Source organism: Lontra canadensis, unplaced genomic scaffold (genome assembly GCF_010015895.1).
Source record: "Lontra canadensis isolate GAN:19392208 unplaced genomic scaffold, GSC_riverotter_1.0 scaffold94, whole genome shotgun sequence".
In the NCBI taxonomy this organism is placed as follows: domain Eukaryota; kingdom Metazoa; phylum Chordata; class Mammalia; order Carnivora; family Mustelidae; genus Lontra; species Lontra canadensis.
Window position 1 is genome coordinate 6,581,441 of NW_022631088.1, and position 282,847 is coordinate 6,864,287.

Genomic DNA, 282,847 nt, shown 5'->3' on the forward strand with positions numbered 1-282,847 from the left:
AAATTTATGTTTTTTCCTTAAAGGTAATAACTAGTGTAGTCGAGCAAGACCTATAGCTTCTAAAACACCGAAGGGAAGAAGCAGCAGGAGAAAGATTCGCAGCATCACAAAGAATGATCGGGGAAAGACGGGGAAGCATAAGGACCTAAGCCCAGAGAGTCCCCGCAGGCGCACGCGGAGGGCAGCCCGCTCAGGGCTCAGGGCGCCAACCCCCCGGGTCCAGCACTGCCTCCCTGACCAGGTGCTGCTCTGGGACCCTGAGGTGTCAGAGTAAAGTGTCTGCAAGTTATGGACTAATTAATTTTGCAGCGAGAAAGAGGCGGAGGTGGGACCCGACATCTCAGCCCTTAAGAAAGCGTCGTTTGGAATCGCAGACTTGGGACCCTCATAAGAACTGACCCTGGGCCTGCTTCTTGGGCGCTGTGAGAAAACAGACTCCCGGGTGCCTGGGGGCTCGTCGGTGAAGCCTATGCCTTCAGCTCAGGCCATGATCCCAGGGTCCTGTGACTGAGCCCCACATAGGGCTCCCTGCTCAGTAGGGAGCCTGCTTCTGCCTCTCCTCCCTGCTAGTACCCTCTCCTGCTCTGCCTCTCTCTTTGTCAAATAAATAAATAAAATCTAAAAGAAAAGAAAAGAAAAAGGAAAACAGACTCCCAGGTCCGGTTATAAACAATGACAAATGGTAACAATCAACCCAGCTCTGGTGTTAACGCGAGACCTTCTCCCTCCCTGGGTCCCGTCAACTTTACATCACTGAGACTTCCCGAGGGTCCCCTCTGGCCCATCTGCCCACTGCCAGCCCCCAGCCCCAGTAAACTCCAAATTCCCAGAAGGCAGGATCACCGATGACTGTATTCGTTCACTGTTGCATCTCCAGACGCAGAAATGGAGCCTGGCCCATGACAGGCACCAGACACGTGTGTGGGGTCTCCATGGGTGACCGTGCCTGGTGGGGACAGTGGAGAGGAAGATATTCTCCAACCAGCAGGGGGTTGGAAGTGGGAGGACGGGCTCCAGAGCAGAGGTGGGGGGCCGGAAGCCGGAGGAGGACACTCGGCCCCTCCTGTGGGGCAGGAGAGCAGAGCACGTGGGTGCCCTGCAGGTTGGTGTTTGCAAGGGGATGCTGCCCCCGGGAAGCTCCGTAGGACTTTCAGAATAACACTTGGACCTCAGCATCGGCAAGTGACACGGGACTCGGGTCCCCAGCGGTTGGAGGACCAGAGTCTGGAGGGACTCGCCCGTCCCACTGAGCACGCACACAAGGACTCCCCCAAACGCACACGCGTGGGAGTCCAGCACCCGAGCGTGTCCCCTGCTTGTCCCCACCCCAGCCGCAGGTGACACTCCACAAGCCCTCACGGGACGAGTTAAGACAGGGCATCGCTCTGTACCAAACCCCTCCTCCCCCTGCCAGGATGAGAGACTGCTGGCCCTGTTTGTGCGTGAACGTGAGAGCTTGGACTGGGGCCCCCGCCCGGACCCCCGGGGCTGCCGCAGCCCATGGAGCAGGGAAGGGGGGAGGTGCTGGAGACGCGTCGTGTCCCGGACTTGAGACTTGAAACAACGGGGCCCATATGGGCAGGAAATTATTTTTAAATGGCTGAAATGTCTAATTTCCATAACCTGCATTTCTTGTTCACACTTGCGCGCGGGGGCGTTGGATAAGCAGTGGAAGAGCTGGCGACTCATTCACGTAACTCGCTCGGGCCTCCTGAGAAGGGTTCAGAGGCCTTGGTTTGGGGCTGTTGCTGTTTTTAGGCTGCCAGTATATAAAAAAGTTTAAAACTGTCAGAGTGGGTTTAGGAAAATTGTAGTAAATCTTACATGTTTACATTTAATGAAACAACACTTTTTTTTGAGCTTTTCTTTTTTTTAAGTTTATTTAAATTCTATTAATTAACTTACAGGGCCACTTAGCATGCGGTCCCCTTCGGATAAAACACTCTTCTGGACTGGCAATCGGAAGAGGAGGAACTAAACCCCACCCCCGACTTTGTCACTGTCCAGAGTCACCCGGGGCCGTGCTTGCCTGGACCTGGATAAGGAGGGGATGGTCCAGTGGCCTCCAAGGCCCTTCCCTCCCCTGACCACTCGACCACGCACACGTTGGACTCCTGATGGGTTTTTCATCAAGAGTTTTGCTTCCTGGGGCGCCTGGGTGGCTCAGTGGGTTAAGCCTCTGCCTTCAGCTCAGGTCATGATCTCAGAGTCATGGGATCGAGTCCCGTATCGGGCTCCCTGCTCCGTGGGAAGCCTGCTTCCCTTCCTCTCTCTCTGCCTGCCTCTCTGCCTACTTGTGATCTCTGTCTGTCGAATAAATAAACAAAATCTTTAAAAAAAATAGTTTTGCTTCCTGGCGCATCACAGGGCTGGTTTTACTAACCAAACCTTCAGACCGACCATGTCTCCCTCTGCCGCACTGCCCCTGACTCTCACGGTGTCTGTGGGGGGGTCCTCTGAGGGTGCCGGCAGCTCCCTGCAGACACTGATTCCTGGGGGAGGGGAGACGGAGGAGGTGGTCGGCCTCCTTGCACCCCAGCCCCTGACATGCTCAGACTCCCCTGCCCCCCGCCCCCAGCACCAAGCCGCGTTTGTCTACTCGCTCATCTCTGGAGGAGGAGGGAAGTGTTTGCAGGGCCCCCAGCCACGTGGCTTCACTGTGGGCAAAGATCACTAAAAGTAAACTTGGCCAAAACATGACCATATACACTCCTGCGTTTGAAAACTCACTGGAGTCACTCGCGTGTACAAAGACAAGCCTCTCCCTTCACGCTCGCTAGGGTGTCCACGGCCAGCACAGCCCCGTGCCCTGACGAACAGGGACTTCCCGGCTCGGAGCCCCTCCACCCCTACTGCTCCCCACGGCTGGTGGGTGGTCTCCGCGGCCGGGCAGAGCACCCCGTGGACTGGGTCAGAGGAACATGGGTCGGGTTTGTGCCGCTCCCCCAGCAGCTGCGCAGATGACCGTGGGACAGAGTGTGGCAGCCTGTGTCCCTGTGCCGTGTGCTGGACGCGGGCTCCCCAGAAGCAGACACGGGGCAGGGCTGTGTGTGACACTTAGCGGGGGAGACTGGGCTGCAGGCCTGACGGGCCTCAGGGGCAGCAGGCTCTGCCCGGAGGGTGTCTGAGTCGCATCCCCGTGGTAGGGACAGTCCTCACATGCCCCTGACAGACACAGAGGTGCCTTGTTACAATGTCCTCTCTCCACCCCAAGTCCCTTCCTCGGTGAGGTGGTCTCACCCCGACCCTTCCTGGGTGGAGGGAGAGTCTGACGGATCTTCCAGAATGTGCTCTTTGTCCCACACACCTTCGCCGAGGGCCAAGCCAATTCCTCGGGCCTCAGTCCCCAAGACTGGGGACGGAGTGTGTCCCACAGGCCACACAGGGCTTGCCTGTGCCACTGGGTAGTGGAGAGGGGTCTGGCGGGCAGCACCTCCGAAACCCCTCCAGCCCACGGAGCATAAAGTGGTACGGAGGGAGATGAGGCCGGGGGCAGCTCACAGCATCCGTAGGCTTAGCTGAACCCCCAGGCCTCAGGAAGGGCAGAGCCACCGCGATGTCAACGGCCTTGGCCCCGGAAGCCTGTGATCCTCTCAATGTCACTGCCATGGACGGACCCGCCTGCATGTCTCCGAGTCTCAAAGTCCCAGACGCTCCCACGGAGGGTCAGTGGTGACCACACACCCATCAGCGGGTGGCCGGGACTGGTCGTGGACCCACAGAGCCCTGGGATGGTTCTCCAGGGAGAAGGGCCATGAGCCAGGCCACCCGCCAGATGGTGTCGACAAGTGAGGGGGCAGTGATGACTTGTCTCCGGGACCACGAGGACTAAGAGGGTGAATCAGGTTTCAGTGCCCAGGAGGCCTTGCCAGCTGGGCCCACGGCGGGTGGTGGGACGCCTGAGACCAGGAAGTTACTCCGCTGCCTGAACACAGATGCCGCTAGAACCTCAGCCCGGCTTCCTGCAAACACGTGTCCTTGGTCACCGACAGAATGTCCCCCCCTCCTCCCACTCCAAATCCACCCTCGGCATCCTGGCCGAGAGCCTCCGGCCAGGGAGGGCACGACTGTCCTGTGTTACCCGTGTCCTCAGGACGCTCCCCAGGCCCCCCACACGCCCCGGTCCTCTGTGACGGTCCCCGGTCCCACCGCACACCATGCCAGCCACACTGTCCTGCTCGCGGTTTCTGTTTGTCTCCGTTACCATAGCAAGACGGAATCCGCCCGCCACCGCACTCACTTTTTCTTCGAGGTATAAAATCCGGTGTTCGTGTTCACGGAGCTGTAGCCACCACCGTGTTTAATTTCCGTGTAGTCTCCTGGCCCCAGAGAGATCCCAGCCCCAGCAGCAGCCACTCCCAGCTCCCCCGTCCCCCCGGCTTCTGGAAACGACTCATCTACTCCTGCCCCCACGATTCTCCTGCTCCTGATGTCTCCGGTCAGCGGACTCCTTGCATCTTCAGCATGGCAGGACGTTTCCAGCGTTCCCGCGTGTCACCGCGTGCGTCGGGGACGGCTTCCTTCCCGCGGTGGGATCCTGCGTCATCCTTCTCCAGACTGGGGCTGACAGCGCTGCTCTGGACGCCCGTGCACGAGTTTTGCGAGGACCTGTGTTTCCTGCGCTCCCTGGAATGGGACTCCCCGCTGCACGTCACCCCTGCGACCCACCTTGTGAGGAGCTGCCCAGGTGTTCATCGAAGTAAACGCGCCATTTTGCTGTCCCTCCCGCAGGGACAGGGCCCCCGTTTCTCCCCATCCCCGCTGACACTCCGTACCAGCTCCTTCTCCCAGGAGCCGTCCTGGCGGCTGTGGGGCCCCAGGTTTGCGTTTCCCCCACGACGATGGTGTCAAGCATCCTTTCACGTGCTTATCGTCCATCTGAAATATTGTCTTCAGAGACACCTGTTGCCCATTCTTTAATGGGGTTGTTTGTCCTTTTATTGTTGGGTCGTGAGAGCTCTTTACATATTCTGGATACAAGTTTCTTATCCAGTGTAGGACTGGCGGAAAGGCCTGAAACTCTTCCTGAGAGACCATGGCCAGCCGTGTGGCCAGCCCCACCCCCCAGACACCTTTGTCCTCCCTCTAACACCTGCCGCTAACCATGGTTTCTCTCACATGAAACAAAAGGCCTTACAGATTGTGCTGCTGGAGAGAGTGGTGTGTACGCCTGTCTGAAGGAAAGATGAGCTCAGACATCAGCAGAGAGTGTGCGCGGGGCTTGCGAGAATGTGGCAGGCAGCTCCCATGCTGGTCTTCTGGGGACGGTCTGGCCCGGCACAGCTCCCCACCCTCCACCCCTCACCCCATGCTGAGCCCACCGCCTGTGACGGACGGGAGGGATGGTCACATCCCAGCATCAGTGAGCGATCATGTCTGCCTCCGGAGGGAATGATGGGATTCGAGCGTCAGCCTTCGAGACAGCTGCAGGTAAAACCCTCTGGGTGCGATCACCCCCTTCAAAATAATAATAATAATAATTAATAATAATAGTGTCCAGAACTCCTCAGGCTACAAGCAAACACCATTTCCCTCTCCGAAGGCTGAAACCAGGGAGGCTGCCATCAGAACAGCCTGAGGTCACTCTGGGGACGGGGAGGGGGCAGCAAACCCCTTTCTCTGGTCTCCAGTCTGTGTCTTGAAATTCCCTCCTCATTTTAGCGTAGAACTGAAATGAGTTCTGGGACAAAGAAAGGACACAATGGATTTCAGTGAGGTCCCGAAGTGCCCCCTGCCCACCGCTGTGGCTCAAACTCGGGGGAGACTGGGACCGTCTCGAAGTTTCCCGCAGGAGAAAGACGAGCTCTGAGTTGCCTTCTCAGAATGTCACGTCAACCACACGCTGAAGAAGGGAATGAGGACGGGCGCGCCCGCAAATAAGGAAAGGCAGAGGCGAGGGGCCGTGACGGCGAGGGTGACAGGACGGAGGGCAGGTCCCGGGGCTGGGAGTCAGGTGTGTGGCGTGAGAATGCAGCAGGCCTCACGAGCGACTCCCACATCAGACTGAGAAACCGGCCGGGACGAGGATGAGACACACGGGGAGGGGAGCGCGGAGGAGGGAGGCGATGGGCTGGGTCCCCGACGGCAGAGGCCGAGCTGCCCCGTGACGGGAATGGTGGGCCTGCTGGTCAGGAGGGTTCAGTGATCCCGGAGGAGGAGAGCACACCAACCAACGTGTCACGTGTCATGCAGGACAGAGAATGTGGAGTCAGGGGAGGAGGGAGGGTACTGCGGACCCAACGTCTGTGTCTCCCCCAAATTCATGCATTGCACCCCCATTCCCGATGTGGCGGGATGGAGAGGTGGAACCTTTGGGGGTGACTCGGTTCGGATGAGGTCACGAGAGGGAGCCCTGCGCTGGGCTTTGTGCCCTCACGGGAGCAGGAGGGGGCAGGACAGCTTCATCCTTCCAGCGCGCAAGAGCGGGGCGGGGAGGGGGCGGCCTGAAGCCAGGACAAGGTCCTCCCCGACCCCCGGGGGCCTCCGTCTCAGCCTGCAGCCTGCTTCCTGGCACAGATCAGCCCCGTCTCTGAGCCCCGGCTGTGGCATTGGGCTACAGCAGCCTGAGCAGCCCAGGACACAGGGCGCGCGGCCTGAGCCGAACACGGACATCAGGCAGGGAGGGGGGAAGGGTATTTCCAGAGGCGCCCATGGCATCTGGGGTCTCTCGGAGTCACCCCACCCTCCGGAGCTTCGTGGGGCTCTCGGAGCCCTGTGGACGGGAAGCCCGACTCAACGAACGGGGGAGCGAGGGCAGCCTGCCAATGACAAGCGGAGACAGGTTCGAAGGCCGGAGCAGGGCGGGAGAGAGGTCGCCGGGGACCCGTCCAGGAGCTGGCAACGCCCTGCCTTGGGCTCCGCTTCTTGGCTGTCCAGAATTCAGTGCTTGGCTGTTAAACTTGACTTGATTATGTGTCTGCCTCCCCGAGTGGCCCTTAGACGCCCATCAAACAGGGACAGTCGGCGTCCCTTCTGTGGCCGCAGTGGTGCCTAACACCAGGGAGCAGCCCGGTGCAGGCTGGGAGCCTTTAGTGGATGTTTTTTCTGAATGACAGAGAGCGTGGGCTGGAGCTCCTTGCACCCACTCGCAAGGACGAAACACGGCTTGGGCGACTCGTCCCCACGGCATTTGGAAGGAGGCGGCTGTGTTCCTCCGTTGAATGGAAAGCACACTGCGCGGGCCCCGCCGTGTGGGGGAATTCATCCTGCTTTCTGCCATGTGGCTTGGTGCCCGTGACAGCGAGCTCCCTGGAGCCCCAGGATGTGCAGGACGTGGGGCAAGTGGGGACAGGAACACAGCGGGGGCAGAAAGGGACTTGCACCTTGCTCAGTGTCGCCATGCCCCAGCGGCCCCAGCGGCCCTCCTGCCATTCTCTACATCATTCCCAGGGATGTACTTGCCTCCTTGCCGGTTGAGGTGGTGGGACCTGAGGTCCTGCTCCACCGGCCCAGAACGTCCTTGGAAATGGCACCGGGTCCCTTTGTACCACCACCAGTGTGACCTTCAAGGTCTCCAGGGCAGCAAAGACCATGACCCATCGCCACGTTATTCTCCTTGGCAGCCTGCAGGATGGAGGACGGCGACCTGGTCCGGGAGTGAGACAGTCTTGACTCAGCCCTGATTCTGAGCTCGGATCACACCCAGATGGAGTTGTCACTGGGAGATGGGTTCTCGGTGGACTGGAAGGACGTGGCTCCATGGGGTCTGCCACGTGTTGGTGCTAACCCTCCCCTGCCCCTCCCCACTCCTTGCCGCAGCCCTGCTGAACTGGCAGCCGACACACACCCCTTCATGAGACAGCTGGTCCCTGACATCAGATTGTGCCATCAGGAGACTGGAGAAGGCTGAAGTCTCCCACGTTGTGAATCTTGGAGCATATGACAGTTTACCTATTAAAAATGTAAGTCAAAAGCAAATAGGTTGTGAGGGCAAGGGTTCTGGTAACGTGTTGCATTTTTTAAGGAAAAATCAAGGCCAATGTGGCAAAATGTCTGTATTCATTCAACGAGTGGCAGGTGCTCAGTGTCTGTGATACTAAGCTCTATACCTGCCTGAGATTGTTTTAAATGTTCTGATGCTGAAGGAAGAGGGTAGAGCAGTGGCAGATGGCAAGGAGGTGGGTAGGCGAGCCGAGGTATAAACTAATGCCCTTGGTGGCTGGTTGCAATCGGGAGGTCAGGGAGGCATGAGTCTGGCTGTAGACCAGCTATAGTGTAGACCGTAGAAATCTGCCTTTGGTACAAGGATTGAGATGAGGAACCTGGGGAGAGTGGGCACGGGAGAGTGAACCTGTGGCTTATGGAGGCTCATTACCCACCAAACCTTGCTGCTGTTCCAAAGGCAAAGCTCTGACAATCACCTCTCAGGGATAATGTGTCTTCTCCTCTCTTCTGAACCCTGACCACCCCTCTCGCTCCCTTACTCTGGAGCTTACACTGGCCTCACTCTTCACAGAGAAGATAGAAAGCACCAGAAGGCGCCCTCCGGCCCCTCCTCAGCATTCACAAAGTGGCCCTTATCTGCAGCCGGGTGGCACCTTTCCTCTGACACGATAGGGGAGGTCAGCCCTCCTCCTGGACTCCACTCTCAGCATTTCCAGGGCTTGAGAATAATCGGCTGTTATCCACATCAGCCCCTCTCTCTCCCCACTGTCCTACCAGCATCCAAACCGCTCAAGTCATTTCCCTCTGGAAAAAAAACACAAGCAATAACAAAGTCCAGCAACAGCAAAAAGCGCGTCTTCTGACCCCACATGCCACACACCGTCCCTCCCCACAGCCTTCTTCTCGCCTCAGAAGTCATCTGACCTTAGTCTCTCCCTGTCGCCCCCTCCTGCTTGCTCCTTGGCCAGTCTGAATTCCCTCCATGCCCTCTGCCACCCATGTACCCAGGAAGGTTACCCCAACCCTTGACATGGCCAAGCCCCAGGCTTGCTTTTCAGCCCTCATGGACGTGGTTTCTCAGCTTTGGATATTGGCTTCCTTCTGGAAGGAGCTTCCTTGGGTTAGGAAGCCACTTTTTCCCAGAGGCCCCGCCCCCTCACACCCTCTGTGACTCCACCTCCCTCTTCCCAGCGGGCCATCACGGTCTTGCTGGTAGGTAAATGCTGGCAGCCTCGGGATGGGTCCTCCTTCCTCCCCGTCGCTGCTTTCTCCCAGGCAGTCCCAGCTGGTGCGCGACTTCCACTCCCCACACATTCCCCGTTTCATCTTCTGCGTTGGATTCCGTGTACCTAACCGTAGCTGCAAAATCTCCACTGGAACATCCCCAGACATCCCAGATTCCACACATGAAGTCCCAACCGATGATCGAGTGCCCCCCCAATCTGCTTCTCCCCTCACCCTCCGGTCCTGCCCTGCCTTGTCCCACGGCTCAAGCTAAGATCCTGAGCAACGTCCTGGACAGGCCTCTCCCCCCAGACCCCTAAAGCTAGCGAACTGCCAGGTCCCGTCGGCTCCACCCCCAAACGCGCGTGGCAGTCCCCCCCTCTGCGTCATGGGTCCCCGCCCCGCCCCGGCCAGGCCCCCGATGGGCGTTGACCCACCTCGAGGCCTTCCCCCCACGCTACTTTACGATGCAAATCTGACCGCGTCCCTCCCTCCTGAGATCCATTCTCAGGCCAAACTTGGCTCTCGGAATGAGGGCAAAACCCTCTTGGAGGCTCTGAGGTCCTTCACGTCCGACCCCTGCCCGCCATCCTAGCCTCGCCTCCGGCCATGCCCAGCCCTCCCCGGCCCTCTTCCGGTTCCTCCTCGGCATCCAGTTCCATGTTACTTCAGGGACTTTGCACGTAGGCCCTCTTGGTCGGCTTCCCATTCTCCCGCCTTCCCCGCCCCTGCTCCTGCTCTAAACCTCAGCCCATGCATCCCCTCCTCCAGGGAGCCTCCCCACTGCCCAGATTCACTCTGGTCTCCTCTTGCATTCACTCCCTCGCCACGCCCTGCCCTTACCTGTCATGACACTTAACGTGATTATAACCAGATATTGTGTAAATGTCCCTTTAATGTCACCCTAACCCGCTGGATCATGACCTCCATGAGAGCAGGGGCCACGGCTCACTCACTCACGGACCCCACCACGGAAACTCAGATTCCTGCTCCGAGAGTGCAGGGAGGGGGTCACACGCACGTGCGGATGGGAGGACAAAAGAGAATGACATAAATACGCGTCCTCCTGCGTAGCCTTGGGGAGAACGTGGAATTCCCAGGCACAGGATGACGGGAGAGGGAAAGAGACAAGCCGACGGGGCCTCTTCCGCGGCGGGAGGCGGCGCTCTGAGCGGCCCGGCTCTCTCGAGGCAGGCTGCCCCGTGGGGTGCCAGCACGGCGGCGGGAATCACGGGGAAGGGGACCTGGACTCTCCCCCCGCCCCTGTCTAACTGATCCCTGTGGATGACAAAGTCCTCAGCCTTAGGGGATAAGATGAGAACAGATCACAGAGTGACCTGAGATTTCATTTCAGTCTCTCCCTTCCTGTCCCAGGTCCAGAGCCTCTCTCCCTGCTCTGCTTCTCTCCCGCTGGTAGTGCCATCACTGGGACACAGTCTGCTCCAATCAGAGCTGCCTCCATCTGGTAGACGGTGCTGAGGTTTAGAGCCGGAGCAAGAGGAGTTGGGGAGACGCCAGCAGTGGCTGGAGCCATGCCCTCGTACCCAGCCCTCGGGGGAAACAGTGCACAAGGAGTGAAGGGGCAAACGGTCCTTCTTGGAGCAGGGGTTCCTTATGGTTCTCTTGGGGACTGCAGGTTTCTGAGCAAACAGAACCTTCAGGGAAACATCCGCCCTGACCCACTGGGTGCAGAGTCAGGAGCCACAGAGCAAGGATTGGGACCAAGGGTCAGGGAGAACTCAGCGAGTTCCCAAAACTACCACTCCACCCGTCCCCAGCCATTTGTCACGGCCTTCTGCGTGCCCAGGGGGTCGGAGGAAGCCCCTTGTAAGCAGGCCTGTCTCAGAAGGGAAGCTGGAAGGTGGGACCCACTCCAAGAGAGAGTCCAAAAGACCAGGTTGAGGTGGGGAGACACAAGTTCCCAAGGGAGGAGGAGTCACTCCAGACCCGGGCAAGAGTGGGACAGAGTCCCCAGGAGCCCGGGGCTCCGCAGCATCACGGCTCCTGTGCAGTGTCACCAACGTGAACCCAACCTTCCCCGGAGCAGGTCCATCTCAACAGCGCCTCTCGGCAGACCCCCGCCCTACATATGGTCCCCCATTCGGGTTGACAGAGGAGGTGAGGGGCCCAGGGATGGGCACTCTCGGGCTGAATGATGCAGAGCCCGGGAACTCAGCCCCCACAGGGCTGATGGCGCTCGATCACCCGGGGCCAGCTGCAGTGAAGATGCCAGAGAGTCTGGCTCAGCCACACACCGCAAGCTCTGGGACCACTTGGCCACACGCAACCACTTCAGTTTCAAGTGTGTGACCACGTGCCGGGGGAGACAGTTGGACGTGGCAGAACCCGCAGCAGACAAAGACTCAGGTGACTCGGTTTCTAGTTCTGGGAATTTGACCTGACGTTTCTGGACTCTGGGCCAGTGGTTGAACCTCTGTGTCCTGCATCATTTCCTACCCGCTCTGCTCGGCCCGGAAGTGGGGTGAGCAGTGCGGCTGCCACATGAGAACAGGCTGTGGACACCCCCAGCTGGGCCGGCCCACAGACCCCGCCCCCTCCCCCTTGAGCCTCTGCTCTCAGGACTAGGTCGCCCATCAGCCCTCCCCAAAATGCTAAGTGGGGGATGGGCTGTGGCCGAGGTCTGCCCCCGCGGGCTGCCTTCCCGGCTCACCGAGAGCACGAATGAGCCTGGAGGTCCCGGCCCCGAGGGGCGGGGTGAGCGGGGGAGAAAGATGAGCTGACCCGCAGTCGTGCTGCGTCATCTGGCAGAGAGGCCGGGAGCCCGGAGCACACGCGTCAGCAGCACCACAAGAGCCCAGAGCTCGATGCAGACGACAGCCAACAGCTGGGGATTTTCCAACCAGCTTTCCCTCAAAAGCCGCCTCGAAGCCCATGCAGGGATGGAGCGGGCAGTGCCAGGGCAGACAGGATGCTCCGAGCACCACATGCCCAGGCCCGGTGGGGAAAATGAGGCCAGGAAGAGAGAGGGGCTGGTCCAAGGTCATGGGCAGAACCCTGCCCAGTGCGTTCCACCCAGCCCGCCTCCTGAGCCGGCCCCCTCGGGCTTTTCTGAGGGTCCTTGGGGGTCTCCTTCCTGGGTCTACAAGGCAGTGAGCTGGGCTGGGCTGGGACGTGGGCCAATCAGGTAGAAGCTCCCAACTGCGCTTCTCCACAGTGGAGAGCCATCCTGGGAGCCAGCGCCCCACGCCCAGCACACGCAGCCAAGGCCACAGGCTCCCCTGCTCCAGGCAAGCCATCGAGCATCCGTGTCCTAAACTTGGGCCTGTTGTTAAAGACGCAGTATCTAACCAAACCAAGCCCTGCCCGCATGGACGGGCACCCTAGTGGAGAGAGACCACGGACATCCCAGTAAGCATGCGCACTGGCCGTGGGGGTGAACGGTAGCGGAGACAGAGGCAGAGGGACAGAGTTTCTCCTTTGCCCAGAATGATCACAGAAGTTAGTTGACATTTGAGCCAAGGAAGGAGAGAGAGAGAGAAGCTAATCATGTTCATCTCTGGGGGAGAGCAATCAGAAGGCACGAAGACACAGGGACAGGGATGATCGGGGATGTCAGGGCAGGAGAAGCCTGGGGGTGGGGGGCGGAAAGGAGGCTGAAGAGGGACCAGCTGATCTCCTGGCACTTGTCAGTCATCAAAAGACCTTGGGTTTCACGCTGAGCAAAATGGAAAACCACTGGAGATGTTCAGGCAAAGCAGGAGTCAGGTTTTAAAGAGACAGCTCCGGCTGCTGTCGGGAGGAGTGGTCCAAGGATTCAGTCACGTACTTTACAGATGGGGCAACTTCATTAAGCAGGAGTTGTACATGGAGACTCCCAGAAAGAGCCTTAAAACTGACTGCAGGATAGGGGGCACCTGGGTGGCTCCATGGGTTAAGCGACTTTGGCTCAGGTCCTGATCTCAGGGTCCTGGGATCGAGCCCTGCATCGGGCTCCATGCTGGGTGTGGAGTCTGCTTGAGGTTCCTTCTGCCTCTCCTCCTCCCCCACCCCCCGGCAGGCACATGCTCTCTCTTAAAAAAATAAATAAGTAAAATTTCCTAAAAACTGCAAGCTCGAGATGGAGTTGAAGCCCGCGGCCGACACCTCCCCACACAGGACAGGGCTGGCCTCTGTGTGCGGGCTCCCTCGGAGGCTCAAGAGAAGGCGGACCCAGGAACCTGCCTGGGACACTGACCAGCTTGACCTTCCCCAGCCCGTGCCAGAGCTCAAACCCCTGGCTGCTCTTGAAGACGCAGCCTCCCCAGCACAGGGCTGAAAACACTCTGGGGCTCTCACGCTACCAATGGCTTAAGGACTGACTTGCAAATGCCTGAAAAACTTAAACTGGCTCTTGTACAACGGGGCCCTCTTGCTGAATATCCCCTAGATAGAAAGTGCCCCGGTTCAGCCAGCAGCCCCCAAGCCGGGTTAGAGCCAGAGGCTCTGGAAATACTTTCCCTGAGCTGTCCCTTTGCAAACTTCACCCCTGCAATAAAGGATCCCTGGACCACCAGCAGGAATTGGGGGTCAGGGAGCTACATGCCCGCTTTGTGATGCCGTCAGAGATGTGCTTCGAGCCCCTGGGGACAGATTCTGGGCCCCCGGTGGCGTCGCTGGGGCACCAGCTGGTGCCAATGGGGACATCTCCAAGCAGGGAAAAGAACAGAGGTAGGGTCGGTGCACCCCACCTTCTGTCCCCATCACCGAGAGAGCAGGCTGCCCCGTTCGTCAGCAGCAGGGCTCAATGTCCAAGTCGGGTGCATGTGAATGACGCTTAACTAATTCTGTTGAAATCAACCTGTTTTGCAGTTTCAAAGTGAGAGAGGAAGTTCCACCGTTAAAAAAAGTCTGACCGCAGTCAGACCCCCTTCCCCAGGGCCCTGCACGGCCTTGCTTCCAGCAGACACGGAGCAGGAGCGTTTGGGCAACGTCCTCTCTTCAAGGGTTAACAGCAGGGCTGAGCCCCCGAGAGATGCTCTACTGTGTGGCTCGGATTTTATGCCGCGCTGGCCCCTGTCACAGCCCCGCGAGGACTGTCCTCTGTGCCATGATGGAGAAGGCGTCACACGCTGCGACTCGGCCATGGCGGAGTAAGAATTTGAACTCAGGGCTTGTCTGACTCCGAGCCCAGTGTTCCCCACCGTGACCCCCAGCGGCCCCCAGCGGCCCCTTAGCCCACTTCCGGCATCACACGGTCCTCACGCAAGGACCGCTGGGGTCAAGATGGGAGCAGCTGTCTGCATAGCGTTCCTGTGCCTTCTTCCTTGGGGGTAGACGTGGCAGAACATGGCACCCCTGCCCGTGCCATCAGTGGCTGGGGTGATCGATCCCATATCTGGCTAGGACGCCGTGCCCCTGCCACCATGCACTGGCGGTGGGGGCGGGATCCCGCTCTGGGGAAGCTTCCTCCCCACTGACACCGGGCTCGACCGTGTGCCTTTGCCTGGCAAAGCCCAAGGCTTGCTGTCCTCGCCTTCCCTCTGCCACTAGGACCAAAACGCTCCATATAGAAACTGCTTCTTCAGCCCCAAACGGGATTCGTGACCTGGAGCCGAGCCACGGCCCGTCCATGATGCGTGCATGGGGAGGACACTTGTCCCCAGCTGAGCCAATGAAGCCCTGACTTCATCTTCAAACTAAGGACCAAGGAAATGAATCTCTTTGGGTGACTGAAGCTGTTATGTGAAGCCCGGGAGGCTGCCGTGTTTCTGTGGAGCGAGGAGCAGAGGAAGCCCGTGCCGCAGGGGAGAGGAGGGCGCGGATGCCCCGAGAGGAGCAGAGGCAGGGAGGAGAGAGAAGCCTTCGACGTGATGTTCCCCGCAGGTGTGTAGGCTCACGAGTCCCCGTCCCTTACGCGGTGCTGGCGGCCCCTCCTCTGCTGGGATTCCTGGGTTCTCTGATCCTTCCCAGGAATATGCCTTACTTCTCAAGCTGGCTTCGCTTGGATTTCTGTCCTCTGCAATGATAATGCTAACTTACACATGTCATGGTGCAGCTGAGACACCGGGGCCCGGCAGGTACACAGCACGTCCCCGGGCTCTCTGAGTCCTTTGTGACGGCACCTAGATTTGACCGGAGAGGTCCGAGGTCCACGGCGCCGCCCTCCTTGCTCAGCTAGGGGCCAGGCAGCCGGTGCCGGAGGGATGCCTGGGATTTTCCTGGCAGAGAACTGAGTCCTCAGCCAGGATCTGAGCTCCCAGAATTCAGACGGAGAGACAACGAGCTTGGAAAAACCCTAGAACTTCAAGATCCTGAAGGACTGAATCATAAAACAGGAAGACTTTGTTTTCTGGTTCTTCTCCCCCCGCCCCAGATATTTCAGTGATACTCGTTCATAATTTAAAAACCTGAGTCATTTAGAAAAGTATCAAGACGAAAATAAAAAATCACCAGAACGCCCATCAGTCAGGAAGAAAGCCTGCTAATACATCAGTGACCATTCCTCCCGACTTCCCTCTATGCCTCTACGCAGCCATAAGTAAGTATTTTCTATTTTACATAAGTGGGATCATACTAAACCTGATACAACAAATTCCATCAACTGGGGGGCTTATAAACAACAGACACTGATTTCTCACTGCTCTGGGGGCTGGAAGGTCCGAGATCAATGTGCCGGGCAAATTCAGGGTCCGGGGAAGGCCAGCTTCCGGCTCACAGATGCATCCTCACGTGGCAGGAGGGTGACGGAGCTCTCCGGGGTCCCTTTCCTAAGGGCACAGATCCCATTCAGGAGGTCTCCACCCTCATGACCTGATCCCCTCCCAGAGGCCTCCCCTTCCAGTACCTTCCCAAGCTGGACTAGGTTTCAGCACAGGAATGTGGGGACACAGATATTCAGCCTCTAGCAATGTGTTTTTGGAAACTTCCTTTTTCACTTAACACTGCGCCATGAACATTTTCTGCGCCAACACCTACAAAGCCATGTTGTCATTTTTAGGGACCGTACAGTCTCCGATCCCATGAACGAGGTCACCGTGGCATGCCGTCCCTGGAGATCCCATCAGGTACCCAGCAGAGAACAGAGCTGACCTTGTGTTCCCTGATGACCAACTACTCCGTTGAAGTCCCTGTCCCCCGCTTCCAGCTGTGGGACCTCGGGCAAGTTGCCTCCCTTCTGTCCTGTCTTCCTGTAAGACGGAGACACTCACAGTAACTTCCCACTCGGGGGAAGTGGGGCGTGGGACGGGTCTGTTTTGCTTTTGTGTCTGCAAGAGGTGCTTAGACCAATGCTTGAATCACGGTAAGTTTAATCATAATGTAAGCAGCCTCTCCCCTCCATATGGACGTTTAGGTCGTTACGGACTTCTCCCTATTCTACATCTTTATGCAAAGTAGTAAGCGTTGACTTTATGCCTTTCGTCCACTCGTAACATCGTGTCTTCGGATAAATTCGTGATCGTGGATTTGTTTGGTGGATCTCTCAGCACACAAGGGCTCAGTTGCATTCTTGTTTTCAAACTGCTTTCTGGAAACGCTGTGCTAACTGCCACGTTCATCGACAGCGAGAGACAACGCCTGTTTCCCCCCAAGCCCGCACCGGCACCGAACTTTCTCAGTATCTTCAGATTTGCAGTCTAGTGGGGAAAAGCATCGCTTTCTGAGTGTCTTCTCAGCAGCAGGATGGTTCTTTTGTTCTGTCTTTTGGACATTAGCATTTCCAGTTGCCTGCATCTCTGTTATTCCTTGCTCTAACGGGAAGGTCATATTTTGTAATGATTATAAGAGATCTTTGTGAACTTTCTACCTTCAAATGTTTCTGTAATATCAGGGTACCAGATAAAATACAGGACATCCAGTTAAACTTGACTCTCCTATAAACAAGGAACGGGACATACTTATACTAAAAAACATTATTTGTTGTCCACCTGAAATTCGAATTCAATGGGTGTTTGTATTTTCAGTGGCTGAACTTAGCAATCCTGTGTTATATACACAGTGAATTTTTTTTTCAGTTTGTCACTTTTTAACTCTGATCATGTTTCTTTTTTAAATAAAGACATTTGTTCGTGTATTTTATAATCCCAATAATCCTATTGCTGTTCTCCTTTATGGTTTCACCATACACATTAGAGAGCATCTCACGATCCCGGCTTTGTGACAAATACTTACATGTTCGTCTTACTATTTTTTTGGCTTCACTTTTTTGCATTTGCTCTTTGGCAGATTTTGGGATTTATTTTGCTCTAGAGAGTCGGATAGAAAATCAGCCCCTGCTAATCACCATCTAGTTATTGTTACTGTTTTTTTGAAAATAATGTTTTTTTGACAAATTCAACCATTCCATCTGCTTGAAGTGTCCCCACAAACACCACTGCTGACTTTGGTCTCTTTTCCCTTCTGCGTTGAAGTCGTGTGGGGCCGGGAACAGGCTGTTTTCATTACCGCTGCTTTGTGAGAAAGGCCGTGGGGGGGATCAGAGGAAGCAGGATGCCCGCCTCGGGTCCCTGACCCTCTACAGCGGGCTGCGTGACTTCCCCTGTGACTTTTACCCTCGGGGCCTGCACTTCCTTACCTGAAAGTGAGAGCAAGACGCGGACAGCCCCACAGGGTTTCCGGGCACCTCTGGCAGGCGTGCGTGTGCTCGCGCTGGAGCAGTGAGACCGAGGGGCTCTGTGTTATTTATGTATGTATCCCTCCGTGCCTCAGTGTTCTCCCATGATCTCATCCAGCCGGGATGGTTTCCCTCCTACTCTTAGCCGCCTTCCCCCTGACTGTTGTCTACACTTCACAGAGACCTAGAATCATCACTGCAAGTCGGAAAGAAAACTCCACTTGGAATGTGAAAGAGATGGGGCCGAATGCAGCAGGACCACGTGATAGGATGATGACGTTCACTTCTTCTGGGCCAAGAGTAAGGACTGTGTCCTGATGGACTCAGGTCTCCTCTAGTCCCCCAGTAAGGAGCAGGTGCTTTGTCTTACAGACTAGACCATATTCCCTCATCCACTTGCATCCCAGAGACAGCAGGATTCTCCAGCTCCTTTCCCCACCGGCTGGTGAGCCCCCGAGCGCGCTGCTACTCTGGCATGTTCCCCTGACAGCGGGCCAGTTCCTTGGAAAGGCTACTGTTTCCATCTGCACTTTGGATTCTCCAGACGAACCATCCCATGCGCTGCAAATACTGATCGTTTCCCCTGCTTTCCAATTTTAAAAAAGGCAAAAAAAAAGGGGGGGGACGTTGGCTTTGCAAAGGCAGAATCTGAGATTTTCACACCGTTTTTCTTCCCTTCTCTAATCGCATTGACCAGACTTCGCAAACCCGCCCGGGTCTCGCTCCCAACTTCGATGAAAACGTTCCTCTCGCTCTTAAGCATAATGCAGGGGAGGCTGCGAGAGGCCCCCCGCGTCCCCGCCCAGCGAACCCCCCAAAGCAGCGCGTTGGAGGACCCTGAGAGCGCCGGCTCCGCGGCGCACCTGCCAGGGACCCGCCGCCCGCTCCCCGCCGCGGGCCGCCCCCTCCCCGCGCCCTCGCCCTCGCCTGGACGCCCCCCACCCCGGCGGGAACCCGCCGCCCCCTCGACGCGCCCCCCGACCCCCACCCGCCGCCTGCCACCCCCTCGCCTCGACGCCCCCTCCCCGGCGGGAGCCCTCTGCCCTCCCCCCCCGCGCGCCCCCATCTGCGCCCCCCGCCCGCCGCCGGCCACCCGCTCCCGCGCCCCCTCCCCGCGCGCCGGCGCCCCGCCCCCACCTCCCCCGGCGCCCCCCGCGGGCCAAGTTTCGCCCTGCGTTTCCGCTTGAACGGCATCCAGCTGCCTCGCCTTTAAAATGCCGGGGCGGCCGCGACTCCGCTCTCAGCCCCTGTCGGCGGCCGGGCCGGGCTCGCCGGCTCCTCCCGGGCGCTGACTCAGCCGCAGCCGCCCGCCGCCCCCGGAGCCGGGCCTGTACTGCGCCCCGCGCCCCCGCCCCGCAGCGGGCGCCCCGCCGGCCCGGGACCCGCGAGCGCACGGGACGGTCTCGCCAGGTAAGGAGCGCGGGGCTCCCCGGGACCCGCCGCAGCGGCTTCCGCGCCACGAGCCGGGCCGTCCCCGCCGGGCCCCGCAGCCACCCCGCCGGCCGCGAGCGCGGGTCCGCCCGCCCGGGTCCAGCCGCCGCCGCCGGCGCTGCCCGGGACCCCTCGCGCGGCCTCTGCGCCCGGGGCGCGCGGCGGTCGGCGGGCAGGGCGGCCCCGGGGCGCAGAGGCGGTGGAGCCGCGGCCGCCGGGGAGGCGGCGGGCTCGGGGCTCCGGAGTCTGGAGCTCGCGCGGAGCCGGGGCGCGCCCCCGACCTCCGGACCGAGCCGCCCCTTCCTCCGCACCTGGGCCTCGGCCCTCCGTCCCGGGGTGGGAGGCGGGAGGGGATGTGCGTGGAGCTGGATCGAAGTTACTGATGCCTTCCCGTCAAGTTCTGTGTCCCTGCTCGCGGCTGGCAGTCACAGCAAACAGACATTTCTCAGTGTGGCTGGTGAAGGTCACAACTGATGTAACTTCGGGGAAAAGTTCTGTTGGTGGCAGCTTTTCTGAAATGCCAGGTCTCAGTCGGATTTTGTCCTGATCTGCAGCGACAAGCCTGAGGCCATCTCTCAGATCTTTCCCGGATCCGTGTGCCGAATGCCTCCGGGAGGTGTTTTGGGGAATGTATTATGGAACCGAATTCTGTAAGAGACTCTCTGTTGCCCACTGGGAAAGTTCTGGAAGGGAAAGACTGTCAGGAAGGACCAAAGGGACGCACCTTCTCCCTAGATTCTCAGTCAGGTCACAGTGTGGCTTCGGACCCAGAGATAAGCCTCCCATGCAGGCCTGGCTGGGAAAGGTTCTGCTCCCGGCCAGGTCTGTGTCAGCGCCTTCCTTGTGTGGGTCTCCCTGAGCCTCCCCAGAGCCCAGCAGAGGACCGGAGTATCTGGCTTGGCGGGGCCACGCAGCGTACTTTTCTATGTCACATCTGTGTCCAGGGGCCGGGACTACGCCTAGGGGCTGGGGGACTCAAGTCCCCTGCGTATCCTTCTGCCTGCTGAAGGCTCCCTGGAGAGGGACGGTATGAACCTGACGGGTGGCCCTTGCCAGCCTGCAGAAAGACATCATAAAGCCACACATCCGAGCTTGTAAAATGTGACTTACAAACCGGATTCGGGGCCAGGTTCCATGCTGGGGCGACTCCGCAGAAGACCCGCTTTGAGGACCCACTAGGAGGGAGGTTGTGCGAGCAAACGCTTATCTCTGGGAACCTGCTCTGAAACCCGTAGCTTCACATTTGTCCCGAAGAGAAATCAAGGGTCAGCTGTTCATTTCTGGAGCGTAATCTTTGCATGAATGTGCTCTTGTCCTGAACAATTAATTCCCAATCATTTTTTTCTGGCCATATTTATTATTTATGAATAACATGCAGGCGACGAATGCATGAGGTATAATGGGTCTCTGAAGTCAAATGAATTTGGAAGATTGTAGAGAACTTCTGGCCTTTACATATTTAAAGTATAAATTTACATTGAGCAAGGTCATGGTGAAATAGAAGCCTTTTTTTTCAATAGGAAGAACCTTAATTGGCCTGGAAAAAAAAAAAAAGTAACTTGTCTGGATGTCCAGTGACTGCTTGTAAGTTGTGATGTAGAGAAAGGCTCATCTTTCCTGTTTGTTTCCTTCCTGGGCTAATGAGAGAGGCAGCCATTCCGAGTACACTGACTCGCTAGTTAATCTTTCTCCAACAAATATTTACACAACCAGATTGCACTATCATAGCACAGACTGAAAGGCTGTCGTCCTACGGTGGTTTGTGCACAGTATCTTTGAAATTCAATAGTGCTGCCATGATTGAAGTGGAAAATAAAGTGATAGCGAGGAAAGTGTCCTTAAATTCTCCTGTCCGGCCACGCTAGAAAGAACAGTGTTTATAAAACTGACAAGGTTCCAAGACTCTGAGGCTAATACTTCCAGTCAGTTCCGGATTGAAGGAAGACTGTGATGGCTCTGACTGTTGGCATCGAAGGCTCTGGAATGGGTCCATGTCAATGAATTGTTTAGATCACTGAGGTTCACGTGGGAACGTTAGAAGTGACATTTTCAACTATTTTAGTGGTTTGGGGAGAAAATATTCCTCAAGTGCATCGTATGTTCCTGCAGTCAGAGAGCTGGCTCACGGGCATCCAGACATTTCCTGACGACTCCGGGTCGGCCCCGGCTCCGGGCTTCGTTCTCCAGGGTCCGCAGGGAAGAAGGATTCTTGAGCTCAGCCCTTGCCCCCGGCTCTGCCTTGGTCAGGTGACCGTGAGCAAGTTGCTCTACAGCCCGGGAGGTCCGGTTTCTGAAGTGCTCATGGTAGGCTGCGCGCTGTCGGGACGCCGCCGAATTCCTGGGGCCACAGTTCTTACCCTTGCTTTCCTGGGAGCAGAGAAGAACGCCACTCGCCCAAGGTCGGCTCAGGGTAGGGGAGCTGGTATTCCTGACGGAGCTCCTGGGATTGTGAAGTCTGGGTCCTTCTCGCCTGTGCTGCACCTGTCCCGGGAGGCCGCCTGGGGGAGGACATCCGTGACCGAGAATCCGCACTCAACACCATCGAGTGCGTTTGCCCGAGCCGTGATTACTAGTTGCGCTTGGGAGGGTGATGTGTACAGAGGCTGCAGGCAGGGTCCCTCTCTAATCGGCTCTATCATGGCTGGCTGGTGCACGGAAGCTTCTAATTCCTTCTGAGACTCAGACTTCCCGTGTGTAAACTCAGAACCCGTTTGCCTTCTTTGCCGCACTGTGGTGGGAAACATGGCTGAGGACATAGCACGTAGCAGGTGTTTTATAAAGGAAGTCCCGTGAGCCGTCCCTTCCGCAGTTGGCCCCATCTTCGCCATGGACATCAGAGCTCAGGGCAGGGTCCTCTGCATGCTCTTGAACACGTGCCCTGATGGCTGGACATTTCTGGACGGGTCCTTGCTGTGCCCCCAAGATCAAGGATGTTTCAAGCCCTTCCAGGCAGAGCCCCCTCGGGGAACTTATTTCAAGGGAAACCTAGAAGGACACTGTCCTCGAGGGGAGATGAGGTTGGGATTCCTAATCCCAGCATCCCCAGCCCGCCACTCACCCCGTGGGCCACACTCTTCCTCGGGTCCCCCGTGGCACAGAGGGGCTTGCACACGAACAAGCTCCCCGGAGAGCACCGGCCACATAGCCTCACCCCTGCAGTCCGGTCCTGGCCGGACGCCACCCAGAACAGCTCTCGCCTCTCGCTTACAGTCCAGTCTGAAAACAGAACATGTGCCTCCCTGGCCCTCTCCTCAGGGCCCATACCGTCACCTTGACCTTCAAGTTTTTACCATCCCGATGGCAAGGACAGGCGCAGACGGAGGGAGGAAGGACCTGGTGCGTTCCTACTTAGACTAGATCTCTTTCCACTTTCTGGCTGAAAACCACTAAAGATCCCTAAAGGAATGTGCTCCTGGGGCCTCAGTAGAAGGTCTCAAGGCACACATTTCATGTTTGGTTCATAGGGCTACACTCTATTTTTATGTTCAACGTTTAAAAAATTATTTATTTTTTAATTAAAAATTTGTTTTATTCTACTCCATAATTTATCTTTGCTTAATATAAAGCAAGGCAGCCCAGGGACACCTGGGCGGCTCAGCGGGTTAAACAACCAAATCTTGATTTTGGCCCAGGTCAGGATCTCAGGGTGTGAGAGGGAGCCCGGCGTCCGGGTCTGTGTTGGGTGTGGAGCTCGCTTAAGGTTCTCTCTCCCTCTGCCCCTCCCCAACCAGTGAAGGAAGGGAGGGAGGTAGGAAGGAAGGAAGGAAGGAAGGAAAGAGGGAGGGAGGAGGGAGGGAGGGAGGGAGGAGGGAGGGCAGCCCAGTACCCCTCTGAGAGGCAGTGCCCTTGACCCCTGGGCCACACTGTGCCCCAGGCAGGGAGGCCAAGCCCTTGGCCATCTGTCTTTCTTCTAAAAGATCCGCCTCCTTGTCCCTTGGCCCCATGGAACTCATGGACCCCAAAATGGCATTTCGTCCATGTCCTTGGGATGGTGTGATGGCAGAGGTCCCCCAGTTCCCCCTGGAGACTGTGACAGGCTCAGAAAGTCAGGGAGTCGTGCCACCACTCCTGCGATCCAGGCCCGGGGCAGTGGGGACTGAACCGCAGTTCTTTCCATGGGCATAAATCGTGTCATGCTCGGGTGGCCACAGTGAGTTGGCCAGAGGTCGCGGTCACAATGACATCTGTTTGCCATCCAGCGGTTGGCACGGAAGTGGCCCCAGGACTGTTCGGCCTTTAAACCGTGCCCACCGCGCTCTGGCTCTCCTGACTTCTCCTTGGCGCCGGTGGGGCTCCCTGTGTTCTAGAAGACGGCAGATTGATGGCACACATCTGTCACGCCTCCTTCCCTTGCCCGGAACAGCCTCTGCTCATCAATCATGACGTTCTTTCCCACGGAGTCGGGATGGGGCCTCAGGGTCTTTTGCAACAATTGCCTGGAGTCAGCTTGTGACATGGCTTTGAGTTGGGACTGTGGACCATGAGATGGTGAGGGGACAGGTGCCGGGCCCCCCACCTTTCCCCTTGGCCCCTCCGATAGCCATTGACGACAGTGTAGCTCTGACAACCGGGACACCATATTAGCTTCCAGGTCCGCCCTAGCCCCGCACCCCAGACTGGGGGGCTGATGCACAGGGACGGACCTGGTGACGGCGCTGGCAGCTACACGTCCAGGATCGAGGGGTGGGCAGGGCCAGTTTCTTCTGAGGCCCCCTCCTCGGTCTCTCCTCCCCTATCCTCACACGGTCCCTCCTCGGTGCCCATCTGTGCCCACCTCTCTTCTCATAGGAACCCCAGTCGGCCGTATGGGGTTGGGGCTCGCCCGTCTGACTTCATGTTACCCTAATCACCTCTTTAAAAGACGCTTCTCCCAGGGGCGCCTCGGGGGTGGGGGGGGCTCTGTCAGTGAAGCGTCTCTTGATCTCAGCTCAGGTCTCCATCTTAGGGTCATGAGTTCAAGCCGTGCGTCGAGCTCTAGGCTGGACGTGGAGCCAACTTAAAAAAAAGAACAAAAACAATAAACGACCAGGCCCGTTTGGAGAGTGTGTTCTCCAGCACAGCCGCGCTCTGAGGTATGGGGTGGGGTTGAGCACCCCAGTACAGGGGGCGGGGGGACACTGTTAAGTCCGTGACAACAGCTGATGGAAAAGAACTTGAGCCTGGCCTGCTGGTCACTGAGAGGGTGTGGTCCAGGCTGACACAGCAGTGAAGCCCCATGCCTGGGGACAGCTTGGGGACAGCCATAGTACCAAGTCCCTGGAAGGGACATCTATCAGTAGTTTGGCTCAGTAGTGTGACAGCTTCCAAGACGACCGTCCTCTCCTCCTGGAATAGTCTGTGTCCTCTCCTATGAACAGATGCTTGAGAGACGCCCTTCAGGGACCCATGAGTTGGACAGATGGACATCTGGACCCAGCCCCCAGCGTGTGACCCGGGTCCCGGGGCGGTCACAGCGAGGGTCCCCCTTCCCTGCACCCTGGGTCAAAGGCTGCTGCATTCCTTCTTGGTGTCCACAGAATAGAGAACAGTGGCCACACTTGGCGGACTGAGCTTTGAAAATCCTGCCTCTTCCCAGAGGCCACATCTGCGGTGGAGCAAGGCCATAGCTGTCCGTTAGTGGGCACGCGCAGGGACAGCTGACTCTCCTAAAATTGTCTTTGTGCTCGACAACGTGTCTGATTTCAGAGAACGCTCCTTCGATGCTGGGTGTCTGCGTCCATGTGGGGAGTGGATTTCCACAGTCTCACGGGCCAGACCACTGCCCAGAACTGACTACCCTCGTCCTGTTGCTCTCCCACCCGCCCCCAGGACCACCCCCTCTGGAGCAGGTGTCCCCCACCTGTGACTCTGAGGAGAGAGCCTCTCGCTGCTCATACACAAAGGCGCCCCTCTTGGAGGCGTCTCAGAAGCAGAGGTGGTGGGAGGTGAGGTCTTCCCGCATGTGGACTGGGGCCGGCTGGTGGAAGGACGTCAGTGACCCGGGAATCAGTACCTCAGCTGGCTGGAGTCACAGATTACGGAAGCCTGGAGATACTCTGCCAGGGGGCCACGAGGGCCTCTGCCTCCAGATCTTGACTCTGCTGCTCACAGCCATGGGACCCCCGAGAACCACCCCCCGATGCTCCGAGCTCCGTGTTCTCCCAGGCGATGGACGTCCAAGTGCTAACCCCCTAAACCGGTGGGGAGAGCTCACGGAGTATAGAGCCCGACTGGACGAGGCACCCTGAACTCGAGGGGCCGAGGTTGGGGAATGGCTGGCCCTGCCTGGAGAGAGGAGAGCAGCCGGTGCACTTGCCGGGTTTAAAGGATGCCCCCCTGGAGGGCCCCACCAGCAGGAGCCCTGTCCCTCCGAGGCTCAGGAAGACGCACATTAACCCCCCGCCCCCTCCCCACGGGCCTCCCGGGACCCGAGTAGTTCATCAGTTTGCCACGAGAGTCACGACGCAGAGCCTCGCCAGCCTGTCTGCGCCGGCCCTGCGGCATCACAGAAGGACACACCGCAACCCTGGGGACGGAGAGAAACCCGCTTCTGCGCGTGCTGCGATGGCATCTTTTAATGCTTCCTGCTTCCCCACCACAAGCCCAGGATTGTTCCATTTTCCGCCAGTGCAGCGCAAGGTCCTCTCCGTCCGCCTTTTATCTGTCGTGCGGTATTTTTGTCCCCTTTATTGAGAGTGGACTTTGGAATTAGAGACAGGTTGCTCCTTTGGAGGACAAAGATTTTAAGAGCTTAATAGCCAAGGGCTTTGGATTCAGGGCAAGAAGCGCTGGCCATCTATTTTTAAAGTGTCGTCCTCCCAGCAAAATATTTTTCTAATGATTCAAGTTATAGATGGACTTTGTAGAAGTTTCAGGAAATTCTGAAAAATGTCGCAGAAGGAAATGTCTCCTACCTATGACCCCAGGTATGCAACAAACCTTTCCATGCTTCCCGCAGATTTTCCCCGCGCTGGACCATTTCTGGGGTGGCTGCCCAGCTGCTCGTCTTCCTCAGTGGACTCCATGGGGATGAGACCCAGTGAATCGTGGTCACAGGAACACAGGAGGCTCGGGGGCGGCCGGGGGCAGGGAGGGCGCCCAGGGCTTGGGACAGCGGGCAGGGCTGACGTGATGGGGGCCAGCAGGTGGCATTTCAGGTAGAGCAGGTGGCAGAAGGGAATCAGGAAGAAGTCGCAGAGCCTCAGGGTGGTTTTAAACACGCCTGTGGTCTCCTCACCCCACCACATGTGCCGTCCCCGGAGCCCCTGCCTGAGCCCGGCTGAAAGCTGCGGCTGCCTCAGTGAATGAAACGGGGCTGGAAGCGACTCTTCTGCCTTCCACAGCCCAGGCCGGTCTCTCTGGGGACCCTCTGTGCTGCCCTGGAGCCTCCGTGCCCCGGGACAAAACCCCACCGAGGCTCCCGGCTGAGCCCAGTCACCCTCCAGATTCAGAAGCAGCGAGAGTGGTTGGTTTTCGAATAAATCACAAGAGCCTGCCCAGGAGCAAGGTGTGTTTCCGTCTCGAGGGGAACACAAGATCCCACAGACAGCGGGAGGCAGGCTGGGGTCAGAGCCTAGAAGGGCGTTGATGACCAGGGCCTGACCCGCAGGTGCTCAACCAGGCTCCTCCCGAAGAAGGGATAGACTCACAGCGGCTGAAGGTGGACTCTCTTGTCGCCGGACGGAGACCCGGCTCCAAACCCAGGTTCCGTTCCTTGATGTTGACGATCAATCTCTGAGAGACGAGGGAGAAAGCGTTCTGTATTCAGGGAGCTGGCCACCCGGGAAGATGGGGCACTTGCCGGGTTTAAAGGTCTCAAAGACCATCCTCCTGCCCAGGCAGAGCCGGCGGGTTTCAAAGGGGAAAGTGTGGGAAGGGGGAGGGGGGCTGCGAGCAGGGGAAGCAGGTGCTGGGGCAGTTAGTCGTGTGCCAACCTGACCCTGCACGGACTTGCTGGCATCCGGGCCGCGGATGGGGAAAGCCTGGGGGTTCCCTGTCCGGGCCAGCGTCTACGGGTCTCCAGGAGAGCGGGTGAACCTGCCGCAGAGCAGGCACCTGGTCGGGGAGCAGGCAGTGCCCGAGCTTGCAGCCGTCCGCCTTCTCCCGGCTACAGTGTCGTCAGCAGCCCGTGCTCTGCACGAGACTCCGGGAGGCCGGGGCCCCCCTCATCGCCCCTGCTCTGCCCCTGGGGAAACGGAGCCACAGGTTAAGCCAACCACCGGGGCTGCCGGCGAGTCAACGGGATTTGGGCTGGGATTCCGAGCCCGCTCTCCGCCCTGACCCTCTCTCCCTGTCCGTGGAGGCCGCTAGAATTCACCTGGCATTGTGGGTCTGCAGGTGTAGGGCCTGATCATGTGAGGACCCAGGCCTCAGGGCTCCCAGACCAGCAGCAGCAGAGCACCTGCTGGAGCACAGCTCCCATCCCTGGGGTCACCGTCACCCGTCCTGTGGAGGGCGGCGTCATTCAGTCTGTCCAACAGCCAGAACTGTGGGAAGTACCCCGTCCACCTCACTCCCTCGGCGGGGGCCCTTCTGCCCTGACTCAGAGGGTCTGCCCCAGCCTCCCCACGGTCGATCTTCCCTCTTCCTTCAGTGGAGGCCTCTCTCTACGCCACACGTGCTCCGGGGAGAGTGGGGTCTGGCTGTGCCCAGTCTTCGTCCCAGCCGGGAGGCGGCACCTGCCAGCCCAGTTCCCACGGCCCACCCTGAGCAGGCTGCCCCTCCTGACGGCTGCATTTATCGGGAATAATAAAAGGATGATCGTAACACCTGGGATTTCAACACTCCCTTCACCAGGGTATCCCTGCTGTCCTGAGCACCGGCCTTTGCCTGTAAATTCTCCGATCTCATCTGTTCCTTCGCTGGCTGGGCTCAGAGGAAAGAAAACGTTAGCAGAGTATGAGAAGATGGCGTTAAGTTCACCAGAAAACAAGCCAACGCTTCCAAGTACTCCAGACAAGGGAAGGCAGTTAATCACCAGGGGCTGGGGGGCCCCTCTCGTCTCCCACACCCTTGGTGATGGGAACGGGACACCAGCTGGGACCCTGTGGCAGGCTCTGCGCAAAGGCACTGAGAGGTGGCCAAGGGGCAGGGATGGCGGGGCCCCATGCACGGTGGTAGACGCCCCCGGGGCCCCACTGCCTCCTGCTCCCAGCAGGTGTGATGTGTCACGAGCCTGCAGACCCACGGCTCTGTCCACCTGTGCAGACACGTTCGTACGTGTTCACTGCTCCACCTACGCAGTCCACCCGGAGAGAGGGGGGTCGCTGCCCCAGCATGGGAAGAGGCACAGAGAACCCCAGTGACCGGCAAGCTGAGCTCTGTCTGAGACTGGACGGCATCTTCCTGGCGCTCCATTGGGAGGCACTATGGACACATGGGGGCGAGGAGAGACACTTCTGCACCGGGAACTTTGCGAGAAAGAAGGAAGACAATAACACCAAACCCCCTGGGTCCTTCCATTCGGCACTACCCGCCTCGCCCGAGAGAACAGCTCTGGCCTTGGGTCCTGGACATTTGCCGCAGCCGCCGTCCCCCATCCCAGGGACTCTGCCAGAACAATGTGCCACCCAACCCCGGCCCTCATCACTCACCCCCGAGTGGCTATGCAGGCCTCCTTTCAGGGCCCCTGGGCCGGCTCCAGAAAGCTTGCCGACATCACAGCGGGCACAGGGGACCGCCTGGCTGGTCACGCGTCTTGGTACCGTCCTTGGACAGGTCTGACCTTGCACCCAGTGGGCCGGGCTTCTCACCCCAGTCCCCAGCCACCGGCCGCAGAGGCCACTCTCGAGGCTCCCGGGGCCTGGCCTCACTGCTGCGCTGATCCGTAGCCATCCGGGCGGCGAGGCCAGGGAGCAGGGCAGGTGCGGTCCGCACGGCCTCCTTCCCGAGGAGGGGGCGGTGGTGGAGGCAAATCCAAAGACTGGCAGGTGGGGGCGTGAGTCATGTGACCACAGATCGATGGGGCCAAGGCTCTTGACCTCCCCTGTAGCCCGGGGACACGCGCTGGGATGGCACAATCAGCCGTGAGCACAGGCAGGGCAGGTGACGGGGCGCGTGGGGAGGAACCGGGGGAGCGACCCCCACGACCATCGGGGGTGGGGCACTGGCCGCCGACCCCGCGGCACCCAAGCCTGCGGCACCCGCCAAGCAGAGAGGGCGGCACCGGGCTCCCGGCTCTCACTGCCTCGAGGGAGCAGAAATGCCCAGTCGCTCCTAACGGCTGCCAGCGGCCGAGCTTGAGATGCCAAGACAAAGTCCAACTGGAAGTCAGTCTGTCGGCCGAAGGGCACGCACCTGCCCGAGGCTGCCGGAGGACCCCGCGTGTGAGCTCCGGAAGAGACGCATCACCGTGTGGCGGCCTGAGAGGCCTGCCGGGACCACGGTCCGCCCCAGGGGTTCTGGGGAGGATGAGCCAGAGGGGACCCCTGCCGGCCCCAGGCTGCAGGGACCTGAGACCATCCTCCCGCTCTGACTTCTCCCCCAGGCTCACGGGAGCCCCCCGTGGGCCCGGAGAGTTCCTTCAGGCTTCACAGGAGCCCCGGGTGCCCCCACATCCAAGCCCGAAGACAGGGAGTGCAGGACATCTCGGGGCCCGGAGTCACTTTGGGGCCCCTCCCGCCTCTTGCTTCTCCGCAGAGGGGACAGGCCCTCCTCAGAGGGACCACGATGCGGTCAGAGCGCTCTGTCTGCCGGGGTGGAGGGGGGTGGGCTGGTGCCGAGGACCTGCAGCTGGCCTGGAGGGTGGGGTGCCCGCGGTGTCTCTCCCTGCACAGGTCTGCTCAGCGGCCCCCGCCAACCCCCAGACCATGAGCCAGGATGGAAGTCTGTCCTCACCGCGCACGTCCACGAACACCCACATCCACAGGCAGAGACGTGGAGGAAATGGGGGAGGGTCCTGCCTTCAAAGGGGGAAGAGGAGGGGGACACGGGCTCCCAGCGGCTGAAGTCTTTCCATGTTTGAGCACAGCACACGCTGGGCACCGAGGGTGACAACCCGATAGGGGCTCTCCAGATCAGAGAGGGTAATGTCTGAACTTGACCTGAAGGGTTTCCTAAGAGGAGTGGACTGTCCAGGCAGAGGGTCTGTGTGAACAAAGGCATGGAAGTGGGAAAAACCCGTACTGTGTTTGAGAAACAGGGAGACAGGAGCATGATGTATGAGAAACGGAGGTGGAGGTAGGAAGGCGAGGGGAGGGGAGAAGTAGGAAAGGAGGGAGGGCAGGGAGGGAAGGGGAAGCAGGGAGGGGTGGGGAGGGGAAAAGAAAGAAGGTGGGGAGAGGAGGCAGGGAAGGAGAGGAGGGGAGGGAAGGGAAGGGAAAGGGGGGGGAGAGGAGTGAAGGGGAGGGCGGGGAAGGGAAGGGAGGAGAGGAGAGGAGAGAAGAAGGAGGGGAGGGGCGCCTGGGTGGCTCAGTGTGTTAAGCCTCTGTCTTCGGCTCAGGTCCTGGGATTGAGCCCCTCATCGGGCTCTCTGCTTGGCGGGGAGCCTGCTTCCCCCTCTCTCTCTGCCTGCCTCTCTGCCTACTTGTGATCTCTCTCTCTCTGTCAAATAATAAATAAAATCTTAAAAAAAAAAAAAAGGATGGGAGAGGCAGGAAGGAGGGGAGCAGAGGTTGACCCTTCTGCCTAGGGAACCCAGAGCCTTGGGGAGTCTCCTCTGAAAACAGGAATGTGTTTCCTGCTAACCCCGCCCCCACCACCCCAAATCCACTCCAGGCCCTGGGGGGGGGCAGGGGGGTACATGGGGGAAGCTTTCTCAGAAGCCCTCCCTGTGGGCTGCTCCCACCCGGGGCACTGGGGAGTGGGTGGGGAGCCCCCTGGCCCAGGGGCCGTGTTGCCCAGCGAGGACTGGTCCGCGCCCACCTGCTGTCCTTGCCTCAGTTGCTGTTAGTGAAGCAGGGTGCGTGACTTCTGTCCCAAGGCCTTGGCGAGGACGTGGCGATCGCGCGCTGGGGGGCACGATGCCAGGGTAAGGGTTCTGGGCCCAGCAGCTGACGTTTGCCGTGTTTGGGTACTTCTCCCTCCGGGGGTCTCGTCTCCCCATCAGGACGCCCTCGGGGCCTGGCACAGAGCAGGACAGAAAGGCAAAGGAAGCCGGCTCTCCCGGGACCTCTCACGTCCCAGGAGGTCCCAGTGCCTTGATTTCAGATCCCGACACTGCCTGCTTCGGAGCAGACGAGTCCCTCGTCAACGGCCGCTTGCGCTTCTGTTCCTCATGTGCTTTTTGTCCCGCTCAAACGTGACATTTGCCGCTGATCTGTGTATCTGGTACAAAGTGTCTCCGATGAGCAGAAGCATTTTAAAGAGCTCCATTCAGCGCATCGGGGAACAAATCGGCGTCTAAAATCCCGTCCCCTTAACAGAGGTCTGGGTCCGTCTCAGGACTTCCAGAAGGGAATCTTCGCGGGGGAATGTTGACGGCCCATAGCCGTCCGGACAGATCTCGTCGCCGGGAGAGTCTCGCGTCGGGGCGGGCGGTGGGTGTTGGCGGGGAGCGTGACCCTCAGCGGACGGGCCGCTCGGTCCCCCCACGGAGGCCTGCGGGTCAGCTTATGATGGGGTCCAAGCCTCGTCCCCACCTGAATCGCCCGGCGGAACAGGCACAGCTTGAGGAAGGTCTAGAAACGGAGAACCTGGTCCCCTCGGGGTGAAGGACAGGGCCAGACCCAGGCTTTGGGGCCCAAAGTGGGAAGCCTCCTTAACAAAGCAATACAAAATCATGGAAACAAAATGTGTCTTGTGAGGTCCGCCTCGTCCCCGTAACTGTCCGCGTAGCACGTCGGTCTGTCAGGACACCAGTCAGACGCGCATCGAGGATGCGGCTGGACGTCTTCTGGCCGACAGGGCAGGGAGGTGGGGGGAGGCGCTGAAAGATGAGCCTGCCTTCCACTAGCGACTCGAGGGCCTGACCGTGAGTCTCCAAACGTATAAGGGCAATAAAGCGTATTCTTCTTTTTTTTTTAGATTTTTTTTTTTTTTTTAAGATTTTACTTATTTGAGAGGGAGCTAGACGTGGGGCTCGGTCCCAGGACCCCGGGATCGTGACCCGAGCTGAAGGCAGACGCTTCACCGACTGGGCCCCCCAGGCCCCGCGGTAGAATGAATTCGGAAGATCGGGAGCCAACAAGCCCGACAGACTTCGGTCTGAATCTTTCCTACCACCTGGCGGCCGGTGAAGCCCTCACTGCTGTCCGTGCCGAGACTAACAGACGCTTGCGCGTGAAGTACCTGGAATTCAGACAAAACTGGACACTAGAAATCTGTGCGTAGCCTCTCCGTGCGGAAGCCGCTGTGGGCAACGGAACCACCCCCTGAATCCAAACTAGATGTACTCCCGACTGAACTTTGCCTTGGCCTGGTCCCCAGCCGGTGCCAGCCTCCAAGGCCTCCCGCCTAGAGGGGCAGCGAGCCCAGAGGAGGGGAGGTGGCCCAGAGGAGGGGCTGGGCTTCGTGATCGCTGTCCATGTGGCTAACGTTTGCAAAGCGCATGCAGTCGGAGCGCTCGCCTCTTACGGTCGTGGGAAGAACCCACTCGAATGAGGGGCCCTGAAACTCGAGTCCCTTTCGCTTTATGGTAAATACACCTCTGATGTGGGACCCAGAAGGTTTGGGAAGGCTTCCTGGAGGAAGTGGCAGGTGAGCCAGGCCTAAGAGACTTTGGTCGACGAGGGTGGGCCCTCTGAGTACAGTGAACAAAGGCCGGGGTGAGTCAGGAGAAGTGGGGAGACGCAGCTGGGCTGGGAGGCCGGGGTGGGCCAGGTCAAGGCGGTGTTGAATGCCGGGCTGCATGGCTGGGGATGGTGGCGCTGTAGCCAGCTGGGGACTAACATTGTCGTTTGGGATGGTTAGTCTGGCCGTGGGCCCCTGACAAAGAGGGGGACAGTGGGAGACATGGGGGTCTGGGTGCAGAGCGCTTGGGTTTACGGAGAACCCAGAAGGACCGAGCTGCGTGGGGAGGGCGGTCGGAGGGACAGGCTCCAGGGCTGGGATGCCGGAGAGGCACGTGGACGGTCAGGGACAGTTCTGAGGCCGTGTGCTGTCCCCAGTTCACGGCTCAGATCCTGAACAGGTGTCACTTGAAGGAGAAGGCCGGATGCGAGCAAATACGTGGAGGGCAGGCTAGGAGGCAGCTGAGCTGCGTCTCAGAGCCCCTGTCCCTGGAAGCAGCACACATGTCCCATGGAGCGCTGGCCAGGACGGCCTTGGGGCTCCATGGGCCTGCGCTCCCACAGCTGACACCCTGCTCTGCCGACAACACGGCGCAAGGAGACGTGCCTGAGTTCCGGGACACCGCACCATGCACATGCGAGAAAAGGCAGCGGGCGGTGGTCAGCCGGCGTTCCCGCACCTGTGGGAGCCCAGTGGGCAATTCCCAGAGGAGCCAGGGCGGAGCGGGCTTCCCACGTGGCTGGACCCTACCCTGTTCCGTATGACACTTTCTGGAACCGTTGCACTGAGAGTGCGGATCTCCAGGACTCGGGAAGGTTCCCAGCTGCTCGTTTGAGTGTCCCCCCGCCCCCGATGCGTATGCTGAAATCCACACCCCATGGGAGGGTGTGAGGCGGTGGGGCCCCTGCCTGGGGTCAGTGCCCTGATAGGACCCCGCAGAGCTCCCGCGTGGCTTCCAACACATGAGGACGCAAGCGGTCTGCACCCCGGAACAGGGGCCTCGCTGGCACCCTGACCTCGGGTCCTCACCGCCACCCCAAGGGGCCCCATTCTGCAGACAAGCAAGCTGAGGTTGGGAAGGTCGAGCCGTTGGCTGCAGACCATCAGCATGGAGGGGGCTGGCTGTGTGGGGCAGCGCTGGGGGCTGGGAAGGGTCTGCGCTGCAGAACTCCGCGGTAGTGACCCTGCGGGGCCAGGAGCGGCCTCCCCGGACATCCCAGTGCAGATCCCAGTGCAAGACTGGTCTTTGGCCATGAGATCTGGCTAAACTGGGAAACTGGCTCTTGGCTACTCCTGCAGCCCTCCCCAGGGGACGCTGCTGGGACGCTGAGCCCACCGGCACGATTCAGGAGCCCCCACACGGGCTCTACAGGGCCAGCTGGGCGGTGGTGGGGTGGGGGGAGGGAGGAAGTTTTGCGGCGCTCTAGATGAGCCAGCGCAGGGCCCCTTCCCTGTCTCGCTGCCTCGCTGTGGCCCTCCGGAGAAGAGCAGGTGTGGGGTGGGGGGAAGACTGTGGTCACCCAGCACAGAGAGGTCATTCGACTGTCGCGGCTGCACACAGTGCGGGAGGGGCAGAGCCATTACCTGGGCTCTGGGGCTGCCCCCTCGGCCTGCTGCTCTCAGCACCTCCCTGCTCCCACCTCATTGGAGAGGACCCTGGTCAAGAAGCAGGTTCGAGTTCAGACCGGCCCCGGGTGACCGCACACCGTGGGACTTCGGGGGGTGGGGGGAGACCGCCCATGCAGGGTTGTGACGAGGGGGATGTTTTGACAGGTGGTTCACCGTGACCCCATCTAAGGAGCACGGCTGAAGGGCGGGGTCGCAGCTTTCTTCCCAGAGGCACAGCAGCAGGCCGTCTCCCCGCCCCGCGTCTCCCGCCCCAGTTCTCACGCACCCGACCTTCATCCCCTCATCCCGCCTCTAACTCAGCACATGGCTTCGTTTACAAAAACGTCCGGTGATTTCTCATCCCTGATCTCGGAGGAGCAGCCTCCTGCCTGTCAAGTCTCCAGAATGTGTCCCTCCCTTCCGGAAGTCTGCCGAGGCATTGGGGTGACAAAGCCGGGGGTTCCTTGTCGTCTGTGTTCGGCACGGTGCCCTGCCCACAAGGACCGAGCCCTCCAGGACAGCCTGCTCCTTCTGCGGCCGAGGACACCAGGCTCGGCGCCGGCCTCAAGGTCACTCAGCGTCTCTACGGCAGGCTGAGTCCTGCTCGCAGGGACACTCTTTTCCTCTGTCTCTGGGGATGGAGGAGGTAGCACAAAACCCTGCGACGGGGACCCCATTCCTGAGCAGTTGCTGAACCCACAGCCGGCCCTGTGGGTCCCTGACCAGCGTCTTCGCCTCTGCAGCCCAGTCCCGCAGCTTGGAGCAGCACAGCCTCTGCGGCTGCCTGCCTTGGAGGGACCATTAATTTCAGGGAGACTCATCGGTCTCGGGGACAGCCAAGCCCGTCCCTTGCAGCTCTCCCCTGCTGCTGTGAGTTACTGTGGGGGAAGCAAGCACGTGGGGCTCTCCCAAGACCCTTGTACCTGCAGATGCAGCTCCCAGCCCTCTGATCTCCCTTTGGGTGGAGGGCAATGTCCCCAGGGGACTCGTCATTTGTGGGGTGGCCCCCTGTCAGAGGACACCAAGCGATTGCTGTGTCATTGGCGGTGTTCTGGGGAAGCCGGCACTGAGAGCCAGGTGGAGGTTCGTGGGCCGAAGACAGGAGCATCTCGTCCTTCTGTGGACAGCTTGGGGGACCGAGTCCTGGGGAGGGAAGCCATCAAAACAGAAATAAATGCAATAGCCAGTACTTCCACTGCCCGCTTACTCGGTGTCCGATGCTGGGCCTGTACTGTGGGCCTCCGTCCTCGTTCTTTCTCAGATCCGGGAGGTGCGTGGGGACGGGACTACCCCATGTTAAAGATGCAGAGGCTGAAGTTCTGTCGCTCGTCTGGTATCGCACAGCGGGCCACGTGGGAGCCTGGACACTATGTCCCAGGACGTGAACTCCAGCACGTCCAGCTCTCCAGCCCTCCGGACGAGCGAGCATTCTGCAAGTGGCGGCTTTCTGATTTCACCTGGGCGGACGCTGGGGCGGCACGCGTGCCTATGTCGTGGAAGGAGCTTCCTGCTGAGGCTTCTGGGCTGTATTTGGGGGAGCGAGGGGGCGCAGGGAGTGGGCGCGAGTTCAGCAGTCCTGTGCCGGACCCAGCTGCGAGGGCTTTCACGGGCTGGGAAGGGCGGCCGGACAGAGTTGCCCACATGCCCTCCCCAGACTGCATTTCGTTGTTTGAAGAGGGTTGATTCTTTCCATTTAAAAGCTCTGCTAGAGGCTCCTTGCCCCTGGTTTAGCAAAATGTAGAAGGTCAGTCATTACATTGGGGCACAAATGGAATTGTCATCAAATTAGAAACATTAGCTCCGTTTCCTAGAAATGTCTCTGGCCACCGGTCTGGAGGAGGGGAAGCAAAGGGGAGCGTGGGACCCCTCCTCGATCTAGGGAAGGGGAGAGACCCAGGAGCCAGGCCCCGCCCCTCCTGCTCCCGGAGCCCCGCCCACGAGCCCCATCTTTCCTGCCACCATCGCAGCTCCCAGCCCGGGCACCTGGCTGCTGGCCAACTGTGCGTCTGGGCCTTCGGTGTCACGGTCAGATTTCACCATTCCTCCAGTCTGGCCGTTCCCACGCCCACCCCACTCCCGTCCCTCCAGAGAGAGGAACCCGTGTTCCCCAGCACCACAGCGGGTCCCATGCCCAGGTCCCACTACGGTCCCAAAACTCCACAGCATCCCACGCCTGACTGGGAAGGCACGTAGCTCGGTAACCATGGCCGCCGCACGGTTCCTGCTTCCCCAGTGCCATGAATGGAAACCCTTTTCCAAAATACAAATTGCACACAGGTATCCGCAGCTGCCGCTCTCCTCGTGCACAGAACTTTCTCTTGTAAGGTGGGGAATACTTTTACAAAGTGAATGGGCCTTTCTCATTCCCGTTCCTGGGAGTGTGACCCTCACCTCATTCATCCTAAGCACCGATCTGCCCGGGAGGAGATTAGAATGCTACAGGAAGCAGGCGGCAAGAAAGGCCATACTACTATTCAGGTCCTGACAACCAAAAATATGATTATGCAGCAGAATAATAGCCTTGCAACTCAGGCTATTTTCTTGAGAAGAGATTTTCCAAATTCCCTTATTTCCTTTTTTATTCAGCATATCACAAACCGACTCAGAGGTGTTGGCACATAAATCTCTCCCACGGAGCTTTGCCCGTGTCCTTCCTGAGATACTAGCTGCATTCAACAACGTCGCGTTGGCCCAGGGGAAGGAAAAACGAGGCAGGATGAAAACGGCAGAGGGTGGTGAGAGAGAGAAAAGGCAGTGAGATGCGTGTCTCCCCATTTTTCTTCTAGCTGAGGCCTGGAGGAGCAAAGTGCTTCAGACCCACTGAAGGGACAGTGAGCTCTGGGGTCCTTGCCCCTCAGGGATGAGAGAGCTTTGCTGGAGACTGTGTGGCAGACCTGGGACAGTAGGGATCAGACAATCACACAGTGATAACCGGTAACTAAGCAAACACTGAAAACTACCCGCGGGTCACAGACGAAATCACAATGCAACTGAGAGAGTGCGTTGAACTGCGGGTTGCAGCTAACGCAGTGCTAGAGGGAGGGGGTAGCTCTCAGCGCATCAGTGAGGAAAGAAGGCAGGTCCAGCATCAGCCATGTACGCTGCCAACAGAACCAACCAGAAAAGGAAAGGCAAGTTAAACCCAAAGAAAACCAAAGGGAAAGAAGAGTAAAAGTGAGGGTAGAAATCAATTCAATCGAAAGTAAACACACAACAAAGCTGAGAGTTAGATTTTTGAAAGTATCGAGGAAACCTATGAACTAGTGAAGAAAAAGAAAGAACAGAAATGTAGATCACCAACATCGGCAATTAGAAGACCACATCGCTTCAGATTCCTGGACATGAAGAACGGTCGGGGAGCAGCACCGACAACTTGAAGGGGCCAGCTGGACCGTTTAGATGGAATGCACACATTTCTTTAAAAGCGCTGCTCCCCAGGAGCCGTGGCCTCTGAGATCCAGGGAGGGGAGTCTCTGCCCTCGGAGGCTCCCGGCTTTCTCTGTAGCCCATGAGCCAGGCCTGTGGGGGAGACACGAGGGAGCAGGTTCTGCAGCGAGGAGAGCAGGTGAGAAGCCGTGTCAGTCACAGAAGCAAAAGCAAACCCCGAGGCACACAGTCCCCGGCCTGTGCCAAGGAGCGCCACGGGGCGCACAGAACAGCAGACCAGTGACCTTGCCCTGGAGACCAGGGCACGGGGGCTGCTGGCACACCTGCGGGCAGCTTCCCCCAGGACCCGGGCACACCACCCATGTACACAACGTGTTTTCCCTCGGATTGCCTCATGGTGCTGTAATAAATCACTGGGTCAGATAAATTTCAAACCATACGTAACATTCAGAAAAAGATGACTTAAACCACAGGTAAAATAAAGACACTGCGTTTTCTCTGCACGTCAGTGTCCCCACATGAATGATTGTCCATTTTGTTGTCTGGTTCCCAAGGGGACAACAGAAGTGTCCAAGCATGATTTTCAGAAAGTTGGAATCTCAACTCTCATGAAAACACGTGAAGTGAGCAGTGAGTTATTTAATCCATGAATGACGGGACCACCACAGTGGAAATCCAGCTCTAAGAGAGTTGAAAAAGGGAGTCACTTTTCAAGAAAGCCCACTTGAGAGAGACGGCTCATCTACATGGGAACTTCTCGGTGTTCTACAGAGCAATGAAACTGTCACCTTGGGGGCGGCCTTTGCTACCGGACGAAGTTCCCTGCCCTGCCGTCGGGAAGGAGGAATCTGAATTATTACAGGTTTCCTGCCAAGGCCTCTCAGCCCACCATGTGCAAGGAGAATGGAGAAGCGTTGTATTTTGGGAAGCTTATTCGAGCCTCAGCAGAACGGTCTTCCTTGAGATAGAAATGCAAGAGAAACTATAAAGTCTGTGTAGGTATCGCTCATGTTTTTGGGCCCCTAACCTTCTCCCCTGACCGGCCGAAAGCACACGACAACGGGACCGCAAACAGAATGGCCCGTTCAGCTTCTGACTTTGTTAGCCAAGTCGATGCAGAATCCCAGGGGAGCAGAGGATGTCCTAGCACCCTCTGATTTCCGTTAGGCTGTCGAGGTCACAGGTTCTTCCGTCCTATGGACACGATGCTCCCGCAGCACCGTGTACAGCCAGGCCAAGGGCTGGAGGCCCCAGGACGGAAAGGGACTGTGAGAGAGAGCAGGGCTTCGCAGAATATCCAGCTGCTTTCCCGTCTACATTTCTAATCTGTCCCGGACCCAGCCGTGGTCTTGTGCACGATCAGTGCTCAGCACGGACCGCGTGACTCAACCGTCTGGGTCCTGTTCTGAGGAGAGTCTGTTATCACCCTCGGATGTCACTGCAATGTCACGTCGCTATGAACGTTTCCTAGCACAGCCTCTGAACGCCCGTGCTGCCCCCGCGTGAACCGGAAATTTCAAGGGCAGGCGTGGAGCACTCGTGCAGAGGAAACAGCAAACCCGATGGTCCCTCTCGCCCAGGAGAATTCGGGAAGGAGAAAGGGGACAAGGAGGCTGAGCGTGTCCGGGGATGGGCTCTCAGGTCCCAGCCTGTCCTCACCTCAGCATAGGGGCTCTCAGAGCGCGCAGGTACACATCAGGGTCTCCCGATCACTGACCCAGGAGCTCCCTTCTGAGGGTGGCCTGAGGGAAGAGGCAGGACCCTACGGTGAGCCCACCTGTGGCCAGCACATGCAGGACAAGTGGCACAGAGTGGGCAGGACCACAGGCCAGCAGCCGAGCTCCCGCTTCCCACCATCTACGCACCCAGACATCCCACGTGTCCCCGGACATGAACAGGACAGGGACAAAGGTCTAGCGTTGGGAGAGAGGGGTTCCGCGGACGGACTCCTGGAAGCAGGCAGAGGGCCGGCAGTCATCCTTTGGGGAACAGAAGCCGGCGAGGATCCTGAGAACCGTCGTGGCCCACCGCCAGGGACGTCTGCCAGGGGAGGCGGGAGCAGGCGCACCTTCACCTCCGGGATCAAGGAACCGGCCACCAGCATCGTCCCGGGGGCTGGGAAGTGGGACACAAACGCTGAACCTCGAAGCAGACGTTTTAAAGTCGAAGGACGCTGTGGATTTACTTCCATCCGTCAGATCAGTATCCAAAAAAGACATTTTTTTCTTGAAAACTTTTTTCTTTCATTCCTTCGTTTATTCAGCTGTAATTAACGTAGTCGAATGAGTGTGAAGCACGTGCTGTAATGATTCAGCAATTCTGTACCTAACAACGTGTTAAAATGACATCATTCAGTTTACTTGTCTCGGTAATTACGCCTAGATTTCCCATGAAAACCTCAAGAGACCTCGAAGTCAGTGCCCCTCCCAGAGCAGTCCTCTTTTTTAGAAAAATACATCCTGTAACGGGGATGACATCAACGTACCCGAGTGTTGGTAAACCCAGGCAGAATAAAAATTTTAATGCCGACCGATTTAGAAGATAAGCGTGGAACAGCGTAAAGTGGGAGCCGTGGAACCGGCAACCAGTCTGGGCCCCTCCTGCTCCCGGGGTGGGAGTCTCTGAGGACACTACGTCTGCCCCAAGAAGCAGAAGCGCGTTTCCTCTACACGTCAAGGTTACCGTGTTTGTTTTCTTTTTGTAACGTTAAGGAAGAAGCTGAAATTTAAAAATCAGGGGAAACGTGTAGGAAATGATGTATTGCACAAAATAGAGGTAAATTTTTTGAAGATTTTACTTATTTATTTTTGAGAGACTGAGAGAGAGCACAAGCATGGGGAGAGGCCGGCAGAGGGAGAAGCAGGCTCCCCGCTGAGCAGAGAGCCCGATGCGGGGCTGGATCCCAGGACCCTGAGATCATGACTGAGCTGAATGCAGAGGCTTAACCCGCTGAGCCCCCCAGGCATCCCCAGAAGTAAATTTTAAACATCATCTGCTACGGACACTCAAGAAAACTCAATAAACCACGAGCCCTGTGAGTAAAATATGAAAAATAAATTGGGGAAAAATCTTGCTCCTTTAAACATGGCAAATTGGATCTTTGTTTCCTTCTGTTTGCTCTGAACATCGCAGGGCAATGACCAGACACGACACAGATGCTACATGTGGCCCCGCGTCCAGGTATCCTCCGTGGGGCCGAGGCCTGGAGGCGGTGCGGGGAGCCGTGAAGCAGGGAGAGCCACTTGGCAAGCCACGTCGGAGCCCGCAAGCCTGGTGTGGGAAGTGGACCCCGAGTGACGGGAGCGGGGTGTCTCTGCCCCCAGAAGAGCGTCAGGAGCCCGGGCTCGCAGCACCGCGCCCGGCAGCAGGGGTGGGAGCGCTTGGCCGTGGGGAGCGAGAGAAACGTCCAGGGTGGGCGCCGGGCCAGCTTGCCGTTAGCCGCAGCCCCCGTGCATGGGCGCCTCCGAAACGCAGGATGGCATTTGCTCGGGGAGAGTGCTCACTCAGCACGAGGCCAGTGGCAGGGGGCCGGAGGGGACACTTGAGGCCACCAGAGTGAATGTGCGTGGAGAGGAAAATTCCCACAAACAACGATATTCTTTTTTTTTTTTTTAAGATTTTATTTATTTGACAGAGATCACAAGCAGGCAGAGAGGCAGGCAGAGAGAGGGGGGGAAGCAGGCTCCCCGCTGAGCAGAGAGCCCGATGCGGGGCTCGATCCCAGGACCCTGGGATCATGACCTGAGCCAAAGGCAGAGGCTTTAACCCACTGAGCCACGCAGGGGCCCAACAACCATATTCTAACCTTTTGTGGTTTTTTTTGCCCTTCATTGGAGGTGTTCACTTGTTTCCTGCTAAAACGTTCTTCCATCCTACCCCAAACACACTCATAAGACCTCGAGAGCATTGGGCATCAGAGAACCAACAAAGGGAGTTCAAGGTCTCTACCCCGAGCCCCACACGGAGCTTCTGCTAAACCAGGATGTCTCCCCAAATCCTGCTGGAGTGCCTACAACTGGGGACTTGCTTCCCGTCTTACCCTGATGGGGCGGGGGTTAATCTGCGTCAGTCTCTGCCCCAACCATCCCTGCCCTGCGATCCCCCTCCTGTCCCGGCACCAAGTGGACTCCGCTCCTACAGAAGCTGGCACAGGGGACAAACGAGGGCAGCTGTGGAAGGACCCATCAGCCAAGAACCCAGAAGCACCAGCTCCTCCACCCCCCGTCCCAACACCACGAGCAGTTAGAAGAAATTATCTTTAAATTAAAAGGAAAAAAAGGCAGTGAGGGAACAGGAGGAAGAATGAAACGTTAGTGGGTGTCCTCAGGAAGCCTGATTTATGAAGCGAAAGTACCACTTCATAACGGAAGAGCAACCTACTCTTACCTGAGGACAGTATGAGAAGCGGGGAAAGTCTTTGAAATTCAAAGGACGCTAGACAAACCAGAAGGGTTAACAGGGGACGTGAGGAATGGGGTCAACCCGGTTGGAAACCAGATCATCAATGGAAAAGACCCCCAGAGCGGCCTTCGGGGTCACGGGTGTGGAACAAGGGATCACCTGCCGGACCGCCGGTGGCACGGAGGACAGAGCCCCGAAGTCAGTATCCGCATAATAAAACCATGGAGGTAGAGCCAAGAGGATGTGGAAAGGAAAAAAGTAGGAAAAAATTTCTCAGAGCTGAAGAAAGGTTTGAACTCTGGGATCAAGAACGTACCCATGAGAGAGTAAATCTTAAAAGTCCTCATCATGAGAAAAAAAATCTGCAGCTCTGTCTGGTGACAGATGCTTGCTCGACAAGTTGTGGTGATCGTTTTGCTATAGACGGACACGGGATCTCTGTGTTATACACTCAATAAAAATGTTTTCCTACTTTAAAAAAAAGTGTCTAGCTCAAGGAAAAAAATATGGAAAAAAGACACACTCGTTAATAATCTTCTGATAGAACCTTTTAAATGTTAGGAACAAAGGTTAAATGCTATAAAACTTCTGGACCAGAAATTAGCATATTTGTTGACAACAATGGAAAGAAAAATTAGATGTCTCACTTCTTTGTTTTTCTTAGTAGGCTCCATGCCCAGTGTGGAGCCCATCACGGGGCTTGAACTCACCACCCTGACCCCAAGACCTGAGCTGAGATCAAGGTTTGGGCGCTTAACTCAGCCACCAAGGTGCCTCATTTCTAACATTAAGTGCTAAAATGTCAGACAGTAATCAAGCAGTGTCTTTAAAGTTCTGAGAAAGGATCCCCTTGAACCTAGAAATCTGCGTTCAGCAAAACAACAGTCTGGGAAAGCAAAAGAAAGTTGTTTTGAGACATTCAGGAAACTTCAGTTGGTGGTCAGAGGAAATAAAGCCTCGGAGAAATAGAGCTCTGCCACGTGCATTGTTGGGACCCATAGTGCTGTGAAGACGCCAATGGTCTCCTCGCGGACCCTGATCGGCGTGGTCCCGGGAGAAATCCCGGCGGGTGTATTTCTGTGGAAATGGCCAAGCTGATTCCAACATTTACGCATGCAGGGAAAGTTAACCAGGAAAATCCAAGACAATCTTGAAAACACGTTAGGAGAACTGACACCAGCAGATTTCAAGACTCACGCTATAGCTGGAACGGAGAAAACGGTGCTGGTAAAAAGAAAAGACGAGGGATTTTCTTAGACAACAGGCTAGAGGAGCGCCGGTATGGACTCCTGGCCATCGACTGCTGTGTAATGAACCGTCCCGATCTTGGCTTCAAACAGTAACCGTCGTTTATTTTGTTCACGCAGATGGGGGTTACGTGGGCGCAACTAACAGCTACAGTCAGGGGCTCTCAGTGGCGGGAGGCAGGTGGTGGCTGGGGCTGGGGTCCACGGGAAGTTGTCCTCACCCACACAGGGGGCGCTGGAGCTGGGGAGGACTTGCTGATGGGGCAGGACCCCTGGGGTCTCCCATGTCCTCCCCAGGGCACCATCTCCCTGAAACCTGAAAGAGGCTGTGTTTTCTGGCCACAATGCAATGAAACTAAAAATTAATACATTTTTAAATAAATAAAAATTTCTAACTATCTATTAATTTTCAAGAAATCACATTTCCAGACAACCTTTAAATCAAAATAAAAACCAGAGACTACATAAAAATCAATAGCAATGAGGAAAATGATCTATAAAATCCACGAACCATAACACATTTTTCCATGCATGCAGCAAAAAGTCATATTCAAAAAATCCAGAGCTTTAAAAATTATCATTATATTTCACAAGAAAGACTGGAAATGAATGTATCAAACTGTCGTCTTGTGAAGCTAAAAAAAGATCAACAAAAACTAAAAAAAGAGAACGAGGTAAGATAAAGGTGAAATCAGACCTATAAAACCCATCGTTTTTATGATGAAAGATTAGAAATATTCCCTTTGAAATAAGGAACAAGACAAGGGCGCCCACTGTCCCCCCCCCCACAGTTGGCCATTTTGCTCACGAAAAATTCGACAGGAAGAGGAAAAGCAGTCATGTGCAAAGACAGACACTGTTCCTGGCAGACGCTGATTTTCTTTTTTTTTTTTTTAAATACTTTATTTATTATTTTAGAAAGGGAGAGAGAGAGCAAGGGGAGGACCAGAGAGAGAGCGACAAGAGAGCTCTGAGCTGAGCACAGAGCCTGAGGCGAAGCTCAATCCCACGACCCTGAGATCATGACCTGAGCCGAAATCAAGAGTCAGACCCTCACCGACTGAGCCACCCGGACGCCCTGACTGATTATCTAAATAGAAGTCAAACGAATTATTAACAGAGCTCGGGAAGTTGGTGGGGTTTAAAATTCATATATAAAAATTCTCTGTCGTTCATATATGCACAAGACGGCCAAACAGAAAATGCAAACAGGAACGAGATATTGCAAACCACAGAGAACCAGGACTAGACAGACAGACAGACAGGAGCCATAGGAAGAGAAGAGTGACGAGGGCATTGCAATTTAAAACATCTAAACAAGAATAAATAAGATTCTTTGAACAAATTAATAGACAAACCTCAAACTGGGGGGAAATTTTCCGAAGCACGAGACCAGGGAAGTGATGATTCCTAGAACAGGACAAAGTCCAGACAGCAAACAAGGACGAGACCCAAGACCCACAGGAAATAGAGCCCAGTGCAGTGTACGGACACCTGTTCCTACAGTAAGAATACAAGAACAGGGCGCGGGCTTCGTTAAAATATGTAATTGACTCTGTTTTATTTTTGAAAAAAGGTAACGAACATGGCAAATCGTAAATATTGGTTAAAGCTGGGTAGTACAGACATTTGCTATCGTCTCGCTCTCATTTTCAGATGGTTACCTATTTCACATAAAATAGCGACAGGGAGAAATGCCATAGATAATAATGACTTAAAAAGGTAAAATAGTGCGTGATGAGGGTAACTCCTTGGGAAGCAAGAGGAATCACACAGCTGATCTGCAGCATCAATGATTTTTAAATACCAGCAAAATGGAGACATTTGTGGAAGTTCTAAACAAGAGAAAACACAGCTAAGTAACGTATACAATAAGAAATTAGCATATAGGGGCATCTGGGTGGCTCTGCCTTTGGGTAGCCTCTGCCTTTGGCTCAGCTCATGATCTCAGGGTCCTGGGATGGAGCCCCGCATCGGGCTCTCTGCTCCGCGGGGAGCCTGCTTCCCCCTCTCTCTGCCTGCCTCTCTGCCTACTTGTGATCTCTCTCTCTGTCAGATAAATAAATATTTTTTTTAAAAAGAAATTAGCAAATAATCGCAACTAAGAATGACACACAAAATAATAAGAGAATATTGTATACACTTTTGTGTCACGAGTTCAGAATGTACATAATATGAACAATTTCTCAAAGAAATAATAAATTTCCCAAATTGTTGTAAGAAGAGGTAGAAAATCTGAAAACACTCTCATCTATTCAAAAATTGAACAGTGTTGTTCATCACCCGTTTCCCCCCAAAATAACCCCGGTCATGGGCTGAGTTCAAAACCCTCCTAAACAGGGCGCCTGGTTGTCTCAATAGGTGAGGCCTCTGCCTTTGGCTCAACTCATGGTCTCAGGGTCCTGGGATGGAGCCCCGCATCGGGCTCTCTGCTCCGTGGGGAGCCTGCTTCCCCCTCTCCCTCTGCTGCTCCCCTGCCTGTGCTCTTTCTTTCTCACAAATAAATAAATAAAATAAAAAACTTAAGGAATAGATAATTCATCTTCCTTGAGCCACTAAAGAGCACAGAATCACAATGAAATTCCCCCAATGTGTGCTTAGAAATCAGCACAACCTTGATACAAAAAAATGTAACAGGATAGCACACACGAAAGCGTCAGCAGATCCCATCTTACTTCGTAATGGTTGTAATCGCCCCAGATAAAACATTCACATTCAGATCCAGCCGTGCATTAAAAGGGAATACGGCAAGTAGGATTTGTCCCAGGAAATAGATCTGGAGCAACGGGAAGGTATCTGTTCGGAGACAAAGGAGAAGAACGCAGGTTCACCTTGGGAAATCCGGAAATTCACGAGCATCCTAGAATTAATAAAAATGGCTCATTTTGTCACGTGTTTACTGTGTGTCGGGCCCTGTGTTAGCAGCCGCGTGTGCTTTCTCCAATCCCGACAACAACATTTCGAGCCCCGTATCCTCATGCCCCGTTCTCCGTATGAGGTGCTAAAGCCGAGAGACTGTAAACCCTTTGTCCCGGCGACGGAGAAAACGCCCGGTTAAGATTCTTCACCAGAAACCCGCGGCCAACGTCGTCGTCATCGGACTAGGCTTCCAACCCGCTGCCTGCGCGGATCTCCACCAGACCCCATCCTTGGCAGTCTGGTCTCATTTCCTGCGTTTTCCCCAGTTCCCTGAGGAGCTGTGCTACATGCAGCCCAGCTTATAACTGGCACGGCCAAAACACAAGATGAGCTTTCTCCCCCGTGTCCTGGCACCGGAGCCCACCTTCTGCCACTGGAAGCAGCTCAAGGACACCAGAGAGCCCAGTCGGAGGTAGCACGATGACGTCAAGGCCCTCGCTGCCTCCACGAGTCAAGGGCTCAGGTCCCCTATGAGGACCCTGGATCCCACTTGCCTCCCTGAGCTTCAGGCTTCCTAATTCTGAATACAGGCTCCGGACTGAGTGACCTCCGAAATCCTCGCTTCGGATTCCGTATGAAGACGGAAGATCCAAGCCCAGGCTCCAGTGAGGGAGGGGTCTGCCGCCAGTGCCCCCCACCCCGCCGGAGGACACGTGCGAGCTGGCAGAAAGGGAATGTGAGCGTGTCCATCGTGGCTGGGAAGAAAGGAAGTGCGTTCTTCGGAAAAGACCTCTGCTCCCTCCTCCCTGGCTCTCAGAACTGTGGGCTTAGGTCCCTTCACCCTTCAGACACAGGAAATCGATCTGTGTGCTTGCAAAGGGGACGCACACTAATTTGGGGGAAATACTATGGAAAGAAAGTGTCCCTTTTTGCCACACGCCTAACATATGCCGAGACAGCAGACATATGCTCCGTGCGGTTGGCTGGAGCCCCAGCCCGGAGGAAGCGGGGTACAGCCTTCGGTTTCCCAATGATACAGACAGACATTTACAAATGTTGTGTGGGTTCTGTCGCAGGGTAGTCGGAAGGGGGGAAATCAGCGTTTCTTCCTGGGAGAGGGACTGCTGATGAGCAGACCCGGGGAGATGCCTGGGAGAGGCTGGCGTCCTTGCCAGGAGCCCGGGAGCCTCAGGAAGGGAAACGGATGGGGACTCTACCCCTCTCCCGTAAGATGCAATTAAACCTGCTTTGGTAGATCTCGGTTTCCCTAAATGATGCCCAGAGGAAGGAAGGAGGAATGAAGCCCCTGAAGTAAAAGCCTCATAGGGACAAGGGCAGCAGGCTTGGGGGCAGGACCCTGCGCGGAGTTGGGTTCTCGTGAGAGAGGAGTGGCTCCAAACCCTGACGTCCCGGTCTGGTCATCCCAGAGGCCGGCTCCTGCCCCGGGGCATGGCCCACCTGTTGGGGGGGCGGTTCTAGGAACTCCTGGCAGAGCACTGGGGAATGCGGGGAAAGTTCCCTGAACGACACCAAGGGGAAGAGTTGCCACGGACACTGGAGTAGAGGCTCTGTGTCCACCGGCTGCCCCCTTGGTCATAAATAAGCACATTGGGGACTTCGGAATCACAAGAAACACACGTCAAGGAGAGGGTCCCGGAGCTGGAGCTGGAGAAGTGTCCACAGGACATGTGTCGTTTGCTGGCCCCTGCCTACGTGGCGAGGAGGAATGCGTACAAGGGAAGGAGGAGTGTGATGGTGGCCGCCAGGCTGCCCCCAGCTCTCCGGCCAGGAGCAGGTCCTCCCATCCAGGGGACCTCCAGGGCTCGCCATGATGGTCGCGCTGGACCCTGCTCGGCTGCCGGACACCAGCCCAGCTCACGCCAAGTCGACACTCTCCACAAGCCTTCCCGGATGCCGAGTTCAGGCTTCCGGTCACATTCTGGGTCCGATGTGACCATTCACATTCTAGAAAACATATCATTGAATTTTTTATTTACTCTCTTAGCTTTGGGTTTTTAAAATGTATTGGCGGAATTCCACGGAGCCCCGCCTGGCGCTCTTCAATCCATTTCCTTCCTCCCTGTGGCCGCGTCCCCTTTCTCGCTCCTGAAGATGAGTGCGTGCCCTTTTCTCTCTCTTCCTGGAATGAACGCACCAGGCGTTTGTCCAAGGTCAGACTATTCCAGAGAACTTTTTTTAATGGTTTTTTTTTTTTTTTTAACTCTGCTGGTTTTCCGTTCTTGGGCGTTATCCATTTTTGCTCTTAATTTTACGGATCGCATCTTCTGGATTTTCTCGCTGCTGCGAGTGACTCCGTGGGTCTGCGTCACTGTATTTAGCTGTGCTCAGTCGTGAAAGGTACCCGTTTGCCCCCGAGGACAGGGGACAGCTGCCGCGCACCTCACCCCAGAACTCTCAAGAGGCGGCATTCTCGTTAGAATGATTTTCTAAATATGCCGTAATTGCAGCTTAATTTTTTAATGAACTCGATTATTTTTTCTTCATGCGTTTTTTTAAAAAATCAAGTGGCTTGTGGTTTGTTTGTTTGCTTAATTTCTTGTGGTCAGAGAATCCAGCCTATAAAATTTCCACCTTTAAAAACACGCAGATGGTTTTCCTTGTAAATTTATATTAAGTCAATTTTCGTCAATGCCCGTGAGCGTGTGAAAATCATGTGCGTTCCCTGAAGGCAGTGAAAAGGTCTAACTCGGCTTCTCAGTCACACTCTTCAGATGTTCCGTGTCATTCTACCGGTGCGGCTTTCAGTGATCAGACACACGTCCGCTCCTTCCCCACCAACAGTAAAGCAATATTTACCGACGTTGCCCAAACAGTGTAAAAAAATACATCGTGTTCTGATGTCCTTCCACCGCTACCCTACTCCTTTTCATTGAAATACTATGGAATTTTAGCTACAAGTTATATTTTTAAAGCCTTTGTGTTTTCATAACTTCTCTTTCAGATTTGTTTTAACGTTTGTGTTGTTTTATATTTGTCACGATTGTGCTGTAGACGATCGCCTTATTGGACTTCTCCTCCGCCTGTCTCCCTCCCCCAAATCCCTCACTCTGATTCACTTCACGGTGGCTGAGATGACTTTCCAAGCAATCGTATTTTGCTTGAAGGGCTTGTGGTTGACCCGCATTCATCTCGGAGTTTCTGGACTTGTGGGATACACAAGTTTCCCTTCAATATTTCCGGGAAGCCTGGAAATGTGGGGGCATCCGAGCGGCACAGGATGTGGACAGGCCCGGACCTCCTCCTCCTCCCAGGGATCTGGGGTGTCGTGGGCTGGCGTGGCGGGGTGGGGGACTCACAGTGTAAGGCACAGACCGGGCCACCAAGGGGCGGCTACCAGAGTCTGTTGTCACCCATGGGGACAAGCGGCGAGATCCCAGGCCCGGCTGGGACAGGGAGTAGGGGGTACAGGAAGCCGAGGGGCCTCACCCCGGCCCAGCACAAGTCAGGTGGCCTGGAGTCCACGTCTGCATTTGCACACGGGAACCACGGACAGAGCCCGTGACAGGGAACGCGGTGGTGGACCAGCAGGGGGCTCCACAAGCAACTCCGTCCGGCAGCCTCCGGTCCACACCTGGGGAGATCGGAGAAGAGAAGCAGAGAAGAGGCAGGCTCTGAGCCCGCCAGGCATCGGCGAAAGCCTCCGAGTGTGCTTTGTCGAAGGGAAGGATGGGGCCCGGGGAGGATCGCTCTTTCAGGGGCCCCGAGGACGCCCCCAAGGACCCACGTCCGCGGCTGCGTCTCACAGGCCCGGGTGTCGGGCTGGATGGGAGAGGGTCGTCAGGCCGCTCTGCCAGCAAACGGCACACCCGGGGCCGGAACCCACGTCCACGATCTCCGGAGTCGGGCTTGCCCCTGGTGCTGCTGTGCCTTCCAGTACGGAGGGCGGTGTAGACGCTCCCTCCTCTTGTTGGAGCCCGTTCCTCCAGCACCCTTCCTGGCACCGTCCAGTGGGTGCCCTGCCTCCCGGAAGTGAAGGTGCTTGTTCAAGGTGTTTCCTCCCGGAGAGGGATTTTACGAGGACCAGAAGTTCACCAAGGTCACCTCCAAGAACAGATCTTCTCGCGTAAGGACAGGAAGCAGCCTTGCCAGGTCCCCCCTCGCCGTGCCTCCTGGGGTCTCCACCGACGCTGCTGCTCCGACCTCAGGCTGCTGGTGCTCAGCGGTCCGCAGGCTGGGGGGAGCCGGGCTGCGGAGCACCAGGGCCCTGGCCTCGGCCTGACCAGCGGAGCACCTCCCCGCGTCTTTGCACCGTGTCCCCGCCCCCGTCCCCGCTCTGCTGCCGCCTCGTCCCCGTCCCCGAGTCAGTGCCCCATTCGGGCTGTTAGATCCCTTTTAAGGAAACTTCTTTTCCTGCCGGTCTGCCACTGAGTCACTCCCCGTCTGCCGGCCAGACGGCGTGTTCTTGGCGTGCCCTTGGTTGGTTTGTCTCCGTTTCTCCGATCCTGGGGAAAGAAAGCAAACAGCCTGATGCCTTTCAGAGATGGGACGTGAGCATCAACACTGGCTTCTCCTTGCCCGTGGACCTGGTGGCCGCAGACCGAGGTGGTTTGGAACCCAGAGGCGTGGGCTCCTCCGGTTCCAGAGGTCAAAAGTGGGGAGCAGCGCGGTGTTGGCAAGGCCCTTCCTTCTGGCGGCTGCAGGAGAGAGCTCGCCCTGGCCTCCGGACACCATCGCTGCTCCCGTGGTCCCCTTCCTCCCCCACCGAGCTGCGCCCCCGCCTGGCACTCACAGCACCGCTGCTGCGGTTCCACATGGCCCTTGGCCCAAAAACCCAGGCGCGGGGCCCCATCGCAAGATCCGTAACTCCATCACCTTGAGAAGCTCCTTTTGCTCTGCACGATACCGTCCTCAGGTTCCAAAGCTTCCCTGTGGGTTTCTTGTGGGGGGGGTCATTCTTCACCCTCCCCCAGCCCCCTCTCTGGCCTCCAAAGTTCCTGTCTCTCTTCTGTACCACCAGCCCGGAGGCCAAAGTCCCATCTGAGTTGTCTAAATTAGGCACTGGTGACCTCTACATGTGCTCCATCCTGGGCAAAATCCCTCTCTGCCTGTGGGGACCGGGAAAAAGATGTTACCTGCTCGAACAATACAGCAGAGGGACAGGCATGGCGTAACAGTTACGCACTTTCCCCTTCAAAGGAGGAAAACATGAAAGAAAGGGGTCGTCACTCCCAAGCAGTTCCAAAATTCCACCAGGAAAACTCCATCAGTTTCCAGGCCTGGGAATGGTCTGTGGCTCAAGGCTTTGCCCGCTGCGTCCACATCCACGCACCGCCCAGGCTGAGGCTGTTTCCTGAGAGTCGTCCCTCTGTGTTCCTGAAGGACGGGACATGTTCATGGCGACTATCCCCACCGGCCTGTTTTCTGCGTGCGGAGACACGGCGCAGAGACATGGTGGCGACGAGCCCCTCTCTTGGTGGACGTGTCGCCTCCGCTGTTACCCAGATGGTGCTGCTCCCCTGCCGCTCTGCTCCGGGAAGGTCTCCAGAGCTCAGAGACATTTTCGCATCGCAAGACATCGTGTCCCAGCTGCGACAGTCCGTGAATGCCATCGCCTCCCTGCCTCTCCCCGGCCCTGGAAGGCATCACGGTCTCAATGACCTCTGCTCGCTGGCCAGCTGCTAATTGCGCTGATGAAGAGTGAGGCCACCAAGAGCGGTCCCACAGGACAGTGTGATGGGCACGAGGCTGAGACACTGCCCATCGTCTCCGTCCCGAGCAAACGCCGTCCACTTAACCCACGCGCCCTCTGGGGCAGGCATCGGGCGGTTTCACAACGGCTGTGCTGCTATTTATAGCTGCGGCCGACAAGGGTGCGGGACCCGCTCTGGCCTTTGTCCTATGAGTGACTTCACCGTGTCCTCACAACCCGTTGTCCAGCCCCACAGTAACAAGCGGCACACTTTTTCGGTCACCCCGTCTTCTTACTCGCGGTATCTGGAGGGCCGCGGCCAAGCTCTGGTCCTCGTCTCAACATTCACTGTGCGCCCATGAGGGATGGGCCAGCCCTAGCCCCAGAGTGGCCGTGCCCCCTGGTCAGACTCGGACCCTTCCCCCGGGGAACTCGCACGTTGCCACGGACTGACCTGTGTCCCCGCCGAGTTCATTGGTTGAAGTCCTGAGAGCCGGGGCGATCGTATTCCGAGAGAGGGCTGTTAGGAGGTCAGATGAGGTCATAGGGCCAGGGTCTTACTCTGCTGAGATTGGTGACCTTATATGAAGAAGAGGAGGGCGCGATCTCTCCCTCCTGGCGTGCTCGCACGCTGAGGCAAGGTCACGGTGAGAAGGGGACCGTGTGCTTACCAGGAAGAGACCCTGTGCTGCGTGTTAACCCGGGACTCGTAGCCTCCAGAACTACGGGAGGCGGGCGGACATCCTGATACCTCAGTCCCTACCTCACATAGGGACAGAAAAAAAGAAACCCGTCAGGTCGGAAAGCGGGGACCTGAGCACCGCCCCCAGCCCTGGGGTAGGACACACACCGACACCCACGTCCTGCATCTGCGCACCCTTCTGGCCGGTTCTCCCCAAAGTCCCCCTGAGGTACTGGTTCCCGGGCCCTGTGTGTGGACTGTGGCCTTGGGCGGGACTTTTGTCCGCTGGGATCGGATCCGCTACCCCTCAGCCCTAAAACTGTGCTCCAGGGAGTGTGCCAGGTTCCTTGAGCCAGCATCCCTGACTGGAGGCGAGGTCGCCTCCAGCCTCGCCAGGAAGTGGCCGATGGGGCCCCCAGCTTGAGCAGACTCGTTGCCGCAGCAGGAGAGCTCCGAGATGCCGGGACACCCCCACCCCCCACCGAGCAGGCCTCCGGAAGCCCCGCCCCTCCCCGGGGATGGCAGCTAAGGTCTGTGTCGCAGTCTCTCCAGGGCGTCGTGTCCTTGCTCTGCGGCAGAGCTGGACGGCCCTGTGCCTGCTAATTAAGGTTAATGAGAGCTCTCCATCTGGAGGGTGGAAAGGCGAATCCGGTTTTTTTGAGTCCACATCCTTGGCATTCCTCCCAGCTGGAAGGATCCAGAAAACACTGGCGGTCTTCTTCTGGGGCCCGTTCCAAGGTTCTAGAGCCCAATCCTGGCCCCAGGCCAGACGGGGCAGTCAAGGGGTAATTTCGCTGAGGTCTGCCCTCCACCGGCTCCGCAGGAATCAGTAATAACTTAGGGCAGCCCCTGAGCCTGGGATTTCTGAGTCTGTGCCCATGAGGCCAGACTGAGTCCCACTGTGACAGTCTGGCACATTTGTCCTTCCCCGAGAGCCACCGACAACCAGGACACACCAGCGCCACGAGGCCCGTGTGGCCCAGGCTCGGCTCTGCCGTTGCTCTGAGATCCGGAGCAAACTCGTTCTCCCTGCTTCCAGTCTCTTGGTCTGCGAGGGGAGTGTGTTTCCAAAGCATGGCTCACGGGACCCTCGGATCTGCGCCGACGCCAGGACGGAAACTGCACGCCACACTCGGAGTCACCCGCAGGAGCCGGTCTCCACTAGCAGGGCGCAGGGCGCTAACCCCTCGCCCCAACACGTGCGTGTGTACGTACGGATAGCTCAAAGTTCTTTTTATTTTATTTTAAGATGTATTTACTTATTTTAGAGAGTGGCCGTGAGCGGGAGGAGAGCGGGAGACAAGTTCTCAAGCAGACTGTGCTGAGCCGGGAGCCTGACTCACGGCTCCATCCCGGGACCCTGAGAATCCGCTCTGAGCCAAAACCACGAGTCAGATGCTTAACTGACTGAGCCCCCCAGGCGCCCCAGAGCTGGAACTTTTTTAAAGGATCCAATGGAAATTATGCAACTGGGAAGTATGATTTAAGTGGAAATTTGAATCGACAGATGAGCAGCTAATTGCACAGAGCAGAAGAGGAGATCACTGGGCGGGCAGCCGCTTCAGAGGAAAGCACTCAGACCACAGCATGGAAAGGAAAAAAATACAGAAATAAAGATTAGCAGACAAATCAACTCAACCAGAGGGTCTGCGAGCATTTGGAGAGCCAGAAAGGGGAAAGGGAGAGAACGGGACAGGCGCGCGTTTGAAGAGGGGAGGAGCCAAACATCTGCCAAACCTGACGGGACGGGAGCGAGACTCAAGAGGAAGACGCAGAGAGAACCGCACCCCACACCCAGGCTCGTCTGCGGAGCAGCGAAGACGACGAGGACGTCTTCAGGGCAGTCCGAGAAAAAGGCCCATTTCCTTCAAAGAAGCCCACAGGTGAGGCCTCAGGGAATATTACTCCCACGAGCCCCTCCCTCCCAGAAGTCATGCTGGAGAACCCGTGAGCTCGCAGGAAACCCAGCGGCTGGACCAGCGGGGACTGGATGCGTCCGGCGGGAAAACCGAGGCTGAAACAACAGACAGAGGCGATGGGCTCTCACCGCGGGAAATGACGGAAGCGATGGAAATGAAGACTGGGGGGAAAGGCGGAAGTTCGCGTGAGCTCCCTCCTTTCTTCACCTGGAGCGGCTGGGGCCAAAAGGTATCGAACGCTGACGATTCGAATTACAGCAACGAAAACGCATCTAAAAGAACGAAGAAACCCTCAGAGAGCTAATTCTAGTGACTAAAACTTGGTGGGGGAGAGAGAGAACGAGGAGAAGGAATCGGGGATAAAGAAACAACTACAAACAAAAGAAAATAAAAATCAGATGAACAAGTAAAATTAACAGATTTATCTCAACCCTCTGCTTCCAAGGCCAGAAAGGAGACCCCAAATCCAATAGAAAAATAGATAAAAGATGCAAACTGACCTTTTTCCTTCACGAAAAGGAAACACAAACGGATCTTGAGATGTTTAACTTCCTTCGCGAACAGAAACGAAACATGAACGTGCTCCCAAGAGTGACACAGGCACACGCCCTTGCAGGTCCCAGCAGTGACCCTTGAGATCTGGGCGTCTCGCCGTCGGTGAGTTTCACTTCTCAGAAAGCTTTAAGCAGGTATTGCGTCCTCCCCACTGACATGTACCCCGAGAGGTCTCCAGTGACGCGTGCTAACACCTGCCTCTTTCTCTGACCGGCGTCCGAGAGGGGAGGACGGAGAGACCAACCCGGTGAAATGAAATCAACACAGCAGAGTGTCAACAACGGTAGAGCTGGGGAGCGACGCTAGGTCTGCTCACTCTGTCGTTTTCTCAGATTCAGGAAAAAATATCTCTGGATCACCTTTTCCCCCCAAATTGGCAGAAACTGAAAAACTTGCGTTTTCAAGGTGGCAGGACCATAGGCGACGCTGACGCAGGCACCGACTTGTGGAGAGAGTAATTCCGGTTGGAATTCAAACAGCGGTCCCTCAGGGAGGGCGGTTGTGCCCGACGGAATTTAGGCTGCGGTGTCGTCAGACGTGTGCGGAGAGACACGAATTCCACCACGGCCTGATAGACGACAGAAGAGACATCGCCTAAACGTCTAACCGACACAAGGACGGTAAAGTGTGCTGTGACACACCCAGGCAAGAGACGTGACACATGTGCGAATAAGAAACAGGCAACCCTCTTCGTGTGGACGGGCAGTCATCTCCAAGGTCAGGTATGTGAAAAGTAAGACGGGGGAGGCCATTTCTGTGACAGACTCACAGTTGTGCAAATAACAGATAAAGATCTCTGTGTGCACAGAACAGACCTTCAGATCGGAAGGCGCTTGGACCCGGGGCCGTCTCCCCCCAGAGGAGTGGGGCTGGAGGAAGCTTCCACTGTTTCTCCTCGTGCTTTTTGAATTTTGAACTGTGTACAAGTATTATTTGTACAAAAATGTTAAATTTAGGCCTTGGGGCGCCTAGGGGACTCAGTGGGTTAAGCCTCTGCCTTCGGCTCAGGTCATGATCTCAGGGTCCTGGGATCAAGTCCCGCATCGGGCTCCCTGCTCAGCAAGGAGCCTGCTTCTCCCTCTCCTTCTGCCCTGCCCCTTGCTCCTGTTCTGTCTCTCAAAGAGATAAAATTTTTAAAAAAAAATTTAGTCCTCAAAAAACTAAAAATAGAATAACAGGGACCCAGCCATTGGGCGTTAGGATTGAAGCAGCTCTCACAGACGTACTTACACAGTCACAGTCACGGTGGCACCGTCTACAACAGCCAGGGGGTGGAGACCACCCACATGTCCAGCCGAGGACGGACGGAGAGACCAAACGTGGCGCACACGTGCCCGGGAACACTACTCAGCCCGAACGGGAAGAGCTCCTGACACCGGCTGCAACCTGGACGGACCCGGGGGACACCGTGCCTGGCGAAGTAAGCCGGTCACCGAGGGACAGATACGCAGGATTCCACTCGTATGAGGTCCCCAGAGGAGTCCGGTTCATAGAAGCGGGAAGGAGGTGGTGGGCCAGGACCTGGCTGTTGAATGGGAACCGAGTTTCAGTTTTGCAGGACCAAGAGCTCGGGGATGAATGTTGGGGACGGCTGCCCGGCAGTGTGGGTGTCCTTAGGGCGGCTGACGTGGGCAGCAATGGGGACGGTGGCAAAGTTTATGTCATGCATATTTACAAAAATAAAATAAGACGCTATGGTTTGTAAAGGAAAGAAGGAAAGAATAAAGTGCCCGGGCCCTACCGCCATGCCTGGGGAGGAGCCCCGTTCTTCCTGCGCCCGGTCAAGGCCGGGGCTGCGTGTCTTGGGAAGTAACCGCCTAAGTCTGTCGTCTCGTTTCAGCGGCCGCCTGCACAGGTGCCTGCGTTCTGACTGGGAGGCTCTTAGCGACGGTGACATCTGGCCTCTCCCCTACCCTCCTGGAGCCGCCCGGTGGCCCTTATGATGCACTGACCACTCCCACCGGCAGGTCAGTGCGCCCTGGGGAGGGGTGGGAGAGATCTGAGCGAGGGGACAGGGCAGTCACCAGTGGTCTCGGATATGCCAGGACCGGCCCACCCAAGGCTTGCCTCGATGTCCTCCTGAGGGCCCAGGCGGGGTGGGGGGCACGGAGCCCACCGGCCTCCCACCCGCGGAGGGAGAGGCCTGCGGAGCTGGTGGTGCCTCACTCCCGTCTGGGCCTCAGTTGCCCATTGTTACCCGGGGACTGGCAACCGGGGCTGCCGTGAGGAAGAAAGGACAAACAAGATGCGAAGAGACAAATACAGCTCCAGTGCTGGGAAGATCCGGGGGGCGGTGAGGACCGTCACGGGCGGGGAGAGGGAGGCAGCGGCCCTCGTCCTGCTGCAGGAGGCTTCCCGCTCCACGCAGAGCCCTTCCGCACCTGCCGGCCAGGGGCCACGCGGGCCACACTGCTGCCGCCTCCCCACCCCCGTGGACTGGCCCCTGCATGCTGTCACCACCCTCCGCAGGGAGGCGCAGGGGCGTCCGTGGGGTCACCACGTGGTCTTACACCTGCGGCTGCAGGGCAAGGCCTTGCCGGGAGGAGATGGGGTCCCCGCGGCTGCCCAAACCCGTCTTCCCCTCACACCTGTGATTTCCAAACCCTCTGGCGGGGCTTAGCAGACACCCCCAGGGAGGCCCCAAGGTCCCTGCGGTGGGGAGGGGATGCAGACCGTCCAAACCAGCCCCCCATTCCCCAACCGCAGTGTCTCCACAGCCCGTCCCTACCCGCCGCCCCCAGCCCGGCTTCTGCTGTCTCCCAGATCTACTCCTGACGGAATCTCGTTAGGGCTCTGCCGTCACCTGGGGGGCGGCTTGGCGGAGCTGAAAGCATCCTGATACCGTCCTTCCTGAGGCTCTGGGGCAGGCGGAGGCCAAGTGCGGGAGCTCCATCCCTAGGAGGCTTCCACCTGCACCCAGCCCTGCCCCCGCTGGCACCCCTCCCTCACCTCTCCCCCCTCCCTCCTGTCCCCCCGAGGCACTGGCTGGGGGTCCCATCCGGCTCAGGGCAGGGTCCCTCAGGAGGGCCTGGGCCCCACGCTGTCCCCCAGGGGCCTGTGTCCCCACCCCAGGCGGGGGTGTGGCCCTGCCTCCCCACGGCCTGGCTTTCTGCAGGGGTGGAAAATGGTACGAGTCAAGCCCGAGCCGGAGGAGCCCGCCGCCACAGCTCCAGCATGGAGGGACCCACGCCCGAGCCCGTCTACGTGGATGTGGACAAGGGGCTGACCCTGGCCTGCTTCGTCTTCCTCTGCCTCTTCCTCGTGGTGATGATCATTCGCTGTGCCAAGGTCATCATGGACCCCTACAGCGCCATCCCCACCTCCACCTGGGAGGAGCAGCACCTGGACGACTGAGGTGTGGGCGGGCGGGCGGGCGGGGTGGGGCCTCTGTGTCCGCGGAGACGCTCCCCCAACTCCGGGCATCACAGTCAGGGGCCACGGGGGCTCCGCCGTGGGCTGGCCTGAAGATGAGAGCCCTGGGCCCGGAGTCGGGAGGCCGGTCTGCGCTGGGGAGTCCCTGTGGGATGATGGGGGGGTCCCCTTCCCCGGCTCCTGTGCACCTTCGGGGACTGGGTCGAGGGCAGACCCCCCTCAATCACACAACAGTGCTCTCGCGCTGAGGACGCCGTCTGCCCTTACAACGCAAAGCAGCACAAGCACAGCAGCAGAGGTCCGGAGCCCGCAGCAGGGGGTGTCGACGGCGGACCAAAGGGGCCTCACCCAACCCTCGAACAAGGCACAGGCCTGCTTCCCAGCTGCGTGTTTTAAACTAAGACATAGAGGGGTCTGTCTTCCCTGTCATAAATGAAATGTGCATTTTGGGAGTTTGGGAACATACAGAAAAGGAAGGAAAGGGAGAAAAGGACACAACCCCACCTCCCGGAAGCGGCCGTTTTGATACATCTCCCCCAGGCTTTTCTTATGTGTCTCTTTTTAAAGGTCACCTTTGTACCATAGCGTGACATGGCACCACTTGGTCGTAGGGCGAGGACGCTCTCCGGTCCCGTCACGTCCTGTCATCTCAGCGGGCCCGGAGGCTCCATCGGTGCCCCCCTTGGCCGCAGGCTTCGGTCGGGTCAGTGACGTCCCGGCACATGCCCTTCTTCCACGCGGTGCGGTCTCGGACGCACACGCTGTGGGGGGAGCCCTGGACCAGGGGCCCTGGGTCTCGTCCTCAGCCACCCAAAGTCGATGTGACCACGAGCGAGTCCCACCCCCTGTGTCAGTCTCTGTCCCCTCACGTCACCACGGGGGGCGGGGAGGGGCGAAGCCTTGCCCTCTTTGTTTTGTGTGAGGCTCTTGCAGCTGAAAGGACGAAAGGACAGGAGGGGGCTGGTGGGGGCAAGGGACAGGTGGCTGATAGTGACTGTTCTCGGGGCCTCCCTCCTCCCCCATCACCTCTGTCTGTGACCTTGAGCAAGAACACAGGCGCCCAGCGCAGGTCCCACCTCCCAGCTCCCCTGCATGCTGCTGTACCGCCCCAAATAACTCACTCGGCCTCTCTGAGCCCCAGCTCCCTCCTCCATAGCTCGAGGGAACCACGTCTACCTCACAAGGTTGTTAGGTTGTTGTGGGACAGAAGGAAGGAGACATCGGTGTCCTTCCTTGACTCCACCCCCTGGGAGAAGCCAGGGGTCTGAGCCCCTCCCCCTCCCAGCAGAGCCCGGAACCCCAGGACTTTCCTCAACCTCCCAGGACCCCTTCCCGGGCCAGCTCTCCCAGCCAGGACCCCTGGTCAGAGGGATACTCACAGCAACCTCTCCTAGCACCTGACCTCAAGGGATAGGGTGTCTGTCCCTTTACACCACTGTCATCTGTTGAACCACACACCATACGAAGTTACGCCAGAACCCCTCCCTCTGGGGCATGACCTGCCCTCCCCATCAGGAGAGACCTGCACCTGTGAAGAAGGGCCACGCTCCCTTCCTGCCCCGAGTCCCAGCCCTGGGTCCCACCCCAACCCGGGCACCGGGACAACAGGTTTCCAAAGCACTGTCACCACTCAGTGACCCTACAAGTGAGCAAGGCCACAGCTGTTTAGGCACATTCCAGGCCCTGTGGGTCCAGCTGTCGCCCCCACACATGCAAGCACACACCCACTTTGTGGGAGGCACAAAGGGGCGGCTGGCAAGGGCAGCGGACGGCAATGCACTGGACTCTGGAGGAAGGAAGGATCTAGAGCAAGGACCCTGGGCATCGCCTCAGGCCCAGCAGCAGCCTTGGCTCTGCAGCCTACCTCAGAGACCCCCAGCACTGCTGTGAAAACCCAGCAGTGTGGGTCACCGTGGGAATCAGCGGCAGCTCGAGGTCCGCTAGTGACAGATCCCAAGAACGGGAGGCGAGACCTCTCCTGGAGATACTCTGGGGTTCTCTGGAGGGAAGGACGTGCCCTAGGGTCACATTGGCAGTGGTGAGGAGTTCGCTGCAAATTCAGGATCCTGGGCCCCATCCCGACCTCCAGGGTCCCAGTCTCCGGGGACGGCGCCCGGGGAAGCTGCCATGGAGAGCCACCAAGCGGTGAGTGAGTTTGAGAACCACGGCTCTGGGGGTCCCAGGCTCCCACTTCATTCTTTTCCACACTTAGATTTGCTGATATTTCTCTGGACTTTCTTTTTTCTTTTTGGTGACAAGGGGAAATAACATTTCAGAAAAGATGAAAAATAAAAAAAATCACCCCCCACCCGAGCCTCTAGCGGAACAGGGATTTCCACTGTGTACGCACGCGCTCCCTTCTAATCCTTGTCCAAATGCAAGAGATATTTTTTATAAACGTCATCGGTGACATCACTGAGCGCCACAGTCCCTCCTGGCATCACGTCGTGCGCGTGCTTCTGCCACACCTGGCTTTTGGGCATCTGAGCGGCCACGGGACGTGCAGTCCAGCGCGTGCAGTTCTCCACACTCCCGTGATTAAGTACTCGGTGGCTTTCGTCCTCCCCATTGCACGTGCACCACGAGACCAAAGAAGGATGGAGACAGATGGGACGGGTGCTGGGTGTGGGCTCAGACGGTGGGGAGGAGACACTTACACCCCAGCCCATCGGCCCAAGACACACGCAGCATCTGATCCTATGAAAGGGAGTGGGGAGCTTCTGTGGCAGCTCTCCGGGGCTCGGGATGGAGGGTTTGGCTTCTGTTCCAGTTCCTCGCTGGCCAGGTGTGGTGCGGGGCTGTGGATGGAGGGAGAAACTGTCCAGCAAAAGAAATGAACAGAATTTTTGAAGACTGGAAGCCGGCAGAGAAGAAGTGGAAGGATTCAGCAAGAACGGTCTGCGAGGTTGGCCACAGTCCAAGACTTCAGGGAAAAGATGACCAGAAAGTCCCCGCTGCAGAGAAAGGACAGAGGACATTCCAGACGGTGGTGTCCGGTGGCCACTCCGGGCTGCCGTCCGCACTGTGTTCGGCTCAGCCCCCCGGCTCCCTCAAGACCCTCAGGAGAGTCCTCTCCCCATCCCTCTGCGGCGGTGGCATCTGGGGACAACAACGGCATCTGGGCGCCGGGCCATGGGAGGGAATGCAGCCTGGAAAGGGACAGGTGGGCAGTCCACCCAGGCCGGCAGTCGAGGATGGCCCCTGAGAACAACCCCCAGACAGGCCGATGGGAGAAACAGGACACGCGCCTCACCAGCCTGGAGTATCAATTCCCACCGTCTCTTATTTTTTCCAACTCGTTGCTCAAATGTCGACCAAGGTTTTGTCGAACTGAAAAGGCCCAGGTCTCCCTCGCCCATGACACCGTCCCCGAACTCCAGGGGCTAACTCCCGAGGATGCTTCCAAACGCCAGCCAGAGAGAACTCCACGACCGCTGTGTCCATGGCTGGGGTTCCGCGTCCCACGGTCTCCTGTTGAAGAGTGGCCCGGCCACCTGGGAAGGCAGGCGAGGTGCACGGACTCTGCACAGGCTTCTCCGGCCCTGTCTGCTGAGAGGCGCCCTCCCCGGGTCCCCACCAGCATTTCCAGCCATTCTGTCCAAACGCAGGTTGTCCGCGTCCAATGGGGCCGACAGCCCCCGCTACCCCGGGCCTGCCCCCAGATCCTCGTGTCCTCAATGGCCCCCAGCCGAGGCCCTCCCTCCCTCGTGCGGAGCTTCTCTTCGGGACCCGAGTCGGTCAGCCTCCTAGCAGAACAGGGACGGCTCGCCCAAAGCGTTCTGTGCGTTGAGGGCATCCTCAAAGGGTACTGAGGGGCCGGGCAGGCCCAAGGGAAACAACACGACTTGGAAAAGTGGCCCACGGTGGGAGACGGCGGCCTCTCAGGACCCAGCAGGACCGCGGCAGGGGGAGAGGGGCTCACCCATGGGGGCTGTGGCCACAGGGAGAGGACGGAACTCCCACCCAGACCTCAGGCCAGCAGGGACCATGTTGGGTCCCCCATCGGCCGAAACAACAGATCCCCGTCGTCGGGGGAACCTGGGCAGAGCGGTTCAGCTGTTAGCATTCTGGGGCGAACCAGACGTAACCAGGACAAGCTGGCCCTGTCAGATCTCAGTACGCGTCTGTGAACTCCGCCTGGATGGGAACAGACAGGGCCCACATCAAGGTCTGTCACTCAGCACGTGTCTGGTGGAGGGGGACTGTGCCGGTGCATTCCCGCTCCCAGCTGGGCTGAGCCACCTCCAGGTCAGTAAATGAACAATTTCTACGTGGCACGGCCGCCAGCGCCCTCCCTTCCGTGGCCGGCCACCAGCCCAGCTCGATGACCACCACGTTGTTCCTCCCCACCCACGCCACATCCCGCCACCCTCCGGCATTCCCGTGGCTGGTGGAGTACTTCCCCCTGGTGGAATGTCCTGTTCTTGGTGTCCCGTCTTCACTGGGCTGCTGGTTTCTACCACCCACAAAGAACACAAAGAGGGTTTCAAGGCCTCCCATGCTCAGAGAGAACAGGAGCCCTGGGACAGTGTCACTCCAGCTACGGTCTCAGGATGGATAACATCGCCGTCACTGGGGCATGTGGCATGAGTCACGAGGGGGTCCCCAGGGAACCTCTGGGTTCCAGAACCAGTCCCCCTGCTCCCCGCCCCCACTGCAAAGCAGCACCCCACTTCCCACTGGCCCTTGCGACAGATCAGTCTGACTGTGCAGTCATCCCCTCCTCTGCCCCCCGGGTCAGGAAGAGGAGACCCAGGGACCACACGGAGAGTCCCCGCGGCACGCCGGTCACAAACGAGCTCTGCGGCGGAAGGTCATGTTGCTGAGATGCACTAGACGAATGAAACCCTGCACGTACTGGGGACGCAGGCGCGGCAAGTCCGCAGCCGGAATGTGGAGCTCGCCTGCCTCCTTCTGTGACCGAGAGGGTCCCGGGGACATCAGCCCACCTCCAAGCGGCTGGCCGGTTCCCACAGCCCGCTCCTGGGGAATGGGGTCCCACCGGGCCCGAACGTGGGCCTCGATCGTCGGCAGGTTGCAGGTCTAGAAATGACAGCAACAGAGGAGGCTTAGTGGGGGACAGCCCCGCTGCCGAGGCCCTAAACGGCCCCATCCGTCCGCTGCAGCCACTGTGTTCACGCCACTGAGCAAGCACCAGGTGGGTGAGGGGAGGGCCGACCTCCGCGGCTGATTACCGAGAGCCTTCCCCAGCGTGGGTGTCTTCTGATGGCCACGCCGTTGGCACATGAGCGTCTCTGTTCAAGACCCGTCCAAAGACGTGCTTCCACACGCGTCTCCCAGGACGGCCCTGAAGCCTCTCTTCCAGAACCTTCCACAGCTGGGCTCGCGGGTTCTCCTGCCGGGATTGTTAGAAGGTCGCACCCCTGTCGGCCACAGACCCTCCCTGCAGCATGTGGCCCCTCCCAGCCCGCGGGACCCCTTCATCACGTGGCACTGACCTCTGGGAACCTCATCCCTCACCACTGTCCCCGACCCCAGCGAGAGCTGTCCCCCCACCCGCCCCCTCACTCATGCTTTCCTAATGTCTTCGCGATGGCATCGGCCTCAGGGCTCCCCGGAGAGGCTGGTTTTGGGGGTGACTGAACCAGGCAGTCGCGCGGAATGGCCTCACTCCAACGTCCCACCTCCCTGAGCCTCAGACCCCTCGCTGGGCGCTGCTCCCGGGAAAGTGCCGACATCATCCCAGACAGTCCTTTGTGCAGGCAAAGGATACCCGAGGGGGGCTTCGTTTAGGGACCGTTTCCAAAAGCGTAGACAGGCTTAAGAGAGCCAGCAAGGGACGGTGAATAACCCAGGTTCGATGACGACCAGAAGCCACCATGAGCTTGGGGGTGGGGCGGGGGGCGCGGCCATGCTGCCCGCAGGAGCTGTGAGCCACGGCTAGAGGGACCCAGTGGGACACGCCTCCCTAAACGGCCTGGAAGGGAGGGAGTGAGGAGACCAGGAGTCCCAGCTTCTCTCCCTTCCACATCCCACTCTCCGCCTGAGCCTCTGCCACCCCGTCTCAATAAGCAGCCGGAAGCCGTGGGCCTGGGTGCTTCATCCCCAGAGGTCAGCCCCTCGCCCAGGGGGCACAGCAGGGCAGAGAAGGATGGAGAAGAAATCTGGGGAGGCAAACAGCGTTACCGGCATCGGGCCCTTGGAGATCTTCCCTGACAACAGATGTGAGGCTTGGCCCAGCCAAGGCACTGGTTTTCTAACTGAATATTTGGGAAGGAGGAGGGCAGCAGCCGTCCTCGTTGCCCCCCTGCGCTTCTCTTGTGCAGTTTTGTCCTCTCCCTGTCTCTCTCGCTCTGTCCAGCCGGCTGCCCCAAAGCCAGGGCACCCTGGCTGAGTGCTGCTGTACTGCTTTCTCCTAGAGAAAGGGCTCTCCTTGCCTGACACACGTAGTCCAGAGGGACCACGGAACCGGGAACCCTGTAGCCCGACCACACAGGGAAGTGGCTGGTCACTACCCCCCCGATCATCCCGCCCGATATGAGAAGCCAGCCCCGGCACGCAGGAGTTACCCGAGAAGGGGGCTCCCTCAGCAGGGCTGTGGGGACATCCCGGGACTGGTCGAGCTCTCCTCGGATCTGAGAGACGAGCCTGGCGTGGAGCTCACAGCCACGAAGCAAGGGGCTTGGTGAGACAGTGCCGCCCACACTTAGGAGCGGCTCCCGGTGACAGGGCTTGGCACACAAACTACCGGTCAAGGGCAAAGTTCCAACCCCCGTACCGTAATCTGCTGGCCAGAGATTAGGGCCACCCTCGAGGCTCCACGTTCCGGAGCCCGTCTCAGCCCCCCACTCAGGTGTGTGGAAAGAACAAGTGTCTTCGTTGCACAAAAAATATCAGAGACCACGTGGGGCTCAGGGGGGAGGTAGGGCAGCCGCGCTGCCCTCGATCCTGGGTAAGGGCGCCCTTCCCCGGGGTGCATGCTTCAGGGGGCCCAGCACGCAACAGACAGATACGCACACATTCACGTAAGGGTCACAGGGTCCCCTCTGTCCCTCGAGGGTCCGCCTGCACACCACGTGCCCCTCCCTTGAGTGACGCTGGCCGGGCCCCAGGTGCAGCCTCTCCCCATGCCTGCACCCCATCCAAAGAAATCGGCGTGAGTGCCGTGTGGCTCTGCGGTGAGTCACGGCCACCATGGGAGGGGGGCCTGTCCCCGGGTGCAGGGAGGCGGGGCAGCGGTAGAGAGAAAGTGGGCAAAGGCGAGACGGTGGTCGGCTGCGTCAACACTCCCAGCACGAACGCCGCCGCGTCAGGCCCACACCAGCGGCCTTCCCAGATGCACCCGCGTCGTTTTCCTGCTCTTTGTCCGACTCATGCTTCCGGAGACACAGACTAGCCTCGTAGTTAGGACAGCGGCACTGGCAGTCAGGACACATTTTGCAACACTAATGGCACACGAAGAGTGTTACTAAGTATTCCCTGTGGCCACTAGACAAACACCGAACGCTAGGCTGGCAAATTGTGTTATTTTTACGGAAAGTATGTAAAAGGATTTAATGAAGTTTTTTAAAAATAAATTTAAACATTTCAGCTTGATTTAGATAACTTTGATATGCGATGTTAATGTTCTTCAATTATAATTTGTACCTTGCCTTTAACTCTAAGGGAGATTTTGAATCTTATAAAAAAAAAACTGAAAAGTGCATATAAAATAAATTTAATTTTGCAACTTCTAACACTAGAGTTTTGTGAGACTGCTCACATTTTGCACATTTTGAGTATAATTCACTTTACTTCCTCGTCATGTCATCTCTCAGTAAAACCCGAGTTACGTCAAAAGCTTGGTTATGACAAAATAATTAGCTGTTCTAATGAAATTAAGGCAAGAATACATTTTAAATTTTAAAATTTTATTGAAAACTATTTTTAGAACTCACGAATTTGTAGGTCTCTCATGCTCTTTCCAAACTCTCCCCGCAGCTCTGCTCACATGCAGTGATGGGACTGCTCCGTTTGACAGGAGACCAGACTGACAGTCCGAGGGCCGCGAGGGGTGGGTCGGGGTGGCCCAGAGGCGGGGATCAAGAGGACCCCCGTCGTGATGGCACAGGGGAGGTAGGCCAGCACTGGGTCTCTATGCTCTACACCCAAAACTGACAGAACCCCGTATGTTAATGACGCTTCAATTAAACAAAGAAAACCAAGCAAACTGCTATGCTTCATGTCATGCCAGCTTTCAATCCCACAAACACCACAGACAGTTTTGCAACTACTTCTGTGTCATTACGAAAACATGGCCACGTCGAGGCAGGAGCACAGGATGACTTTTACTTCACACCTCTTAAACACGGAGGCGGGAGTGGGTCTCCGGTGTCTCCGGGTTGGGGCAGATGTGGGAATCAGACGTAACCCGCCCCTGTGATCTCCCAGATACTCGTCCGTTCATTAAACAGACAGATGCTGAGCTGGGCAGGCCCTGTGCGAGCTCGTGGGGAAGCTTCCCCGAGCAGCGGCTCACTGCCCTTGGGAGCTCAGCCTCTGCAGAAGGCAGGTGTGGCTCGAATGATCAGACACGAGACGCTGCATCCCGATCCCGCTGCAGGGACGGACCCTCTGCTCCAGCTGCTGGCTCAGTCTCGGAATAATCCTGGCCCCAGTCTTGGTCTCTGAGAGCACGAGAAACCAAACCCAACAAACGGAACAGCAGACTCTTCCAGGAAGCCCTACCTGCTGCCACCTCCCTCAGGTCAGCGGCCCCTCTGAGCCCTTCCTGCCTCTCCCCCAGGCCTGGGGGTCCTGCCGAGGGGACAGGAAAAGGCAGATACAGGAGATAGAGTCGTGCTTTGGAAGGCAACCCTGTCACGGTAGTTTTTCCCGACAGTGTTAAAAATACATGCTTCCAAACTAAAGAAAGAAAAATATAACCACTTTTGAGATCCATTTTGTGTCCGGAATCTTTGAGATAAAATCAATAAGGTACCTGAAATCCTAAAGCTCCCTTGTCCCCCAAAATCCGGTCTTGGCCGGAGGCTAGCCTCATCCTTGGACCAGCCCCCAGATCTGCCAACCCCATCCACAGGTTCAAAAAGCCTTTAGTTCATGCCAGACCTTTGGTAAAGAAAGAAAATTTGGCCATCTGAGCGATACTGGATTGCCACTGAAATCAGCCAAGATTGGAGATTCTGGCCCAGGGCTCGGCTCTGTCAGAGTCAGCTGCGTGAGAGCAGGTCTGAGCGTGTGGACTCCCAGCCTGCGAGCTCTAGAGACGCCAGTGGTCCCCCAGTATCCATTCTTCTCCTCCTCTTTAGCCATGGAGCTCTGGTTTTAACTGAAGAAACAACACATTCAGCTCAAAGATCGCTTCCCCAGACTTCCTTGCAATGAGGTGTGGTCTCGTGACTAAGTTCTTACCCAAGAAATCAGATGAGAAGTGTGACATGGAACTCATCGCAGGGAGAGGGAGGCTGCTTAAACTGACCTAACTCAGCCAGAAGGGGGTGTTCTATCCGTCCCCCACCCCCACCCTCCGCCTCTTGATTTCCTTCCTCTGCCAGCCTGGAATGTGGGCACAGTGGCTGGAGCTCCAGCAGCCTCTGGTACCACGAGGCAGCCTTGAGGATAAAAACCACATGCTGAGGATAGGCGTTGTGGGCTCTCCAGGACACTGTGTTGCCATAAAATCCAGACCTCCCGGCCCTGAATGCTTTCAAGGGAGAAACACCAGCCCTTCGATGTTCCTAGAAGCGACACGCACACTCCATCCTCTGGACTTTGCTTGACTAGCCCCTCGGCCTGGAGCATTCTCTCTGCAGATAGCCATCCAGCTGGCTCCCTCCCTCCCTCTGGCTGCCTGGCAGGAAAGCACTGAGAACCTGAGACTTAAGCCTCCCCTGACCACCTGCTTATGATAATACCCCCCCCCCCCACTGTCCCAGAGACTCACTGCTACCTCGCACGCGGTCTGTCTTCCTTGTCCCTCTGCTTACGGTCTGTCTCCCTCCTACTGGAAAGGCCCCCTACGAGGGCTGAGGGTGGGTGGTTCTGTGCTCTGCTGCATCTCTTGTGCCTAGAACAGTGCTCGACACAGAGGGGGCTCCCAACGAAGATTTCAGGAACGAATGGATGGCATGATCTGACGGACAGGCTCTGAACGCTCAGCCCCGCTCCCAGGCTCTGCTGTGAGGTCCGTCACCTCAAGAGAAGTCACCGTGGACCAGGAACCCAGCTGGGTCTGGAGCTGCCTGTCTGCCATGGGTAGGGCTCACTCTCCTGATTCTCGTGGCCTTATAAGGGAAGCAAAGCGAGCCACCAGCCCCCTTTCTGGTCTCTCCGAGTTCGGGCGTGTGTGTCCACAACCTGGGGGCTCTGCCCGAGGCTTATAATGTGCTGAGACAGCCACAGAGCCCGTGGACCAAGTCCTTACCTCATGTACCCTCACAAGTGAGCCCCTAGGGAATACTGGGTTTATGGGGTGCTGTGACGACTTTATGTGTCGACTTGGCTGGGCCATGATACCCACATGTTTGGTCCAACATTGATCTAGATGTTGCTATGGAGGCGTTTTTCAGGTGAGATTAGCATTTGAGTGAGTGGACTTTTGAGTAAAACTCTCCATAACATGGGTGGGCCTCGTCTAATCAGTTGAAGGCCTTGTGAGAAAAAGGCCTGATCTCCCCAGAGGAGCAGGGAATTCCACTCCACACCACCTTCAAAGTCTTCACTAGGTCTCCAGCCTCCTGGCCCACCCTGCAAATTGTGGATTTGTCAGCCTCCACAATCACACGAGCCACATCTCTGTACACACAGGTATCCTCTCGTTTGTTTCTCCGAGGACCCTAACTAGTGCAGGCGCCACTCTCTTCCACACTCCAGGGGACGTGTGATGGGAAGGACGCGGATGCGCATCACTCAAGAGTGAGGAAACAGACGAGTGTCTCTCAAGAGCCCCCTGTAGCAGGTCAAGGGCACGAGTGACGCTCACACACCACGACAGCACAGGCACAGAGTGTGAAGGCTGAGCACACAGGTTTTATTTATCCCTGCACAAAGCACCAGGCCCACAGCCCCACAGACGGCCGCTGACGCCCAGACAGGATGGGGAGCTCCTCATATCCAGCAACGCAGAGACGATCACGCAGGCGAGAGGGCGGGCAGCACTCTCCCGGCACACTGGCCAAAGCCGATGCGGTACCCGTTCCCCTGGCAGTGTCCTGGGACGGAGGACAGGGTTAGCCACGAGGCTGCCGGGCTTGAGGGGAGTACAGCCTGAGCCCAGTCCGCTCTGCCTGGCGCAGCAACGACAAACACATATTTTCAACAGAAGAACCACCGTCCCCAGAAGCCGAGCAAAGCCACGGTGGGACCGAGAGGCACTCCAGGCACGCCCTTCCATCAGGGGTCCTCGGAAGCACAGGCTCCGCAGCTTTCCTGACGGGGGCCACCCCTCCCCCAAGGGGCTTGGGTTCAAAGCCCAGGTCTGCGAATGCACCAGAGGCCACACTGCCTGAATCCCACAGACGCCTGATGTTCAACTGACGTGGGCTTCAGCCTCTGATCCCACTTCTACAGGATGAGGGAAAGGCGGGGGGAGGGGGGCATCTGGAGAGCGGGGAGGCCTGGCTAGATGGGAGTTAGAGGGCGCGGTGTGCGCGGTTCCGAGAGGCCAGCGTGGAGGAGCCTGGAGCAGGAAGGAGGGAGCATCTGGGCTGAGATTTGAAGGCTGGGTAAGAGCTCTCCACCGCGGTAACAATGTTGCACGGAGCCCCAGGCCAAGAGGCACGTGCGCTGCCTTGGTCCCACGAAGCCGCCGCGTGAGCCCGAGAGGCTGCCTACAGGGAGCCCTGACGAGCCATGTTAAGGACTCTGAGCCTGACTCTGAGGCCACTGCGGCTCACGGAGGAATTTCCGGCAAGACATGACAGCTACAGCTGTGTTTCAAAGAGAGCCCGGGGGCTGCCCCAGAGAGAAGGCGGAAGCCTGCATCGCCTCCCCCCAGGCACTGAGCCTCCTGGAGGCCAGAGCAGGTGAGGGGGTGGCGCCAGGGCCTCCCGCAGGGGCTGGCCATGACCTTGAGTCACACAAACCCACCGCCAGACACCCCAACCTGCTGGAGAGAGGCTGAGTCTAGGGTTGTGCCTTCTGGTGCCTGGTTGGGATACGAGGAGACAAGGGTCCAGCACCCATGAGAAAACACAAATATCAAAGCGACCAAGTCAGAACGGCAGCCTCTTCCAAGGGCCTTCCTCCTGGCGAGCCGCAGGAACTGATGTCCATCCTCCTCTCTGACTCAGTCCATCACATGGCCCCTGCCCCGGTCCCACGAGGACACCACCCACCTCCTGGACCCACGACTCCATCATCTCCCTTCCCACCTGCCGTCCCCATGGGCAAGGCCGGCCACACCCTCCCCACCGCACACTGCACAGCAGGTGGCCGAGATGGGTTCTCCCCCACAGTGCTGCTGACAGCTTGGGCCGGATGTCACCCACTAGCGAGGCTGGCTGTGCATGGCGGGACGCTCAGCGGCATCTCAGGCTCCTGCTCACGACAACCAAGGTTACCTGCAGACCTGTGGGATGTCCCGAGGGCAGAGCTGTCCTGGCTGAGCCCATGGGTCTAGAGGACAAAAGGAGCCATACCCGGCCAGGGAGGGACCCCAGAGTGTCTCCGAGACCCCAGGATGCTGCCCCCGGGTCTAGAGAGGAGAAGCTGGGACAGGTGTGTCCATGCAGGAGTAGAGGGACCTAAGAGGTCAGAGCCAGCTCCCCTGCCTCTCCCCTGCCGCCACCAACTCTGAGAGCAAAGGTGAAAGCATACCCACCCCTTCTCTGGAATATGAGCCGAGCATCCCGACCTCCCCAGCCCTCCCTGGACACTGAGCTGCAGCCCACTCGCCGCTCCATCCCACCAACGGGGGTGCAAATCCATGGTGCAGCCCAATCCCCCAGCTTTCCAGAAGGCCGCTCCTGCCGGCACCTCCAGGCACACACTGTCCTCCCACAGCAGAGCCCGGGGCCATGGGACCAGCCTCAGGGAGCAGTGCTGGGCCTGAAACCAGGGGTTTCTCTGCCACCGGAGCATCAGGAGAGCCCAACCGCATCACGGCATTGTACCAAACCAGAGGAAACGACTTCGGAAAGCAGATGGGGGAGGGTTGCGACCTTTGGGGGGGCGAAAGTGGTGGGCTTTGTGTCCCAAGGCCATTGGCTGCATTCTGGGACGGCCACCTGCACACCGTGTGGCTCTGTTCCAAGTCCTTGACCGCCCGGGACCTCCAAGGGTTTCTCTGTAAACCAGAATAACGGCACCGCGGGAGCCCAGGTGGCGATGCGTGCGGGGAACACGCGGCTCCTGGCACGTGGCCCGCGCCCTGTAAACCACCACGCTGCTGTGTTCCTCGTGCAGCTCTGCGTCTGACGTCAAGATTGCCCCCAAGAGCGTCGGGCTCAGGATGGGGCCGATTCCACACGTCACGTTCTCCTTCTCTATGTTCCTGGGGAAACGGTCCAAGGTAATAGATACCAGGGAAGAGTCTGTATCAACACCAGAAGAAAGGAGATCCTGCAGAGGATGGGGCTGTGGAGGCCAGGAGACATGGGGGGAAGAACAGCGGGGCACGGTCCATGGACGGGGAAGGCCTCCCCTCCCAAAAGTGGGCCACGGAGGGAGCACGAGGATGGACACCGTTGGCGGGGCTCACGGGGGTTGGGGGAGCCGTGGAGCAAGAGTGGTGAGAAAACAGACGCACAGCCTGAGCTGCAGGGCTGCAAGGGAGTGGTGTGGCTGCACCGATGGGGGCTGAGACCCTCCCACAGCCACATGGGCTCCTGGCCTGGGCCGCTGCCTGATGGCTAGGTGGGGCCCCGGGGCAGGGACAGGGAGCTGAAGCTGCCATCGCCTCCTCTCCCATCCCATCTCCCTCCCCACCCAGAACTCCAAAAATGCTTCGGGCTTGGTGCTCTAGACACTAAAGGAGGGCCGAGGGCCTGCAATGGGTCCAGAAGCATCAAAGAAACCCTGGAGATAAGACTGGCCACAGAGAGGACCACGAGCACAGAGATGTCCATGGCCACAGAGAGGACCACGGCCACAGAGAGGACCGGCGCTGCACCCCAGCTTCCCCCAAACATGATCCCAGCAAGCAACCCGCTTGCTGTCAACCTGAGCTCTTTGCTCTATAAACCGGGGCAACGAATCCTGGGCCAGGGGCTCCGGTGAGTGTAAGACAGAGTCTGGTCGACGTCCGCGCTACGACAGGATTGGCCCCGGCAGGTTCTCAGCAAACTCCACAGAGCTGGAGTCAGGCCGTGACGGGGCTGTGGGGACAGTGAGGCCCAAGCTCTGCCTGCACCTTCTCTACCAGCTCCGCATCGCTTACTCAGGCAACAACGCACGACTCCCACTGTGCGTCCGCACATAGTCAGCCTGCAGAGACATGTGGGGCCACCGGCCCTGGCAGCGCCGCGCAATCGGCTGACCGACGACCCCGAAGAACTCGGGCGCTCGGCTCTGGAGCCCTGACCGCACCCTCACACCACACTTTCTGCAGGCGTGAGTAAGTTAGGGTCCTGGATGCGGGGATGACCCCAGCGGGCCTTAAAGGCCATTGCGAGCGCGCCACCGAGACGGGCAGCCACGGAAGAATCCGGGTGAGGACGGCGGGAGAGGCCGGAGGGATGTGGCCGCAGGGGGACACCGGGAGCCACCAGTAGGCGGCTGAGGCCAGAGCGGGTCCTCCCCGACAGCCACTGGAAGGAGGGCGCCCTGCCGACCCTTGGGTTTCAGACTTCTGCCCCCCGGAACTGGGAGAGAGTGAGTTTCTGTTGTTTTAAGCCAGCGGGTATGCGGCCATCTGTGACAGCAGCCCAAGGAAGAAATCCAGGCTGCTAGTCCAGCCGGGAGACACGCGCGTACAATTAACCAGAATTCGGTGTCCTAAGGGCACGACCGGGGCTGAGCGAGATGGGAGCCCACAGGCACGCAGGCGTCCGATGGGGCTCCCCCAAGGGCGGGGCAGAGTCAGAGGAGCGGCAGGTGCACACCAGCAGCAAGAGGCCCCAGGGAGCCAGGAGGCGGCCCGGAGCAGACAGGGGACGGGAACGCAGACCTGAGGCCGGTCTCCAGCGGCAGGACAGACGCAGCGGCCGGACACACGCCGGCAGTCCCGGCATGGAGGGGTGGCTTGGGGCAGGCAGCTGCACAGAGGGGGCGTGAGGCTTTGAAAGGCCGCTCAGCACCCTGTACCCACAGAATGGGGTCAAGGGGCGGCCCACAGAAGAGACAGCGGCCCGAGGACAAGGCCAAGGAAGTAGGGCGACAATGTGACACTCAGGGTGTGAGCATGAGCACTGGCGTGCCCACGGACCCACATGAGAGTGTTCTCAAACACGGGTCTGGAGAGACGCACGATGCTGGGAAGGAAAACAAGGGCTTCGGAGTCAGGGTCCCGACGAGAACTGCCCACGTGGGGACCTCAGTCCCAGCGCCTACTGGCAGTGAGGCCCCCAACAAGCGATTTAACCCTGCCAGGGGCTCCCGAAGACCAGACCCTGCGTCTGTCTTACTCATGACTGGAACCCCAGAATGGGCCTCACAGCCGTTGTGTGAGAACGAAGGAACAGGGGGCCCCAGCACGGCACAGCCCAGAACCCCGCGGGGGCCTGCCACTGCTCCCCAGCTCTGCTCAGGAGGAAGGGAAGCAGAGTGGGACTCCCGGGGTCTTTCCGGTCCCGGGATCTGAGGTTTAAAGTCCCCAGTGGCCAAGGCTGGGGGGAAGGTCACAAGAAACAGATGTGGCCTGGGAAAGCCAGAGCGGGGATGAGATCGGACGGAGGGTTTCTGGGCCTGCCTGGAGCACGGCGCGGCCGGAACAGGGCCCATAGGCGAGGGGGAGACGCACAGAGCCGCGAGGCCGTCCTCACCTGTTATGATGACTTCGTCGCCGTCCAGCAGAAACTTCCTGGTGTGTCCATCCCCCAGCTCAATGGCCTTCGTCCCCCTCCACGACAGCTCCAGCAGGGACCCGAAGCTCTCCGGCTCCTTCGTCGCAGCAAGGGGAGGGAAGCCTCACATGTACTTACATCTCGGCGAGCACGTCAGGGGCAGAGAGCGGACGCCTGGCAAAGCCGATGAGCCCCGGGCAGGGACAGGGACTGTGCCCCTCAAGGACCCTGCCTCGGTGGGACCTCTGCCCTGTGCCCTGCTGGTGTTGTTCGGAACTCGGGCAGCGCTGGAACAGGGTGCCCAGGCCTCTGCCCGCCCCGGGGGCTGCAGCGAGATTTCCCATCGACCTGCCGGCTGTGGTCAGGACCCGGCAGGCAGCGACAGGCACAGGCACCATCCCCTAAGGTTCTATGACTCTTCCACAGGCTCACGGTGGCAAGGGGGGCCCGGGGCAATCTCAGAAGGGCCATCTCATCCTGGGAGGGTGCGCGTGAGCCGGTGACAGCCAGACACCACAGCCAGTCCCTGAATCCCCCCATGTGTCACTCTGTCTCCCAAGCAGAGGAGACAGTGTCTCTAGGTCTGCACCTGGCAAGGAAACCCCTCATGCACCCACCCCGGACGAAGCTGTAGAAGGAGGAGTTGTAAGTTGTGGCCCCAGGGTGGGGGGGAAGCCCCTTCCGCAGGACGTGCTCAGGGCCTCTGGTCCGTGTGCAGAGTAGGCTGTCTACGCGGGCAGTGCCCAAGGCTCGGAGACTCACCGGCCCGCTGATGGTTCCAGAAGCCAGCAGGTCCCCAGGGCGCAGGTTGCAGCCATTAACGGTGTGGTGGGTGAGCTGCTGGAGCATCGTCCAATACATGTGCTGTGGCAGGGACACGGGGACAGGGAGGAGGCTCATCCCAGCCTCCTGGTTGGCAGCTTGCACAGCCACCCATGACAGACGGCCTCCCCGGGGCTCTCTCCCGGTGCCCCAACCAGCTCGCCCCGGTCGCTCACAACCACCACGAGCTGTCCTCCCGGGGTTCCCCCTCCCCTCGATCCTGGCTGTGCTCTGGCCTCAGCTCCCCTTGCTCCCTCAGGCATCCCCAGCCCGCCTTCTCCAAGAAGGCTGACCTTCTCCCTGCTCAGATGTTCAGTCTACAACCTGCCCATCTGCCTGCGGCGCTGTGAGTACCCCGGGATCCCAAGCTGGCATGCTTTCGGACCTCAACAGCAGAGGCTTCTCTGCCTACCGCCGCCCCCTACTCCGTGTCTACCCCGTCTCCTGGCTCTGAAGCCCAGAGCCAGCAGGATGTCAGGCGGGCCCGGGAACGAAGCAACAAGAAGGGGGCTCCGGCTGGGGAAGGGGGCCGAGGACCACGGGGCCATCCGGACGCTCAGATGCAGTGCCCGCCCACAGCCACTGAGATCTGCCGCTCCTGGAACCACACGTCCAGACGCAGGAGAACTTGGAATGGGCTCTTGCCCCCTGATTTCTGAGCTGCCTAAGGAGCCCAGAACAACGTCCCATTAGAAGGGAGACTAGAGGAGGCAGGACTCTGCTGCTCAGAGAATGCTCACGTGTTCGGGAAGCACATGGAAAGGTGTCCAGCTGTGTGACTCCCAGCGAGACGCAAACACCTCGCTCAGAGCTTGGAGCAGCTCGAGGGCCAAGGTGCAGGGCAGCCCCACCAGGCAGCATGAGCAGCGAATGGCCGCCCAGAGGGGACGGGCTGCAGGGGTGTGTGGGCTGGCTGGAGCTCCTGGGGACCACGTCTGAGTGTAGACACCTATGGGCTCTGCAAGCCAGCGGCGGCACTTCTGGACACACCCCACCGGAAAGTGCCCGCGCGCACCCATTTCTGTACTGGATTGTTCCCAGGGAGTCTGTCCTCGCCCCAGAGGAAAACAACGCACGTGTCCACCAAGCATGGAGCGAAGAACCAGTGCTGGACTGTCTCCGGAGACAGAAAGTCCAGTGGACCTACAATAATGGACCACAGCAGACGGCAGCGCCACGAGGACCAGCCGCCCGGCCCAACCGCACGGCCACAACTCGGGAGCAAGGGAAGCCGGAGGGAAGAGAGCGCGCGCTGTACCCTCCGTTTCCATAAAACTGAACAAAAGACCGAGTTCACACACGGCCACACAAGTCTGGAGAAAGGTCCCCTTGCGGGGGGAGGGGGTGACGACAACATGACTGGAGGGGGGTAGCGGGGGGCAGTGGAGGGCCTGCAAATCTCCCATTCCCCAGCCCGGCTGCTGGCCACGCAGGGACGTTGACTCTGAATTTGTAGGTTTTCCCGCGTGTGTGTTCCGCTTCGATGAGAAGCTCGGTTAAAGCAGATATAAGTCGCTGGGATCAATCCGTTCCCCGCCAGAACAGAAGAAGCCCACAGACCCTTACATGAACATCAATCGCTCCCCCCAGGAAATCACAGGTCATGTCCACACGGCCTGCATCTGGAGGGGTCTCTGTGGCCTCGTGGTCTCTTTGGAAAGGAATAGGGCCACAGAAGCTCCAGGCCCATGCACTGAGCCGTCACCGTATCCCAGCATGGAGGCAAGCCTCCGGTTCCTTCCCGGAAGGACGACACCACCTCCCACCCTTCCAAGAAGCGGTCAGCCCAGCTTCAAAGCTCACCTTAAAATTGGACTTGCACACTGTGGCCGCTTGGCTCATTCCTTCTCCTGTTGGAAACAGGAGCAGCGTCGACAAGGGGAAGTGACTCCTTGGATCAGGGAGGGGGACCATTTGTAAGGTAAGCTGTTCTGTGGCCCGTGAAACAGGCAGCTCACAGTACATCGGAGCAGGGACCTGCCCAGAGGCGAGCACCGGGACACTGTGTGCAGGTCGGAGCCCGTCTGCCTCTCCACTAGACGGGCAGTGCCAGGCTCACGATGTACGTCAGCAGGATTTATGAACCAGGCCGGGACCCCAGGCCACGGTTCCTCAGCCGTGCTCATGCCTAGAAAACCCTTTACCCCCTCAGAAACCTTGGCCCTGGCTTCCCCTCCGAGACTGCACAGAACAGGTGTGCTCTTTGGCCAAGGTCAGGTCAGGGTCCCCATGCCTGCCCCGGGGCCACACCTGTCACCCAGATCCCAACTGGGGCCATGAGAACAACACATTCAGGACTGGGACAGGGACGGGGTCTTGGAAGCCATCCCTGAACTCAGTCCTCCCCGTCTAGATCTTTCTATGTCTCTGGACATCACGCCTCCTTGATAATCATCCCTTCCCCCACTGGGCATTCCCCTGGATGTTTCTAGGCAGACAGATGAACCTAAGACAGAAATGGGCCCCAGAGAGGGTCGTTGGGTCAGAAGAGACCAGCCTAGATCCAAGGACACCAGGTTTTCCTCTCAGCCTGGCCAGTAGCCCCCGAAATGACTTGGGGTGAACCCCTTGTCCTCTCTGAGCCTCATCTTCCCACAGTGTAACATGAAAGGACAGATGGCACCCTGGGGCAGACAGACTCAACCTGCAGAGGCAGAGCCCCAGAGCTGAGCAGGGGCGGGGCGGGGTGGGCGGGAGCCACGGCCTGCAGAGCCCCGCTCCTGACACTAATGTTCTACGAAGAGCCTCCAGGGCACGCAGGCCCTGCGAGGTTTTGGGAGCCAACCCAGGGTGGGGTGTGGGGGATGGCTGTGCGGCCCCAGAGAGCAGGGCCAGGCTTTCCAACAGGCCCAGGATGGAGCATGGGGCATGTGCGGAGGCTGGGCAGGTCCTGGCTGGCGGGCAGCGAGGGGACTCAGGCAGGGGCGGGAGGACCCGGACTCCGTGCTGTCTGGCAGTGACAAGCTGCTGATGCCCTGCGGGCCCCTGTGGTGTCCTCTGAGCACAGGGTATCCCACCCCTCTCCTCCCTTCGCAGGACCCCTGCAGCAAGTGCTGCCCTCTCCCTGCCCCGCCCCCGCCCCCCCAGGGGCTCAGGAGCGATTGGGCAACGGCGCACGGCCACCTGAACCCACCGAGGCCTCGGACACACCACCCGACTCCACGGCAGTACCTTTCAGGGCGACGGAGAGGCTGATGTCAAACGTGTAGGGCCGGTCATGGCGCAGATACGGGAGGGGCTTGGGGTCCTATGAGGGCAGAGCACAGCACAGGGGCTGCTAACAGATGGTGCCGGCCTGGGGGGTCCCCACAGTGTACCAGCACCTGCTCTCCCAGCATGGGGCCGCCCAGTCCCCCAGGTAGGAGACCCCCCCATACAGCAGGGACCAGAGTGGTCTCCCAGTCCAGGCTCAGGAAAGAAGCCGGGGGACCACCCGCAGCTCAAGGGCACAGGGGTCAGACCAGATATGCCCCAGAAAGCCAGGGACTAGGCCCTGTGGAGGCAGCCCCACGGCCAGGCTACGGAGTCCACACGGCCGCCCACCGCCGTGTCCCCGGACATGCAACGCACGAGTAATCTGGGGTGACTGTAATAGTTACGGGTTTCTTTTTATGATTAACTTGCTGGCTAGTGACACAGGCAGGGATATAAAGCAAAAACAAACAAAAAGCCCTTCCTTTTCTAAATACATTATTTGAGTTTAAAAACGGGACCTGCTTTAAAAGAAAACTTCAAATAAGTAACAGGCCCCGCGGAGACGGTGTTGGGAAGGGCCGGCTCCCAGGAAGGCGGACAGGAGAGGGGCGGGAGGGATGTGGCGGCTGTGGGGGGGGAGGGGGGCTGCTTCATGAGGAACCAGCTCGCAGGGGGACTCCAAGCTTTGAACATAACAGATGTGAGTGTGGGAGGGCAGTGTGGGTGCCGGTGCCCCAGGAGGGAGTTGCGGGGACAGCAGAGGGCTGAGAGCATCCAGGCCTTGGGGAGACATGAGAGGCAGGGGGACAGAGCGCCGGGGAGGGGCTGGAGGCTGCCAAGTGCCCAGGCGGGAGAGGTCACAAGGCGGGAGGCCTGGAAAGTGGGGCTGAGACCATGACCCAGGCTGGCTCCAGGCTGCACTCTACAAGTTGGGCTCCAGGGGGCGCCACCGCACAGAGAGAAATTTGGTAAAGTTGTGCAAGGTGGTGGCATGGGCAGGACCCCTTCTCTCCCTACCAGCTGGCCTCCGAGGACTCTGAAGGGTGTTGAATTCTGTGTTTTCCCCCAAGAGCTGTGCGGGGAGCGGGGAAAGCACAGGCAGGATGCTTGGTGCCAGGCCTGCCTGGGGTCACAGCAAGGGGTCCCCCAGCACGTGGGCACACAGGGGGCACTGAGCTTGGCTGCAGATGCCCACAGTGTGGACAGCTGGTAGGCAAGCAGCCGGCGAGGCAGAGGCCCTGCGGGTGCAGCTTCCTGCAGAGCCTACACCTACCTGCTCCGGGTTGGGCACGACGAACGGCATGAGGGCCTCCATGGGCACCACCCACGGGGAGATGGTGGTTCCAAAACTCTTCCCGAGGAACGGCCCAAGGGGGACATACTCCCACTTTTGAATGTCCCGAGCTGCAGAAGAAGGGCCAAGCAGGGCCTCGCCCCAAGGCTCTATCCTCCCTCCACCGAGGAGCACCGGACAGAGCCCCGACCCCGGCCAGGCTGCCCGGGACCACGGGAACCACGGGCAACAGCGTTCAGGGCCAAGGACAGAGGTCCTTTGAGGTCACGGTGCCAGATTACAGCAAAGAGAAGGGGGAGGCAGGCATTCCCCCAGGTAGGGACTGGAAGCCCATCCTTCCCCGGGGATGAGGGGGTGGGAGGAGGAGATGCTTCCTGGGGACTCAGACACTCGACGCAGGGGTCAGGAGCCGCTGCGACAACGAGCTGCTTTAGTCTGAAATCTCTGCTCGGAGACTAACTATAGTCTCTGGGCCCCGGCCCCTCCCTGTGAACGGGGGCACACGGGGTCCCAGCACCTGGTGGGGGTTGGGCACAAAGGTGCTCGGAAATGTCAGTTTTACCCCCAGGTAGCTTCCGGGAACACCGGAGATCAGAGCAGGGCAGTAACGGACCCGGGACTCAGAGCCAAGATGTCTGCGTGACACCCGAGCCACGCTCCCAACCTCTCGCCCGCACCAGACCCCGAAACCAGCCACGGCTGCTGAGACACGGCCAGCACCCAGACTTCAGCCAGAGCAGGGCACACACAGGGAGCCCGGCCTAGGACGCGCACTCCCCAGTAATTACCACTCCAGTCGTTCATAAGGACCATTCCAAAAATGTGCTCATGGGCTCTGGAAATGGGGATCGGCTCTCCAAAGTTGTTCCCAGGGCCTACAAAGAAAGCCTGACGCGGGGGAGAAGTTGATCAGAGTGGGGGCACTGGCCTGGAGGGCGGAGTCAGGCATCTCCAACCCGGGCCAGGGACCAGGACTGCCACCGGGGACCCAGGTAGGCTACGAACCCGTTGCATTTCTAAGTCACGAATGTGCGTGAGCGGACAGTGGGTCACCCTGGGAGAGTGGGGACCACCCACGGCCTCCTGACCGCCCTGGACCCTGTGACTGCCCCGCTCCCCCACGCCAGCAAGCCCCAGGCCGCTGTGCTCCTTCCCCTGCACGTCTGCACCCACCCCACACGCTGCATTTCAGCTATGACGTGAAACGACATGCATTTCTGCATGACAGCCACGCTGGGCTTATGGGGGACAGAAATCTCGGGGTGTGTCCTCGTGTCACGAAAAATCAGAAGCCTGCCTCCATAATGCAGCCAGGAGGGCCAGAGAGGGTATCCCCCACTGTCCCCAGCCCACCACCCTCCCCCTCTGCAGAGGCGTCACCAACACGGTGCTGGGAAGCCAGCAGAAGCCCGAGACATCATCACAGGGAGAAATGGGGAACACAGCGGTCAGACACACAGAGAGCAGCCTGTGACACTGGCAAAACCTGTCAGTTTGATTTGTTCTGTGACAGTGTTTAAACATGGCAAATCTTTCAATTTAGAGTTAAAAATTTAAAAAACCAGGGGCACCGATTTCTGCAGAATCTTAGCACCACCGAGAGTGGGTAGTCCATGCTCCCCACCCCGCACCGTCTCCGCACACCGCTCGGCCTGGTGTCCACCCCTAACAGGACCAGTACAGACCCACACAGACCCTGCAGGCCCCCTCAGACCCACACCCACCCCCCGGCCTCTCTGGCGCCACCAGGCTGGCCCACCTCCTCTCGGGGTCACAGGGCACCCTTGCCGTAGGAAGCAGAGGGCTGGCTGGGAAGGCCTTGCTATAGGGAAGTGCCCACGCATTCCTGCCTCTGGGTGGAACCCGTCGAGAATCCCAGGGCACGACCGGAGGGACAGGGATCCAGCCTGCCTCCAGCCAGCCCTGGCTTCCCACAGCCCCAGCGGGCGGCCCCACAACCCCTTCACCTCCACGTGCCGTCTCGGACACTCACAGGTCCCCAGGACGCCGCCTGAAACCACAGGTGCCGACGGGGGGAAGGTGGGAATTCCCAGCCGCCCACCTGCCCGCGTGTGCCCCCACTGGGCTGCTCCTGCCCTCTCGCTGCCCACAGAGCTGCGCCAGAGTCCTCCCGCCCGGTCCAGCTCCTGCCCCGTCACTATCTTCGTCCCCGTGCCGTGGGGACTTCCCAGAGTTCAGCGCCCCTGGTAGAGTGCACAGCCCTGCGGTGTGGGGAGTGCTCGGGGATGAATGCCGGCGTCCTGGGGCGGAGACGACGGTAGGTGCCCCCGTGCGGGACGCGACCCCCGGGGGGAGAGCGTGTGGAGGGTGCTCGGGGGCTCTCCGTGTTATTTCTTACAACTGAGTGTCATTCTACAAGTGTCTCAAATAAAACGCTTAATTTAAAACCGGCAGGCCTGAAACAGCCACGGTCCTGACATTACGTGGGCCTGAGCTCCGCAGCCGGGTGGTGGGGCGGCGGGGAGCTGGGTCGGGCAACCCCGTCACACAGAGTCCGGCCATACAGAACACACACAGGCGGGACTAGCGGGTGCAGACGCCCAGCTGCTGCGGAAATACGGGGCCTGCCTCGGCCAATCACTCCCTAACCCTGTTCCCCGCGTGGCTCTGTCTAGGGGCACCTTGTCCACCGTCCACTGGTGACTCAGGAACAGAACGCCCGAGCACCGGCTCCGCCCCGCCCAGCACTCCGATTCCCTCACTCGGGGCGTGTCCGCCAGAGCCCAGTGAGCTCCGCGCCCCAGAGCCCTGCGAGCTCCGCGGGGACTGGGGGGACGTTGCCGGTCACCCCTTCGCAAGTTCACAAACACGGAGGCAGGGGAAGGAGCCCGGGCGGCCCTCCCAGGGAGCTGCTGCCGTGGGACACCCACACGGAGACAGAGGCCTGGCTTACCATCTCCAGCTCCAAGTCCAAGAGCCTGCAGGCGCCGTAGACGGGCGGCTTAGCTGGAAGGGCAGCAGGAGAGAGAGGCTGTGGAGGGGGCCGGGCCCATGGAACCAGCCGCGAAGGCACACGGAGCAGGCACCAGTGAGGCCTGGGTGCTGGGGCCACTTACAGTCGTCGGGGCTCATCTGGCCCATGGGCCTGCGAATCGGGGTGCCAGACACCACGACGGAGGAGGCGCGGCCGTGGTAGCCCACGGGAACGTGCAGCCTGACGGGGGCGGGGGGGGGGGCGACCGTTACACACCGCAGAAGAGATTTCGACAGTTTCCAGAATCAGAAACAAAAAGGAGTGCACACGCATACACGTGGTTCCAAAACTCAAAGGTCATCCCAAGCGTCCATCCACGGGCCAAGGGATAAGCAAAGTGTGGTCTACACACGCCGTGCACGGGGACCACCGTGAGCACAAACACGGGAGGAGGGGCTGGCCCCCACCCTGACTCAGAGGAGCCGCGGCAACACCGTGCTGCCCGGCTCGGAAAGGCTGGCACGAGTCTGCTTCGGAGCCATCGCGGAGAGTGGTGGCACCCGGAGCTGGGGAGGGGGCCGGGCGAGCTAGTGCTTCACGGGGACTCAGCTGTCCCAGATGAGAAAGTTCTGGAGGTCAGCTGCAGCCTCCCAGAGCTGGAGAAGCAAGGGCACAGCCTGTCCCCTGAGGGCTCTGGAGGGAGCACAGCCCGGCCAGAACCTCGACCCCAGGCCAGCCCCCAGAGCCCCCAGGGCTCCACGTCTGTCGTCAGAAGCCACTGGTTTAGTGCAGTCGCGCGGCTGTCCAGGAAGCAGAACCAGGACCACAGGACAGAACCACGTGGACAGGGACATTCTGGGTGGGCTGCACGTGTAAACCTTTGCCAGGTAAGGCTCCAGGTGGTGCACAGAGCAAGGCAGACTATCTCCCAAGTCCTTGGGCTGGATAAAGCCTCGGGATGGCAGGAAAGCGAATGTCATTTAAAAAGATGACAGACGTGTTCAAGTTTACGAGAGTGTAAAGCTTCTGTGTGGGGAAAGACAGCAAAGTAAGAGGACGCCACGCCAGGAGGAAGTGTTTACCCTGCTCCACAGCGCAGGGTCCGTGTCTATGACCTGCAGACGTTCCTCCAGACTCATGAGAGAGCAGGGACTGCACCGAGCAGTGGGCAGGGAGGCCAGAACGTGTGTGGAAGACTATGGAAAATGGGCAAGAGTTTGGCCCCTGGGGGAAGGGAGTCAGAGGGTGGGCGCACCCACACCCTGTGTGGTAAAGGACACGTGCAGAGAGTGAGAAGGGCATAGCCACGGACAACCTCACCTCCGACACTGGAGAGAAGCCCGTTCACCCTCACCTGCGGGTGGACACGGCCCAGCCGCCCCACTGGGCCTGGAGCCTGCACCGCAGAGCTCGGTCTGCCCTGGACCCGCCCGCCCTGCTCTGAGGCCTTGGCCTCGTCGCTGCGCATCTCTGGGTCATTAACCTGCTGTCTCCGTCCTTCCTCCTCCCTCATCTCGATTCCGATGGACGTCCCCAGGGGACAACACAGCATCTGGCTCCCTGTTCCCAGTGGGGCATGGCCCTGACCTGGGAGTCAGGAGCCGCCCCTGGCCCTGTCTGTCCTCGGGCAAGCGCACCCTCCTCAGCCTGCTTTCACCCCACGAAACGGGGTTAACAGTGGTCCCAGCCTCGGAGACCCCAGCAGCCCCCGTGCAGATCCCAGAAATGAACTTGGCTCACGCTGTGGGCCGACCACACTTTGGCAAAGAGCATGGGTGCGCCTGAGAAAGTTCCAGGCATGGAGAAGGCTGGGGTGCGAGGCGTGCCCACAGAGCCGTAATCCACGGCTTACGAAGGAAGGAGCCGAGAAGGGCCACACATGCTCGGGGACGGACCTCCGGCCCCTGTTCTTTGGACGAAGGGACCTGGAGAACAGAGGGGCGGTCCCTATGAGGTGGGACACAGTGGGTCCCAGGCATGGGGGTCCCCCACCCCACCCTGGTTTCTTGACCCTGGGAAAACGGGCTGGTGGAAGGGGAAAGGCCGGCTGTGTGCTGGGTGCGCCCCGGGGCCCCGACACACCAGTTAGGCATCAGCGCATTCTCCTTGCCGCGGAACATGATCCCCACGTTGGTGGCGTGTTGCCGGGACGAGTAGAAGTCCGTGTAGTCACCTGCAGGGCAGACACGAGGGGTCCCCAGGGTGGCCAGCTGCCCGGCACAGGGAGGGTCGGTCTCAGAGACGGGACCACCAGGCGTCTCGGCCATGCCCGGTCCCGGAAGCACACCCCCAGCCGCGCAGTCCAAAGCCCGGCTCCAGATGCCGCACCCATGGGCCTCACTCACGGTTTGCTCTGAAGCACAACGAACGAGGAACCGAGACTGAAAGAGACCACGGACACCCTCCCCCTCCTGGGGCTTCCCGCCTCTCCGCTCCCGGCCCGGGGCTCTGCTCCCCACGCCTCTGCTTGAGCTGCACCTGCTCCCTGCTCGTCTGGGCTCAAACCCTAGCAACACTGTGAGGACCTTTCCCCCACTCTTTCTGGCATGATCGCTCCAGGAGGGAGAGGAGGAGGAGGGGGAGGAGGGAGAGGAGGAGGAGGGGGAAGAGGGAGAGAAGGAGGAGGAGGGGGAGGAGGGAGAGGAGGAGGAGGAGGGAGATGAGGAAGAGGAGGAGGAGGGAGAGGAGGAGGAGGGAAGGGAGGAGAAGGACACAGGTTCTACGGCCCGGAGGTAGAGAAGGGGGTGCACTGCCTTCACAGTCCAACCCCAGAGGTAACAGCTGAGGGATTCTTGGGAAGAAGAAATCCATAACCAAAAACAAGAAAGGTCACACCCAGGCCTCATGCGTCCCGGGCCAGGCGCGCGGTTCCAGAAGCCCCGCTAACAGGCGGGATGGGGTCGTGTGCGCGATGCCACTGAAGGGTTCACTGCAACATCGCTCAGTTAGTAACTTATGTGTTACGTGTATTTTACCCCAATTCAAACACATTTCTATAAGACCGCCTTAACTAAAAGCTCGTTTCTCCTTAACAAAAAATAAAGGCTACTAGAAACACAGGGAAAGAGTAAGGGTGATGCTGGGATGGACAGGAAGGCTCATGCACAGCGTGAGGCCGTCCCCGTGAAGCCTCTAGAAGAGGTGGCGCTAGAAAGACGGCGGGCGCCTGGTGTGGGCGCAGGGCTGAGGGGCTGGTGTCTCAGGAGCGGGCGGGGGCCGGGCTGCAGCCGTCCGGCAGGGACTCACACTCCCAGACTGTGCCCTGCGCACCGCGGCCCACAGAAGCTGTCCGGAGCAGCAACACAGGCGGCCGCGGGAGAGCCCTTGGAAGGAAGCGGCGGCTGCGGAGTAGGGGGAGGCGGGCGGCTTGACCCGAGCACTGTGCTCTGCCGCTTCAGCTGCTTTCACCCGCACACCCTAGGATGGGGTAAGGCCTGATGCACGGACCCGTCCTTCAGAAGGACATTCTCCACCAGGAAGGCCCCAGAGGCTGTGCGAGGACGCAGGCTGCAGAGACAAACGGGGCAGGCACAGCTCAAGGCCTGCTGGGGCCCCGCAGTCCTGGGTTCCCGAAGCCCGGAACAGGGGCACCAGCACCCAGAGGGTGCAGGGCCTCCGTCTGCTTCAGCTAAGGGAGTCTGCACAACGGCAACTCGCCGACTGAAACTTCCACCAGACCCCCTGCCGGGGGCTCCGACGGGGGTTCTCCAGGACCCTCTTTCCTCAAACCCCTGACTCGGACTCACAGATGAGCTGGGAGCATGTCCTGTGGCTTCGAGGACAGAGCAATTTGCTGTCAAGGGAGCCAGTGCTAACTGCAAAGTCCAGCAGCCGGCAACCCCCTCGAGGGCTCTGGCTTTCAGACCAGCCTGGGTCCGTGAAGGGCCAGGGGCAGAGCCCTGGACCCCGCCCCATTCCCACCCCCGCCAGGCAGCACTCCAGCCGTCCTGGCCCAGCCCACTGAGCGGCTCCCGGTGCAGGGACCCTACGTACCTATGGCGGCCGGCAGGTGCATCACAGCCGCAGCCTGGCCAGTGAACGCTCTGTAACACAGAATCAGGGCCTTCAAGGTCAAACGCAAATTGGGAGGGGGGGTCCCTGCTCTGGCCGTCCACTGCAGGCTCAGACCAAACCAGCCTGGGAATCCTGCTCTTGGTCTCTGGCGAGCACCCCAGGCTGGCCTGGGTCCGAGCAGGCTGCAGCAGGCCTCCCCGGGGAGAGCATGGGCCCGCGAGAGCCACGACGCCTCCTCTCTAGAAAACAAGCCAAATTACTCCTTCTCTGAGAGCCACGCACGGACACGGAAGGTGCTGATGCAGGAGTGGGCCGGACCCGGCCGGGACCCTCCAGTCCAGGCACGTGGGGCCTCCCAGTGGGCCCAGAGCCCCCCTGCCAGCATGCAGTGGTGGCTCACAATGGCCGTGACTGTCCCCTCCTCCCCACCTGCCCACATCACGTTCGCGTGCCCCTCACCGTCTCCGAAGCTCCGTGTCGTCTCGGAGCCTGGCGTGGCTGGCGGACAGCAGGTTCTGCAAGAATGCTCTCGCCTCCTTCCAGGCAGCCTGGCCCAGGCCCATGAAGCTGTTGAGGGTGGGCTGCACAGGGACAGAGAGGGCAGATGGCCCATGGGAGAGGCTGGGGAGAGGGGCTGGCTGCCTTCAGGGCCCTCACACAGCCAGGACTTTCTCTCTGGCCCCGGGGAAAGTTTCCCCCAGCACCCCCAGTTTGCACACGATCGGCAAAGCCTGGGAGCCACAGTGCTGGGTGCTACTGGGGACCGCCGAAGGTGGCTGCCTTCCTGCCCCAGAAGCACACCCTCCATCTGCGGGGGCTCAGTCCCCACACACCCAGCGCCCTACGCTGGGCAGTTCTCAGCCCTGGCGCCGTGAGAGCAGCAGCACCGTGGTCTCGGGGCTCCGATACTAGTAGCCATGTGACATGGGCAAATCGTGGCTCATTTCCGATGAAAGCCCCACCAGGTACCGAGGATCCAAGTCCTGTGCCAGAAGGACGGGAGACATGTGTGGAGCTTTCCGCACATGGGACGTGCTTGATAAACACCGTCCTCCTTCCTGACCCATGGAACGGATGGACGTCACAGCACCTGACCATTTCCATGGCCGTAAAGTCACGTCCATCCCACAGGGACATGGACTTCAGGCTGACTCCCAGCTGGTGCCATTTGTAACAAATGCAGCAGACACGCCACATCAATGTCCTACCTGATCGAAGACATCCTGGTGTTTGGAGAGGACAGGCCCCGTGAAGAGGTGCTTAATGACACTGAGGTCCAGGATCTGGTCACCAATGGCCACGCCGATCCTTGGCCTTGGCTGGAAGGGAGACAATATGGTCAGCGCTGGGAAAGGACTTGGCAGGCTTGATTCTTTACTTGAAAAATCTGTCTAGTTAGGAGCCTGTGGGTCCCCCCTCTAGATGGCCCTCTAAGGAGAGGGACTGAGGAACTGGGTCCTTAGTGCCTGACCCCAACTCCCTTTGTCTCCCAGGGGACTGAACTGCCCCAGGGATCTCTGCCCGGGCAGAACCGGGGACCCTCTCTGCTTCCAGGACAAGGAAAGAATTTATGTTCACTGAATGGGAAATAAATCCAACGTCCCTTGGAGAGGGGAAGGTGCAAGAGGCCTAGTCCAAGCCCCTTATAGAGGCAAGTCCCCAGAGAAGTTCCTCGGGTACTGCTTGAATGCCTCTGGTGATGAGGAGCTCACCACCCCACTGAGCAGCGGGATTATTTCCCGGGATTAACTGAGGCCCTTCCTCAGGGGAATTTCTTTGCACAGCAGGGCAGAGTGTCCCAGGCACAGGGCTGAGGGCCAGGAGCTTGGATAAATGAGGCCTGCTCTGGCTCAAATGGGACGGAGCTCAGGTCATGAGGGGCCACAAAGCCAAGGTGCTGAGAACATGTGGGCCCCGACATAAAATCCCAGCTGCAGCTCGGACTCCTGGCCCTTGCTCCTGAGCTTTGCCGGTCAACAAGGAACCAGAGACCCAACACCACTGAGCTCCCAACTCTCCCGGGTGGCCAGCGTGGCCAGCTCTGCCATTCCAGCTCCAGAGAGTCTAGAGGTGGGATGACAGGCGGGCCTTCTCCCCACTGGCCGCTCATTTCAGCAGGATTCGGGGAGGTGGCCATCTCCTGGTACCCATTGGGCCCTGGGACTGGGGCAGATGACAGCCACACCCTGACCCAGCCCTGCCTGGGGGTCTGGCTACTCCTCCCTGGAGGCACTTCTGAATTCTTGGGCCCCAGCCTCCCCCTTCGGCAAATGGCAACGCACATGATGGATGAGCTCCTGGACCCCAGTGGTTGCCCTCCGTGGGGTGGGCAGAGCAGACCCTGGAGCCATGTTCTGACCTTGGCCCCAGGCCCATTGAAGGTAGGAAGGAGCCAACGCCAGAGCAACCTCCAAGACCTGGCGACAAGCGCGGGGCCAGCTTCCCCAGCTGTAAGCCGAGCCCAGAGCGCCCTGTGCGCCCAGCTGTGACCTGAGGACAGGGGTTTGTCTACTTAAATGCCAGGGAAAGGGGCACCTGGCCAGCTTCGTCAGTAGAGCTTGTGACTCTTGATCTCAGGGTTGTGAGTTCGATACCCATGTTGGGTGTGGAGATTGCTTAAAAAGGAAATCTTTTTAAAAAATAAAAACTAAAGGGGCACCTGAGTGGCTCAGTGGGTTAAAGGCCTCTGCTTTCAGCTCAGGTTGTGATCCCAGGGTCCTGGGATGGAGCCCGCATAGGGCTCTCTGCTCAGCAGGAGGCCTGCTTCTCTTCCTCTCTCTGCCTGCCTCTGCCTACTTGTGATCTCTGTCTGTCAAATAAATAAATAAAAATCTAAAAAAAAAATAAAAAATAAATAAAAAATAAAAACAAAAAAATGCAGAGAGCTGAACTCTTCAGTGCTGGAGGAGAAGTGGCTCCCGGCCAGGATCCAGGACCCAAGTCCCCACAGCTCTGTCACTCACCATCCTGTCCTTTGGGACGAGTCCCTAGTCCTCTCAGGGCCCAGGGTCCCCTGCCTAATGTGAGGGAGACAAATTGGGAAGAGATAGCCCATGGGTCTGACTATGAGAGAAAGCACGTGCATTGCCTCCAGGTTCTCGCTGACAGATCGCGTTGAGAGGAAAGCTTTACCCCAAGCCCAGGCTGACAAAGACAGAAAAGCACGGGGTTGGGAAGCTCTCCCATGTGGGGTCCAGCCCCAGTTCTGCTTCTTACTCGCTGTGAGACCTGCGGCAAGGTTCTTACCCATTCAGAGCCTCAGTGTCCCCCTCCATGAAATGGGGACAATAACATAATGGCAGGTTTGCTGTGGGAGTTCAATTAATATCTGTAAATCTCTTATCTCGAGGCCACAGGGCCGACATCCATTCAGACAAAAACAGTAATGAAGCTTCATCTCCACACCAGGAGGATACAAACGTCACTCAACCACCGAGGACAGGGGAAGGATGGGTGCCAACCATCCAGAAGCAAAGGCATGGGCTATAGGTTTGGCTGGGGGGGAGGGCAGCAGGGAGCTCCATCAGGGAGGTGACACTGAGGCTGAGTCCTGAAGAGGGAGAAGGAATTAGATCCGCACAGGGTAGAAGGAAGAGTATTCCAGACAGAAGGGACAATACCTGCTAAGGTCCTGAGGCAGCAAGATGCTCTTAGAATGTTCCAGAAACTGAATGGCAGCCAGTGTGCCTGGGGCCAGCAGAGGGCCAGCAGGCAGAGGCAGGGCCAGACTACAGGGAATCTAACCACTCGGCCATGGGCTGCAGACCACCACGGGCGGCGTCCCCATGGCCAAGGCCATCATTCCCACCTTCACAGACAAAGCCTCCTGCGTTCTACCAAAACCCAAGCACCCTGAGATGGCGGGAGGGTGTCTTGTGTCTTTGATCCCTGACCCCCTCCCAGAGTCTGGCCCAGTGTTGGGGTTCTCAGGTATTCCCTGAATGAGAGAATGAATGAAGGAATGACAGGAGACTTGGCGAGCAGACCAGTCTGGAGAGGCAGCCGCGACCCTGCAAAGTCCAACAAGGGCAGGACAGCTTCAGGCGGTCTGCCCCAGGACGACGCCCTGAGCCTTCCAGAATTCCCGAGGGGCGGCGTGCTTTTTCAGAGGCCATGGGAAGGGGCTCTGTCTCCAGCCTCTTCAGTGGCTGTCCCTGCACATTCTAATTGGCCAACAGCAGGGGCTCAGGTCCAAAGGCCACCAGCCACCCTCCAAGGGGCATTCATCCCGGTCATCCCGGAGTCCTCCGGAGTCAGCGGCCCTAGAGCTTGGAAAGAGTGTGGTTGGCTAACATGGGTCAAGGGTTAACCTGCCTCATTGTATTCCTGTCCCTCCAGGGGACCGAGAGTTAACTTTCTGGGCCTTGCAACGTTTGCTCAGGCCTGGCCATTGTGAAACCACACACGGGCTCTTGTAGGCCAAGGCATTTGCTGCACGCGGGCCCACAGGAGGCCCGTCGCTTGGGGTCAAAGGTCTGCAGTGGGGGAAGGGGGCAGACCGCCAGGAGTCTGCCAGGAGCTTCACTTAGCAAATATTTCCTGAACACTGCTGGGAACCAGCAGATTTGGGGCTTCTATGGTTTACAGAGCAAAACATACCGTGAATAAATTCAAGGGAATCCGCTGTCCCCCCGCAGGGACCTTCTTACAGATTTGCTGATAAACCCCTAGTTTTCAAAGATTTCTCTCTACCAATCAGACCACACCTACTAAGTGAAAAGGTCCTTCTTCTGTCCCGAGGGCTCCTTCTGATCAGCAAGGGAATGCCCGGGAGTCTACCCTCGAGCTCAAAGAATTCTAGCTGGAGGGAGATTAACTTGACATCTTCTAGCTCAAGGCCAGCAAAGGGCTCATCGGTCTAAGCTACTAAAAATGCTGAGGACCTCAACATTTCCCCAATCCTAGTTTAAGGGTCTAACTTGTGAGATGAAGAGCGGCCATAACACAGTGTCTCAGGGGACATGACTCTGGAGGAAGCAGTAAGACCAGGGGCTTCGACTGCTCAGCAACACTAACCGGACATTGGGGCACCCGGGGGGCCCAGTCGGTAAAGCATCTGCCTTCAGCTCATTGAGCCCCACACCAGGCTCCCTGATCGGCTGGGCCTCTGCTTCTCCCTCTCACCCTGCTCCTCCCCCGGCTCGATCTCATGCTCATGCTCGCCGCTCTCTCTCTCCCTCTCTCAAAAAAATTAAAATCTTAAAACAACCCTACAAAACAACAACCGCACTTGCTCTGCTAGCCCGGGAGAGACAGCGGCAGGTTGTCTCGTTCCGCATTTAATCCCCCGCACACACCCGCACAAACTGAGGCCCAGAGGCTCAATGATGTGCCCATCCAGAAAGTTACCAGGACCCACATACAGACGCACATACGCTGGGCGCCAGAGGCTCCTCTAGAGACGGCCCCAAAGCCTCCACCCGCCCCCTCTTACTCCCTCCTGCCCTCAGTGACCTGGGGCAAGGGGCTGCCTCCGCGGGGCGCGTCCAGCAGGGAACCACGGCCCTTCCCCACCCCGTGACCTCGGGGCCCTCGGCGGGGCGCGTCCAGCAGGGAAACCACAGACCCGCGTCCTGCCTGGTGGGCACTGGCCACAGGTTTCCGGGACTGGGGCGATGGTCCCAGCGGAGGGGGCACCCTCCCGTCCCCGCCCGGAGGCCGAGTGCGGAAGCTCACGTTGCCTGGGGTGGAAAAGACGCCGTAGGGCAGGTTGTGGATGGGGAAGTCCGAATCCTCGGCCACCGCGACGAAGGACATGCTGGCCAGTAGTGAGCAGGGTCGCCGGCTGCACTCAGCTGGGTCAGGCGGGATCGCGCCCCGGGGGTTCTGCTCGCGACCCCCAGGCCCCGCCCCCGAGGCACCTCCCCCCGGGGCTCCGCCCCCGCGGCCCCACAGCTCCACTGTGGCCCCGCCCCTCGACCCCATAGCTCCACCCCCACCCCGCCCCCGTGGCACCAAGGCTCCACCCCTGGTTCTCCTCCCTGGGCTTCACGACTCCACCCCCGGCCCCGCCCCGTGCCTCCACCCCCTGGCCCCACCCCCACCCCGCCCCCGCAGCTCCACGCTCCGCCCCCGCCCCCGCTCTGCCCCCGCGGCTCCTCTCCCCTCCCCCGAGGCTCCGCCCCGTGGCTCCTCCCCGAGCCCCCGCCACCCGCCCAGGCCCGGCTCCCGTCCCGAGCCCACGGGCACCGCAGCTCTCCTCTGCGGAACGCTCCCGGGTCCTCGCCGTCCCGCACAGTCTTCCCCGCAGAGCCCCGGCCCCCGGGGACACGCGTCCAGCTGCGGGCCCTAGGCCCCACCGACAGCAGCCCCCAACCTGGCACTGGAGGCTCCGCCCCGGGTGACCCCAGCCCGGCACACCCCGCCTCCGCCTGGGCTCCGCGAAGTCCCGTGGGCGGCCGGGACTCGGTGAACGCCCCCCGCCCCGGGCTGGGACAGTCCCGCCGGCGTCCCGCGGGCCAGGCAGCTGCGACACTCCCGCTCCGGGCCGCAGGGACCGAGTGCCTCTGGAAGGCTGAACCTAGTGCGAGTTAAGGCTAAAGTGTAGCTCACCTGCTATTTCACGTTCTGACGCCAAAATGACGCCAACAGGCTGACCTCGGACAAGCCACTCAAGCGCCTTCTGCCACGCGGGCTTTGTCCTCCGCAGGACAGTGTGGATGACCATGGCTCCTGCTCCTTCCAGCGGATCTGAGAAGTGGCGCCGGGGACACAGGACACAGGTGTTGTGTTGGAGAAAGGACGGGAGAGAGGGTCACAGACGACCGCGGAGTCACATCCCCACCCTCCGTCCGGGGCAGGCGGCCACAGCCAAGCGGATGCGGATGGCAGGCGGGCCTCCGATGGAAACGCGGTGCTTCGCCCTGAGCAAGCTCAACTCTGTCCTCATCAGTTTGCTCTTCTGCACAACAGAGGGCAAGAATCGTGCCCACTCTGGGGCCCGAGGGTGGAGCAGTTAGGCCTGGCGCGGAGTCCATCCCCAGTCAAGAATTTTGCCCTCCAGGGACGTCCAACCAGATTGTTAGTCACTCCTTTGTTCCTGAGTTTTGCTTTTCATTATGAAGAAGACAAGCAGAAGAGGAGAGAACACTACTATGAAAGCAAGGGGGTCATCATCACTGACTGAAAACACGTTTATAATATAAATGCAAATTTCTTAGAAGATAACAGAAGAAATAATAAAATTATTTTTAAAAGAGTTAAGATTTTTAAAAAGTTAGAATTAGAAAAATATCGGTTGCACAATACTTATCAGTGCACAAAGTGGTATTTAAAACACTGGCTTTGGGTTGATTTGCCTTGGAATTTTTACATTAGTCAAAAGCTAATGAATTAATAGAAAAAGAGTCACACACCCCTGCATTCACGGCAGCATTGTTTACACTGGCCAAGACAGGCAACCAAGCCAAGTGCCCATCCACACATGAACGGATAAAGATGTGCTGTACACACACACACACACACACACACACACACACGGGAATATTACTCAGCCATAAAAAGGTAAAAAAGAACGAGACTGCCATTTATGAGCACGCGGATGGACCTCGAGGGCGTTCTGCTAAGTGAAGTAAGTCAGACAGAGACAGATACTATATGATTTCACACCTATGGAATCTAAGAAACAGAATGAGAGCAGACCATGAACACAGAGAACAAACAGGTGGTGGTCAGAGGAGGGTGGGGGCAGGGAGGCAGAGGACACAGCTGAAGGGGACGAAGGGGTACAAACTTCCAGTTATAAAGGAAAAAAGTCGCAGGGATGAAAAGCGAAGCACAGTGGATATGGTCACTAATACTGCAATCACCGTGGTGGCCGGCGGCGACCCCACTTACCTCGGTGAGCACGTGAGAATTATATAGGAATTATATAGAGCATAACGTATATGAATATACATATAGTAGTATGTATTATAGTACAATATATCTAGTAGATCATATATATGGTATATAGCTGTGCAATCACCAGGTTTCACACCTGAAACTAACATAACGTTGTATGTCAACTACACTGTAATTAAACATGTTACATTCGGAGGTCCGGTGGTTACAGTTAATAACACTGTATCGCATGCTTGAATGTTGCCAAGAGAGTAGAACTTAAATGTTCTCACCCTAACAAGGACCCGTAGCTATGTGCTGGGACGGAGATGGCAGCGAACACCGTGCTGGGAATCATTTCACAATTTATAAATGTATCAGCCAACACTTCCTAGCCCTTCGAGTGACACAGTGTCACGTGTCAATCGTATCTCATGGTGTTGGGGGGAGATGTGTGTACATTAAGCGCTACACAGGCAGAGCTGCCTGAAAATAAACTTGAAAACAAATTCAAGCCCAAATCCAAGACATCGTTTTTAAAGAACCTTTAAAGCTTGCAGGACCATCCCGAGGTGTGCAAGCAATGAGCCCTTTTCCTTCAAAAGCATTTTTGATGAGTAATAATGATAGTCAGGAAGAAAGAGCTAAATGGAAAGAAGTTTGCCCATAAAGAAGTCCCCTGTCGCCGTCCCTGGGTCAGCGCTGGTGACCTTCCCCGCCCACAGCCAGGCCTGCCTCCTGCCCCCCGGGGCTGCCTGGCCCTTTCAAGCATCTCTGGCGGGTCTGCCTTTTCAGCAAGGTCAGCCGTGTAACTGGTCAGAAGAGGGTAAAACGCCCTGTGGCTGATGTAAGTGAAGGACAGGGGAGGCGGCGGAGGTAATGGAAGGGAGAGGAGGGGAAGAGAGGAGGTGTGTTAGGGCAGATTCAAGGCGCCATCCGGAATCACTCAAGGGACCCATATGAGAGGAGGCTGTGCGTGCCACAGGTGCTCCTGGCAGGATCACGTCCCATCGCATCCTAGCGCAGTGAGAAGTGCCCAGGGACTGGTCCTCGGGGCTCCCGGGGGAACGACACAGTGTGCGTGCAGAGCAGGGGAGGCTGCCCTGGGCCTGAGGGAGGAGAGGCTGGAAGCTGGCAGGATCCGCCCAAGAGAAGGGCCCGAAGCCAGAAGGTCCTGGTGTGACCAGAGCTGACCAGCCATCACTCCATCAGGGGCTCCCTCTGGTCTAGCATCCCAACCCTCGCCCCGGACCAGGGTCCAGTCTCCATTTTGGTTGAGTCTGCCCTGGGGAGGGATAAAGGGCAGATCTGGCAGAGGAGGGGGTCTGACTTGCTCCGGGAGATTCCAGAAGGGGGAGAAGAAGAGCGCTCCAGCTGGGCTCGGAGGCCTGAATGAAGGTGTCCCCTTCCCCGCCCCCCCAAGCCGGGCGGCACCTGGTATCTGCATGATTCCAGGTCCGCTGGGGCTGCGGGACCAGGGGCCGCTTGCATGCTCTGTGCTGGCCCTGGCCCTCCGCATACGGGCAGGAACAGTCTTTCTCGATCTCTGCGCGGTGTGGCCAACACCCAGACGGACACCCGGCCCAGAAAGGGAGCTCTGTGAGTGTCCGAGAAAGCACAAACTATGAAAGGGACGACAAGAGGCCGTGAATCCAGGACCCCAGCCACACGGTGCCGGCAGGGAAAGGGGAGCTGCCAGCCATGGTGGGCAAGGTGCGGCCGGCGCACAAGTGAGCTAACGAAGGCCTAGAGGATAGAGAAAACCAAAAACCTTTTTGGGGGAAGGGTGTGAGGCAGATGTGTGTGGGCGCGGGCCTGGGCCCCGATAGAGCTGAAGTGGGGGGAAGATTTCAGAGCTTTAAAATAGACTCGCCAACCCACTAATTATGTATGGGGCCTGAAAACACCAAAGCTGTTCCCTATTTGGAAAAAAAACATGCGAAGTCACTTTGCAAACACGCTATATTTCTCTTTCTCCCTTTTGGGGAGGGGGATGTGCTGAGCACCTACACGACAATTACAAAAAGAATTTTAAGGAAAAACGAAGGCCTGCAGCCCCGCCATCCTACGGTCCTCACCCACTGTCCTCACTCAACCCAACGGCGCGCACGTGGTTTTTCTGTCTTCAGGAGCCCTAAATAGAAGCGGCTTCTCAGCCTCTCCCTCTGTTTCTTCTGAACATTCTTCCATGTGGCCAAATCCGGTTCATTACTACCGGCTTCAGCGGCTGAGGAAGGTGCATGCCTGCGACCGGCTTGGCAACAGAGCGGTGACGATCCGGTGCACACGATGTTTCCCAACACGGCTGTCGGAGGGGGAGTCCCGGGGAGGACGGGGTGGACGCTCCCAGGCCAGGAAGTGGGCTGGGGGGCTCTGCACACAGGCGTGCCGCTCCCTCCTTTGGGGGCGAAGTGGGAAGGGGCTTTCTGGAGAGGCCGCTGGAGGAGCAGCAGGTGGCAGTGATGGGCCAGGTGGCCTCTTTGCTGTCACTCACGCCCGAGATACTGGAGTCCAGGGCCCGAGGTCCCCTAAATGGTGACCTCCTCTGGGAGAACAGAACGTCCCTCGGGTCTGCCTAGGACATATACCCGTCTGACGACAACGTGCAGGACCTCCACGCCCAACATAAGATGTCCACTCTAAGATGCAGGCAAGCAGCTCTCTGGCCCAGCAGGAAGGACAGAAGGCGTGCGCCCCGCCCGCGCTGGGCCCTTCTGCAGCCCAGCTCTTCCTGGCCGCCGGCGCGGAGCCCAGTCACCCGCCCTCCCCGTGCCGCGGGGCGAGCCACAGAGCTTCTCCCTCCTGACCGTCCGTCCGTCTTCAGGCCGCTCTGTCCCACGCACCAGCGTGTCCCCGTGTTGATGGAACGCCACCCGACAGCCATGTCGGCGCCACAGCTGGATCTGGAAGGGCCGCAGGCGCCCCGCGGCGTGGTGCTCGGCCCGTCGCTGGCAAGCAGCCTGGCGAGGAGACCGTGGGGCGGGCGGGGAGTCTGCCTCTCCTCTTACCGTCGCCACAAGGAAGTGGAATTGCCCTCTGTGATCTCAGCAAGGTCCTCTGCACTGCTTTGTTTCGCTCTCTCGCATGAACGCATAATGAAGAGCTTTCCCCTTCCAGACGTCTCTTTCCCCTCTGTGAGTTTCCCGGGGCCTTTCTGCTGTGGTGACAGGTGACAGCTGCGGGTCCCCCTCCGCGCCCAGAACGCAGAGGGATTTCGACACCTACCGGGCACTCCGTAGCAACCCGCTTGGTGCGGAGCAGAGAATGCCCAGTGCCTCGCTCCCCAAATGTGGTTTTCCTTGGGTGACAAGAAGTGCTCCCCGGAACACTTCTCCCCAGGAATGGAGGATCAAGGGGAGGCCTGTTCCTCTCTCGCCTAAGGTTTCTGGACCAAAAGCTCTGCTCCCAGTCTGCCATCCGCCTCCCCTGCCTCTAATCCCAGCCCCTCAACCCCACACATACCTTTGTGCTGGGCAGTCCGGGGGCATCGTGTATGCCTGGGCTCCCTTTTGAGGGGTGTGGCCGGCTTCCATGCTCTCCTGCATCCGTTCCTGGGGCTCCCACTTGCGTGTCCACAGAAAGCAGGGCAGGCGCCCTGGATGCCATCACAGGGCTAGACCATCACCGTCTGGCGGAATGTCCTGCAAAGATGGTGGTCCAGCTCTGCGCGATCTCGTCGGATCACACGAGAGCACCTGAAGGGTGATCAGGGATTGAGGAATCCAAGCCCTCATTTTACTGAGTTGCCTTTCCGTATGAACTTCTGAACCACTTCTATCAGCATCCACAAAACAACGTGCTGAGATTGTAATCGGGGATCGTGCTGAATTTATAGACCAGGGTGGGCAGAACCTAGGAAACGGAGTCATCCTTCCATGAACATGGGATAGCTCTCCATTGATACAGATCTTGATTTCATTAATCTTATAATTTTATTAGATTTTTACCTAAGCATTTTGTGTTTTTGCCAGTGCTCATGTAAAACGGTGTGTTCATTTCAAATTTGAATCGTTTGTTGCTGGTCTTTATCAAGCCAACTGACTTTCTGTATTAACCTTGCGCCCTACAATCTTGCTCTAATCGCTTAGTCGTCCGGGGGTTTTTATGTTGGTCCTTTGGAATTCTCCTCAGTCGACAGCCATGTCATCTGTGAACAAAGATGGTTTTATTTTTTCCTTCCCAATCTGTACAATACCTTTTCTTTCTTTCTTCCTTTCTCTCTCTCTTTTTGGGTTTACTACCTTAGCCAGGAATTCCAGCACAGTGTGGAAAAGGAGTGGTAGTAACACAGGACATCCTTGTCTTGGGGGGAAAAACTCTAGTTTCTAACCACAAAATACGTTGTTAACTAGGTTTTTCATAGATGTTCCTCATGTAGTTGAAATGGTTTCTCCAAATCCCTAGTTTCCTGAGGGGTTTGCTTTTCTAATCATGAGTGGGTGCTGAATGTGGCTAATGCTTCTCCTGCAGCTATCGAAATGAGCCTCCTCTCTTCATTAGTCTGTGGATGTGATCACATTCGTTGGTTTTCAGATGTCGTCAGCCCCTCACGTGAAATAAATCCCTTGGTGGTGGGGCAGCATTCTTTTTATACATTGTTGGATTCAATTTGCCAATATTTTGTGGATTTTTGCAAATGTGTTCACAGGAGATGTTAGTCTATGGTTTTCTTGTAATGTCTTTGTGTGGTTTTGGTCATTAGGGGAATGCCGGCCTCATAGAATGAGTTAGGCAACATTCCTTCTTTTCATTTCCTGGAGATCGCAGAGAAATGATAATAATATCGTTTCTTAAGTGTTTGGTAGAACTGACCAGTCTGGGCCTGGTGCTTTCCTTTCTGTGAAGTCATTGTGGATGACGTTTCTTTTGATTCGGGCACGTTAGATTATCTTTCTCCTCGTGTGCATTTTGGTAGATTGTCTTTCAAGGAATTGGTCCATTTCATCTACGTTACCGTATTTGTGAGGAAAGGGAGTTCAGAATATTCCCTTACTCTTCCAATACCCGTGGGATAAGGAGTGGCTTCTTTTTTCTCGGAGAGCCACTGCTTGATGCTACAGACTGTGGCCTTCTGGGAGGCTACCCTCTACGGAAGTTTCCAGATGTTGCTGAGAAATCCATCTCAGGTCTGCATTCCTGACCTTCCGCTCTGCTGGCTCTCTTCACTGCACTTGATGCTGTGTTAACAGAAGAGGAGAAACAAGGCCAGGAGGCCCACCTTTGGAGAGATACAACGAACTACAGAAGTCCTTTCCTAAACTCTCAAGAGTACCTGTTTAGATGTTCTAGACGACCTAGAAGAAAGGAGCTGTGGAGCCTTTCTCACTTCAGCTTAAGCCATCTTCACAGCAGGAGAGCCAGGTCTCCTGAGACTTGAGCATAAAGCAGAGGACTAATGCCAACATCGTGCTGCACAGCACGGAAGTCAGCATTCCCGGAAAACTAGGGGGAAGGACACTGTGAAAGGTCTGAGTACAGAAATCCCAAACAAATTAGACACGAAGACCGAACTACAAGACAATCCGTGATTTATGGCTTTACTATTTGGGTGTGCAGTGAAGCTGGAATACCCGGGGTTAATGGATTTTTTGTGACAATTTTGTAAAAAAAAAAAAAAAAAGAATACAAATTGAACACTGGGGCTGATTCAACAGCCCATTTCATACACAACCCTCAATTTCAAAATGCGAACGAATACTTTGGAGCTTGGGTACAGAAAATGGGACTAGTCGTAATGTTTGGTTCATGACACTCTGCACTGGTTCACACGCGGTGTGCCTTCAGTGATGTCCTGCGTAAGCTTCCCGAACGGACTTATTCTCGGGGCGCACCAGGAAGGCTCTGTCGACTAAGCGTCTGACTCTTGATTTCGTCTCAGGGTCGTGAGTTCAAGCCCCACACTGGGCTCTACACTGGGCACGGAGCCTACTTAAAACAAAGAAAAGGGGACTGACTTACTTTCAAGAGTTGGGGGGCTTGGCCACACGGCACACCCCCCGTCTCCGCCCTTGTAAGCGTGCCATCCTTAATTTTCTCTTCATCACTTCATCTAAACCACAGGTATAGGACTTGCAAGTCAGTCTGTCTTACTAGAATTTGTACAGGTGAGCGTGTTGTAGGTTTTGACTTTTTTGCTCGCTACACCTCTAAGGCTCTTACACCGTGCCTTCTGTCTTGTTGTGTCACTCGGGATCACGAGCTCTGATTACCGTACGATAGTCTACTGTAAGATTATACTGTATCTTATTTATCCATCCCTCAGGGGGACTTGGGTGGTTCTGAGTTTTCACGTTCTGTGAACAGTGCCATGAAAATTCTTGTTTGTGTCTCCTTGTTATCTTTGTGCAAGTTTTTCTGGGGTTACATTCAGGACTGGGGTTTCTAGATTATAGGATGTGTGAAAGTCCAACTTTAAAGGAATACCAGGGGCGCCTGGTTGGTTCAGTGAGAAGGGCAGTGACTCTTGGGCACAGAGATTACTTAATAAAAACGTCAAAAAAAAAATTAAAAACACAAGGTAACGCCAAATCTTCTAAAGAATTAACCCCCTGTGACTAATACCAGCAGCCTGCCAGAAGTTCTGCGGGATCCCTCCCACAGCACGTACCGTCAGATTTTTAAATTTTGCCAACTGAGTGGGTATAAAATGGTATCTCACCGTGGTATTGATTTGCATTGTAATTTCTCCCAATTTGTAACAAACCTTTTCTTTCTCTGAAGATGCTTTAAATAATGTATTAGTGCATAAAACACCCCATTTTTCTTTTAAAAATTGAAACAGCTGGCGCACGATGCTGTGTTAGTTCCAGGCGTGCACCGTGTGACCGGACACTTACGCGCATCCAGAGGGCTCCCCACCACGACGGAGCGCTGTGGCCGTCGGCCATCAGAGCGACCACGGTGTGACGGTGCTTCCTATGCTCTGCTTTTCACTGTACTTACTTGTAAGTGGAAGCTTGTACCTTTGTCCCGATCACCGACTTCACCCATCTCCCCTCTGGAAGCCACCAGCTTGCTGTCTGTAGTTGATGTCTGTTTCTGTTTTATTTGTTCATTTTTTTTGCTCCAGTGAGTAAAATCATACGGTATTTACCCTTCACTTATTCCACTGAGCAAAATAACCTCTAGGTCCACCCGTGTTGTTGCAAAGGGCAGCATTTCCTCCTTTTTTCTTAGGACTAATATCCCACTGCGCACATATACACACCACATCTTCATCTGTTCATCTACCGATGGCCACTTAGGTTGCTTCCGTGTTACACTGTTACACTGTAGATAATGCTACAATAAACAATGATGCTGCTTTTTTCTTTCGGAATTAGCTTTCATTTTCCTTAAGTGAGTAACTCCGAAGTGTAACGGTTGAACCATATGGTATTCTCATCTCTGAGGACCCTCCGTACTGTTTCCCGCAGCGGCCGCACCAGTCTGTGTTCCCACCAGATGGGCATGAGGGACCACATCCTCGCCAACACTTGTGAGTTCTTGTGTTTATTTCAGCCATTCTGGCAGGTGGGAGGTGGTCTCTCGGGTGGTTTTGACCTGCATTTCCCTGATGAGGGATGCGCAGCATCTTCTTACGTGTCTGGGAGCATCTGTAGGTCTTCTTCGGAAAAGTGTCTACTCAGGTCTTCTGCCTACTTTTTAAATCAGATTTTTTTGGTGTTGAATTCCCATTCAGAAGATTGCCTTTTCATTTTGTTGATAGTTTCCCTCACTGTGTGAAAGCTTTTTAGTTTGATGAAGTCCCAATTGTTTGTGTGTTTCTTGCGCTTGCTTTGTCAGAGTATAGTTTAAGATATTTTGGGACTCTTTGGGGGCTCCAGAGTTTAGGATCACTTACTCTGATTCTGTGAAAAATGCTATTGACATATCAACAGAGATTGCATTAAATCTGCAGATTGCTTTGGGTAGGATGGACATTTTAGCAATATTATTTCTTTAAGTCCATGAGCTCCGAGTATCTTTCCACTCATTTGCATCACCTTCCATTTCTTCCACCAATGTCTTCTGAGTACAGGGCTTTCACCTGCTTGGTTTAATATTTTCCTAGGTATAAAATACTTCATTTTAATACCTAATTTATCAGTAACACTTCCAGTTAATGCTTTGTGTCTTAAGTAGGACCCTATCTCAAGGTCAAAGTAGATCTTTACCTCCCCCCCCCCAAGTTTGAAAATTTTGTGTCACATTTAAGCCACTAACTTCCTCGGACATGAGAAAAGAGTTAATTTTCACCCTTTCTCATATAGATAACCAGTTGTTCCAGCTCTAATTATCAAATTAACTTTCCCCAATGTGACAAGCCACCTCTTACTCCGAAGTCCAGTCCACGTGTGCCTTTTCTGGACCATCTGCTCTACCCCACTGGGAAATGTGAACACCCCTTAGCTAATACCAAGCTCTTAATTGACATGGCTTCATGTGATCGAGTCCCAGCATCTGCCTGGACAAGTGCCACCTCCCTGCCCTTTCTTTTCCAAAACACCCTAAGCCTTTGCTACCTTTTACCTTATACTTTGTAATTGCTTAAACGAGTTCCAGGAGAAAACCTGGTGGGATTTTGACTGGAATGCTTTTCATCTGTAGGTCTATCTGGGCACAGATGACCTCGTTCTATTGTCTTCCTAGCCATTAACATGCCTCTCTCCCCGTTTACTGAGGTATTAGTTATCGTCTCTTGATAACGCTCTAGAATTTTTTCTTAAAGAGCCCTTCAACATGTATTGTTAATCTCCCAGGTGCCTGGGGTCAGTACCACCGTGAAAGGTGCCTTTTGGTTTTCTAGTTATTACCACTGTAAGGAATGCACCTGGTTTCTCCAAGCTAATGGCATATCTAGCTGCGTGACCACACCCTTTATTTTTAGTACTCTGTCCAGCTTTGTTTGGATTTTCTCTAAGAACCAACACCTAACATGCAAATATTAAGTGTTTCCTCCTTTCTCCTTCTTAGGACTTTCTGTTTTGACTTACTCTATTGAACACAGGATCTCCAACTCAATTTCGAATGCAAGCAGGGGACAGCAGGCAACATTTTTTTCTGACTTTAAAATGGAATGAATTTCCTCTTTTTGGAAGATGCTTGGTTTTCATTTGTTTGTTTGGTTTTGCATAGAAGCTATCAGCTTCCAGAAATTCCTCTGTAGTTCTCATTTATCAGGAGTTCTCATCATGAATTGGTGTTAAATTCTATTAAATACTTAACCTGAAGCTGTTGGGCTAGTGAGAACAGTTTTCTCTTTTTAATCTGTTCATGTAACAAATTAACAGATTACATTTAAATAGATTACATTATAGATTATCATGCTAAGCCATCATTACATACTAAGATAAAACTTACAAGTAAAGTCGTGGTATAGAAATTTGTACTGCTTTTCACCTGTTTTATGTTTCATGCTTAAAAAAAAAAAAAAAAGACTGGCTGCCAGATAAGTTTGAAAACAATAGGACCAATGGTCTTTCTCATCTGCAATCCTCTAGCTGCCATGTTTGAATTATGCCCTTTCAGTTTCTCTAATTCTACCAAAAAAAGGAGCTCCTAGGCAGATGCTAACTCAGCGTGACAGGGTGTAGAACAGAGCTAGAGGATTCGGTATCTGTATGACAAAGAGCGGTTCTTGGTGTTAAATGCTGACACCTTCAACTCCATGGAATCTAAGCTTACAATTCATTATCAGAAGACCAGTCACAAACTGATATGCGAACAGCAGCAGGACCTGCACAAAATTAATAAAGTAGAAAACAAAAGGACCAAAAGTCAAAATGAACTACTGGAAAGAACAGAGAAAAAGTAACACAAGGGAACGTTACGGTTTTCCATTTTATTTAATCAAAGACTGGTGGGTAAACATAAATACAGCACAATTACTTCAAATCATTCTTCACACCGTGTACACACAGACCGGTGAGCGTAATCCGAAAGAAACCCGCAGTCGGCAATGAAATGCACACAGCTTTTCCTTCCCTCGCTCAAAAAAAATTAAAAACACACAAACTTAGAATCTCATCAGCACACACTCTCTTGTGACAAATGATTCAGACATAAATAGTGGGTGCAAAGAAACTATATGCTAACGTATGTAGAACTTTTGTTAATGAAAACCCAGAAGCAGCCGTAAGGATGAAGATACATTCCGTGACTGGTAACTAGCCGGGCCCTGAGGGGCGCCGTCGCCAGGGATCGTGCTGCAGAGAAAAGCTATGGACACACACAATGGAAAATAAACTGCGAGATCAACGCATGCGTGTTTAATACTGGAAAAATCACGGCCCTCCAAAATTTCTCCACGTTTGTTATAAAAGCCCTCTGCACTCAACGAAAATTAAAATGATCTTAAAAGGATAATACTTGTAAAGTTTACTTAAGTCTTTTCAGCCACAGAAACTGCAATGGAAATAAATGTTCAGAGTCATTTTCAAAACAAAAACAAAAATCTATTCTTCTGGCGACATGCATGATTAAAAGGTCTATGCAAGTACGTTGCTCTACATTCCCAAGGACTAGGAAAAAAAACCTCAAGTCAATTTTTAGTTTGCAGATGGTCAAAGGCTTTTGTATTCCAGCAGGAGTTCAAATCTTCTGGATCTTTTCACCAACAACTACTGGATTTTCTTTTCTGATTTTCTCAGCAGCGTCAGCTTTGTAATTGTAAGAGCAATTGTGTACATCGGAGTAACGGTGTACACCACAGTAAACATTTCCACACCGGCATTCAAACCCTGAAAATGGATCAGTACACACAGGTGAGTTGCATGGAAGGTCTAAGTGGTAAGCTCCTTAGCATATTAATGATAAAATCTATCATGTTTAGGGCAGCCATCTAAAGAACCATTCCAGACAGTTTCAGGACTCACTGGCTGATAGCTTCCTTTCTTACTCCTTATCTACAAACAGAGTCTGTCCCACAGCAGAGCCTCGCCGCTTCTCTTAAGCTCGGCCTCCTGACTGCGACGTGGCCACAGTTACACTTCCTGCCAAAATCAGGACTGCTACGTGGGATGGAAGATAGCTCTCAAATCACATTCTAAATGTGAAAATAAGCACATTGTCAGAAGGCAACCTTAAGAAAGGTGTAACGAGACTTCTGGCAGAACTGTTAAGGGAGAGCACAGCATCGACCCCGGCTTCCCGGGCAGACTCCAGAGTAGAGGCCACCCGGCTGCTGCGGGCTGGGTAAGGGCAGGCTCTGGAGTCAGGCGCCTCCGTGCGAAGCCGCCTCCTAATGCAGGTGACTTGCTTAGCTTCTCTGAACCTCAGCTTCTGCAGCTGTAGTTCTGGAATAATAATTTACTGTACGGATTAAATGACGAATGTGTTAAGTGCTTAACATTTAGTAAACATGCAATAAACGCTATTTATTTTAGGGAAATGCCCAAAGAGTTGAAGCTAAAAGGGAAAAGGGGAGGGGGGAGGAGAGAGAGAGAGTAGATAGTCCTTATCAAACCAGTCCTGCTTCCCAGAACTCAGATTGTAGGACAGGATGGAACCCTTGGAAACGGAGCAGAGGAATCAGTATGGCGCACGCTGACACCTGATGGGGGCGTCCTCGACCACAGCCCACTCTTGCGTCAGGGACATCTCCTGTCACCTCACGCCAAGGAGTGGAAACTGAAGCCGACCGCGGCAGCAGGTGGACAGGCCGGACAGACGGGACTTACTGCGTCTCAGCCTCCCATCATGAAGTCAGAGTTCCCGAGATGTCCTCGGGCCACACTGATACTAAATACGCGTATTCTACAACACTGACTCGTCCCCGCTTGTGTCCTTTAAGTGAACCCATCTGCCAAAGTATGGGCCAGTCGTCAACACCTTGGATACCAGACCGCACTCCCCTTTCCGCCCTCTCTACAACCTGTTCCTTGGCCGGAGAAACCTTCCTGAGATCCTGAAACTCCCGTCTACTCTTCCCAGCTCCGAGGGCAAATTCCTGGGGAGTACTCGGTGCGACACCGGGCACGAGCAAGTAATACGCGGGAACCCTCTCCGGCTGCACCCGCTCCCGTGGGGGGCACAGCCCTCGCCAGCGGCCTCCCGTCTTCCAGGCCGTGCGCCACAGCCGCCCTCCCCGGCCCGGGCCCCTCAACGTGCCCCGTCCCTTCCTTTCTCCCACACTTGGTTCAAGCTAGTCTTTCTGCCTCAAGTGGCCCCGCTTCCGCCTGCTGCGAGTCCTGCTCAGCTCTCGAGACCCGGCTGAGCCACGCCGCCTCCACGCCACTCTCCCTGCCGGGCCTCTCCTCCCCTTCCGCCACGTGACTCAGGACAGCTGTCCCTGACCTGCCGAAGTGACCCACCGGCCGCACTCAACCTGCTTCGGCTGCCGAAGACCCAAACGACACTTCAAATAGGTCTTCTTCCTCTCCCCATGGCGATACCGTCTCACGGCTGTGTTGCAGCCGCACCACGGTGCGGGGCTGACGCCTCACAAGGGCTGACGCGCAGGGCCCCCATGAGCGCCACCAGCGCCACCTCGAGTCGCTGTGCACTGAGAAAGCACCCCCTGCCACTGCCCTCGCTCCCCAACTCTGGCTCCGCCAGGCAGGAGCCACGCAATTCGGCGCCCGGCACCGTGACCCGCCCTAAGGCTCGCAAACCCGGGGCTATGAATTTTTGAAAGAAAATCTATTCATTTTACTTTCAGGTACGTAACTAAAAGCTACTTTATTTAAGAAAATTCAGAAGCTGAATTTTTATTTATTTTATATATATTTATTATTTATATATGAAATATATATATATAATATATATTATTTATATATAAAATAAATAAAATATTTATCTTATATATAAAATAATTCCAGTATTAGCCCTCGTGGAACAAAAATGATCTCCACCGAAGCCAGGAACAGTAAGCCATGCGTTATTTTAACACACTATCAAGTTTAAACCAGGATTTAGGCCCTTACCAGTAAGTCCCACTTTCTTCCTGCACATGAAACAGCGATTCTTTTTTTGTTTTGGTTTTTCAAGAGAATTGCTTTGCTCTTCAGACGGCTGCTGAGCTGCATCTGATGCCGAAGCTGACAAAAACAGGAAAGTGGTAAAATTTAATTATTCAGGAAGATTTTAATACTGGCGGTGGCTGTCCCCCCACCCACCCTCAGGGATCTGTTACTGTGAGGACAGCTGAGGAATCTGTTAGCATGGAAAGATGCTCACACAGTTACAAGGTAGAATACACAATACTACACCCTTTTCATTCAATGTATGTACCTACGTTAGGTATCTGGGCGTGCACACGTGCGCACGCGCACACACACACACACACACACACACGCACAGGAAATCTAGAATACATACCGGTATGTTAACAGGGACTCTAGAGATCTAGCGCTGTATTCCCTCTTTTTTCTAGTAATCATGTATCTGACCCCCACGCAAATACTAGCTGGGTATTCTAAGGGAGCGCCTAAGAAAATGGCCACACGCCAACTCTGAAATATTGCTGGGGTCAGAACTATGTCAATTTCTCAGAGAACAAGGACAAAAAGAGCTGAAACCAAGATTAGGTGGAATACTATGTTTAAAATTCTCAGAATGTTTCACATAAAACCTTAATATGTTAGGAAGATAATTTTATTACAATGTTTTAATTAGGATAAATCGACGCATGTTAGTAGCAAAGTCAAGGCCACCTGCAATGAGATCCAGTCAGATCGCCATGCCTGCATCCGAACCAACGTGAACCCTCCTGTCCCTGGATGCTGTCCCCAGAGTCAGAGTCTGTCACATGACCCAGCACGCACACATGACACCTCGCTCTAAAGCAGTGACTACCACAGCCAAGCTGTCCCCCTCTCGGGGTTTCTCAGTGTCTGGTCCTGGAGGATTCTTGCTCAACCACTGCAGAGCCGGCCTCTGCCAGCCCCGTCTACAGCCCATCCGAAGCACACCGAGGCGTCTTATCGCTGAGCTCCTGCCAACAGCCTTTCTGTGCGGAATGCTCTCCACGCTCCTCCTGTCCCTCTTTCCCTGGCTTACCCGCACTGGTCTTTCCTGTTCAAGCTCACACCATCCACTCTCACTCCATCCTCCACCCACCAACTTAGAACAGGAACCTTCCCATGCGCCCCACTAGTAGTGCCCTCATGACGGTAACGGCCTCCTGGTCTTCACCCAGCTGAGCAGTGAGCTCCTCCAGGGCAGGCCGTGTCCTCTCCACTCCTGCTACAGCGCCTGTCCTCGCACCCCTGACCACAGGGGCCGGCATGCCACAGAACCCACTCAGCTGCCCTCCTTCAGCGCTCACGCACTGTGGCTGGGTGTAGTCACGGGCCCCACGGAAGCCGTGGATCTGGCCTCCCGTGTAAATCTGCAGCACCCACCACCGTGAACTGTACACAGCACATGCTCAAGCATTTGGTGGAATGGATTCCAACCTGCTTCTGTTAACTACATTACCTCCCATCATAGCAGAATATGACAGAGAAAAAACCACAAACTACCAAGGAAATATGCACGAATGAACAACTCTGTATGACTCGTCACTCCACCTAGAAATTCTGACAAGTTTTTTTTTTTTTTTTTAAGATTTTATTTATTTATTTCACAGACAGAGATCACAAGTAGGCAGAGAGGCAGGCAGAGAGAGGGGGAAGCAGGCTCCCTGCCAACAGAGAGCCCAATGCGGGGCTTGATCCCAGGACCCTGGGATCATGACCTGAGCCGAAGGCAGACGCTGTAACCCACTGAGCCACCCAGGCGCCCTCCACCTAGAAATTCTGAAACCAGATGGGAGCCTGCTGTGCTAATACAAACATTTTATAAACACTTTAAACAGATTATGGACACATAAAACCTTTTATTATTAATAAATAAATATCAGAATGTGAACTCGATGATGGTAGGGGCTGAATGTCTAGCTTACTTGGGTTATCCACAGCCCCTAGAACAGTGTCAAATAACATTCTGCCGTGTGTAAGGGGCTCAAACATAGTGTAACTTGCCATCAGAAAAGAATCTCTTAATTGTCTTCAAAATCTGTAAGCCGTAACATCTAACTGTTCTCCCAAGAAACTGTGATGTTCATATAAGCTTATATGAACAACAGCACTACTCCAAGAAAACTGTGTCTTAACTAAACCGGGTGAATTACTGAGGCACAAACTTTGGAATCCGGAAAGGGACGAGAGTGAAAATAAGTTTCCCTGCCACACACACACGCACGCACATACACGCGCGCACGCACTCCCACGTACACAAGTCTCAGCCCTAATGGTCCACCCACAGCAGATGCGCAGCTGTAAAGTTAAGGACCCACAGGCAGCCCGAGAGCTTGCGAGCGAGAGCTATGAGCGAGGGCTAGCATCTGAGACTGACCATTGTTCTCTAACGCTCCCATGAAACTAAGTCCTCTAACACTCCCATGAGACTAAGGTGACCTTCGCTTGCCTCAAACTACTGACTGCCAGCCTGAATTTAAACATTCACCAAATCAGTTCATGGGCAAGATGATCTAGAATTGTGTAAAGGCCTAGGATTCCCAGAAATTACCCATTTCCTTATATATGAGATTTAAGACCAAAGCATGCCTTTCCAACTCTTAATTATGCAAAAGGAAACAATTCCATCTCTAAAGGGGCCATAAACATACTGAACCTGAAGCCAAAATAAGAACCATCCTCAGAACTAGGCAGTTTCTCACAGTGTGACAGGAGCACTGGACACAAGGTCAGCTGCTTGATAATGCCTGAGAACAGGCGGCAGCCTACTCTCTATCCGCTGGTCCTCAAGGTCTGTGGGTTTGGGAGGCCTAGGCACGAAGGCCGGGAAGTAAACTTGATTTTCCATGGGAATCCAAAGAGACAAAGTCTACTGGCCCGTAATTTTAAGATACTTCACCAACCCTCTGCTCTAGGCCCTGCTAAAAAAATACAAAAATATAACAGGAAGCACATAAACTACTCAGCATTAACTCTGTCTGGAAGCGTATTAATACACACGATGAATACTGACAGGCGACCCAGGAGGCATCGGTGGCAGACACGGCCCCCACGTAACGTAGCGCGCACGTCTTTCTCACACAGCAGGACCAGTCCTCCCACAAGCCCCTCGGGGGTCAGACGAAGCTCAGTGCTCGGGGCTTCTGCTCACCACTTAGACCCACTGCGGACATGGCCCAGCCCTCCAGCAGACTGGAGGGACACGTCCTCTTCCCGCGACACCGGGAGGACACTCCTCCTCCCCCTCCTCTGCACGTCATTTATGCAACATGAGGGGTTGAACCCAATGATCGTTAAGTGACTCCTAGCTCAAAAATTCTTTGCCAAATGAGAACACTTGAAATATTCAAGGGAAAGTAAGGCTTATAGTACGGCAGGGTCTAAAAACATAGACCAAGCCATAGATTTAAAGTTCTATTTTCCAGCCACTGTGTTAAAAAGTATAAAAGGGCAAAGTTAATACATATTACCATTTAAAATGTAATCAGTATTTAAAGATGAGGTTATTTCTCATCTTTCTGACACTCTTGGAAACCTACGTATACGTTGCACGACTAGCGAACAGACATGCACTGCACTAATTCCAGCCCAGCCACATGCGAATGCTCCAGGCTACCCCAGACCAGCGGCCACCTTTCTGGGCAAAGCAGCTCTGTGCAGGAGAGCACTGTCTATCAGCAGCTATCTGGGGCGAAGAAGTGTCCCATTAAACTTCTTAAAACGCAACTCTGTGTTATCTTAAAAAAAAAACCACACAAAAAAACAAACAAAAAACAAAAGCAGCCGGCCTCCACAAGGCTCTTTCCCCCGTCGATTAGAACCCAGTACCTCAGGAATCTTCCAGGACTTCCTTTAAACAACCTTCTCGGCTTCTGCTCCAACACAGCCTTGCTGAACCGGCCCCTCCAGCAAGTGCGGCTGCCCCGAGGGCACCGTGTGCCCGCTGAGAGCCGGCAGACAGCCCTCTTCGCCGCACCTGCCTCCCGTATAAATGAACCACATGCCCTGTGGCCTCTGTGCCTGGCTTCTTCTCCTCTGCGTGTTTCCCAAGTTCAGCCCTGCTGTGGCAGGTATCAGAGCTTCGACTCCTCTCTGGCTGAGGAATGCTTCAGGGTATGGACAGCCCACATCTATCCAGTCATTGCCGCTGGCCATCCGGGTCGTTTCCATGCCTTGCTAACTACGAACAATGCTGCTGTGAACACCCCTACACACGTTTCTGCGTGGACACGTTTTCAGTCCCGCAGGAACTGGGAATGGAATTTCTGGGTCACAAGGGTGCCTCTCGGACTTTCTAAATTCAACGTGTAACTGTCACACTGTTTACCAAAGTGGCCGTACCACTGCACGTCCCCAACGACCATGTATTAGGGTTCTCATTTCTCCATACCCTTCACACTTGACCATGGCATATCTGCATCTATTCAAATCCTCTGCCCTTTAAAAAACTGGCCTATTATTGGATTATAACATTCTTTATATATTCCTATCAGATATATGATTTGCAAATATTTTTTCTCATTCTGTGGACCTTTTCATGGTCTTGATGGTGTCCTTTAAAGCAAACAGGTTTCAACATGTCTGTTTTCCTCTGGTTGCTCTGGGTGCTGCACCTCAGGAAGCACTGCCTGAGCCGAGGTCATGAAGACTTACGCCTGTTTCACTGAAATGTCTTACAGCTTTGGCTCCTGTAGTCTAGCATGCTGGGGCAAACCCAGTGTCACTCTTCACCCTCTAGCATCATCTGCTGGAGCCTGCTCCTCCCCTACTGGATGTGGTCAGTGCATGTGTTGCAAACCAACTGCCCGTGGTTGCCGGCTATTTCCGGACGCCGGGCCTGCCCCGGTCGGCAGGCGCGTCCTCATGCCCGCGCCCGCAGTCTCAGGTACTGGAGCCTGTGGGCAGCTTTGCAACTAGGAGCTGTTAGTCTTCCTGCGGCTCCGGTCTGCTTCTCCCAGGACTGTTTGGTTCTCCTCACCCAGCCTTCAGAACCAGAAGAAATCTTTGAGTTTTAGTCCAGACCGCTTTCTCAAACTAGTCTAACAGGACCGTTTCTCTTGACTGTTCCGAGCCATCAAGCTGCCGGCTCACCTCTGCGTGACGTCAGCATTCCTGAGCTGGAGCTAGAACGCACTCCCCGCGGCCCCTCGGGCGGCAAGCCCCGCCCACCGCTCCGACCGGAGCTCAGCGCTCCAGGTGGGCGCGCGGACCACGGGCCCACAGACCACGGGTGCACCGACCACGGGATCGGCGTCTCACCCGGCGCTACTGCTGGATGCTGCGCAAGCCCCAGGTCCCCGAAGCCTCCTGTAACCGCCACATCCCTGGGGCACTGTACGGACTAACAGCATCCGTCGTGTGCCTAAAACTCCCTTCACCTCCATCACTTCACTGACTTCCAGCACCCTGTAAGCTGGATGTGGCTGTTACTTCTCCTTTAAATTAATAAAAATACGGCTCAGAGAAGTGGGGGTGTCAACATATGAAAACAGAACCTCTGGGGCGCCTGGTGGCTCAGTCAGTGAAGCGTCTGCCTCCCGCTCAGGTCATAATCCCAGGGTCCTGGGATCGAGTCCTGTGTCGGGCTCCCTGCTCAGCAGGGAGGCTACTTCTCCCTCTCCTCCTCGCACATGCTATCGCTCTCCCTCAAATAAATAAATAAAATCTTAAAAAAACAAAAGAAAGAGAGAGGGAGGGAGGAAGGGAGAGAGGAAGAAAGAAAATAAAACCTCTGATCCAAGTTCCATTTCTTTTTACTAAGATTCAGGATCTCAGGCACTGAGAGGTTAACCAAAGCGAAGTACAATGTGCAGTAAGGCAATCAAGTATGATGGTGTAAAGTGCACCAAACACTTTAAAAAAAATTTTTTTTTTTTTTAAGATTTTATTTATTTGACAGAGAGATCACAAGAGGCAGAGACGCAGGTGGGGGCAGGGGGCGGGAGCAAGCTCCCTGCTAAGCAGAAAACCTGATGTGGGGCTCAATCCCAGGACCCTGGGACCATGACCTGAGCCGAAGGCAGAAGCTTTAAACCACTGAGCCATCCAGGCCCCCCTAAAAAATGTTTTTAAAACTAGATTTTGTGAACTGAAAATCCGATATTCCTAAGTGAGACTATGTGAGGTGTTGCTACTTGTTAAATTAAAAAGAATAGTTACAAGAGAAACATGCTGTAATAGGCTACCTTCTCATTCAAAGAGGAGAAAAATTCTTCAGAGTCACGAGGACAAATGAAAGCAGCACCAGCCCCCCCGGCGGCAACACAGCTTGCTCAGAAGCAGAACACCTACAGAGGCAGAAGCGGTTTCAAGGACACTCCTCTCAGAGCTCCAAGAAAGACTGTTAGGAAATGCTGGCGGAGACGCACGGCTGCGACTCACGAGCCCTCTCCTTCGGGATGATCTTCCCCTCTAAATCAGTTTCCCTGAGGGACGCGAATGGAGTAATACAGAATAAAGTAGATACCTGGCCAGTCACCAAACAGACGACCCTACCCTGGCAACGGCAGGAATGCACGTCCCAGTCTAGCGAGCACGACTGTCCGGGGAAAGAAGACTGGCCCACAGTCAGGTGCCTGGGTTCCAATTCCAGTGCAAAGGACCACAGCACTGGAGTCCAAGACTGCTTCTGTCGGTGTCTGTCCATTCATAAATAGATGGAAAAAATACCCTCTGCATTCGTTTCTATCCAACAGGGAAACCACAAGTACATTTACGTCACGAGTGTACACACACACACACACACACACACATTCACTCACCCCCTCCCCCCACCTCCCAGCTACTGAGAACTGGCTTTATGTCCCTTCACTTTTATGAAAAACCTACATTAGTACCTGTTTTTGTTAACAGAAAGATATCGGTCAAAGAGAATTCTCGCTTTTTTAATTGCTTCGTTACACCATTTTAGTTTACAAAACGTTTCACCAAAATGCTCTACTTTTGGATAGAAGGGAAACCTGTACTTGTGCATATGTTTATAATAAAAGAAAACATTCTTAATTCAACAGCGTAAGCAAGGCCTTTTTAAAAACAAGGCTATTAAGACATTTTATGCACTGAAAATGAATCCTCTCAAATTCAGATGAAACTTATACTGGATTTTTCAAAGATTCTGCAATGAATAACGAATAATGAATAATGAATGCTAAGTCTTTAAGAGGGTTTTAGTTTTTAAGAGGTATTTGTAAGCTAATACTGGTTTAACTTTAAAAGTCATTGAAATCAGGACGCCTGGGAGGCTCAGTGGGTTAAAGCCTCTGACTTCGGCTCAGGTCATGATCTCAGGGTCCTGGGATTGAGCCCCGCTTCAGGCTCTCTGCTCAGCAGGGAGCCTGCTTTCCACCCCTCCACCCCCTGGCCTTTGCCTGCCTCTCTGCCTACATGTGATCTCTGTCAAATAAATAAATAAAATCGTTTTTTTTTTTCTCTAAAGTCATTGAAACATACATGAAGAAAGGAGTCTGTAACTTTGAAAACCCTTTAACGATTTCTCATAATACACCTTCAAGCCCACCTTCTGCACTCCTATCCTCAGGGCTGGGCGCAGAACACTACACCCTGCTCGCCATACACCACAAATGGTATAAAAGCACTTCACAGTCATGGGTGAGCAACCTCTCTTCATCTGTCAGACGTGTACAGTAGCTGCTACCGTACACCTAAGCGGCACACATTTTGTTTACGACCAACATTCAAAGCTTTGTTCTACTGTGAGACATACCTTCATGATTAGCAGCCTGTTTTCCTTACTTAGCTCTCTTCCCAAACTGCTAAGCAACTCTTGCTTCTAGAAACTCTCCAACATGGGCACCTGTGGGCTGAGATTAACCAGGGCCCAGAAGCCGTCCTCCTTGGTTGACTCGTCCTCCGCCCTGCCCCTCCTCACTTTAGCACCTCACTTCTCAACGTATCAAGCACTTCCAAATCGCAGACATAGTATTCGTCACACATCTGAATACCCATTATTTACCAACAGCCTCCAGTGGAGCTAATTCTGAAATGTGATCCCGTCTAACTTGCGGTGTGCACATCCTGTCTGGCGACGCCACCTCGAGCCCCTGCCTAAAGCAGCTGGCCACCGCCGCCATCACAAAACCAAAAGCTTACCGCCCTTCTCCTACTTCCCACACCCCAGGGATAACTAAATCTTAGGGAGTTTTCCATTTCTGCCCTTTCTAAAATTTTTGTTTAATGAAAAAATAAAAAATTCTCACTTATACTATTTATTAATTTACAGTAATATGCTGTATGGAAGAGAATACTGATGTTGGCCAGTGTATTTTCTTGCTATAGCAAAACCTAATCATCTCTTGGGCATGAACGCCGAGCACGGGGAACTAGCCAGCTCAGTCACAATCAAACCTCAGCAACCTCAGCTAAGACTACCAGATACTCTGTCGCTACCATGTGAACACCATGTTCGAGGGACGGTCTCCCTGGCCCGGGTATAAGCCACCGTCTGGACATAAGCATGGGTTATCCACTCGCCTCCTCAATCTGTCTACCGCCTCTGCCCACGAGAAAGCCCTCCCGGATCGTTCTGACCCACACGATGGGGACGCAGAGCAGGGGCCAGAATAAGAGGTCCCATGCTGTGAGGACGAGAAACTGAACCTGATGGCTGCCCTCGCAGCCCCACCTGGGGGGAGAGGGATGACGGCCAGTCAAGTCCGTGTCTGACAACCTGAGTCCAAAGACAAGAGATGCCCCCTACGCTGCAGCCACAGCTGCTTGCAGAGAAGGAAGATTTAGGTTAAACTGGTAAAAGTAACAGTAGAAGAGAACAGGGTAATACCACTATCCACTCACTCAGTCCTCCAACTAAACACATTGACAATTCGCTACATTTACTTTGATGACACAATTACATATCAGCAGGAAGTGGCTCCCAACATTTCCGTCCATTAAATATTTGAAGATATGAAATATTCTGCTCATAAAGAAAATAAATTTTAAAATATTTTTGAGGCAGGCAACTTAAAAGAATCTACGCTCCGAGGACAGCGCCTGGCCTGGAAGCCCCGACCGCCAGTGAGCGACGGAAGTGAGTCGGCTCGTGTGCAAACCTTGCAGCTCTTCTGTGTCAGGTACGGCTGTGTCCACAGATGTACTGTCCGCTTGGGAAGATGCTACAGATTCTGATAAAAGTGACTGATTTGATACAGGGCTAGAAAAGCAAAAACACGCAGATTTACAAAGTGGTCTGCACGCAGGAACAGTAACTAGAGGCCGGAACAAGCACAGGGTCAGCCCGTGTAAGCACGTGGATACACGCGTGAGCGCGGAGGAGCCGGCGACTTCCGCATTAACCAGAGCGCCAGGAAACCAGAGACCGGTGTGCACCGAGGTCACGGCATCAGCAAGAGGAGCCACAGCGAGTGGTCTCTGTGCGCGGCTCCACCCCGGGAACGTCAGCGCGCGGGGCCCGGCTTCCACGCTGGAAGGGACGCGCTGGCGCAGCGGGCCGGGCGTCTCCCGTCACCGACTGGGGAAAGGGCTGGAGCAGAAACGTCATCCTCGCTTCCCAACAGCAGGGGACGAGCGAGGCAAGTATTTCTAGGTTTTCAGGCTTCTACACGGCAGGACCTCACAGCCAGAGCGGAACGCGAGGGCAGAGCCCTCGCCAGGGAGCGCAGAGCCGGGATGGGCCTGAGCCACAGCACGGCCCCCGCGGACACCGGCCCTGGACGGAGCCGGCGTCTGAAGTCAGGACTTCGGGGCGGGACGTGTCAGGAGGAGAAATAAAGGAAAGGCAGTCTCAAAAGAAAGGGGAACTTAAAAGACACCTTCCCGGCTCCTTCCCAAAGTGAACACAGGAAGCCTCTCCGGACTCGTCAGTGGGGAGACAGACACAGAGCTGGGCCGGCTGACCCTCCGGAGACTTGAGCCCCTCCTCCACGGCCCCGCGAGACCCAGCACGCGCCTCCTCCGCCGCCCGCCGCCCGCCCGCCGCTGGGAGCCCGCACCTTACCTTGGCTGCGCGGACGCACACGCGGAGTCCAGCGGGCACTGAGCGTCGGGGCCGCCGCCGTCCGCGCACTGGACGGGGAGAGGCTCCGAGAGGCTACTGACGGAGGCTGCTGCAACAGAACCACACCACGGTTAGGGACCCCGCGCTCCGGGCTTTCCCACGCCCGGTCTAAACCAGAGAACACCTACACGCGAGACAGAGCGGGCGAGTCGTGTTTACGATACCTGTGATATGCTGCTTCGCTACTTTCATTTACACATTTCCGGTAATTTTCCAGTGCAAGAAAACGTACTTGAAACCAAGAAAGCAAGCACATACGTACTGTAGGTAGTAATAAAGTCAGCTCGTGCTTCCCAGCACGGCGGGCCGCCCACGCCCCGGAAGCCGCACGCATCTGCGCACACCGTGCACAGAATATTTAGGACAAAATCCGGAGCAGGTAAGGCCAACCCAAGTTCGAAACTGAAATCTGTGCTCAGTACATTAGGTTATTCTTTTCCCTGTTCTTCGTAAGGCAGAAATGTAGATGGTGATTTAATTAAAAACAATTTATAGTCATTTGATTTTGGCCTTGAGAAAATTTGGAAAAATTGTGATTGAATGGTTCCAGCGTTTGGCTTGAACGCGAAGCGACAATGTGAAAGACCGCGTGCAGGATTTTACAGCGACTAAGCAACGGCCTTCACTGCTACACCTCTGAAGCCCACACTCAGAATCCTCCCCATCCTTCCAGTACAACCACGGACACAAAAACCCACTTCCACAACCCCCGAAGAATCCGCGGACACACAGAGCGCACCCAGAACGCAAGCGAGCCGGTGCGGAACACCCCTTTCTCTCAGTCGCACCGTGGCACCGCTCCTTCCTCCCAGTGTACAGTCCTCTCTCAAGTCCGCTGTGGCCACCTGTAACCCACGCTTTCCTTCTACAACTATCTTGGCTTCAAAAGTCACCCAAGATAAAATAACCAAGGTCCTCGTGAACACTCCCTCCCTTACAACTGACTCACCGGATACCTACATACACTCGGAGCAGGCCCGTGTTTTCCTAAGAGAACACAGTTCTGTCGGACAGCAAGTAAGGCTGTGGAATGGATTTGTTCTGCTTATTTCCAGTGGGCAAGGATAGCACTGATAGTGAAGACACGTAAGGAGGGAGTTTGCTGACACGAATGTGGTGACAGAAGCACAATGTGAGAGAAGGAAAAAGTATCTGGTGGATCGAGCCGCCAAAATCTAGGTCAGTGATGGATACTGCTGGGTTTTGACAGAATTACTTACCAGGTGGGCTTATTCTACCATTACTACTATTCTGTCTTTGAAGATGTTCTTTATAGCACACTGAACACATGCCATTTGTACGAGGGTTTCCATAAAATCCGCAGCCAGTGGAACAAAGCATAGGCACTTGGCTGTGATTAGCTTCTTGAGCCATGTTCCTCTGTTGCACACCTGAAATGTACACAGAATTAGTAAAGAACTCAGACACACTGCGGCCACACATCATCCACATTTGCTTTATGTGATTAAAAAGAAAACCTACATATACTCCTGCCCTAAATCGTTCTATACACCTGTCTCAAGACCTAGAGCTAAAGCAGAGAGAAAAAATAATGACCAAAAGATAAACACAAGGCGGTGTGTAGTGGCTTAGACACTGTAAATGACTCTCGGGATAGGACTTTTCAGAAGACTCCACCCCACCAGAACGTTAAAGGAAGACCCTTTAAGGCTAGTTCAGTTTGGACTCCTAATAATAAGAAATACGTTATATGTTTTGCTATGTGTTTTACTATTAATCACTAGGCATTAACACGTTTGCTCCAAGTTCACTGAGCATACTTGTATAATTTATCGTTGAAAGGCATTTTACAGAACACCAGTGCTGGTGAAGACTGGAAGAAACGGGCAGAATGTGGGGGAAATGAGGAACTGGCCTAAACTTTCTGGCAAACAATTCAGCAATTCACTGTAAGAACCTTCTAGAACTGCCTTCAGCACCAGTCACTCCCCATCAGGTCTTCAACAGAGCAGCCAGGGTAGAAGCAGAAAAAAGATCCACACACACAAGGGACGTGTGTCACAGCACTACTGATAATGTCAGTACATTTCAAATACTTGCTCAACATCAGGAGAGTGCATTTTTTCATTTTAGTAGACCTTCAGGCAGAGGGGAATGCTGGCAACGAATGAAAAGACACAACATGAAGTGAACGTATGATATGCTGTCAATTAGGACAAAACGAGAATCTACAACCCTCAAGAAGGACAGGAAAGAATGTATCCAAGGACGGCAAAGCTAATGGCACTTTCTGACTTGTACATTTTCCTAACTTTTAAAATCCTCTTAAATGAAGGTACAACTTGCTTAATTGGGAACGAAATATTTACTTAAGATGAAAGAGCGGCCGCGACGCAGAGTGGCTGTCTGGAAACCGCACACGGCGGGCCTCAAATCCCAGCAGACGGAAGGGCCCCACGCGCCGTTTCTCCTGCCGCGTGAGGCATCCTTTGGCGTAACACAAAGAAGGTAACACCAGACTATTTAAAAAAAAAAACAACCCCAACCCTCCCAGATGAAATGAAGGTCACTCCAAAATGGGGGTATGCATATTTAAAGACAAGTCCATGCAAAGACCGTAAGGGATAAGAACCACCAGAGGAGGACAAGGTTTTGCCCTGAGTTGCCCTGAGTCAATCAACAACGAGGGAAAGCACTCGCGGTTATTGGACAGTTTTTCTTCACCTGAACTGACTGTTGGGGGGGGGGGGGGCGTGGCGGTGTACTTAACGCAAATTCCTGAACCAAGAACAAAAATGCATTTGACAGGATTACAAAACAAGCCAGCAGATTTGGCATTTGCCTTTAAAAAGAACTATCCTAAAACTATGGGGAATACTTAAACCTTTAGCCTGGGAATACAATCTGGGATTTGGACAAACCTCTTTCTTACTCCATGCTGGCAAATCGCCCCGGAACCCAATCTTCTCTGCTCTGCTCTCTGCATGGGCTGCCTCCCTAGTTCTATAAATGTACATGCCAAACGAAACAAAGTAGCAAAGATGGGATAGAAAACTAATGGGAAACATCCCGTAGGGATCTGTGGCCTCTGCTCCCGCGGGACAGTGTGTCTGGTGCTGGCTGTCAGGGTAAGTGCTCTGGGTCATGCGTGGAGCCAGTAAGTGATGGAGCTTGACTCAATCAGCCAGTCTGGCTCTAAGCTCCTGTTCTGCATCAGTGTTTCCCAAAGTGTGCTTCTGTGGACCCCCAGGGAGGTCAGAACTGTTTGCACACTAACGTGAATAGCTATTGGCCCCTTCTCACCGTGCTGCCATGTGCAGCAATGGTCACATGCCAGGAGCCCTATCAAGCACCTGATCGGGAGAATGGCCCCAGTACTAGCTGTCTCCCACCGCACGACATTCTCACCGCAACACAACCAGCTTTATTAAATCTGGAGCCTGAACACACATCTTGGTAGTATTTTAGGTGACTCTGGAAGTCTGCAGAGAGCTCCTGCTGCATACACAAGTGTGAAGACAGCAGGAGCAGACACACTTGCCCAGCTGCTCAAGCTGCAGGCTGCCCCCGTCACTTTTTTCATGGCAGAGGTTTTTTATTCCAAGGAACTGGCCAAGTCTGGTTATTTAGACTTCTGTACAGAGAAGACATTTTCTCAAAAACGAACAAAGTGAGCCTGTCACTTTAAGAAAAATAACAGTATTTATTGCCAAGGACCACATTCAAGCAAAATAAATACATACATAAATAAAGCTTGACAAATATCTCCAATTTTTAGAGTTTCTGGTAAGATCAGTAATGATATTAACGACATGTGAGTGGCTGGTACTGTCAGAAAACAAGTATTTGCCAGTGACCAGTGTATGACGGCACAAAACGATTCATCAACAAAGGATCCATTCAAAGTGAAAGACCAGTGAATTTTAAAGTAATGGGACCAAAGTTTTATACACAGTTTGAGATTCTAGACTGCAACTAACCCTTAAGAGACTACAAACTGCCAAGTTTATCTGAAAAGGTTGTTACAACATTCCCTCTTTTTCTGCTGACCCATCTGCATGACGCCAGCTTTTCTTCTGTAACAGGTTAAATGCAGAGCCAACTACGAGAATCTCGCTGTTTGCAAAATGTCTAACGATGCCACTTTTCTCACTAAACCTTTTGATGGTAATGGCAGGGGTGAGGGAAGGGATGGTTATTTTTAATAAAATATTTTTAAAAATTAATATTTTGCAATTTTTCCTAGCTTTAATTTGTAATGGGATAAATATTACTAGATATAACACACAAATGAAAGTTCTTCAGGATCCCCAATAATTTCAGAGAATATGAAAGTCCAAAAATTTTGAAAATCCATTGCTGTAAATCATACATTCCCAATGTAGATGGTATCACTTCAAGGGGACAAACACCAATTCTTTGGGGGAAGGAGGCACACAAAATACCTCGCTCTTCATGTAGAAACACAGATATATGGAATACATAAATAGAAATACGGTATATCTGCAGAATTAAAATTTCATGGAGGTAGAGGCCAATTAGGAAAAAACCATTTTAAAAAGGCTTTTGTCAGGGAAGAAATTAAAAAAAGAGATTAAGAAACACTTGTTCTAAACCACCATTATCCTATGCTGCCTATTAAAGACACGACAGCGATACTGAGAAGGTGGGACTTGAAGGGACCGTCTTCAGTGGCACAGGTAAACCTTTCAGCATCTGGCTGGCAATCACAAGCACCCAGAAAAGGGAAATATTCTAGTTCTTTAAAAACATAATCACAGATTAGAATACGACCACCAAGCTTTTATCCACAATACCTGCTTCTGAGCAATAAAATTAAAAAACATACAGCACTAGCAATTTCCCCAAGCCACACAGCAGCAAATTAACAATGATTGTCATAAGCTGAGCTTTCTTATAAAAAAACAACCAACCATTATCTTAGCAGGTAAAAAGCACAAAGAATTCATAGGCTATTTAAAAAGAAGGAAAAAAGACAACCTTATTTATTCATCTTTAGTCCACAAAATGTACCTTCTTGTGAAGACACAAAAAAGAACCACCACCATAAAAGGGTACCTTAGTTTATCCCAATGTGCAGTGGCAAAGATGGAGGAGCTGTGGGAAAACCAAGTCCTGCCTGCCCACTGCTGCACCTTCATGGCAGGGAAGGACTCTGCGGGCCATCGGTCTGCACTCGGGAGGGAAAGAGGGGAGGACTCTGCGGGCCATCAGCTGGCACTCGGGAGGGAAGCAGGGAAGGGAATGAGAAGGCAGAACAACTCCTTCACTGCCACACTGTGGCATTATAAAGCTGCAAAGTCAAGGCAGTAAAGAATGAGATTCTCAGACATAAACAGAAAAAAGTTCACTAGCATGGTGTAATTTAAAAAAAACGAATGTCTATGAATTGCAGAAAATTCAGAAAATGTGGTTTCTGACTCTATTTGTAATCAGGACAAGAGCCAATTATGTTCTCTGCCCTAAGATGGTACTGAGCAGTTACTCAGAGCTGACTGTGGGCCAAGAACCATTTCTCCTGGTTTATTTCTCTCTGGAGACCTGTGCTGTTGGTCTTGGTGCTACTGGTGTCCCTGTTTCTAAAATGAGGAACTGATATTCAACGAGATTTAATAACTTGCCCAAGGTCACTTATCTAAGAAGCAGCTGGGTGTCTTTTCCTTTATCTCCTAAAACACAAAGAGAATGACTTTCAGAGTCCATCCTGCCCCTACTGAAGCTACAGCACTGTGAGCATTCATGAATTCTTATTCTTTTCATTTAAAGATAATTTAAATTTTCACTCACTTATTCGACCTCAAGATATTATGCAGCTTTAATTAGCTTAACCAAGCTCTTGAGGAAATTTGTTTTTCAAGTCTTTTTACCTAAGAAATTCTCACCGGCATAAAAAACTCAAGATCAAATATTTTAAGACTGTGAAGAAAGTTCATGACCAATTATTAAAATTCTGACAAAGGAACAGCAGTGAGTGGATATAACACAGACTCCATTATTAACTGCAAATATGCCTCCGTTAAACTTCCTTTCCTCTGTTTTGTGCCCTCGAGTTCGAGTCGCCGGGTTCCCATCATTTGCACTTTGAAACGTCCCGTACTCTCTCCTCCGTTCCGCGTTCTGACGCTCAACACTCCACAGCCAGTCTTTTCTTTCTGTTCTGCTGCCTCTCCTCCCAACACACTTCTTTACATTCTCCTAGAGTGCCCCGTTCTCATACTACTTCTGTTTTCGTTACTGTAGAATTGCTCCAGAAAGGAGCGCTAGACCTAGCCGGTGTGTCTTGGATATAATCTACCGCAAGCAACGCAGTTTCCCTAGAAAGTGAGCTGCGTGGGGTCAGGCTGGCACCCGTCTGACCCCCAGCTCTGCCGTGTTTCTCACCTGTCACAGCCTGGACGCTCTCCTACACTTGTCCAAGTCTCCACTCCCCAGGAGGGTGCGCGGAGCCCATGTAACCAGATGACGTCAGACAGCGTCTCCAGGAAGTCAGGAAGCACAGAGCCTGGCACACGGCAGAGCTCAGCAGTGCTCTTCCTCTGCGGCTCCTGAAGGCACGGTGCCCTCCGCGCCCGTCCGCTGGAGGCCGGCTCCAGCCCCGCCACACTGCTCCTTTCTTGGTGAAGGTCCTCTGCTTCCGCAACGCCTACAACCATCTTGACCTCAGGATCCGTCCCAGTCCTACTTCTGGGTCTGCTTCTGCCTGCCTCCATCCCCCTCCACTCTCTCCCTAAAGCAGCACGTGTCCTTCTGGGGCACTTCAGCAGGACATCACTCAAGTGCTCTCTAGCAGACGCTTCCTTTCCCCATGAACCCTAAGTTTCCTTTCCAACCCCTTTCCCTGTTACAAGATTTTACTTATTCGAGAGACAGAGCACGAGCAGGGTGAGAGGCAGAGGCAGAAGGAGACTCCCCGCTGAGCAGGGAGCCCGACACAGGGCTTGATCCCAGAACCCCAAGATCACGACCCGAGCTGAAGGCAGATGCTCAACCGACTGAGTCACTCAGGTGCCCACAAACCCCCTTTATGCCTGATATGCCCTAGGTCCGCTTGTCTTCCCTGCTGTGGCTTGGGCCGGAGCCATCTAGCTCATGTGAGGGTCGCGTCATTGGGGGAAACTATATATTCATTCTTTCTGAGCAAGTAACTAACTCCTCATTTCTAATAGATGAGGCTGCATGGCTCTCATCGGTTGCTTTCTGCCCAAGAATGTTTAAATCAAGGGTTGTCAAATTTTCCTGTGAATGACCAGACAGTAAATGTTTTGGGCTCCAGAGGCCGTACGGTCACTGTTAAATCCATTCAGCTCTGCTGTCCTGCAAAAGCCACCAAGCAGCACCTACACCAACGAGCAGGGCTGAATTTCAAAAACACTATGGTTATGGCCACAAGAATTTGCATTCCTCAGAATTTTCACATCATAAAATGTTACTCTTCTGATTTTCTCCCCCAACCACTTAAAAATATGAAAACTATTCTTAGCTCTTGGGCTGACAAAAAAAACTAGGTGACAAGCCGAAAGTCAACTTGTCCATTAAATGAGCAGGTGACTTTAGGGCATCACCACGGACGAGGCAGGGGGCCAGGCCGACACGGGACTCCGGCAGAGGCACTCCACCGTGCGGTTCTCTCATCCAAACTGAACGTAAACGTTAAGTATTATTTCCTCTTGGTAAAGTCTCATCTCCTAAGTAAGTACGTGTTTACCCGCCAGGAAGGGAAAGGACTGGGAAAGGCAGTGTCTCGTCCGCACCTGCACCTCGCGTGTGGTTTACAGAGAGGTGCAGCGATGACGTGGAAAGCGGCAGAACCGCTCCTGGTACAAACCCGCCTCTGCCTAGCACGCGGTCTGCCACTCGCCGCGCTGTCTGAACCGTGACGCCACCCAGCTGCCCCGGGAAGACACCCGTACTCCTGAAGCGGGCAGTTCTGGTCTGCCTAGCACGTTTCCCTCAGCCCTTCAGGTAACAACCTCCCCCGTGGGGCAAGAACATGCCGTCTGTGTGGGGCACGCCTGGCCGCCCCTCTCCAGGGCCAGTCGGTCCTCTCTGGACTTTACTGGCGCTGCTGGGAAAGAGGCCGACAACGTACACTTCGGGGGCTGGGGCTATGCTCGTCACAAGGGAGAGTCTCCACACGATTAAAATAGGGTAAGCAAAGTCAAAATGGGAAGGGAGGGAGGAGCCAAGATCAAACGGGGACTGAACTCTGGCATCCACCTTGCTGAGGGCAGCTCCACCTCTGAGACTTCCGGTTACGTAAGACAAATCCTGCTCTTGCCTTAGTTCCATCTGGGCTGCTGTCACTTGCAATTCAAAGTCCTTAGGAACATTAGAATCCGGTAACCCTATAAAACCCCTCCAATTTGACTAGTCAAGCAGAGAAAGTCAATTATCATATGGTTTCACTTATTTGTGGAGCATAACAAACAGCATGGAGGACAAGGGGAGATGGAGAGGAGAAGGGAGTTGAGGGAAATTGGAAGGGGAGGTGAACCATGAGAGACTATGGACTCTGAAAAACAATCTGAGGGTTTTGAAGGGGCGGGGGGTGGGAGGTTGGGGGAGCCAGGTGGTGGGTATTGGAGAGGGCACGGATTGCATGGAGCACTGGGTGTGGTGCATAAACAATGAATACTGTTATGCTGAAAAAATAAAAAATTATAAAAAGAGAAAAGAAAGATACCAAACAAAACAAACAAAAAAAAAAACCCCAAAAAACAAAACCCTCCAACTTCAGGGCATATCAGAATCAGTGCATATCAAAATGAAGGTACTGTCCAAGTGAGATGTCCTCGACAGGGAAAAAAAACAAACCCAAGAATTCCTAGTACTTATCACTCTTTTCACAGAGAAAAACATGTAAGTAGGGGAGGATGGGACAAGTGGGGAATGACATTAAGGAAGGCACTTGAAGTAACAAGCACTGGGCCTTATACACGGCTGATGCGTCACTGACCTCTGCCTCTGAAACTGACAATGCACCGTGTGTTAGTTAATTGAATTAAAAACCAAACCCTATATGAGTCCCGGATGTAAAGCTTAAACTTCCACAAACTGAACACTGTAACTGGAACCCGCGTAAGAACCAGACCACCACCAGGACGCTCCAAATGCGTCCTCACACCCTGCCCCAGGTACCCCCTTTCTCCCAAGTCACCGTGCCGGCTCTGAAACCCCTCTTCCCGCTCTCCAACTTTTATAAACGGAACTGCACAGTGTATACACATCGTTTCTGAGCTCCCGCCGGGCGACCGTGTGTAACCGCAGTCCCTTCGTTCTTCCTGCTCGCTAGAGCACGTGTGCGCGTGAACCGCTCTCCGCTCTAACGCCGAGAGGGGTGGGGGGCTTTCCGGTTCACGAGCACGACAAATACCGGTGAACACGACTGCGCGTCTTTTGCCTGACAGACATACACATTCCTGCTGACTACATACACACACACCAGGAGTGTCGGGTCACAGGCACACACACATCCCCCGTTTTTGAAGGTTTGTGTCCTGTCATTCCAACTTCTCAGAAGACATATATCAGCACCTGTTTTCGTTGAGAAATTTGAAGATGACTTTGGCTTTTCTGAGAAAAGGCACGAAAAGTGGAAACAGCGCTCAGAGCTTACTCTGCAGCAAGCCGTCTCAGGGCTAGTGTGCACCTGCATCGCGGGAGCGGTCCCCTGAGCCCCTTCCCGCACCACCGCACGCAGCACCTCGGCATCCAGCCGCCACGGCCTGGAACCGCGTCTGTGAGCACCCGTGCTTCGTCTCGGGTTACGGCGTGCACGCGTTAGCAGTGTGTCCTGCCGTACCACAAGAGCCTAAGCGAGATAATTTTCTGGGTCTGGAAACGCTCCAAGAATCCTCCGCATGGATTAATGGAATGGGGTCTTCAGAGCCGCCCGTTCGGCTTCCAGAAGGTTGCGCGGGCTTGCTCTGCGTGTGGACGGTGGGGAGCCCACATGTGTGTTCGCCCTCGGCCGGCACTGCACCAGTTTCCCAAAGTGGTCACACCCGTCCACACGCTGCTGACCACGGACACGCAGTCCAGCTACTGCACACCTCACCAGAACGGAGCACAGTCTGCTGCATTGGGCTGAACGGTGGCTCCGGACACGTCTACGTCCTCACCCCCGGAACCTGTGAACATCACCTTCTAAGAGGGGGCGCTTCCCCTGGGTTTCCTTGATGGCCTCAACTGCAAGGGGCGGAAGGAGTTCTGCGACAGATGCATGGAGAGGGGAGCGCAGAGCTGGAGAGAGGCGGCCACGAGCCAGGGAAGGCTGCAGCCGGCAGGATGTGGAAACGAGGACGGCCTCTCCGGGGGTGTGGCACTGCCAACACCCAAGCTTGGACTCTGGGCCTCCAAAGCTGTGAGAGACTGACCACGCGCGGCTGCTAAGCCTCCCGTCTGAGGTAGCTTGTCTCGGCAGACCTGAGAACCAGCGCGTGCCCTTCCACTTGGGGTGTCCTCTCGGCCGTGCAGCGATGCCGCAGCCGTCTCGTGCTTCCCACCGTCAGGAAGGCGAAGGCCGCCGAGCACGTCTGCCCCGCGTACTGGTGAGTGGGGGTCCGTCCTCCCGCGGAAGTGGCTCCTGCTGGACTGTTAACAGTCCTGAGAAGCTGTCCCGGACGCCCGGTGACTGGGTACGGCTGCGCCTACTCCATGCTCACCAACGTGTCCTCCACCTTCTCCATTTCGGTGCCTCACTTCCCCCGTGAAGCCTGCAATCCAGCTGGAGTTGGGGTTTCTGCCGGGCACGAGCCGAGATTCAGACGCGAGCGTTTCTGCACGTGGCTACCGAATTAGCCCACAAGCATTCATTAAAGAGACCGCCCTTCCCAACTGCCCTGCACTGGTCCACACACGGGCACCACGCACGTCGGAGCCTCTCCCACACCCTCACCCCTCGTCCCCTCGACTCTTTGTCTAGGCTACTCTGAGCTACTCTAGGTTTTGGATATCTGGCATTAGCTCAGGCTCAAATATCAGTTTTATTCTTCAAGACTGTACTGCTTATTCTTGGCTCTTTGCGTTTCCTTACACATTTTAGATCTGGTTTGTCAATTTCTATCAAAAAAAAAAAAAAAAAAAAGACTTGACAGGATGGTGTTCGGTCTCCAGGTGTACAAACACGGTGTATGCTTCAATTCATTTCGCTCCTTCTAGGTTCCAGTGCGTTGCAGTGTGCTACAGTGTCCGTGAAGAGGTCTCAGGTATTGCGAGACATTCCTTGGTACGTGACTTGTGACAATCAACTCTAAGTGGTTATCTTCTAAAAAACCTCATTTCTCCTTGTTTGCCGGCAGCCTTCAGGGTGGCCCCCGTGATCCCTCAGGCCTCCGCGGCCCCTCCCCACTGTATCCGTGTTGATCTGGCCGGTCCGCTGCAGGCCGCGCAAGCGCTGCTGTACCACTTCTGACCTAGCCATAAAGACACTGTGCCCCTGCCTGGCGCTCTCTCGCGCTCCAATCACCCACTGGGTGGGGGGGGGCAGCTACCATGGCACAAGGAGAGGCCCAGCCGAGTCACCGAGGCCTCTGGCCAGGAGCCAGTCCTCCAGCCCTGCCGCGTCCTCAGAGGACTGCAACCTCACAGGGGACCCAGCGCCTGAGCGACAACAGCTCCGCCTCCCCCTTGTTCCCGACACAAACTGTGTGAGATCTTCCGCTGGTTGTTAAGTGGTTAAAGTTTTGAGGCACTTTATTCCGTGGCAACTAATAGCGTGACGTGAACGTCGTCCCCCGCTTCTCTTCTTGCCTTCTGCAGCCGGTTTCCCACACGGCGGCCTGTGTTCCCGTCGGGGTCGAGGCCCATCACACTGCCGGCCGCCTCAGAACCTGCCAGCTGCTTTCCCATGACCCAGAGCAGACGCCGAACTCCTCGCCATCATCGGCTCCCCCACGGCCTGACCACACACGCCACCGCGACACCAGGGCTGCTCCCGTCTCGAGGACTTCGTACTTCTGACGTCCACCCCCCAGACATCCTTCCGAGCAGGTTCCCTCGCCTCCCTCAGGTCTTTGTTCAAATGCCACCCTCTCCAGGAGGACTTCCCATTACCTATGACTTCCCATTACTCTATTTAAAAATCGCCCCAGTGTCTTTCATGAGCCCTGCAGTTTATTTTTCTTCAACGCCCTCAATTTCAGTCTTAGCTTACTATTAAATTACACTTACTTCGTCTGTCTTCCCCCTACTAAGATGAAAATCTCAGTAACGACAGGGATTTTGTCCACTTTGCTCACTGCTGCTTGAGTCGCGTTTGGCACGCGGCGGGCATGCCGTGTCTGTGCAACGCACGCACAGGAGAAGCGGCCTGCCGCCGTGCTCGCACAAAACCCAGAGTGCTCAAATATTTACCCCAAGGCAAGAAACGGAAATAAACCCTGTCTGAAAAAAACTGAATTTGCTGTCTGGGAAGAGATCTAAGTCTGCCAGCGGGGGACACTACATACGCGTGCGCCATGTGTGTACTGAACCATGATCACCGGCATCGCGCTCCACGCCTGTGGACGTCTTCTCCAATTCAGTCGGCTCGGAAAGGGCTTCACTTAGCGATTTGTACACCGAATGGCGTAATTCTGTAATGAAACTTAAGCTGCCCTCGATTCTATGTTCTCAAACTGACTTAGATTCCACACCACATACCTTAAAGAATCAAGACACAAGTATTATCTGCACAAACCCCAATCCCTCTCTTTGCAAAAGGCAGGGAGGGGACCCACTCATAGTTTCCCACTGGGCTCCACATTCATGGGCTTTCATTAGCTTTTCTTCTCACAAAAGCTAATACAAAATACGGTCTTTGTATGTGCAAGAGCCACATGCAAAACCACTTTTCAAAATTCTCTCCCCTTTGACCTTGACGCTTGTAATTCGGTCAGCAGACTGCGCCTCTTGTCTGGCCCAAAGCCTTCTCAGGACGCTCCTCCCCTAATGCAAATCTCCAACTCGGCTTCCAGTATCTGTAAATGAATCTTTCCCCCAGATGTCTTCTGCGTGATATGGCCAACCTCCACATTTCAATCTCCCCTCTTCCCCCTGAAGCTCTACAACTCCTTTTATGTGAGTAACTGGCTTTACTATTTCCTTTTATGAACATGACTTGTACACTATTTTCTGTACCAAACACTGCAGAATTTTACACATATCCACTCCCTGAGTCCTCAGAACTACTCTGTGAAGTGGGGGCTGTCACCATCCTCCTTCCGCAGATGAGAGAAGCGAGGCCTGGAGAGGTCAGGTCCACGGCTGCAGGCCACACAGCGCGTTAAGGGACGGAGCTGAGCCACCCCGGGCTGTCAGGCTGGAGCCCATGCTCTCTGTCAGAGGTTCCCAGGGCTTCTCTTCAGACCCCTGGGGACCCTGGAGGTCCTGTGGCGGTCCAGGAGGTCAGACGTGGACTTGCTACTTGTCTGTGCTACGGTGCCGACAGGCCATGCAAGAGCGGCGGGGGCCACACAGCCGGAGCCTCCGCAGGACAGCAGCCGTCCCGGTGTCCTGCTCACCTCCACAGTCTTCATCCGCAGAGTCTCACAATAGGGAAACGCCACGTTCACTTGCAAGTCTTCTGGATGAAGCCATAAAACTACGGATGTTATTCAGTCTTATTACTGATGACACTTCCTCGTGTTCTCTGTCGCAGACACTCTGCACCGCAGAACAAGGTCCTCCGCGTGCCCGTTTCCCTGCCACATGCCACCCTCCGGGTCTCATCTCGGGGCAAAGCCTTGTAAGGAAACACATCCACACCGATTCCAGGAAAAGAATGGACAGTGTCGTACAGGAATCAACGCCGTTCTTTAATATGAACTAAAATACCAACGATGAGTGGATAACGTGGTCGGTAAGGACGGAGAGTAACGCGGAAAAGAAAAAACATATTAAATACACGCCAATTACTTAGCGCGTCCAGGGCTGTATCCCCAGCAGTGCCAATAAGGGGCTGCTAAACATTTTTCCTAAAGGGCCCAAGAGTAAATGACTCAGGCTGTACCCTGTGACAGTCTGTCACGACTACTCAGTCCCACGTCTGTAGTGAGAAGGCAGCTGCCGACGTTATAAAAATGGATGGGCCTAGCTGGGTTTTAACAGAACTTTTGTTTACAAAAAGAGGTCGCCAGCAGGGCTTGTCTGGCTTGCTGGCCATGGTGGGCCAGCCCCAGTTCTAGATCAAACGCCAGGCACACGGGGAATTCTCCGACGCTGGATGAACAAGTGGATGATTTCCAGATTGCTTCAGGTGGAACATTATCAGGAAAGAGCAAAATTATCCAACACTGAGTCCGTTTTACTTCCTTTTGCCACAGCTCTTCGGACAAGGCTGTCCTGCTTGATATGGTTATTGTGGCGCCTCCTGATCCGCCAGGACCTGGTCAGCCAGAAGTTAGGAGCCAGCTCTGCTCTCAGGGATCAACAGATGCGTAAGGACAGGAATACTCCTGTGTGGCACCTGCACGGATGTCACAACGACATGCAACAGGACAATGACAATGAGCCCCATCAGCTGCAAAAACACAACGCTAAGCAGCAGATCAAAAACACGTTTGGTGCTCTCCTCTCACGGGGGCTTGGACAACACACAGATGCTCGAAATTACTGCAAGCCATCCCCCACGTGGATTCTCCGTCTCCCGCTAGAACGCACTACGTGGGGTCGGGGGGCGGGGGGGATAACAAACACGGGGAGACAGGCCTAACGACAAGTCATCGCCAGACAGCAGCACCTGCACAAGGCGCCCGCCGTGGACCGTGGCACAGTGGACGCGACGGAACGGACGATCTTGGAGCGGGCTCTGACTCTGCCGCCTTCAGTTCACATCAGGGGTCTGGTTCCTCGTGTTAACGTTTGGTGATGACCCGTCGTTTTTAACTTGCAGGACTTGGGGACAGCACGAGAGACCATGACTGCAGAACACCTCGTGCCCCGTGAAGTGTGACACACACCACCGACTCAGCAGCTCTGGCGAGGCCCCTGCGCGGTGCCGCGTGCTGGGGGCAGCGGCCGTCATCACGCTGAGACCCCACACTGGCCGCAGGTAGCGGCGGGCCGGTGCACGAGGGGCGCCCTCCCCACACACCGCCACCACCCACCAGCAGAGCCCCGAACACCCCTCACCGCTGCCCGATCTGAGCCTGGGGGGCCACCCGACTTCCGGACCACAAGGGAGAGCGCGCGGTTTCGGAGACTCCTCTCAGAGGCTCCTGAAAGGACACACGCTATTCCGGACAAATGCCAGCAAAGAAGTCACCGAGGGCTCATCCTTAGTGTCCCGAGTGTGTGGGAAGGGTAATGCAGGCCGCGGTCTCACCAGGGTGGCAACTCCCCGGGGCCCAGGACAGAGGGAGGTGAGAGCGGCTCTGCGTGAGGACTTGCAGGCCACAGGGAATCCCGTCCCCTGGGATGGGAAGGAAGGCACCACCTGCAGGTCATGGATGTCACCGCCATGGCTTGTGGACCTCCCGTTGCTCTGAAAAGGATTTCGGGAGACTTTAAACGTGCGTGCTGTAGGACATGGGAAGCAAAATGGTCCGTTCGGGGAAAAATGGCAGGAGAAACAAGGAGCAGTCAGGTATGTTGTCAAGAAGCAAAACCCATGCCTGTCAGAGCACACGTGTGAATGAGAAGCCGTCCGCCGGACCCCTCTGCCGCGCAGCTAGTACAGAGAAGGCAGCGGCCCGCAAACAGGTAAGATACCTGAAAGGAACAAATCCGGGCGATCCGCTCCAAGTCCCCAGGTTGAGCACGCAATGCCAGACGGCAAGCCAGTGGGGCGCGGGGTTGAGGGGCTGTCACCCACACTCTAGGGGCCACCAGACCACCAGGCCACCGGCCCAGCTCGGAGGCCACTCCCCCTCTGGCTTAAGATATGCGGCCTAGTTTCCAGAGGTGGTCACTCCAACTTAAATTCTCCAAAGTTGTTCCCTAAATTAAAAAATCAGATGAGAAGGCTACTCACTTCAGATGTGTACTCGTAAGCCCTCACTGAAGATGCCGGCTCTTGTCGCCACATGCGAGGCCCTGTGCTATGGCCTCACGGGAAGTATCTCCTTCAGTTCCCTCCGTATCCATACGAGGGAGGTTACGGGATCATACCCGCAAGCCCTGCTTTTCAATCAGTTAAGGAAACTGAAGTTGGACAGGCCAGTCACTGCCTCCCTGTGGACGCCCCCCTTTCATACACTCTGCACTGCGCACAGCTCCGAGCTCCTGCTGTCCTGCTCGTGCGACGGGAAACACCTCCGGACGGGCCAACTGGACCTGGCTGATCCCCCGACTCCATGAACCAGCCGTAGGTCAGCTGTGGGGATGGGGAAGAGGCACAACACCGCAGCATAAAAAAGACACCAAGGCCATAAACTTCTTGCAATGCCATAGGGTTTTTCATTCTTTTAGACTGTCTTTAGTTAGAACAGGTATCTGTCCAACTGCGTTCTGCTCCCTGAGGATAAGCTAGTGAACAGTGTGTGTCTGTACCACCCAGCACCGGGTTTCTACTTCCTGGAACACCCCGAGCTCCTGCACTATTTCTAAACATAAAGAGCGATCATCAGGCTGAAATCCAGACTACGCTGAGCCGCCGGGACGATCGTCCCACAGAGAGAAAAGTCCCCGACAAAACTGCCAGCCAGTCCTTCCCGAGACACTTGAGACTCACGTGCCACCACGCCACCGCCCTTCAAGGTGCTCCGAGATCACAAAGCACCGCACGGCCCCTACACGTCACAGACGGCTCGCTCCACCATGCTGCGGGCACTACGGACAGAACTCAGCGCTCCGAACGCTGCTTGGCCCCCTCATTGCTCCTCTGTAAGGACTTTTATAAATTGCCTAAAATGTTGTAAGGACTTTTATAAATTGCCTAAAAAACCACTTTACCTAAAACCGGAGGAAATATACCTGACTTCACCACGATTTTTCAAGAAACATTTTCGCTTCCTTCCCTCTTCCTTTGTGGACTAAAGTCTGATGCAAGAGCCCATTTTTGTGCTCCAGACAAGTAAGAGTTTTGTGTCATCGAGAAATGTCACGTTTAATGTAACTTCACTACATACATTCAAATCCATGCCCCAGAAAACACTAGCACCTGCGGCTGCTGAGACTCGGAAGCGGGGCTGGCGCTCACAGCCGGCCCGGGACGAGAACGCAGGCCAGAGGATTCCTATCCTGCCACCAGGGAAACAGCTCCTGCCAGACCAGCCTGGAGATACCTTACTTCATGGTCTCCAAACAGTCCTGAAGCCTTTAAAATGTACTCCTCTGAGGATGAATATACTACTTGGTGTTCCTCTTCTTGAAGAAGAAACAAAAGTTCAGTAGTAAGAGTATTTTCCTAGTATTAATGACTCGCGCACTCAAGATCCCACACCAAATGAGAATGTCTGCCTTCCAGATTACAGGCACTAAGGCACAGATAGGCTTTAAATTACTTGCCCAAAAAAACACGCCGTGACAAGGGACAGAGTTGGGACCCGACCCCACAAGGCCTGAGTCCTCGCCGCGTCACATGGCCTTCCACAGCCCAGCAGCTCAAGGTTAAGGTGCACTGCAAAGGACAGGAGCACAAGTCAGGACGCAGTGACCCTGGACGACACTCAGTCACAGACGTGCAAGCAGACCAGTGACAGGGTGACAGGGAGGGGGTAGGGTGAGCAGGGCAGATGCGAGGCTCTCGGGGGCCGCGTGCATGTGCCACCAGCAGGCACGTCCTGGCCAGCGGGTGCCACCAGCAGGCACGTCCTGGCCAGCGGGTTCACTCATTTCTTAGCACCGTCCTCTACCTGCGCGGCACCAGACGAACACAGCACGCGGACGGCGGGGCTCAGAGACGTGCAGGGAGCAGCGGAGCCTGGGACCAATCGACCACCGCACAACTTCCCTTCTCAACCCTCCATGGCTGCAGAAGCTTCTCTTCCCTGCTGAGTGTCCTTTCTGCCCGATCTCATCTTAAAAATCAACGCTTCATTAATAGGTTCTGCAGGCCCCCTGCACCTCGAGTTTCACTTTTGGCACTATCCGGAGCGAGGGGGGGAAGCGTGCCGGGGTGCCGTGAACGGAACAACGGCACCTGGCTCTGCCCGTGAGGCGCCACGCGGCTCCGGCTGGAGGGTTCACGCTCACGCTGCAGGCCTTAGGCACCACGACACGAGTAGATTCTAAGAGCTTTTCTTTAGAGCTACTGAATGCTCAGGAAAGAGACAACCCCTGGCTAGTCGCACACTGGAACCCTGACTTTTCCGATGCGTTGAGAGGCGGCCACATAGCCCTTATCTCGGCCCTGTGCCCCCTGAGCCCTTTCACGAGAACAGCCGCGCTCGGGGCGCACTCCCCACGGGCTTCCTGAATGCCTTCTCATTCACCGATCCTAAAGACGGTCAACCGTGACTTTCCTTCCACTGAGAAAGACATCTGCGATGTGAAAGAGAAAGTAAATTCATCTTCATGAAAATGCCACTCATTCCATTCCATGTGTCCCTGAACAGTTAGGAAGATTTTGTCAAGTTCTTTCTATATGCCCATCACTTTGCTCACATCAATGTCTTGTATTTTAATCACCTCATCTATATGTACCATGTGTTCTTCTAAGGGGAGAAGCCATTCAAGAGTCTTATTCCTAAATCCATCTAGGAAAATACACCCCAATACAAAACAAAAACAAACAAAAAAATAAACAAAACAAAAATAAAAACACAAGCAGGGGAGATGAGGAGGGAAAAAAATCAGCTCCCACCCTTGCTGGCCTCAAGTTGATTACTAAAGCAGTAACTTTTACTAAAAGAAAAAGAAAAGAATTTTTTTCTTCAACAGGTACTTAAGATTATCAAAGCAGTTTTAAAACACAAAAAGCTGGGAAGTTTCAAAGACGTCCTAACTGCATCTAGGGAACAGGAGTTTATTTATTTGGAAGTATATGCTCTCTCTGGTTCAAAAGAACTATTTAAAAACTATGAAATTTAATTGTAATTTAAATTATGAAATTATTTCCAAGAGCAATTTCCTACATTATTATGTAACATCATATTCCCAAAATACATTTTTATGGTTATCTGGTAAACATAGTAATATAAAATGGCTGAAACCAACTACAAAACAAACTGCAATCTTAAGAATTAAAACTTTTTGCTTCACTGTAAGATTAGTAATGCAAATTCCAATGCTTAAAATAATTCTGAAAAAAAAAAAAAAGATGCATGGTCACTAATGATACTTAGCTATGGTTTTTCTCAAAAATATTTTATAAAAATCTACCACCCACTCCACCCTCCGTATCCTACCCACCAGAAAGAAACAGACCCTATGAAACGTGTCATCATGCTGACTTAAGTGTTTCTTCACTTAGATTTAACTACCCGCAGCGACCTGGGGCTGCGCGTTAAGTCTACTCACACAGTTGAGGTCGATGGGCAAACAGCTGTCCTGTATCTCGAGACACACATTAGCCTCCTGCCTTCCCTAGCCTCATAAGCAGATACTTAAAGTCTGAGTTTTATGCAAGAAAACATTGTAAAGCCTTCAGTGTTTTACCGCAGCAGACTTCAGATTCATTCCTGTAACACATTTAACATGAAACAGAGTTGAGACAGTTAAAATTGACTGTGTACATTTTAATTGTCTAAAATTTTAAGGAGTGCTTTCACTATTATAGCTACATAAAGAGGGCTGTTGAGATAAAATTAAGAAATAAAAACATTTCACTTGCTATTTGACACCAATGTAAAATACAGCAATATGTAACTTTACCAGAGATTCTTCTTCACCTGGCCCCAGGCGAGGTGAGCAAGAATTATTTTTTATATAGCCATTCATACCCCAAATACGCAAAACTAGGTCTTTTTCCGCTTCTCTAAAGTTTAATTTATTTAGCATGAACAGCCAGAACTAAAGAGCGACTGTTACAACCAGACAGTCAATGGGAATGACTTCAATGGCCCCAACAATATCCCTTGGGACCCTCCTGGGTAGGGAGAATGAGATCCTTGGTCCTGTTCCGACAGAAGCAAGAGCCAGGTTTTCCGACATTTACTATGAACGTCTACAGCACATTTACGCACAGATTCACATTTCTATAGTACCATTAGTGCTACAGATTGGTCAAGTGTCAGAAGGCTTGTCTGGAAAACAGAACTGCATCCAATCAGAATGTCCTGGATACACAGGTAACTACTTCCCCTACATGTGTCACATGGGCCTCAAATTTCTACAGAAAGTTTTAGGAAATGCTTTAGCACTTTACAGAGTAAACTTACTATTTATAATAGCAACATGATTTAGAAATACCATGAGAAGTACATCCCAATTCTTAAATTTCACTACATTTTTAAAGTATTAGTTAACACTGAAATGAGCTACTGTGCATTTATTTGTTTTGCTCTAAAAGAGGCATGTTTGTCTTGTCCTTATACTGTGCAAAGAAATGACTTAGGAAGTAACTCACGCCTCATGAGAGCTGTAACTTGACAGAGCACCTCTCACGCGAGCTGAAGCCTGTGTTCCAGAGTGTCCCCCTGCTGCGGCAGAGCTTAAGCTTCCTGAGGGAGCCCACCGTCAGACAGCCGCTAACAACCGCTAACAAGGACGGAACAAATCTCAGGCTGTACCACCGGAGTCTGCTCTCTGCACGGGGACAGCGAGAAACGTCTGATGGCTGAGCACGGTGCAGGAGGCCCCGTCGTGACGGTTTACACGCACGCTTACTCCTCACTCCCCCTGAAGAGGTGGGCGCAGCGATTACCAACTCGGTACAGATCATGCAACATGAGGAGTCTCGCGACGCCAGGAACTTGGTGAAGATCACAGAGCTAAGAGGCAGAGACGGGCCGTGCATGCAGACATACTGGTCTCCGAAGCCTGCGGCTTCAGGTATCAGCTAAGATCACAGCAACAGCAACAGCGTCCCGCGTCCTGATGAGCCACACCGAGAACGGGAACCGGACGTGGCCCCCACGGGAAGGGTGGCGCTAATGAATGAAGGCCACGTGCGACCTACGGGCTGGCTACAAGTTCAGGAAGATCTTCTGTCACAAGACGGGACTGTGAGAAACCTGGAGAAAAGCCACAGAGGAACGCGTTCTGAAGGACCGCTCAAGAGGGAAACGGAGCGGGCTTATCTCACGTGGCACAAAGCAGAGAATGTGCAGCCGTGCGTGCAAGTCTCGGAAGACGGGTTCCAGCTCACCACGAGCCCCTCTCGGACGCGAAGGAACCCAACGGCCGGAGCAGACGCCCTCCCGAGCACGGAGCCTGCGCCGCTCCGTGCTTGAGCCCCAAGCGCCGCTGCAATGACCAGCTCAAACCGGCGGCCGCGGCCGGGTCAAACCCGCTGCGGGCGCAGGCTTGACAGGCAGTCGTGTGCACCGAGTCTCCAAGTTACTTCCCCACACGCTGCTTGTTATGAAAGGAAAAATAATTATGCTTTAAGTGGAAGAACCTGGCGGTTACCACCTCAGCCGAAAGATCAAAAGCCAGCATCACCGCTAACGGGACAGGTGGACGTGCTGCCGCCGCCCGACGCACGGAGGAGCACACGTCGCCAGTGACACAACCCTGCCAACACCACGGCCCCTAAACCGCGTCACAAGGATACGCCGGACACGCCCAGCTTGAGGGGACTCTGTCAGGAAATGGTCCCTCTTCAAACAATGCCAAACGCTCCTGACTCAGGGAGAACAGAGAAGCATGATAACTAAACCCAGTAAGGGATTCTGGGCTGGCTCCTGGACTGGAGAAAAATCAATGAAGGAAGGACATATCGGGAAAAAGAGAGAAATCCAAAAGTGGACTGGAGTAGAGAATTCTATCAGATCAGCATTGAATTTCCTTTACTCGGTAACTGAACTACCGTTGAAAATCCAAGACTGGCCTTGTCAGAATACATAAATGTGACGTGGTAAAGGGACAGGATGCACACTACCTATGGTCACACAGTTTGGAAAAAAATAATATGATAAAGAGTAAGAGTGAATGTGGCAAAGGGTTAACAGTGGTCAAATCTTGCCAAGGGGTATATGGGAATTATCTGTATTATCAATGTAACTTTCTATAAATGTGAAAATAAAACCTGAGAAAAATAAATATTTGAAGCTGATGTTCTAAAGATTCTGAATACCTATCAAGTGGGTCATTGTCCCAATCTGATCTCCATATACTCGAAGTCCAATCCGACAGCAATCCAAAGTCATCTGATGACCTAGGTGGTGACTTGTCATAGTGCTCGGGTTTAAAACATCCAATGCTGAGTGCTGCATGACACGTGCCGTTCCACACTGATGACAGGTTTGACTCCATGGATCTGAGCCCTGTGCATGTCCGCCTCCTCCCAACCCCGCCAAACTGCCGCGGCCTTCCCCAGACCACAGCACGGTGAGGGAAACAGACCTCTCCCACCGAGCGACTGCTCTTCAACGGGGAACACAGCAGAAGGGATGCCTCCTCGCTGAACACTGCACGATCAGTTAACTTCTGCTTACAAAGCAGAACCAATGGAGGAGATGAGCGACCAACAATGTGCAAGAAAACAGTAGAATAAATGTCCCTCCCCAAACAAACAAAACTCGGTAATGCCAATAAAACGCTGACAAAGCACACATTGACTACAGAGCACCTGGAAAGACAAGCTAACAGACGTTCATCATGGAGAAGCTAGCCAGCCCCCAAATGGGTAACACGCAAACACTGTAGTGGCATGAAGCCATAAAATAAAGAGGAAGGAGAAAAGAAAACAGTGAGAGGGAACATGAGAAGTGAGAACGGCCCCATGCGAGCACACTGCTAACACCCCGCTCGCCTTCCTCCCCAGTGTCCTGGCCTATTTCTCCCTCAACGTTCCACTTCGGGTTGGTCCTCCTCTGTCCTCTAGCTCGCCTACCGCAGGCTTCGTGAGACTCACAGCTATGGGAGCACGGCTGACTACAGTAGGACAGTCTGCATCTTGTACCCATACTCCCTCCCCGTCCTGCTTGTCAAGAGGCACAGAACGGCAGTCTCTCTGTTGGGAGAGATCGTACAACAGTTTGCTTGGGTAAAGAGTGGAATGATAGCAGGCATCACTAGCTCACAGTCTAACAAAGAAGGCAGGAATTGGAGGAGTAGAGAACCTGCAAATTTAGAAAGTCAAGGCGGAGCAAAGATGACCTGGGAAGAAGGGATGAATTTTAGTCTCTCACAGTCAGTATACTTCTCATCAGGCCGAAGCGCCCCATGCACAGTATTTACTGTTCTTTAGCTAATTCCAGATCAGCTCTGTTACAGAGCTTGGCCTCCTCTGGGGCAGGCTCCCTAACAGATTAATCTCTGTAACCCAACAGCAAACACCACCTTGTTTAAAGAAGGCACTTAACAGGCCCTTACAGATGCCTAATGGCAAAACAGGCAAAAGTACTTTATCCCAACCCCATCCCTGTGTCTGACACCATTTTCTCATGCAGCACGTTTGGAAATCCTCTGTCCACCGATGTCTGCACTAGCTTTCTAAACCTTCCTCTGATCTCAATTCAAACTCTAGCCTCTGAATGCTGCAGGTTGATGCCCTTTTAATAAAAGATTCAGAATAATCCACCTTGTGAAAGATGATAACTCAAACCTAAAATTTAAATCAATTTTGAAGCCCAAATTCCTAATTTAAGAAATATAGGATGTGAGGGGAACGTGGGTGGCTCAGTCCATTGAGCATCTGACTCCTGGTTTGGGCCTGGGTCATGATCTTGGGGTCACGAGTGCTCAGTGTAAAGTCTGCTTGAGATTCTCCTTCTCTGCTCACTCCCAAATAAATAAATCTAAAAAAAAAAAAAAAAAAAAAGCAGTATGGAATGTGTCTGTGGACATTTGTATATATACATATGCATCTGGGAGGGCACGAAGCGAGTTTTCAGGCATCCCTTGATTCTAAACTGACTCTGAGCCACAGCACCGAGGAGATTACAACATACATTTGTTAGCAAATATTACGCTTCATTAGTCATTAAGTCAGACCAACAGAGCCTGCAGCTGAATTTCTAGCAAACCCCTATCATATATATATATATGCATATATACATAAAATGTCATAAGCCTTTACCTGTAGCTTCTTATGTAGACCCTTCTGGGACCATACTACGTAGCTCCCAACTCTCAGAGAGGAGGTGCTGTAGAAAGAAATAAAAAAGGCTCCAAAAAATAAAACTTAGTATGAGGTAGAACTACAAAGGGGTAGGGGACAGAAGTACTGTAAAATAGCCACGGTTCAACAAGCCCATCTAAAATTCAGCTCATTCTTCCAAGCGAGTTTTAAATCAGGAATACCGTTTAAGAAGAGGTTTTATAGAGAAGATCAAAGGTAGTAGCTTTTTTCGGGGAAAGGGAGAAGATAAGGACTATAACAAAGGCATAAAGAATAAGAGAGTAACAGCGGACAATTCAGCTCTTTCTCTAGGACAAATTTTATCTTCTGGTCTGTATAAGGTTTTCTGTCTTCCCTCCCAAAACTATGAGACGGAGGCCGACATCTGAGCGAAGCCCCGACCGCTAGGTTTCTACACGCATGTGCACACAAAGGCTTGCGCTCAAACGTTCACGGCGGCCTCATTTACGCCAGCAGGCGGTGGCAACGGTCCCGACAGCCGTCCAGGGGTGAGCGGACAAACTGTGATGCACGCGCACCGTGGAACGCTACTGAGCAATGAGAAGAAGTGAGGCACCGACGAGCGGGCCCCGCGGCTGCGTCTCTAGGGCACTATGCTAAGTTCAAGAAAGACAGAGGACCACCTAGCGTGTGATCCGTATCAGAGGAAATGCTAGAAACAGCCACCAGACAGAATGGAGACCCAGGGGCCAGGGGTTGGAGAGGAGGTTAACTCCAAAGGGACACAAGGACACTCTCTGGGTAACAGAAATGCCCCACAACATGATCGTTACGGTGGTGGTTTAAATACGTTCATTTGTCATAACTAAAACTGCATGCTAAAAATTAGTAAATGTCACTGTATGCAAACGTACATCAGTACAGCTGATTTCATGAAAGAAGACAAAAGAAACAGCCGTTCTGATGTAAGGCGTGAGTGAGTTATAGCTGTGTGGGGCACAAGATAAATATTGCAAGTTGAAGTTACACCTAGACGAGCCACATAACTGATGAGTTCAAGTTCCTGAAAGTATCTGTGTACTATTAAGTCATTATTTTATTTTTTAATGTCTTGAAAAAACTTTCTAAATAATCATCCTCATTTAGATATAACAGAGAAACAAACTTTCCTTTTCTTACCTTCTCTCTCTACCCGCTTCTTTTATCTTATCACTACCTTGAAAACGATTTGGTACCTTGAATAAGATCAACCTGGGCTGCTTTTCATTTATTTTTTATTTTTATTTTAAAGTAAGCTCCGCACAGGGTGCCTGGCCGGCTCAGTTGGTTGAGCATCTGATTCTTGATCTCAGCTCAGGGCATGAGTTCATGTCCTGTGTTGGGCTCTACACTGGGCATGGAGCCTACTTAAAAAAATAAAAATAAAAATAGAAAAATAAAGTAAGCTCTATGCCCAACAAGCGTGAACTCACCACCCTGAGATCGGGAGTCACATGCTGCACTGGCGGAGCCGGCCAGGCACCCCTGGGATTGCTTTATAAATAACACACGTTATTATCTTACAACAAGCATAAGGCATGAATAGGAGCTTAAACAAATTCACCATCAATTTTCAAAGCTGGGGGGAGGGAGCTTACAATTCTAGCAAATTCTGCTAAACATTAGTTCCTGGTCCTAGATTTTCAAGTGCAACGGACATGAATTTACTGCATTTCAACAAAGCTGCCTCCCACATGAAGCCAAGACAGCCCGCTCCTCTCATCAGGAATTGCTTCCAAATGTTCACTGATTCTTCAGAAAACACAGGAAAGCAGTTTCCTCACACTGCCTTGCTCAGTCATTAAAGTTAGCTTACAAAATAATTCATGTCCCTAAAGAGTTTTCTCAAATCAAAGCTTCCATTTAAAAAAAAAAAAAAAGATTTTTCTCTTGAAAAAGATCAGTGACCAGTATTCAAATATAAAACCTAAAGATAAACTTATAGTAAACTAGGTAATTTGAGCCAAGAGACTTCTTCAGGAACTTAAAAGGAATTTAAAAGTATTTTTAAGAAAAATTATAATTCATTTCAAACATTTTAACTTGTTTACCACGAAGTTCAAATGCCCAAAATAATAGTGATTTTCTGAGTAGCCTGTCAACTTAAACAATTTTTCTGCATTCTCTTAGTGTAATGGTCAGACCAGCATTACCAAGATACAACACTCCCAGGCATACACCTTCCGTGAACCCACTCACCCATCCGCTGCTCTGCAGAGCTGTGGGGATGAAACAATGAAGACACAAACCCAGCCTCAGTGAGTTAGGTGGGCTGCTTTCTCCCATAATTCTCACCACTTACAAGTCTGAATAAATTGTTACCACCCATCTAATAAAAAATGTTACTACTGAATAACTGATGTTTTATTGTATTTATTTTTAAAGTCTGAATTTATTTATTTGACAGAGTGAGCGAGCACAAGCAGGGAGAGCAGCAGTGGGACAGGGAGGAACAGGCTCTCCGCTGAGCAGGACCCCCCCCCCCCCACCACCATACCTCGGGGGCTCGATCCCAGGACCCTGGGATCACGACCTGGGCCAAAGGCAGACAGACGCTCAACTGACTGAGCCACCAGGTGTCCCTGAATAACTGATGTTTTAAATACTATTTTTAGTTTATTATCTTGTTCACAGAGAATACAGGATGGAATTTTTTTTAACTTCCAGCAATCATGAAATCTTTTTTCCTACAAAGCCTTTCATTAATCCCAGTTAACAATTATCTTGCATATAAATACTATCTCTTGCAAGTGGGGTAAAGTATATGGAGAAAAGTAAACACAAAAGCAGCCCTGCCAAGAAACACGGCACATGTTAATACGTAAGTCGCCTTCCCTCTCAAAGTTAAACCGTGTAATTAATGTGGCCCATAACAATCTGGTAACACGAAATGTCTTTCCACTTCATTTCTAACACCGGACACAGCTGCATTAAACAGGTATTCCAGGCCCTCAAATGTTCACACAACGCATCAACGTGTGACTTGCACTTATCCACACCACAAGAACCAACCCTGAGCCTCTTACAGACCCATCAGAGGAAATTCAATCTCCAGGTAAAAACCGTATTCCCAGTCTTTTTCATCTTAATGCTCAGGACCAATCAGAGAATGACTGAACAGTGTAGAACACACTAAACCAATTTGAATTAGCAACTTTTTCTCCTTCGAGGCCATTAAACAGTCAGCAGATTAACCCACAGCAACCTACAAACAGCCCACCAGAGGAGGAGTCTGTGTGTAAGGCTCCTACCTTCTCTCCCTTCTCTTCGGGACACCGACGGCGCCCAGGGCTCACTGTACACGAGCACGGTCCGCGTACCAGTCTCTATCCCATATCATTAAAATACCCGCGCGTATACCCGCACCACCTCTACTGCCAAAGGAAGTACCAGTGACTTGACTGACTTTCAGATCTTCCACAACGAAGAACAAAAGGAGAACAAAAGCAGAGCGTATTAGCTTTAGAGCTACTTAGGAGTGATCGACCCCACAACACGCGTCGACCGTGGTGTCCGCATCACGCAGAGATCGTCTTGATAACCGAAGCTCCTACGTTCGTGATACCGAGTTGGAAATGTTCGGCAGGCCTGAATCCGTCATCCCAAGGCCAGACCTTCCTGTTTCTGGTGTGGTCATAAAACACAAAGTAAACTGCTCACCAACAGAGTCTGAAGCCATCGAGCATTCAGCCAAGAACTGTTTCTACTTCATCAACGACGGGTCCTGTAACAGCTCCTTGGTCTGAAGTCTTAACGGACTCCAGCGCTGGCCTCAATACACCGCTAGGAAGTTAGAGTCCCCATGACCTGGCCTTTAAGTCAGCCCAAAGCAAAGACCCAAGGAGAGCAGGATTCAAAATTTCAAGAGAAAAGCAGGTTTGAAGAGTTGTCCTGAACTGATCTCCAAACACGATTTCCCTGTAAAACCTTTCCATCCGTGCTTCTCAAATACACGGATGACAGCATCAGAAAATACCACACGGAAAGCTGGGACCCGTTTCTCAGCAGACGCTGACGAACAGACCAAGGGACTGATGACCAATCAGCAACCCTCGGTGCTATTTTTCTCTAAAATATTTCACTCTTGATTCTCTTAAGAAATTAAGACAGCATTACAAAACGTTAACATTAAAAATTTTACCTAAATGAAACTCATCTGGTGAAAACAATCACACAGAGGTGCTCATAACCATTTCCTTCAAAGACGTATTTAATTATTCCGAGAAAAGTAAGTTACAGAAGACTGAGGATGGCTTAGGGTTCAGGCACACACAGACCAGCGAATGGCGGGCAGATTCCTCAGAGGTGCCGGTGCCGCTCCCCCTACCCTCCACGCAGCCTCTAGTTTCCCGTGCACCCCCTTACCTCACTGTTAAAAACCCCCAATCGCCCCCACAGGTTTACTATACACATTCTACTGACGAAACAGACAAGACCAGCGAAATCTTACTTTGGAATTATTTGCTTTGATGACTTTCTCTTCCTTCTACTTGCCAAACGGGGTCACGCCTGTTCCAGAGACTTCTCCTCTGAAGAAAAACCTAGATTGTGTGATCCAACAACAAGACACAAGACGCTGCTGGAAAACACGTACCTCTGAGAGGCACGCAGGACAGGGGCAGACATGTCAGGCTACCTCAAACTTCCACAGGCGTGACCCTGTATTCTGGGGGGCCCAAAGAGCTGCTATTTCTGAAATATTCCGGCGACTTAGAAGGGCAATCAAAAATCTTCACAAACTGGGATGCCAGTTTCATGTGCTTGAACGGTGCCACGGCTCCGGGAACCGGATCTCCAAATCCCTGCACCTGTCACCTGCCTCTTCGTGCGAGGCTTCGGTCTCACAGCTCTAGCTAGGAGCTCGGAGCAAGTGTCTCCCAAAGAGGACTCTGGCCCCGACCCTTCTCCAGAGCTCTCCGTTTGCTAACCGAACGCCGGACGTCTTACCGGCTCTGCCAGGAAAGCCATCGCGGGGCACCCGTGGGGCAGGGTGGACGAAGAGAAGCTGGGAGCCCCGTCAGAAGACCAGGACGGGCCACAAACAGAAGTGAGAGGGTCCGTGATAAGTGCCTTCCCTGTACTGTCCCCTCTAATCCTCACAAGATCCCTCCCAGGCAGGAGCTCTCACTCCTCCATTCCAGAGATGAGGAAACGGAGCCTGAGGGAGACTAGGGAAGCCGCTCGGGGCAAACTGCCAGCAAAGGAGCAGGAAAGCAAGGACCGCAACCCAGCGAGTCGGGCTCCAAATCCCAAGCACCTGCACGTGCCAAATCCCCAAGAAGAGAAGGGATGCAGACTCCGACAGGTAAACTGTGCTCTCTGGTCAATTCAAGAGGCATCTCCTGAGCACCGGAAAGTATGTGCCAGACACTGTGTGTGTGCGCGTGCGAGCATGCACACACACACACACACACACTCTCACACACACCATTATCTGGATTCAAATCCCTGCTTGACCCCTTATTAGCTTTGCAACCTGAGTAAGTCTGCAGCTTACACCAGGGAGTCAGGAAAGAGTGTGCATGTATTTATACATACACAAATGCAGACAGAAAGAAAAACAGACCGAAAAAGGAATATGATAAACAAACAGGACAAAGCATGAGGACTGAGAACCTGGGAAAAAGAAACAGGAGCTCCTTGTACGATTCATGCAACTTCTATGTTAAATTTGAAATTCAATCAAAACAAAAAGTTACAGAAAAACTCAGAGCAGTATCCAACCATAACCGGACGCGACCTGCTCTGGGGGTGGCAACTGCTCGGGTTTACAAGCAGCGCGTACACGTGGCTGCCCCGGTCCAAGATTAGCAACGAAGAACGTGGTTGAAGACGGACCTGCAGCTGGAAGGAAGTTAGAAACAAGAGATGGGGGGTTGATAAAGCTTCAGACTGAGTGGGGGAAAAAAAGGAGAGCTGGACGGGACAGGAGGCTCCAGCCAGAAGACCGACACTTGCATCCCAAGTGTTGGGGGGAGGGGTCTGCAGTTGTCTGAGAAGTAGGAGTCCCCCACAGGGAGATACTGCTCCGGATCTTACAGACACCGACCGCACCAAGTGCTGGGGAGGGTGAAGAGAAAAAGAAGTCCTTGTACACTGCTGCTGGGGACAAAATGATTGTGGGAGCTTAGGAAAACACTGCCATCTCCTACAGAGTTACACTCGCAGTTACCAATGATCGAGGAATTCCACTTCTGGGTGTCTACACAAGAGAAACAAAAACGGACGCCACCCAAAAGCTCACACATACGTGTTCACAGCAGCACCCGGACGAGCCTAAAGCTGCAAACAACCCACCGTGCGCCCCTGGCAGGCAGAGCAGTAACTGTGGTATATACATGTACACAATGAACGCGGACTGCCAACAAAAAGGGACAAGTCAAGACCATTTAATGGGGGACAGGGCAGTCTTTTCAAGCGCCAGCGGTAGGAAAACTGGATCTCCACATGCCAAGGAATGAAGTTTGACCCTTACTTTATACCACGTACAGAAATTAACTTAAGATGGATCAAAGACCTAAGCACATGAACTAAAAACCTCCTATAAGAAAACATAGGGCTAAAGATTGGACACTGGATTTGGCAATCATTTCTTACATATGACACCAAAACACAGGTAACAATAATTTCGGTATTAGCAAAATAAAAAATTTTATCCATCAAAGGACACAATCAACAGAGTAGAATGCCAGCCCACGGAGAGGGAGGAAAAACTATGTGCAAGTGCTACTACTGGGTAAGGAATTAATATGCAGAAAATATAAAGCACTCCTACAACGCAACAACAAAAAATCCAGCCCAGTAACCGGCAAAGAACTTGGACAGACGCATCCCCAAAGGAGACATACCAGTGTATGACCAATAAGCACACGAAAAGACACTCAACATCACTAATCATTAGAAAATACAAATCACAACCGCAATGAGGTACCACTCCATGCCATCTGGATAGCTGTCTTCAAAAAGACAAAGGAGGGGCACCTGGGGGGCTCAGTGGGTTAAAGCCTCTGCCTTTGGCTCAGGTCATGATCTCAGGGTCCTGGGATCGAGCCCCGAATTGGGCTCTCTGCTTATTTTAAAAAAAGAACCACCAAAAAGAAAGAACTTCAAGTCGTGAAATTCACACAGACACCAAGCAGAATAGTAATTCGTGAGCAGCAGGGCTGGGGAGTTGTGGTTTAATGGGCACAGAGCTTTGAGATGATGAGAAAAGTTCTAGAGACGGACAGCAGTGATGCCTGCCGATCCGTGTGCATTTCATACCAATCCACTCTACACTTAAAAATAATTTTAATGGCATATATACATACACACACACATATATTTTAAAGCTTTTATTTATCTATTTATTCGTCAGAGAGAAAGAGCACAAGCACAAGTAGGGGGCGTGGCAGGCAGGAGAGGCAGACACCCCGCCGAGCAGAGAGCCTGCGGTGGGACTCGATCCCACGACCCTGGAATCGTGACCTGAGCCAAAGGCAGCGGCTTAACCGAATGAGCCACCCAGCGTCCGTAAATGGTATATTTTTATGTGTATTTACCACAATAAAAAATAAATAAGAGATAAAAGAAAAAAAGAAAAATGGACCGAGCTAATGAGAGATGTTGCAACAGGGACGCTGGTGGCAGTCGGCAAACTGGAGAGACCGCATCAGAGTCCGTGGCTCCACTCACGCGTGGAGAAAGAACAAATCTACAGGACACAGAACAGGTCCACTCTTGCCGAGGACCGGCGCTGGGCACGGGACGTGTTCACAAAGAGGCTTGAGGGATCTTTCCGGCTAAAGGAAATGTTCTAAGTGGAGTCTGGTAGTAATTACACCACTTTGTGAATTTATTTAAAATTACTGAATTGAAAACCTACTAAATGGGTGAATTTTACGGTATATAAATTAGAATCATTAAAAAAAAAACACTACCATACTTTCTCGTGTGGATACAGATAAACCAGTGTTTACACAAACTAGCTTGCCCTTCTGGTGAGAATATAGAGTGGCTCACCTGTTCTCTAGAACAAGTTTAAAAGACTAAAATATCGTCTTCGACCCAGAATTCCTCTTCTTTGAATCTACCCTAAGGACACTACCACAGCACACTGTTCTGACAATACAAAGATCTGTCCCCAAGAACGCGGGCTGCTGGATCGGACTCCGGAGCTTCCCGGGGCAGCACCGCGCGGCCATCAGCCCCGACGCCCTCCCCCGCCGGCCTCTCGAGAGCAGCGCTCCGGCCGCAGGGCCCGTTTCCAACTGACACACAGCAGGCATTCGTATTTTAAGTGAATAAACAATTGCATGGAAAGATTTCACAAAATGAAACTGTGATTCCTCAAAAAATTAAAAATACATTTGCATGTTCATAGGAAAAAAAGCCTAGAAAGATATAAATGGAAAAGACCCACTTTCACCTCTAGGTAGCTAGATTCTGAGTGAAAAAAAAAAAAAATTTTTTTGGCCTATCCATTTTCTAAATTTCTAATAATCAAGATGTATTATACGTCCACAGCTGAAAAACAATTTCAGCATTGGAGCTGCCTCCAGCAGTAAGGAGTAAGGCGTGGTCTTTGGAATGGGCTGCTCAAGTTCTGCGGGTACGTAAGTCAAGGGAGTTTTAAAAACGTACTTATTCAGTAAGAATTCAGCCCTTCCTGTGAGCCAGCCACTGTACTAGGCTCTGAGGAACAGCTAAAACAAACCGAAATCCCCACATTCACCGAAGTGGGAAGTCCGCTGCCAGATACTCAATAACCTGAGAATGATGTGGAGAAGACGACGGAAAGGAAAGGAACTACGGCAGAAAGATCACGGGTTTCTCAGGAAGAGTAACGGTCTGCAAACAACAAAGGGAGCCAGAAAACGCAGGCCTCACGTCCCCTTGAGCCTCTCGCTGTGGGGTACGGCATCAGCGGCTGTCACCCGCGGGAACCACGGAGGGTGGTAACCTCCGGGATGCTGCGGTTTGGGGCAGGCCACGAAGAACCACTCTGGGAAGAGCTAAGGGCCTTGCCCTCTCTAGAAAAGCGCCGCAGAGCACAAGCAGAGCGCGCCGCACTTAGCACGGGAGCGAAACAGCCATGGTGGCAACAAACTGCTCCGAAGACTCCAGCAAGCTCAGCCGGTAGCTGAGGAGGTATTCCTAGGCTCAAGGAGGCAAGAGGGCCGTGACGTGGTCCTCAGGGGCTGGGCTAGCATCTCTCCTTCATCTCGGTGTTCCTTCCCAGAGTCCAATATAACGAGCCACGTCCACAGGCTAATAGTGTCAAAACCCCTCCATGGTTTTCTTCAAAGTTCAACATAGCTCAGTAACTCGTTCCCAAAAATACCTTTGCCTAACTTACTAATTTATTTCAAGGGCACTCTCAGCTGCTTTGCCAACTTGGCTTACTAACTCCAGTCAATTCTGACCTCTCTTTCAAACGCAAATTAGTAGTTCCGTACGTATTTGATATCTCACATCCCACCCTTTTATGCAAGTACACCTGCTTTAAGCCCACATCTTCCCACATTTTTGCCAGTAATGCCTCAATCATGAGACAGATCTCATGATAAGTCTCACCTAATCTCTTGTCTTCTGAGCTGATTTCCAGTAAACCACCTGGGTACTCTCCTCATCTCCCCTGCCTGCGTTACTAACCAATGAGCGCAAACACTAGGTATCTTAAATGGTCTAGGCTTGAACAGATTTAAAGAGAGGCAGAGTGACCTCAATTCAAACCGCAGTTGGTTCTTACCAGCTGTATAACCTTGAACCCCTACCGCCACCACTTAACCGCCAAAGCAAATACTCAGGCAAATATCCAGGATCAGACCACTCCCCCGATCAATGGTCCAGCGGCTCTCCACCACTAAGAGAGAAGACGCTCCGCTGGCCTGCCTATCCAGCCTCCTCCTGCTGCCGCTCTGCCTCCTGGGGGTCTCGAAGCCCTCAGCCTCTGCACGCTGCTCACCGTCACCCTGCACACGCTCTGTTCTCCTGTCAAAGCCTACTCGATCCTACCCTTTTTATTCTCTCTGGTTAGCTTTTAGTATCTTCCTAACTTAGGACAAGTCCTTCTTCCTCTATGGTCTTCTTTCATTCTCTGCGCCTGTCAGAACGTCATGTCTTCTTCCCTTGTATCACTAAATATTTTAATCCTGAGTCTGTTTCCCCAGGGTACCATAAATTCCTGCCATAGCACCTAGCAGGTGCTAAGGAAATCTGTGGACTATCTGTCAGTGTGGCTACCACCACCAACCGCTCGCAGGGCTAGAAGGTTAAAAATAACGAACATAAAAAGAAAGCACAGTGTTCAGTACACCACCATTTTTATCTGTACCATATCCACATCAGAAATTTCTGTATAAGAAAATTAAGGAAGGTAAAGATAGAGTGACTGATTAATAAATCTCTACAAAAAAAAAAAATTCTGACTTTGAGCTCACAGGAAATCAAAGAACCAGAGGACCTGAACTCAGCAGAAGATGGGGAGAATGCACGATCTCATCCTCACAAGGACCCTAGAGCGCTAGAACTCCACCAATTCCATCATCTGAAACTCACTGGGGTAAGGAGTACTCCGTCTTACCTCTCCCAGGAAGTTATCTGAAAGTGGCCTTGAGATAACAACCCTAAAGTTCAGGAAGATCAGGAAAATAACTCGGATTTACCATGGAGCTTCCCAAACAATCCTGGCAGTGTCCCCACCTTGAATATCTTTTCTTCTCCAAGCAAATCTGAACGGCAAGATCACGCACTGGTGTCAGACTTGAGAAATTAAACAGAGGCTCTGTCACCTCACCAGCTGTGTGACTTTTTAAGTGGCCTCTCGATGCGTCAGTATCATTATCTGTGAAACATAGACAGTAACAACCAGCTCATAATAACTGTTGTGAGGACTCGAAAAGTTAGTATGGGAACAAAGAGAAACTTCCTCAAGTTGATAGAGTATCTACAACCTTCCTATGGGTGGCATCATACTTGATGGTGAGAAACTTGAAGTTTCCCCACAAAGATCAGGAACAGGCAAATACGTACCCTCTTTTCAACACGGTGCTGAAAGTACTAGCTAATGCAGTAAGACAAGAAAAAGAAATAGAAAGTATACAGATTACACAGGCAGAAATTAAATGGTCTTCTGTTCACAGATGACATGACTGCTGTGCGGAAAATTTGAATCAACAACTACAAAAAACCCTCATGAAACTAAGTGGTTATAGCAAAGTTGCAGGATACAAGGTTAATATATAAAAGTCAATTGCTATCTTATACATCAGCAGTAAATTTAAAATTAAAAACACAATACCATTTACATTAGGATCCAAAAATGAAATACATAGGTAGTATAAATCTAACAAAACACGCATACAACCCATATGAAGAAAACTACAAAACTCTGATGAGCAAAATCAAAGAACTAAATAAATGGAGAGATATTCCATGTTTATGGGTAGGAAGACTCAATATTGTCCAGATGCCAATTCTTCCAAAATTAATCTACATATGCAATGAAATCCCAATCAAAATTCCAGCAAGTTATATTGTGGATATCAACAAACTGATCCCCAAGTTTATATGGAGAGGCAAAAGATCCAGAATTGCCAATAAATGCTGGAGGAGAACAAAGTTGGAGGGCTGACACTGCCCAACTTCGATTTAGTATGAAGTTACAACAGTCAAGCCATATGGTATTGGGTAAAGAAAAACAAACAGATCATTAGAATAAAAGAGAACCCAGCAAAAGACCCATACAAATATAGCCAACATAGCCAAACGATCTTGAGCAAAAGCAAAGACAGTCTTTTCAACAAATGGTGCTGGAACAATCAGACACCTATATGCCAAAAAACGAATCTAGACACACACCTTACACCCTTCACAAAAATGAACACAAAATGTATCATGGACGTAAATGTAAAACACAAAACTACAGCCCTCCTAGAGGATAACAAGGAGAAAATCTCACTGACCTTGGGAATGGCAATTACCATTGCACCAAGTGCACGATCCACGGAAGAAGAGCTGACAAGCTGAACTTCCACTCTGTGAGAGGCAATGTCAGGAGGTGTAGACAAGCTATAGACTGTAAGAAAATATTTACAAAAGACACATCTGATAAAGGACTGATCCCAAAAATACAAAGAACTCTAAAACACTGGGCCAAAGACCTTACAGATACCACAGTAAAGATACAGAGATAGCTTCCACATCATACATCATCAGGGAAATACCAAGGAAAACAATGAGACAGCACCTATGAGAATGGCAGAAATCTGGACCACTGACGGCAAGAAATGCTGGCAAAGATGTGGAGCAACAGGAACACTCAAGCTTTACTTATAGGAATGCAAAATGATACACCCACTTTGGAAGACTTATATGGTGGATTCTTCAGTACCAACTACTTTACAATCCAGCATAACAGTCTTTGTACGTAAGCAAAGGTAAACCTGGAGGTTTGCAGCAGCTTTATTCCGACTGATAGTAACTCTGAAGCAACCAAGATGTCTTTCAGGGTGGATGGATCAATGAACTATGACCCATCCACACAATGGAGTATTAGTCCGTGCTAAAGAGAAAGGTGCTGTCAAGCCATGAAAAGACACGGAGGAAACTTAAACGCTTACTATTACTAAGTGAAAAAAAGGCAACCGGAAAACACTACACGCGGTGTGACTCCAACTGTGTGACATCGTAAAAAAGGCGAAACTATGGGGACCACAAAAAGATCAGTGCTGTCGGGGGCTGAGGAGGAGAGGATGGATTAACAGAAGGACTACAGAGGATTTTCACTGCAGTGAGATACTCTGTACACTACTATAATGATGACACACCTCATGTTTGCCCAAACCTACAGAATCCACACTACCAAGAGTGAACGCCAGTGGACTCTGAGTGGCTATGACGTGCCAACGGAGGCTCATCGCTGTAACAAGTGTACCACCCTGGTGGCGGATGTTGGTAATGGGGTAGGATACGCACGTGTGAAGACCCCGGGGGTACGCAGGAAATTCCTGAAACTTTCTAGTAATGCTGCTGTGAACTGAAAGATCCTCCAAAAATATTAAACCTTTTCTGAAAAGTTAACGTGTCTGATACAGTGTTCACGTGAGTTGTGAGGACTGCGCCAGTCCTCCTCAGACTGCTGTCCCCACTTCTCTGCAGAGAAGCCTCTGACACAGCTCAGGCACACCGTTCCCACAACCAGAGCCCCCCCGCCTCTTCAGCACCTCTCGCATCCCAGGAAGCCGGAGTTTACTAGGTAAGTGGGAAATCACGCGGTACCCCCCGAACCAGGAAAACGTCTGCGGAAGCCAGCTAAGAGTCTCTGCTTTCATTACTCCCCACTTCACCACTTCAGGGTCACCCCTTTCCAGGTGAAAAGAATAAAACTTTTGCTATCTAAAATTTAAAAAAAAAGAAAAAGAAAAAATAGAAGAAAAAAGAAAAGAAGGCGGTCACTGCTCTAGTCTCAAACATATCTAACTTTCAAGACGTGCTTCAGATGTTACTTCCTCAGAGTTGCCTGATTACCCTCGCTCACAGTGACCGTTCTCCCTGCTGAGTTTCTACCGCCATCATTTAAAACAAACCACAGTCCGGCACTCAGTAATCCGTAATACCGACCTTCAGGACACGGAATATTCATATCCCCCAATTTCTTCCAATAGTGCGGGGACTGGAAGGACGGGTCTTTCAGCACTTTGGCAAAGTCACCTGACTAGGTGACTGGGTCAGTCCAAGAAGGATTTGCTCTTTGAAACTATTATTTTAAGCAATTGATGAGACCTTTTCAGTGTAGGTTTTCATTTTAAATAATCTGTCAAGAATAATTTTTCCCACTAAAACGGATTCTATTTTATAAAGTTCTACAGCTACTGGGATTTGAAGAGAGATACACTATACACTTTTAAGCAATTACCTAAAAAATTAAGGAAAATTACTGTGTATTCTATTCATCAATACTGAGTTATACATTCTTTTCAAATCATATATTGTTTGATTACTGTAACATATAACACAAAATTCATTAAATCAACTATTAGTTTGCATTTTTATTATTTAAGAAAATAGTAAAAGATTACTTTGGATAATATGACAAATCAAAACTTTTGAGAGCAGGATGGAATTTCCTAACTCTAAAATACATGAATGGTAAAAACACCACAAAACAAAACCCACAAAAACTCCTGCTTTTTTAACAGACAACTATGAATTTTAATTAAAAGTGTATAATTACATTAGCTTCCAAGTCCAGTTATAGATTCAACCGTTTCCAAAACCAAATATTTACCTATATTTTTGAAAGTTCTATCCATGTGATCTTTTTCTTTTAATACCACATCCTTTCCAAGCTATGGAGGAAACCCTTTTTTTTTTAATTGAATAAAAGTCATTTTGCCTTAAAACATGTTGGAAGGGGTGGTGCGGAGAGATGAAGAGAAATGAAGTGACATATTTGAAATGAGTGATTCCAAATCAACTATGTCTCCATTTACCTCAATATTCTTTCTACAAAAAAATCTGCTGCAGTTATTTAACCTGTTGTGATACTATAATGTCGGGTGCAGGAGAGCACACTCAGCCCATCCTCCGCGGCTTACGTCCCCGGTGATCACAGGCACGAGCCTCCTACCCCGGCTGAGAAAATGCACACAGGGGCCTCCAGGAACAGCCACACGAAGGCCGTTAGGATTTCAAAAGGCTCTGATAAAGCGCGTCTGCACTTTGTCTAATCCTCCTCTCACACGCGCAGGTGTTGAGCTTTTATTAAATGTGAAGAACGCAACAGCTTTGAAATTCAAAACCGACGACGTATGGAAAACTCCCTCTATCTTTCCTACATCTCATCCTTTGATCTTCTTCTATTCTGGACATGCTAAAGTGTCTCAGACATTTGGAGTGTTCAAAAAAACTGTCAAAAATGTTTTTTTGAGACCCTTAAAGCACTTTTAGACTCTGGCAACAAGTTTTGAGCACGCCCCAGAAGAAGCTGCCCATGGTTGGTGAGAGGATGAAATGAAGTGGTGTGGGGGGGAAAGGCCGAGAAGCAAGGGCCAGCTTAGGAAGGCTCCAGGCTCAGTGGTCAGGAGGAAGGACTTCGGCCCAGCGCACCTGAGTTCAAAGTGTGTTACTGCTCACCGGCGACGTCAGCCCTGCACAAATCCCACTAGTCAGCCTTTCCAAAGCGTCCCACTTGTGAAGTGGAGGTAACAGTGCTTACCTATTCCGGCCATAAGAGAAGGCTTAGCACAGAATTAGCCAGTAGTGTTACTCATGCTAGGAAGCTGAGAGAGTTCAAGTGGCAACGAGGAACACTGAAGAACTGTAAGCAGAGAAAAACAGACGCAACCTCGCAGGGAAGAGTGGATTGTAGAAAGCCAAAACTGGGAGGGAAGAGGAGCTGAGGCTGTTTTAGTAACCGAAATGAGAAGTCATGGACTCTAGATCCTATGGATTTAAAACGGACAGGAGGGGGAGACGGCGGGCTCAGGCCGTGGGGTGTGCGGCTCTTGACCTCAGGGTTCTGAGTGTGAGCCCCACGTTGAGTGCAGAGACTACTTAAAGGTAAAAACTTGGGCGTCCGGGTGGCCTAGTTGGTTAAGCAACTGCCTTCAGCTCAGGTCATGATCCCAGAGTTCCAGGACTGAGTCCCACATCGGGCTCCCTCTCCTCCCTGCTCCTGCCCTCTCCCACTATCTCTGTCTCTCTCCAAATAAATAAATAAACAAATATGTTTTTAAAAAGGTAAAATCTTTTAAAATAATTGAATAGAATCATTAGGAGGCGGAGGCTCACCGGGCACAAAGAAGGAGGAAGAACCAGAGTCAGACCCGGCTTCTGCACACCTCCCACTTTCTGGGCCAGGAGGGAAGAAAGGATGGTAGGATGCCGCTGGGAGGGTGAAAAAGGCAATTAAATTTAGCCTTGCTGAGTTTCACATAGGTATGGAAGAGAGACCTTTGTGAGCTAGATGGACACGGGTTTCAAGATTTCAAAGCAATCTGGATTTAAGATACAGATCTTAGAACCATTACTATGCACAGGCTGTTAACTGAAGATGCGGTGCTGGAGGACACCCAAGAAGGACAGCCTGAGAAGAACGTTACGTCAGAATCCTACGAAATTTCAATACTTAATGATTATAAAGAGGAAACACTTGCAAAGCACAGACATCATAAAAAGAAGCCAGAGCAGTATCATTAAACTCATGGGAAGAGCTTCAAGAAGAAAAAAGTAGTCAACAGTGCTAAATTTCACTAAGAAATCAAGTACACACTCAACAAAAATCCGCTGGTGGGGGAACACGGTGCTTATTCTGGGGAAAAAATGTAAAAGTATAAAGAGAGATAGATGGATCTGCTCCTTTTTGCCAAAAAAAAAAAAAAAAAAAAAAAAAAAAAAGAAGAAGAAGGAGAAGAAAGAAAAAGAAAAAAGTATCAAGTTCATTTTTTTTCTAATGACATCCAAACACGAAAAATCGGGTTGAAGTCAAACAGGTTCCCAGACATCAGTTAATAGATGAGCCAATTCCTAGAAGTTGTCAATAAAAAATACTTTCTAAAACATTTACCTCCTTTTTATAAAGAAGCCTCACACGAAGAACACTGCAAAGCCGTACAGCCCCTCCGTTACACAGACCAGAGAGACCTGGTAAATACGAAGCTGCTAGTTCCAGGTTCTCTCCAGTTTCAGCAACTGGACGCCCATTCTAATTTTACCTCGTGTCATTAGACAAAAAATCCCTGTATTCCCCTCGAATGGAGACTAACAACAGACACTCTGAATGCATTTAATATTCCCTCTTAGATCACTTTTTTCCTAATTCTTAATGAATAAAATAGAGCTATCACTATTCTTAGGCCTCCCTATTAGCTCATTTAAAGCGTTTTCTTCTCCCACTAGAAAACCGGCTTCTACTCTGAAAGCTACATACGGAAATGTTGCTACTCCCTAGTGCTGTCAATCAGAGAGCGGTCCAGCCCACACCGGGCAGATGGGCAGACGTGCAATTCCCTGAGAGCCCCAGGGGAGCAGGGGACCAGGGGACCTTCAAATGTGACCCACAGCTAAACCTGCAAAGACTTTAGCTACTGAAGACTTTAGCTACAATCTTTATATTTACAATTATCTTCTTTTTTATTGTAGCAACAAGATCCATCTGTTAAGATTGAAAAAAAAAATACATTTTCTCAAATTCAGAACAAAGAAAAGATTTGTGATATAAATATTTAAGCACCAACATAAATTGTAAATATTCAAGGGAAACCCAAACAGTTTTTCTATTCATGAGTGAAGAATTTATCTGTGTAAGTTCTGATACAGCCACAAAATTTAAATGCATGGAAAATGTGTTTCAAGGTAACTATTTCACTAATTACAACAGATGAGTTTCAAGCCCTTCTCCTCCACTCCAAATACTAAGAAAAACCCAAGGGTCTAGAAAACTCAAACTTCACCTGTTGGCAAACAAAACAGATATTTTAAAACAGTGTCCCCTGCAACAAACACAATGACCAACATTAGCTCTACAAGTTGGAGACACGACGTTATCAGTAATTGAAGAAAAACTTCACAGAAAATAAACAGAACTGCAGCTGTGCTCAGCCCCTCTGCATCAGTGAGTGAGAGCTTCCCCACCATTGATCACTGCCACCATTGATCACTGCCTCCCTTTTACCAATTAAACTAGTATTTCTGTCTTGAATTTTGCTTTAAAACAACTTTTCAAGTTTCTTCTGGAGCATCAGTTCCCAAGTTCATGAGCTGAACAGGTACCGCCGAGCCCACGGAACACGCTAGCTGTCAAGCGCACATGACCAGCCCTCGCCGCCAAACAGAGTGCTCGCAAAGACAAGAACAACACGGTCTACACTGCTGTGTGAGCGCTCGGTCATAGAAGACCCATGATATACTGGAAAGGTATTGATGTACCATTTTAAAATGTAGATCTACAAATACTAATTCTCCTTCTCTACCATATAAAAAGCCCCAGAGATGCACAGTGACAAAGGCTGTCCACACCTGTTCAGAGGCAGGTAACGTTAAGTGGTCCTACTGCAGCCCTTCTCTAAAAATGTTTCTGATAGAAACCGTAAGAAAATACTTCTCCCAATACGTGCTTACTAGAAGCAGCGTGTACCAGAAAACCTGGACTAAACAGCAAGGCTGATGTGAAACAGGAAGCCCCGTACTTACTGACAGCATAATAATAAATAAAATATCCAAGATGTAATCCCTCCCTTAAGCAGGTAAAAATTTTTCCAATTTCCTTCAGCTGGCTTTTATGTCCAGAAAATGACTTTATATTCATCTACATCTTGGAAAATGGGACTTAGTTTAGGCAAAAACCAATCGGAGAGCTTCCGAGGCACACTTTAATAGCACAATGAAGGGGCTACCCCTTGGACAAATCTTGAAGCACATCCTGTTGGTGGCAATATGAACTGGTCTAACCTTCCTAAAAAGCAATCTGGCTACTGAAGTGTTCATATCCTTTCATCTAGGTCAGCCCACTCCAAGAATTTTTCCAGAAGAAGAAAAATCTGGGAAAAAGGAGGAAATATTTTTAAAGTACACACAGAAGTCTGTTTCACACAATGCTATTTACAAGAGTGAAAATGAGGAACAATGTAAATGTAATACAGGCAGAAGACTAGACCGATTAAGGTCCTGCTGACTTGGGAGAACTGTACGATTACAACTAAACCAGTTTTAACAGACGGCATAGTTTAGTGAAAGAAAAATCTAATATACAAGCGCACTTATTTACAATTTCGGGAAAAATACAAGAGTCTGGCGAGGTAAGAAGAGGGAAAAGCACAAGAGCTCCGCACAGTGACTCTTCCTAAGTTCACAATTACTGCTGTCACTGCGGCGGCGTCTAAGCCGGGAGCGGAGAAGCAGGCACGGAAACCCCGCGGCCCAGCACACGCAGCTGCAGGCTCGAGGGCCGCGCAGGCTCGCGGCTGGCGACCCCGTGAGCTCCGAGCACCTTCCTCTGCGGATGAAAGCGCAGCAGGGCAAGGACAGCGGTCTCCGGGGACGGGGCGGGCCGCGGGACCCACCGCGACCGTCTGGCGCGTCGGGAGAGTCGGCGGACTCAGAGCCGGTCCTCGCGAAGTGTCCGGCCCACCCACAGCCCCGCACCGCGGCCCGCGGCAGCTGCGGCGGACCCCCGGGCCCACGTCTGCAACGGACGGGTCTGAAGGCAGCAGCCAGGGCGTCCCCGTTTGCGGCTCGGAAGAAGGCAGCGAGCCCCTGGACCCCGGATGCCCGCTGGCCCGCCCCGAGCATGCCGCCGGTGAGCGGCGCTGGGGGAGCCCGGGGCGCACTGCAGGGGAGCGGCTGGGGGAGCCCGGGGCGCACCGTCATGGGGGGGCTGGGGTGAGCCCGGGACACACTGTAGTGGGGGGTACCGGGTTGAGTCCCCAGCACAGCAGTTGGGAGGCGGGGTCCTCGGAGGGGGGGTCGTCGGAGTCGCGGGGAGAGCCCGGCGGCCCTGACCGCACTCACGCCCCAGCCGCCCGCCCTCGCGTGGATTCAGCGACCCCCGAGCTCAGGGGCACGCCCCGTCCAGAACCGGCGGCGAGGAGGCCGGGGCGGAGAAGCGCAGCGGGGCTCGCGCCGGAGACCCCGAGCTACAAAGTCAAGTTGATGCTCCCGACACCTATTTCCTGTCCAAACAGCCCTTTTGTTCTGCTTCCCTGCTCGCCGTTAGTGGTCGCTTTGCACAGAAAGAGCTCGGGGACAGAACCTGGCGCACACAGAAGCACAAAGGAGCAGAAGTGCAAGATAAAGGAGAATTAGGAGATCGGAACAAAAATCCTACCACCAAAACCTCCACAATTTTCTGTTTGCTTCCCCTCAGATTAACTTCACTTGAAGCTGTGCTCCGCGGCAACCGAGCTTGGCCGGCAAGCCCCGCCCCCTGCACGCCTACTGGCCGCCGAGGACACGCCCCGCCCCGCGCCGGCGGCCGGCCGCTGCGGTTGGACGCGGCTGACGTCCGTCATTTTAAAGAACTTTTCCTGGCTAGCAGGTTAGGCGGCGGCGGCCGAAAGCCCCGGGGAAGCTGGTCTCTTAAAGCGACAGCAGGCGCGGTTTCGGTTTCCCAGGGCGGCGCGCCGGCTCGCTCTTTTGTCTGCGGGAGAGCGCGCGGCGAGGCGCCGGACCCCGGCCGGCCGGCCCCGCGCGCCCGCGGTCCCCCACGGCGCTCCTCCCCGGTCCCTGCAGGCTCTGCACAGCCGGGAGGGCAGCGGGGAGTCGGGGAGGACACACTGCTTCAGCAGAGTTCGCGCCTCTCCGCGGGCGCCCCGCGAAGTCCCGCCGACTGAACGGAAGCACGGCCTCCTCCGGGACGGAAAACCGGCGCCGTCTCCGCTACGGGGAACAGCCCCGGCACGCTCCTGCCCGCGCCTCCGAGGTCGCGGCTGCTCCGTCCCCAGCGTTGCCGCGGGGCGAACACCCGGGCCTCCGACTCCGGCCCTCCGGCTCCGAGGGCACCCACGCCCCAGTCTGACGCGTCCGCCCCGGGGGCGCACAGCCACCGCCGACCGACCGCCCGCCACCGAGGAAAGGCCGCCGGCCGGCCGCGCGCCATCCGTGAGGCTCAGGAGGCCCTGCTCGTTCGTTCTCTCCTCTAATTCCGGCGGCGCTTCCTTAAGGCACGGTTTGGCGGCCTCCTCGGGCGTCCACTGATTTACGGGGCGCGCGCACACGGGCGGGGAGACCCCTGGGACAACACTGGGCGACAGGAGCTGCCTCGCGCAGAGGTCCGAGAGGCCCCGCACGGGCGCTCCGGCTGCAGGCGGGCCGGGTGCGCTGCAGTCCACCGCGCTCCCTCGCGCGAGCCCTGCTCGGCCCCCGCGGCTGGCCGCCCCGTCCTCCGACGCCGACCACCTGCCCGCCGGGGCGGAGCTCGCCCCGCACAGCCCAGCTGTCACCTCTACCATTTCAGCCAGCTTACGGACACAAATCCGAAACGCAGTGCGCATGAACGTGGTTTCTTCTCACAATGCTTTCAATACGTTTACATATTTTTTTTTTTAATTGAATGTATAGTTTTCAAAGTTCAAAACCTTGCCAGCATTTTCCCGGAAAGAAAATCTGTATATTAGAACAACACGAAGCCAACAAACTTGTCTTGAACGCAAAGCGAAGTCTGTAGAGACTGAAACGCACGGCACGGCAAGCGGACACGAACACAGAGGAACACCCGCGGCAGCCCAAGCGGCCGCGCATCTGCTCTGCGCTTCCAGAGGACACACGGAAACGCCCGGCCAGCTCACAGAGGCCGGGCCCCAAGACGCTTCGCCCCAAGATGCTTTGCAAGGATTCGCGGCTCTGAAAGCCCAGCACTCCACGAGTCAAGTTCGGGTTTTCTCCCCACTGTGAGGACACTCTCCCAAAACAACACTGGAAGCAGAAGAGGGACGGGAGCAAATAAAAAGAATACATAATTTGAGTTACAGCACAAAACTCCGGGGGAAAGGGTTTAAGACGGCCAAAATTGGACAGGGCCATAGGAAAAGAGGTGACAAGCATTTATATATTAAAATTTGGCAAGCACAAAATTACTAGACAGTTACAGGAACCAAATAACCTTTGCTCCGATATCAATGTTTCACCTCAGAGTTAATTATTGGTATAAAACAGATCACATTACATACACTAAAATAACACCAGGCCCACTCTCAATCTGTAACAGAAATACAGATGTGGTTACACCAGATTGTTCACAGATCTCTAGGACCTGTATGAAAGAACTTCACCGTGATAAATATCATTTTAGGCGGCTCACAGGATAAAAATAAGGGGATTTTATTCTACTTCTAAATCAGTAGTAGAAGAAAACAGCAACAACAAATCAAAGGAAAGCAACGCCACAACCGAGATTATCTGAAAACAATATTCCTTCATAGGAACAGGAAGCCTGCCAAGTTCCAAGGCTCCCTGATGGCACGGGACAACACCGCTTTTTGAACATCAAGTATCCAAAGGACATACTGTGTATTCTTGGAGGGGGACGAGCTCAGAAGCCTTCCCAAACCCATCAACTAACAATGAGGACGATAACAAGCCAGAACAACTAACTAGGTCTCATCTCACTTTAAAAAGACCCTCTACGAGTAATAAGTACATAGACTATTAGGATTAACTTTTGTAGGTACAGAACAGGGTGAAGGCGTCCTCAGAACTGTAAAGGACTGAGAACAGCTCACACTACTCTCCACACAACAGAAATTAATCCTTGGCATCATCCCTGGGTGCTAACAGGTGGGTTTATGCAGTAACTGATAAAAGGCCCAGCCTGACATTCAACAAAGCATGACCAGGTCACTAAAGATATGGTCCCCAAACCACTACCGAATGGAGAAAAAAAAATTTAGAAAAATATTTCCCTGAAAAATACACATTGCTTACAAAAGTGAGGCATGTATTTGAGTCTGCAACTCCTGACCCCTGTGTGCCAATTCGTTAAGGGAGAACACCACAAGGGGAGTAGGGGAGCAGTGGGGGCAAGAGCGAAGGGTAAGGGCCCATTCAGCAAAATTCTGAGCACAAAGGAAACAAACAGATAAGAAAGCATAAACCAAGGGGAGGTACCTTTCTATAAGACAATGGGTTTAAGTCCACAGGGATAAACAAGGTCACCAACAAATATAGACTGAAAAGGAACACGAATCACAATATCGAGACCAAAGGATAAGGAAAAAGCATTCCCAATACTCAATTATTAAGACACAATAGCCATAAATTTTCCTGTGCCAAGTAACATACCCCGCCAATCTAAGTAAACTTCGAGACAGAGAGAGGTGATGGAAAACAGACTGGCAGACTCTAAGTTCCCTCCTCTCTGCTTAGCAGCCTAAGCTAGAAAGAAATAAAAGACGAAAAAATAAATGAAAATGAAAAATGAAAAAATAAATGATTTATTAAAAATAATTTATAAAATTAATTTTTTATATACCTATCAAAAGAAAAGCTGCTTTTTTCAACAGTCATGGAAAATTTGTAAAAATCATAGTCACAGAAAATGAACAATTTTGAAAAGAACAAGCTGAACAGGTAACACCCTCCAACGACCACACAGTAATGTTCAAACTTAACAGAAGAGTTTATGAACCCACCAAAGGTTCAGAACGCCTACTGCATGCTGGGTACTGCTACCTGCTGTGGACATCATGGTGCACTGTCCTGCCCACTGTGGAGACTTAGGGTCAGACCCCTGTTGTCCCACAGCAATGTCATGGGAACCATGGGTAATTTGCATGTTCTCGTGGCCACATCACAACGTTAAATAGTTAAATTAATTGTCGTAACATATTTTACTTAACACAAAACATATAAAGTAGCATTACTTCAATATGTAATCATTTTTAAATTGAGATTTTATTGCTTTTGGTAGTAGAAATCCAGTCAGTTCATATTATACTTACAGGATCATTCAGATTTGGGATATTTCAACGGCCAGTGGCTGCTTAAATTTACATCTCCGTTGTCCGGTACAACAGCCACCAGCCACATGTGGCTACTGGGCAACTGGTATGTACAAGCATGACTGAGGAACTGAATTTTTAATATTACTTAATTTTGATGGATTTAAATAGCCACAAATGGCTATCTGCCAGCTTGGAAGTAACAGCTCTAGCGGAAGAAACCCAGAAACAAATCACTTACACGTAATGAACTGCAGTTATTACAAGTGTTTACACAAGAAATGTCCAATATAAAATGAGTAAATATAGCCAACAGAGGATTTAACCTCTTTTGCCAGCCTTAGGGACGGGTTCTTCAAGGAAATCACAATTAAGCAAAAGGGCATAGCATATGCAAAGGTCTTGAGTGGAGAAAAACTGGAAAATACAGTAGAAATAATGAAGGGAAGTACCAAGGGGTGAAATCATCTTAAATTATTTGTAGGAGACTGATTTGGGTCACAGAATCCAAATAGGGTAGGAAGGCAGAGAAGTCGAAGCAGCTGGTTCTCCGGGAAATAATGTAAGTCCCCCCAAGGAGTCTTGCTGGACCCACACTACTCAATGGATGAACCCTGGTCACTCTACTCTGCTGGCAAATCCTAAATCAAGCCAAGCTCTTCTGTCCCGTTTGTGCTAGCAGTTCCCTTCGCTTGAAAAACTTCCCCCGGCTCTTTCTTGATCTTAGAACTCAAAATCACAGTTCCGAATTTTCCATAGGAGAAGCTTCAGGCTCAAAACTGTTTACAAGGCAATTTTCACAAAAAAATTTTGCAAAAGAAATTCAGTGTGCCATGGTTTTGTTTGTTTTGAATGTTCTGACAGATCCAGGATTTGCTTAAAGAAACTCCCCAAACAAATCTTGGTTCCACCATTAAGCTTAAATGCTACATCCTCACAGAAATGTTCTCAGGACATCCAATTAGCAGGCTCCAATCTCTACTGGCACATCATATTTCTTTCCTTCTTAGCACTTGTCAACATTTGAAAACCCTTTGTTCTTCGGTTAGCTTTCCCAGAGACTCTGAACTCAGTCAAAGCAAAGGCCCTGTGTGTTCACCGAGGAGGCCTCAGCACTGGGCACAAAGTCCAGGCAGCAAGGAGCAATGGCAGCTATGAGGGACAAGTAAATAAATACAGATATTTTTACATGTCAACATTTAAGGAAACTACATGCAAAAAAGAATCTAATGGCACTAAATATTTTTATTATACAGAAAACATTACCTGTAGAAATAAGAATTTTTTAGGGGTACCTGGGTGGCTCAGCCATTAAGCATCTGCCTTGGGCTCAGGTCATGATCTTGGGGTCCTGGGATCAAGCCCCACATCAGGCTTCCTGCTCAGTGGGAAGCCTGCTTCTCCCTCTCCCACTCCCCCTGCTTGTGTTCCCTCTCTCGATGTGTCTCTCTCTATCAAATAAATAAATAAAATCTTTGAAAAAAAAAGTTTTTTAATTTAAAAATTCAAAAACACCGGACCCTAAAGAATCAACTAAAAAACTTGGGAACAAAGCAACAGCCAGAAATTTAGGGAGGAAAAGGGAGGGAGAAATAGAGTAACAAAAGGAAAACACATTATTACTCCCAATTACTAAAACAATGTGCACTAGTATCAAATCATGAATACTGAATAAAAGCTAAGAACCAAGTATAAAAATATATGTTTTTAGCATATAAGAAAGGTAGCTTTATTTCAAGGCACCAAGAATAATATTTTTGTTAATGGGGCTAAAACAATGGATTAATTATTAAGGAAAAGTAAAGGAAGTTATTTCACTTCATGTATGATGTCAAAACAAGTCCCAGAAGAACAGAAAGAGATAGATGTGAAAAACAAAAGCATAGAACTAGAAAAAAACAGTTATCTGGGCAAGGAGAACCCATTAAATATGAAAGTAAAGGAGGAGCCATAGAAAGGTGGTATTAACCTTAAATTTCTTAAAAGGTAAAAAACTCTTTCAAGTTAAAAAAAAATTAATAATACCCTAAGCAAGTAAAAGGCAAAGAGCCAGGGGAGATATCTGCGGGATGTGACAAAGGGCTGCTATCCTAAATATATAAAAGAATAAAAAGAGTACCGAAATAGAGAACACCAACCCAAGTGAGCAAAAGACAAATTAGGAGATACAACACCCGTCTCCCCATTTGTCATCATAATTAAGCTAAGAAATGTATAATCAGTCTTATGGAAAGGAAAGACAGTATTCAAGTGTTGGCAAAGATAGGGAGAAATGTGTATTGTCTCCTCACATTTTTTGTCAAACTTCATACAGATTTGGTCAACTTTATGTTAAAATTTTTTAAAAAGATCTGACAATATTTATAAAAAGACAAAAAAATGTTCATGTGCTTTGACTCAGTTACTGTAAGACAGTCTGAATCCCAAAGAAATGAGAAATATGTAGAAAGACTTAGCTCTTCACCACACGTGAACAGTGACAAGAGGATGACGCAACAAGTGACACAGGACAGGAAGGCGAAATGCTGTGCACCCTTACAGAATCCTACGTATGTGGGTCTAACTTCGGCCCTCAAGTGAGAGATAATAACCCAATAAACCACTTTGGATGACAGGTTCCATAAGGAAATGAAGCAGAGTCCCAGGGTCAGGGAACTTGGCCAAGGCATCTCTGAAGCCGTGACATCTGAGCAGACATACAATTCAATGTGACAGGCAGAAAAGCACAACAATTTCAAGGAAATAAGCGTGGCATGCTCAAGAATCCCAAAACGACCAGTAGAGCTGGAGGTGCTGAGTCAGGGGAAAGCCCGCAAGGCTGGACAGGCTAGAGCGGCTCCATCCACCCGACAGCCACGAGGCCCGTGTGGCTGGCTATTTGGCACCTCAGGCAGGGCCGGTCCCGACCCACTGTCAGCGGACAACATATATTGGATTTTGAAGACAGTTTGAAAAAAGTTAAGTGTAATATCCCATTAATTATTTCCTATGCTAATTACTTACTAAAATAATAATATCTTGGGATAAAACATTATCTTTTTTAAATTTTTATTGTTATTTATTATCAGAATAGAATATTATCCCCTGTTTCTCTCTTTTCTTTTTAATGTGGCTATAAGAAGGTTTTAAAGATTTATGTATTTGGGAGCTGGCGGGGAGGCGGTGGGGAGAGAGAATCGCAAGCAGACTTCCCGCTGGGTGTGGAGCAATCTGCCGGGCTCAATCTGACAACTGTGACATCATGACCTGAGCCAAAGTCAAGAGTGAGACGCCGGACTGAGCCACCCAGGTGCCCCTATCAGAAGATCTTCAGTTACTTATGTGGCTCCCATTACATTTCCACTGGACACTGCAGGTCTAGGGTAAAGTGGGCAGAGTAAGAAGCTCTCGTTTCATTTCACACGTTGTGAAGTGACCGGAGGGTGCCGAGCCTCGAAGTCACCCACTGAACGGCCGCTGCCCCACAGAAACCGCACAGACTGCAGGAGAGCGACAGCCGAGGCAGGGAGACGGGTTAGATGACTGCTCTTTCCATCCGGGGTGCAGCAAGGTGTTGAGACGGATCATATTCCGGATAAGCTTTGAAGGCAGAGGCAACCCAGAATCTTCCAAAACCCCACCCCCAATTTCTTAGAATGTACACAAACAGAAAGACTGGGGGTGTACCGGCGGAAACTTTAACAACGGTTATTTATTCTCTGTAACCTCCTATTCCTTGTAAAAGTGTCTGTTGGGGGGGGGGGGAGGACGACACACCAAAACCAAATTGCCCTTAATACAAAACTGAGGCTTTTTTTAAAGCTTCTAAGCAGGATAATAAAACAGCCCGACCAAAACCAAGCAGCCTACTCAGTGTGCGCGAGAGCCACGCATGCTGGTGACAGCAACAACGCATCTGTACTCCCGCACCTTCAGAACAAGGTGTTTGGAGCCGTCTATAAACTCCCATGACTTACCACCGCTTCCCGAAATTAACGCTGCCCGGGCGAGGTCAGCGCCGCTGCAGGCCTGGGCAGTAACGCGGCTCTAGGAGCACACCGGTCCCGCACTCCCAGGTCTGAGGCTGGGGAACTACGAAGCTCTCAGAAGCGTGCAGAGCATATCCTAAAGCCCACCACACGTCCTCCTCCAGAAGTGTGCAGGTCACCCTCCACGTCACCGCACAAAGAGCACCTCCGTCCTAGTGCTCTTCGCTGAAGGCTCTGCCCATCGATGGGGGCTTCCGGTAAGCAAAGTGTGCAAAGCTGTAAGGACGGATGGAGGGCGGGTTCTCTGACCGGTGCTAAGGAGGAAGAGAAGTTGGAGGGAACCCGCCAGCACGACAGAGGGGCCGCGCACGACGCCGACTCACCCTACACACAACCCAGTGCTTTCTGCACTCACACTTACGTTGGCAACTAGCGCCCGACTGCTCCCGCTGTGACCTCCAAGGAACGAGTCACGCTACGCACACGCGGACGGGAACCCGGGCTGGTGCCGGCGCTCGCACACTGTGAACCAGCCGCGGTGGCCGGGACCCCTTGGACGCCCCACACCCTGTCGGGCGCGCTCGGCTCCGCGCCGGCGGGAGCCCTGGCAGGCCTGCGTCCCGGGCGGGAGCCCAGCAGCGCCCACGGGGCCCCGCTGCCCAGGGCTGTGAGCGCCCAGAGCATCAGTCCCGGTGGGGGGGGAACAGAGCTCGGGGCCACCCCGAAGCCCCCGGCCCGGCCCGAGCGGACAGCACTCCTAGCCCGCAGTCCGAGCGCACGCACGTACGGGCGAACCCCTGTCTTCTCTCCGACGCGAGGCCGTGATAAACACGGGGCACCGGACGCACCGACGTGCCGGGCGTGGAGGCTGGAGCACGGAGGCGGGGAGGCCCCGGCGAGCGGATGCCGGCTGCGGGCTGGTGCGGCCCTCGCGGCGGGGCCGCCCACCCGGCTCTTCTCGCCACCGGGTCTCCGACGCGCGTCCGCTCCCCTGCGCGTTCGGAGAGGGCCCGCCCCCGGACGCTCCCTGCCCCTCCGGCTCCCCCTCCGCCGCCGCCCGCGTGCACTGGAAGGCGCGCAGGGAGCAGAGTGTAGAGGCGACCTGTTGCAGAAACGCAAACGGCACCTTTTGCAGGAAAAGAGCGTTTTTCCCCTGGAGCGCTGGCCCGTGCGTCGCAGGCAGGCAATGGGCCCCGGGCTAACCTCGCAGGCCGCCGCAACTGTGTCGGGAAAGCGAACCCCGCCGAACCCTCGCTCCGGGCCCCAGCGCCAGACGCAGGGCGGGCTCCCACGACCCCCAACTTCCAGAGCGCACCGGGTCCCGGGGAGCCCCCGCCCGGCACCCCCAACCGCCCACACCCCGGGAACCGTGGCTGCCGGGGACGGGGGTGGGGGTGCTGGGGACCCCGCCCCCCCACACCCCGAGAGGGGCGGCTGCCCGGGAGGGGGGGTGGGGCACTCGGGACCCGCGTCCCCCCAGCCCCCGGGAGGGGCGGCTGCCCGGGGGGAGCGCTCGGGACCCCCGCCCGCCCACAGCCCGGGACGGGCGGCTGCCGCGGAGGGGGGTGGGGGCCTGCCGGACCCCCGCCCGCCCACACCCGCGCCGCCGGAACGCGCCGTGACAGGAGGGACCGCCCCACCGGGGCCGCGGGCGCAGCAGGTGGAGACCGGCTCCCGCCACCCCACCCCCCGCCTGTCAACTGCTCGGAGTAGGGGCGGGGGTCCGCGAGCGCAGCCCACGGCCCGCCCTGCCCCCCGCCCGCCGCCCTGGCTTCCGTCCGCCCGCGGGGGAGCGCCGCGGCCGCGCCTCAGCCGGTGGGGGAAGGGAGCGGCTCCGGCCCCCGCGCCCCCCGGCCCCCGCCGCGCTGCTCACCTGGCGGCGGCCCTACCCGCCCGCCGCGCTGCCCGCCGCCGCCGGTTGCCGCCGGAGAGTGGGGACAGGTGAGGCCGCCGAACCCCTGCTCGCTCCGGCCCCGCCGCCGCCGCCGGCCTCCGTCCGCTGTTTATTAAACTTTTCTGTTTGGTGGTTCGGCCTGTGACGCGGCCGCGGGCCCGAGCTCTGCGATTGGCCGGCGCCGGGCGCTGACGCGGCGCCCAGCCCGCCGCCTAATTATTACCGGCCGGGCGGGGCTGCGGGGCGGTGCGCGGGCTGGGGGCGGGGCCGGGACCCGCGGCGCGCGGCGATTGGCCGGCGCCCCGTGCGGGGGGCGGGGCGGAACGCTGGGAGCCGCTTCCCAGCCCGCGCTGCGGGGGTCGAGCGGGCACCGGCGCGCGGGCAGGGGGCGCCTGAGGGCCTCCTGTTGTGTGGCGGTGGGTGAGGGTTCCTGTGCTCCCTCGCGGGGCCCGGCGAGCTCCTGCCCCGGACTGCCGCGCCGGAAAGCGTGCGTTCCGCCCGTCGGCCTTGCCCGAGGGAGCTCCGAGCCGTCCGCACGTGCGACCGCGTGTCCCCGGCGGGCGAGCGCAGGGTCCGAGCTCCAGGGGCGCCGCGCCACCCGGTCCGGAGCCCCGGCGTGCGGAGGGGAGCGCGCGCGCACGGTGCCACGCGCACGGGCGCACGGGCCCCCGCGCCCTCCGGAGACCCGGGGCCCGCCGAGCGGTGCGGGCGGCGCCCCAGCGGGAGGCCGAGGTCGCACGCGGAGAGAGGCCGGGCCAGCAGGTAGGAGCCGGCCGGGTCTGGCCGGATTTAGATCTGATGTTTCATTCGCTGTGAATTGTTGCGTTCAGCTTGATGTTCGAAAAATACCGTGTCGGGACCGTCTCATCTCGACTGCCGAGCTCTTTGGTGCTTGTAGGGAGCATCTCCCTGCCCTCCCCCCGCTGGGCCTGCTTTGGGGAGGGATTTCGGCGGGGCCGGCAGCGCGAAGCGCGGGTCTCCTGCAGACAGATCTCGGGGTAAGAAGCGGCGAACCGCGGCGAAGGTACCGGCCGCGGGGGGTCTTCAAGGAGGAGCGGCCTTGGGGTTTGGCAGCCGAGAGCGTAAGGCCTGGCCGTGCTGGGAACCGAGAGCAGCAGGTTCCCGCTGTCCTACAGAGGCAGGCAGGTGGGATCCAGGGTTTGAAGAAGTCCGATGTGTTGCGGGGTGACACATGTCTAGTGTGGAGCTGAGCCAGGAATCGGCAATAGGACGGGGACAGTCCTAAGCCGGAGCTTGAAGGAGGCGAAAGGTGCTGGAAGGGTGTTGTTAACAGTCATTCAGATTTGATTTTAAACACAGACCCGCAAGTGGTGGGTTAACCCAAGAGAAGGGGGTTTTTGCCCAAGGGTCTCATTTCTGATGGTGGAGACCAGGTAATACTGGGGGCTAGAGAACATTTCAGGACCAAGTATTCCAAGTCTTGAAAGCCAGATTGAGTACTTGACGTGGTTTGGCGGGAAATGGGAAGCCATTATAGAAGGGAAGGGAAGGAAACGGTGGATTATAACCATGCGGTGGGCTCCGCTGGTACCAGGAATAATCTTGAAGCCTGAGGTCCTCTCAACTACTCACTGTCCTCTTATCACTGGGTAGGAGAACTATTTGGAAAGATTTTAGGATTTGGGCCACGGCTAGCCTCCCTACTGAGACGCATTTCTGGCTCAGTGACAGTGAGCCATACCCACGTTCTCCCTGGGTCTCAATTTTCTATTAATGCAGGAAACGTCGTGAGTAAAACAGAGAGGCTTGCCCTCATCGACGTCTCATTCTAATGGGTAAAACATGTAATAAGCATTTGTGTTGTGAGTTAGGAGACGGTGAGAGGTGTAGACAAGAAAACGTAGGCCGGGTCGAGGACGGGGTCAGGTTGCCGTGTTAACCACAGCGATCGGTATCGGCATGGCTGGGAAGGTGAGGTCTGAACAGTTGTGAGAGGCGAGGGTCTAGTCAGTCAGAGGACCTGGGACAAGAGCTTTCCAGCCTGAGATCCGTTGCGCAGGGGCTGGAGGCAGGCAGGCTCTGTCCACAAGAGTTTGGGGGTGCGTACATTTCACTTCTCTTAGGTGGGTGCCTAGGACTGGAACTGCTGGGCCATGTGGGGCTTCTAGCTGTCACGGGAACTGCTACACTGTTTTCCCAAAGGGGATGCCCTGTTTTACAGTCCTCCTCGAAGGGAGTGAGGGTTCCCGTCCTTGCAGCCCCTGGCGACCCCTGTGAAGGGCTGTCCTCTGATGAGACCCGCCCTGGCGAGAAAGAAGTGGAAACTCCTGGCTGGGATTTGCATTTCCCTGAAGCACATCTTTTCTTGTGCTTATTGGCCCTTTGTGGATCTTCTTTGGAAAAATGTCTGTGGAGAGCCTCTGCTCATTTTTAAATTGGGTTATTTGTCTTTTTAATTTGGGGCTGTAAGAACTCTTCCTTATTCTGAGCACGAGTCTCCTATCGGATACATAATTGGCAAATGCTTTCTCTGACTTCTGGTCATCTCATCCCTTGCTTACTGATACCCTTTGAAGCCTAGAAGTTAAGTTTGCCTTAGCCTTTTCTTAAGTACCCCGCTTCCCCAACATCCAGTTAGTCACAAATGTAACCGATTCTGCCTTAGAAATATCTCTGAAATGTATCCCCCCAAAAGGACAAAGTTAGGATGCTGCTTTTATATGTCAGCACACGCTTTACCCTCCTTCTGCAGTAGAATTTACCCTGTGAGCCTGAAACTTAACCAATCTGTGTTTGCCTCCTCTCTGATCAGACCGGAAACTTGTTGTTCTGAACTTTGTTTTTGTTGTTGTTTTCCATATTGGCATGAGATGAGGGTTGTAAATCGATCCTTTCCCAAACCGCCAACCAAGAACCCTGACGAATGTTCCCACCTCCCCTTCCGCCTGGTTTTGCTCGAGGCCTCCTTTATCAAACGGTAACGTTCTGTACACAGCAGATTTTATATCTGGGCTTTTCCACTTCCCCCTACTCTGCCTCAGCCATACGTCTGGTTTTAAGGAAGACCGATGGTGTGTGACCCCCATGACCTCAGGGGAAGTTTTGGTGTCCAGTGGAATCTGTCCCTCCATCTACCATTGCTCTTTTTTTTTTCTGGACTTGACTGGGAATTCTGATATGTTCATGTTCCAGGTTAACTTTGGAATAATTTTGTCAGTTTCCTAGAGATATCCTGCCAGGATTTTAAGTGGGATTCCACATACCTAAAACAGTTTGGGGGAGCAGGGAGAGAAATGTGTGTCTTCACAGAATTTGGACGTCCCATCAAGAGGTCTACTGGGGTTTTCCTTTTTTGTTTATTTAGCTTAAAAAAGGCACTCAGATATTTTGTTTCCTTAGTTTTATGTAACCGAGTGAAATATTAAAGAAGAATTCACATAATCACAGTATTTCTCACTAATAATTCATTTCGGTATATTATGCTTTGTTGATACTGTAGATAAAATTTCATTTTTCTTATATTTTCAAACTGGTCATTGATAATATATTATAATCACTACTTAATTCTGTGTATCTGTTTTATACCTAACCATTTAACTGATCTTCTTAGTCTTTAAAAATTTTTCAGTTGATTGCTTTATTTTTTATCAAAGTAATGTTTTTCCTGTTCCTTTAAAATCTATATACTTTTTGGGGCGCCTGGATGGCTCAGTGGGTTAAAGCCTCTGCCTTCTGCATTGGGCTCTCTGCTCAACAGGGAGCCTGCTTCCCCCCCCCCCACCCCCCGCCTCTCTGCCTACTTGTGATCTCTGTCTGTCAAATAAATAAATAAAATCTTAAAAAAATCTATGTACTTTTTGTTTTATGTCTTACTGCTTGCAACCAGAATTGTCCACACCAAATTAATTAATATTGACAATAGATAATACTATGAATTAATCTCCGACAAATGCTGATTTCTTTGGAACAAACACGATTTTTAAAAAATGATGCTAAGGAAGTAGTTTTGTGTCTTAGAAATGGCTGTTGAATTGTATGAATTTTCCCCATCTGTGAAGACCATTGTGCAGATCGTTGTCGTGTTTGGTCTGTAGTCACAAAGTAGCAGATTGATAGGCTTACTTATGCTGATTTTTCCTTACACTTTCTATTTTCATCTTTATCTGGGTGATTTAGCCCAATCCATCCATGGTATCAAATTTGTTTCCATTTAATGGTTCTGCACTCCTGTCCTACCTAGGGTAAATCTTCTTCTCCTATATGCTCCCTTCTGCGCTAGCTCCGGGAGACTTTCTCCCGCCAAAGGATACTTACCCTAGAGTGAGGGATACTTACCCTAGAGAGAGAAAATGGGGAAAAGCAGAACGTGCAGCGGATGAGCAGAGGACCTGCCAGGTGTCTGGCTGTCAGCGTCCCAGCATCCATGGCAGTCCGGTCTTTCCCACACGTGCTCTCTTTTCTCCCCCTGTGCAAACAGGAAGGGATGCCATTCAGACATCCTCCGTCAGCAGCAGCCCGGAGGTAGGGGACGGAAGCACCCATTCCTCCTCTCCCCAGGGCCAGGGTCCACCTGCTGTGAGATGATCAGGTACAGGAACGCCCTGCGCCCCTGGGCAATCCTGAAGGCCAGCCTGCTTGAGGCTACCAGTCCTCTCCATGACGCTCACGATCTAAATCCTAAACACATGCTTCCGTGTGGGAGCTGGGCTGTCCAGCAAGATTCTTGGTAGCTTTCTCAGTCTCTGCATGACTCATGGGTCCGCTCAGGTGTTTTGCTCCCTGTTTCATTGATTTTGATCAGTTTCGCTTATTGGAAATCATCTATTGCATTGGGATCTGTGAGCGTGTGGGTGTTCACCTGCCCCCCGAGTCCCGCTGCCTCCCCACGCTAGGACGCAGCATTGCCTGCCGAGACTCAGATCGCAAACCGCAGTCCTGAGGGCCATGGCAGGGCTGTGGACAGCCCGCCGTCGCTGATGCTCCTTTGTGGGCCTGATGGAGGCTGCAGACTCTTCTCCTCGGAAAACTGCACTGACTCTCTGTCAGGTGTCAGGTTTTCGGTCCAGGGGAGAAAATTCCCATACCTTCTCCACCCTGTCTGTGGCCCATGGACCTGTGTCCCGGAACTCCACAGTCAGAAGGACACAGATGGCCAGTGGCCTTCTGTGATCAGTGTGTAGAGCCTTCTCTAGCACGCTGACATCTTGAGGCAAGCATGTATCACTCTCAAGTCGGGGAGGGTTGGGCCCCACGGGGGCAGAGACAAGGAAGAGTCAGTCAGAACCACTGGCCGTGCCCACACTCACACCGCCCAGGGCCAGCCGCTGGACGTCTCCCCTGCTGCCCTGGCTGGCAAGGCCCTTCTTATCAGAGGATGCAGTGTTTATCCACTTTACTACGTTCTCTATGAGGCCATCCTGATTATTCAGCGTTCAACTTACCCGACTTTCTTTGTTATGACTTAATACAACTGGGCTGTTTTCCCAGCCTCAGTTATAGTGCTCAGTTTTAATTCATAAATTGGTTCCTGGATTTATACATCCGTCTTGTGTCCTTGGCTAATGTGAGTCTGCCTGTGAGAAATGAACCTGATGACAAAGGTAGCCTTTGCAGCTGCAAGGTGGTTACCACTTCAGGTGGGGAGTGCTGCTCCCGTGATGAAGCCTCGGGGGACACCCCACTGGCCAAATCCAGGCAGGAGGTCCTAACGACACTGTGACGGCCAAGATGGCCACTGTCTGCACCTAGCACTCTCCTAAACCCACCCCTGTATATCTTTTCTTCATTCTACTGGTCATTGCTAGGCTAGGCTCCTAACTAGAGTTCAAAGGGTCATCTGTTTTTATTATCATTTTTAAAACATATGTTCTTGTATTTATCATTTCTACTCTTTTTTTATAGCTTCCAATTGATTTAAATACTTTTCCTTAATTACTGTTTTCCAAATAGTCTCATGAGGATCATGAGGACATTTCCCCCCTTCTCCTGAAACCATCCAGTGGATATCTGTCTTCTTGTCATCTGTCTGATACCGAAGCTTTGAGGACAGTGAACTCACCTCCGAGCTTTTCCTGTGCAGGTCCCACACTGATTTCCATATTGGCTTTGTCTCTCTTCCGCAAGGCTCCTTTCATTTGTATTTTCAGAATTTTACTACTTTTTTTTTTTTTTAAGATTTTATGTATTTATTTAAGAGAGAGTGAGAGAGAGAGCACCAGCAAGGAGGAGAGGAAGAAGCAGCCTCCCTGCTGAACGGGGAGCCCAACACAGGACACGATCCCAGGGCCCTGGGATCATGACCTGAGCCGAAGGCAGAGGCTTCACTGACGGAGCCTCCCAGGTGCCCCTCAGAATGTTCTTTAAGCCCATCTCGGGCTGAGGAGCTGTGCGGAAGATGACAAGTGATAGTCAAACGTGACATGGTACCCAGGGTGGGCTTGGGGAACCGAGGGAGGGCATGAGCTGAGGAAAACTGAACCAGGCACGAGCCGCAGATAGGGGTAACGTGTGTGTCGGTGTTTGGTTCACTGATTGGGACACGTGGACCGTAAGATGTCACGGCGGGTGGGGGGGACGTGGGTGTGCGGCATGTAGGATCTCTCCGTACTGTCTTCGTGCCTTCTCTATAAATCTAAAATGAAAAATTTTTTTTTTAAAGATTTTATTTATTTATTTGAGAGACAGAGATCACAAGTAGGCAGAGAGGCAGGCAGAGAGAGGGGAAAGCAGGCTTCCCGCCGAGCAGAGAGCCCGATGTGGGACTCGATCCCAGGACCCCAAGACCATGACCTGAGCCGAAGGCAGAAGCTTAAACCACTGAGCCACCCAGGCACCCCTAAAATGAAATTTTTATTGAAAAACCAAACCTCCCTAGCCCCTGAGACACCCATCAGAACCTGTCTGCAAAGGGCTCCTGTGCGGCAGTAACAGGCTTTGGCTGGGCCCAGGGAAGAGACCTCACTTCCGGCCACTTAGTGAGCAGGACTCTGGGTGCCCACCCATTGCCAGGAGGTGGGTGCTGGGTGGACCCTGTTTTCCCAGGTTTGCGCCCCAAGAGGCTGCCCCACACGGACGGCCGCCACGGGCATCCTTGTCCTTCGGCCTCCAGTTGTGGTTGTTCATGGGAAATGGGAAGGAAGTCGAGGGAGAAGAAACCTGGGGCAGGGGTCCTTCTTCTGGGTCACAGAGGGGCGTGATCTCTTCTGTCAAAGGCCCGGCTCCATCACTGTGGCCTCTCGCTTTCAGCTCCTCGCCCCAGGTCTGCGAACAGCATCCCCTCCTGCTCTTATCAGCCTGAAGCACAACCCTCACTCAGCACCACGGGTGTCGGGCATATCGGGAGCACCTGGCAAGCCCCAAGAACCCGGGTGCCGCACGGATACGTGCTCGCCCTCGATAAGTGTTCGTCAGATCAGTGAACCAGCCAGTGAATCACAGACTAGCATAGTTACCAGAGACCCTTGGCACGTGGGACCCAACAGCCCCGTGGTTAAGAAGCAGGGAGGTGGGCGCGCCGGGTTCGACTGATGGCTCTTTGACTTAACCGGACGCGCGATCTGGGACGAGCTGTGCAAGTTGTCCAGGCTTCCATTCCTTCTCTTGAAAGTGGAGATCGGGGTGCCGGGGGGCTCTGTCGGTGAAGCATCATGACCTCAAGGTCCTGGGTCATGACCTCGGGGTCCTGGGATCGAGTCCCTCATCAGGCTCCCTGCTCAGCGGGGAGCCTGCATCTCCCTCTCCCACTCCCCCTGCCTGTGCTCTTCCTCTCTCTCTGGCAAATAGATTCATAAAATCTTAAAAAACAAGTAAAGCAGAGATCACCCTATTTTCTTCATTAAGTTGATTACATGAAAAACAGTTTAAGCAGAGTGCTTTAGCACAGTGTGTGGCACAAAGATAAGCAAGCGCTCGGTGAACAGTAGTTCTGAGTGCTGTCTCACCCGGCCGTGGCCGAGGTCCCATGGTCTTGTGCAGCAGGCCAACCAGGAAGGACAATGGACCAGCTCAGCGTACTTGGCAAGCGGAGCAGTGAACACGTCCCGCCCTGCGAGTGCACCAAGGAGCCCTAAGTAAAACAACAAGGAGACACCACGTTTTGCCTCCAAAATGAGAAAATTGCTTTAGTAATGATTAAATTACCTAAGTATCAGAAAGGACACAGTGAATCAGGGACTCGCAGTCACTCAGTTTGGGGCTCAAAAGTACCGAGTAGCAGTCTCTTTTTGTTTTTGTTTTGTAAGATTTTATTTCAGAGAGAGCCTAGGGGCTGAGGGAGAGAGAATCTTAAGCAGACTCCCTGCTGAGCCCCCCACGGGGCTCGATTCTGTGACCTTGAGATCACGACTTGAGCCGAAACCAAAAGTTGGACGCTCACCCCGGCGGAGGCATCCACATGCCCCTGCAATAGTTTCAGATTTAAAATGGACCTACTTCTGCCCCAGTAACTGTATTTAGTAGTCGAGATCATAGAAATACAGAAAAATGTCTGACTAAATAAGTTTCCGAGACCGTTACTTATAATCATGACAGACGGGCAGCCACCTGGTTAGGCAGATAGGCAGATGATAGACACAGAGAAATAGGCAGATGATAGACACAGAGAAATAGGTAGAAAGCCACCTAAATAGCCATCAATAGGAAAAAAAACTAACTAAATTAGGATCTAGCCATGCTGTGGATTGCTGCATGGCTGCTGAGTCCAATCAGGTCCATCTCCAGGGTTGTGGCATACTGGGGTTCAGGTTGTGCACTGCACAAGGGAGCCACAGCTAAAGGTGCTTCATTAACATCTTAGACACAGCCTGAGAAATGAGAGTTTGTGGGTCGTCCTGTAAGTGAGCACTGGCACGGGCGCCTGAGTGGCTCAGTGGACTGGGCTTGTGTGTCTTGGTTTCAGCTCAAGTCATGATCTCTGATTAAGTCATGAGATTGAGACCCACATCAAGCTCTGTGCTCACATGGAGTCTTGTCCCTCTCCCTCTGCTCTTCTCCCTGCTTGCACTGGTGTTCTCTCTCTCTCTTTCTAAAAGAAAATCCTTAAAAAAAAAATCAGTGAGGGGTGCCTGGGTGGGTCAGTGGGTTAAGCATCTACCTTCAGTTCGGGTCATGATCTCAGAGTCCTGGGATCGAGCCCTGCATCCGGGCTCCCTGCTCAGCAGGAATCTGCTTCTCCTTCTGCCTCTGCTGCTCCCCCTGCCAGTGCTCTCTCTCAAATAAGTGAGCAAGTCTTTACAGAAGATGCACTGAATGAGTGCTGTCACACACGGCCATGCGCACACTCCGTGGTGCACACGTGTGTGTGTGTACTTAAAGCTGGGCTCACGTATACCCTGGGAGCCTCCTCTTTTTGCTCACCTACTGCCCCAGTTCCTGCCCAACCATGAATCTAAACCAGACTGCCCTTCTGGGGATGGAGCAGGCCCTCTGGGGGCGCAAGCCCCTGGCCTCTGGGGAGTTTGGGGTGTATGGGGGGAGAGTGTGGCTGCTTCCCGCCATGCACCGGAACGTGCCCTGGCGGAGTGGATGGAACCGGGCAGAACGCGCTAGCACCGATACCGTATTTGAGGCGGGAGCGCCTTCCTAAAAACCTGCGGGAGGGCAAAGGCACTGGCCAGGCCGGCAGAGGCCCCACTGACGTGTGCGCGTGCGGTGAAAGCAAGTGGCGGGAGGCGAGGCCCAGCGCGGCTGCAGTTAGGTACACATATGTGCGTGCGGGTGGGGGGTAGGAAAGAGCGGGACGGGGGTGCCACCGCCGGCTGGGGGAGCTGGGAAAGCAGATTCTGAGACGGTGCTCTTTTCTCTTCGTTGTATTTTAAACACTTTGCAGCATGAATGTGCGCACATAACTGCTTGCGTAGTTAGAAAGGTAAGTTAAAATCAGGAATGACAGGGCGGCTGGGTGGCTCAGTCGGTTGGGTCACCGACTCTTGGTGTCGGCTCAGGTCATACCTCAGGGTCCCGAGATCCAGCCCCGCGTCCAGCTCCACACTTGGGGTTGTCTGCGTCTTCCTCTCCCTCCGCCCTTCCCCCTGCTGGCTCGTGCTCTCTCTCTCAAATAAATAAATCTTCTTTAAAAAATTCAGGAACGATGACAACAAAGAAATGCCAGTTTGAGTTTCCACAGCTGGGGCCGCTCCCCAGGTTACGGCAGTTTACAGAGTCTGCAAGCCCCCCTACAAAGTTCGGTGAAGAAGACAGAAGAGGAAGTTCTGTGACTATGAACACGTGTCAGGAATACATTCAATGAAAAAGGCGCGTCTCAGAACAGCAGTGTCTTAATGTCACATCTGTGTTAAAAATAGACACGTATCCGTTTACATACCATAAATGCCTGAAAAGATAGATACCAAACGATAACATAGTGTTTATCATCTCTGAGGGGTATGAGAAAGCTTACTTTGCAGGGTTCAAGTTTTTCATAATGCATAGTTATTAATTTTGTATTAAAAACTAAATTGTATATAAACAGAGATAAGTTATGTGTGTTCATAGTACATATGTATCTACATGCCTAGGAAAATCGATGGGAATGTCGTGGACCACATTTAGTAGTTGTCTCTGAGTCGAGGGATTAGGGATAATTATTACTAGTGCCTTTTTTTTTTAATGTATTTTTCCTATTTTCAGCAATGCCTTTATATTTTAAAATCTGAAAAGAACTTTTTAAAAAACCAGAACACTAAACAAAGAAAAGCCTAATAAAAGTCTGTAGTATGATCACTGGTTGGTGAAAGTAAGGGAAAACTTTATACATGAAAAAAAAAAATCTGGGGAAAACTGGAATTTCGTGGAACCTGGATGTGAAATATTTTTCTTCGTTTTCTGAATTTTCCATGTTTAGGGGCGCCTGGGTGGCTCAGTTGGTTGGGCGACTGCTTTCTGCTCAGGTCATGATCCTGGAGTCCTGGGATCGAGTCCCACATCAGGCTCCAAGCTCCATGGGGAGTCTGCTTCTCCCTCTGACCTTCTCCCCTTTCATGCTCTCTCTCTCAAATAAATAAATAAAATCTTTAAGAAAATGAATTTTCCATGTTTAATGAGTGTTATTCTGGTGCTAGAAGAAAGTATAATCATTTCAAAGTTCTTTAAAGATGTATTCATTTATTTTAAAGAGAGAGACAGCTCCTGCTAGCCAGGGAGGGAGGGTCTGAGGGAGAGAGGCTGATTCCCTGCTGAGTGTAGAGCCCAACGCAGGCTCGATCGCGTGACCCAGACATCATGACCTGAGCTGAAACCCAGAGTCGACGCCCATCGGACTGAGCCACCCAGACGCCCCTCCATGTTCTTCGTAGCACAGCCAGGTGTGCTGTGCTCAAAGACAGTCCTTTTGCAGTCCCGAAAGGATTTTTGCCTCAGGAAGGATTTGGCACTCAGGAAGTGCCAGCAGGAGCCAGCCCCCCTGCCGCAGCTGGGACCCAGGACTCCTCCCCACCTCCCTCTGAGCCACATGGGCGGAGCACAGGTCCCTCCCCTTGGGAAGGCCCCCCTGCGGCCTCAGGGGCTGGCTGTCCTATTCTGTTTGGTGGTAGGGTGACCCAGGTCAGACTCCCTGAGGTGATGAAGCAGGATGACAGTCATCCTGTTGTCCCAGTCGGCCAGGGACTTCCCTGGCTTTGACACCTAAAGTCCTGCCTCCTGGGAAATCCTGCAGACCCAGAAGGACTGGGCAGCTGGTTACTGTACAGTGCGCTGTGACTCCAAGGACACCAAGCTGAGAAGTGCGAGACGCCACCCCCTGCCTCCGACTCCCGGGCCAGTGAGTCAGCTCAGCTGTCTGGGCCCCAGTGTGCCTGCTCTGACACTGCCTGAAAAGGTCATTTTTGGGGACAAAGGACAACAGCATCTGTGGAATTATGTTCTACACCGAGGATGTGTCTGCACAGGGGTCAGAATGGTCAGGGCAGACTCTCCCCCGGGAGGGTCCGCTTGGCTCACGGAGGGATGCCCCAGCATTCCCATCACAGTGGCTCTCTGTTCTCCGCCTTGACCCCCTATGAGTGCCCACCTTGAGAGAGGCATGGAGATAACTTCTGCAAAATTACTCACAGGCCAAGCCAACACACCTGCTCTGGAGAGCATGGGACTCTGGGCTGCTCTAGTGCAGCATGCTACAAACTTTCTAGAAAAACCCAGGATGGTTGATTTGACCTGTCCACTTGGCTGGCTATGGAGCTCAGATACTTGGTCAAACGTTACTCTGCGGAGGTGTTTCTGCATAAGAGTAACATTTATATTGCTTTGTATATTTGGATTAAATTCTTTGAGTAAAGTACATTGCCCTCAGCAATGTGGGTGGGCCCCATCTAATCAGTTGAAGACCTGAATAGAGCAAAGGCCAATCCCCCCCCCCCCCCCCCCCAAGCAGGAAGGAGCTCTGCAGCAGAGGGCCTTGGGACCTGACCTGCGACACGGGCTCTCCCCGGTCCCCAGCCTGCCAGCCCGCTCTGCAGATTGAGCTTCACGGGCCTCTGTAATCACACAAGCCCTTTCCTTCAACAAGTACCTTTGTCTCTTGCACACACCCACACCCACACCTTACTGGCCCTGTTTCTCTGGAGAACCCAGATAGAAAACATTTCAGACTCTGTGGGTCATACAGTCTCTGTCACATGTCCCCGTCCATCTCCCAGTGGCTCAGAAGCAGCCACAGACAGTTGGTAAAGGCATCTCACTCTGGGCACTATGGACACTTTACTGGATACTTCTCGGTTGTGGGGACCATCCTGGGCACCATAGGAGGCTTAGCAGCCTCCCTGGCCTCCCCCTTCTAGAGGCCACTAGCAGCCCTTGGTTGTGACAACCCAGCCCGTCCCCGGGGCTCAGGGAGGGGAGCATACCGCCGCCCCCACTGAGCTCCACTGTGTACGTGAACGGGCCTGGCTGCATTCCAGAGAAACTAGTTACGAAATACGTGGTGAGCTGGACTTGGCCCGTGGGCTGCAGTCTGCCAACCCTTCTCAGGGGCGTGGGGACAGCCTTCGCTGGTGGGGACCCGGAGCTTTGCAGAAGAGGATGCGTGGCTGGAGAGCGAGGGGTTGCAGCTGGAGACCCGTCATGTCCAGGGCTCTGCACACAGCCAAGTTCAGGCCGCGGAGCCTGGCCGTGCCTCAGGTCGGGGTTGTCGGACAGGTGGGACGCTCCGGTCTGGACGTTGCCCTTACTATGCTGAGGGGCAGGCTGGAGAGCAGCTGCTGCTCTGCGTGCATCCCCACTGGGCTGCAGGGGCGCAGAAGATGGGCGTGAGGAGGCTACTCCCCCACCCCCAGGTCCCCGGGTCGCTCTCGGGACTGCCTCCTCTCCCGCCATTCCCACGGCCGTCCATCGGCACGGAGCTGCTTCTGAACCTCTGCGGACGACCTCCAGTTGGCTGCCCAAGCAGACGAGCCTGGTCCAGGGGGAAAGTAACTATTTCTCGGGCTCATTGGCCTGCTGTCTCCTCCCTGACGGCGTGGAAGTGGACAGGCCAGGCACAGGAGGAAAGGGGAGACGGTAGCAGGCCCCTGTGGGGGGACCACCCTAGGGGACCACCAAGGCTGCCACAGAAGGGTTCGCAGCTATGTGCTAGGCACATTACACTCCCTCGAAGCTCTGGTTGGCAGGAACTCCATGGTCATTTAAGTCCCCAGAGGAAGATGTTCCCGTCATGCTCCAGGTTAAGGGGAGGGGGCACCGCGCTCCATCCAGCTGGGTCTGTGGGGCCGGTGGCTTAAAGCCACTCTGACGGGAGCCAACCTTTCTGGGGCCCCGGCAGGGGGACTCCAGTGCAGGGGCGGGTAACCGTGCACCCCGCATGGGGCGGGTCACCTGTAGCAAGGGCTCCCTTCAGGATCCTGCCCCCCCCCCGCCCCCGCCGAGTCCCACCCCAGCACTGGGAGTCTGGGTGTGGAGAGTGTCTTCCCGGGGCAGTCCTGATAGACACACCTCTACCTGACGCCTCTTTCCGGGCTCCCCACCCGGCCCTGCAAGCTCTCCCCTGCTCCTTAAGGCAGATCACGGCACCATCGCCAAGGCCCCCCTGTGCCCCGCCCACAGCATGGCAAACAGTCCCTTCCTAAACAAATCTTCCTCCTATTAGCCTAGGTTGAGCGAGCCCGCTGTTGGGGCCCTGCTGGGTATCGTTGGGAGTGACTGTCACCCCAACCCTAGTGACGCCTGCTAAGCTCACCGGCATCCAGGCATCCAGCACGGGAACGCGGCATGACAAGAGGTTCGCTTCCTTCTAGGAGATGAACATGGGGGCAAACGTCCTAGGTAGGCAGGCCTGACCCAGCCAGACCCTGGAAAGGAAGTGAACATCCCATCAGGGCCAATTTCAGCAAAGGCTAACGGCCCAGGCGTATGCAGAAGGCATGCAGCCCAGGTGGGAGGCCAGGCTCAGTGACCCAGAGGGTTCCTTTCAGCTCTGAGGCTGGGAGTCTGCAAACAGCCCTCGCTGGGGCACCAAGGCACGGGGCACGCAGGTGGCTCACGTGCTGATTGGGAAGAAGGGGAAAGATCGGCACTTGTCTAGGTGCTTGTGACCCTGGAGGGACAGCTGGGTGCAGATGGTGACAGCGCCCCCGGGAGTGGCCACTCAGAGGTCAGGAGAGTCAGCGTACAGGTGTTCCAGAGAAGACACAGGGTGAAACAGGGTCCTCGGCCACCGGACTTCAGACAGCAGGCCACTGGGCCGCCGCGACGCTGGATGTCTGCCTGGAGGTAGATGCCCAGCCCCAGGCCACGGGCATCTGGTGGGGACAAGGCAAGGCCCCCTCAGCGTGAGGGCAGCCTGCTGCTGTCAGATATGGGCCGAGGGGCCTGGGCAGCTCGAAGAGCCCCACGGGGTGGGACGATCAGAGAGGGCTGGGTTCCAGTGCCCAGCAGGTCCCTGGGAGGGATCGGGGGTCCTGTGTCCAAATGACAGCAGACGAGACTAGAGAAGGGAGGCATGTGGCCTGTGTCGGGGCTCACTCCACACCCTGCCAAGTGGGGAGACCAGATGGCTGCTCGCTCCCTGCTCCCGGCTCTGCTTCCCCATGAAGCCTGGCACTGGCTGCTCAGGGTGGGGTGACGCCCGGGAGCCGCGGGGTCTCCACCTCCTGCGGGAGCTCAGGCTGCACTTCCTGCCTCCGTGAGGCCTGACTCAGCAGCCCAGGGGTGGCTGAGTCGGCAAGGAGCAGGTGTGGTGGCCTAGATGCGGGGAGCTGGGGCTGGCAGGCTACCAATCCTAGAGAGACAGGTGCTGACCCCAGGATCTTCCCGTGCCTCAGTAGACCCCTCTCCCTCGGTCAGCCCCGACCGAGCCCCGCTGCTGCCCACGAGTGCCTGTGGACCCGGCCAGTACAGCAGAGGGCTCGGACCGCAGGTGACCGACCAGCCATCCCGGGTTACCCACAGCAGAACTGGTCCTGGGCTCACTGGAGCCATTAGTCACTCTGGGAAGAGTGAGGAGGTCCAGGATTGAGGACCTGGGGCAGCTGGGCATGAGGAGTGGCCGGGTACTGAGAGAGGCCATGTGCCCCGTGAGTCACTGCTGGCCCAACGGCCAAGCCCCCAGGCCGGATCCCTGGAGTCTGAACGCCATGGGCTCTGTCTTTGCTCCCAGCTGCTCCGAAGGACCACAGAGCTGGCTGTTCGGGAAACAAGTAGTAATTAGCAGCATCTCTGACCCAAATTCCTCCAAGTCTGGTTCCTTAGTCACTCTTGCACATGAGGAAGTGGCGTCAGAAAAACACTGGGCTGGAGTAATCTGTGATTCTGCCCTGGGAGTCTGATCCCGAATCCCCTGGGGGCTTTGTTCTCCTCTCCTCCCGGATCACGCGCGTCCTGCCACCAGATTCTCCTGCGGAACCCGGTGTCTGGTGACTGCATCCAGCCCCGCCAGGCACTCCGTGAGTGTTCATGGGGTCACCGCACAGAGACACAGCACACCCGTTGCAGAAACTAGGGGCCGGAGGGCAGAAGGCAACGGAGCAGCTGATCGTTCTGAAGGATGCGGAGTCAAAACCAGAGGAGAACAGATCCGGTACGGAGTCTGGTTTCAGGCGAGCAAACAGGAAGCACTCAGACAGCAGCTCACCGGCTTCCGTGGGCCTTCCCGGTAACGTCCTGCTTGCCGAGGGGCCTCCCCACCAGCTGGTCTGACCGCCGGGTCCCGCGCTTGTACACTTGCCGGCCATTCACACCCCCCACGCACATTGAGTGCACCCCAGTCAGGGAGCCCCGGGCTCCCGCAGGCAGTGGTGGGGCCCCAGCAGGGCACAGGGGGAAGTAGAAGGGAGCTCCCCACGCCAGGGGTGCTTGTGTCCCCGGGGGAACTCAGTGCACACGGGCACACACACGCATGCACACGCTCACACAGAGCCATGATGCAGGAAAGAGGCCGTGAAGGGTCAGGCTGTGGTGTGACCTGACAGATGTAAGCCCGAAGCTTTGACAGCCAGGGTCTTGTCCATGTGCCCTGGGCCTGCCCTGTGGCTCCTCCTTGAGGCCCTCGCGCCTGTGTCCTTGCTCACTTCCACCAGCTCTGGCCTGGCTTCTGACATGACTCAAATGCCAGGGGCATGTGTGCGCCCGGCCTGTTCTCCGCCCTTCCGTGCCAACACCGGCCGCTGACTCAATGTTTTCCTCACCCCCAACTCCACCCTCTCCTGCCCCTCTGGCTCTGATGTTTGGTGTTTGCCTGCTGTGCCTACCACCCATTCAGTGTTTATATGCTGTGCTCCGTGTGCGGGCGGCAGGCTGGGTGCCGGGCTGTACTGGTAAACAACACAAGGAGTAAGACAAGAAGCAGCCAATTGCACACAGCGCGCTGCGTGCTGGGCTAAGCGTAAGCCCCTGTGGCCATGGTTGGGAGGAGGGGCGGTGGAGGGGTGAACCCGGAGGCTGCAGCCACATTTCTTGGTCATAGATTGTGCCGTGAATTCTAGCTTCATATCCATCTGGCCCCATCACCCAGCTTTCCTCTTCCTCATTTATTCCTTGACTCATGCACAAACCATCGAAACACCTGTTAGAGGCCAGATGCTCTGCCAGGTCCCGGGAATGCAGCAATGACGAAGACAGGTTCCTGTGTGACACTGGACTTCTAGGATCCCAAATGGGGCCTGCTCCTCCCCGCTCCACTGCTCCCCCTGCCTGGAAGATCCTAGTCCCTCCCTCCAACCCCTTGCTGGTTTACCACCTCCATCCTTTAGACCGTAGCTCTAAACCCTCCTCAGGAAGGAGTCCCTGGCCCCTTGACCAGTTTAAGGCCCCATTATGATGCTCGCATCAAAACCTGTCATTTTCTCATAGCACCTGTAATTATGTGTTTATTAGTGGACTACTTCATTAATGTTGGTCCTCCCAGTCACAGTGTCCCAGATCATTTATTACAGTGTTTACGCTGTGTAGCGTGTGGCAATGCGTTTAATAAATACAAATGGGATGAATGGGTGGATGGATGGACGGATGGATGGATGGTTGGATAGATGGATGGTTCAATGGATGGATAGATGGATGGTTGGATGGATGGATAAATGGATGGTTGGATGGATGGATGGATAGTTGGATGGATGGTTGGATAGATGGATGGTTCARTGGATGCATGTGGATGGATGGATGTTGGATGGATAGATGGTTGGATAGATGGATGGTTCAACGGATGGATAGATGGATGGTTGGATGGATGGACGTTGGATGGATGGATGGTTGGATGGATAGTTGGATGGATGGACGTTGGGTGGATGGATGGTTGGATAGATGGATGGTTCAACGGATGGTTAGATGGATGGTTGGATGGATGGACTTTGGATGGATGGATGGTTGGATGGATGGATGGTTCAATGGATGGATCAATGGATGGATGAATGGACAGTTGGATGGATGGATGAACTGGAGCTGACTTATAGTGAAGGCCGTCTCCAATTAGGAGACTGAGTCAGGGAAGGAAAGAGGTGAGAACCAGGGTATGAGCCAAAGCAGCAGAAGTGGGAAAGCTGGGTAGGAGACCAGCAGGAAAGAATCTGCAGGAGTCGGCCTCTGGCTGAATGTCAGGATTGAGGCAGAGGGAGGAATGCAAGGTGACGACCAGGATTCTGACTCGGAGCTGGGAGACAGATAATTAAAGTGTGAGCAGGTGTGGAGCTGTGGGATAAGAGGATGAGCTGCCACATTTGAGATACACGCTGAGGAAATGAAGTGGAAATTTTTGGCTGTGAACTGTGAACGTTAGGATAATATTAGCCATTCTAAGAAATAAGTTCTACAATGCCAGTGGCCTCACACAATAAGTTTTTATTAAAAAAAATTCCTTTGGTCCCCATGATGGTCCAATACAGGTGTTCCTCGTCAGCAGGACGGCACGCCAACACAGTGTTTAGGGGCCCAGGGTCCTCCCCTCTTGGGGCTCCACCATCTCCTGGGCCTTGGGCTGACTGGGAGGGAGACTGTAGAACACACGCCTGCTTCTTAACGACCATGACCCCAGAGTACCGCCAAGCATCCGAGCCCCCTTCCAAACTTGACGAGGCAGGGTCCACCTGCCACCATATAGCTCACAGTCCAGACTGGACTTTCTCAGACTCGAGTCCGAAGCACGGACACGCGACCAAGTCTCTGACATCCAGACGCGTCTCCCTCACACTTTGGTTTGAAAGACAACGACTCTGACCTGTAGCCAAGCGGGCCCACTCAGTGCGTGAGGCCAGTGTCAGAGGCCGCCATGTGCGCTCTTTAGGCGATGTCCGTGACCGCCTGGGTCCTCTGGTGACAGTCTGTGGCATGATCGTTGACGCTCTTCTTTGCTGTGTTGTCTGCTTGTCCTTTCAGAGCTTCTGTGAGCTACTTAATATCTTTTTAAATGAAACTTTTTTCTGCTCACATTTGCCGTAGGTGTTCTCTGTGGCTTGCAAGGAGACCAAGGATAAATGTGCAGTAGTGGTTGAATTAGCAGCAGGAGAGCCTGGGAGCCTGGGGCCAGAGCCTCCCATGGAGGTGTCTGTGGCCACGGCAAGGGACAGGATGGCTCTGGGAGTCTGTGTCCCAGCAGTGGAAGAGGGCCTGGCCTGCAGACTTGACACGGGAGTGGGGAAAAGGAGCTCACAATGCAGACAGAGAAGGAGTGTCATGGTCAGCCCCGTTCCTGTACCCCCTGCCCTGCCTGGGGTTTGCTATGTGGGAAATCAACTCCTAGTCCAAGAAAATAAATCCCCCTTTTCTTCAAGCCGTGGTGGCTTTCAAGGGATTTCCTCTTCCTTCCTTAATGGCGGAGTCCGGTCATCCCAAGGCTGCCCTAGGAGACTTCTGTCATTGTGATCACAGTTATGGCACTGACTCATGTCGAGAGATAGTGTCAAGTGTGTGACGTCTGTGACGCCCCCCCAGGGCCAGCCACCCGCCTCACAGCAGCACTCAGAACCCTTCTCAACACAGTTCCCCACGTGGCCCCATCCATTCATGGACGTTGGCTCATGAGCCGTGGGCTGCTTGTTGCTTGGGCTGCTACCCCTCCAGTTCGCCTGATGTCCTGTCTACCCCATGTCTCAGCACATGCATGGTCTCATCTGCCTTTCTCAATGGCCTGTGAAGTGCTTGGTACCAGGCCTGTTTTATAGTTGACAAAATGGCCATCTCGAGGTTCTCATGTCTTGCCCCAAATTGTACACGTACATCACGGGAGACTCAGGATTTGAACACGAGGATCTTCGTGTGAATTGCAAGGATACAACAGAGTATTCCTCTTCTGTGTGTCTTATAGGTTCCAAGGGCCTTTCGGTATATCTCAAAGGATGGGCAAAGTCAAGACCAGCTGCTGAGAACCTTGACATGGCCCAGCAGGTCATATTGGCTTGTTGGCGACGGGGAAACAGGAGCAGGAACCCGGTGAGCAGACTCGACCTCCCCATATCTACTTGGCGTTTGGGCAAATGCTTGGTTCTGTGTTCTAAAAAGCCACGGGTATGTGCCAACAGAGGGTCAAGAACAGTGACCTTAAATGTCCGGAGAGATGGGCCTTGAGCATCTGGACGGACGCATCCAAGGTAGTGAAGCCACAGCCGCTGCAATTTAAGGACAGAATTTTGTCCAACAATTGACGTTTTTTAGAAAAAAGCAAACACATCTGGTCCTTTAGGGACTCCTGTCAGGAAAAGGCCCTGAGCCGTGCGTGGTGGACACCTGATGAACATGCGCGCGCACCCACCCTTCCTGAGAGGCTGGGGCTGAAGATGGCGTTTTGCAGACTCCCGTAGGGCACAGATGTTGCATTACTTTCTACTGCCTGGACAGACTGCATGTGACATCCAGAACGTGGCGGGGATTGGGGCAGAGGCCGCGTGAGCTGGTGGCTGTTGGTGTCTCTCGGTTTCGGGGGTGGCTTCTCGGGGGGCGGGAGTGGAGCTCCCCGCCCCGAGGCTGCTTGATCATGTCCGCGCAGACCCGTGGCCGCACGCTCCTGTGTCGTGGTTTGGGGACTCCTTCCTGGAGGCGCGTTCCTGTGTCTGTTTCTTCAGTCCCTGCAGTGGGTCCGTGATCCATCTTTTTAACCCTTCAGAAATCCCATTCTGTTCAGATGGCCGGGAAGGTTCTGTGCTTGGCAGCCTGGAACCCGAGCAGCGCCTGGCGCCTGGGAGGCAAGCACGGGGTTCTCGCCGGCAGCTCGGGCCGTCGGGGAGCCCCGCTGAGCCTGGGGCTCGCCAGCTGCCCTCCCCGGGGCCTGGGATCACACCACCGCTCCAGCTCCGGCTGAGCCCGCATCCTTCTCTAACATAGAAGCCGGTGGCCTCTGGGAGTCTGGAAGCGCCCCGCTGGGAGGCAGGTCCTGGTCTGACAATCCTGACGCGAAGCAAACGAGAAGGACAAAGGGTCTGCCCTGCTTTGGGAGAGGCAGTGAGCCCTACTTTGAGCAGCTGGGGCTGCTGCTGTCTCCGATCCTACTCCGCCGTGGGCGGTGGGGGGGGTGTGCACACGCGTGTGTCGATGCACACTTGTGAGTGTGATCATAATGGAAGGGCCAGTCCTCTGGGAAACTGATTCAAAGTAGAGACTGGGCTTGTCCCTTGTGCCCATCATGACGTCCATGTGCTGTGTGGTCTTGAGGCCCTGGGACCCCACAGGGCCTGTCCTTCCCGGGGCTGGTCAGGCCCCTCCTGGAGAGAGTAAACAGGCACCGTTCAAATCCAAACCCGCCCGTCCAGAATCCAGAGCCCCCACGGCCCTCTCTGTTGCGGCCACTACCCACCCGTCCTGACTACCCAGGACCCGGCACCGGCCGGCTAAGGACAGACCCTGTTATGCCCAGAGACGGCTGAGATTTTCCAGTCGAGCCCCTCCTAAGCCTACTTACACTGCCTCATCTGCTCCTTCCCGTGCAAACCACAGTAAAGGTTCCTGCCCCAATTTCCCCCCCACTCCCCTTGCCTGCTGACAGAGACTGGTGCTTCCCTGGGTGTCCCCCGTGCGTACCCTTCTCTAGAGATCTGTGAGTATAACACACTATTTTTTTAATGGCATCTGACTCCTGATTTGTTGGCCCTGCCGTGTCCCCCAACATCATAAAACCTGCATTTTAAAACACCCCTCTGTTCATTCGTCTGCCCAATTAAGAACATCTACTTGGTCCTCTTAAGCATCCAAGATGATTCTAGGCATCAAGAACCGAGGGACGAGCACATCCCTGTTGCTGTCGTTAGGAAGTACAGTCAGGGCAACAAGCATGAGACAAGTCATCACATGGCTCTGTGTATAATCAAAGAACAGGACACGTTCTATGAAGAGAAAAATTATAGGGTGCTGTGTGAGCACAAGGGGGCAGGATGTGGCTTTTAAACTGAAGCCCAGCTGAAGAGTACAGAGAAAAACATCCAAGGAGGGAGAGCAGCACATGCCAAGGCCCTGGGGCAGGAGAGAGCGTGTGTTAGAGGAGAGAGAAGGCGTGGCCAGGGCACCCCAGGTAAGAAGGAGCAGGGTTCAGAGCTCCTGTGAGCCTGGCGGGAAGCCTCAGCACAGGAAGGACTCTGGAATTCTTACTAAAAGTAACCACATGCCTTTGAAGGGTTTTAATCAGAGAGTTGTCTAGTCTAGTTTACTTTTTAAAAGACACTTGGCAGCTGGGGATGGATCACAGGGAGGACAGAAGGGGGAGCACCCCAGCAGAGTGTGGGGAAGGCTGGGGGGCAGAGAGGTCCAGGAGAGGGGGGAAGCTGCAGTTAGAACCGACAGCGTTGGCGCTAGGCTGGATGTGGGGGTGATGGAAAGGGAGGAGGGATGTCAGCCACCGTGCAGGTCCTTCTGTGCCTCCGCATGGCTCTGGGTGCAGACAGCCTGACTTTCTCCCCGTGTAACTGGTTCTGCCCCCCTTGGGGAGCGACCCCTGCACCAGTTTCTCTCCCCAGGGGTCTGAGCACTGGGTCAGCAGAGGCTGTGAAATCATCTCTCCACCTGCTTCCCTCCCTGCCCCCGGACCTTGGCCACCGCAGAAGGACGGGGACCAGGGACCCTGCTTCCGTCTGCTCCTCTGACCCCCCAGACAGAAGGTTCCCGAGGGAGGAAGGAGCCGCAGGGTGAGAGGGTATAAATTGTCTCCCTCCCATCCATAATGCTCCTTGAAAGATTTACAGACTTTTTTGGGGGGGATGGAGAGGGTAGGCAGGATACAGCAGCCTTCCCCGAACTGAGACGCTTTCCTCCAGGGAGTGCAAATCCGGTAATGGTGTTTTTAAAAACCGACCCCCCACTCACCGCCCTGCTGCCCCACCCCTGCCAACCCAGTCTTAAAAAAGCAAATCTGCGGAGGCAAAATTTACACATAATAAAAAGCATCCATTTTAAGTGCACAATGTGAAGTGGGGTTTTTTTTCAGGCCAGTGGGATTTTACAAGTGTCGACACCCACGTAACCGCCAGCCAGCACGCTCAAGGTAGAATTTCCACCACCTCTAACCTGAGAAGGTTGCCTCCAGCCCTTTGCCGTCTGTTCCCGGCCCCGGGAAACCCCTGATTTGCTTGCTGTACCGTGGCGAGATCGGCTTTGCCCATGCGAGAATTTCTGTGCATCACGTCGGACGGCGTGTCGTTTCTGGGCATCTGGCTTCTTTGACTCAGCATCGAGTCTTACGAGAACGGCCCCCTGGGGTAGGGGTATTAGTGATGTGCTCCGTGTTATGTCCACCAGCTTCTGGGGCACGGATATACTGTTTTGTCCATCCGTTTCCATGATGGGGGTGTTCAGGCTGTCTCCAGTTCCGGGCAGGTACGAGGAAAGCATAGCAGGTGAGCACCTGCTGTGAGCACCTGAGCACACTTCGGGGGCGGGGGCGGGCATGTTTGTATTTGAGCGAAACACTAACCGTGGAATTTTGAGTTTGCACAGGATGTTCACATTTAACTTTTTTTTTCTTAAAGATTTCATTTCTTTATTTATTTGACAGACAGAGATCACAAGTAGGCAGAGGGCAGGCAGAGAGGCAGGCAGAGAGAGGAGGAAGCAGGCTCCCCGCTGAGTAGGGAGCCCGATGTCGGGCTCAATCCCAGGACCCTGAGATCATGACCTGAGCCGAAGGCAGAGGCTTTAACCCACTGAGCCACCCAGGTGCCCCAACACATTTAACTTTATAAGGAACCGCTGGATGTCATTTTTGACCACTCTGTCCCCTGACCCCTGGTCTGGCTGTGAGTGTCTCGATCCTCCTGCGTCCTCGCCGTCCCCATGCTCTGTCTTTTTTTCTTTGCCATGTTTTTCCTCAGCCGGTCTACAGGGTAGACCGGGCTGTCCGTCTCGTATCTGAGTTGTAAGAGTTCTCTATATGTTCTGGATGCAAATCCTTCATCAGATAAACCGTGCCTTGTGATTTTCCCCTCCTAGTCTGTGGCTTCATGTTTTCTTAATGGCCTCCTTTGCACATTTTAATTTTGATGAACCCCAGTTTATCAGGGTTTTGGGGTTTTTTTATGGTGTAGGAGAACTTCCAGGTTTTTTGGTGAAGTGATCAGGTTTTCCTGATAGAAACTCTGGGGGTAAAATGTAAGAGAATGAGGCTTCTGATCTCCAGGGGTGAAGAAATGTGGGTAAGGGGGTGCCTGTCCAGTTCAGGTCATGATCTCAGGGTCCTTGGATCGAGCCCCGGGTCGGGCTCCCTGCTCGGTGGGGAGCCTGCTCTCCCTCTCCCTGTGCTCTCTCTCTCTCTCTCAAATAAATGAATAAAATATTTATTAAAAGAGAGAGAGAGAGAGAATGTGGGTAGGAACTGGGGGAACCTGGAGAGGGAGAAAAAATGAGGAAGGAGGTTCTAGATGCCCGGACCCTGAGACCGAGTCCGTGGAAACCACAGTGGTTGCCCGTGTTTATTGATACTTACTGCGCTCGGCTCTCCACACACTCGTCTTGAGGTCTGCACAGCAGCCCCAAGGAATGGGGGTTATTACTGTTACTATCCCTGTTTTACACATGGGAAACCGAGTCACGGGGTGATGAAGTCACTCTCCCCGGGTCACGCAGCCATGAAGTGGCTGAGCTGGGATTTGAACCCATGTGTGCCGGCTCCTGGCTCTGAACCAGCGCGCGTGGCTGTGTCCTGTCCAGTGGGGCCGCTGGCCGCTGAAGGTCAGGTTGGGAGGGGCTTGCTGCGGGCACTGTGTGGCCATTGCTGCCCTCCCTGGAGTACGACCGAGGCTTTGTCCCAGTGAGCTGTCGCGGTCTCACCCAGGAGGGGGCTGCCCTAACCTCTGGTTCCGCCAGAGTCAAAGCAAAGTTTTGCAGCTTCCCAAGAGTCAGATCGCGTGCCACAGACGGGGTAGAGAGGCCAGAAGCCTCTGATCTTGCCTCTGGACCTGCCCCTAGAACATGCCCGTGGGGTTTGACCTCCTGCCTGCCATGTTCCCAAGTCCATCTCCATCCCGTCTGGGGGCTCCCTCAGCCCCGGGCAGCGCCCCCCTCCACCCACTTGCCTCCTGCCTGCCTCCCCCTCCAGCCTTCTCACAGCCTCTCTGTCCACTGGCTGCACTTGTCCCCAGCTCCGAGGGACGTCCTCCAGAAGCCCCCCAGCTGCCTGTTCACGCCCCCAGGCTGAGGCCGGGGAGGAACGGGGGGTGGGGGGGGTGAAGGTCTGAACTTCCATTCCTGCAGACTGAGCGGCCCGCCGCTCTGTGGAAAGATGCAGAAACCCAGTACCAGGCAAAGGCATTTCGAAAAATCGCTTGAAGAGGCAAAACTTTTTCCCCACTTAACTTTGTTCAGTCATGAGGAAAACCTGTACATTTGGAGAGTATGATAGCGTCGGAGCGGAGAAAGACACTGTCATCCTAGAAAGGACACCCGTGTCTGGGCATCTCCGTAGTTGATGTAACAGAGAAGAGGCTAGAAAATGGGAACCGGAAAATTATTAAGTCTGATTAAAATATTGTTCCCTCCAAAGATCTAAGGTTTTTTAAAAAAAGCCTTCAGGAGCCTTCAAAGCCACCACACGCTGTGATGTCATGGAGCCCAACGGCTCAAAGGGAGAGAAGTGAGCGATGGCAAATATTAATGAATTCAACGGTTTGCTGAAGTTGGAAGCGAAGGTAAACCCTTCGTTCGACTCGCCGTCGGTCGGTGAGGTCCGCACGAGACCCCTCGGCCATAATAACCCACACGTGTCACGGGGTTCTGTCCTCGGTGGAGGATCTCACACTTTCCGTCTGGACTTTTTTTTTTTTTTTTACTTAATAGTTTCAAATTATATTCTGTCCATTACATGGTGATGATACGCAGCCAGGGTGCACTTTGAGCCATTTATGCCTCGTTTTCTTCAATGTCATTCGTCAGGTGAGGCAGGGCTGGCTTTGAAAGGGGACTTCCACGTGGGTTTTCCGGTGACACCAGTGAGTCTGGAACAGTGATCTCCGCGTGGAAGGAGCCGGTGGGAAGCGGCAAGAGCCCGCACCTGGAGGCCCCCACCAGGCACCTGCTCTGGGGACCAGAGAGGACGATGCCGGGAGGTCGGGTGGCTCCAGGTGACTGGTTGACCCCTGGGACAGTGGTCTAGCGCCGTTGGGGTGGGGACACATAGCTCCCAACATTTCGACTGAATTCACTCATACCACAGCAGTACCCAGACTTCCCGGGGGCTGGGACGAAAGGTCTGTCCAGAAATGTAACTGGACGTCCCACGAGATGGGATATACGGGGCGTGCTGCTGGGTGCCAGCGTCCTGTCGCTCTACTACGGTGGGAACGTGCCATGTTTCTTTGATTCATTCGAGATGAAGACCAAAGCCAAGGCAAGCTCAGGGTACTCTCTCTCCCTGGGAGAGCGGGGGCGCCTTGGCAGGAGGCCTTGCCCAGGCTTCAGCTCAGGAAGGGAAGGTGGGAGCCGGCACGATCCTGAGACCCGGGCAAGGAGCAGGTTCTGGGGGAGCTGGGGCCCAGGCCGAGATTCCGGCCCCTGTGACACGACTCTGGAATGAGGGATCAGCAGCTTCACCTCCTTGTCCTGAAGTCCCTCGGTGCCCCTGAGCTCCCCAAGTCTTCCGGTCTGGGGAGGGAGGCAGCAGGGAGCCCGGCGGGCGCTCATGTGCTCCCCGCGGTGCGCAGCCCCACACGGCCTCCTGCGCCCAGCTGCGCGCTCTCCTTCCAGCCGATCGGACGGGAGAGGAGGTTTTCCAAGAAGTTGCGAGGGCCCGGAAGGCTGTCTGAGGGACTGAGGAGCAGGGGGCTTGGGGAGGGAACCTGGAGGAAGCCCCCGGCACCGCCCCCGGCCTCCGGCCCCTCATGTGGGTCTCTGATGCGCCTCTTGACCTCGCCGCCCCGGGCCCCCTGGCAGAATCTTTGGATCAGTCTGGCCTTTTCCTGTTTCAGAGAAGCTGGAACCTGCGCCCATGAGATCTCCTTGTCCTGTTATAAATCACCACGGCGGCCTCTTTCTGTTGCCGTCCTCGGCAGGGCCAGGCCGCCGCCAGTGTTGGAGGAACCCTCCCTGCGTGGGCATGGCGCGCTCTCTGGCTCGCTGGGCACAGGGTGGCATGGGGGGTGGGCGGGCTCGGATGCAGGGGAGGGGAGATTAGATGGCTGGGGGCATGGCGAGAAGCCCAGGACGGGCCGGGGCAGCGAGGGAGGTCTTGCACCGACTTGAGTCTGCTGTTCAGAGAGCGCGTGGCCTGCGTCACTGGGCAGCACGGCCTCCAGAATCAAGTCCAGGGTCCTTGTGATAATTAAAAAAAAAAATTATTTTGAAAGCTTCGAAGTTACAGGAGAAAGTAATGTGGGAGCTGCCATCCCCTCCAGGGGCCCTAGCTTTGTGCAGAGCGGACGGGATGTCCCGTCCTGCAGCTGAGACAGCGCGTGCTGAGTGCACCTTGGGCCTCACGCCCAGGGGCCCGCGTGCGGACACACCTTCCGGTCTGCGCTGGCGGCTTTGTTCACTTTGTGCAATGTTTCTGACGTCCATCACACTGTGGCCAGGCGCAGTCGTTCCTTCTTCTTTACTCCGACTAGTATTCCCTTCGTGGATGTGCCCCAGGCTGCTGACTCAGCCGGTCCCTGCCCGGTTCCCAGCCCAGGGCCATTACGAACCAAAGCCTCTGAGAGCATTCTTCACGGAGCTTCGTGCAGACCTTGTTGTTGTTTCTCTTGGGGACACGCCTGGGAGTGGGAATGGGAGTCCTTTGCTTTTCCTTTACAAGAAAACGCCCAGTGTTTCCCGAAGCCGCTGTACCATCTTCCATTCCTCCCAGCAAGGTCCAGGAATTCTAATTGTCGCCTCTTCCTGCCAGCGTGTGATAATAACGCTAACTTTTTGTGCGATAAAATATACCGAACACCAAACTTGCCCATAGCGCCTTGCGTGCACCCACGGTATTGTGCAAACCAGGGTCTAACCCCAGAGACCCCGCATGGGACAGTCGCGCGCAGTCCCCCACCTCCAGCCCCCGGTGGGCACTGAAATGGGGTCACGGTGACCGTGGGGTCACTGAAATGGGGTCACGACCCCCCCCCCCCGTCCCCCCCCCCCCCCCCTAGACTAGTCGTGTAGTTGTGCCACTGGATAACGCTCCGTGGTTTGGACAGACCACATCTCCTCTGTTCGTGCGCCAGCAGCGGACATCTGCACGGATGGCACCGTCCCGCTGTCGAGCCTCGCGCTGCAGAGGACGCAATCACGTCTGAACGTCCGTCTCTGGTTCTCTTGAACACCTGCCTGGCGGGGGACTGCTGGGTCCTGTGATCATGCCGCCGCAGCCATAGGGGTTTTGTCTATACTCTGTGAGATCAAGGGAGTTCTCGTCTATCATCAATGTACTTTTTTTTTTTTTAGCATTTTTTATGGGGGGGAGGGGCAAAGGGAGAAGGAGAATGTCCAGAAGACCCCCCACCCGGCACAGAGGCCCGACATGGGGCTCAGACTCACAACCCTGAGGTCGTGACCTGAGCCGAGATCAAGAATCAGATGCTGAACCAATCAACTGAGCCACCCAGACCTCCCCCCCTTAATTTACTTTTTAGAAAACCCAGGAAGGATATTGCATTTTATCAAAACGTTTTTCTGCTTTTATCGACTTGATGCCGTGATTGCACTCTTTCTGGAGACATATCCTGAAGAATTTCACGAACGCTGAGCCGACGTTAACTCCCGGAGGAAGGTTCCCGAGATGTGTGTGCGTCACCATTGCTCCGAACCTGTCCGCTGTCCTGTGCAGAACCCGTGAGAGCTGCCATCGGAGAAACAGCCCCGAGGGCTTGGACTCCCTGCTTCCCTCCCCGTCCTCTTTCCAGCCCCGTCGTGCTCACCCCTCCTTGCCTCTCTGCTGCCTCCACCGAGCAGGGCTGCTGTTCATTCCGATGGAAGAGCCAGTCCATCCAGTCCGATGGAAAGTCCCCTTCCTCTTGCAGATCCTGCCCTGCTTCATGCCTGCATAACCGTCCCTTCTCATACTGCCTGCCTTGCCAGGTTCTAAGCCCGTCGAGGAGAGGGGCACGTCGTGGTGGTCTCTGTGTCTGCAGAGACTGTACTACATGGCTCGTGTGCAGTGAATGTTCAATGAACTCAGTTAACAAATCCTTCAAGAGGAACATAAAGCCGCAGAACAGGAGAAGCCTGAGAGGTCACCCCGTTCTACAGTGGGTTTTTTCTTCCCCTCAAGCCAACAAAACATGTTTTTCCAGTGAAGTCTCATGGAACCCACCCCATCAGGCCCGTACGAGCAGAGGTGCTCTGAAGGAGGTGGAGTGTTGGGGGAGACGTAGGGCCCCATCCCTAGCTCCTCCCATCCCTGTGGGAGCCCCCAGGGCACCTCTGTGGGGCTCTCATGCCTAGGGGTAGGGGATCTGGGTGAGGCCCACTTTCCATCGAGCAAGCCCAGAGGCCCAGAGAGGAGGAATGCTAGGGCCCCGGCCACCCTGAGCTGCGGGCTGAGCTGGAGTGAACCAGGCCAGTGGCCCCGACACCCCAGGACCCGCGCAGTTGGCTCACAGACCGCACTGCATCTCCTCCCCTCATCGGTCAGTCAGTAAAAGCCAGGCAGGAGGCAGCAGCCCTGTTCGGGGCAGTGGCTCCAAGGCTGGACCCAGAGGTATGTCTCCAGCTGCGGCTGCCTCTCTGCCTCTTGGAACCTCAGCTTCCCTGTCTGTGAAATGGGGGCAGAGGCGGCGAGCAGGTCTAGCCTGCAGCATTCTGAGATTGTGTCCACTCGCAAACGTCCGCACGTCTGACTCAGTTCCGGGGGGCTGTTTTCTCCTTTGGGGGTGCCCCACACTTAGCTTGTTTCCTGTGCTCTGTCTGACCCCCAGTCGCTTGCCACGCTACTCAACTTGACCTCCTCCTGCCTGGGTTTGGGGGAGCCCTGGGCCGGGCCTTGCACCTGCCTGTCTGTGCGCGAGCCCCCGGCTCCCCTTGGATGGCCCCTGCTCCGGGCCCGGCTTCTGCCTGAGACCCTCCAGCTGTGAGGTCGGCAGGAAAAGTTCTGAAATGCTCAACTTTCGAAACCTGGAGGTTTGCATCCCCTGGGGGAAATGCACCACCTGGGGGGGCAGGGGTGCCACCAGGAGGGGAAGGAGACCTCCCCAAAGAGTTCATGAAGCCAAGATTCTGCTGGAGCTCTGTGTCTGAGTGCCCTTTGGAAAGCCCTCGGGGGCCCTTGGGGATGAGTATGTCAAGCATACGTGTTTGGCCCGCCTCCTCGGTCGCGTGCCTGGGCCCCACTCCGACCAGCTCACAGACTCCTCGGGCTTCACCAAGTACTATCCCATCCTCTTGTCTAGTCCCACACACCCCCTTCTCCCGGGTGACTGCGGTGGGTTCCGGGAACTATAAGTACGTTAGTGGCCCCAAATCCTCGCATCCAGATGTCCAGCTGCAATGCCTCTCACAAGTGCAGACCCGCTAGACCACACCCCACCGACCGTCCGGTCCACACGCCCCCTCTCTGTGTCCCAGGCAGATCCGGTCCACACGCCCCCTCTCTGTGTCCCAGGCAGATCTTGTCTCCACCAGACGTGCCACAGCGTGCATGTCCCTGACCCACGTGACCCTCCAGTGTCCTCGGGCTCTTGCCACGGACCAGGAGAAGTGGTTCTGCTTCCCGACTGCCTCTCGTCTACCTTCTCCCCTCCATGCCCATGATCTCTGCCTGGGCGTGTGTCCCGGGCACGTCCTCCCCAGCTACAAAACATCCCCACCAACTTCCGTCACTCCCGGTGTTCTCCCGTCCAGACCCCTCTGTTCTGGAACGTTCTTTCAGAACGCAGATCTGATGGCACTGGCGCCTTGCTTCAAGCCCCCCTCCCAGGGAATAAAGTCTCCTCTTTATGCGTGGCGTGAGACCCTTTAGGATCTGGCCTCTGCCCGCCTCCTGCCTTGATTTCTCTGGCTGCTCCGCTCCGTACTGCAGCCCCCAGCTCCGGTTCTGCTCCCCCCAGCCCGGCTCTCTGTCCCGGCAAATTCCTGCACCGGCTGGAGGGTCAGAGGCTCTCTAGCAAACGGCGCGTTCCCCTGTCAGCGCAGCGCCCAGCATCACGGCTGTCCCCCCACTGCCCCCTCACTGCCGTGCGAGACTTGAGGGCGGCGTCTCCCCTGCCGGATGCCAGAGCTTCAGGAGAGGCTGCACCAGACCAGGAATTCCCTCGGGTGCGAAGGTCGTGGGCTGCACACACGGCAGACGCCGGCGCTCCGGCTTGCAGAGTGAGCCCCCCGCGGCCACGTGACGGTCCCCACCGCACCCTCACTGTGGGGGGCTGCTGCCCACTGCCCCACCCGTTCCCTGACCCTGGCCCCGGGGAAGAAGGTCGCGCTCTTGGGAGCGGCTTCCTGCCTCGGCTGCCATCCCACGTGGGAGCACTAGGTGGCGCCCCGCAGAGGCTCTCGGAGTTTTCTGGGGTGGGAGGCCGGCCAGAGACCCTGCTGGACGCGGTGACCCCGGATCAGTGACACGGATCCCCCGTTGTGTGTCACTGGGAACGGAGCTAACACGTTTGCGCGTGGGAATTTTAAAGGTGTCCAAGCAGCATCCCGTGCATGTGTTTGGGAGGGAGGCGGTCCTGGAGTTTAATGCGACTCCACAGGGTCTGGCCCTGTGAGCTGTCGCGTCCCGGGCGACCAGTTCCTCCTCCGGGACACGACGTCTCAGGTGGGGGGAGGGGAGCAGGAATCCCTGTCACAGAGCAGACATTCTGTCAGTACCTGGTTTCACCTTCCCATCGCCCTGGGCTCCTCCTGACGTGTCCTGCTGTCTGTCCCGTGGCTACTTAACGCCAGCCGGGGCCGCCCCGGGGGCGGGATGGCCTGATGTTCCTCTGCTCCCCGGCGCCCAGCTCTGTGTTCTGTGTGTGGCTGGTGGCTCGCATGGCAGGCATGTGGTCCCACTCCAGGGACGGGGGCCCCTTCCTGGGCCGGTTCATGGCCTGCACCGCGCAGGTCGGATTCGGGTCTTGGCTCTTCTTGCTTCAGACGCACGGGTGGGGGATGCGATAAAACCTGAGCTCGTGCTCTGCTGCCCGGCCCACGGCCGCTGTGCCAGCACATACCATCTGTAGCACCTGGGGGCCAGGAGTCGGTCTGCCTGGAGTCGGCCCCTCCGGAGGCCCCCAGGTCAGCGGGGAAGGCCAGGGAGGCCCCTCAGGGCAGACACATGGTCACCGGCATGGGCAGGTGCCTGAGGGCTGGGACTTGCCATCGGCTGGGCTGGCAGTGGGTGGGGGAAGGGACAGGGCCAGAGGGGCTAGGGAGTGGGATGGCCCCCCTCTGTTTGGGGGTCAGTGAGTCCCTGGAAGCCTGCCAGCCCCTCTACTCCTGGGGGAAGAGGTCATGCATCCCCTCCAGGGAGCTGTTCCTGTGTCTATCCGGGTGGCCCCAAGTTCCATCCGGCTGAGGGAGCCCCAGGCAGGGGACCCTGCATTGGGAACAGCTCTCGAGTGAGGCCTCCAAACCCTGCATTTCCTCAGGCGTCCACAGTGTCGCAGGACCCCGAGGCCATCGTGGAACGGGTGCACCGCGGACCACTCACCTTTCCATGCCTGGGCCACAATCCCGAATCGAGGGCTCAGCTCTGGGAACAGGGCTTTCCCTCCTCCAAGCCCCAAGGGTTTGTGTTTTCCCCGTCAGTGACGTTTTTCTTCACATTTGTGATAGTTCAAATGACCTGAGAAATGGGAAGTGGGAATAGAAGATTCTGGAAACCCCCGCCCTTCCAAGCGTTTCTAATGCCAGAGTGGTGTGGCCAGTGAAGCTGTCTGTGGCCCTGGGCGGAGGCGGGGGCTTCAGGGGTGACAAGAGGAGGGGACTTTCCTTCAGAAGTCACCCTTATTAGAATAGCTGCTCCTTCACACTAGAAATGAGGTCGTGAGGGCACACTCAGGGGACCTTCTAGTCTTTTTGTTTCTAATTTTTATTTCTTTTTTTGAAGATTTTATTTATTTATTTGAGACATAGAGAGGGAACACAAGCAGGGGTAGTGGCAGGCAGAGAGAGGGGGGAAGCAGGCTCCCCGCCGAGCAGAGAGCCCGATACGGGGCTTGATCCCAGGACCCTGAGACCATGACCTGAGCCAAAGGCAGAGGCTTAACCCACTGAGCCACCCAGGCGCCCCCGGTCCATTTTCTGTTTAGGTTACAGGTGGAGAGTTCAAGGCCCAGATGGGAAAGTGGGTCCAGGATACCCGAGTTTGAGCCTGGCCTGGAAGCCGGGCTCTGCAGCTCCCGGGGTCTGGAGCCTTCTGTCGCGGGCAGTGAGGCGCCACTGAGCACAGCCGCAGGGTCTGCTGAGAAGGGGAATGACCCCCGAAGCCCTCAGAGGGTGGGGAGCAGCTCGCACTGACAGAGCTTTCCAGCTTGTGAGCCCCCGCGTGCTGAGCCGCCGTCAAGGACGACAGGTACTGTGATGACCCCTACGGGAAATGCCTGGAGGCAGAGGGCTCTAAGTCCGGGCAGGGGCCCGACGGGCATCCCAGTCTCCGCACGTCTTCTCCAGCCCAGGACCGCTCCCCCTGCTGTCCTGCGTCCCTGCTGGAAGGTACGGTCGCTCCAGCCTCGTCCCCAAGTGTCACTTGCCGTCTACACTGAAAAGGAAGAAGCACAAAGACACTGGCTTTGGGAAAGGCAGAAATCTGGTGTCCGTTAAGGATCCGGTCACTTCCGACCCAGAGGAGATATCTGACTCAGGCCGGGGCACAGGGACTTCCCCTCCACAAGAGGACCTCTTCCTGGTGGGGCTGCAGGTGACACAGGTAGAGGGAGGAAGACGGCATTCTGGAAGCCTTGGGGCAGGAAGGGCCTCCAGACTGGTTGGGAGCATGCTGTGGCCGTCCCCACCATCTCGAGGGGCTGGGGAGGTGCTGGCTAAAGCGAGAGCCCTTTCCGGGGACTGAGACAGCCAGGCCAGCCCTGCCCACGTCGTCCTGTGAACTACTAACCCGTGTGTGGCCTTCCCAGGGTCCTGGGACATGAGCAGAGCCAGCGTGGGGGGGGGGACAGGGGGGCTCCGACCCCGGCGTGAAGGGGGCAAGCGGAGCCCGGCCGGGCCCCTTGGGCGTCTTCTAAGTCAGTACGGCTCCATGGGCCCCGCGGTCATCGGGAACCTCCTCGGGGTGAGGACCCGGCAGATGCACCACAGGTTCCCCTCTCACAACCAAGGTCGTGGACGCAGCGGTTACAGAGGAGTCCAAAAGTCAGCGAGCTGCGGAAGCCCGACATGGCCAACACCTCCGTTCCCCGAGCTTCCAGACAGTGTGGCGTCAGCCTCTCAGTCCACACGGCCCAGGTGCTTGGGGCCACCACAGAGGTGCCCGTCCCGGGCGTTTTCCTGTCACCGCCGACACGTGGTCTGGTGTCCAGCACGCTGACGGTAGCTGTGTGTGTGTGAGGGTGTGTGCACGAGTGTCGTGTGTGTGCATATGTATGCGTGTGTGACTGCACACGTGACAGCTCATGAGTGTGCATGGGACTGCACGCGTGTGTGTGTGAGCGGAGGGGGAGGGATCAGCAAAGCACCAGCGCGTCTCCGGTTACGTGAGGGGGTAAAGAACCTACCTGCCGGCCTGGGCACCACTCCCCTGCGCTCCTCCCCCTCTCCGGAACGTCCTCCCTTGTGCCAGCACATTCTTCACAAAGTCCGACGGCTGTGACCCTGCAGCTCCACTTACGGGCATGTGGCCGGGCACTCGGACAGCTATTTGCACACCCAGGTTGCCCGCAGTGCCGTTTGCCACAGCCGGCGGAGACAAGGTCGACGTCCGTTGTCAAGCGTGTGGAGAAAGGAAATGGGGTCGGTGCGCATGGCGAGTTCCCGTTTACTTTAAAAAGGAAAGAAATGGGGCGCTTGGGTGGCTCAGTGGGTTAAAGCCTCTGACTTCGGCTCAGGTCATGATCTCAGGGTCCTGGGATCGAGTCCCGCATCGGGCTCTCTGCTCTGCGGGGAGCCTGCTTCCTCCTCTCTCTCTCTCTGCCAGCCTCTCTGCCTACTTGTGATCTCTGTCTGTCAAATAAATAAATAAATAATAAAATAAAATGAAATAAAATGGAAAGAAATTCTGAGACGGACCACAGGATGCACCGCAAGGACGGTGCTCTCGGTGAGACCTGCCGTGGTTCCATGTGCAGGACGGGTGTTGGGGCAGTCACGGTCGTGGGGACAGGAAGTATCCTGGCTTCTTCCCAGGATGTTCTCGGTGAAGCCAATGCCTGAGTTCTCCGGACGGCACCATGCCGGGGAGGCTTGGAGCCCGTTAGGAGCAACAAGTTCTAACTTTGACGAAAAGGTGTATGGAAAAGCTTCCGGGACGTCTCAGGAGATCCGTGGCTGCCTGGGCCCAGGAGGGCGATGGGTCGGAGTGCAGAGGGGCACAGAGAGACGCTCTGGGGTGCTCAGAACAGTTCATACACTAATGGGGTGTTCAGACTCTTGCCCAAGTGTCCTGAAGTGGGCACATTATGTAGGTGGGTTTTTATATTTGGAAACTGCATCTCAATAACACTGATAAGTCTCTGCTGTCCCTGAGTCTCTGTTGTCCCTCTGTCCTCCATAGCCGGTCCTGTCCAGGAGGTCCTGTCCAGCTCACCTTCCCACAGTGTGGCTCTGACCACGTCCCTCTCCCATTTAAGCCCTCCCAGCCTTCCCCTTCCTTCTCAGCGCACTCGGAGCTCCCTGGCTGCGGTGACCCCAGGTCTGTGTCTTCTCTCCGCGTGACCAAGTCTGTGACTCAGCTGCGTCAGAAAGCATCTCCGTGCCGCCCCCGGGTGTGTTCACTGGTGGTGGGTGTGCTGGGCCGGCAGGAGCTGGTGTGAGTGTCTCGCAGCCCAGCCTCCCCTCTGAGTCCTGCTCCCCCCGCCCTGCCAGGCCGGAGGGCACGTCCTGTCGTGCGGTGGCTCTGAGCATCCAACAGCTGAAGCTCCTGGCGGTCTATGAGGGTCCGTGACACGGCGAGCTCCGTGCTCCTGACACGGGCCCCTGGACGCGGTGCGGTGCGGGGCCATGGCAGGTGCGTGGCCCGTGGCAGGTGCGCGGCCATGGCAGGTGCGTGGCCCGTGGCAGTGCGTGGCCCGTGGCAGGTGCGCGGCCATGGCAGGTGCACGGACCGTGACAGTGCGTGGCCCATGGCAGGTGCGCGGCCCGTGGCAGGTGCGTGGCCCGTGGCAGGTGTGCGGCCCGTGGCAGGTGCGTGGCCCGTGGCAGGTGTGCGGCCCGTGGCAGGTGCGCGGTGAGGTCCGCGGGGCGGCGGGCTGAGTGGCGGCAGCGGCCGGAGTGTGCACTTCGGGTGTTCCAAGTCGTCGCTCGCCACGAGGAGCCGCCCTACGGGGGAGGGGGCCCGGTTTGGCTCTCGATCCCCAAACACACCTGTGTTCCTTCACCGTATCGTGGACCCCGCCGTTCCGCGGAGGGCAGGCAAGTCCGAGCTCTTCCGTCACGATCACTCAAGTGGGCTTTTCTCCTGCTCCCCCCACAGGCCGACGCGGGACAGAGACGAGCCCTGTGCTTCCTCGTGTCGCTAGCAAAGCTCCACAGGAGAAGGGATGTGGTTCCAGCCGCGCTCAGACCCGCGGCCATTCAGGCCATTTGCAAACACTTGGCGGGTGCGAAGACAGAGGAGAACCCAGCACGTGCCGGGCACCGCGAGGGCCCCCTGGAAGGATCCCGGGTGAGCGGGACAACACTTCTCCCCGGGGAGCTGCCCGCCCGGCACCCAGTACAGGTGCGCACGGCCGGGAAGCCGGCGGGGCACAGACGCGGAGACTCGTCCTGGCTCGGGGATGGGGGGGACTTTGCTGGGGTGGGCCCTGTGGATGGGGACGCAGAGCCACAGGCATGGAGCCAGGACAGGGGCTGGAGTGTGGCAAAGTCAGTGGAGCCAGGAGGTCAAGCCAGAGCAGAAGTTCCTTCAAGGAGCTTGGGCCCCTCTTCTCAGGACATGGGAGGCCCTTGACGGGTCCTGAGTGGGTGAGTGGGATGGGCAGCGGGTATCAGGAGAGATTCAGAGAGGGTGAGGAGAGGCCGGTGGGAGCGTACCCCTGTACGCGCAGGCGTGAAGGACAGACTTGCATGGCATTCCAGGCTAGGCTTGGTATTCTGTCCTCCGTGGCACCATTCATCATTTTAACCCTCCCTGGCTTACCCCCTCTCTTTCCTCCTCCATCCCCCGCCCCATGGTCTCTGTGACCTTACTTAAAAATGCTACCCCACTAGCCGCATCCATCCACACCCCCTTCTCCTCCCCTCCCTGCCCCCCTCAGCTCTCTTGCTGCAGACCTACGGGTCCCCTCCTGCACCCACTAGGCCTTGCTCCCAAGTACATCAGGAGACTTGGGGGAAATCCCACTGGCTTATCTTGCTCCTAGGATTTCCTAGATATCAGTCTCCTCGGCTGGAAACCAAGCTTCCGCTGGGAGCCGTGTCACACTGGGCCACTGGCTTTTCCTGAGGGGAGCGGGCTTGCCTCCACCGTGTCCTGACTGCTGAGGCTTGGCCCCAGTGGACCACGGGAGGGACGGGGGCCGTGTAGGCGTCCTCTTGCGTACATCCCACTCCCCTCTGTGTCCCAGTGGTGTCCCCGTTGAAGACCACCGCCCTCTGTGGACAGTCTGCCCTGGGCATTGCCCTGGAAAGGGGAAGCAGCCAGAGCAAAAGAGCAAGCCGGGACTGGGGGTTGCCCGGAACCACCTCCTGTGAGGCAGCAAAAAGCCCAGCAGTTTCCCACTCAAGTTCCACCTTTTAGGAAAAGAGAAGTTGACCTCCGCAGCCTGTCCCTGAGGTCACACACCTGGGACCCGGGTCCTGGAGCTGGGATTCTCCCGGCCACTCAGCAGCCAGGGCAGCCTCCTGTTCCCCACTGAGCTCTGCTGGCTCAAGAGGGGACAAGGACAGACTGAGCTCCCCACTGTCGGGACGGAGGGAAGAGCAGAGGCTCGTCTCCAGAGGGCTCTGACCCAGGGCGCTCTCAGCGCACAGGTGGAGCACAGGTGGGCGGCGTGGCCCCAGCACCTGCCAGGTCCCTCCAGCATCAGAGCTGCCCGTCTGCGTCACCTGATGGTATGAGTGTGCGCGTAAGTGACCCGGCATGTGCGCGGCCCGCTGCGGCAGTCTGAAGGCCTTGCAGCAGCTTCTCTGACATGCTTCCTCCCAATAACAGTGTGTTTCCCTCCGTGGACAGCTGCGGGCTTGTGGCTTCGCCTGCTGGTACTGGAGGATAAAAATGGAGCCCTCTGAGCTCCCAGCTGGCTTAGGAAAGGCCATTGGTAGCCAGCATCTGTCGCTGGAACCCCTGCTCTTGGGACCTGGAACTGCCAGGTGGGATGTCTGGGCTGGGGACACCGTACAGACGAGCCCCAGCCTGCCACGGAGGCGTCGTGGAGCAGAGAGCTGTCCCCGTGCCCTGGCCCTGCCCACATTCCACAGCCAGGAGCCAGTATGTTGCTCCCGCCATCAAGATCTGGGGGCTGCTCTGGGGGAAGGCAGTAGAGAAGCGGAATGTCTGTGGACAGATGTGCAGACCACGTGAACGTGGCGAGTGGGTGTGGGTCGTCCCCGTGCAGGCCTGTGATCGTGCTGGTGATGACGCAGCTTGGTGCGTCACATGGACGGGAAAGGCAGTTGGTTATTGACAACGACTCACACGGTTCCCATCATTTTCCTCGAATGCTGATCCCTTCTTCAGCCCTGGCCAAGCCTCTTGCTTCTTCAGTAGAAGCTTCTAGACAAGAAGGGACAGTCAGGCCATGGGTGCTGGTGCGGTGAGGACACAGGAAGTTACCTGTCATCTGCCGCCACCCATCAGTCCCAGGCCCAGAGGAGAGGAGTGTGGTACAGGTGTACCTGCAGCCCCCCAGCAACGCGGTGGGCCCACAAACCCGGCCCATGGCCTCCAGAGGGGCTCCAGGAGGGGCCCCCGTATTGGAAGTTAAGCTCCAGAAGCCGCCTCTCATCATTCCGCCGCAGGTCTTTGCCTCTAAGAAGGCACGGTGTCTCCCAGACAGGAAGTTCTCCAGGGGCAGACATTTGTACCTCGAGCACCAGACAGGCCACGTACGGGTTCCAGACCCCACACGCTCGGGGCGACGCCCTCAGCCTGCATCGGCACGGAGCCCGCACTTCATCCAGAATTCCCCGTGTGCACAGAGCAGCTCAGGGGGATGGGGAAGCGTGCATAGGCCGGGCCCAGGTGAGTGCAGACCCAGGTGGTCGTGATGCTGAGAAAGGACACCTTCCTTTGTGTTCACGTGTGGGCTGTGGCTGGCCGCGTGCCCGCTCCCCCCCGCCCCGTGCACACACCCGGTCCATGGCCGGCCACGTGCCCCTGGCCCCCTAGCTCCCCCCACCACACACCCCTTAAGTCATTACACTTTCCATAAAAAGAAATCATTCTTTTTAGCAAAGACTTTGTCTTTCTCTCTGCCACCTGTCCAGAGACGTGACTAGAAACTCTGGGATAAAGTAAAGCGGGCTGCAGTGGGAGACGCACTCCACGCGTCCAACAGATTAAGGACAGGTGCGGGCTCGGGCACGGGCGAGAGAGAGAGACCGTGCACCCGACTGTGCAGGGCCTGACTTCAGCTTTGACGCCGCGGGCTCACACTGCTTCTCCACGGGGAGAGGAGTAAGCCTTGGCTGGCTCTTCGGGTGCCCAGCGGTTGTTTGGAGGAAGGAAGGTGCCTCCTGTGGGCAAACAGGCATTTCAGAGTGGGCTTGAGAGGACTCTCCCCGGGGACACAGAGGAGCAGAGGCCCAGCACATGAGGGCAGTGCACCCCTGTGTTCCGTGCGGGTCCCCTGCCCGTTCAGGACCCCAGCCTCAGGGGGTCAGGTGTCCCAGAGACTTGCCGGAAGCAGGGGGAGGCAGGAGTAGAGGCTGGGAGCACGGAGGCCACAGTGGGTGGTGGAGGGAGGGCTGGAGGAAGAGCCCAGTCTCAGCGCTGCTGGTGAGTCACGGAAACCAAGCTGCCCTCACTAGCGGGCTGGTCTCCGTGCAGCCCCTGCCTTGCTCAGTTGTTGACGGGCAGTGGCCTGTGGGACACTGCGGGGGTGGTGGCACTTGGGGCGCAGGCGTGGGGCCCTCCGCCATTGCATTCCTGAAGCTGGAGCCTTGGCAGGGCTGCCTCCACTGCCACCACAGCCCTAGGGCGCTCCCTTGCCCTCTAGGCCTTGTGTGTGTGTTCAGAAATGCACCTTGTACGTGAACTATGTTTCCTGTCTATAGTCCTTCCGGACACGGAGTCTCGAAGTCGCTCCAGACGTGGCTGGGAGCGTGGCTTCAGTCCTGCAGGGCTCCCAGCCCATCCCACCTGTGAACAGGGCTGGTGGCCCTGCGGCCATGGCAGTGGCCGTGCCCGGGATGTGGGCCTCCCCTCCCCGCCCCCAGCACTCTGCTGGGAGACCTGCCATCCTCCCTGGCTTCCTCTCACAGGCCCTTTGCAGAGCCCAGTCTACCCGTGCCCCGTGAACCAGACACTCGCCCTCACCTCACGCGCTCACCAGGGGACGTCCTGATGGCAGGCGGCGGCTCGGCGGCCGCCTGAGGGGAGGACGGTGAGGAGCCAGGGCTCTGGGCTCACCTGCCTCAGCCCGTGAGGCCATCCACATGGTCCCCTCACAGATGCCGGGCACATGGCAAGTGAGGGACAAGGGGGCTTGTGCGTGTGAGTCTGAGCCACTCGGGTGCCGGCGTTTCTATTTTCGACAAGACTCAAGAGCGAGAAGCAAGGGCTTGTTTTCTGTGGGTCAGAAGTTCCAAGGTCCACGAGAGGTAAAGGCCAGAGGAGGAGATGCACCCCCGCCCCCGTCCACCCCTCCCAGGCTCAAGGCCGCGGTGTCCAGGGTGGTGTCCCTGAGCCAGGCTCTGGGCTCCCCGGCTACTCCACTGTGGCTGATGAGACCTGTCCCCAACTATCACTAGCCTGGCTCAGCTGGTGACTGTCTTGACACTTTTCTTTCTTTCTTTCTTTTTGTTTTTTTTTTAAAGATTTTATTTATTTTATTTGACAGACAGAGATCACAAGTAGGCAGAGAGAGGGAAACAGGCTCCCTGCCGAGCAGAGAGTCCGATGCGGGGCTTGATCTCAGGACCCTGGGATCATGACCCGAGCCGAAGGCAGAGGCTTTAACCCACTGAGCCACCCAGGCGCCCCAAGTCTTGACACTTTTCTGCAGGTGACATTCGCAGAACGTAAAACCCCCATCTCAACATGAGCGATTTAGCGGAGTCTGGTGTAGGGACAGGGTGTGCGACATCACCTCTGGGCGTCTCCAACACGTTTTCATCCCCAGCGGATGCCGGTTCCCAGTGAGAATGAGCCCTACCCCAGCGGTCTGCGCCGTGTCCCCCTGCACGGGCTGGCCCAGGGCGACACGCACAGCTCCTACTGCGTGTCCCCAGCATGGGGGACCACCCCCCACTGGCTTCGGCAGCCCCCCTCCCCCTGCAGCGGCACCTCCCTCCAGTAACTGGCCCTGACTGGAGTCGCTGGGTCTCTGCTGACCAACCTTCGGGCCGCTCCTACCTTCTGATGACGGTGAATAACGCTGCCGTGACCGTTTGGGTGCGCGTGTGTGACACCTGCTTTCAGTTCTTAAAAGTGGCATTGCGGGGTGAGACGGCAGCTGGCGGGCAGGGGGTGGGGGGGTAGTTTTGGTTTCTCTACGTCCTGCCTTCAGCCCTTAAGTCGCCGAGTTAATCACTGACAGTTTGAGGAAGTGGCCTCTCATCGAACCATTTCCCTCTTCCACGGTTTCAACTTTCTCTTTCACACACAGCCCACGCCCGAGAGTGACGAGGAGGAAGGAGCCGTCCGGTGATGCACACAGAAATTCCACCGGCCTCCACGCGTCGCCGTGAGTCACATCCCCAGCCCGGCCGGAGCCCGCCTCATTTTGCCTTGGCCGCTCCCGGGAGAGCGCACGGCCGGCCGGCCTGCGGGGCGGGAGGAAGATGACAGACGGTGAGTTCGGGTACACACTGTCGCTGGCCCAGGACTACGTGAGGCACGTCCTGCAGATCCCGCAGCCCGGCCCGGCCGCCAGCAGAGTGTCCCAGGTCCTGAGGGACGTGGCCTCCTCTGTGCAGGGGGAGGTGGAAAAGAACTTGAAACCATGCTTGGACAGCTTTGACGTGGGGTCCATCGACACTGCCAGAACCATCTTCAATCAAGTCATGGAAAAGGAATTTGAAGACGGCATCATTAACTGGGGAAGGATTGTGACCGTATTTGCCTTTGAAGGCGTTCTCTCCAAGAAGCTCCTCAGGGAGCGAACTTCCCCGGACGTGGATGCTTCTAGGGTTTCTTACTTTGTGGCAGAGTTCATCACGACAAACATGAGGGAGTGGATAAGACAGAATGGAGGCTGGGTATGTACAGTGGGAACCTTGTTCACTGCTTTTACCCGTGACGGAGGGATGCACGGTTTCTTGCTAGATGTTAAAAATCCACTATTTTCTTTGGGTGACTTGTTTTTAAAGTTTCTCGTTTTTAAAACAAGAAGACATTTCTGGCTCCTTTCCAGATAGTCAGAGCTCTGTGGTTGGAAGATACGTGTGCTTGCCATGTTCCTTCCTAACAGCGTGAAGGGTTGCGGCTGAGTCAGGGAGCCACGCGGCATCTCCCCGGTCCGCGTCAGCAGCAGATCCCAGTCAGGGTGAGCCCGGCTCGCAGCTTTAGTCTGTAGGAGCTGCTGTTACATTTGGGTAGTTATTATGTTGCAAAACACAGGTACATCTTTGCAAATTCATTGTTTACAAATTGCTTTTCTTGGTCAGTTTTCTAATAGAACAAACTCTAGCTGTTAAAGCCTGTTGATAAAAAACTAATGTGCTGTGCCACCAGCTATAGAAGCTTTATTGGGGAATTTCCAAACTACAATTCACTTTATTATCAAAACCTCAAAAAGCCCAGAGTGGAGGTGGAGAGAGCTTTGTCAGAAATCACTGATTAACGGCTTTTCACAGCTGGATGCTCGTTGTTAGACCCGATGCACTTCAGCCTTTCCTGAAGCTCTCCTGTCTCCGAGGAGCCTCGCCTGCAACCCCCCGGGCTAGCCTTCTTCTCCGCCTAGTGACATGGGCCCGCTGTTATCTATCAATTACATTACAGGCAAATCTTGCCTAATGAATGTATCCACAGAAATTACAAAATATACACAGTGTTTTTTGGGGGAGGCTCAGGGCTCAGTCAGTTAAGTGTCTGACTCTTGATTTCAGCTGAGGTCATGATCTCAGGCTCGTGGGATCGAGCCCCACATTGGGCTCCGGGATGAGCATGGAGCCTGCTTAGGGTTCCCCCTCCTTTGGCCGCTTCCCCCACCTGTTTCTCTCTCTCTCTTAAAAAAAAAAAAAAAAAAAGGCTCTTTAAAAAAAAAGAAAAAGAAAAAGAAAATATAATATTGTCAAGAGTTCTACACATGCTGCTGCCCGTACACACCGTGGAGGGTCTGGCCAGGTCGGGCTGGAGGAGTTCTCTGTAATTTCCACTTTGCACCCCAAATAGTACGTTCCCGGGCACGTCCACTCATGCTCCCCCCCGGGGGTTTGGATGGCCACGTCCACTTCTCAACGCACCAGGTCCTTGCTGTCCAGAGAGGCTCAGCGACGTTGCCCCCCCCAGCTGACCGCTCCTAATCTCCCCTTTCCGTTGGGTTAGGAGACGCTCTCCAACTTCCCGTTTTAGTTCCTGCTTCCTCGGCTGCCCGCGAGGCCGCGCACTGTCCACACCCTTACTGACCTCTCACAGTTCTTAGGGAATATAGCCCATTTACGCTCTTCACCCATTTTCCTACGTTTTGTCTTTTTCTCATCAATTTGTAGCAGTTCTTTCTTGTATGTTTTTATTTTCAAATATTTTGATCTATGAAAGATGTATTTTATATACTATTTTATATGTAAAATATACTTTTATATATTATTCTTATATATGTGGTAGATATCTTCTGGTATGTTAACTGTCTTTTGAAAGTATAGCTGCTTTCCTTTATTATAAATGTTTTGTGAATTTTTTATTTATTTTTCAAAGATTTTACTTCTAAGTTAACTCCACACCCAACTTGGGCTCAAATTCACGACCCCGAGGTCTAGAGTTGCACGCTCCTCCGTCCAGGCCAGCCAGGCAACCCGTTGTTATAAATGTTCTAACCCTTGGTGGGGTCACATTGTATGTGATGTCCCCCACATCGTCCCTTCCTGTGTGGTGACGGGGTGTCTCTTGTCCCTGACTCTTATGGACTTGGAGCTGAATGGAGCCTGGGCGTGGAGGGTCCCGTTGCCCCCCAGTCAGCTGTGGGAAGCTCTGCTGGCCACAGACGTAGGTTTCCGTGAAGGCAACGCTTATCTAGCACGGGGGCCCGCGTGCGAGCGTCCCGTGGCTCACACCGGTACTCGTCACCCACACAGTGATGACTGTTCCTTAAAAATGCAGCTTCTCAACGACACACACTGTGAGCTCGTGGAACTCATCTTCAGTGGGGGCGGGGACGGTCTCTGAGAATTTCCAGAAATGGACTCGTCTTCCAGGGGTGGCCCAGGTGTGAGTGACGCACAGACTCACACTTGTGCCCGTGCGCACACTCAGCGTTCACGGGGCTCCTCGGTTTCAGAGGGCTTAGAGCCGCGAAGAGCTTAGGTCTTGGGCGTGGCACTTCCGTGGTCGCACGAAGGAGTGGCCGAGATACCTGAGTCAGCACTAGCTCGGCCACGTGAGACCTTCCTCCCCGAGACGCTGACACTGCGGTCCGAGCGAGTGAACTGAACACAGGAAGGGTTCATCTTGGGGCAGATGGCTCAGTCACACGCCCGCTCTGGTAGAGTCTGGATTTTCAGATGGGCGAGATCGCTCTGCAGAAGCCCAGGGTCCACCGTCCCGTCTGCTGTCACCCAGACTGCTAGAACGCATGTCAACAAGGCACGGTGAGAAGAGCCCTCAGCACGCGGCCACAGAACACGTGTAATTCCATGGCGCTCCAAGCCTGAGAACTCGTGGGGTGACACAGCACAGGTTCTCCGAGCACCTGGGCTGGAGGCCAGGTGCCAGCACCCAGCGCCCCCGGGACGCCAGCGAGTTAGCAAACCTTAGGGCCGCGTGTCCTCGTCTGCAATACGGGGGAACGGGGCCATCGATGCCCGGAACTGCTGTCTGGATGAAATCGGTCACTCGTATGCCCGGAGCTCCTAGGACAGCTTCCGCAGGTGTCTGGTCCCATCGGGATCGTGGTCGTCAGCAGAGCTTGGACTGCGACGTCCCTGCTCAGCCACACTGAGTTTTCCTAAGTTCCAGGCCCTGCAGTTAGACCGGAGTCCCCACGGGAACAGGGAAACGGGGACCCGTGTGTCAGTTGTGTGGTTGTGTGAGGGGTCAACTCACACGTTCTTTCTCATGCTCATCAGTGTGAGTGACTGCCCTCCCTCCTCCCTTCCTGCCTCCCTGCTTCTCTCCCTTTTCCCCTTCTTCTGTCCGGTGCTGCTCGCCTCTCTTTCTCTTCCCCTACCACGTGTGCGGTTCCCTCCTCTTACCCCCCTGCCAGTGCGGATGGCCGAGAGTGGAGGGGCTCCGGCCGGTCCGGTGGGAGAGCTGCTGCCATCTTTCGTGCATAAAGGCTGGGCCTTCACATCCATGAGGACCTGCAGAGAGGAAAGGCTGGGCGCACCCCTCCCCGCCCATCGAAACTGGGATCTGAATCCTGGCTTTGCTCCTGGTGTGACCCCGAGTGAGTGAGGCCCCCTGCAGAATGCGTATCACATGACAGAACAGAGATGCATCGTGTCCGCACTGTATGAGGGGAACAGTAACGGCTACCTGAGTAGGGGAGTTAGAAGACGGCGGACACTTCTGGAAGAGCGCCTTGTAAAATGCCAAATCCCATGCAACTCTGAAGTGTACATGGGCCATTTCGAGAGGATTGAACACACGACCCTGAGAAGCGGACGCACAGAAAGCCCCCTCCAAGGCCGGGACGCGCAGGCGCTGCTGGGACTTTCCAGAGTGGAGCGGAGACGCGCGGCCCCGGTGCGGCGGCCGCTGGTGTTCCTTGAGCCTCTTGCTGGGAAGAGCCGTCTGGACCAAAGGACGTGCAGAGACGTGCACGCGAGCGAGTCGGTGTCCCGTTGGCACGAGGAGCTCATGGTGAGGGGACGGATTCTCCAGGAACCCCTCAATCCGTGGATTCCCTCTGCGGGTCAGCTCGGTCCTCTGGGATTTTAGCTGGAGATTTAAGATCATTTCACGAAAGGGGACATGCGCCTCCCTGAGAGTCCTTCCGGAACACTCTCTGACCCTGGGCATCACCCTCCACCCCCAGACCCTACATCACGTTCATCAGGGAGTCCTGTTGGCAGGACCTGTTCTGTTTCCCACTCCCGTCCTCGCCCTGCCACGGCCTGCTTCCCACGTGGCAGCCAGACTGGGAACCATCCTGTGCTGGCCTGGTCTGAACCCTCCCCAGCACCCCAATCACCCGGGCAGCAAGCACCACATACCCAGTACTGACCGCTGCACTCAATCCCCGTCGGTGCTCGCATTCAAGGACCCCCTCCTGCGCACTCTCGGCTCCAGCCTCCCTGGATAACTAAGCACCTCCCCGCCCTCCCCCCCAGGGCCTTTGCACTGGCTCTGGCCACTGCCGGAACGACCGCCCCCCAGAGCTGTGCGCGGCCCGCGGCCCTCCTGGGGGCATCTCCCTCAGCCGCCCACATCTGACGGCACCCCCATCGCTCTGCCCCAGGCCCTGCTCCAGGATGCGGGTCCCCGTCCCAAGCCTAGTGAGCCCAGGACTCTGCGTGTTCATTCACCAGGCTGCTCCCAGCCCCTGAAACAGTGCCTGGCGTGTGGCTGAGGGTCAGCAAGTATCTGTCGAGAGAATAATGAAGAGTCACTAGAGAAGCGTGTGGACACCTCCTGGTACTTTGCTGGCTCTGAGCAATTCTGAGGGTCTGGTTTTCTTTGAATTATGGACGCAGGATATTATTTTACACTTGAGGCTTTCTTGAAGCCAAGGTAGCTGAATTTAATAGAAAGTATTCCCAGGAAGAACCAGATCTGGGCACTCCTTGCTTATTACTGCATTACTGACAGGATATTGAACCCCTAGTTCTGTATCTATCCTCATGTAATTTTTTTTTAAGAGGGAGACGGAGAGAACAGGACCAGGGTGGGGCAGGGCAGCGGAATCGCAGGAGAGAGAATCTTAAGCAGGCTCCAAGCTCAGCGTGGAAGCAGACGTGGGGCTCGATCCCAGGACCCTGCGATCATGACCTGAGCCAGAACCAAGAATTGGGCGCTCAACTGACCGAGCCACCCAGGCGCCCCACAGAATGGTTCTAAGGTACAAATCGCATCACTGAAAATATACGTGTGACGGAAGAAAGATCATTCCCACCACTGAACGTGTCCACACGTGTCCACCATCCGTCATCCCAACGAAGGTTCACGTGACAGTCTCGCACGTGACTTCCCGAGTACTTCCAGCCCTGCCTCCCCAGCGCCAGACTGACATCTCCAGCGTCTGCAGAATATCCCACCCACTTCACGCATCCTGATTCCTTAACCAGCTCCCAGCTGGTAGACCCTTGGGTCGCCTTCCTTCGTAGAAACACTTCCCGACTGGCCCCAGGACCCATCTCTGAAGACGGGCAGACCGAGACTGTGTGCGGACGGTCACACTGCCCACTCGGACGGAGGACATCACTGGCCTCGGCCTGCAGGCCTCTACGCCCGAACACACGCTCCCCATCCCTGCGCCCCAGATCACGGCAGCCACCGTCCTGCTTTGCCTTTGTGATTCTGACTGTTCCGAGCTCTTCGTGTACATGGGGTGTGCAGTATTTGTCTTCTCGTGATGGGCTCGGCTCACTGAGCATCACATGCTCGAGGCCTGTCCCCAGGGCGGCTGGGGTCAGAACGTCTCTCCTTCTTAAGGCTGACCAGCGTTCCACCCTGGGGATGTGCGCGTCTGGGTGATCCGCGCATCGGTCACGGACGGTTGCTTACAGGCTCAGCTACTGTGAATTCTCTCCTTTTAATTGTAGCTTTTCATAGCTTTTCTAATCTTCTTAGAGCCGAATTCGTCAGTTTCCCCGCGTTGGCTCTCTTTGGTGGAGAAGCGGAATGTTATGTGAGACGTTGACTGCCCCATCGTCACAGACAGTGATCCCGGTCGTGGTGGCAGCAGCCGTCTGGCGGTGCCCCGTTCCCGTGGGCTTCATGAATCCTGGGAAGGGAAGCAGTGAGGGGCGCACATACCTCCAATGAGAAGCGTGTGCGTGTGTGAGTCTGGAGAGAGGGAGCAGCCTGTCCCCCTGGTTAGGCCGGATGTCGTGTCTCAGAGCAGGACCACACCTGACACACGCATGAGCAGAAGCTGCCTTTCTTGGGCGACACTTTGCCTGGGAAGTGCTCCCAACAGTGTTAGTCTGTGCTCTGGCCACGCTCAGGCAGACGGTGGCAGGCATGGACCAGCGGGCCTCTTCCAGTTGCCCGAGATACGCTGCGTGTCCTTTCCCATGTGGTCACCTACGCCAGCAGTGGCGTGAAGGCCCCTCACCCCAGAATCCGGACCTTGCTGGAGGCTGACCAGCACACCGGGGGAACACTTAAAAAATGATTCCAACAGTTTTCTGATTCTTTGGGTGGTTGTTTGGAAGCTCATGGAATGAAAAGAATGGGGTTTGCCTTCCCTTCCAGGTCCAGGAGCTAAGGTCGGTGACCTCAGGCCACTCACGTTCTCTGCGGCCTCGGTTTCCTCGTTTGTCAAAATAAGAGCAGGTGTTAGGCTGGGTGATCTCAGAAGTTCTGTGCAGTCAGGACGCTCTACAATCACAGTCCAGAATTACAGTGCGCAGTTCACACTGTTGTTTTAAAACTGTGATCGGAGATGGAATGAATCAGGATAGAGACAACCAGCTCTTCTCGGGCTCAGAGGCCCTGTTGCACCCGGCTTTATCGCTAGCCCCTGTCCTGTTTACAAACATCAGTGCACAGTTCTACGTCAGACAACCGAAAAAGAGGAGTGAGACTTCCTGTCCTCCAGAGCTGTGCTGTCCAGCATGCGGCCGATGGACACTTGAGATGTGGCTGGGCTGATTTCAGATGGGCTCTAAGTGCAAAACACACAGCGTATTGCAAAGCATTTGGGCAAAGAATGTAAAACAGCTCAATAATTTTTGTATTGATTACATATTGATATCATAATATTTTATTTATTTATTTATTTGAAATCATAATATTTTAGATAAATATATTCTTTAAATTAACTTTACGTGTTTCCTCTTACTTTAGAAATGTGGCTGCTACAAACTTGAACTTCCCTCTGTAGCTCGCGCTGTGTTTCCATTGGAGGTCACTGCTCCCAGCGATGGTGCGGATGGATGGGGGGAGACCCGTGCGGGTGCCGATGAGACTACTGTCTGCTTTAGTGAAGTGGCAGTTTCTTTGCTTTTCATCCCTCTAATCTGTCTCATGATTTTTTTTCTTTTTTTAAAAGATTTTACCTATTCACTTGACAGAGATCACAAATAGGCAGAGAGAGAGAGAGAGGAGGAAGCAAGCTCCCTGCTGAGCAGAGAGCCCGACGCTGGGCTCGATCCCAGGACACCAGGATCATTGCCCGAGTCGAAAGCAGAGGCTTTAACCCACTGAGCCACCCAGGTGCCCCTGTCTCGTGATTTTTAAACTGTGAAATTTATTCCCCAACAGGAGGACGGCTTTGTAAAGAAGTTCGAGCCCAAGTCCGGCTGGCTGACCTTTCTGGAAGTTACAGGAAAGATCTGTGAAATGTTCTCTCTCCTGAAGCAATACTACTGACCGGCCCACAGGGACACTCCCGGTTGTGAAACCCGCCTTGTTCCCTTGACTTCTACAAAAACGTTGCCAACACTTACTTCTATTTCTAAATAAACAAATTTGGTTATGTAACTTGACGTTTCCATGTGATGGAAATTTTGTTCTCGTTTTAGTGAATAAATTGTGTATTTGCTTCAGTGCGTCATCTGTGTCCGGCCTGTGTCCTAGTGGAAGGGTGAAGCTCAAGACAGGGGCAGGTACTGAATCGAGAGGACGAGGGCAGGAAGGGGACGCCTTTCCTGCCCCGTGGCTGACTTTCTGGAGGCTGCGCCCGTTACCCAGAAGTCATTTTCTGTGTCACTCGTGGAGACCACGTGGGGGCGAGTCTGCGTCCTGCTCCCCTGTGGCCCTCGTGACCCTGGGTGCAGAGGGGTTTCCTCTGCTGCCCGCCCCCACCGACCCTGCTCCGTGGCCCACCGTTCAGAGAGGACAGATAGACGGCAGTGACAGATGCAGGACACTTGGTAGTCAGAACAGACACTTTGGTCAATGACTCATTTTTGAACCATTATTCAACTTTCCCCTTAAAAAAGTTCACAAATTAGGGGGTACCTGGATGGCCCAGTTGGTGACTCCTGGTTTCAGCTCAGGTCATGATCCTGGGGTCGTGAGCTCAAGCCCCATATTGGGCTCTGCCTTCGGTGGGGAGGCTGAGGATTCTCCCTCCCTCCCCCTGGGCACCGCCCCCGCACACCAAATAAAGACATTTTTTTAAAAGTTCATAAATGAGAAAATTATGTCTTTTGTTACATCCAGAGTTCCAATGGCAGGTCAGCAACTTTGACGGCAGGACGGGAGCACCACACTTTGTTCCAGACCTCCCCATGCTTCCTTGTCATCCCCTGACGGTCTCTGTCCCAACCCCTGCCCCTCCCCAGGGCTTCCATCACCTCACTTAGGGAGTAGCCGATCTAATACAGAATCGAGACTTGCTCTCAGGCTCTGGGCCTTCTCCCAGGGGATGTCAGCTGATTCAGGCTTCACTTCCCCTGTGATTCTTTTTTTAAAGCTGATTTGAAGAGAGCCCTTCAGAAACCACTCGTCCTGCAGTGGAGGTCTACTGCACAAGCCCGCACGGAGATTTCACACGCAGGCTCTCAGCCCTAGTCTCGTGCTCCCCACGGCCGCTGCGGAGTAGAGACCCGGAGAACCAGAGAGTTTCTTATTTTATTGTACTTTATTTCATCATGACAAGTGCACTCCCTCATCCCCATCCCGTTACCCCCAGCATGCCCCCACCTCTCCTGTGGTGGCCATCAGTGTGTTCTCTGTAGTTACTAGTCCCCCCGGGATCCTGAACAATGTGGGTTAGGACACCGGGGCAAGTCAGGAGGACAACATTTTTGGCAGAAGTCACTCTAGCTGATTTATCAAATCGCACCGGAGAGCCAAGCACCTGGGCCCTGGGGCGTGCGTCTGTCTGGAACAGGGAGCATCTCTACCTGTTGTTTCCCTCGGTGCTCCCGGCCCCTGCTCAGTGGGGGGAGTTACCGTCCTGTTCCTGTGAATCAGAACTAAGTGCCAAGTCATGAATGGACAGAAAGGGAAGTGTGTGTGTGGGTATGGCTACCTGAAATACATTTGCACAAGAAACCGCAAAGCCTGTTTTTGTTTGTTTGTTTTTAAGAGCTTGAGAGCATGAGTGGGGGGTAGGGGCAAGGAGGAGGGAGAGAGAGACTCCCCAACACGGGGCTCGATCCCAGGACCCGAGTGGAAATCAAGAGCTGGACGTTTCACCAACTGAGCCCCCCACGTCCCCCTAAACCCAGGCTTTTATGCCACAACGATCTCATTAACGGAGTAAAAACTGCTGGGAAGGGAGGAAACTTCTGGTTGGTTGTGACCTGGCCTTTCAAACTACAGCTCCGTGTGTGTGTGTGTGTGTGTGTGTGTGTGTGTGTGTGTTTAAGATGTTATTTATTTATTTGACAGAGATCACAAGTAGGCAGAGAGGCAGGCAGAGAGAGAGGAGGAAGCAGGCTCCCCGCTGAGCAGAGAGCCCGATGCGGGGCTCGATCCCAGGACCCTGAGATCATGACCGGAGCTGAGGCAGAGGCGTTAACCCACTGAGCCACTCAGGCGCCCCTCCCTGTGTGTTTTATTACTGAAAAAATACGGGGGGTGGGGGGCGGGGGCGGGGCAGGTGCTTTGATCCTCATCTCTTCCCCAATGCCACACAGAAAGATGAAAGTGAAACAAATACAGACCTAAATATAAGGGAAAACTATAAAAACCCCAGAGGAAACACAGAGAAAATCTTCACAACCTTGGAGCAGGTAAAGCTTTTTAGGCACAACACAAAAACATGCACCAGAAAAGGAAAAAAACCCAAAAACCTAAAAACTTTCTCTTATAAAGACAATTTAGAACTATATCCCAATAAAGGTGTTCAACTCAAAATCGCAAGGCACAGATGGGGAGGCAGCACGTCACAGCCGCACCTGGCGGAGGCCCTGCAGGGAGCGTACGTAACACGTACAGTTCAGTGACCACACAACCGCCAACCCAGTTTAGAAATGGACGCCAGCCCGGAGCACACAGCTCGGGAGAGCAGGAGGCCGGGTGCGCCCAGGAAAGACGCCAGACGCCACTGGTCGCGGCGGAACTCGCGCTGGACACACCATGAGACACGCACGGTCCCAAACAGCTCCCTCGGGAAGGACCGACAGCACCAGGCTCCGAGGAGACACGGAGCCGAGGGTCTCTCGTGCGCGACGGGCACAGGGAAAACTGTATGTCTTTGGAAAGCAGCACTAGAGACTCTTCTCACCGGAAACACACAGTGACCCCAGGGCCACTCGACAGAAGTAAAACACGTCCACCGTATCCCCTGCCGTGTCACTCACACCGGCCCAAAGACCGGAGACAACCCAAGCACTTCACACACTGCACATGTGTGCGTGTCTACGTTAGGGGCTGTGACTCGGCAAGCACCGGGCGCGGGGGACCGGCTTGTGCGAGGGGTGGAGAAAGTCAACCGCGTGTGAGTGAAAGCCGCTGGTCACGGAGGAGCACCCCGTGGCTGCGTCGTCCGCAGGAAACCAGAGCAGGTCGGACGGGCGGTGGCGGAGAGTGGATGAGGGGCTGCCCCGGGCTGGAGCTGGGGCCTGGCGGGAAAGGTCTTCCTGGGCTGGTGAGACTGTCCTACACCTTCAGGGAGGTGTGTGCCCTTGTCAGAACTCACAGAGTGGGGGCACCTGGGTGGCTCAGTGGGTTAAGCCTCTGCCTTAAGCTTAGGTCACAATCCTAGAGTCCTGGGATCGAGCCCCGCATCGGGCTCTCTGCTCAGCAGGGAGCCTGCTTCCTCCTCTCTCTCTGCCTCTCTGCCTACTTGTGACCTCTTTCAAATAAATAAATAAAATCTTTAAAAAGAAAAAACGAAAACTCACAGAGACGCTCACTTAGGACAGGGGCATTTTAGTATAAATTACATGTCAACGTAGTTGGATTTTAAAAAGCCCTTTTTTTTGCAAAAGAAAAAAAAGAAGAAGAAGAAAATAGACCCTCGCTAGAAATAACGCGCACTAAGGGAAAGTATAAAAGGAAAGAAATAAGATCACCCCAAATACGACTAATGTGGAACGCCATCGGGATGCCTGGGGGGCTCAGTGGTGAGGCGCTGCCTCTAGGTGTGGCTTGGGTCACGGTCACCGTGCGCTCAGCACCGCATCTGTCTGTTTGTCCCTCTCCCTCTGCCTCCCCCACCTGAGCTCACTCTCACTCTCTTTCTAAAATAAATAAAACGTAAAGAAAAAATAAAGCGGATGCTACGAATGCTCAGATAAAATCACGAAGCACTATTGCTGGTGCCCTGGTCACGTACAAGGACGTTGTGGTTTCGTCCTAACGCCTGCGGCCACCCTGCCTGGCCCTCTGCGTGGGCGGCCCTCCCTGCATTTTGGCTGCAGACCCATGATAGCTTCGGTGGCCTGTTTCCAGCACCTTCTCCCGCGGACTTTCCCACATGTGGTCCCCTCTGCTTCGCTAGTTGGTCCCCTTGTTCAGGCTTACTTGCCCTTCCCAGTCCACCTCAGAGGTCGCTGTCTCAGGGATGGCCCTGCCCGACGAGGTTCCGCTCTCCTGCCACCTCCCCAAACACCGCCATCTCAACTAGAGTTTTCTGTTTGTGTGATTTTGACGTCAGCGTGTCTGTTTCCCGACAGACAGCAAGCCCGCTGGGCAGGAACCACGGCTGTCTGCGCTCACCCCCAACACTCACCCCCCCGCCACGTCGAGTCTCGTTCAGAGCCAGGTAAAAGCTCAATGAGCTCTTGTCAAAGAAACACCTGAACAGACGTGAGTTGGTTTGGGAATGTGCGGCCGCAAGGCCGGGGCAGGGCTGAGTGTGGGGTTCACTGACCGCCCCTCCTCCTGCCCCACTCCCTCCTGGCCCCGTGGGGCTGCCCAGACGCCGACTCCCCATCCGGCTCACACGCCGGGCCTGAGCGTGAGCTGTTCCCCCACAGAGGCCTGCATCGTCCCCACCGGCCGGCGGGGTGAGCTCCTCTCCCGCGTCTGCCCCCCACTCCGTTACGCGTCTCCTCCGGGGTGAACGGCCCTAGCTCCGACTGGGCGTCACGATCTCGGCTCCGGAACTTTCTGCCGAGGGTGCGAAGCTGCTGGCAGGGAAATGTAGCTTCGGTGACTCCACGGAGCAGGAGCATAAGGTCTTTGTTTACCGGCGGTGACTCGGTGGCAGGACGGGCGCGGCTGCGTCGTTTCTGCTGGTGCTGCTGGGCCTTCTGGGATTCAGCGGCCTCAGGCCTGAAGGCAGGATTCTCTACGGCCAACAGCCCAGTGTGGGGATTTCCTGCCTTAACGGAGCAAAGCTAACCGGCCCCCAGGAGAAGCAACCCCGTGGCCAGTGTTTTCTAGAAGCTGTTCTACAGCTCGAGGCTGACGACTTTGCTGTTTGGGCAATGGGAGGACGCACACGCAGGAAGTGTGTGTGCAACACAAGTGCTCTGACACGATCTCAGTCCCAGGGACTTTGCTAGTCTCACGCGTACCCCTCCCCGCAACCGCCTACTCTGCACCTGTCGCGGGGCGCTTTTCTCCCGTCCTCTTGTGACCGTGGAGGGGGCCCACGTGCTGGGGGCTGAGCCCTACACGTGTGGATCAGCCCCCCCACCCCCGCCTCTGCAGAAACATCCCTTCAGCCGCCCTTATGTAAAACCCAACACACAAGCTCTCAGGGACTGCCCTGTTTTTCTGTTTTCATTCAGAGAAAAACTCCTCAAAATAGAGTCCACACTTGCTCTCCAAACTCTCCTCTCACTGTCTCTGGGACCCTAGTATCCGTCAGACTCTCACCCCCACGAGCAAGGTCAAGGATGGCCTCCCCATCCTCAGACTTCTGGCAGGATGACATCGGACACAGCGGGTGTCTCTGCATCGTTAGGGACGTTGGGGACACAGGTCTCTTGGTCCTCCCGGCTTACTGGCCACTCCTCCCATCTCCTTCGATGGATTTTCGTTATCTCCCTGAGCCAACTGCCCGCCCCCAAGTACTGAGGCGTCCCCGGCCGGTCCTCGGCTTCCCTGCTTCCCACACCTGCCCTCCAACTTCCGGAAGCATCCAGCGAGCCGGCCTGACGGGCCCCCGGCTCACACCGCAGCCCGGACTGCGTCCCTGAGCTCCGGACGCAGACGTTCAAGTGCTGACCTGACATCTTCCTACGGGGTATTCCACAAACCTGTCGGACCCCGTCATGGGAAATCCCAGTGCCTGTCCCGCTCCCCAAGCCCGGCACCCCGCATCCTTCGCCCTCTCCGTCCGCTCAGGCAAAGCCTTCAGAGTCTTCAATCCTCTCCTCTCACACCCCGCATGCAGCCCAGCGGGACGTGCAGCTGGTTCCGTCACCACGAGCCGCCCAGGGGTCGGCAGTCCCACCCTCAGCACTGCTACCCTCGCCGCACCGCCGACCACCTCCTGCCTGGGTTTTGCAGGAAGCCCCTCGATGGCCTCGCTTCTGCCCCTCCCAGTGTGCGCCTGACGAGCCGCGAGCGGGAGCCTTCAACAGGCAAGAAAACGTGCACGAGGACGTCTGGGGGATGAGAGGAGCAGCGGAGAGAATACAGTCCGTGGCACCGTGACAGCGTGACAGTGAGGTGACAGATGGGAGCCACGGCCATGAGGAGCGCAGGGCAACGCAGAGGGCAGCTGAGTCACTACACCGTGCCCCCGAGACTGACACGGCACCGTGCGTCAGCCAGGCTCCGACGAAAGGAAAAAGAAAGAAACGTAAGACACTGTGTGGTACCTCCCTCCCCAGAACGGCCGGGGCTTTTCCGCACTCCACGGAACAGCCAGACGTGGCGCATCTTGTTCTGCTGTTCTTACAAGGTTTTCCCCGGCCCGGTTCCCCTGCGAACCCGAGCTCCTCCCCGCCGTGCCCGGTGCACTCTGTGTTCCTCCCCGTCTCCCGACTTCTGCCGGGGATGACGCACGGCTTCCGAGGATAACACACTCGGGGGGACACGGATGGCGGTGACGCGATCATGAGGCCCCATCCCACGCCCACAGTTCTCTGGGGATCCAGAGATCTAAGCCGCGGCCCCCAGTGCTGCAGGTGTGCGCGACGGTGCTCGGCTTCCCGAAGCACAGTCCTTGAGCGAGAGGCAGTGTACGCCTGCCCCACTGTTACTGGTTCTCAAAGACTGGGACCAAACGAGGAAGGCGCTCTTCCCCAAGACAGGCAATGCAGGACCGAAGGAGACGAGGCTCTTCTCTTGTTACAGCGTCTGCGCAGCACACAGAGCCTTCCGGAGTACACGGACGCCCAGGAGAACCACCTCCAGAGTGCGGTAGACGCGTCCCACCAGCATTGAAATCATGGATAAGGGGCGCCTGGGTGGCTCAGTGGGTTAAAGCCTCTGCCTTCGGCTCAGGTCATGGTCCCGGGGTCCTGGGATCCAGCCCCGCATCGGGCTCTCTGCTCAGCGGGGAGCCAGCCTCCCCGCCCCCGCCTGCCTCTCTGCCTACTTGTGATCTCTCTGTCAAATAAATAAATAAAATCTTTAAAAAAACACAAAACACAAAGAGACAAATGAAAACCACCCCCGTCCTCCGGACGCAGCACCTAGGCCTTATCTCCTGCCTCTCTCTGCCCAGGAGGCTCTCCAGCCATCTCTCGGTTTCTCTGGAACGCCCCACGGTTGTTTCCTCTAGGGCCTTTGCACATCATTGTTTCTTCTTAGAAAATTCTCTCACCTCCGCTGTGGGGTTAGTGCTTACTCAACCTCAGGATGTCAGCGGGGAGGCCACTTCCTTGTGTGGGGGGCGGAGCTTGTGATGAGGGAGGAGCCGCGGCCATCAGACCCCGGAGCTGTCCAGACGGACGGAACGATGTGTGCAGGCTGACTGTACTGTCTGCCCAGTCGTTGTTGTTCTTCCTGCGAACGGCCGCTTGGTTTACACACTAGGCTGTGGCAGTGTGTCCTGAACTTTAATAGGAGTACAAATCACCTGGGGATCTGTTAAGATTAAAATACAGATTCAGGCCCAAGACCCTGCGTGCCAGACGAGGTTCCCGGTGGTGCCGATGTTGCTGGCTCACGGACCGTGCTCGAAGTAGCAGGCATGGGTAGATGCACGGCGTTCTGGTGTGCTGATGGAAATTGTCTTGGGTCTATACACGTAAGAATGAGGCCATGTGTGTAAGTGAATTCAGTGTGTGCTTCCTTCCTGACAGTGGAAACTATTCATTTCCGCTCCTCCTTCTTCACACCTGCCCGTCCTCACCCACTTGCAAGTTTCCACACAACCTGCCGGATGGAACGTGTGCAACCAGCTCGGTGTCACGGACGCGAATCAGTGGGTTTTCTTGGTGACATTATGAGTTTTCTTGTTAGATTTCTGGAACGGCTACCTGCCACGTAGAGCTGAGGGGGCCACCCTTTTCTGAATATTCCCTAGTGTGTCCAGTCGCTTGGCACTCAGCTGTGGTCTGACCGGTGCAGAGCGTGTGGGCTCTTTCCTCCGGACCCCGACTTCCAGCAGAGCTCGAGGTTTTCCCAGATTCAGCCGGCTGCTCCCCCACTGAGTTTGCTCTGACCCAGCATCCCCCAGCACCCACGCCGTCCCAGGCCCAGGGCTGAGCACCGAGGATACAAGCCACTGCTACCCACGGCCCCAGGCTGACAGTCCCTGGAGGCTGGGACACAGCTGGGACAGAGGAGGCGGGTTAGCATGGGTTTTGGAGGTCCCGATTTCTTTCACATAGCAGCCCCCCACGTAGTGAGCCTGGGCGAGCCACGTGGCACGTCCAAACCTATTTCCTGTTCCGTGAAAACATCACAGTAACATCAATGTCACAGTTTCCAGGCCCAGGACTCCACGCAGGATGAAGCAGAGCAGCCTCTGGACCCGCCTGCTGTCGCCAACGTGCTCCTCTCGCTCTGACGGCCGCTCGCCTCTGCCCTGGACCGGGCAGGCTGCTGCGCACCCCGACAGTCTCCTCGCGCAGCCCTGCTGCAAGGACCATGGGCGATGCTGCCAGGGAGTTGGCGGGAGGTTTCACGTCAAGCACCAGAGAGCGCACAAGCGAGGAAGTCCCTCCTGGACGTTTCCAGAGCTCCTCTCCCTGGCAGGTGCCTCTAGGGACTTATCTCCCTTTCTCTTCCCTCCAGTGCATGGGAACCCACTGCGTTAGCTCCGCCACGGGCTCTGTTTGACTCCCCCCTTCCCTCTGGGAACCGACGGATGCGCCTCTGCCCGTCTTACACACCACAGGTTAGGGGCCATCTTTCTGTGATTGTGGCTTTCGGTCCATGACCCAAGTGCCCAAGTCAAAGTATTTCTTCTTAAAGAAAGGTCATAGGGGCGCCTGGGTGGCTCACTGGATTAAGCCTCTGCCTTCGGCTCAGGTCATGATCCCAGGGTCCTGGGATCGAGCCCCACATCGGGCTCTCTGCTCAGTGGGGAGCCTGCTTCCCCCCCCCCCACCTCTGCCTGCCTCTCTGCCTACTTGTGACCTCTGTCTGTCAAACAAGTAAATAAATAAATCTTAAAAAAAAAAGAAAAAGTAAGAAAGGTCATATACATGGTGCTTTCCCAGGAGGACTTCTGGTGAATAAACGTTCTCCCTCAGTGCACTGGGACAGCTCTGCGGTCAGCCATGCCTGGGGGTCTTGGGCAGCACAGCGCACAGCGCCAGGGAGCAGACGGCAACAGGACCACACGGGTCACTGAGGGGTGAGGGAGCAGGGTCCAATGATGACAGGCTTTCACCAGAGGAAGGTTCTAGAGACAGTGATAGGATGAGAGTGTTTTCTTCCTAAGAAGGGAAGTATGGGAACTGGGTTGTAGGAGACTTTGGTCACTGGGAGAGGAGTTAGGAGCTGCTGTAACAGGTGGTTAGGAAACGTGTGTTGACGTACACTTGGGTCAGTGAAAACTTCTAGTTTTTTCACAGGATCATCTCTCCCATCCCATGCTTCCACCAAGTTTATTTACTTAAAAGGTTTTTTGAACTAATTTTAATCTTACAGAAAAATTTGCAAAAACAGACTTCCTGTATACCCTTCATATAACTTCCAATAGCATCCCTCGTAATCACGGTACGGCTTTCTTTCCAAAGAAACTAATGTCGATACCACACCATTACTTAATGTACAAACCACATGCAAACCTTACCTGAATCCCATCGGTTTCCCACCAATGTCCTTTCTCTGGGCTCAATGTCCTTAACTGTCCCATCTCCTTCATCTCCGGTCCCTAAGTTTCTTGGCCTTTCATGACCTTGAGATTTCTAAAGAGTGCTGGTCAGGTGTTTAGAGAATGTCTCTCAATTTGGGTTTGATGTTTTTTCATGATTGAGGCTTTCCTGATTTTTCTGTTAGGAAGGAATACCACATAAACGAATTTGTGTCCTTTTCAGTGGGCCATATTAGGGGGCACATGTGTCTTATCACATGTTAACATCCATTAAGTATCTTATGTGGCGATACTTCGAGACCACAAAAACGATCTTTTTTTTTTCTTTTGCCCGCTGATTTTAGCCCCTATCAATGGTTCTTGCCTGCACTGATTGATTTTAAGTGCAAATTTTGCCTAACGTGATTCTCAATTTCCACCATTCCTTCGACATTTATTAACTAGAATTATAGGACAAGGAGCTATGTCTACTTGTTATTTTATTTATTTATCATTATCCATTTATCAATCACTATGGACCATGGATATTTATTTTATTTCATGGGTTATAGAGTAAAATTACTATTTTGTTGCTCAAATTGTCCCAGCTTAGGCTGCTGGGAACTCCAGTTTGGGTCCCGGCTCCCTTCTGATGCGCTCCCTTCTGCTGGGATCACTTCCTTACCATGTGGCGCCATGAGCTGTTCCAGGCCCATCTTGCTCCTGCCTCAACGCTGGAAGCCCTATTCCTTGTTGGAGAACGACACTCAGAAACCAAGATCTGGACGCTAGATTTCATTGCTCTGGAGGGTCACTGCTTCTGCGTGCTCTCACGGACAGAACTAGGGAACGTAAGTCCGTGCATCAAATGTACATCTCTATTTCTCTGTCCATTTGTGTATCTATTGAAAATCACAAATTTATACCAACACTTCCCATTCCAAGGCAACATAACAGGGCTCATTCCAACCTTTACTCCTTCCTTATTTGTACTTGTTTTTCCTGACGGGGAGACACTGGCACTCTCATTATCTATGACGTATTTCCTTATTTGCTCAGTTCTGGAACAAGATAAAGTAGTTTCACAATTACTGATTTACAACCCGATGAGAAATGAATGTCTTAACTGGAGTGCGCTGTCAGGGTACAGCTGCCTCGGCCCCCACTTTTACAGGGGACAGTCAGAATGCTGCCTCCGGAAGTTACTTAAGTCGGTTCTTTCCTCCTCTTCCGTTTGTGGTAGGTCAACCAGCACAGCGCACGTCTGTTTCGTCCCACTTGCCCTGTTCCTGGCTGTGCGGACGTGTGCATGCGGGTGTTGGCGTGGTTCTGAAGATCAGAGCTACCCAGACCAGTGTCATCGAAGAAATGTCGTTGTCCCCGTCACTGGGCTACTCCCTTACCACTGCCCCACCCTAACCCTCACCCATGCCCTATGGGGACCCATCGTTTGTTTCCAGTTTATATTTACTGCATTTTTTTTCTTTCGGAAATGAGCAGATAGGTGTAGATTTTCTTTTATGCTGTTTTTTATTTCATGGCGATATAATGGACATTAAAATCACCCTTTTAAAATGCACAATTCAGCAGTTTTTAGTTTATGCACAGTGCTTCGCAACTAGCCTCTCCGTGTAACTTTAGAACATTCTCATCACCCCAAAGAGAAGCCCCGTACTCCCGACTCAGCCCTGGGCGACCACTCCCTTACCTGCTGTCTATGTGGATTTGCCCGTCCTGGGTATTTCATACAAATGGACCGTACAGTATGTGGCCTCTGTCACTGGGCCCATCCCCGCTGTAGCGTCCCAGGTTCCCAGGAGCAGGAGGGCTCTTGTCTTTACACCCTCGCCGACACTCTCTGTGTTTCTGATTATAGCCGTGTGTGCATGTGCGCGCGCGCGCACTGAGTCCCTTTGTGGTTTGGGTTTGCAGTTCTCTAAGGACAAAGGATGCTGCTATCTTTCTCCCTGCTTTGTAGCCATCTTAGGCGGAGACTTCTCTGTACTGAAGTCTCTGGCCTGTTTAGATGACCTTCTTTTACTGCTGAGTCGTAAGGGTTCTTTACATAGTCTGGATTTAATTCCCTTGTATATGCGATGGTGTCCTTTAACGTACTAACATGCTTAATTTTGATGAAGTCTGAATTATTTTTCTTTTGTTGCTTGTGTCTGGTGCTGTAACTAAGGAACCACTACCTAATCCACGGTAATAAACATTTACGCCTACGTTTTCTTCTAAGAGTTTTGTTTCAGCACTTACCTTTAGGCCTTTGATCTACTTTGAGTTAAATTGTGAATATGGTGTTAGGTAAGGATCCCACTTCCTTGTTTTCCACATTCCATCACTGTTTGTTGGAGAAAACCATTCTTTCCCAATAGAATCATCTTGGCTCTCTTTCTCAGGAAAATCAAGTGACCGTGAATGTGAATGTTTATTTCTGGGCTCTCGATTCTATGCCATTTACCTATCCTTCTCTTCCTTATTCCAGGACCACACTGCCTTGATTACTGTAGCTTTGTATTAACTTCTCGAGTTCAGTTCTGTGAGTTTTCCAACTTTGTTCTCTTTTCTCAAGACTGTTTTGGTTATTCTGGGTTTCTTGTTTTACCATGAGAATTTTACACTAAGTTTGTTGGTTTTTGCAAAAAAGCCAAATTTGATATTTGGTATTGCGTTGACTCTACAGATCAGTTTAGGGAGCAGTGCTATTTTAATAGTAAGTCTTCCAACCCATGAATATGGGTTGTCCTTCAATTTATACAGGTCTCCTTTCTCTCAACATTGCCATGTAGTTTCCAGAACTCTAACGCTTGCTAAGCTTATTTCTAAGTATTTTTTTTTATGCTATTGCAAATGGAATTGTTTTTCAAATTTGAGACCCTCTGGATTATTATAAAAATCTGTATTGGGCTTCTCTGGAGAAAGGGAATCAACTGGAGATTTATACATATAGTCTTTTTATGTATAACTTACATCTTGTTATATACACCTATTACTATAGGCATCTAATGACACATGAGATATACATATAAATCTCCTACTTACATTGTCTCCTGTTTTATATATAAGTATATAGTTGACCAATAACCAACAAAGGCAGGAACTGCGTGGGCTCACTTACACATAAGATTTTTCTCTGATACGGTCCAGTACTATAAATGTATTTTCTCTCATGACTTACAACAGTCCCTTCCCTGGCTCGCTATATGGTCAGCACAGTCTGCAACACATACACAAAGTAGGTGTTCATCAACTGTGCATGTGGTCTGCAAGGCTTCCCTCACTGGTGGGGTATTCGTAGTTAAGTTTTTGGAGAGGTGACTGTGTAGTGCTCCGAATGCCCATGTTGTCTGAGGGTCAGCTGTGTGTGTAGCTTGAAGGAACCAGTAGGGCTGGTTCCGCACTTACAAAGGACGGGCGTACGTGATGTTGGAGCCAGCAACATCTCCAGAGCTGTGGTCCTGATTTGAATCCAAAGGCCAGGAGCTGCTGTAGGACCAGAAGAACCAGCAACGCATCCTGTGCGAACAGCGCCAGGCTGGGAGGCCGGTCTCCTATCCTGCGCCCTCGCCGAGCCCCAGTGTACTAGTCCTCACAGCTTTCTCATGGGTTCCTCAGGGTTCCCTGTACACGTGGTCATGCCGTCTGCAGAGAAGATTTACTTCTTTCCAGGCTGGCTGCCCGTTATTATTTTTCTGGCCTAACTGCCCTGGAACCCAACGTTTAAAGAGTTCTTTATTAAAAGAAATTAACCCCGTGTCTGCGGTTTAGGCTGTGCGTATCTCCTCTCGTTTGTCAGTGGTCTTTTGTGTTAGGTGCCATGCAAAGTTACAAGACACTCGTCTGCAGTCGAACTTACCAGTCTTCTCTCTCACCGCCTTTCCCACACTGCCGTTGTGGGGGAACCGCCCTCTCTCCCAGTCTTAGGTTGTACACTACAACCTTCATCCATTTGGAGTTTTTTCTTATATATGGTGGGAGATATGGACATAATTTTACCTTTTAAGAAATGGCTGTCCAGCTCTCCTAGGACCATTTGTTACACAGATGGTGCTGGCCCCGTGACCTGAGATGCCATCTTTGTCATATACTACACTGCCATATGGCTTCAGGTCTATTTCTGAGCTTCTGCTCTATTCCATTGTTCTACTGGGTGGCAATCCCGAACCGTTGCAGTTCCGTGGGTTTTACCGTATGTTTCAAGGTTTGGAAGGGCCGGTTCCCGGGTGGCCTTTCATCTTCTGTTTCGCTGGCTGTGCTCGAATGCTTGTTTTCCCACAGGAACTTCAGTAAACGGTAAAACTGATTAACATAAAACTCACTAAATTTTCTCAACTTCTAATTATTGTACCGTTCAGTCTCCTCATCTACTAAATGACGAACCCCCTCACCTTTTCATCGGCTCACTGGTGTCAACGAGCGAGGGGTCAATCTAGAGTGTAAGAGCCTTTCCGCAACAGAGTCCCTGGGATTACAATCTTCCTTCCTCCCAGTCCAGGTAAACACCTGCAGACGGAGGGAACTCGGGGTCTCCATCTGCTCATTACTCCGGAGGCCCCAGAGCCAGGCACCGAACTGTGAGCACACGCCGGACCTTGACCCTGTCTCGCACTGGGCACTTACGCAAAGTCCTGAATTCTCCAGAGGTGAGCACAAAAGGCACCCGCCGCTGCAACGGTCTGTCCTGTCGCTCAGTTACAAACCGGCTCCCTCCCACCCACTGGAAAAGAAAAAGAGAGAAAAGTGTTTTTCCCAAAAAACCAAAACCCAACAACAATCATGTTCCCTTTAACCAGCAGGTCTGGGCACCCTGTGTACTTCTCTTCGCGGCCCCTGCGCGCTGGTCAGGCCCACCCGGCCGCTCAGGCCCCAAGGCTCACTCACAGCAACCTAGGCCAGCGCCCGGGCCGGCCGCGCCCCCTCCCCGAACCCAGGACGGGCCACAGCGGGCCGGGAAGCTGGGGCCAGGCGGTCACTCGCTCTCTGCCCCGCAGGATACAACCCCCTCCACCGACCCTCCCTCTTCCCTGGGGACGCACGGAGCCCAGAACCTCCCCCGGGCGGCCCTGAGGCCTAACCCTCTCCCGGGGTCCCCCGCCCACTTCGGACCCTTCCCCGGGGCCTCACTGGGCCCGGTCCCTCCCCCTCCCCCGGGCCGCTCCTCCCCCGGATCCTCCCCCGGACCCTCCCCCGGACCCTGCAGACCTCAGACCCTGCCCAGGCCGGGCGGAGTCCCCGGCGGGAGGCGTGCTGGGGGCGGGCGCCCGCGACCCGGAAGCGGGGACGAACACGGGGCGCCCCGGAGATGGCGGCGGCGGCGGCCGTGAGCAGCGCCAAGCGGAGCCTGCGGGCCGAGCTGAAGCAGCGTCTGCGGGCGATGAGCGCCGAGGAGCGGCTGCGCCAGTCCCGCCTCCTGGCCCAGGAGGTACGAGACCGCGAGGGCGGCCACCGCAGCGGACGCCACGCTCGCCGGACGGCCGGCCCCTTTGGGTCGGCGGCCTGCGCAGGCGCAGCTGGCCGGCGCGCGCACGTCCCTCCGCAGGCGCGGGAGGACCCCTCCGGGGGCGCGCACGTCCCTCTGCAGGCGCGGGGAGGACACTCCGGGCGCGCGCACGTTTCTCCGCGGGCGGTTCGGGGGCGCGCACGTCCTTCCGCCGGGGGAGCGTGCGGCTAGGGGGTCGGGGGCAGAGGAGGGATGAGGAGGGTGGAGGTGGATGACAGCCGGCCGAGGTGAGAGCGGGGTGGGGGCAGGAAGCTCCGGCGCGCTGAGCGCGGGCCCTGAGCCGCGAGGGGCCGCCGAGTCCCCGGCAGCGGGACGCGCTGCGCAGAGTCCAGTCTCCTCGGGGACGCGAGCGGAGAAGCGCGCGGCCGGCCCGGGGGTGCCGTGCGCGCGCGTGTACCTGTGCGCTCGCGCGCCGCCGGGAGGGGAGCCCGCGGGGGCGGGGCTACGGCCCCCAGTCAGCCGAGCCGCACGGACTTCCCCGCTATCTCTGCGTGAGCCGCCGCCGGCGCCCGGTCTCGGCCTTCCCGCCCAGTCCCCGACCCGTTCCCGGGGGCGAGATCCCCGCGGGTCACCTCGCCGGCGCCCGCAGGAACAGGGGACCGCGGTGTCACCCGTGTGATGAGCCCCGAGCGAGGGCACCCCAGGGAGACGCGGGCCGCGCACCCGTAGTGGACGATGGGTTCTGTCGGTGAGGGCGGAGCGTGGGCCGGCGCGGGCAGGACCGTCTGGCCCAGGTGGAGGGGACACGGCCTGCGCAGCTCCACAGGTCCCCGTCTAACCTGGCTCCGACGCATTTTATTTTATTTATTTACTTTTAAAGATTTTATTTATTTATTTGAGAGACAGAGATCACAAGTAGGCAGAGAGGCAGGCAGAGAGAGAGGGGGAAGCAGGCTCCCCGCTGAGCAGAGAGCCCGATGCGGGGCAGGACCCTGGGACCATGACCTGAGCGGAAGGCAGAGGCTTTAACCCACTGAGCCACCCAGGTATCCCCACATTTTTTTTAAGCTTTTGTTTTTAATTAATCTCTACACCCAATGTGGGACTTGAATTCACAACCCGGAGATCAGGAGTCAGGTGCTTCACGGACTGCGCCAGTAGGGCGCCCCTGCACGCCCTTTCCATGTAGCCTTTAGGAGAAGCATATGGGAGCATTTTGGGAAACTGGAGTCCGCGCAGTTGAGAACCCGTGCAACCTGGCAACGGGTGGGATGGAGCTCAGAGGGTCCCGGAAAGAAGAGCAGTCCTCGTGCTTGCAGAATGGGGGTTTGACCTCAGTAGGCAGAGGCGCACAAGGCCTGGAGCAGACTTGGGAAAGGCGCGGGGAAGACGAAGATGAGTTGTTTCTCTGTCTGCAGAAGATGAGAGTTTGTAAATCCCGTGTGGAAGTAGTAGCTGTACAGACGCTGAACCAGTAACAGAACAGGGTGACAAGTCAGAGCTGGCATCAGAGTAGAGAAACATTGAAAAGCAGACCCAGGACCCTCCGTCCTCAGTACATTGTACCCCCTACAGATACACATACAGAAGAAATGTTTCACAATTCTTACTTTATATAGTGAATTTCAATATGTTCTGTTTTATTTAAAAAGCTGCTTGTAACCTGCTCTTGATTTCATGACCAGCCAGGGGGTCAGGGCTGGAGACATCCAGGTGCTGGGATTAGAGCAGTATTTTGCCCTAGTGCACAGTCAACAAAGGTGTTAAGTGATGCCATTCTTGCAATAACGTATTTTACAAGGCACATTTATTCTTAATGACACGGCACCTTTTTTTATAATTTAGAAGTTTATCAGAAAAGCAATGTACGGTGAAGAAATTCAACTTTGTGTTACATCTTGACTCCCCAACTAAATAAGGACATTAGTGCCCTATACCTGTCTTCTGTTCCATCTGCCAGTTTCTGACCTCTATATCATCATACTTAAATTATCAAGTTTTCTAATATTTGTATTGTTTTATAATTAGAATGAGTGTACGGAGCATTTTCAGTGGCTGATTTCCAAATTTGGAATTTTAGGGAATAGTATTTACAGTGTATTGATTACATAGATAGTATTCATTGTAGAACCAAGTTGTATGGTCATCAGAAAAGGATGTATGATTCTCTGTCGCTGGATGTGTGTGGCTAGGCAGAGAATGTTTCCAGTGTCACTGCTGAGAACTCTCTCCTTCGTTATGCTCTAGAATTGCTCAAAATCGTGGCAGGCTTTAGTCTGCTCCTGTTTGGAGTCTACGTTTCTAATTTAGCTCTGTTGTTTTCAAGGAGTTTCTGATCGCCTTTGTTTTTCCTTTTTGGCAAAACAAGAATATGCCTTTATCTTACCAGCAGATTCTTTTTCATTTTTTCTGTTTAAATAAATCAGTTTTCTTCCTGAGAGCACTCCAGGCCCCTGCTCCCTCTGCTGTAGCCCAGTGCACAGCCTGGACTTCCTCCCACCCTGCTTCTCAGTTGGGGTGCTGCAAACCCGGTGTCTTCTTGGTTGAATTTCTTTCTGTCCATCTTACTAGAGTATATTCTCAAGTAATTTTTTTCTTTTTAGAAATATCTATGGGGGTAAAGTTTTTAAGACTTTATACATTAGAAAAAGTCTTTACCCTCATATTTCACTGCTAGTTTGAATTTCAAGTTTAAAAATATATTCCTTGTTCTCCTCAGCACCCATGACCTCCGTTCAGTCTGAAGACTGGTATCTTTTTCTGTTATATCTTCAGTTACTTCTTTTCCTTTGTGCCTTTCCGCAATTCCTATGAATCAGCTAGTGAAAATCCTACACTGACTTTCTGCGTCTTTGAAGAATCTTTCTTCTTTCTTTCTTTCTTTCTTTCTTTCTTTCTTTCTTTTTTTAATTTCCCCCATTTCTTTGTTTGTTTTTTGTTGTTTTTTTTTTCCCCCTACTTTAAGGCTTTCTCCTGAACTTCTGAATTTTGGTATTCTTAATTTTAATTTTCAATGATCATTTCTCAATTTTCGGATTGCTTTCTTTCCATAGCATGTTGTTACCTTATAGATGCAACTGTCTTGAATTTGTCTGAGAAAACTAATTAGAATGTAAAAATTTCCCATTCTCTGAATTATCGCAGTTTCCCACTGGATCACCCTTCCCCCTTTTATTCCTTCTCTTTTGTGTTTTGACGTTCTAAAATGTTGGCTGAACCTTTATTGTGGACTTGTGTTTATGAATGAAGGTGTGACAGCTCCTGGGATCTCCTTTGCCTTTTGCAGTCACTGTGGGGGGAGGGGTTCTGCCAGCCCCACAGCCACGTCGTCTGAGCGTTGTGTCTGCTGCTGTTTGTCTGGAAATACCGTCCCATCTCCTCTCCATCTCACAGAAATTAGTCAAGTGTCTGTTCTCCTGTTCTCGGTGCCATAATGGTTTTCTGTTTTGTGCTTCATTATTGTCACATAAATGAGATGTCAGGAGCAAGGATGATAAATGCATAGTCACGGTCTCGCACTGAATTTAACTGATTTCTCTTTCTGCTTATTCAGCTCTTGGCGCTTCATATACTCTTCCAAGAGAACAGACACGACAGACACGAAACTTTCTCAAAAAGCTCCTGGGTGCCAGGAGCCGCAGGTCTTCCCAGGGTCTGGGGGTTGCATTTCTTTTCATTTCGCCTTATATCAGGACTCGTAACAGCGTTGTGACTTCCCAGGAGGATGGAGCTCGCTTCCACGGCCCCAGTCTGGTGCGCTCCGTCTGCTGAACGCTACGTGCTCCTTTCCATGAGGACTGACCTGGCTCTCTGTGTCCGTCTCTTTCTGCCAGACCTGTTTATCGGCCAGGGTCGCCGTATTTGTCTTCTTAGCTCAGAGGAACAGGAAAAGAAGGGGAGCTGAGAGCTGAGTTGTGAGTCTGGGGCAGTTCGGAGATTAGCTGCTCTGAGGCCTGACGAAACTGAGCATGATGGCGTTTCCCCACCTGGGGGCCTTCTCGCAACCTGGTACTTGTTTCTAGAAGGACTGCACCTCTCCAAGAGCCCCTCCTCCCATCTCTGCAAACTCTTTAACATCTGGACAGGAGAGTTGTAGGAGGTGGGGACAGAGGTTGTCAGAGCTGAAGAAGGACAGGCTTGTCCCCTGCTCCCGGGAGCTTACCGCCTGATCACAATACTGCCCTTGGGACTCGTGAGACAATTAGTGATCAGCCTGATAATACATGAGTAAGTGTTCCATGCACTCTTAAGTGTCGTAAGTGTTCTGCAGAAGTCAGGAGAAGCGAGCGCCTGAGTTGGCTAAAATGGGCAGAATTTAAGGGGATGCGAGCCTGACGATCCAGGGAGTGAGGAAGCGTGTGGGAGCCGAGGTTCAGAGTGGAAGCCAGGCGGGGGCACTCAGGACGGTGCGTGGGGTGACTGGAGGTGGCTGGACTGAAGGTGGCTGGACAGCAGGCTTGGGATTCTGCAAGGCGACAGTGACTTTTTAACGAGTTGTCACTCCTGCTGGAGCAGGCGTGTGAGAAAGATGGCAAGGGTCAGAGAGGTCATTGCTGGGTTCAGAACCAAGCCCTGGGCTTCAGGATGCAGGCCCGCCCGGCCCCCTTGGCCGCTCTGCTCTCCGTTGGTGACTTGTATTTCAAGAAGCTGGAGAAGGCGGAGGGAGAAGGGAGAAAGGGTAAAAACTGCAAAGGGGTAGCCACTGGTGTTCGAAAGTGTCACCTTGGGGAATCAATGTGACTGCCGTTTCCCATTTAGGTGATGGCCCACAGTCAGTATCAAAAGTCCAAAAGAATTTCCATCTTCCTGAGCATGCCAGACGAGATCGAGACAGAGGAGATCATCAAGGACATTTTCCGGCAAGGCAAAACCTGCTTCATCCCACGGTACCAGTTCCAGAGCAATCACATGGATATGGTGAGGTTGGCCTCGCCCGAGGAAATCTCCACGCTTCCCAAAACGTCCTGGAACATTCATCAGCCTAGAGAAGACGAGGTTCGGGAGGAAGCCTTGTTGACAGGTGAGTGCTTGCGGTATTGGAACCGGCATCCCAGGGTGCTGGCAGACGGTGACCCGATGGTCATGTGCTGGTCGTAGGGGCCACTTTCCCTATGGGGACGGATGGTGTGGCACTTCCCTTCCGAGATGCCCTGATCACGCGGCTTAGGGTGAGATGCCCCTGGTAAGCTGAGAGGAAGGCATCTGGGTTTGGGTGCCTATGTACCCACTCTAGCCCTTACCCGGGTTCAGACTGGACATTTCCCCTGGAGAATGTCATCACTTCCCATGACCTCCCTTATATTCTGTATATTAATGAGCACATTAACATTAATGCTAATGAGCTTTTCTGATGCAACTTCAGACCAACCAGTTGCCTTCTGGACGACATCTCCTCTTGGATGTCACCTGGCTTTAGGCTGCTCCAGGCTGAATCCTGTCCCCCTTGGCCTGTCGCGTGTCCCTCTTAGTGCCTGGTGCCGTCAGCCCCGTGCCTGGCTGTGCCAGGAGTCTCAGGATTGTCCTTGACTCCCCTGTCCCTCCTCCCTCTCTCACATCCCTCACGCGATCTGTGGCCAAGTCCTCCTGGTGTCCCTACTGAGTGTTTGTTGAGGGTGTCCACTCCTCGGGATGGCAGTCCGAGCTACCAGTGCTGTCCACACAGCCTCCTCGCGGCTGTTCCTGTCCCTTCTCATACCGCTCCTCCTGTCGGTCCGCTCTCCACACAGTATATGAGACGAGATTTCCGAGACACACATCTGATCCCTTCTCTGCCCTGTTTCAAGCATCTCAGCGACCTCCTGCTGTCCTGGGGCGGTGGCGGGAGGGGGTGGGGAACGGACCCTCCTTACGAGGCTCTTCCCAACTTGGCGCTGCACGTCCATCTGTTCTCACCTGTTTCCAGCCCCGCTCTGTGTAACCCAGGTTCCGGCCACTCTGAGTCTGTCTCCTAGCCCTGCGGGCTTTCCTTACTGCTGGACCTTTGCACATACTCTCCCCTCGCCAACAGCCACATGGGAGATTTAATGGCTAACAAGCTGTTGGAGAGCTGAAAGCAAAACAAGCCGGGAGTACTAGCTTGTCAGATGCTGGCTCAGACCTTCTTGAAAGTGTGTGTTTGACTAAGACTTACACGGCTGCAAGGAACCGCAGGGCAGCCAGCGTTGTGCGGTCGCCTCCCTAGTTCTGCTCCCTTCCAGCCTAACACCATGACCCACCAAAGCAACAGGATGGGATGGGAGGGCATTGAGTCAGGGCTCATCGTGGTGGGGGTGTCATCTGCTTGGCGACCTTAGCTCCCCCTCTATCACCCAGCCCTGCCATCTGCTTCGGTAGGCTGGAGGAACCCCGACATCGCGGGACGGCCATGTGTCTGTGCGGGGAGAGGCCGCAGGCACTGGAGGACAAGGAGACAATAAGGGGGTGGTAATGAGCCAGGCTTGTAGCTGAGGCTGGGACATCGCTCAGACCGAGTGCAGCTGCTGCTGTGGGCTCGCAGGCTTACGGGGGACCCAGGACGTCCAGCTCTGTCTGACTCCATGTTGGCCGCTCCTCCCGTGCTCATACCACCTCGTGGAGGTGTCCCTGTTGAAACGCCCTTCGCCGGGTCTGCCCGGGGCCCAGCCCTGGGCCCACTCTGGAGCGCCCTCCCTAGGTTGAGTCCAGGCGTGTCCCCCTGAACCTGTACGCCGTTGTTCTGTTTCTGTTCAGGTTCGGCAGTGGGAAGAGTTAGGAGGAGACATGATCTTCCCTCTCAATCTAGTTGCATTTCCCGTTACGATGAACTCAGTCCAAGTCAACGGCTAAATCATTTACGTGTGGTTTTAAGCACGTGACTTGGCACAGAGGAGCTATTTGGTAAATAGTTAACTTTTCTATTTTTTTTTTTTAATTTGAAAGAGAGAGCACAAGTGCACAGTGTGGCGGTGGGGTGGAGGGGGAGGAGAGAGCGAGAGAGAGTCTCGAACAGCTCCGTGCTGAGCGCAGAGCCCGACGCGGGACTCGAGCCCAGGAGATTATGACCGGAGCCAAAGGCAGAGGCTTTCCTGACCGAGCCACCGGGGCATCCTAGATAGTAACTGCTCTTGATTGTGAGCGAGGAAGACAGACTTACTCGTTGTACTATCAGTTCATTGCTAGCCAAGGGCGTTACATTTTGAGAATTTCCAAGGGACATTTCCGGAGGTTCTTCATCGTGTTAGACACTGTTAGGTGTGGAAGGATGAGGTCCTGGGCTCCAGGGGGTCACCCTCTAACTGGGGAGACGTACGCGAATGGAGAAGATCACAGCCTACAGTCCCTGTCGGATGCAGGCGCCACATGAAACGGGAGAGAGCACTGAGAATATGGAAGGTCAGGGCTTGGCCCGGAGCAGACAGACTTCCCCCCCGGGAGGTGGTTCGTTTCCTGCCCTCCTCCGCCGCGCTTATCCACGCTGTAGTTACGGGACCGGTTGCTTCCCCGTGTGTTCTTCTTGGTGGACACTTGTGCTCTGGGTTGCAAAGGCAGAGGGGCTGCGATCTGGTTTCGTGCCCCTCCAGTCTGAGGGGTGAGGCTCTTTGCTGCTGTTGGTAGAAATGTTTGAGCAGGTGTGTGGGTTTCCTCAGCATCAGCGGCTTAGCGTGAGGCAGCTTTGGGGCTGAGCTGCGAATCTCGCTTCATGGTGTCTGGGACGAGCTGACTAGTGCGCAGACCATCCTGTCCTGGCGTGGCTTTAGTGGCCCGTTTCCTTCTGGTTTGCCCATGTTATCACGGCTTGGAAAGACTGAGCTGTGGTGTCTGTCGTTGCCCTCGAAAGTTCTTAAAAATGTCCCACGGGGTTCGCTTGCATTGTGTGTCCAGCAACACAAAGTGATCGCCAAGTAGAAGGGAGGGGCCGCCTCCTTCCCGAACTTGCGCTCAGAGGGAGAGCTGCTCGGGCAATGAGGTGAGCCACGAGTCTTTCCAGGGAAAGTGCATCATCTGATTCAACCTGACATAATCGAACATGGGATTTTTTTGGTTCAGAGACTGAAAAATCCCCCACAGGGCTAGCTTTGATACGGCTCAGTCAGGGCTCTCAGGATCTGCTCCGACTCTGCCTTCATCTGGGTTGGCTTCTGTTCCAGGTGCCCGTGGTGCCCCGTGGTGCCCCGTGGTGGCCTGTGGCAGCCCGTGGCGGCTTCCGGTTCCACAGCAGCCTTGCGGTTCGCGTTCCTGGCAGAAGGGAGCAAGTCTACGGGTAAAATCCCGCTCTTCTCACTGACCCAAATCGGGTCAAGTGGCCATCCCCCAAATCGGTCCCTGCAGCCCGGCACGTGGATGAGGCCAGCTCCTGGGCCGCTTACTGGGAGCAAGAAGGAGGGTTGCATGTTTGCGCCTGCTGCGCTGCTCCAACCTCTGGTCCTGGCGTCCGGTGGTGACTTCTCACGGGAGAAACAGGCTCTGCGTTGGACGTGCGGAATGGACACTGGACAGTCCCAAGTTCGCACTCGCCTGTACTGTCATGACCAGCTTCTGCTCATTTCAGACATTTCTGAAATTCTTTTTTTTGTTTAAGATTTATTTATTGTTTTGGGGGGCAGGGAGGAGCAGAGGGAGAGAGAGTCTCAGGCAGACCCCCCGCTGAGTGTGGAGCCCGATGTGGGGCTGGATTCCACCACGCTGAGATCGAGACCTGAGCCGAAACCGAGGGTCAGATGCTCAAGCCGCTGAGCCCCCCAGGCACCCCCTGTCTGAAATTCTGTCGAATATCGCAAGCTGTTTGCCGTCACTTTGTCTGTGCTGCTGTTTTATTTCTCTTTCCGGAGGCTCTTTGGGGAGTCATACCTATGTGGGCCCCTGAGATGTAACTTGAACGAACAATCACAAGGGAGACTTTCTCGTCCTCGACCTTTAGAGTAATCCAGCGGGACGTTCGTGATGAGCGTAACCAGTGCGGCGTCCTCCTCGCTGGTCGCCGTCCGTGCTGCTGGGAGGGTGAGCCTCGGTTCACTGAAAGTAATTCCCATTGAACGGACCTCATTCCTTCCTCTAATAGGATTGCACGGCCTCGGAAAGAAGAGAATCAAGAGAGTGGGTGTGAATTTCATCGAGGTGTTGGACAGAGTCATGATATTCTTGGGGATAAGCCGAATAAAATTAGATCGGATCATAACATCCATTCAGAAAGTATTTATCGAGCGCCTGGTGTGTGTGAGCGGTGATGGGTCGGGGCGGGGAGCAGGCTGGACGGGTCCCACCGCCGCAGAGCGGACGAGCCGGCGGTCCTCGCGGAGACGGGTCTGTGCGAGCCTGTCCCAGGGCGCCGTGCTGCCCCGTTCAGCACTTCATTGCCACTTAGATGTCCCACTGTCCCCAAGGACGTCAGAGTTCATCCTTATCACTCTCCGTGTGTTTCTCCCATTCCTGTGCATCGACGGTTTGGAACGTAGGATCGTCCTCGTCTCCTTTCCACCCATCCGGCTTTCCAATATCGCCAGATTTTTCTTCGCACTGTCTTTACCACCCGCCTCTCATTCTAGCCTTGGAGGAATCTTGTCTACAGTCTTCATTCTTCAGATCTGTTCCATTGGAATAAACTTCGGACTGGCTTCCTGGACATACTGACCATCCTAAAATACCTTCTGGGGCAGGTCACCTACCCTGTTGAAGCCTTTCCCTGGGCCCTGGCTAGATCTGTATCCCCAGGCAGACCCTGGTGTCTGCTGGCTCATTCTTGCCAGAAGAAGGGACACCGGATAACCCTGAAACGTCCAGGCCACCCTCTGGGCCCTCCCTGTCCTTCCTCCTCGACTTCTGCTTCAGCCAGATGACAGGTTCCCAGCCGTCGAGAACATAGATGGGAATCAAATAAACCTCATTTGACCCCTTTCTGCTGTGTGACAGGGGTGATCACTTACCGCCTCTGAGCCTCAGTCCCCTCCCTGACGGACGGCCGTGGGGGAGCTCGCGGGGGGCCGTGTTTGCCGCATGCTCAGGACATGGTCACTGCTCCGCTGGTGCTCAGTGTCCTGGCTGGGCTGCGTCACGCATGCCGCCGTTGAGCTGTCTTCCCAGAGCATCCTGTGGGCACCACCGAGAACTCTGCTCCCCCGTTTCTCGGGGGCCAGGAGGTCGCACGTGTCCCTCGCAGGCAGCGTCTTGCGGTCTAGCACCCTTGAGTCAGGCTGACTGAGCTCTAGTCTAGGTCTTACCATTCGGGCAAGTTACTTACCGCCTCAAAGTACACGTATTTCTCATGTGACAACTGCGGATGAGCTCGGTCCCCACTGCCTGTGTTGAGAGGACGGACGGGCTCGGATGTGTGCGACGTGCCTTGAGTGGCCCCTCACGGGCTCGGCACTCGGTAAATGGTGGTAGCTACTCCCGAGCTCAGCTGCCTTTTCCAGACCTTCCCTAACGTCCCCCCAAACCTCACTCCTTCCTTCTGTAATTCCCACTCACCTGGCTTCCCATGGGCACCCCCCATTTTATTTCTCCTCAGGGATGCATTTCCTTTATTACTGATAGACTTCATGGAACTGTGATTTATACAAAATACATGTATTCGGTCTTTGGCACTGGTTTCTGGCACAGAGCTCCTAACGCCCTTGTAATTTCCTTAGTGATAAAGGTGGGGTGCCTGGGGGACTCAGTCGGTTGAGCATCTGCCATCGGCTCAGCTCAGGATCCGGGGACCTGGGATCGAGTCCTGTATCGAGCTCCTTGCTCAGCTGGAAGTCTGCTTCTGCCTCTCCTCCCTGCTCCTGCTTCCTCTCAAATAAGTAAATAAAAATCTTTGTTAAAACAATAGAAATCGGGGCGCCTGGGTGGCTCAGTGGGTTAAAGCCTCTGCCTTCGGCTCGGGTCATGGTCTCAGGGTCCTGGGATCGAGCCCCACATCGGGCTCTCTGCTCAGCGGGAGCCTGCTTCCCCCTCTCTCTCTCTGCCTGCCTCTCTGCCTACTTGTGATCTCTGTCTGTCAAATGAATGAATAAAATCTTTAAAAAAAAAACCAATAGAAATCGTTGTTTCGTAAGATGCTGTGACATTTTTATTTGGTGTTTGTGAGTAAAGGGTTGACTGACACCAGTCCTGGGAGGGAATAACCTGGGACTTGCCCTTATCCCCCCACTGGTTTGGGGACACTGTGAGTTCAAGTTGAGGTGCCACATGCTCCCCAGCTGTCTGCTGCAGCCGCCATAGCCACGCTGGGCGTCTGCGTGCAGGCCTTGGGTCTGTGTGTCTCAGTTCGTGCGAAAGACGAATGGGACGTGGGAGGTGTGGGGGTCAGCACACAGCTCTTGATGCATTCTGGGTGCGCGATGGGGAGAAAGGAGCTGTGGACGGGGCTGCTCTGGAACGCCGTGTGCCGGTGGTGATACCAGACCGAGAGGGGCTTGCGTCTCCCGGGTCAGAGCGTCGAGCAGAATCCCATCTACGGGCCCTCCCCGGCCGGGCCCATGGGGACTCCCACGCTGCCACGGACGACTGTCCCAGTGTGCACGGGCATTCTAAGCTGAATTTCCTAAGCCAAGACATAAGCAGCCCTAACGTTTTTCGTGGTTGGATGCTTCGGGGGGATTTATAGTGACAGCTCGTGTTCTCACTGGAAGTGATGTTTCCAGACCTTTGATGTGTCTCTTTTGCTTCACAAAAATCCCCTCCACTAATTTTACATGAACTTTCAGAATAAATCAACATGACTAAAAATAAAGCACCTGTAACTTTGGAGCATGTCCCCTGGGCCCGTGCGGGAGTTTCAGGGGACCTCTGCGCGGTGGAGGGCTGCCCCCGAACGGAGGCGCTAATGGGGGGTAGGACAGGCCCTGCAGTCCTCACCGCATCTGCCTGGTTGTCAGATGGGAGGTCAAGTGACTGCCCGAGGACTCATGGGCGGTTAGGGATGTGGGTCCCCCTGTTCTCCTGCCTCCCCTCCAGCAGCCGCGGGGGGGCCATTTCCCTTCCCAGAGCCTCCCTCATGAGGACCGCGGTCTCCCTGGGCCGTGCTTCTCTGTCCTGACTGCCTTCGGCATGAGCGTGATTCCCGGGGCTGATACCCTGCGTGATCGAGTTTGTGGGAACGTTGTCCTGGTTTCCCAGGGAAGAGCGCACTGAGTCCCCGTGTCTGCAAGCACACCGGTCTTGACGTCAAGATGCTTGTTTTCCCACTTTATATTCCAGTAAATGCTCAGGAGGGACAGCCCGGGCCTTTGCTGGAATGATGAGCGCCCTCAGGACGGGCTTCCTGGGGCTGTTCCAAAATGTTCTATTTCATCTTTCATGGGAGCAGCTTTGGAGTATGTGCTTGTTTCACGGAGCGTGATTTACTTTTTGTTCCCTCCCAGCCCAGTAAGATGAAGAGATTCTTCCTTGGAGGTTAGGGCCTGTCACACCAGCCAAGATGGGCAAACCGGCTCCATGCTCTGGTCCGGGGTAACGACTCATCGACGGTCCCGGTGTCCACGGATGCGTCATTCAAGGGACTAAGCTGGGTGACTTAACTCCCCATGTACAGAACCTCAAGTTTTAAACGCTTTTTCTTGTTTAATTTTTATTTTTTTAACCTCTGATAGAAACATTAAAATGTCCATTAGGCTTATGTACATTTTTGTCTATATTCAATGCAGAGAAGAGGCAGAATTTTTAGGAGGAGTTTGAATTAGAACAAAGTAAATTGTGATCCTTACGGTGAGAGCTGTGTGCGGACAAGCCCCACCACGGCTTCCCGTGGCCTCAGAGACAGTGCCTCGTCTTGCCCAGCAAGGGGTCCCTCATTCTCTGTCCGTCTGTCCCTCTGTCCCCCCAGAGCCCTTTCCCAAGGATTAACAAACAGTCCTGGGCAGACCCAGGGACCCTGGAGCCCTCCATCTTGTTACTCTGTCGTGTGGCAAGAGCCAGGAGCCTCTGTTCGAATGCCTTCAGCAGCGAAACACCCCTTTACAATTCTTCATTAGGCATTTTGAAAGGCCACGAGACTGGGATGTTCCTTTATGATGCATTATGACATGTTCTTTCTAGAAAAACGGTTAGAGAATTTTCCGCGTGGAAACACAAAGGTAAGAGGTGACCTCAGGGATGCTGAGTCGGTAGATGAGAGGAAATCTCCCCTTTGCCCGTGGAGCCTGGTTAGTGCTGGGCTGAGTTCTCCGCTCCAGGGTGTGGTGGGACCTGTCACCCGGCCGTCCTGCCGACACTTGCCATCCTCACCTCCCACTGCTGCCAGGGGACCCGAAAACTCACCTGGTTTGGACTCCAGCCGTGCCTGGAACAGAAGTCCCGCCTCCGTAGCAATACCGAGCAGAGAGGTGTGAGTGTGTGGGTGCCCGTGTGTTTCCTCTTTCTGAGAAGGTCTCTGTGCCTTCAGCCTGAAATGCCCCTCGTCTTTGTCAGCGTGCTGGGATCGGAATCATCCCTTTTCAAGGCCCAGCTTAAATGTTAACCCCCCCAAATACAGCAACTCAGCTGCTGTAAGCTCCATGGCCCCTCCCCACCCCTACCCCCCCGCCGCCGTTTGTGCTCTGCATATCGGGTAATGGCATCGTTCGCCCTTACCATGAGTGCAGCATAGTTTTGCTTTTGAAAATCCTGTGCCGGAAGCCGTCACCCCGGAAGTTCCCTACCCCATCTTTATGATGGTGGTGATGATGATAAGAGCATAGAGGACTGGCTTCACTCTCCTGGCGATGGTCCCCGCATCCACGCTGTGTTTTCAGCCATGGGCGCGAACCCGCGATTGTCCCCGTCCACACACATTCTCTGTCAGGGGCCGTGTGGTAAACACGAGAGGCTTGGCAGGAGTCTTGCCATGTGGGTTTCGTGGGCTCCTGAGTGAGGTGCTGGTTCCGCGGCGAGGGAGGGAGGGCAGGTGGGTGTGAGAGGGGGATGGGGGTGCAGATGGACAAGCAGCGGCCTCTGCCACACTCCGCCCGACTGGCTGTGGCCTCGGGCTGCCTCCACAGTGGACACCCGCAGCCCCAACTCGTGCAGGACCATACCCGTCCTGCATCTGGGCTTGACTTTCATCCTGCAAGTGCTGGCGGGGGGGGTCCCCCAAAATACTGTAATCAGGGGAGTGACGGGGACAGTCTCTGTTTTGGAAAGACCGTGCTGCTAGCCCTAGGAGGGGGCGGGCTGGGGAGACAAAGCCCACTGAGCCGCGGAGTGGTGTCAGCAGGGGATGTGCTGGAATAGGAGGATAAGTGGCCGCCACTCGAGGGACAGAGAGGACACATGGGCCCTGACACAGGCAGGGTTTGTCTTGGTGACAGACCACGTCAGGCCACTGGAGCACAGCCCGGCTTTGGGGTGTGATGCTGTTCACCGAGCTGGGGGCGTGGGAGGGGTGGGGAGCAGTAGTGAACCCGGTTGAGGGGGTTCTGGGGCCCCCAGGGGTGGCTGTAGGTAGCTAGTGGGGTGCATAGATCCGGAGGTCAGGAAACAGTGACGTGGATTCGGGAGTCGTGGGGGTAGGACTCTGTGCTGATGGGGTCAACCCCAATTTTATAAGCAGGAGCCGATGGGTGGACCATGAGACTGTGACAGACATGGGCCAGAGTGATGGTCATTCCCTCATCTACATGAGGTTTTTTTAGGTCCTGGGTTTTTGAAATTATTTCTTAGATCAGTATCGTTTGCAAAAAGTAGGGAGAAAATGTAAGTATAAATTTGGAAAGGGTCAGCTAGAAGGAGAAAACAGCCTCTAAGTCCACAGAAATGGGCGTCCGCCTCGTGCTCGACTCCAGAGGCCGCGGATCAGGTCGTTTTCCGTCCGTCACCTTTTGCCGTAGAAAAAACAGACGAAAGGGAGGCTGTGTTTTGCGGCGAGACACTCTTCTCGGGGCTCGTACGATGGAGGGAAGCGGGAAATGAGAAATACGACCTCAGCCTGCACTCGCCCAGCAGCCTGGGCCTTCTCGCCCTCCAGGGGCGATCCTGAACTTGGTGTTTGTGGCTCCATGGTCCGCTAGCGCTAAGCCTAAAGAAGAGCCGCCCGCGGCAGGACTGGCCTCTCGGGCACCCTCCATGGGCTTGGCAGTGAAGCGAAAAGTGCTGAAGGCAGGCATGACCTACATGCACCGTTCTGTCCGGCCGCGGGGAGGAGGCCCGGCCGCGTGGAAGCCGCCACAGCCTCACAGTGAGGATACAGTTTGCAAGCCGGAGAGCGGGAAGGCCCGGGGCGTCAGGCTGCCAGCGGCTGGGCCCGTCCATGCGCGCGGCGTTTCCACGAGGGCAGGACGGATGCGGAAGACGAGCCCACGGGGCGGAGCAGCGGCTCCTTCGCTCTTCGTGGAAGCGATCACGCGCGCGGGGCCGTGATTTCGGAGGTCGAGCGAGGGACACGATGACCAGTCAGGGTTGCCCCATCCATTCCCCAGACCTGAGCGCGGCGCACGCTGCAGGGTTCCCCTCCGCCGTCCGTGTGCGCTCTTCTTAAACTCGGTGCAGACAGCGTGACGCTCTGCGTTTCGCTTTTTCACTTAAGAAAACTTGGAATGACTTGCGCGGCCGCACACGGCGATCGACTCCGTGTTGTCAGGGGTCGCGAAGCGTCGACGTGCTCTGTCCGCAGCGGTCCTGGGCTGATGGACATCAGGCTGCTTCCGCTAAGTTACAAGCAGCGGCCTAGAGAGCACCGCGACGCGTGTCCGCGGAGTCACCGAGTCGCTCTGTCGGGCCGCTTAGCCGTGCGGTGGGGACGGGGGCGGAAGTCCTGTGGGTGCGTCCCTCGTGCTTCCCGGGAGAGGCCGTGCGGCTTCGCACACCCACCGCTGCCGGCTTCGCACACCCACGTCCGAGCGGCTTCGCACACTCGCCTCTGGCAGCTTCGCACACCCATATCCGTAAGCTTTGCACGCCCACGTATGGCAGCTTTGCACACCCACCTCTGCCGGCTTTGCACACCCACGTCCCGCGGCTTTGCACACTCACCACGGGTGTCTTCACACACCCACGTCTAGAGGCTTTACACACCCACCTCTGGCGGTTTTGCACACCCACGACCGACAGCTTTGCACACCCACATCCGGCGGCTTCACACACCCACCTCTGCTGGCTTCGCACACCCACGTCTGAGCGGCTTTGCACACCCACGTCTGAGCGGCTTTGCACACCCACATCCGAGCGGCTTCTCACACCCATCTCTGGCGGTTTCGCACACCCATGTCCAGTGGCTTCACACACCCAAGTCCGGCAGCTTCACACAACCACATCCGGCGGCTTTGCACACCCACCTCTGCCGGCTTTGCACACCCACGTCCTAGCGGCTTTGCACACCTACCTCCAAGCAGCTTCGCACACCCACGTCCCGCGGCTTCGCACACACACGTCCGGCAGCTTCGCAACCCACCTCTGGCGTTTCGGACACACACGTCCAGCGGCTTTGCACACCCAAGTCCGGCAGCTTCGCACACCCACATCCGGCGGCTTCGCACACCCACCTCTGCCGGCTTCGCACACCCACGTCCCGTGGCTTCACACACCCACCTCCGGCGCGGAACAGGGCCGTGTCCTTTCCCGGGACAGATGGATGAACGCCGGGACGATGAACGTCCACGCGCTCGTGAGCCCTTACCGCATGCCGGTCGTGGGCGACGCCTCGTAAGGAAAAGCCGCAGGAGGTCCGGGGTCCAGGGACCCGGGGTGCAGACTGCGGAGGACGGGGCCCGCTGTGTGGAGGGCAGGGGAGCAGTGGGTTTGGTCCCTGGCTCCATCGTGGACTGGCCGAGGGGACGCGGGAGACCTCGTCATCCCTCTGAGTCTCGGCCCCTCATTTGGGGATGCAGACAGCGAGGCCTGTCGCTGAGGCGTCACGAGGGCTGCACGAGAAACTCTGGGTGAGGCTTCTACCCTGTCGTGACGTAGCAGGCGCTGTCGATGGTGGTGTTGCCCATCACTTGTGGGGTGGTGGCCGCAGGCCTGGCGACAGGGGCGCGACGGGCGTGTGCCCGGAGCACCGGGGGGTCCAGGGTGGAGGCGCTCGCGGACTGATGAGTCTGGGAGGACGTGGCTGAGCCAGGCCTTCGGCGTGAGGCGGGGTTGGTTCCCCGGGGGACGCTGTCAGGAGGAGACGGGGCGCCACGGCAGTAACCCGGCCGCACGTCGAAGAAGGTGGGCAGCAGGCTCCGGAGAAACCCGCCTGGGGCATCTCACCACCCGTGCTGCATGGATTCTCAGCCCTAGAAGTAACAGTGTGGACTCACCAGTGCTTCTGGTTTTGTTTTGTAGAATTAACCAAGAGGAATTCCCCAATCTCGTTCTAATCTCCTTCTCCCTTCTTTGAAGAGCTGCAGTGGTTAACATGTTCGTTATGGCAAATGTCAAAATCTGTGCTAAGCTTTGTGTTTTTTAACCTAATTTATCTTTTGTAAAGTGCTATTCTTTGCCCCATTTATGTTGGGGAGTAAATATATTTTTTGTGTTCGTTTCCTTTCCAGTTGGTAACAATTCTTTATTAAATTTAGCCACAAGTCAGCCATGTATATGCTGTAAATGTTTTTATCGTTTTCTTTCTAACTTTGTGTGTGTTTCTGTTTTGAGGGGTACAGATGGATTAAAACCTTATTAGTGAGATCAGTCTTTTCCTTTACAATTTCTGCCTTTGGCTTCAGTTTTAGAGAGTCTTTCTGCATTCTAGAGAATATAAAAATTTTTATTTTATCCTAGTACTTTATTTTTTCATGTTAAAATATTAATTTTGGGGGCACCTGGGTGGCTCAGTGGGTTAAGCCTCTGCCTTCAGCTCAGGTCATGATCCCGGGGTCCTGGGATCGAGCCCCGCATCGGGCTCTCTGCTCAGCAGGGAGCCTCCTCCCCCCCCCAACCCTGCCTGCCTCTCTGCCTCCTTGTGATCTCTGTCTGTCAAATAAATAAATAAAATCTTAAAAAAAAATAAATTACTCTTTTTGAACATGTGTTCATGTATAGGAGAGGAACCTAATTTTTTACTTAAAAAAATTAATCAGATGTCCCAACAACATTTCATAAATAATGTGCCCTCTCCCCACTCCTTTGAAATGCCACCGTTTTCAGGGACTACATTCTTGTGTGTTTTGGGTCTGTTCTGGATGTGTTGGTCTCCTCCACAGGTGTGTCCCAACCCTGACGTGCGATCGGTGTGGCCAGGTGTGACCCCTCAGCGCACGGTGATGCTGCTAGAGGGAGTCCAGCCCCCACAATTCTTAGTTTAAAAAATTTAGCAGACTATTGTGAACCCTTCATTTTTGAGATTAACTTTAAAATTATCTTGTCAGTTTCTTCCCCACATCCTCTAGAGATCTTGGTTGGAACTGTGTTAAAGTTCGAGGTTAGTTTGTGGGAAGTACATTTTTTTACATCATTCAAGTGTCTGTAGGAGTGCGGTCTCCCCCGTTGTCCCAGGCCTGTTCCAGGTTCCTCTGTAGACGTGTTTGGTTTGAGTCATACTGTTTCTGCTTGTTGCTTGTGAAGTGCATTTCAAGTCAATTAGTATTTTTTGTTACTGTGAGTAGAATATTTTTCCATTGTGTTGTCAAGTTTTTGTTGTGCAGGAAAGCTGAGGAGCGTGGGCTTAGATTTTCAGATGGGACCAGAAGTCTTGGAAGCAACGTTAAAGTTATTTTCTTCAATGTTTTCTTAAGTCCTAGAAAATTGAATATTAAAAAACTTTATTTTTTTTTAAATGTCATTTATTTGAGAGAGAGAGAGAGAGAGAGAGAGAAAGAGCACAAGCAGGGAGAGCGGCAGAGGGAGAAGCAGACTCGGCTGAGCAGGGAGCCTGATGTGGGACTCAGTCCCAGGACTCCGGGATCACGACCTGAGCTGAAGGCAGACGCTTAATTACTGAGCCCTCCAGGTGCCCAGAAAACTTAATGCAATGAGAAGCTTGCATCGCTGATGTCATGTGTTCAAAGTGAGGTGTCCCAGGCTGGGTCCTTAAGGGCTGTTGGACTTGTGGATGCTGAGGGTTCCCCAGTTTCCAGCAGATGTCAGCGTGGGTCCGAGATGGTTTTTTCTGCGGTATCCCACATCTCACCTCTTTATTCACTTAACTAGCACACCAGGGGCTGTTGGGCAGGAGGGGATTTCGGAGATTCTCTGACTCAGTCCTTCCATCCTACAGCTGGAGGCACAGACCTAGACAGGAAACGACCCATCCGAGGTCACACAGGCACATGGGGCGAGGCCAAAACCCAGATGTTCTTGTAAAACCCAGATGACGGTAAAAGTCAGCCACCAAAGTCACAGAGAAGAAAAATGTGTAGGCCCCACCTAGAAGTTACATTTTGGGGGAATGGAAGAATGGTGTTTGATTTGTCTGGGTGGCTATATAGAGACTCTTAATGATGTTAGGTTCTTGGGTTATAATAACTGGGTGAAACAAACTGAAAACAGCTAACTTTTGTTGCCTGAATGTAGCATTACTGGGTGCGAGGATGACCCTTGTTCTAGTGTCCCTTCTTTGTCCCGCTGTGGATAGAACACTAGCAGTTGTGTGTGGGCAGTGGGATAACTGTACGCCCTCTCCGCACGGCCTGGCTTGTGAGGTCGGGGGGATGTCCTAGAAACCATTCGGTTCCACATGCCATCAGGAGTCCGTGATCTTTTCCAGCAAAGACACCAAGCAGGAGAAAAAAGGTTTTCTGTTCTGCATCGTGAGAAATCAGGGCAGGAAGTGAGAGGCGCACTTACAGGCTGCGTTAGACAAAGTGAGAAAGTGGGTGATGCCGAGTTTCAGAAAGACCTGCTCCCTTTACTCTGCCGACCGCCTTGTCCATGTCTGCTCGTGGGAAGCCGGGGGGGGGGGGGGCTCATCTGTAGGGCAGAGACAGGACTCCAGCGGGCGCCTGTGGTGAGCCCCCGCACTCCCTGGGCTCGGGGGCCGTGAGAGCCCCGTGCATCGGGTGCAGCTGAAGGAAGTCATGGGGGGTTGAGCCTTGAAGGAAAGTTAGGAGTCACCTGAGTACAGGCACTTGGCAGGCAGGACACGCATGTGGCAGGCTGGAGAGCGCGTGGGTCCAGGCGAGTAGTGAATACTTTATAACCACTCCCCCTTAGCTGAGGGGCTGTGTTCCCGCCCCCCAGCAGATGCCTGAAACCACGGAGGCCCGGGACCCGAAGTACTCGATGTTTTTTCCAGTCTGTACGTACTTAAGGTGAAGTCGAGTTAATAAACAAGACCCCGTAGGAGGCGAATGACAGACACTCATAATGAAATGGCACAGTTAGAATGATACTGTGATGAAGGTTGCCTGGGCGCGGTCGCTCTTGCTCTCAGAACACCTGTTGTCCCACACTCAGCCATGCTGTGAGCTCATCCAAGGCCGCGGGAGGAGCCGAGTGAGGGGAGGGCGCCGGCGTGGCGCGCGCGGGGCCACGACCCACCGACTGACGGGCTGGCCGGGGCTGCGTTCCGGGGGAAGTCACCTGCTCACAGCCAAGGTCGGCCACACACGGAGACCCCAGCCAAGGGGGGATGCTCTGTTGTGCTTCGAGCTTGAGGTCTGTCGGAGGAAGGCGAGATCCAGGGTAGATGGGAGCTGGTTTGGTTCGAGATTCTTGGAGTTGGAGGTCACAGCAGGAGATGCTTTTTCTGAACGTTTTTGAAACTTGTTATTTTGAAATAATAAATTACAGAAACAGCTGGTGGGGGGTGCTGGGTTCTGTTCCCCCAACCTGCCTCCGCAGTGGCATCTCCCAGATCTGTGGTGGCGTGGTGACCACGGGACACGGGTCCCACTGCCGCTAACTCCGTGTCACCTGTATACATGCGCATGCCACGGTGTGCAGGACACGTACACGCGCTTCTGTGTGGTTCTATCACACATGCAGATTTGTGCAGTCACTACCCAAATGCAGGCGTGTCCCTCCTTGTAAAGGTTTCAGGGAGCTCTGGGGGGTATCCAGTTTTCCTGTTGGCTAAGGAGTCCAGGGACGGGTTTGTAGTCTGGAGGCCTGGCCGCCGAGGCCGCCCCCAGGAGCCCCGCTGAGACAGTGCTGCTGGCACGAGGGAGGAGCTGGCGGGTTTGTGACAAATCTTAACAAGGAATGAAATCGCTTAACTAGGAACATTTTTTATTTTTTTTTAAAGCAGACTCCACACCCAGTACAGAGCCCGATGCAAGGCTCGATCTCATGACCTTGAGATCAGGACTCAGACGCTCAGCCCACAGAGCCGCCCAGCGTCCTTCACTAGGGGTATTGCATGTAGAATTTGTTTAGGACGGCAGGAAAGTCAGGTTCTTTCCTGAGGTCTCGAGGATGCTGTCCTCTCCCTCTGTGACTCTCCCGCATGCCCCGCGAGTTCGGATTCTGCCGCAGTCCGTTTGGGCTCTGGGGCCGCTGGTCTTCCTCTTGGAGGCTGAGCCTGGGCGTCAGCAGCTCAGCCCGCAGAATGACGTGGGTTTGTCACTGGAGGTGTGTCTCGCTGCGGTCTAACGTCCGCTTCCAGATGTCTTGCTGGTGGGCCCTTCCAGAGAGAGCCGGTCACCGGCCCTGAACGCACTCCTGCTTCTCCGACTCTGGGCCTCTGCTCTTTGCATGCGTTCCTGGTCCTCCGTCCCCTCCTCTCCGTCCTGACGCGCCAGGCTCCTCCTCTGCCTTCCACGGCTGGTCGGGCCAGCGCCCCTCCATGAGCCAGTTTGCCGGGGCGAACCCCCTTCTCCGCAGATGCTGGCCTTCCTCCCACCCCTGCGCTTCTTCCCTCGTCACGTACGTCACCCCAGCGTGGGGGTGTGAGATGTGTGCACTCGTCCGCGTGCACACCGTGGGTCGGGTGTGTTGGATCCCAGAATCCGGAGAGTTACGTGTGTCCATCCGGTGAGCCGCCGCGAGCCCTTTCTCCTCGTTCCCGTCCAGCTGCTCTAGCAGGTGTTGGGGAATGTGAAAGGCTCTGAGGGCAGGTTTCTCCCCAACTAGAAGGCTTCCAGAAGGTGGCTGGACTGAGAATGGCACTTGGGACCCGCCGGAAGACGGCGTCTTTGAACACCAGCAACTGTTGTTTCCAAGTCCCCGGTTACCTTATCTCGGGCCTGCAGTAGCGGGATCTGTCGCACGTGATCCACAGCTCATGGCAGCCAGGCCACGAGTCCTCCCGGGTCGCGAAGAGATACCGTGTCCTGGTTGGTTTATTTTAGCAAAATGTACAGAGCCAGAGAGTTTGCAGGACTTCGAAGCGCTCATTCACGTGCCGGCGAGAGAAATAGCGGAATCCAGGAGAAGCTTCCATCTCGCTAATAAGCTCGTGAGGCGGAGGGACGATGCTGTCGTTATTCAGGCTGATGACTTCGAGGGCTGGTCTCCGGAAAAGTGAGAACAGCACAGGCAGCTCTGGAAACCCCTGTGGGTTTGCCTGTCAGGAGGGACCGTTCTTTGTGGCTCTCCCGTGCACCAGGGTCCTCCTGTCCCCGGAGGCCGGCTTCGCAGGGCCCATGCCTGGGACAAACTGCCTGCCCCACGCACCTGAATTTTCCTGAGCAGCCACCTCTCCATGGGGAGCTCAGGAACATTCCACGTGTGCACGGCCTTGCGGAATGGACCTCGGCTACCTTCCCTCTTGCCCGTCGGAGCCTCTGCCCGAGCTCCACAGCCCCGGGCCCTGGCAGACAGCCTCCTGCTCCTCGTCTCGGTAGATCAGCTGTTTCAGAGATGCCGTTTCTGTGCAGTCATATGGCATTTGCTTTTCCATTGCTGGCCTCCTTTATTTCTTGATTGTGTCACATGGATGGGTGAGGAATTATCCTTAAAGTCCTCCAAACCGCTAAGCTTTGCTCGTAAACCGAGCTGAGAAATGGAATTGTTCTGTCCACTGGTGTTGCAGGTGCGCAAGGGACGCGCACGGCCGGAGGCTGCCGGAAGTTAGCAGGGATCGTACGACATCCCGCAGCGTCTTCTCAGTGGGAGAGGCCTTCCAAGGGGCCTGTGGTGACCAGCAGCAGGGACAGTGTCACAGGCTCGGAGCCAGAATGAATGTGACCCTGAGAGCCATTTGGATGAGGCTGCTGCTGTGGGTCCATCTCCTGCATGGCCTTCTGCACGTCTGGGGTTCAGTTTAATTCTCTTTCTCCCGTAGGACTGATGGTGGTCTGCGTCTGCTTGGTGGGGAGGAGCCGGGCTGTGCTGTTATTGTTGCAACTTTGTAGCAGCCCCAGGACTACTGTTTCTCCTTTGTAGCGGCCTGGGGCTACTGTTTCTCCTTTGTAGGGGTACATTGTTGCCGTTTCTCCTTTCTAACAGTGCCCCCTTATGGGTTCTTCTTTGTAAGGGTACATTGTTGCCGTTTCTCCTTGGTAGGGTTACATTGTTACCATTTTTCCTTTGTAACCTACCGGAGATGTTCTAAAGCTGGGCAGGCATGGCAGACGGTTTCTGTAAAGGGCTCCATGCGCCCTCTGTTATCTGCTGTAGCCATGCAGCTCGCTGTTTCTGTGTGGACGCGGAGCGTGGCTGTGTTCCATTGAAACTTGATTTACAGGGCAACTGGGGGGCTCCGTCGCTAAGGCCTCTGCCTTCTGCTCAGGTCACGATCTCAGGGTCCTAGGATCGAGCCTGTATCAGGCTCCCTGATCAGTGGGGAGTCTGCTTCTCCCTCTTAGTCTCTCTCACTCTTTCTCTCAAATAAATAAAATAAAATAAAATAAAATAGAAAGAAAGAAACTTGGTTTACAAAAGCAGCCGACGGGCCAGATCTGACCCCCGCTGTGGTTGGCTGAGCCCCGTCCTCCAGTGGGGAGACCTCACTGCTACCTCTCGGGTCCTTAGTGCCTCGCTTGCTGTTGGTCCTGTTGATGATTTAAGAAATGCAAATGAAATGATCATTTCCTAAGGACTTTTAGTCATTTATTAAGTTTTGGGCTTATTTTTGTATGCCATGCTAGCCAGCTTTACGATACAGTAAAGGATATACCTAAAAAAGCAAACGTGTTTGAAGCGCATCTTCAGAGGGAGACGCAGAGGTTTTCTGAGGGCTCTGAAAGGATTTATTGTTCTAAAAGAAGAGATCTTTGTTCTGACGATAAAGATGAGACTTACTCAAGCAGTGCAGAGGAATGTAAAGAAATTATAAACACATCCAGTTCCCCAAACCCGGAAGTAAGCACGGATCACAGGCAGGTATAAATTGTTTGTTGGGTCCCTTTGCACATCCTCCCCCCCAGCAGCTGTCTGTCTCTGTCACTTGCTTGGTGCCAGGGAAGTCCCCCTGCGTGGACCACGTCACAGGCACCTGGTCCTGGCTTCTGGGTCTTCAGCCAGCGGGAGGCCCCGACAGAAACCAGAGGGTGTGGGAGGGAGAGCTCGGTGTTTGCTCCCTCCTGCCCCTGCCCTCGGTGCTTCCCCTGCCCAGACCCCCATACTGGCCAGCGGCCCCTCTGGCTACAGCTCTCAGTACCTAGAGCCTTGCCCTCCCTGCTCCCATCTCTCCACCTGCAGGCCTGGAGGTGGCCAAGGCTCCCTGTGGGGGAATGTGCCCGCTGTCTGCCGCCTCTCAGCCCTGCCTGCCCTCTGACCACTCCCTCCCGTACTCACTGCTCGGATTTCCCCAGTTCGACTGTGCTGTCTGCCTCTCACCATGACCTTAACCTGACTGAGACATGGTTGTATCCGCTTGACTGACCCCCCCTCCCCCAACCACGGCTGGTAAGGAGCACGTCCCTTGTCTGCTTTATCCCTCCAGGCAGGGACCAAAGAGCCTCCACAAATTGCAAGCCCTGGGAAATCAGCGCCCACACTCCGCCTCTCGCATTTCCCACCTGTACGGCCTTGAGCAGATGCGTGCTCTCTTTGAGCCTTGGTTTTCCTATTTGAAGAGTCGGGATAGTAATTCCCGCCCTCGCGGGGCTGTTGGGGAGACACTGGGAGGTCATCTGGCCAGTCATGTTCTGGCACAGCGTCTGGCACTTACGTGGTTTTTAAATGGGGTTGTCAAAGAGTGACTCTAATTTCCTGGATTTGTAAGCAGATTCTTCTCTAGGGGCCTGGGCAAAGAGAGAGACCGGTGGAATGGGGAAAATGATTCCTGTGACACCTGTTTCGGGGACAGTGTGTTTGCGAGTCGCCTGGCTCCCTGCTCTGTGCCTGCTGACCTGGGGCATCTCTGGCCTGCACGGTTCTCACTGTGACAGCAGGTGGCTCTAGAGAGTCACCCCTCCCCTGGCCCAGCATTCCTGTTACACGTGTTTGCATTCCTGGAGAAGAAGTGACTTTCGGAGTCACTGTGAAGAGAACGGGTTACTCGTGCCCAGAGTTGACCGACCGTGTGTTTGCTGAGTACCTGTTAGCGCCTTCACGTGCCGCCTCTGCTCGTCTGGTCACCCCTGCTGCAGGTGGTGGTATGGTTTCCATCTTAGGGAGAGGACACCAAGTTTTAGGGGGAGACAGGCAATTTGAGGAGTATTTTCCTTGGCGAGTCACTGGTAGGTCAGGGTCCCCACGCGGCATTCTCTCCGGAAGCACGCTCACCTGCCGCATCAAATGGCCTCCCAGGCCCTTGTCCTGGAAATTCTCGAGGGTCGATACTTCCAAAGGGTTTTAAAAATATCTGGGGGGAGGGTTTTTGGGTGGCTCAGTCGGTTAAGCATCTCACTCTTGATTTCAGCTCAGGTTGTGATCTTGGAGTCCTGGGATCGAGCCCCAGGTCGGGCTCTGCGCTCAGTGGGGCGCCTGCGTGAGGTTCTCTCTCTCCCTCTCCCTCTGTCCCTCTCCTCACTCACGCTTTCTGTCGCTGGCTCCCTCAAATAAGTCTTTTAAAATTTTTGGGTTATCTATGAATGTGGTAAAAAATCCAAACAGCAGAAGGACGGACTGAGGTGAGGGAGGTCCTCTTCTCCCCCAGTTTGCTTCTCCAGAGCTGGTCCCTGTTGCCGGTTTTCTTTGGGCCCTTCCCGAGCTGTCCTGAAGAGGCTCAGCCATATTCTAGGGGCCGATCGGCCTTCATAGTTCACCTTAGCTCAGCTTCCGTGCTGTTGTCCCCAAGGTTTTCTAGGCTCCCTGGGTTGGTTGGGAAGGGGGTGCCGTTGGTGACACTCTCAGCAGCTAAGTCACCAAATGCCACCCACGCTGCTTCTGTCTTGGCTTTCGGCCCTTCTAGAAGAGTCTGATTCCCGTCATCTCCGCTTTGTTCATTTGGACATGTAGTCCGTGTTCACGGGGTTGAGTGAAAGCGTGGAACTCATCAACACTTAGGTTTAACTCGGAGGCATGCAGAGACCATCTCACATCCTGAAGGCCTCGTTAGCGGATGAGTGGTGGCCTGCCTGGGGCTCAGGGGGAACGGCTCCCGTGGCCGGTGTGGGCTCCCATGCTCCCGTGACAAGTACAGTCCCTGTATTTTGACATAAGCGTTAGGCCCTGTGTTCAAGAGTGGATTTTAGAGTAACAACACAGAAATGCTCAATCACAGGTGATTGTCTTTCAAAGATGATTTTTGGGGAGGGCTCAGTCAGTTGAGCATCTGAGTCCTGATTTTGGCTCAGGTCACGATCTCAGAAGCATGAGAGCGAGTCCCGTGTTGGGCTCTTCACTCAGCGGGAAGTCAGCTTCGGGTTTCTCTCTCTGCCCCTCCCTCTGCTCGTGACTTTCTCTGAATAAATAAATCTTTTTTTTAAAAAGATTTTATTTGTTTGATAGAAAGAGAGAGGAGGAGAGAGAGCATAAGCAGGGGAAGCGGTAGAGGGAGAAGCAGGCTCCCCACCGAGCAGAGACCCCCCCATGTGGGGTTTGATCCCATGACCCTGAGATCATGACCTGAGCCTCTCCCTCAGGCTTAACCTCCTGAGCCACCCAGGTGCCCCAGTAAAGAAATATCTTAAAAAAAAAAAAGATGGCTTTTACTACAGTGTATTTGATTCTGCATGGAGGGTCCCAAAGGGCCAGAATGGCCCATGACGCAGCAGGGCAGGTGAGCGGTGCAGCGTTTACCGAGTAACGGAAGAGCTCAGGCAGCCCTCTGCCTCAGGCGGTCTCAGCGTCCCGCTCCCAGGGCAGCCTGCGTTTGCAGGGAGGTGAACGCTTGGAACCATTGTGGTTAGACCTGTCGGACGTCGTGCGTATTTGTACTGCGATCCCGTGACTGCGGGACCCCGTGCACCAGGACGGGGGACCCGGGGGAGGGGTCCTGTGTCCCTCTGTTTTTTCAGAGGCACCCCGATGAGCTCAAAGCATCTGGTATCGATTTCTGCGGCAAGAGTCCTCCTGAATTTCTGGTTCTGGATTTTATTTCAGGATTTCGGCTCCTTGTGCCCCCAGGGCGCGTCTGTCATGAGCGGCGGGCCGGGGAGTCTGGTCACAGCCACCGGTTAAGTTGACACGTGACTTGAATGGCTGAGAAACTCTTTACGTCCTCACGTGCTGTCCACCTCGGATTGCAGGTCGACGCAGTTTGACTGACGTCTCCCGGCTACTACGAGCTGGCGCTGGGACCCAGGCCCCGCAGCCCCCAGAAGCCTGCACAACGGCCCTCCCAGTGCTTCCTCTGTCCCTGTGCCTGGCCCCGCGGGCGCCCTTGGCGGCAGGAGCGATGCCCCCCGGGAGACAGCCCTCAGCTGTTTCTCTTTGGAGCTGAGCGCCCGTAAGGTGGCATTCAGGTTCTCTGAGCGCAGAGCTCGGGTCTCCGTCCGTGAACCGGGCGTGCGAGCCCCGTCCTCCTGCCTCGCCCAGCGGATGTGCTGAGCCGCCGATCTAGTCACCCCTCCCTCCCCGGCATGTAGCACGGCACTTGCCCCGTCGTGGGCGCGTGAGACATGGAGCCGCTGCTCCCCCTCTTCCTTCTAGAAGCTGGACTGTGGGGAGGAGTCTGTGCATGGGAGGCGCGAACAGAGACAACTTGGATCTAGTCAGACGTCGCTCTGTCCTCACTCTGGCTTTCTCTCCTAGGAAATAGAACCGGACTTGGCATCATTCTGCGGAAAGGAGACAACTGTCCCCAGAAGGAGAGGAAGGAACTCCTCCCCCTCCTCGCGGTGTCAGATAAGGGCAGGCCACACCGCAGTTCATGGGCAGGGGGCGTCGCGTGGGTGTTTAACTGACGTTTGTGCACGTCGGGACTGTCGCGACCAGACAGGTCAACACAGCGATTAGAGGACCTTGCTGGCGTGGAGAACAGCGTAGCAGGAGCCGAGACCGGCCCGCAGGACCTCATGGGGCCAGGCTGTGGGGCGGTGGGCCCCTCAGTGGAACAGGACTGCCCGCGTTTCAGGACAGACCATGCTGGAGCCGTGACGGGGCTCAGGTGTGTGGGTCCTGCCCCCGACCCAGTCAGAGAACTTGGATGTTGTCTTTAAGAGACTCTGATTAACTCAAGGCTTTGAGCAGGGGGAGTCAGGACGAAGGCTGAGTTTGAGGGGGGATCGAGACAGGCAGGGCCTGGAGGCGGGCGCCCGCTGGACTTGCAGGAGGAACGCACGCTCGGGCAGACTGGTGCAGGCGGGCGCCCTGCCGGCGGTGCGGTGCGGTGGCACCTGGAGGGGGCGGTCCGCAGGTTCGACCCGGCCCTGTGCTAGTGAGGAGAGGGGCAGGAAACAGCGCTGCGGGGCTCCCAGGCTCTGACATTCCTCATTTCCAGCCTTCTCTGCAGGATTGGGGCAAGGACAGGCCACCCAGGGCAGGAGTCAGAGGTCAGGGCGCCCGAAGAGGGTCCACGGCCAGCTGCCCCCTCCGCGGCCGGGGAGAACGAGGACGCCGTGCGCTGGCGGACTGTCCTCAGCACCCAGCGCAGTGCTCCCGGGCCCCCTCTAGGCACTGAGGAAACCCTCTGTCTTCGTTTTCTTTCTGGGCCTAGTTCCCTTTCTTTCTGTTTTGGTGCATGAAGGTCTGCGGCTCCGTGTCTGTCCTCGTTCCCTGTGTCTGTCCTCGTGTCCCCGCTGGGTGCACCCTCGCCCCTGTGGTTTCCTCGTGGCCAAATCTAATGCGTATTTTCCTGTCCTGACTGTACTCGTCCTTTCTGCCAGCGTTCCGGTCCCTTCTCCCCGAAACTCCTCCCTTATGTTCTAGGGCGGGCTCAGCGGCCAGCAGCCCACGGGCCACAGCGGACCCGCCACTGGCCTCGAATAAGCCTACCTGGAGCACAGCCACGTGCGTTAGTGGACGGACTGTCCGTGGTTGCTTTTGGACCACGGGGCTGAGTTAAGTGGTTGTGAGGACCCTGTGGCCATGAGCCTGGATTGTTTATTCTCTGACTGTACGAGGAATGTTCTGCACAGAGCCCTCCCCCGTCTCCTTCCACGCCCGGAGCTGAGAGCACGGGTGCCAGCCCCTTCCAAGGGGATGTGGGAAGCCTCCGGCTGGAGGATCTTCTGGAAGACTGCAGACCCCCACCGCTTCCCCAGCTACCGGGCGCGAGCAACAATGTCTGACATTTCTTAATGAGAAAAGGAGCGCTCTTGGCAACAGCCTCTCATCAGACGCAGCCTGGCCTGGCCCTGGGCGGAGGCATTTACAGGCATCACCTAGTCTCACAGTCATGGCCAGCTTCTGCGGCGGGCACTGTTTCCAGCTGCCTCTCCTTGCTCAGGGGACTGAAGCAGGAAAGCCTCCCAGAGGCAGAGCAGTGGAGAAGGAGCCTTAGGGCCGGGCGCCGCTGCCGTGGGCTGCCTCCAGGGGGCACTGGCGGTCCAGAGCCCGCCCAGACGGAGGGCAGCCCGGTCTGAGCAGATGCAGGATGTGGGTCCGAAGCTTAGCCTTGGCCCTGGAGCACAGAAACACCTTCATGACCGTGTGGGGCAGTCTCGGGCCTTAGAGGGCACGCGCTCTGAGCGGTGGGTGCGGTCTGGTGTGGCAGGGCTGTCTGTGAGGCTCGCACAACTGAGCAGAGATCAGGTGGGGTCTCCGTGCGTGTGGAGCCCCACGTCACTGCCCTCTCGCACGGAGCCCACAGTGAAAACGGAGCCACCAGAGGCACTTGGAGGACTTGTGCACAGACCAAGCGTTTTTCCTGCTGTCTCTGTCGGGTTTTGACCTTGCAGGGCATTCAGGAGGGTCTGGGGTCCCCCATTAATGGGGACGGCCCAGGGTCGGACCGGTGGGTGCAAGGGGAGCTTGTTAAGCCTGCGTGTGACCTTCAGACCTCGTTGGGGCCTTGCCGCTGGGGAGGGAAAGTATCCAGGACCGTGCTGTGATGGCGTGACGCTGCCTGGGGTATGCGTGGGGGAGGAGGGGGCACGCATGGGACGATGGGGAGGACACAGGAAGAACTTATAGCAACAGCAGACAGATGAAGTCAAGCAAGGAAACTCCGCGTTTCAGGAAGACACTTGGATTCGTCATGTAGACGCAGGCCAGAGCGGGCTTCTGAGGACCTGGAGCCAGGACTGCAGGTGACCCCATGGTTGAAGGGAGTCATACTACCTATCCTGTTCGCCGTGGATCCAGCAGCAATACCCCAAACAGATTGTCGGGACTTCTACCCGAGAAGGGCCCTCTCACGGCCTCTTGTCACCTGAGAGTCCCAGAGCCATTCTCTGTGCTTACTCATTGTAGAGCTTGCTTCTAGCGACCGTGCAAGGTAACACTCGCCGTCTTCCCATCTCTAGGTGTTGCCTCCTCCATCCAGACCCAGGGGAGCGCTGTGAGGGCTATAGTGCACGTGGGGGCTGTGACACTGGGGGGAGCGAGACCACCTGGACTGCAAGGGACTTGAGAAAGGTATTTTCTTGTCTCGCTGCCTCCTTTCTTCCTTCTCTTCTTCTAGTGGCCTGGAGGTGCGTGCTCTGAAATTCTGGCTTCCCTTCCTCACGTATCGACGGGTGGAAATCTCGATTTCCTCCTGGCTTTCCTTTTGGTATCTTTGCATTAAAAAAATGTGGTAAGTAACACATAACGTGAGAGCCATTCTCTCTCTTTTTTTTTTTTTTATTTGACAGAGATCACAAATAGGCAGAGAGACAGGCAGAGAGAGGAAGGGAAGCAGGCTCCCTGCAGAGCAGAGAGCCCGATGCAGGGCTCCATCCCAGGACCCTGAGACCGTGACCTGAGCTGAAGGCAGAGGCTTAAACCACTGAGCCACCCAGGCACCCCGAGAGCCACTCTCTTAACAAAGTTTTCAGAATGGCATCCACGTTGGCTCTGGGCACAGTGCGGGACAGCAGGCATCTGCCGTGTCTTCTCGTCCTGCCTGGTGAGGCCGGCAGCCAGGGCAGCCCCCCGTGTCTACTCCTCCCTGGCTCCAGCGACCCCACAGCACGTCCGAGTTCGGCTGCTCCAGGCGCTGCCTGCGCGGGACTCGTGCGGTACTTGTCCTTCTGCACCTGGTTTATTTCGTTAACCTGGTGTCTTCCGCGTCCATAGCAGGTGTGGGCTCCTTCCTTCCACGGCTGGGTAGCACCCCGTGCGCGAGCCTCCCTGTGCTTGTCCATGCAGCTGTCCGCGGACGTTTGGGCGTTTCTGCCTCTGGACTGTTGTGAGGGAGGCTGCTCTGAACAGGGGTGCCCAAAGCCCTCTTTAAGACCCGCGTTCCAGGGGCACTCTGTGGCTAGTATGCCTAGTTCCACTTCTAGTTTTGTAAGGAAGGTTTGCACTGTCGACCGTAGGAGCTGCACCTTCTTGTGCTCCCGGCAACGATGCACAGAGTTCTGGTCTCCCCAGTGCCTCAGCAACGTTCATTATATGCGGCGTTTTCAACGGCCATCCCAGCAGGCGCGAGGTGACGTGTCACTGAGGTATTGATGTGCTTTTCCCTGGTGACAAGTGACGTCAAACGTCTCCTTCTGTGCCTCTTAGCTCCAAAACTGAATCAGGGAGACACAGGAAGTCTCAACAGCGCGGTTACTAGTGACGAAATTGAGTTGGTAAACAAGAAGCTGCCCCGGGGCCCCTGGGTGGCCCCGTCGGTTGAGCGTCCTACTCATGATGTCAGCTCAGGTCATGTTCAGGTCGTGAGTTCAGGCCCGGTGTTGGGCTCCACTCTAGGCATGGAACCTACTTCAGAAACAAAAACAAAAAGAAAAAACAAAAAACTCCCAATAAACAAGAGTCCAGGGACAGATGAGTTACAAGAAAATCTACCAAACATTTAAGGACGAGTTACTACTTATTGTCCTCGAATATTCCAAAAAAGAGGAAGAAATGCTTCCAGATTCATTCTGTGAGGCTAGCATTACCCTCCTACCAAACCCAGATAAAGACAGTATAGACACAGAAGAGATCCCTGATGAACACAGGAACCAAAGTCCTCAACAAAACACTGGCAAACCACATTCAACAACACAGTAACAGCATCACTCCCGGTGATCAAGTGGGATTTATCCCGGGGCGTATCGAGGACGGCTCCGTACTCACCGGTCAGCCCACACGGTCCTCACGTGAGCAAAATGAAGAATACAAATCGTGGTCACCCTGACAGCTGCAGAAAAAGCCTCTGACAAAATTCAGCACCTATTCCTGATGACAGCTCTAAACCAAGTGCATCTGCGGGCACAAACCTCCACACAGTGAAGGCCGTGGAGGAGAAACCCGCGGCCAATGTCAGTCTGTGGGGAGGAACGGAGAACTTGTACCCCAAGATCAGGGACAAGATGAGGATGTCCCTTCTTACCAGCGTTATTCAACGTAGTACGAGTGTTTTAACCACAGCAGTTCGACAAGAAAAAGAAAGAAAAGGCATCCGGATGGGTGTGGACAAGTAAAGCCTCCACTATCTGCAGACGACATGGTACCACATATAAAAATCCGAGAGACTCCAGCCGAAAACTGCTAGGGTTGATAAAGGGTCCCTGATACAAAATTAACGTACGTAAATCCCATGTCTGTCAGCCCTTTCTGGTTTTCTCTGGAGAACCGTCTGCTCAGGTCCTCTGTCCGTGCGGGGGTCGGGTTGTTTGTTGTTTTTCTGCCGACCTGAGGGGGTCACTTTGCCTCTCCCTCCTGAACCTTTGTACCCCAACCTGGCAAACTCCCCTCTCATGCCCCCTGCTCTTCAGTGGGGTCCTTCTGCCCTATCTGTGCCCCCCCCGCCCCCGTCTCTCTGCTCCTGCGACCTTCCCTTACTTTCTGAAACGTAGCCGAACCCAGTTCTGCCACATCCTTAAAAACCCAGGTCCCGCCAAGGTTCCCATGTGTCCTTCCCCAACCAGCCGGCAGACGGCCTGTCCCTCTGACGAGGCCTCGGGGGCGCCCTGTCCCTGTCCCTGTTGCTTTCAGGCGGTCGGCAGAGCTTCCACGGGGATGGGGGTCACACACTCGCTTGTTTTATCCTGGCTGAGCTCCATCTCCGGCAGGAGCCTGGGAAGCGATGTGTGTGCGTGTGTGTGAGCGCGTGTGTGTGTGCGCGCGTGTGTGTGTGTGCGTGTGTGTGTGTGCGTGTGTAGATGACAGCCGAGCTTTCAGCCCCAGCGTGCTCTGGTGACACGGGAGGACCCAGAGCGAGCCCGGTCTCTGTGCACGCACCTCCATTCATCCCACGGGAGGAGGAGGAGCAGGCCAGGGTCAGGGAGGAAAGGGAAAGTCGGGGACCGGGGCCGCGAGCAGGTTTGGCCAGAAAAGACAAGCCGGTTTCCACGGAAGTTCACGACAGTGGTCGGAGGCGGGCTCTGCGGGCTTCTGGCAGGCGCGGCTTGGCAGGTGTGCGCTGGGCTCATGCCGCACGTCTGTGCGTAGACAGAGCAGCTGCGGCCCGCGGGGGGCCAGCCTGGCCGGCAGTCTGAGCACCTCTCCCCGAACACCCTGTTCCCGAGGAGTCACGGCTTCCGAGCTGGGACGTTCTTGGCAGCGAGCTGCGTGGGGAGTGTGTCCGTGCCAAGCTCGAGGTCGCCAGAGGCTCCCACACAGCCTTCAGGCAGCCAGCAGGGGAGGCCGCTGGGCCCAGCCCCGAGTGGGGCACGTGCGTGGCTCTTGATTTGTGCTGGTCCCACACACTTGCTGCCGGGCGCCAGCAGGGCCCTCCAGTGGGACTGACCAGATCCGAGCAGCTCTCCGCATCATCTGTCCTGCTGCCTCCTTCACGGACCTCCCCAGGCCCCTCACAGTCGCCAGCGTCTTGTTGCCTCCGAGACCCTGCCTTGCACCCCAAGCCCCGGCAACCTGCTCTGTTTCGATAATGTGTGTCCACTCCTGGCCCCCGTGTTCCCTGGCAGGGTTCCAGCCAGAGGACAGTTGGGGCCCCCTTTTGTACCTTTAAAATGTCCCTGTCCGGGCTGAAGCCTGCTCTCCCGTGAGTCCGGGGAAGCTGACAGCCGGGCAGGCCTTGGCGCCCCCCACAGCTGACCGCATCTGCCTGATCGCTGACTTGGAGGACAGCTCCATCCGTTCCAGCTTCTCTCTGACCCTCTCTCGCCCCTCCAGTTGTCACGGTGCTGGGACACTGGCTCCCCAACCTGGTCGGTGTGTGGGATCGCAGAGATGCTTAAAAAAAGAAAGAAAAAACGTTCTTAGTCGCTATCCAAGGAAATTCTCTGTAGGTGTGGGTGGGGTCTGGGAATCTGGCGTTTTTTTACATATGGTTGACCTTTGAACTACTCGGGGGTTGGGGGTGCCACCCCCCCATGTGGCCACAAATCCACATGTGACTCTCTTCTCCTCCAGAGCGTACCTGCTAGTAGCGGCCTGTTGGCCGGAAGACTTGCCGTTGACACACACAGTTGGCGATCATGTCTTTTGCGCGCTCTCTGTGTGGTGTGCTGTATCTCGCAAGGCACTAAGCCAAAGGAAGGCAAACATTGTCAAGAAAATTGTAAGGACGAGGAAGTGCATTTACAGCACGATCCCCTATTGTAAAACAAATCCACGTCACCATGGGCTTCCACGGTACAAACCCACGTCGTCCGAGGTGTACGCAGGAGAACGCATAGAGAGATGGGGATGGGCTCCCAGAGCTGCTGAGTGTCCGTCCTGGATTCTCGGACCTGTGCTCACTGGATTTTCTAGAGCGGTCGTGTGTTTCTTCATCAGTTGAGAAGAGGATAGATGTCATTCCACAGTAGAACGCAGACTCCTGAGGGGTCCGTCTCTTCCAGAAACTGTTCACCCTCTCACCTGTGCTCCTCTCTCCCGCAGGGGGCCTCGATCTCATCTTCGTGCCGGGTCTCGGCTTCGACGAGCATGGGAACCGCCTGGGGAGAGGCAGGGGCTACTATGACGCGTACCTGAAGCGCTGTCTGCGTGAGCAGGACGTGGGGCCCTACACCATGGCCTTGGCCTTCCGAGAGCAGATCTGCCTGCAGGTCCCCGTGGACGAGAACGACGTGAAGGTGGACGAAGTCCTGTACGAGAGCCGTCCCCCTAAACCCTGACGCCCGTGGCCGTGGGCCGTGTCCCAGGGGAAAGCGGAGCCTGTCCGCTGCCTCGTCAGGACATCCGCGCGCATGCAGGCCACCTGCTTTCCAGTGTAATTGCACAAGAGCTGATGCTAAACCACCTTCCCAAACCGGGCAGGACATGAATAAAAACGCGGGCGATGCCGGTGTGATCTGCAGCCTGTCTTGCTGGTTGGCGACGTGTCAGGAAGTGTCTGCAGCTTTTGGGGAGGTGCTGTGGGCCCAACCGAGGGTGAGGGCCGGGGATCTCGCCCCGTGGGGACACGGTCTCAGCGCGTCCTGTCCTGGGCCTGCCCAGTCTTGGGCAGGCTGCGCAGGCTCAGCAACTGTTCACCGACCCGTCCGTGTGTGCGCAGGTCCCCCGGAATGTTCTAGCACTTCATCGTGACTTCATTTGCTCCCCCTGCGATTCCGTGTCTGATACTTTGTAGCTCTTGACAGTCTAGACCGAGACCTTTTAGGATTTAAATGCTTTAGTGCCATCTCCATGTCTCTGTGTGTTGGTCACTTAGGATTTAAGGTCTAATGTCCTGTGGGTTAGAAATACCTTGTTTGCTTGTGGTGTCTGCTTTGGAAATGAAACGCGCCACGGGCTGCGGGCTGGCAGATGGCCTCCCAGCGTGGGAGCCGGGATTCTGTGCAGGAGGTTTGCTTGTAACCGGAAACCGGGCATCTTCCTAGATGCTGCTCTCACCCCCGCGCCCTGCCTGTGCCGGGGCCCGTGGCGTTCACCTCCGGAGTGCTGCTGTCGCCTGTCCCCTCCCCTCTCCTGTCCCCGACCCCTCGCTCCCGGGGTCCAGGCTCACAGCATTTGCAGGAGACCCCCCTTCTGGCCTCTTTTGCCCACAGTCTGGCGCCGTCCTCTGTTTCCCAAACTCCAGTCCAAGTGACTTCACAAAGCGTGAATCTGGGAGTCTGGCCGTTCAGGGCCTACAGGTACCAGGGAGCGGCCGGCTGCCTTCTCCTGCAGGAGGCCCCCTCCGCGGATGCACGCATCTGTGCCCCTCCCCGAGCGGCATGGGTATAGCTTGCCTTTCGCACCAGGTCGCATGCTTGCCCTGTGGGCCGCGATGCCCTCTCTCCTTTTGCTCACCTGGATGCTCCCATCTACCCTTCACGACTCAGCTTGGGCGTCTCATCTTGTGTTGCATCTTCCTCCACGGCCCCGGGCAGAGTTAGTGTCCCTCCACCCGTGTAAACAGCCCCGGTCGTGTCCTCCTTGTCGCACTGTCCTGCGCATCGACTGTTGGCTGTCACGTCTGCCTCTTCCCCAGACCGTGAGCTCCGAAGAGGAGGGACGGTGCTGGCCGTTTCCCGTATGTGGTGGACGCCTGCACCCGCAGTTGGTGTTGGAGAGAGTGGGAATGAGGGAATGTGTTTATACCACGGATCTGTGTTCTTTGGATAATAGCATTCGATTTGGTGATTTATGCATGGAAGTAAAATATGTTTTAAAATTGTAAGATTCATGAGATTCCGGAAGGCCGGGGGGCTGCGGGTCTCCTGCCCAGAAGCGGTGACCCTGGTGGCCAGGACTGGGTGGTAGTCCTCATGCAGAGCGTATCGGGAAGGGGAAAACCCGCACAGTACGGGTAATGCCCATCAGGGCATAAGCAGAGGCTGAGCACAAGAACTTGAGCCCAGGAGTGAGCCGGCGTGATCCGGCCGTGGGTGAGGGGATGGGCCAGGCGGAGACGAATGGCCCTTGGGGCTGTAGCAGAGCTCCAGCGTCCGTCCGCAATGCTGCCCTGCGTAGACACGGGTGTGACTTACCGAGAAGGTAAACTGGAGAGGGGAGCCGCCGGCGCACATGACTAGGAATGTCCAGTCACCCGGTCCCGCTAACCCGGGAGCGATACGTGCGTCTAGGTGTGGACGGCTCCCTGCAGAAGCCCGGGTCCTGGGCCCCATTCTCCTCTTCTCTCGTTCAGAGATCGTTGAAATCCAGCTGGTCACACGTTATTTTCATCGTGTGTTTGCGCACTTACCTCCTGCATGAGCCCTTGAGCTCCTCACGGGCAAGGTCACGGGGGTCTGGGACTCACCCCAGTCCCCGGCACAAAATAATAATGAGTAGATTCTCGAGGAAGGAGGGGACAGCGTGCGGCGGCCTGGTCTGGGTTGTGCGCTGGCTGCTTTGCGCGTTGGCCTCCACCTGCTGCCGGATTCCGTCCTTCAGCCTCGTCTCCCAGTTGGATTCTTCTAGAACAGTTTCTGTTAACGCCAGCTGCATGGCCCTTCTGGACCAGTCCGTGCATGTCCCGTGGTCTGTGCTGCTCGGCCCCATTCACCTCTCATGGTCATCGTCCCTCCCGACCTCCTGCTCTCCCTTGTAGGGCTGCTCTCTCCTGCCTGGGCGCCCCCTCCCCAAATGCAGGTTTTATATGCTTAAAAATGAACAACAGATTTCTTTCCAGATAACACCAGACACAACAGGAAACAGGCACAAATAAAACAGACGAGAGGGCGCCTGGGTGGCTCAGTGGGTTAAGCCGCTGCCTTCGGCTCAGGTCATGATCCCAGGATCCTGGGATCGGGCCCCACATCGGGCTCTCTGCTCAGCGGGGAGCCTGCTTCCCTCTCTCTCTCTGCCTGCCTCTGCCTACTTGTGATCTCTGTCTGTCAAATAAATAAATAAAATCTTTAAAAAAAAACAAAAAAAAAACCAAAAAAAACAATGGACGAGACCCTAGAAGCCGTCGGTTATCTGTAATCTGTGAGGCACTGAATTTCCAAAAGGGAAAGCCGTGATGGAAAATTTTTTGAAATTTACTGTTTTTGAAAACCTTATTTTAATCTCCCTGGAATGACTGAAACGCCTGGTTCTAATTTCATTTCTTTCAGTGTTGGGTTTGAAGGGCTTTATAGCTGAAAACAAAACCTTCCAGAGATGCACGGACCCGTACACAAGACCTGCGACACTTGCTGATACTGGCCCTGCTGTCTACCAAGTTTGCGGAGGTCTTTTTTTCTTGTCTTTTTTTTTTTTTTTTAAATTTATTTATGTGACAGACAGAGATCACAAGTAGGCAGAGGGGCAGACAGTGGGGTGGGAGGAAGCAGGCTCCCCACTGAGCAGAGAGCCCGATGCGGGGCTCGATCCCAAGACCCTGGGGCCATGACCTGAGCCGAAGGCAGAGGCTTTAACCCACTGAGCCACCCAGGCGCCCCTCTTTTTTTCTTTTTAAATTGAGATTGGGCTCGTGAACACCCGTGGTCCTGACGCGCCCATTGCTGCGTGTTACTCAGAAGATGAGGCACCTTCCCTTGGTCAGCACGCGGCTTTGAAACTTAATGAAACTTGAGAGACTCTGAATCGAGTCAGAGCAGCCTTGCTTCCTGGTGCTTTGGTTGTGCAGACATGGACGTGTTTACAGGTGCCACACGTGGTCTGTGGCAGCACGATCATGGAATGGTGAGAATTTTCCAAATCACCATTTCCATCACGTGCTGTGTGTCACAGACCTTCCCTTCTGTCTCTTCAGTGGAACGTGACTTCTCCCCACAAGATCAGCTCTATGTTCTGTGGCACTGTGTGCTTAGGGAATGGGCCACTGGTGGCCATTTGTACCACAGAAAAGTCAGAAAATGTGGAGCACTCACCTCTGTTTAAAGTCCACACAGGGGTGCCCGGGGGGCTCAGTCAGCTAAGAGTCTGCCTTCGGCTCACATCATGATCCTGGGGTCCTGGGGTCAAGCCCCACGCCAGGCTTCCTGCTCAGCGGGGAGCTGCTTCTCCTTCTGTCTTTGCCGCTGCCTGTACTTTTGCTCTCTGGCTCTTTCTCTCTGCCAAACAAATAAATAAAATTAAAAAAAAAGGTACATGCAAATTTATCTTGAAGCTTCACAGCTCTTTTTATAAAAGTATTTTATCCTGGGATGCCTGGGTGGCTCAGTCGGTTAAGCCTCTGCCTTCGGCTCAGGTCATGATCTCAGGGTCCTGGGATCGAGTCCCACATCGGGCTCCTTGCTCCACAGGGAGCCTGCTTCCCCCTCTGCCTCTACCTGCCACTCTGCCTGCCTGTGCTCTCTCTATCTCTCTGACAAATAAATAAATAAAATCTTTTTTTAAAAAAAAAGTATTTTATCCTGGGATTGTCAGAGAAATGTAGGTGAACCAAAATATTTCTCCTGGGTCTCTCCTAGCCTAAAATATCGTCAGTGTTGTCTGCTGTGCAGTAGAATCCTCCATGGCACAAAATCTTGGTGCCGTCAGTCACATGGTATGCTTCTTGTCCCTGAATGATGGGGTGATGCTGCGGCTGAGCCTCCATGGGGGTCCACCACGCTCCCCAGCACAGGCAGATGCCAGCCAGAGGCATCCCGTCCTGGCCTCGCTTACGTCGTTTGTCCTAAAACATGGTCTTGGTGAACACGTCGGCTGATTCTGAGGCTGCTGTCCTCCTCATGACTTTGACGTCTTTAACATCCCAGCTTTTCATTCGTTCTTCTCTCAACGAGACCATACGCGGGGACATGCTGGAAGCTTCTGTCCTTTTATCCAGCCTCTCCCACCCTGAAAAATTTATTCCAGAACTTACGTCTTCGGATGGTCTGCCGTGTTTCCCCCTGTCATCTAGTAGAAGATGTTACTTTTCAGGGTTTGTCCCCCTCGACTGTTTCATGAGTTTCCCCCGTAGTCCCGTGGTGGGAGGAATGAGTCTTTTGTGGAGGGCGTGCTCCTGTCTGTGCGTTCTTTAAAGGCTTACAAACATTTCCGATTCCTTGCAGTGAACACTGTTGAAGACGCGTTGGAGTTAGTATTTTCTGAGATAGTGGCTCTTACTAAAAGCATCGTGGGGGTCCGTCTTCGTCTTCTGGGTCTGTAACCTCCGGCGACCGTGGTCATATAGGAAGGGGCTCGTGGTTAGCTGTGATGAGCACAGATTCCTGCTGGAGGGTCCTGGTGAAAATTTCAGCTTTGGGGGCTCCCTTCGGGCAGACGTTACCGCTTTTCCTTGTCGTAGGGCTGACGAGTAGCTTTCGTCAGGAGCGGAGACACCAGCTGCTGCTGCTCACCCCCGCTGCCTCCGGAGAATTGTCTCTGGCCGGCTGTTCCTCTGCCGGAGTCTCCTAGAGCCACTCGCGCACTTTAAGAGGGTTGGCTCAGTGAGAGCCACATGGGTAGATCCTCGTACCTGGGGCCGCACAGGACGCCCCGCTAGGCCGACAGCAAGCCCCCTCCCCCCACCCACGTCCCACGTCCCCCTCCTGTTCCCCCAGCACAGCTTGCAGACCAACCTGACTTGGGACTTCTGACAGCAGGTGTGACAAGGGGCTGATGTCAGTCTGTATTGGAACTTGTAGCAAAACTTCTTGTGTTGCAAAGATAAAAAAGTAAGTACAAAGAGAGATTCTAGTTTCTTCTTCCCAAACCCCAGTGGACCGCCAGCCGGCTCCTGGGGTGTGTCCCTCACGTGGAGACACCACTGCTGTGAGGCCCGTGCACACGGCCCGGTGGGTTTGAGGGCTGGTCTCGCGGCTCAGTCCACAAAGGGGGCTTGTGACTTGATGGCCCCCACTCTCCCCTGGCCCCTCCTGACCTAGGGCCTGTGTCTTGTCTCCTGCTGGTGTTGGCCCCTCTGTGACCTTGGCGTCTCTGGCCCCTGTGTCCCGGCACCCGTCTCCCCATCTTCATCCAGGTGCTCTGCCGGGGGCTGTTCTCCTGCTCACAGTGTTTGAATAGAAGAAACGACGTCGGTCAGGTCTCTGAAAACGGAGCGTGTCCCAGAAAGCTGTCACCTGGGCAGCAGCAGACCCCTCTCTTGGCTCTTCCCCGGCCCATGCCTCCGCTGACCAGTACCTGCCCTCTGGGGGCAGCGAGGGATTTCTAGGACGAGATAAAAGACTAGAAACACTGTCTCAATCCCCCACTTCTCTTCATTTCCTCCCTCTTCCCACTGCCATAGCAGCTGTTTTCCATCGTAAGATTTATTATTTGTGGTTAATGTTAGTATTTGTGGTTGATTCGGACAACAGACCGTGTGAAAACCAACCGACAAGGTGTCTGCAGGAAAATCCATCCTGTTTCATGGTTTGGGCTATAATGTATCCTGTGAATATCTTCTTTATACTTTTGATCTTATGCATGGTACATTTACAAAGTGTGCTTTTGAAGCAAACGTCGTTTCAATGGTGAATCAGACCCCAAAGAGTTTGCTTGACTCTAAATGGTGAGCGCTTATTTGGTTTATCACTGAGAAATAATCTCTTTGGGACTCAAATGCAAAAGGGTTTATTTCCTCCCAAGCTTAGCAACAACGAGTACTGCGTTACTCTGGAGATCTGGGTTGGGAGACTCTAGGAGTAGATAAAGTAGAAGAGATACGCTGTAGAAGAGAAACACCGTAGAAGAGATACACGGTAGAAGAGATACATTGCTGGAAGTCCTGAATTTTTGCTGTTACTCAGGTCCAGCAGTGCGGTATGACAGCAGGGGTTACTCCCTGAAGTGACGCGGAGCACAAGAAGGGGCGGACGGTGGAAATCAGAGTGCTCAGCTCCTCCCTGTCCGCCATGTCATCCCACGTGATTGTCATAAAACATGACCTGTGTCACTTGCCTGCTTCGCGATGCCAGATGGTTTTCTGTGCCTCAGCGAGGGAGGTGTGAGCCTTTGGCATGCACGCAGAAGCCTTTCCGACTCAGCCTGGATGTCTCTTCCTCTCTCCCGTCACAGACACACACGCGTGCCTCTTTTCCTCTCGGACCCGTAGTGCTCGTTAGGCCAGGCCCCAGCGCTGAGGGCAGGAGCTGGGTCACACAGCCGGGAATTGGAGTCGGTGAGTCACGGGAGGGGGCAGTGAGCGGCGGGTGGTTGGGCAGTGGCCATGTCCGGCACCGGTGTGTTCCGGAAAGTCTGTCAACAGACAGATCACCCCGGGGGTCTGGGTACAGGCTCTCATTCAGCAGGTGTCAGGTGCACCCAAAACTCTGCATTTCTGACCTTTCCCGGCCGTGCCGTGGCTGCTGCTGGGCTGCGCCTGCTGAGCGGCAGGGTCCGAGCTGTGCTGTCCCTGTGGTAGCCCCAGTCACAGATAGCTTCTAAAATTTAAAAAAAAATTAAAGGAAATTTGATATTCACTTCCTTAGACGTCCTAGCGACAGTCCGTGTGCCTGCCATCCCGAGTCGCGCAGGGGTTAAACACTCCCGCCTCCTCGGGAAGTTCCGTGGGAGTCCGAGGTCTGCCTGCTCCGTCACCTGCTAGAGCAGGGCCCTCCTCAGTCCGAGCTCTGGGGGCAGGGCGCTGGGATTAGCGTGTAAGACGAGTTCCGCAGGAGCTTCTTAGACAGGCTGAGAGTCCAGGGGTCTAATATCTGGGGCCCAGAGATAAAGAGAACGTGGGACTAGGCAGCTGTCACAGACGACAGGCGGCTCAGCTGAGATGGGAGCGTCCTCCTGGCCAGCCGCGGCCGTCGGCGTGGTTGTCTGAAAGCAGGCAGAGTCGCCCGCTGGAGCCGACCGACCGCGGACACCAGAGCTACCTGCGGTCTCTGGAGCCAGCAGTGCCGTCAGGTGTGCCGCGGGGCCCGGAGTGCGGTGCGCTCTGATCCCCTCGGCCTTCTGGTCTACCAGGCGCCCGCATCTGCCCAGGCCTGGGGGCTGCAGTCGGCTTCAGGGACGACTCTCGAGCCAGCAAGTGGCAAATGCACTCGGGACTCTTCACGGCTGTCTCCTCCTCCTCCTGCCCCCCGCCCCCCGCCGTCTCCCTCCCCGTCTCCCTCCCCCGCTCCCCTTCTGCCTGCTGCTCCTTTCCCTCCTCCTCTCTCCTCCTCCTCCACTACTGGTCCTCCTCTCCCCCCACTACTACTCCCTTCCCTCCTCTTCTTCCCCTCTCTTCCTCTTTCCTCTGCTACCCCTCCTTTCTCTCCTCCTCCTCCTCCTCCTCCCCCTCCCCATCCTCCTCCTCCCCATTCTCTTCCTCTTCCCTTCCCTCCTCCTCCTCCTCCTTGCAAAACCCTGTCACTCCGGCGCATGTACAAACCTGGATGTATGGGGACATTCACACACCAGGGGGCAGCTGGTGACCAGTACAGGGTGGGAGGCAGGGGAGAACGTCTCTCCGCTCCCAACCTCGGGGCAGACAGTTACGAGGCACATTCTGCATTGCTCCTCGGGGGGTGGCCAGGCAGGCAGAGCCAGACCTCTGCCCGTGGTCATGATCAGCTTGACACCTCCCCCTGGGGTGAGCTGCCCCCCTACTTCCCTGTTCTCGGGCCTCCCTCCAGAGTCCTGGCACGTTCCACGTGCACTCCTTGTCCCAGGCCCTGTGTTTCCAGGACCCAGGCTAAAACAGACAGTCCTGTCCCTTCTCTTAGAGTGTGTGGCTGGCTGTCATCCATCGTCCCTGCTGTGGAACCTGCAGGAACTCCAGCCGGAAGAAGTCCCGCCCGATGCCCTCTCCCGTGGTCACTGCACATGGAAAGCTGGCAGGTATGGACCGGCTGCTAAAGCCGAGCCCCGCAGCGCAGCAGCCGCGCCAGGGCCCCGAGACGGGGTCGCGCTCCCCCAGTTTCCGGGTGGCGGTGATGTGTGGCGGATGGGTGAACCTGGTTCTGCGTGCTGTTGGAGAGGGTTCTCCAGGAGCAGAAAGTAAATTAGACGCTGTTGTCTGGGACCACGTCATGTCTAAACAGGACAGCTGGGGGTTTGCTTCAGGCCAACACTGAACTTGAGAAACAAGCTCTGTTGGAAGCGGCCGGGTGCTGACACGCGCTGCCCGTCCTCTCGCGGGGCTGCGGTAGCTGCTGGCCCAGAGCTGAGACCCTCCCCTAGAACTGCCCTTGGCTGAACAGTGCTCTCTCCCAAGGTTATGGCCCTTGCTTGGGGGCGGGCTGTGCGCCGTGCCTGGTTCACCCCCTTGCTTTGGGTCTGATCCCCCCTCCTCCTGCAGAAAACAGTGCTCCCTGCCACATTCTGGGCTCCTGTCCCAGCCCCGGGGGCCTGCAGGTGCCTTTTGGGTCACAGTATCCGGCTTTTCTTGGAGGAAGAGTTTGGATGTGCCAGCTGCGGCTAAGCATAGGGTGCCGTGGTTCAGAGCCCTGGGGGGAGGCAGGGGGACCTACAACCTGGACGTCTTCCCCGAGGCCCAGCAAGTGCATCACCGACCAGGAGCTCCGCCAGATTGGGTGGGAGGGCCCTGCCCCTGGGAGCTGCGGATGCAGCAGGCTTTCAGGGAGTGCCTTCCATGTCCCTGGACCGCCAACCGGGGCTCTCTTCTTCTTCTGAGTTCAGGAAGAGCTGAGAGCCAGGCAGGGACTCAGAGGGAGGCCGGGGGCACTGGCCGCCATGGAAGTCATGGGTGGGAGGGTGTACCCCACACTAGGTCCCCGCGTTAGACACCCTCACCTGCCTGCCACCATGAGCACTACTGGCCAGACGCCCACAGCCCCCCTGACCCCCCACCCCCGGTAGTAGCCAGAGCCTGGCCTGGGGCAGGGAGCACTCTTTTCTGTGGGGAAGTCAGATCCCAAAGGCAGGAACTGGGAAAGGCTGAACCCAATGCACTCCGTCCCTTGTGTGAAACTCAGGTGGCCGGTGGGAGTGGGGAGAGGGCAGTGGTCCTCCTCCCAGAGCCCACGAAGCCCGACAGCTGCTTCCCACATAGTTCCATGTAGCGTTAGGTGTGGCATTCTGTGTCACAGCGCTCTCAGGTGCCACATGCCTGTTCCATAGTCGGGGAAACCGAGGCCACGGCCATATTCCAAGTACCCGGTGGCTGTGGACTGGAAGCAAGCCCATGTCCCTCTCACTGCCCGCACCCCACCCCCCGACCCCTTCCTGCACCCCCCACCCTCCCGGCGAGTTCTTCTGGGGTCTGGAGCCTGGGCTCCATGGGGGCCTGGCTGCTTGAGCTTGGCACCATGCCCAGGCCCACAGTTGGGCAAAAGGGGCGGTCAGTCACCGGGCTAAGGTGGAAATGCTGGGGAGAGAGCACCCTTCCTCAGGCCCTGGCCAGAGAGGCTGGAGAGGGGTCACGGGCCTCTGTGGTGTGTTCTGGGCCAAGTGAGGGCGGCTCCTTCCATGCAGGGCTGGGCGGGCCGGCTGGGGTTTCCTCTCCGACTCCGGAGTGCCCATCCTCCCTGCAGCGCCCCCGGGTCCCCTGGGTGTGGGGTCTGAAGAGCGGCTTCCCAGACTGCCCGAGCCTGCCACTTGCTCACGGGGTGCCCTGGACCTGTGGCTTGAGGGTTGAGGGCGAGCTGCTCTGTGACCCTCTGCAGCGGGATCACCTCTGCGGCGTGTGGAAATGCTGATTCACAAGCCTTGCCCCGAGTTAACCAAATCAGTCTCTCCCAGTGGAGGGGCCCTAGAACCTGCATTTGTAAAAAGCACCACCCCCCACCCGTGTCCTGGCCCAATTCTCAGAGATGCTGAGGTCACTGGTCATTAATAAATAATACAAGCAAATAACAAATTAATAAAATTTAAGTTTTAACCTTTTTTAAAAAAATAGAGCTTTATGTTTGTTTTTGGTTCTTAGCAGTTTTGCTCAATGTGCCTAGATGCAGTTTTCCTCATATGTATCCTGTTCGGGATTCGTAGCCCTTCCCGCATGCATGGTTTGATGTCTTTGGTCAGTTCGGGGAATTCTGACATTATCTCTGTGCAGATTCCCTGCGTCCTGTTTGCTCTTTCCTCTCCAGGCCCCCACCACGCCCCGTCCTGTCCTGTGCACTCTGCCTCCCTCCAAGATTTCCCGTCTGTTGTTTCTTCTCTGCTCTTCCAACCCGGTATTCGCTTCCCACCTGTCTTCGCAGTCACTGATCCTCTCTCCAGCTGTGCCTGATTTGCAACCAAACCTACCCACAGAGTTCTCGGTCCTGGTGACTGGATCCTGCACTTCTAGACTTTGTGTTTGATCTTTCATTTTATTTTTTCAAAATTTCATTTATTTGTCAAAGGGAAAGAGAGAGAAAGAGCCTACAAGTAGCAGGAGCAGCAGGCAGAGGGAGAAGCAGACTCCCCATGGAGCAGGGAGCCTGATGCGGGGCTCGATCCCAGGACCCTGAGATCATGACGTGTGCCGAGTGCAGTCAGCTGACTGAGCCCCCAGGCGTCCTTGTGTTGGAACTTTTTAAAATTTTTCTTTGCTAACATTCTCCATCTGGTTCTTCGTTTTCTCGGACATCTTTGTCACGGCTATTTTGAAAGCGTCTGTCTGGTAATTCCCAAATTGAGTCTCTCTGGGTCTATTTCTATGTCTGTTTCTTCTGTTGGTCCTGAGCCTTCTGCTTCTCCCGTTGTGTGATTTGCTCCCAGACGTCGGATACGATGTGTGAAAACTGTGAAGTGACTCGAGGGTCTGGGTGACTCCATCTGCTTCCTGAGAGGGTGTGCTTGTACTTTCGGAAGTGAGGGAGGGGCCGAGGTCCTAACCAAGCCTGGGATGGAGCAGACTGGAAGCCAGGCCTCACTCCTCGTGCAAGCCGGTCTGTTTCTGCTGGGCTTTGATCCCATCTGAAAGCTTGGGGTGCATGCCAGCCTCCCCTGCTCACCCTGAGCCCCATTCTTGCCCTCCCAGGGGTCAGACTCTAAGGGCTGTGCTTGGCCTCGCAGCGCCTTGGTGCTGGTTCTATTTCGTCCTTCCTTCCTTCGGCATCGGCACTGACCAGCTCCTACAAAGCACAGCTTCTCAGCTTTTAGATTTTTCCCAGGAATCAGCAGATGCTTCAAGGCAGATAGCTGTGCTGAGTATCGGGTCCCCTTTGTGATTTCCTTCTGAGATCTCTGAGCCGCCTGAAGACCTCCCGTGTTTTATTGCTCTAGGATATTTTTATTTTTATTTTTTAAAAGACTTTTATTTATTTATTTGACAGAGAGAGAGATCACAAGCAGGCAGAGGGGATCCTGCGTCTCCCTCTCCCTCTGCTGCTCCCCCTGCTTGTGCTCTCTCTCAAATAAATAAATAAAGTCTTTAAAAAGATAAAATAAATCTCCCTTTAATTTTAAATTTTAATGTGAGAAGTGCTGGACAAAAATCAGCTCTTTGCTTGATCGTAAGAAACACCTGAGGCCCTTGTTTTAAAATGCTGCTTTCCCGGTCCTGCTCCAGACATGTTGAGTCAGAATCCGTGGAGAAGCGCCTGTGGTCCCAAGCACCTCGAACAGAGCATTCTTGGAAAAAGCTGAGCAGGGGGCCCTTGAGAGCCCTGAGCGGGTATGTCGTGCTCTGGTTGCCCGCATGT

At 54.8% G+C, this 282,847-nt stretch overlaps 5 protein-coding genes across 6 annotated transcripts; 3 read left to right on the forward strand and 2 right to left on the reverse strand.

The window, feature by feature from the left end:
- Positions 1-58,219: 58,219 nt before the first annotated feature.
- CTXND1 (cortexin domain containing 1) lies at positions 58,220-58,405 on the forward strand. The gene has a single exon (XM_032836977.1). It carries the CDS (start codon positions 58,220-58,222, stop codon positions 58,397-58,399), a length of 180 nt encoding a protein of 59 aa, XP_032692868.1. The 3' UTR covers positions 58,400-58,405.
- Positions 58,406-69,421: 11,016 nt separating this feature from the next.
- On the reverse strand, positions 69,422-92,428 carry FAH (fumarylacetoacetate hydrolase). The gene is made up of 14 exons (XM_032836857.1): positions 92,256-92,428; positions 87,788-87,898; positions 87,039-87,160; positions 86,559-86,608; positions 84,648-84,738; positions 82,708-82,805; positions 82,545-82,597; positions 80,419-80,518; positions 79,610-79,740; positions 78,313-78,388; positions 76,945-76,991; positions 75,082-75,183; positions 74,299-74,416; positions 69,422-69,588 (listed from the first exon to the last, which is right to left on the reverse strand). The coding sequence occupies exons 1-14, from the start codon at positions 92,334-92,336 to the stop codon at positions 69,509-69,511; spliced, it is 1,260 nt and encodes a 419-aa protein (XP_032692748.1). The 5' UTR covers positions 92,337-92,428; the 3' UTR covers positions 69,422-69,508.
- Positions 92,429-104,204: 11,776 nt separating this feature from the next.
- On the reverse strand, positions 104,205-170,833 carry ZFAND6 (zinc finger AN1-type containing 6). Its single transcript, XM_032836984.1, has 7 exons — positions 170,703-170,833; positions 136,737-136,897; positions 118,595-118,765; positions 117,315-117,423; positions 116,410-116,510; positions 107,306-107,419; positions 104,205-105,121 (listed from the first exon to the last, which is right to left on the reverse strand). The coding sequence occupies exons 3-7, from the start codon at positions 118,746-118,748 to the stop codon at positions 104,973-104,975; spliced, it is 627 nt and encodes a 208-aa protein (XP_032692875.1). The 5' UTR covers positions 118,749-118,765; positions 136,737-136,897; positions 170,703-170,833; the 3' UTR covers positions 104,205-104,972.
- Positions 170,834-212,269: 41,436 nt separating this feature from the next.
- BCL2A1 (BCL2 related protein A1) lies at positions 212,270-220,422 on the forward strand. The gene is made up of 2 exons (XM_032836873.1): positions 212,270-212,933; positions 220,261-220,422. The coding sequence occupies exons 1-2, from the start codon at positions 212,517-212,519 to the stop codon at positions 220,366-220,368; spliced, it is 525 nt and encodes a 174-aa protein (XP_032692764.1). The 5' UTR covers positions 212,270-212,516; the 3' UTR covers positions 220,369-220,422.
- Positions 220,423-235,269: 14,847 nt separating this feature from the next.
- Positions 235,270-271,005, forward strand: MTHFS (methenyltetrahydrofolate synthetase). 2 transcript variants are annotated; one of them, XM_032836813.1, is made up of 3 exons: positions 235,270-235,469; positions 240,246-240,507; positions 270,402-271,005. In XM_032836813.1, the coding sequence occupies exons 1-3, from the start codon at positions 235,350-235,352 to the stop codon at positions 270,635-270,637; spliced, it is 618 nt and encodes a 205-aa protein (XP_032692704.1). In that variant the 5' UTR covers positions 235,270-235,349; the 3' UTR covers positions 270,638-271,005. The 2 variants fall into 2 exon arrangements, with proteins under 2 accessions (XP_032692704.1, XP_032692703.1); XM_032836812.1 differs by lacking the exon at positions 235,270-235,469 and adding an exon at positions 235,753-235,774 and having other exon boundaries at positions 270,402-271,004.
- Positions 271,006-282,847: the final 11,842 nt, after the last annotated feature.

Bases quoted from the DNA above. Each gene is read 5' to 3' on its own strand.
- CTXND1 (XM_032836977.1), top strand. From the start codon at position 58,220: ATGGAGGGACCCACGCCCGAGCCCGTCTACGTGGATGTGGACAAGGGG.
- FAH (XM_032836857.1), bottom strand. From the start codon at position 92,336: ATGTCCTTCGTCGCGGTGGCCGAGGATTCGGACTTCCCCATCCACAAC. The intron at 74,417-75,081 runs GTGAGTCTCCGA...GCTGCGACGAAG, and splicing joins CTGGAACCATCAGCGGGCCG to GAGCCGGAGAGCTTCGGGTC. The intron at 69,589-74,298 runs GTGAGGACGGCC...CCTCCGTCCCAG, and splicing joins CGACGAAGTCATCATAACAG to GACACTGCCAGGGGAACGGG.
- ZFAND6 (XM_032836984.1), bottom strand. From the start codon at position 118,748: ATGGCTCAAGAAGCTAATCACAGCCAAGTGCCTATGCTTTGTTCCACT. The intron at 117,424-118,594 runs GTAAGTAATTCT...GTTCTGTTGCAG, and splicing joins TGGTAGAATAAGCCCACCTG to CAGCCTCCGTCAGTAGCCTC. The intron at 116,511-117,314 runs GTAAGGTGCGGG...TTGCTTTTCTAG, and splicing joins TGTGCGTCCGCGCAGCCAAG to CCCTGTATCAAATCAGTCAC.
- BCL2A1 (XM_032836873.1), top strand. From the start codon at position 212,517: ATGACAGACGGTGAGTTCGGGTACACACTGTCGCTGGCCCAGGACTAC. The intron at 212,934-220,260 runs GTATGTACAGTG...ATTCCCCAACAG, and splicing joins TAAGACAGAATGGAGGCTGG to GAGGACGGCTTTGTAAAGAA.
- MTHFS (XM_032836813.1), top strand. From the start codon at position 235,350: ATGGCGGCGGCGGCGGCCGTGAGCAGCGCCAAGCGGAGCCTGCGGGCC. The intron at 235,470-240,245 runs GTACGAGACCGC...TTTCCCATTTAG, and splicing joins CCCGCCTCCTGGCCCAGGAG to GTGATGGCCCACAGTCAGTA. The intron at 240,508-270,401 runs GTGAGTGCTTGC...TCTCTCCCGCAG, and splicing joins GGAGGAAGCCTTGTTGACAG to GGGGCCTCGATCTCATCTTC.